General features: G+C 34.9%; 7 protein-coding genes, 2 long non-coding RNA genes and 1 other non-coding gene across 18 annotated transcripts in view; 4 read left to right on the top strand and 6 right to left on the bottom strand.

Moving 5' to 3' along the window:
- LOC120357421 overlaps positions 1-1,630 on the bottom strand; it is a 3,663-nt gene extending 2,033 nt beyond the window's left edge. The window contains exon 1 of the mRNA XM_039447619.1: positions 1-1,630. This exon is cut by the window's left edge and continues 2,033 nt beyond it. Coding sequence (XP_039303553.1) covers positions 1-1,630 — 1,630 coding nt within the window.
- A 17,551-nt stretch (positions 1,631-19,181) lies between these two features.
- LOC105197271 (sugar transporter SWEET1) lies at positions 19,182-67,317 on the top strand. The gene is made up of 6 exons (XM_026140868.2): positions 19,182-19,396; positions 20,281-20,358; positions 53,459-53,582; positions 53,666-53,821; positions 53,924-54,043; positions 66,470-67,317. Exons 1-6 carry the CDS (start codon positions 19,320-19,322, stop codon positions 66,581-66,583), a joined length of 669 nt encoding a protein of 222 aa, XP_025996653.1. The 5' UTR covers positions 19,182-19,319; the 3' UTR covers positions 66,584-67,317.
- LOC120357442 lies at positions 55,787-58,015 on the bottom strand. Its single transcript, XR_005574444.1, has 2 exons — positions 56,443-58,015; positions 55,787-56,368 (listed from the first exon to the last, which is right to left on the bottom strand). It is a non-coding gene; the product is annotated as an uncharacterized LOC120357442 (long non-coding RNA).
- A 15,516-nt stretch (positions 67,318-82,833) lies between the features above and the next one.
- LOC120357420 (DNA ligase 1-like) lies at positions 82,834-85,781 on the bottom strand. Its single transcript, XM_039447618.1, has 4 exons — positions 85,703-85,781; positions 84,327-84,671; positions 83,289-84,013; positions 82,834-82,929 (listed from the first exon to the last, which is right to left on the bottom strand). Exons 1-4 carry the CDS (start codon positions 85,779-85,781, stop codon positions 82,834-82,836), a joined length of 1,245 nt encoding a protein of 414 aa, XP_039303552.1.
- A 6,725-nt stretch (positions 85,782-92,506) lies between these two features.
- Positions 92,507-92,582, top strand: Trnas-gga. Its single transcript has one exon. It is a non-coding gene; the product is annotated as a tRNA-Ser (tRNA).
- A 231-nt stretch (positions 92,583-92,813) lies between these two features.
- On the bottom strand, positions 92,814-116,767 carry LOC105197270 (protein-cysteine N-palmitoyltransferase HHAT). 5 transcript variants are annotated; one of them, XR_005574442.1, is made up of 10 exons: positions 116,408-116,621; positions 116,138-116,319; positions 112,904-113,317; positions 112,687-112,827; positions 102,304-102,521; positions 100,907-101,247; positions 100,228-100,384; positions 96,938-97,449; positions 93,201-93,758; positions 92,814-93,115 (listed from the first exon to the last, which is right to left on the bottom strand). XR_005574442.1 is itself a non-coding variant. In XM_026140867.2 (7 exons), the coding sequence occupies exons 1-7, from the start codon at positions 116,517-116,519 to the stop codon at positions 100,281-100,283; spliced, it is 1,512 nt and encodes a 503-aa protein (XP_025996652.1). In that variant the 5' UTR covers positions 116,520-116,621; the 3' UTR covers positions 98,235-100,280. The 5 variants fall into 5 exon arrangements, 1 of the variants encoding a protein (XP_025996652.1); XR_003269457.1 differs by lacking the exon at positions 96,938-97,449 and having other exon boundaries at positions 93,201-93,372; XR_003269458.2 differs by lacking the exon at positions 92,814-93,115 and having other exon boundaries at positions 93,196-93,758; positions 96,938-100,158.
- A 7,653-nt stretch (positions 116,768-124,420) lies between these two features.
- Positions 124,421-125,204, bottom strand: LOC120357254. Its single transcript, XR_005574413.1, has 2 exons — positions 125,048-125,204; positions 124,421-124,830 (listed from the first exon to the last, which is right to left on the bottom strand). It is a non-coding gene; the product is annotated as an uncharacterized LOC120357254 (long non-coding RNA).
- Positions 125,205-131,982: 6,778 nt separating this feature from the next.
- LOC120357441 (small nuclear ribonucleoprotein Sm D1-like) lies at positions 131,983-133,088 on the top strand. The gene is made up of 2 exons (XM_039447680.1): positions 131,983-132,214; positions 132,670-133,088. Exons 1-2 carry the CDS (start codon positions 131,984-131,986, stop codon positions 132,856-132,858), a joined length of 420 nt encoding a protein of 139 aa, XP_039303614.1. The 5' UTR covers position 131,983; the 3' UTR covers positions 132,859-133,088.
- Positions 133,089-134,459: 1,371 nt separating this feature from the next.
- On the top strand, positions 134,460-274,549 carry LOC105196912. 5 transcript variants are annotated; one of them, XM_039447675.1, is made up of 13 exons: positions 134,460-134,772; positions 151,130-152,025; positions 153,442-153,543; positions 159,135-159,278; positions 168,922-169,197; positions 169,650-169,921; positions 187,379-187,528; positions 213,187-213,372; positions 216,067-216,807; positions 216,955-217,086; positions 238,846-239,037; positions 257,846-258,111; positions 273,047-274,549. In XM_039447675.1, the coding sequence occupies exons 1-13, from the start codon at positions 134,606-134,608 to the stop codon at positions 274,443-274,445; spliced, it is 4,923 nt and encodes a 1,640-aa protein (XP_039303609.1). In that variant the 5' UTR covers positions 134,460-134,605; the 3' UTR covers positions 274,446-274,549. The 5 variants fall into 5 exon arrangements, with proteins under 5 accessions (XP_039303609.1, XP_039303612.1, XP_039303610.1 ...); XM_039447678.1 differs by lacking the exon at positions 216,955-217,086; XM_039447674.1 differs by having other exon boundaries at positions 134,461-134,772; positions 216,067-217,086.
- LOC120357440 lies at positions 259,170-260,883 on the bottom strand. Its single transcript, XM_039447679.1, has one exon. The coding sequence runs from the start codon at positions 260,856-260,858 to the stop codon at positions 260,130-260,132; it is 729 nt and encodes a 242-aa protein (XP_039303613.1). The 5' UTR covers positions 260,859-260,883; the 3' UTR covers positions 259,170-260,129.
- Positions 274,550-288,358: the final 13,809 nt, after the last annotated feature.

The raw sequence follows: 288,358 nt of genomic DNA, 5'->3' as shown, positions 1-288,358 counted from the left end.
CTTCTCCAAATAATTTGCGTTCGAAAGATACCTTATTGATTAAGTTTAGTTGTTTAGCAAATTCTGCCCAATCGGTATAGATGTTCTGTGGAACGGATTCGTCCCAATGTAATTTACATCGCCATACATCTTGCATAATTTTCTTTGCATATAATATCACGGGGCCTAATAAACCTAATGGATCGTATATTTTCGCGATTTCCGAAAGTATTTTTCGTTTAGTTATTTTTTCTGTAACTTTAATTGAATTTATTGAATAATGTAATTTATCGCCATCTGTACTCCATGCTATTCCCAATGTTTTAAAAAATCGACCTTCATCGAACGTAAACCTTGCGTGTAATGCACTGGTCGCCAAATCATCGATAATACGCTTATCATTCGAAGCCCATTGCCGAATAGAAAACCCGCCTCGAGCAAGCAACGCGATCACTTCGTCTCTAATTATTCGCGCTTCCTCGATGCTGTCGGCTCCGGATAACAAATCATCCACGTATAAATGAGATTTAATCACTCGCGCGGCGATAGGGAATACGTGCGCTTCATCGTCAGCGAGTTTTTGAAGGACACGAATAGCAAGAAATGGCGAAGACGATACACCAAATGCGAGTTTATTAATTTGATACGTTTCCACGTTATCGTTTTTACGCCAAAGAATCCGTTGATAACGCCGATCATTTTCGTGTAATAATACTTGCAAATACATCTTTTCGATGTCGGCGGTAATGACGTATCTGTATGTACGGAATCGAATTAGGTGCGAAAATAATTTATCTTGAATTGTTGGTCCGACCATTAATACGTCATTTAATGACACGCCGTTCTTTGATTTCGCCGACGCGTCAAACACTACTCGCAATTTAGTAGTGCTGCTAGTTTCTTTAATTACGGCATGGTGAGGCATATAGTATCCGTCATTGCTAAACTCTTTTGTTAACGAGATATGCCCTAACTTCACGTGTTCTTCAATTACTCGCGTATACTCCTCTCGGAATGCCGAGTTCGCGTTGAATTTGCGTTCTAATGCTGTCAAACGATTAAGTGCCAATGTTCGCGATTCACCAATACATTGATTTGTCCTGCGAAATGGTAAACTAACTGTGTACCGTCCTGTATTATCGCGAGAAACAGTCTTTACAAAATGTGCTTCGCATTCGATTTCCTCTTCGGAATTTAATTTATCCTCCGCGATTTCTTCGATTGTCCAAAATTTTGTTAATTGGGCTTCTAAATTTGTTAAGTAACATGCAAATTTCGAAGGAGCTTGCCAAGACGCTCCCCCGGCGACCACCCATCCGAGACGCGTCTTTTGCAAATATAAATCGTCCCCTTCGGGTGATAAATTAATTCGACCAACGGAAAGCATAGACAAAGTTGCGCCCGAACCGATCAACAAATCGACTGTACGTGGTACATGAAAATCAGGATCTGCTAATTTGATATTGTGAGGAATCTTTATCAAATCTCGCGGAAAGACCTCCGAGGGAATTAAGTCCACGATAGCTGGTATCGTTAAGCATGTCAATTTTTTGGAAAAACTGTTTCGCATTGATTGTATAGTCACATGCACAAGGCCCTTTGATTCCGTATTCAGGCTATCTATTGCACCGATGAATAAAGAATGTGCCATCACCGGGATGCCCAAGTATTTAACGAAAGACTCAGATATAAAATTTGCAGTAGCACACGTGTCTAAAAGGGCTCGACATTTAATTAAATTGTTTTCGCGGCCGCAGATATAAACCACAGCACTCGTTAATAATTGCGGTACAATTGCACGAGAAATCGTGGCCAAACTCGTAACTCTATTGTTCGTCGTATCGGTTAGTCAATCGGTCTTGTCATCAGACGTCTCGGTACTAGATGCGATTGTTTTGACTGGCTTTGATAATTTGTCAAGGTGAAGAAGCGAGTTGTGTCGTTTTTGACAGATTGTACAGTTAGAAAATTTGCACGGACTGTCGCGATGAGATCGAAGGCAATTGTAACACAACTTCGCATTCTTCACTGTTTCTATGCGCTTCGGCACAGGCAATTGTTTGAACGCATCGCACATGTATAGCGGGTGTCGTTTAATTTTACATGCCACGCAGTTACGCACCGAGTTGACTACGAACGCTCGATTCGACGGGTGTATTCGCTTTCTTTTTATCGGGGGCTCGGCCGTGCTTTTATCTGATTCGCATAATTTCGTTCTTTCGCGCCTTGATGCACAAACCGCGGTTTTATATATAAATTCGTACAATTGATCCAAAGTCGGGAGTTCGTCTCGGTCTAGCGTCGTCTCCCACTTATTCAATGTACCTTTCGGCAATTTACTCTCAAGCAAGTATACGATCATTTCGGATCCGACCGATACGCCTAACGCGGACAACGAAGCGAGATGTTGTTGAGTTTCATCCGCCAATTTAGATAAGCCGATTGTAGTTTCTTTATCTAATACTGGTAAATTTACAATGAGTGATAAATGCCGTTGAACTAAAATTCGTTTAACTTCGTACGACCGCTCCAATAACTCCCATGCCTTCGCGTAACTTATTCCGTCTATTTCGAGTATTTTTACTTTATTAGCAGCTTCTCCCGTTAATGCTGATCTCAAATAATGTAATTTGTCGATGTCTGTCAAATCTGTTTGACCGCCGATCATGCTACGAAACGCATTTTTAAATGACAGCCAACTTTCAAATTTACCATCGAAAGTGGGCAGAGGCGCCTGTGGTAATTTGATTCGCCGTTTTTTCGTAATAGCTATGGAATCCGCGCTGTCACTTTGAGATTCATGATTCAATGTACCGGCATCCGAAGTATTCGCAACGTTCACGATGCTTCCGATTCTAGCCGCGAGATCATAATACCGATTTTGAATATTTAAATACTCGTCTCGATGAATGTCACTCGGATCCAACATCGCGAGCTCGTCATTATACTCTTCAAACGCATGAAACAAGTCCGTTAAACGGGCGATTCGGAGCTTTAATGCAGCACTGTCAAATGCACCTTTGTCGAGGATACTCGATAGATTTGTAATCTGAGACTTCAGTGAAGTTCGTTTTTGCAAGAGGAATTTAATTCTATCAGGCATCGTTGCGGTCGAAATAAATTGAAATCGAATGACTCACTTTACGTGTAAATACTCAATGCTCTCTGCTCCCGGGCCGAACTCCTCCGCTAGTGTGAGCCAGCCAGCCAACGCCGAACTCGTCGTACTCGTCTGTCAAAGATTGACTTCTCTGAGGACACTGCAACTCGTCGTATGGATCCACCAATCACTTGGATATCTCGTTTACACTTGGTATCGCAACTCAGAGTCCGCGATACCTCACAGGAGGCACCAAAAAATGTTCAGTGAGAAATACTTAAACTTCACACACTGTATTTCTTAAAATGTTTTATTTATAATTGCACAGTTCAATCAAATTAATTCACAAGTGTATTCACCTCGTAATGCGAAGCGATAACGATTGGATGAGCACGCGTGTGTCCAGAAGGACGTATTCACCGCGACAACGCCGAGAGGCAGTAACCCTGAGCCCGTGAGGACACCGCCGTGGAGCCACTGCCTTGAGTCGCGGAATTGTGAATACAAAATTTATGAACGTGTCTCTTTCTTGATCGCGGAAAATCACTCGCGTGCACGTCTTTATAATAACGCGTTTTTTCAGTCTTGGCAATGTTAAGGGGCAGTCGCCCTGAGTTTACGAGGACGACGCTATGGAGCGATGCGACGCGATTATGCGACTATTCCGCGTTTTAATCAGTGATTGATTTTAACTCGTCTATTCGGTTCTGCGATCGAGGACGTAATGAATCCGAGACGCGGATTCGGGACAAAAAACTGATATTGGATTGCAATTATTTTTAATGAAAAGACGTGCGCTTGGCGACAGGGAATCCCGAGACGCACGTCTGCCTGGTAACAGGCAATCCCGAGGTGCAAATTCCTTGAATTGACCGAGACTCATCTTTTGTTTTAATCGCGTCGCGTTACCCGTCCATCGTCCACTCTCGTAAACACATGTATACACTCGCACACGTGTGTGCGAGTGCGTGCCTTACTTATTATATTTATGTTCGCATGTGTATATGTGGGTGTCGTGCACGACGCGCCTGTGTAATGTACGTTTGTACTTAACAGACGAAGAGGGCAAATTTTTAGAGAGAGACACGCGCGAACTGCACACATCTTTGACTATATAAATAAGGACTGCTGGTTGGCTCTTTTTGGCTGTAAGAAACATCTACAGCGCCATCATCTCCTAAGCGACGATTTCAAGTATAAAATAACATATGGTGTGGTGTGTGGCTTTTATACGCGACAGTAATAAACATTTGTGCCATTGAGTGATATAATACAATGGTAGTATATTGTTTTATGAATGGTTGTAAATTAACCAAATATAAAAGTGTAAAAGAGAAACACATTCCTGTACTATTTTTTGGGTAAGTTAGGTTAGGTTATTAGTTAATTGCATTGTAACCTAAATTTTTTTCATTTTTTTAAATTAGAAAATAAATTAAAAATGAGAAATATAATTCCTACAATAATTTAAGAAACATTAAGAAATCTAAAATTAGATACATTATTTATTAACTTTGACATACATATTAAAGATCTAGAAATATTAGAGAATCATAAATATGTAATAATAAAATTAATTATTATGTATTATTTGAACGTTAAATTAGCTTATGAAGGTAAAATAATTACGTTGAATGAACACAAAGACTTCATAAAACGTAATTTAATTAAAACTGTTATTTTCAGCGGGCAATAATTTATACTGTACACTTTATTACCCGAAAGTGACGATTCTCTAATAAGGCTTTCTTTTATTTATATGACATCACTTATTTGTTTTTATTTTTAATTACTTTCCATTTTTTGCTTTATATATTCTATTATTATATATATATATTAATTATATAATTTTTTTAAATATATCTTTAATAATAAAATGTGTATATTTCATATTTATTTCCTTTTAATTTAGTAAAATTAATTCTTAGGCTTGTTTTCTATTCCTGCACTAGACTGCACTGGAACGTTCCATCTTTCACTAACTTTCAAATATATATCTATTTCATTTTAAGTACACACTAATTCAGGGAGTTCAGGAACAGAAAACAAACGGCTTATTATACAAAAATATAATCGCACATTTTGGAGTGAACGTATAAATTCAAAGCGATATATTGTATTCCGTCTCTTTTTTTTCTGATCTACTATTGCTGTCTTGCTTTTTTGTTTCACATTTCTGCCACTTAGGAGATGGAAGCGTTTGCAGATCTTTCTTACACGAAAACAAGGAAAGGGGGGGGGGGTACTAGCAGTCCATATTTATATAGTCATAGATGTATATTTGAAAGTTAGTGAAAACTAGAAGAAACGTTTCAGTGCAGTCTAGTGCAGGAATAGAAAACAAGCCTCTATTACGAAAATCCAGTACGCGAGCCAGTAGCGTAGCCCGTAAGTTACCCATTTCCAGTACGGGAAGGGAAGGTTCCAATAGCGCACAGTACTATTGCACACAGCCAATCACAGCGGCTGGTGCCTAGTGATATTCTTCTGTTCAAGCGCTATGAGTGGTTGTGAGTGGCTTGTATGCAATAGTACTGTGCGCTATCGGAACCTTCCCCAGCGAAAGTTGTCCTTCGCGTATGATCAAATCGCACAACCAGCAATATGGCGATTAAGTTTTGATTGGACGATTCCAGCATATGGCGTCATTAACCCGACTCAGGTTAAGTTAAACCACTGCGCTCGTAAATGCTATTGGATCCACGCACAACCAGCAACAAAGCGATTTTGTAGTCATCATATCAAAGGTGCCGACACCGAGTCGACCTATAACTGTTCTTTCTTATACTGTGGTTTGCGCGTGTCTCTCTTTAAAAATTTGCCCTCTTTGTCTATCGGTGGGTTATAATTAACCAGACAGCCAACTGTAAAAAGCAAAATTATTTAGCGTCAGCCTGTTGGTATGCCGAGTCGGGTGACACTCTTTTGGACACAGCACGATTGGACACCAACCAATCATCTTGACTTATCTAACCAAACCAACGGAAAAACTCTAGGCATCGGCCGCTGTGAGTGGTGGTGTCCAATCGTGCGGTGTCCAATCGTGCGCACCCCTGCCGAGTCATCTGTCCTTGTTTCATGCACTTATTCAAGTATCTGTTTCTCTTTCTATCGAGAACAGTTATGCACATGAAGTGTTACATTAATTTTTGACCGAAGATTCGGTTCATTCGGTTAGTTTTCTCCATTTCCTTTTCATCGCGAGAACACGTGTAAAAGAAATAGGAAGCAGCGTAAGAGTTTGTAAGAAATTGACAAGCCTTTAATATGTTGTAATACAGATAAAAATATGGGATACGTATTTTTATATGTATTACAACGGGCCTACATGATTGTCAAGAGGATAAAACACGCTTTTGAAATAAATTGATTTTTTAATTTCTGAAATAATACCGTCAAAATGGTAAAAAATATAAAAAAAAGGTTTCAAATAAAAATTTTATATATTTCTATGTATTTTATAACATTTTGTTTAGATTTTTTTTAAATGTCATTTTTCTCGAAGTTTTTCTCTTCTAAATTTCTGAAAAATTTAAAATTTACTTTATATCAAAACTTATAGCATATTTAACAACAAATTCAAACATGTATGGTAAAGTTATAGTTCGAAGACACATTTTTCAGAAATAAACTAAAAATATCTATATTGCTATATTGCTATACACGCGCCCCATCCATATCTGCTTTATGGCGTCTATTGTTAATATACAGGGTATATGATAATGGTTGTCCCCACGTTTTACCGTAAGAGTTGACTTACCGACTTGTAGTTCACTAAACGCTCCTTAGATGGCAGATGCTTCGGCACAGTGAGGGCTAGGGCCTCGTAATTAATTGAGCTGCGCGGTTAATGAGGGAAACAGAGTTTATTGTATTGTGCTACAAGAGTCAAGACGCACGCGTATGAACGGATATAGACTGATACTATACTACTACGGTATATATCGCAAGTTAAGCGATGCTCACAAGAGCCGGTCTGACAACAGACTGATGCGCTTAGCAACTAGCGCTCGTTCGACTCCTCGACTCCTCCGCCTATGCGGTAGGTAGAAGGGGAAGTCACCAGCCGCTACATACTCCCCCCCGAGTGTCAGCGACTGGAGAGAAGATGAGTGATTTACATTTAAAGTAAACGCTGGTACATAAAATAATGTAAGATGTACATAATAATATAAAATGAATATGAACGCTGGACTTAAAGTAATACTTAAAGTTACGGAGTACAATGAAACTTAAGATTATTGCTGGCGCTAAAGGATTACGAACCGCTTAAATTAAAACGTACGCGCTTTTTACCCGGATACGTGATTGGTTTACGCTGAGGTTTTACGGAAGGGGAATTCTCGTTTGTTTGAACCGAAGTAGAGGGTATATCCGCTGAAGGCGGTTGATTAATATCTGATAGAAAATGCGCAGGTTTTAAACGTTCTACCGAAACGCTAAGAGATTTGCCATTGACTTCAATAGTGTAAACTTTTTCGGAATTTCTCTGTAGGACCTTGAAGGGACCTGAGTATGGTCGCTCCAGAGGTTTCCGTACTGCATCGTTGCGGAGAAAAACGTGTGAACAAGAGTTCAATTCTTTAAAGAAAAATGCGCGCTGTTTGTAGTGGTGAGCCACAGGGACAGGCTTAACTTGGTGCATGTATTGACGAAAGTCATCTATGAAGATCTGGGGATCTGGTGTAAAGTCATCTTGGAGGAAAAATTCTCCGGGTACTCGTAAAGTGGTACCATAAATGTACTCGGCCGGAGAGGCCTGGGTGTCAAGACGTACATGGGTTCGCAAACCGAGTAGAACGGTTGGGAGCGTGTTAACCCAATCTGATGTCCCGTGACACATTAAAGCTGCTTTTAACGAGCGGTGCCAGCGCTCGATCATGCCGTTAGAGGCAGGGTGGTAAGCCGTAGTACGAATACGTCTACACCCTATCAAAGATAACAGAGCTGTGAAAAGCTGTGATTCGAATTGCGCTCCCTGGTCCGTGGTCAGGATTTTTGGCGCGCCAAATCGAGTGATCCAATGATCATGGAATGCTTTAGCTATTGTTTGAGCCGTGATGTCGGTAATCGGGATAGCTTCCGGCCAACGCGAAAATCTGTCTATAATAGTAAGGCAATATCTGTAATTACCGTTTAATGGTAACGGACCGATAATGTCCATATGGACATGGTCGAAACGCCCGTCAGGAGCGACAAAGTGAGAAGGCGTTTGTTTCACGTGCCGAGATATTTTAGATTGCTGGCAATCGATGCAATTAGCTGCCCATGCCGCGACGTCGCGATGTAGATTAGGCCAGATATAGCGTTGTCTGATTACACGATCGGTGACTTTTGCGCTCGGATGCGCGGGGTTATGAAACAGGTCGAAAACCTGCTTCCTAAGAGATACCGGAATATAAGGACGAATAGATTCTCCTGATAGTTCGCAGTAGAGCTCAGTGTTAGCGGAACCCCAAATAAATTTTTTAAGTTTAAGAGAAGATGAGTCAGATGTAAGCAGGTGCTTGAGTTCGTCATCCTCTTTTTGTCGCGCGGCGAGATCGATTAATTCGAATTCAACGGGTAGGCGGAGTGCCTCTATGCGCGAAAGGCTGTCGGCAACAACATTGCTGGAACCTGGAAGGTGTTCTAAATCGGTGGTGAATTGCGCGATAAATGATAGTTGCCGTAATTGCCTCTGGGAGGCTTTGTCTGAACGTTGATGAAACGCGTAAACTAACGGCTTATGGTCGGTTAAAATTTTAAAGTTACGACCTTCTAAAAAGTATTTAAAATATTTAATCGCTTCGTAAATCGCGGTAAGTTCGCGGTCGTAAGCGCTGTAGTTTTTTTGGGAAGCCGTGAATTTTCTTGAAAAGAAAGACAAAGGTCTCCACGTGTTTTCAAATTTTTGTTCGAGTACGGCTCCCATCGCGAAATCTGAAGCGTCGGTAACCAACCGAGTTTTCGCGGTTGCGGAAGGATGCGCTAATAACGCCGCGTTGGCCAGATCAGTTTTTGCTGTAACGAACGCGGTTTCGGCATCGAGTGTCCATGTTATCTCGCGCTTGTCGTTTTTACGCGAATCTTTAAGGTAAACATGGAGAGGAGATTGCACGCTGGCTGCGTGGGGAAGACTACGCCGATAAAAATTTAAGGCGCCTAAAAATCGTCGTAATTCAGCGACTGTACGTGGCTTGGGTATATTTTGAATAGCCGCCACTTTCTCAGGGACTGGTTTAATACCATCGCGATTGATTGAGTATCCTAAAAAGATTATCTCTTTCGCGCCTAAGATGCATTTAGAAGGGTTTAGGAATAACCCGAAATCTTTAAGTCTTTGGAAGACTAAACGAAGATGCTCCTTGTGTTCCTCGACTGAGGAGGATGCAACAAGGATATCGTCGATATAAACGAAAACGAAATCCAAATCTCTGAGAGCACGATGGATGTAACGTTGAAAAGACTGCGCAGCATTGCGCAAACCGAATGTCATATGAACATATTCAAATAAACCGAAGGGTGTAATAACGGCCGTCTTGGGGACGTCCGCTTCAGCTACTGGAATCTGGTGGTACGCTTTACACAGATCCAGACTAGAAAAGATTGATTTGCCGGTTAGGTTGGCGGAAAAATCGTGAATATGCGGAATGGGATATTTATCCGGAATAGTCACTGAATTAAGACGACGATAGTCGCCGCACACGCGCCAATCACCGTTCTTTTTACGAACGAGATGGATGGGGCTAGCCCACGGACTGTTGGATGGCCTACAAATGCCTAATTCCGTAAGTCGTTTGAATTCGGCTTGAGCCGCCTTCAATTTGTCCGGGGGTAAACGTCGAGGACGTTCCGCGACGGGCGGGCCCGTAGTTAAAATGTGATGCTCGACATCACGCACTTTAGAGGGAATCATTTGATTGGTCCCTGTTATTTCCGGGAATTCGGAAAGAATATTCGCGAAAGTAGACTCGCGGTTGACCGTTGAAATGTTAACTTCCGGCACGACCCGTAATTTGCCCACGGAAGAGAGCTTAGTATTGCTATCGATCAATCGGCGTTTGTGTAAATCGACTACTAACTGATATGCTTTAAGCAAGTCGGCGCCGATTATTGCATGCGGCACTGAAGCGATGCGGAAATTCCACGTTATGGGTCGCCGGAGACCTAAATTAAGAGTAATGCAACGTTTGCCAAATGTGTCGATTATTGAATTGTTAGCCACATATAACTTAACGTCCGACAGCATTTTTCTGTCGTTAAGTGACGCTGGTAAGACGGATATCTCCGCGCCAGTATCGACAAGAAATTGCCGGCCGGTAACGCGATCGAACACGTGAAGACGGCTTTGCGTTGATTCGTCTCCCCGGACCGTCTGAACAAGGGGAGAGGAATTTAGTTTTCCGATTTTTTAGGGGCTTGCCACGAGCAAGGTTTGCGACAGGAGGTCGCTTTTTCTCCGTATTTGCGGTGAATGAAACAAATATCTGACTGTTTGTCACGTTTCTTGGGATTTGCGGATGCCTCAGGGGAACGGCCTCGCAACACAGAACGTCGCCGTTTAAGTTTCGTTACTTCCCTGTTTAAAGAGGCGAGTTGTTTGGTTAATACGGATAATTTTTCTTCGATGCTGGACGGGGCATCGGTGTCACGCTGTTTGTTTTTATTTACCGGCGCGACAAACGGCACTACGGATGTAGATGGATTATTAATATCTGCTAGCCTATCCGCAATTTCGGCTAGCTTTTGTAAATCCGGTTCGTTAGCCGCGACTAAAATGGCTTTGTGTGTCTCAGGCAATTGTTCGATAAATAATGATTTAAGAACCGCGGTACTACATTGCCCATTATTGAGATTTTTCATATAGTTGAGCAAATGCGATGGTTTTTGCCGGCCTAACACTTGCCCTTTCAACAATTGACGCAAGCGAGCTTCGGGAGAGATCGCGTAAACTGATAAAATGCGTTCCTTTAATCGTTGATATAAGTTTTCGAGCGGTGGGTCTGCCGTAACTAAGTCGGTGACGTGTGAGACTACTTCATGGTCGACACCGGTTAGCAGAAAATCGGCCTTAGTACGGTCTACGGTAATATTCGCCACGCGCAATGACGCTTCGACTTGGATAAACCAAGTTTCTGGTGCGTTTTTCCAGAAAGGTGGAATTTTTGGAACGCGATACGCTTCTACGCGCGATTGTTCCTCAGTCATAGTAATGACAATGGCGGTAAACACGTTAAAAACGCATGAAATGAAAATGTGCGCGATGACCAAAGAAAATGGCGGTCGCGATGTTGAGAGCGCACGAAATATGAATGTGTAGGTTGACGAGGAAAAATGGCGGTCGCGACGTTGAGAACGCACGAAATATGAATGTGCAGGCTGACAAAGAAAAATAGCGGTCGCAAGATTTAACAAGCGCGATGACGCAATATGTCAGCACGTTGACACGTGCACAAACGTGCAAAGTTTTCTAGGGCTTCCCTCGCCTGGGAGATAATTTTAAATACCGGCTACGTTGACGCAATTTCGTTAACGATAACCGAGTATAAATAAATGAAACGTTAACGTTACGAGGGGTGCGGCGATCTTGGCGGCTACGAAGAGCTGCGATGATCCGTTGGACACGATGAGGCGAGCCGATGAATCTGAAACAACCTCGCCTGGGACGATATCCCGGGGGACGGGCTGCCTCAGCAACGATGTGGCGGGAACCGTGTAGTCAAATGGCACGGCGATTCCTACTGCCTCGTCCAATCACGCACCGAGTTCGAGATGACCGTGTAATAACAGCAATGATGCAATAACGGTCTCGAGGTCACTGTCACTACGCAATGAATATGCGCTAATTCTCCTGTCGTGTCGAGGAATCGTTCTGCAACAGGCAAAAAAAAATGCCGTCGCGTGTCCCCCCGTGAACGGAAGACACGCACGACTCTCGTCGAGGAAATTCTCGAAACCGCGCACTAAGCTCGACGACATTCGCGAATCACGTCGGGGTCACCAATTGAGGGCTAGGGCCTCGTAATTAATTGAGCTGCGCGGTTAATGAGGGAAACAGAGTTTATTGTATTGTGCTACAAGAGTCAAGACGCACGCGTATGAACGGATATAGACTGATACTATACTACTACGGTATATATCGCAAGTTAAGCGACGCTCACAAGAGCCGGTCTGACAACAGACTGATGCGCTTAGCAACTAGCACTCGTTCGACTCCTCGACTCCTCCGCCTATGCGGTAGGTAGAAGGGGAAGTCACCAGCCGCTACAACAGAGCCGAGTTACATGAATACCCAAGGACTTTGTTTCTGTCCATGGGGAAATTTTCTAAACTGAGAAGTCGCTATCTTTCTACATACTTACAGTTCATGACTAACGTAACGACCAATAAGCTCTAGTCATTTTATTAATCATGAACTGCGAGTATGTAAAAAGTGGTGACATCTCAGTTTGGAAAATTTTCCCATGGACAGAATCAAAGGCTCAATGCACACAGGACGCGTCAACGCGTTACGCATGGCGAATAGCCAATCATTCTTTTGCTTTCTTATTTTTTGCCATAAAAACGAAAAAATGATTGTCTATTCGCCACGCGTAACGCGTTGACGCGTCCTGTGTGCATTGAGCCAAAGTCCTTGGGTGTACGTGTAACTCGGTCCTTTGATTCTGTCCATGGGGAAATTTTCCAAACTGAGAAGTCGCTATCTTTCTACATACTTACAATTCATGATTTACGTAACGATCAATTAGCTCTTGTCGTTATATTAATCATGAACTGTAAGTATGTAGAAAGATAGCGACTTCTCAGTTTGGAAAATTTCCCCATGGACAGAATCAAAGTCCTTGGGTGTACGTGTAACTCGGTCCTGTATAGAGTCCCTAGAAGTACAGAGTCTGGACATCTGCCCCTAAAATGTCGGTGATGAATATGTCAGTGTATGTACGTGAGCTTTATGTGTGTGTGTATGTTTATCATTGTATGCACTTGAACGTGTTGTATGCTGTTATCGCATTAGCTAAAGAAGATTAAATAGGGATCCGTATTGGTGCTGCCATTTTAGGTGCACAATCACGTGCATCCAATCACGTGGAACCCCGAGATGTCCAGACTCTCTACTTCTAGGGACTCTAGTCCTGTACCAAAGCATCTGCCATCTAAGGAGCGTTTAGTAAACTACAAGTGCAAGTCAGTAAGTCAACTCCTACGGTAAAACGTAGGGACAACCATTATCATACACCCTGTATATATATATTTTTTTAATGACTATAAGACTTTTCGTATTGTTATATTTTTATGTTTTTTAGGTTTAATTTTATTGTCTTTTTATTTTTTATTTATTTATTTATTTACTTATTTATTTTTTATCTATTTACTTTTTATTGCTAAAAATCTATATAATAATGAGGACGCTCAGAATTTAACTAAGCAAAAATAACTGTATTTGCTTACTTTATTGTTAAGCCTTTCCAATTTAATATTTAATTTTTATATAACAACAAACTTGTTCAATTGTAAAATATTGGCCTAGTTTACATCGTGCATTTGATACGCGTATTAAGCATTATATTCGTATCAAATTCGTACTAAATTTTTAGTACTCACGATGTAAACGATGCCGGATCAAATTGGTACGAACGTATCAAGCAAGAATATCGTACCAAACTGATACGCGTACCAAATGATACAAATGACGATGTAAACACTGAAACGTATTTTGTAGCGGATTAAGGGCCTCGCACATGAAATGCATAACATAAGCACAACATAAGATCGATGGACCAATGAACATCCAACATAAAGTCGCCATATTGATTTACATAACATTTTTATTGGTCCATCGGTCTTATGTTGTGCTTATGTTATTTTATGCATTTCATGTGCTTTTAGGCTTATTAAATATAACCTTAATTAACCGGTCTTATGATAAGTAATCTTATTTGGTCTCTCTGAAACGATAACATATTAAAAAATGTCGTGTAAGAAACGTTAGTACGTTCGATGTAAACGAGCCTGTATTAAAGCATTGGTGCGCACCAAACTTAATACGAGTACCAAAGTTTTAACGATGTAAACTAGGTCATTAAAAAATATAATTTACATGCAAATCACACCTTCTTTCTGACGTATGTAAATCGAGCCATGGAAATATACATACAAGGATAGAAAGAGAAACTAACATGTGTGAAACAAAGAAGGTAGATCCAGCATACCAACAGGCTGACACTAAATAATTTTACTTTTCATAGTTGGCTGTCTGGTTAATTGTAGCCCTTGCAGAGGAAAAATGGGCGTGGTTTAGCCGAACTGCCCACACCATGCTAATCATGCTATCCCTTCCACTATGGTTTTAGCGCAAATCAGTGTTGTCGTTGTTGGTGATTTTTTACCTGATTTGGGGATTTTTATGATTTTTGGTGATGTGGTGAAAAACTTGCTTTGTTTGGTGATTTTTGCAATTGGCTGCGTTCAGCGGACTCAACAGTTGAGTGAGCTCTCGCTGTTATTATAGCGTTTTTCATTGGGAAAACTAGTGCGCACTGAGTGTGCACTTGCCGCTGGCAATTGGACGTTTCGGTTCGCGCGATGACGGTGCCAACGGAAACACCCAATTACTTGCAGCAAGTGAACATTCAGTGCGCACTAGTTTTCCCAATGAAAAACACTATTAGTATATTCTTCTAATAGCGTTTACCATTGGAATGCACGAAGTGCGCACTAGAAATTCGTCGAGTTCAAGCGACACTGTCCGAGTGCATTGAAAGTGCGAGTTTCTTGCACGTTCAATGAAAACTCGCGACTTGATGGGGACGCATAGTAGTGTGCAATTTTGAAATTTCTGGAAACGTAGTTTGCAGTGAGTTGCTTATAAAAGTGAATCGTTTTCAAGATACACTAGCTGCCATACACTGCTTTATTAGAATATGTACATTTTGTTTCTTTTTGCACTTGCATTCATAACAAAATTATACCACTTATAAGATTGTCAGGAGTTGCAATTAGTGGTGTGCAATTTTAAAAATATAAGACATAGTAATTTAAAAAATGGATTATTTAACTGTAATAATTATTTAATTATCTAATGGGAAACAGGTTAAAATGTAAAAAAAGTTGCGAATTTTTAGAAATTTCTTACGTGCTCAAAGAATAAATGTGTAAGCCGAAGAAAGTTGAAATAAAATATTTTATTGTATATACGTTTCATTGAAATAACTATTCCATTAAATTTCTTTTTTCTTCTAATTTTTTCAACAGAGTCTCTTGTTCTCCTCTATCTCCATTATAAGCTTCATTTACATTTTGTTCCTCCTGTATCTAACCCATAGAACTTATAGTATATGGAACAGGAATAGCTTATCTCCGCAATGAGTGGCGACTGAGAGCAACATCTAAAGGACGAAGATATATCTCTATCCTTTGCGCGTCCTACTTGACACAGTGCGCATGCGTTGAGTTAGACTTTGTTTTCTAAGCGAGCATAATTCATGAACCACGTATCGTCAGTTAGAAATCCATTGTGCCTGTTTTCGAGTCCATTAATTCGTTTATTTGAATCATTTTTTGTCTTATTTATAATAATTTCTAAATATGTGATGCGAAAAAATAAAAAGTAAATGTAAAATGGACTTTTCTAGTCTTTTATTTATGATGAAAATGTATTAATTTTGTGTATTTATGACGTATATATGCTCTTTTTTCGGTATTATTATAAATCTTTGTCTTGTGAAATAAACAAATTCTTATGTATAAACGTATGATACATTTAACCAATTGAATTCTATAATTGTTTAACATTTCTTGATTCCGAATGTGTTCAATCATTTCTTCTTGAAGAAAACGAGTAAGAATACTATTTAACACTTTTGACGCCAAGAAATCTTTAACATTTTTTTTTAAATTGCATTTTTATTTTCCTTGATAATTTTCTCGCACGCACTTGTGATAACAATGACATCTTTACTCGGGTTAATTAAATTCCATTTATTTTTTTTTCTATGAGTCCGTGCAAATTTTTGTCTGATTTGTTTCTTTGCTTTATCATGATTGTAACACAAAATGTAGTAACGACCTATTATGAATAATAACCAGTAAATTGCGTATCAATAATAATCGACAACGATGTTAATGATCACACGGAGTATAATTATGAGAAGCAAAGCGCTCCGTGCTGTATCCTCCCGATCCTCCATCCTCCGTCAGCTGACACGTCGCGGCGAGTAGAGGGGGAGAGGATCTGAACGCTCATTGGCGGAGCGCGATCATGCGCACAACATTGGATCGTACGCGCAAAGGACAGAGATATATCTCCGTCCTTTAGATGGTGCTCTCACGTTTGCGCTCGTATTCCTGTTCCATATACTATAAGTTCTATGATCTAACCATCCGGCGCAGCCATATTGCATTAAACTGACACCGTCCGTTTGTTTTCTGTTCCTAAACTCTCTAAATAAGTGTACACTTAAAATGAAATAGATAGATGTTTCAAAGTTAGCGAAAACAAGAAGGAACGTTCCAGTGCAGTCTAGTGCAGGAATAGAAAACAAGCCTTGTCTCTCGGAGCTCGTGCCGAAATTTCGCACTATAGTGCAAAAACTCGACACTAATAGCGATTTTCATTGGGAAAACTAGTGCGCACTGAGTGTGCACTCGCCGGGGTGACACCCTTTTGGACACAGCACGATTGGACACCACCACTCACAGCGCTTGACCATTGGAAAAACTCTAGGCATAGGCCGCCATGAGTGGTGGTGTCCAATCATGCGGTGTCCAATCGTGCGCACTCGCCGCTGGACGTTTCGGTTTGCGCGATGACGGTGCCAATGGAAACGCCCAATTACCTGTAGCAAGTGCACATTCAGTGCGCACTAGTTTTCTCAATGAAAAACGCTATAAACTTCCCAATAGGCTTGTTTTCTATTCCTGCACTAGACTGCACTGGAACGTTCTTTCTTGCTTTCGCTAACTATCAAATATATATCTATTTCATTTTAAATGCACACTAATTTAGGGAGTTCCTAATTCAGGAACAGAAAACAAACGGAATGAAACAGCACGTACCGTCTTAGCGCGTACTAATAGCGTTTTTCATTGGGAAAACTAGTGCGCACTGAATGTGCACTTACTTTAAATAAATCTAAAAATCTGATTGGATGATCTGGAAGAATATATTTTTGCTGAACGCAGTCATTTACAGCCATTCGTGATAAAGGTAGTGTTTTGTTTCGCGCAAATTTTCTAATGCATAATAAAACTATCATCATTACACTCAAAGATTTGAGCCCATACGCGACATGATGTATAGTCGTGAGCTAAAAGGTTGCAACACATTTTCTTCGATTGTTTTTGAAATGTAGACTTGCTCATCAAACGGCGAACATAATTGGTTCTTACCTGTGGATCCAACCAATTACGTTTGCCAATCAATATGCAAGTCTACATTCCAAAAACCATCAAAGAAAATGTGTTGCAACCTTTTAGCTCACGACTGTACCATTGAGAGATTTTCCATACACCTGGGGGTCGATTGTGGCTGTGTTCCGTTTTTACTGGCAGTGCAGTAAATGTGACGTCATGACAGTACACTGTCACAACTGTTCCAATATTACTGCATTACTGCCAGCACTGCTATAGCATCGTATTTCGGAACAGCATTGCAGTACCCATATTGCACTGTAGCTACCTCACCTTGGAAGCTGTAGTAGTCACAGTGGCAATATGGCTACCATTCATGACGTCATTGATGTTACAAGATGCTGTCGCAGTGCGCTGCGTACCAATAACGGAACGGATTTTTCATCGGGAGGGTTCCGATAGCGTACACCCAGCGACTTTGATTCTGTCCATGGGGAAATTTTCCAAACTAAGAAGTCGCTATTTTTCTACATACTTACAGTTCATGATTAACGTAACGACCAATAAGCTCTAGTCGTTTCATTAACCATGAACTGCGAGTATGTAGAAAGTGGTGACTTCTCAGTTTGGAAAATTTCCCCATGGACAGAATCAAAGTCCTTGGGTGTACATCCCGATAGTCCACCAACCAATCATCTTAACTTATCTAACCCAACCTACGGAAAATCTCTAGGCATTTGCTATTGTGAGTGGTTTGTGTGCTATGTGCGCTATCGGAACCCGCCGCTCAGTAATTATATTCTCATTTGGAGACTTTGGCAAACTACACACAATATAATATTACATAGATAAGATAACTTATAGAAATATTAATTATAGATGTACTTATAAATTTACCCTTAGCAACTGAAATCATTTCATTATTGAAAATTGTTACACAATTGAAAATCTCAGAATATTATATAAAATTTATAATTTATATACAATACTAAGGATGATTTAATGTCAAAACGTTTGTAGTTTTTTTTTTTAATTTAAATGCATTAAAAAATATTTGTAAAAAGACATTGAGTGACTCTCATAGCTCTTTAATTATTAAGTGCAAAAGTTTTAATTTCTTTTTAATGTTGCTCTTACTATATATAGTACTATAATTACTATATATATGTCAATATTTAGAAATATTGTGAAAAATTATATGTTAAAAAAGTGAAAAACTGTCTGTAATAAAAAAATAGATTCTGTTATAATTATTTACATGTCATCTTGCTTCAGTAAAAATTGTCTAAAGAAAGAACAGATATGTGATTATAATGTATAAGTTTTGGGAAGAAATAAAAATACTATAAAAATTATTTGTAATGAATCTGATAAATTCTTAATGTTTTCTACTGCATCTACCATTTTTATTTCTTTCCGAAACTCATATAATCACATGCAAATATTTTTTTCTTTAGACTTCCTGTACAAAATAGTTTCTAAGTAACTCAAATAACTACAACCCCTTTTTTTATAGATAGCAATTTTTTAATCAATTTTTATACATTTAAAAAATAATTGGTGAAAAGCGTTGTAACTTGGTGATTTTTGACGGCGGGTCCCGATAGCGCACATCCCGATAGCACACAAACCACTCACAATGGCAGATGCCTAGAGATATTCCGTAGGTTGGGTTAGATAAGTCAAGATGATTGGTTGGTGGGCTATCGGGATGTGCGCTATCGGAACCCTTCCGATTTTTGAAGCAGAAGTCTGGTGAATAAATTTTTAGAGTCGTGGCAACACTGGGCGCAAATCTCGTGTGGTGTGATCTCGTGCAGGAACAGAAACTACACCGCTTATGTAATTGATAACAATTTACAATAATTGACGAGTGCGAGTAAAACTAGTTAAAGTGAATCCGGGAAAGATGGTCCTTGAGGATTATAAAGAAATTGTAGGGCTTTGTGCCATGTATACTACGATGGCACAAATGTTATCCGGAACGTAAGTATGTTATAATAAACATTTTTTATCATTTTATGAAATGGAAATTGTATATTCATTCAAAATTATTATTAGTCATCAAGATAACGTCTTGATAGTCATCAAGAAGCGTCCTGATTGACATAGGTTTTCTTAGCTTATATTTCTGTTTCTTTATTTAAGTTTATTTTAAGTCACATATTTATGTAATCAATCATGCTAATCAATCACATATTTATACACATCTTAATTAATATAATTATAATTTTATTCAAGAAATGCCAAGGGAACTTGATTATTGATCTGTCTTTTTTCTCTTGCAAATAAAATATTCTTTATGTTTTAGTTTCTTACAAACATTTATTGACATTCATTAATATTTCAAAATATTTAAAAAGTTACTAAATGTTAAATGTTATTCCTTTAAAGTTAGTGTTCATTTGAATTAAATCTATGTTTGATGTCATGATGTATCAGTTTTAGGCCTTGTGCAATAGAACAATGTTATATATTAGTAATAAAAATTAGAATTTTAGAATCAGTTTTTTTAATGAACACTAAATAAATATTAAATAATGTACCTTTTGCATATTATTCCTTATATATTATTTATAAGGAAATTATTATAGTATCCCTTGTATATTATCCATTGCATATTATGTTTAATGTTCATTGATAAAACTGATTCTGAAATTCTAATTTCTATTCACAATATCTAATATTTTTTCATTGTGTGTACAGAACTTTATACTGCAATAACAATTTCATAATATTATGATTCATCAATTTGTCTGCTTATTATCAAATATAATATGAACCATAGCTAGATATAATTACTAAAGATTTATATTTATTTTAAGGAGATATTTATTTATGCTTAATTTATATATTTTTATAATTAATAGGTTAATATGTCGTAACATAATCGTAAAAGGTTCGGCCAAAGGAGTTGATCCAATGCCCTTCCTTGGTGGCATAGGACTGTAAGTATATATACAATGTGTAAATAAATAAGCATATAATATTCTAAAGACATTTTTATCATCAAACATTAAAAAAAGGTTCATATAAACATCTAAAAATGCTTGGTTTTTGAGATAGAATTCTATTATGAGACAGTAGAATATATTAAAATATAAAGTAATTAATGTTATGTTGAAATATACCAAAATAAAGTACAAGATATTTTATAAAATACTGATTTTTTTTTGTAGCTTTAGTACTTTCAGTATTATATTTATAATATTCTACCGTGTTTTCAAGTTTGATAAAATTATTTTTATATATACAGTACTTTTTATATAAAAGTACTTTTATATAGATTAACTTAGATGAATAATAACAAATTAAAATAGTGAAAAATGGCAATACCAGACAAAAGCAGTTTTTAATGTTTAATAATTTTCTAGATAAATTTATTAATATTTATAAAATTTCCCAAACTGCATCCTGAATGTTTGGTTGAGGTAATAAGTTTTTGCAATAAATTCTTTACAGTTTTTTGGAATTCAGTTCTTAAGTCCATTTTTGGTAATATTGTCAATTGATAGAATACATTTAAATTTGTAATTTTTTTATTTTTGTAATATACTCTATAAAGTTATAACAATTTTAAAACACAGTAGGGCATCTAATTGTTTGAACACTCCAGAAGTACCCAAAAATATCTGAACTTGAAGATGATGTCACAATGTTGTTGATAAAAGCACATATGGTTGTACACAGTACTCAGTATAGCTGTATGCTCGATTTAATTTGGGCTGTGCGTGTCATAACAAATAAACATGACTACTTATCAATGATGTTTTATGCCTTTGTGCAAAAATATTACGAAAAGTCACCCGCTAAAGTATTTATGACAGTACTACGCAAAAAAGTAATAAGGTAGTTGTGGTTTTGATTGGCTCGAAATCCGGATGAACAAACAAAATCGAATTATTTTTGTTGTGAGGATCATTTTGTTTTAAATATTCAATATCAAACTATACGAAACTATCACGCAGCAGAAGGCTCGAAGCGCGCGGAAAAGGAACAACATTGTGACGTCACACCAATAACGTTGCGTTTTCATTCATTTGAATTTCTATGAATATTTGAATTTTATTATTAAATAAATATAAACAAATTAAATGATTTTATTTTAATAAATCGCTTTTGTAGTACTTATATTTTTATAAAACAATTAAATTTTTAATTTAAAAATTGATTTACAAACCCAATTAAGAAGAGTCATAGAAATATGGCTAAGTAAAAATTAAATTGATTAGCTGTTTAATTTCGTGATAGTACATTTGGGATTTTTCTTAAAAAGCTGTGTTTTAAATCTAGCAAACATTCGGCGCGCAGTTTTGGCAATTTTGTAAGTGACCCTTATTACACAGCACCATTAAATCAGCTATAATAACGTCCGTAATTATGAAACTGACTAATCACCGTTATTTTATTCCTCAGAGGAATTCTTGTAATTGGTCAGTGTTATAACTACCGATTAATGGTGACGTGTAAACATAGTAAATGATAAAATCAATTTTTGAAAGCATCGATTTTTAAGGTTATATAAAAGTTTTTTTTATAAAAATTATATGATTTTTTACATAACACAATGCATCTATAATACAAATAAATTCCAATATGACCGGGAAGGAAAGTCCCAGTTGCGCACAGACTGAATCAGACACAGCGAGTTGAATATATCGCGAATTTTTGACTCACACAATTAGATTCGAGTTGGGTTGGGTTAGGAATTTGTGGAGTGAGGCGGGGGAGGGGCGAAGTTCCTTTCCCTTCAAAACATTTCTCAAGACGTTACATTACGTGAATTACGTAAGTATGACAGGTATCCTAATCTTAATAGTCGTCAATTTTAATGCTTGATATTTCGATTTGCAGGGCAATCTGACACTTTTTTCTGCCAGATTTGTTTGTTTCGTGCGAAAACGCGTCGAATGAGTCTTCAATTTTATCAAAATTGAAGGTGTTTAACTTGCTGTGTCCGATTTATTCTGTGCGCAGTGAAACTCGCTCAGTTTACACGTCATCATTAATCGGATTTAAATAATAACCCAGTAAATGGAAATGGATTAAAAAATTTTAATTTATTTGAATACATTTTGGATTAAAATACAGCAATTAAGGTTGTTGGCGCCTCAGCCGAGAACTCCGCGTTGACGGTAGCGACATTCTGTCGCGGACAAAATTAAAACTAATAAACGTGAAACGTGACAGATTGACGTTGAGATGTTGTACATGCCATTTTGTTATTATGTGTTTTATTGTGAAAATATGACTTGTCTTGTATTTACCAAATTTGTAAAAATGGACCACGAGTAAAGTTTCTTTGAATTTTATACATAAAAGCACATTTTTTACTTTTTTTTATAGCTGTCCATGTGTTTTTCTGTCTGAATAGGCTTTACTTTACGTGTTTTTTACGATTATTTACTGACTGTTAGATGGAAAAAGGATATTTGACACCCAATTTACCAAATATTTTAAAGCTATCTTATTAGTCTGTTTTATCCAAATTCTTTTTATGTCGAACAAAATTATGTTTATTTCACACACTTATGATGTCACGATTTCAATATGCCCGTGGTGAGTAGACAAGAGTCTTAAGTCATTTCAATCCTGTCATAGATTAAAATGGATTGGATGAGTTGCAAAATCTTCTTTTAGATTGAAAAAATAAAAATCATTTTATTTCAATCTTGTTTTATGGATTAAAATGGATTATATGGCTCGCATTTTTTGGATTGAAAAAAATAGAAATTCCATAATTTTAATTTTATTTTATGGATTAAAATAGTTGTAAAGAATTCTTAAATTTTAATTAGATAAAAATGGAATCGTGTGGTCATTGCCAAATCTAAATTCTTGATTTTTTAAATCTATTTCTGTCTATTTTAAATATTTTGAATCTATTTTTGTTTACTGAGAACATACGTAGTTATTAAAACTGGCTAAACCAGATTAATGGTGATGTGTAAATGTAATAATTATTTATCTTCTTTCGGATCATATAATTTTTGTCTGAATCATTTATTAATTGCTTTGTTTTCGAAATATTCCACAGTGTCACAGTAAAATTCTTTTTATCTGAAAAATACATTTCTAAACGCATATGTTTATGTAAATGTTGATCAATGGTAGTACATTAAAAAAAACATTTGATAATTTATATTCTGTAGAGAAAGGTCGCCAATATTACAACATACTACTTTGATGACAGAAACTAAAAACCGTTTTTTATGACTTCAAATTTTGTTATAATTAAATTTTTCATAAGATAAGCAAAAATAAATGTCTAACAAAATGAGATCTAAATTAAACATATATATTGTAACTCATTTCAGGAGGTTTTTATAGAAATGAAGTCTAATTACTTAATAGTACCGATTTTATCTGAATAGTGTCTATTACATTCAATTTAGACTTAATACTTTATAGAAACTGTTCAGAATATTAATCGAATTCAGCATTCTGACCGGAGAGAACGCGATAGCTTGTCTTGATTGCTTTTCCACGCATAGTCTTTATTACATAAAATTTACGTTTGTTTCGCCACCGACGAGATACTATTTAAGACCGCCGGGAGTTTGCGTGACTGTAAAGCCTATTCTACAATTAGCTAAACATGGTTGTGGAAAAGGGAGCTTTTTCTACGCGGGATGTGAAATATATCATAAAACACATTGATTTTTAATTTTAGATACCTTGAGTTAATCAAAAATATCTTATTTACCTTATTACATAATTATACTCTTTAATAGGAATGATGATATAATTTTTTTTTAATGACTTCTAGTTTTAAAATGTTATATTGTAAAGTTTTTAAGTTTTTTTTGTTGCAATGATATAATTATTAAAAAAGTGGATTTTTTTATATCTAAAATAATATGACTTTTTAAAAGGAAGAACAATGCCATAATTTGTTTAAAGTATGAGTCTTGCTATAAAACGCCGTATTTTAAAGTTCTTAAAAATTGTTTGTTGCAAAGATATAATTTTTTAAAGAAAAAGTGGTTTTTTTGAACAATTTTTTATTTTTACTTAATGGTGTTTTTTTTATGTTTTTTTTAACTTTATTATAAATTATTTTTTGGCAATGCTAATTTTGTAGTGACATTTCTGAGATTCTAAACTTTTATTTGAAAAAAAAAAAAAGATTATTGAAAAATATTGATTGGTACCAAAGTTATAGCTTCTTAAAGTTGAAAAAGTCTCCCAGACTGGAAAATGTGTTAACGTGATTTTGCGGATCGGTGTGTTTAAGGGTTAACATAATTCTTGAATTATTGTTATGAGCTGTTTATACCAATAAATTAATTTCAAATGTTTTTAGTTATAAATTATTACGTATTAAGACGCTTAATTTTGATAAAGAAAGGAAAAAACTTTATTATTTGTGAACATTATTTTTATTTAATATAATATTAATAACTTTTTATATTAAATTATAAAACACTCTTAAGGGGATGCTGGGCCTAAGGCCGAACTCATTCAATGTCGATATTACAGATTCTTTTTTTTGAGCGAGAGTCGAACAGCATGCTGTTGCGCGCGGGACGTAGGGTATAAGGAATAGCACTAAGACGAGGCGAACAAGCTAGTGCTCTTTGTTCAACATACTTATCTGTCCTTATTCTTTGGTTTGATCGCCACCTGTTACGGCATCCAGGAATTAATCTCCTTTCATTTCTATAGATACAAGCGTTCTGTTTATTATTCTGTACTTCTATTTTGCACGTACGCATATAATTTTATGCAAGCAAAATTTTTTTCCAAGCTTTTCATTTAAGTTTCAATGATTTAATGTTATTCTACCACGTTCAAAGGGTGACAATGTTTTGTTTTGCCCAGGAAACTTGTACAACTGTCAGATTAAACTGACATTGTTGTGGCTTGGCAGCTTGATGGTGTGGATGAATGTAGATGTGAGTGATTTATTACTATACTTTTTAATTTTTTTATTTTTAACATGAAATTGACGTTTTTATCCAAGATTTACATATATATATTTTAATTGTGTAAAAACATTTTCAGTTTTGTAAATTCAATTTGAAGAATATGGTCGCGGCAAAAAAGTCTGCGTTAGTTTAGCATCCCCTTAATTATATAAAATATTAATTTTGTTGTAATGTTAAATATTACAGTGAAATATTTCTTGTGTAAGTAAAAATAAGTAAAAATTTGGACTTCCGTTTCTGGAGTGCTGTGTGGTCAGAAGTGTATAAGATTAGTGAGTTTGAGATAGAGGAGAGAGCAGTTTTGGCGAGGGGGCGGATTGCGGATTGATTGAAGTAGTGTGGTAGTAGAGGTGAGTGAGGAGTGATAGTGGGAGGGAGAGAAGGAAAGTGAGAGCGGAGGCGTAAGAGATTGGGTACAAGTGAGGTTAGGATTGAAAGAGTGTACGGGTGCGAGCGAGAGGGAGAGACTGCGTGAGAGAGAGAGGGGGGAGGGGATAAATGGATAGTGTTGGAGCACGGGGGCGTGCGTAAGAGCAGGGGGTATAGCAAACGTAGAAGTGTAACAAACGAGAAGGCGGGTAGGAGCGCCGCGAGAGTGCGCTAGCGTAGGAGTAGAGAACTGTGAGTAGAGAGAAAAGGAAGGCTAAAGCGAACGTGAGAACGGAGTCGTCGGCAGGTGAGTGGATATAAAGATGAATAGAATAGTAAGAAAGCGGTTAAAAAGACAGATGGAAGGAGGGGAGGGTATTGGGAAATTCTTGATGGAATGGAAAGTGGAGCTAAATGAGAAATGGGAGCAAATGGGGGCGAGTCTAGTAGATATTAAGAGAGCTAAGTGAGATGAGAAAGCAGGAGGAGGATTGAAGACCGGAACGGGAGGTGCTGAATAAAAGAATAGGGGGGGTTGGAGGAGAAATGTGAGAAGTTGGAGAAAAGGAGAGAGGATGGGGGGAATTGGAAGGAGTGGAGGAAAGGATGGTAGAGGAGGATAGAGGACGATATAGGTAGATTGGGGCACGGAGAGGGGGAGACAAAAGGAAGAAAGTAAAGTGACGGATAGATTAAAAGTAATGGAGAAAGCATGGGAAATGAGGGACAGACAGGAAAGAAGGAAAAATGTAGTGATAAAGGAAATAAAAGGAGAGTGAAATAAGAAAAGGAGTGGAGGAGATTTGGAAGAAATTAGAGGTTGCAGTAAAGGTGGAGGGGATCAGGAAGTTGAGAACGGGAAGAGAGGAGAGGGGAATTATGACAGTAGTTAGATTGGAAAATGAGGAAGAGAAAAGGAAAGTTATGGAAAAGAAAAAGGGACTTAAAAGGGAGGATATATGGATTGACAATGATCTCACATGGAAGGAGAGGAAAACGTATGCATTGCTAAGGAAGTTTGCCAGATAGATGGAAGGCGAGGGAAGGAAAGTCCGGGTGGAATACAATAAAATTACAATAGATGGGGAGTGGTGGTGGTGCGACGAGGAGGAAGAAGTGCTGAAGAACAACAAGGGGAGAGTAAAAATGGTCAGGTTGGGAAAAGAGGTGCATCAGGGGGAAGTAATAGGAGGAACCTAGAGAAGAGTCTAGGCTGCGTTCAGATTCCCCACCCGAGTGCACCCAGGCACCTAAGAGCGTTCAGATTCCTTTAGAGTGCCCTTACCGGACATTAGGTGGGTCGTTCACTTTATTACTCTGTCTAGCCCGAGAGAGTGGGAAAACCACATGGATTCTTGAGCCGGGTGAAACGGGTGGGTGACGTAAAGGTGCGTTCCAAAATGTATCGCTATAAAAATTTCTATATAATTGTGATAAAGCTCGTATATTTAAAACGAATTTGAAATAAAAAAATAAATTTAATTTAAAATATTATAGTAAATAAAAATTAAAATGTATAAATATAATTAAGAAAAACGTTAATAACAAAATAAAAGTTTAAACATTTTGTTTATTATTCTATTTATGTAATTACAGATTAATAAATATTAATCTTTTATTCTATTAATGTAAGGTTTCTTGGTCTGCAGTCTCACAAAACCGTTATATAAATATTTATATTTGAGATTAGTATGTTAAAGATTTTTAGTATTATTAAATATTTTTTGATACTAATAAAATATACTGTTTGTTTTCTGTTCCTGAACTCCCTGAATTAGTGTGCACTTAAAGTGAAATAGATATATATTTGAAAGTTAGTGAAAACAAGAAGGAACGTTCCGGTGCAGTCTAGTGCAGGAATAGAAAACAAGCCTATACATATAATAGTTGATATGTGCAACATATATCTTCATCTAATTTGTTAAAATAAAAATTTATTTTCATTGTTTAAACTGATTCGTCCTATTCTACTAGCATTTAATTTTCATCTACTTTAGTTATATTGATAAAAATATTCATAGTAAAATATTTATGTATTATCTTTATCGTTTATCTTGATTTATTATGTAATTTATTCTGAATTTGAGATATTTATGTTACTATTTCTCAGCGTTATTTGTTAAACACACCCAATGTTTGAGAGTGCGTTCAGATTCCATAAACCACTAGGGAGCTTTTTATTAGCTCCGCCTATTTATCAAGTCACCCAGAGATCACTCACCGGGTGGAGAATCTGAACGCAGCCTTAGGGGACAGGAGAGTAGGAGCAAGGTGGGGCTAGAAGAGGAGTGAGCAAAAGAAAGGGAAAAGGAGGTAAAGAGAGGAGGATTATTGCATAGCTTTTTGGAATGTGGCGGGCTTGAGGAATAAAGATAATGGCTTCTGGAATGGCTTAAAGGACTGGGACGTGGTAATTTCCTGATGGACCTGATGGACTTTTTTCTCCAACTTAGTTACTGGGAAAAAATAAAAGGGAACTTGCCGAGGGGGTATAAATGGCAAATGCAGGAAGCGGAAAGGAAGAATAAAAAGGGTAAGGCGAGAGGAGGGATGCTGGTAGGATAAGGAAGGAGATAATGGTTTGGAGGGTGGAAAATGGACCAGAGGAGACAGGCGTACTAGTAAGGAAGATAAAAATAAAAAAGGAAAGATGGAGAATTGCGGGGATGTACGTCAACGGAGGAAAATTGGAGACGATTGGCAGGTTGGATGGAAAAGAGGGAAGAAGGGTTGCACACGATAGCGGGGAGAGATTTTAACGCAAGAACAGGAGAGCTGGGGGCTAGGCAAGGGATGGGCGTGCAACAAGAAAAGGAGGTAGGGAGGTGCTTAAAAGACAAAGTAGTTAATGGGGAGAGGAAAATCTTGGTGAAAAACTTACAAGAAGGGTGCTGGTTTATCTTCAATGGGAATGGCAAGGGTGACGCCAACGGGGAATGGACTTACGAGAGAGGGCGGGAAATGTTGGTAATAGATTATGTGGTAGGAAAATGAAACTTGGGAGAGAATAGGAAGATTAGAATTGGAGGATAGGGTGAAATCGGATCATTTTTCGGTGGTGGTATAGGTGAAGGGAAAGGGAGGGGAAAGGAGAGGAACAGCCGTGGAAAGAAGGGGGGGGGGGAGATGGAACTGGACAGGGACAAGAAAGGAGTTCAGGAAAAAAATGGAAAGAATCTGGGAGGGTAAACCAAACTGGGAAGGAACTAAAGGTCAATATAGAAGGGATATTGGAGAGGCAGAGCGAAAAGGGAAGATATAAGAAGGAAAGATAGTGAGACGCGGAGTTTAGGAAATATAAGAGAGAAGTGAGGAAAAGTCTTAGGAAGTGGAGAGCAGGGAAGGGAAAGGTAGGGGAGTTTAGAGAATTGAATAAGAAGGGAGTTATGCGAAAGGAAGAAGAAGGAAGAGAATGAAAAATGGATGAAGGTAACAAAGGAGGTAAGAACGGAGGGCCAAGTATGGGAAGTGATAAGGAGAAAGAAAGAACAGAAAAGGAGTATGCGAGAGTATTAGAATGGAGGATTGGGACAGATACTTTAGGAATTTGGTAGGAGGAGATATTGGAGAGGAGGAGAATTGGAGAAGGAGTGGAATACAGATTGGTGAGAGGAATGGATAAGGGAAGGGTAGAAGGAACCGGAACTGTCAAGGGAAATTGTCAGAGCGATAGGGAGAGTCAGAGGGGAGAGCGGTAGGGACAGATAAGATACCGGGTGAAGTGTGGAAATTTGGAGGGGAAAAACTGAAGGAATGGGTGTGGGAATTTTGCAACAGAATGTGGAGGGGGGAGGAGTAGGTTGACGAATGGAATAAAGGTCTTGGTGAAAAGAAAAGGGGAAGGGAACAGTGTGAAGGACTATAGACGAGTAATATTTCTGCCAACATTGTATAAGGTGTACGCAATGGTACTAAAAGAGAGGTTAGGGTAATGTCCTAGTTACGCATAGACCCGATTGGACACCACCAATCATAGCGACCGATGCCTAGAGTATTTCCGTTGGTTTGGTTACATTAGATTACGTGATGGTGGTGTTCGATTGGGTGCACAATTGGGTCTCATCCGAGCTTAGAGACATAGTTAGAGGGAAAGAAGTTGATACCGCAGAATTAAGCGGGATTCAGGAAGAGCATGGGCACGATAGATAATAGTTATGCGTTGAACTATATGGTGAATAGACAGCTGAGTAGGGAAAAAGGAAAGTTGATTGCGTTCTTTGTGGACATTAGGGCAGTCTTTGACTCGATGGACAGGAGGATTTTAATAAGGATGTTGAGAGAGAGAAGTAAGGGAGGGTATTGTGGCAAGGTATGAGGATGTGCTGAGAGAAACAAGAAGCTTGATTAAAGTGGGATAGGGGATAGGGAAGGAGTTTTGGATGGGAAGTGGGATCAGGCAGTGCTGTCTTCTGAGTCCAACAATGTTTAACTACATTCTGGTAAACTTGGAGGAAGTCCTGTAAAGCAGAGGATGGGGAGAGGTGAGACTCAAAGGGGAAAAAACGTATACCTTAGCCTACGCAGACGATGTTGTATGTTTAGCAGAGGAAGAGAGAGATATGAGATAGTTAATAGACAGGTTGGAAAGATAATTAGAAGAGAAAGGATTAGACTTAAATATGGAGAAGTCTTAAGATCTTGAGGTTTGGGAAAGAAAGCGGAAGAAAAAAGAAAGTAAGTTGGAGGTGGAAGGAAAAGGTGACAGAAGAAGTCAAGGAGTTCAAATATCCGGGACATGTGTTCCAAAGGAATGGAGGGCAGGAGGCGCAGATCAGGGTCAAAAAGGGGGCGACAGTGTTAGAGCAAGTATGGGGAATTGGAAAGAGGAGGTTTGGAGAAGATTTGAGCAAGAGAATATGGATGTTTGACTCATTGGTTTGGACAGTGATGGGGTATGGTGTAGAGGGTTGAGTATAGAAGGATAGAGCAGGATTGGAACGGTTGCAACACAGATATTTGTGATGGGTCTTGGGGGTAGAATATGGAACACCGGCTTATATGTTGAGGGAGGAATTGGAAAGGGATAAGCTTAGGACTAGGGCAGGGAAGAGGGCGATGAGATTTGAGAGGAGGTTGGCGGAAAAGAGGGGAAGTGAAATTGCGAGAAAATATTGGGAGGAGATAAAAGAGAGAAGAGAAGGGTAAGAGCAGTTCGAGATGGGAGAAGCAGTTTTTTTGAGAAAATAGAAATAGAAAGATTCGAGAAGGATGTGGAGGGAGAGGCAGTGGATCAGAAGAAAATAAAAAGGATAGATAGGGGGAGGCAGAGGAAAGGGAGATGGAAGAGAATTAGCAGCTTGAGGTACAATGTGTGTTACAGACAAATCAAAGGAGAGGGTATCTTGGGTTATTTGAAAAAAGGATGGTCAGAAAGGAGATGGTCGAGGTTGGCAAGATTCAGATTAGGAAACGGTATGAGAGCGCGATGGTACTGGAAAGAGGAGGAGAAAAGTGTAGAATGTGTGAAAACGAGCTGGAAACATGGCAGCACGTATGGGAAGAGTGGGGGAGGTGGAGATCAGAGGAAAGTTGTCAGGACAAGATGAAGGAAATAGGAGGGGAGGGAGAGGGGGAAGAATGTAAGCTGGAAGTATTTAGAGGGGGGGGGAGTGAAGGGGGAGTATGAGCATGAGAGTGACGGAGAGTATGGGTCTATGCGTGGGAAGTAAGAGAGTGTAGCAAGAGCGGTATGAGAATGAAAAGAGAAGAGATTTGCGATCACAAAGGTTAATGGGCGCACATATGCGACGGAAACGGAGGTCCAGTACAGCACGGCGAGAAAGGCGTTAGGAATAGGATAGGATTAAGATTGAGTAAGGATCTGCAAAGCGGAAGCGAAGCCTATGCGGAGGCTAGATTGTGGCGACGGTTTTGGCGATTTTAAGATCTGATCTCGATGTTAAGTTTTGGCAGCATTTCTTATGTGGAATTTTGTTTTTGTTTCTGTATAGCGTTTATAAATTGTATTGTTATGAGATTTGTAAAATTGTATCCTACGGGGTACAATAAAGTTTACTACTATTATTAAAGTTTACTACTATTACTACTACTACCACTATCACTATCACTACCACTACTGTAAGTAAAAATTTTAATTTGTACTTTTATTTAAATTTTATTTTTTAAAAGTAAAAAATTTAATCTTTTTGTATGTTTATTTGAATTTACACTATGTATACTTTATAATTTAAATTTGAATTACATTAAAGAATAAGAACAGAATTTTTTAAATTGGAATTAATAATTGTATTTATTTTGTAAAAGTATTTTTTTTTTTATTAAAATGTTGAATTAACAAATCAAGTTTTGTATTTTTTCTTAGAAATACATTTATACATATTATTATTTTTAAATATGTTATTTTTTATAGGAGAATGCAATGCAGGTTACAAAATAATTTTGTAGTTTAAAATTTAACAATTAATTTAAATGTGATTGTTATTTTAATTATTTATGTGATTGTTAGTTTTATTTATTATATTAATTAATTGAACAGTTTACAATAAAAATCTTTTTTGAAGAAAAACGCTAGAAGAAGAATGCTAAATCTTTTTAATATTTAAAAAATCGACATTTAGTAAGTTTAAATTTATAGAATAGGATGATATCTATCCAAGGTTAGTAGAAATGGTATTTTTTGCTGTCGAATAAATTAACTTTTTTTGAAGAAAAAAAGTAGGATAGAAAATAACAATTTTTAAGAATTGGAAGTTTTTAGTATCATTATTATCAAAACAATTATATGGTGTTTTTTAGACGACTATTATAATTAAAATTGAAATAAAAATTAATATTTTCCTGAAATCTAAAATTATCAAATTTATTAAAGATTAAATTATGTATAAGCAAGATAATTTTTTGCTTGTATATAAAGCAGTAATTGTTAAATAGAATATGTTATAATTTGAATTTAATAGTAATGTTTTTTTTGTAGCTTTTTTTATTCTTATTTGAAGCATGTTTCATAATAAAATTTAAGTAATAAATGCATGAATATAACAAATCCCCAGGCGATGATGAAATCTTCATTGAATCCATAAAATTTCGGCGAAAAACACTAATGGCCGCCCTGCGCATGTTATTTAACCTATGTTTTGTGAAAGGAACAACACCATCACAATGGGACGTATTGATACACAAAAAGGGCGACATAACCTGTCTTGGTAACCACCGGCTTATAAATCTACTATCACAGGTGTACAAACTCTTTACAAAAATTTTGAGTAGGCGTCTGACGCCAAAACTGAATCTTTATCAACCATATAAACAGGCAGGATTTATGACGGGGTACGGAACGAGCGACAACCTACAAGTCACCAAAGTCCTCATTGAAAATTGTATTGAGTACAACAAACCACTACTTATCATATTCGTGGAGAGAAGGCCTTTGACTCAATAGACCAACATTAAATGTTAGAGGCTTTAGCTGACTGACGAATAAATCATAGGTACTTTGCACTGATAGAAGGGAGCTACGGTAAAGCAACCGCAAAGGTTAGGTTCCACAAAGATGCTAACAAATTTAGAATCCAACGAGGAGTTTGCCAGGGTGATACAATATCACCAGAATTTATTACCACTTTGGAGTACATCAACAAGAGAATGGACTGGGAACAGATGAACCTGTACATTGACAGAAAAATTAAGCGAGAATTAATTGAGATTTGCTGACGACATCGCTCTATTTACGCATAAAGTTAATGAGGCGGTAATAATGCTGAGGAAACTACACCATGCTTTAAAAGAAGGCGGACTCAACATCAATTTTTCTAAGACTAAGCTCATGACCTTGTTCTAAGCGAAAATATAAAGATAGAGGACGTGGAAGTTGAACAGGTGTTCTCTTATAAATATAATATGTCGATCATGAGATACGATTGGGCAGAGACAATCAAACGTGCGAGATAAATAGACGAGTCGGCTTGGCGTGGGCCGCATTTGGCAAACTGAGGAAGGAGATATTCAAGGCCAACATACCCATGTGTCTCAAAAGGCAAGTGTACAATCAATGTATCTTCCCGGTGCTGACGTATGATGCGGAGATCTTGACATTAATACAAAAGTCAATAAACAAAATTCGAGTGGCTCAACGAGCCATGGAAAGATACTCGGGATATAGTTGGGAGACAGGATTCCCAACAATACTAGACGCCAAAGAACGGGTTTAGAGGGATGCCATTGAAAGAATTGCCTCCCTGAAATGAAACTGGGCTGGACACATAGCAAGGACTTCCGACATTAAGCGTATTGCCGACAACTGGATGCAAGCAGCGCAGGATAGGGAAAACTGGAAGAATGTTGCGAGAGGCTTATGTTTAGCAGTAGACCAACATACGAGGTGTGTTCAAAAAGTATCGCGAATTTTGAATTTTCGCGGGTTACGTATATTCGAATTTCGATCTTTTTGTGGCGTTATGTTGGTACTCATGTCTCTCACTTATGCCGACAAGCTCGGCCATTTTGAATGTTCACTTAATTGTTGACAGCTGCTTTGCTTGCACGTGTTTCGGATCGTCTTCGATTTTTACCTATTCAAAAAAATGGATCAAAGAACCTTTATCAAATTTTGTGTGAAAAACGAAATTAAGTGCGCGGATGCATTCCGAATGTTGACTGTGGCATACGGAGAAGCTACCTTGGACCGAAGCAACGTTTATCGGTGGTACAAAATGTTCTCAGAAGGCCGAGAAGATGTGAACGACGAAGAGCGTGCCGGACGCCCGAGCACTTCAACAACAGACGAAAAAATTAATGAAGTGGAGAAAATGGTATTGGCCAATCGTCGAATCACCGTTAGAGAAGTTGCTGAGGACCTAAACATATCGATTGGCTCGTGCCATTCGATTTTTATCAATGATTTGGGCATGAGACGGGTCGCCGCGAAATTCGTACCAAAATTGCTCAATTGCGACCAAAAACAGTATCGCATGAACATTGCTAATGAGATGTTGGACTCTGTCCGCGACGACCCAAATTTGCTCCAGAGGGTCATAACTGGTGACGAATCGTGGGTTTATGGTTATGACGTGGAAACCAAAGCTCAATCATCTCAATGGAAGCTGCCGCACGAACCAAGACCGAAAAAAGCGCGCCAAGTTCGGTCGAATGTGAAAGTTTTGCTGACAGATTTCTTCGATTGCAGGGGCGTGGTGCATCATGAGTTCTTGCCACAGGGTAGAACGGTCAATAAGGAATATTACCTGCAAGTTATGCGCAATTTGCGCGAAGCAATCCGCCAGAAACGCCCGGATTTGTGGAAGAACAAAAATTGGCTTTTGCACCACGATAACGCCCCTGCTCACACATCGTTGCTTGTGCGCGACTTTTTGGCCAAAAACAACACACTAATGATGCCGCAGCCACCGTATTCCCCAGATCTGGCCCCCTGTGACTTTTTCTTGTTCCCTAAACTGAAGAGGCCCATGAAAGGACGACGTTACGCTACGCTTGACGAGATAAAGACGGCATCGAAGGAGGAGCTGAACAAGATAAAAAAAAATGATTTTTTGAAGTGCTTCGAAGATTGGAAAAACCGTTGGCACAAGTGTATAATATCTCATGGGGATTACTTTGAAGGGGACAAAATAGATATTCATGAATAAATAAATAATTTTTGAAAAAACACAAAATTCGCGATACTTTTTGAACACACCTCGTAGCTAGATGATGATGATTAAATGCATAGTGTACAAGAGGGATTGTAAATATAATTAGTTAAATACAAATTTACGAAATTGGATGATGCTTATGCGAATTGATCTTACGTTAAAATATACAGATAAGTCATAAGTCTTGAGGATACGCGTGCGTGCGTGCGTGCGTGCGTGCGTGCGTGCGTGCGTGTGTGCGTCCGTGCGTGCGTGCGTGCGTCCGTGCGCGCGCGCATGCGCGTGTTTGTGTAACTGTATATAATAAGATTTATATTAGCATATATTTTAAAATGTTATTTAAAATATTACAGCTTTTGGAATAAGAATTGGCTGAATACCGTCATATATGAGTAATATACAGGGTATTCCAAAAACGTCGGGATAACTAAATATTTCGGGAAATATAAGTTTTACAGAAAAGTGTTTCAGACAAAAGTTATGTAGTTTAAAAATATCTATTTAATGATCTTATCAGTTAGACCTTGAGTTGCATAGCTAAGGCCAGGCATAGCCAAGGCCAGGTCAAGGTTAAATCGATTTTCTTAAATAAAACACTATTTTTGATTCCAGAATTTAATAGCTGCTGTTAAGAGCTTTCCAAATTCCTACAAGAAAGTTTATTTTTGTTGAGTACTTTTTGAGTAGTGAGGCTTGAAAGCTACAGTGTACTGTAACTTTCAAGCGTCATAACTCGGAAAGTACTTAACAAAAAAAAACTTATTTATAGTGTTTTGAAAAGTTCTCGACATTGACTACAAGAAAATGCAATCAAAAATATAGAATGTTGGGGAAGTAATAATACCCTTTAATTAGGGAACTACCGATACTTTAACATTATATCTTTTATTGCATTTTTTCTAGTCGATTTCGAGAACTTTTCAAAACACTGTAAATAAGTTTATTTTCGTTAAATACTTTTTGAGTTATGACGCTTAAAAATTACAGTACACTGTAGCTTTCAAGCCTCATAACTTGGAAAGTATTCAATGAAACTTTCTTGTAGGGTTTTGGAAAGCTCTTGAAACCAGCTAGATTCTGGAATCAAAAATATGGGGTTCCATTTAAGAAATTCAATTTAATTTTAACCTGAGTTTGGTTACGCAACCCAAGGTCAAACTGATAGAATCAGTAAATAAATATTTTTAAACTGTTTTGTTTAAAAAAACATATTTCCTGAGTTATTTAGGTGTCACGAACTTTTTGGGACATCCTATATTCATATATATATATATACTACTAAAAAAAATATATATATATAGGGTTTACTTTCCAAACACCAAAAATTAGACTATTTTTAAATGCCTGTAACTCGGCGAAAAATCATTGTAGATAAAACATGGAAAAAGCATTTTGAAGCTTGAAGTTTCAACTTGGACGCTGTATTTTTGCTGAACAGATTTTAAAAGTTCTGTTAACTTCCTTGTCTTATGCAGTAAAGAAGCACACTTTGTTTTGTTTCTTAAAATTTTGTATTTTTGACACATTGCAGCTCGACAAACGAATTTTTTTTTTGAACAATTTAAGTAAAGCTTTATGAACTACAACATTTTGCCTATAAAATGCTTTTTTTTAATTTTTCACCGATTTTTTTTGACTGAGTTATGCAACTTTGAAGTTAAACCTGCATTTTTTACGAATGATATCCGTACTCCGTGAAAAATTATTGTAGACAAAAAATTAGAAAAATATTTTAAAGCTTGAATTTACAGCTTTAACATGCTATTAATGGTTTTCAAAAATTTTTTCAATTCTTAGTGCTATGCCCTAAAAAAGATACACTATTTTTTCCTTAAAATTACATATTTTTCACAGCCTGTAGTTTAATAAAAAAATTTTTTTTGACAAATGCAATACAAGTACTATAAAGTATGACATTTTCTCTACAAAATGCTTTTTTGTAAATTTTCTTACGATTTTTTTTACTAATTAATTACTGCTTGTTAGCGTTTTTGCCTAATATGTATCTTACAATCCAATCCTGCTTAATGTCATGCTGATTAAGTTTGTCTCTAAGTTTCTCTCAGTTTTTCTAAATTTTTTTATGTTGTTACTCGAGAACGAAAATGAGAACAAAGACTGGCTTCTTTCAAACTGCGAATTGTTTGTTTGCATACATAGTGCAATGTCATCTCGAATCAAGAGGCGCGGTCGCGTCAATTAAAAAAAAAAGCGAGATAGACCGAAGCCTCTTTTACGCGAGTCAGCGAGTTCAAGCATAACGAGATTATTAGATCTCAGCAACGGCTGAACCGATCAAGTTCAAAGTCGTCTCATTCGATAGCTTGGGAAAAATTGCATATATAAAAGTGTTTTTATTTTTTCTCTCCGTGTCGTACAAGCGGAGATATCGCGATGCAAATTCTAATCTCTACATTTTTCTGTAAGATACGTCTCCTTGGTCGTCGCTCTCAGGAATTCTCCCTTTCACATTTTCGACACAGTGTGGCGCTCGCTACTACACTATCAGCATCTGTGCGGTCACGTGATGCACCATGTGATGTGCATCACGTGACCGTGATCATGATTACGTGTATGACAGGTTTTCTAACCTGTAACCTGAATCGTCAATAATATCTCGGTTTGCAGGGCAAACGACACATTTTTCTGCCGAATTCTTTCGCATGGTGCAAAAATGCGTTGAATAAGCCTATTATTAATGAATATGTGCAGTTAAAAATATATATTTTGCATTAACTAGAGTCAATATTATTATATATTATACTCCTACGAGTGCTACGTATAAAATTTTTCGAGTGTCATAAGAAGATATGATTTACAAAGTGCACATGAATATGGTAATGAAACGAGGTTAATTAGATCGGATGCACCTTATTAAATCTATTTTTATCTTGCTATCTTTATCCAATGCATATTTACCTTTCTCAGCAAAAATGTAGTTTGCTTTCTCGGGTCTGCCTCTAAGTCATGCTTTTTTAATTCTAGCCTTAATGTAAATGTATATTTTTAATGAATTGACGTTTGAAACAAGTATCAAATAATTGAATAAAGATATAAAAATGATTCCAATGCCTGGTGTACGTGTAATTTTACAAGTTGAGTCTTAGAGGCCTCAACGCTGCGTGTACTTTCTGGTTTCAGAAATTTGTAATTGGATTAATTAATAAGTAAGGTAAGTACATTTTGAATCCTGTTTATTAAAAAAGTTAATAAAGTAAGTGTAACTTTTACAATGTATATAGAGTTTACTAAAAACTAGTTAAAATAATACATGATATTAAATATGCTCGCTGTGTTACAAAATGAATTATCTTTTATAAGAAAAAATATCTTTTATAAGACGCTCAGAAATATTATTAAATATCAGGTAACAGCGAGATTAACACATATTATTTATTTACAATTAACATTTATTTTGTAACACAGCGAGCATATTTAATATCATGTATTATTTTAACTAGTTTAGTGAACTCAATATATATATTGTAAGAGCTACACTTAACTTTATTAACTTTAATAAACAGGATTCAAAATGTACTTACCATACTTATTAATTAATCTAGTTACAAATTTCTAAAACCAGAGAGAATACGCAGCGTTGAGACCTCTGAGACTCAACTTGTAAAATTACACATATTTTTATATCTTTATTCAATCATTTGACACTTGTTTCAAACGTCAATTCATTCAAAATATACATTTACATTATGCTAGAGTTAAAAAAGTATGACTTAGAGGTAGACCTGAGAAAAAGCAAACCACATTTTTGGTGGAAAAAATATGCATTGGAGAAAGATAGAAAAAGAAAAATAAATTTAATAAGGCTCATGCAATCTAATTAGCTATGTTTCATTATCATATTCATATGCACTTTGTCAATCATATCTTATGACACTTGAAAAATTTTATACGTAGCATTCATAGGAGTATAATATAATATTGACTCTAGTTAATGCAAAATATATATTTTTAACTGCATATATTTATTAATAATACACTTATTCAACACGTTTTTGTACGAGACAAACGAATTCGGCTGAAAAAAGTGCATAATATATAATCTTGTCTATACAAGAGACATATTATTTATTGTGGATGGGAGTTGAGGTTAATTATATTCACCTAAGCAGTTTTTGATATATATGTACGTGTATATGTGTGTATGTGTGTGTGTGTGTGTGCGTGCGTGTGCGTGTGCGTGTGCGTGTGCGTGTGCGTGTGCGTGTATATATATATACACATAACATATATATATATATATATATGTATGTATGTATATATTGCGTGTGTGTGTGTGTGTGTACACACATTATAATCTTGTAAGTTGAAATCATGGCATCACAAAAAATAAATATATTGCTTAACACTACAAAAACGCGTGATATCAGTACAAAATTACCTTTTCAAAAAAAGGTAAAAAAAAGGTGCCAATTTATGTGTCTGCGCGCGCACCTTATCTATAATTTTTTTTAAAAACTGAAGTGTACTATTTTTTAATTCAACCTAAATGTATTTTTTCCAAAAAATGTATGAAATCTTTAAATTGCGCCAATTATAAAGAGAATATATTGCTGTTTGAAATAACTGTTGTACTACTTTTAACGAATAAAATGCAAGTGATAGTATATTTATTTTTTAAGTAAAGCCCAAGTAGCGGTATCTTTAATTCTTTTTTAAATAAAATTCAAGTGATACTGTGTCTGTGTATTTTTATTGAAACATTTTTCTGTTCTAACCTAAGTGGATGTACTTAATTTAAAAAAGTTTCAATGAAATATGTAACATTTAATCTCAAAGAATTAAACAGAAATGAGAATGTTTTATTAAAATAAAAAATTTTTAAACTATAAAAAATTGGCGCTGCTAAATGTCAAACTATAATCTAAATAAAATGTTGTAAAACAGCAGCGCCAACTTTTGTAAGCAATATATTCTCTTTATAATTGGCGCAATTTAAAGATTTCATACATTTTTTGGAAAAAATACATTTAGGTTGAATTAAAGAATAATTGATTATTAAAAAACCACTTGAGTTTTTAAAAAAAATTATAGATAAGGTGCGCGCGCAGACACATAAATTGGCACCTTTTTTTTATCTTTTTTTGAAAAGGTAATTTTGTACTGATACTTCTTACGGTAATTATTCGTCTTTGTAATACATAACGAATAATGTTTCGATCTTGTCTATTTGTCATTATTCGAGAACGACCACTGCCCTTGCGTCTCGTGTAATGTCCAATGTCTGGATATCGTGACCAAGCTTTACTCCGGCGAGTCCCGATAGCGCACATCCTGATAGCACACAAACCACTCACAATGGCAGATGCCTAGAGATTTTCCGTAGGTTGGGTTAGATAAGTCAAGATGATTGGTTGGTGGGCTATCGCGATGTACGCTATCGGAACCCTCCCGCTTTACTCACTACGGATACGGATGCATCAATACCTTGCGCCACATAAGACATACTAAAACTTTTTTCGAAGAGCGTGATTATGCGTACAACTTCTAATGCCGATAAATGTCTGCGCGTTATGTGGCAAACTTAGCATGACATTTCGCAGGATTGGATTGTAAGATGCATCAGTACAAAATTACTTTTTCAAAAAAAGGTAAAAAAAAGGTGCCAGTGCAATTTATGTGTGTGCGTGCGCACCTTATCTATAATTTTTTAAAAAAAATTAGTGGTACTATTTTTTAATTCAACCTAAATGTATTTTTTCCAAAAAATGTATGAAATCTTTAAATTGCGCCAATTATAAAGAGAATATATTGCTGTTTGAAATAACTGTTGTACTACTTTTAACGAATAAAATGCAAGTGATAGTATATTTATTTTTTAAGTAAAACCCAAGTAGTGGTATCTTTAATTCTTTTTTAAATAAAATTCAAGTGATACTGTGTCTGTATTTTTATTGAAACATTTTTCTGTTCTAACCTAAGTGGATGTACTTAATTTAAAAAAGTTTCAATGAAATATGTAACATTTAATCTCAAAGAATTAAACAGAAATGAGAATGTTTTATTAAAATAAAAAATTTTTAAACTACAAAAATTGGCGCTGCTGTTTTACAACATTTTATTTAGATTATAGTTTGACATTTAGCAGCACCAATTTTTTATAGTTTAAAAATTTTTTATTTTAATAAAACATTCTCATTTCTGTTTAATTCTTTGAGATTAAATGTTACATATTTCATTGAAACTTTTTTAAATTAAGTACATCCACTTAGGTTAGAACAGAAAAATGTTTCAATAAAAATACACAGACACAGTATCACTTGAATTTTATTTAAAAAAGAATTAAAGATACCGCTACTTGGGTTTTACTTAAAAAATAAATATACTATCACTTGCATTTTATTCGTTAAAAGTAGTACAACAGTTATTTCAAACAGCAATATATTCTCTTTATAATTGGCGCAATTTAAAGATTTCATACATTTTTTGGAAAAAATACATTTAGGTTGAATTAAAAAATAGTACCACTTCAGTTTTTAAAAAAAATTATAGATAAGGTGCGCGCGCAGATACATAAATTGGCACCTTTTTTTTACCTTTTTTTGAAAAGGTAATTTTGTACTGATATCACGCGTTTTTGTAGTGTTAAGCAGTATATTTATTTTTTGTGATGCCATGATTTCAACTTACAAGTAAGATTATAATGTGTGTACACACACACACACACACACACACACACACACACACACACACACACACACACACACACACACACACGTACATATATATCAAAAACTGCTTAGGTGAATATAATTAACCTCAACTCCCATCCACAATAAATAATATGTCTCTTGTATAGACAAGATTATATATTATGCACTTTTTTCAGCCGAATTCGTTTGTCTCGTACAAAAACGTGTTGAATAAGTGTATTATTAATAAATATATGCAGTTAAAAATATATATTTTGCATTAACTAGAGTCAATATTATATTATACTCCTACGAATGCTACGTATAAAATTTTTCAAGTGTCATAAGATATGATTGACAAAGTGCATATGAATATGATAATGAAACATAGCTAATTAGATTGCATGAGCCTTATTAAATTTATTTTTCTTTTTCTATCTTTCTCCAATGCATATTTTTTCCACCAAAAATGTGGTTTGCTTTTTCTCAGGTCTACCTCTAAGTCATACTTTTTTAACTCTAGCATAATGTAAATGTATATTTTGAATGAATTGACGTTTGAAACAAGTGTCAAATGATTGAATAAAGATATAAAAATATGTGTAATTTTACAAGTTGAGTCTCAGAGGTCTCAACGCTGCGTATTCTCTCTGGTTTTAGAAATTTGTAACTAGATTAATTAATAAGTATGGTAAGTACATTTTGAATCCTGTTTATTAAAGTTAATAAAGTTAAGTGTAGCTCTTACAATATATATATTGAGTTCACTAAACTAGTTAAAATAATACATGATATTAAATATGCTCGCTGTGTTACAAAATAAATGTTAATTGTAAATAAATAATATGTGTTAATCTCGCTGTTACCTGATATTTAATAATATTTCTGAGCGTCTTATAAAAGATATTTTTTCTTATAAAAGATAATTCATTTTGTAACACAGCGAGCATATTTAATATCATGTATTATTTTAACTAGTTTTTAGTAAACTCTATATACATTGTAAAAGTTACACTTACTTTATTAACTTTTTTAATAAACAGGATTCAAAATGTACTTACCTTACTTATTAATTAATCCAATTACAAATTTCTGAAACCAGAAAGTACACGCAGCGTTGAGGCCTCTAAGACTCAACTTGTAAAATTACACGTACACCAGGCATTGGAATCATTTTTATATCTTTATTCAATTATTTGATACTTGTTTCAAACGTCAATTCATTAAAAATATACATTTACATTAAGGCTAGAATTAAAAAAGCATGACTTAGAGGCAGACCCGAGAAAGCAAACTACATTTTTGCTGAGAAAGGTAAATATGCATTGGATAAAGATAGCAAGATAAAAATAGATTTAATAAGGTGCATCCGATCTAATTAACCTCGTTTCATTACCATATTCATGTGCACTTTGTAAATCATATCTTCTTATGACACTCGAAAAATTTTATACGTAGCACTCGTAGGAGTATAATATATAATAATATTGACTCTAGTTAATGCAAAATATATATTTTTAACTGCACATATTCATTAATAATAGGCTTATTCAACGCATTTTTGCACCACGCGAAAGAATTCGGCAGAAAAATGTGTCGTTTGCACTGCAAACCGAGATATTATTGACGATTCAGGTTACAGGTTAGGAAACCTGTCATATGCGTAATCATGATCGCGGTCACGTGATGCACATCACATGGTGCATCACGTGACCGCATAGATGCTGATAGTGTAAAGTCACTAGATTAATAAAGTACCGCAATTCATAAGACTCAATGTATAAGTATTTGGAGCCAAAATGGCGTCGGAAAGTGTAAAAAGTGCACACTTTCATAATGTATGTATCTACACATTAAGTGCAATTATTTACCGTGAGACACCGTGAGATGCGTTAGATCTGTTGTGTTATTGTTGTACTCCGAGAAATAAAACGATATTAAACGTTTAAAAACATGCCTAATTTCGAATAAATTTAAACCTTTAGACTATATTAAAATGTTTTTAAATAATTGTCGCACAGACTTTGTGCCATCATGCCACAATATTATTTTTAAACTTATCAAAACATTTATTATAGCACACATCCATTTTACCTTAAAAAAATATATATTAATATTAACACATATAGAATACGCACATATAACATTAACGCGTATTGAACACATATAGTAATAAAAGCGTTGCAATAAAGTCATATGTGAATAAGAACCATTGTAAATAAAATTAATTTATATAATTTTTGATTTTCTTTCTTATTTAAATACATTTATACACATATGCACGTTTTAAATGTGCCGCATGTTGGAGCCAAAATGGCGGAATGATTGCGGTACTTTCTAAATCTAGTGACTTTATGATAGTGTAGTAGCGAGCGCCACACTGTGTCGAAAATGTGAAAGGGAGAATTCCTGAGGGCGACGACCAAGGAGACGTATCTTACAGAAAAATGTAGAGATTAGAATTTGCATCGCGATATCTCCGCTTGTACAACACGGAGAGAAAAAATAAAAACACTTTTATATATGCAATTTTTCCCAAGCTATCGAATGAGACGACTTTGAACTTGATCGGTTCAGCCGTTGCTGAGATCTAATAATCTCGTTATGCTTGAACTCGCTGACTCGCGTAAAAGAGGCTTTGGTCTATCTCGCTTTTTTTTTTGAATTGGCACGAGACGCGACCGCGCCTCTTGATAATAGGCGGAAACGCTTATAAGTAGTACTTAATCAGAGAGGAGTGAACACAGTATTAAACACGCACAAACTAACACACACACAGACGCACGCACGCGCGCGCAAAAATCCGACTAGTAACCTTTACGTGGTGCATATTGTGTAATGCTAATGTCGGCGGCAAACGTCATTTTTCGGAAAAATGTACTGTATAAAATGTGTTTCTTTGAAGTCTTGTAACTCGGTCAAAAAAAATTGTAAGAAAATTAAAAAAAATTTTGTAGAGAAAATATTATACTTTATGATACTTGCATTGCATTTATCGAAAAAAATTTTTTTTTATTGAACTACAGAGACTGTCAAAGATACGTAATTTTAAGGAAAAGCAATGTATCTTTTTTGGGACATAGCACCAAGAAATTGAAAAAATTTTTGAAAACCATTGATAGCATGTTAAAGCTGTAACTTCGAGCTTTAAAATGCTTTTCTAATTTTTTGTCTACGATGATTTTTCACGGAGTACGGATATCATTTGTAAAAAATGCAGGTTTAGCTTCAAAGTTGCGTAACTCGGTCAAAAAAAATTGGAGAGAAATTTTAAAAAAAGCATTTTGTAGGCAAAATGTAGTTTACGAAGCTTTACTTGAATTGTTAAAAAAAAAACTCGTTTGTTGAGTTGCAAAATGTCAAAAATACAAAATTTTTAGGAACAAAGCAAGGTGTGCTTCTTCACTGCATAAAACAAGGAAGTTAAAAAAACTTTGAAAATCTGTTGGTACAGCATTAAAGTTGAAACTACAAGCTTTAAAATGCTTTTTCCATTTTTTATCTAAGATGATTTTTTGTCAGCCATTTAAAAATAGCTTAATTTTTGGTATCTAGAAAGTGTTCCCTATTTTTTTTTTAGTAGTGACATACATACACACGCACGCACGCACGCACGCACACGCACACGCACACGCACACACATATATACATATATATACACATGTGTATATATACAGTAAGATAATTACATAAGTAACAGATTGCGCGCGTTTGAATTTTTTAGAAAACAATGTATGTACAAATTGTGAATTTTTAGGGTGAGTCTCAGTTGCGCACAGACCCGATCGGACACCACCAATCACGTAATCTAATCTAACCCAATCAACGGAAATAAGTATCGGCCGCTATGATTGGTGGTTTTTAGTCGGGTTTGTGCGCAACTGCGACACTCTCAATTTTTAGTGTTTTAATTATCTTAGCAAATTATAATTTTATTAATATTAATAAAGTGTAATATTTAATTTTCATTAGATTTATGTTGATATTGGCGATTTTCCTCTATATAAATTATATACAAAAATTGTTTAATTAAATAATTAAAGCATTAGTTAGTTTCTAGATTTTTAGTAAATAACAGCATATTTTTGTAGTCTTTAAGCTTTAGTCTTTAGTTAGTATTTAATTGTAAAGATTAAATATTATTTGTTTCTTTATCTTGATAAGAAATTTTAATAAAATTTCAACAAATATGCAATGAAATTTTAATGATATTTTAAAAACATTTGCTTTTTTTATTAAAAATATGTCTATTTTAACGTTAAAAAGAATGTTTTTTAAATATTATAAAAACGTTTTTTAAATATTGGAAGAAAATGTTAATTAAGCGTTAGAGAAACGTTTTTTTAACCCAGTGAGCAAAACAATAATTTTTTAAAAAAACATTTAAATAATATTTTTTACAATAAAAAAATTTGTTGAAAACGTTAAAATTAATGGAGTCGTACTGTTTTTTTTACATTAAAAAAATTTTTGTTTTAATATCGAGGTTTTTTCTCGGGAATTCTTTTTCGGAAATTTCCACGCGGTCACTCATCCAAATTGTAACCGCGATGAACAATGCTCGATTTCTGCGACCAGGGTTGGGTAATATGCGTAGCAGGAAGATATTATGTACAATTCTGCGCATAATATGCATAAAATGCAGAAAACTCGCAGAAAACATGCAAAAAATACAGAAAACGCAGAAAATCTATGAAACGCCCATTCTAACTTAAAAAAAAAACACTCGCCGCTCTTGTATTAGTGTTTTATGTACTACATTTACACATCACTCTTATTAATCGGGTTTAATATTCGTAGTTCTAAAATTGGCCATACATAGTATCACAGTTCACAGTCATTCCATTCTTCAAAGAAATAACTGTGAACTGTGATTGGCCAATTTTAGAACTATCAATATTATTAAATTTGATTAAGAGTGACGTGTAAACGTAATCATAGATAAAAAGAAATTAAACAATGGGAGACAGCAATAAAGATTCAAAATTCCATGTTTTTCATGATTGTGAACAAACCTTGTCTATTCTTCTTTCTAGTCCATGCAAAGTCGATATCTTGATAAAAATTTAAAATAAGAACAATATAAATCCAATTTTTATAATGCAAATATTATTTAAAAATATTAAAAAGTCACGTTCAAGTAAAAGTTGGCAACATAGAAAGGTTGGCAAAAGTGAAAAAAAAAAACAAAAAGAAGTTTTATGTTTTCTACAGCAAAAAATCTCGGTTAATTATTTGCGCAGAATACTCGAGTTTTCTGCGTATAAAATTCCACGCCTAAAATATGAGGTATCATGCCCAACCCTGTCTGCGACTGCTGCGTCGTGATGATTTGTAAACACTGCTAATATGTGTACATTACTAATAGATCAAGTCAATATATGTTATGACGAAACATATATAACACAGGCACACAAAAAGAAACAAGTGTCATGTCCGAGAGACTACACTTATGTATTTCTATATATTTTAACGCCTTGAAACCGAATATGACCTTAGAATTACTCCATCAGGTCAGGATTTTTTTACATTCAAAAAATGGCCAAATATTCCTTAAAATTACACTATTCAGCTCGGTAAAAAAAAATCCTGACCTGATGGAACAATTCTGAAGTTATATTCTGTTTCAGGGCGTCAAAATACATAGGGATACGTAAGTATTTCGAACACTTTTTCTTTTTGTGTGTCTGTGTAATTAATCCTCAGCGTATACACTATACTGGATTCGATATTTTACCACACATGGGTGTAAATTACCAGACCATTTTCAATTGCGTATATCTTGGTATCTAATACATAGAATTTGAACAATTTTTTTTTTAATTGATACGCCAGAAGGTCAAGAAGAAGAATAAATAGATGCAAAAATTGAGAAATTGAATATATTTGAAATAGTCACGATAGATGAAAACGTACTCGCGAAAAAAACGGTTTTTTTTTTTCGTAATTTCAAAAGGAAAATTATTAGAGAAATTTTTCCAACGGATTTTGAAAGGAAAAAAACGTACTTTAAGAAAAAAATATTGTTATTTCAATTGTTTTCAAAAAGTATATTTATTCTGCAAGGTGAAGTTAAATGATTTTTTAGCGTAAGAAAAGATGAGTTGATAGAATGAATTATTTGTTTTCGATTATAAGACTTGAAAAAACACAAAATATACTATATAATATATATTATTATAATTTATTACATGGAACATTTGCAACAAATTTTTGCTGTATGATGTTTACACACCGGTTTGTCACATGTTAGACATTTACACATTTTTTGATCAAGAGTAGACGGACAGAATGAATATCTTTTTGACTTGGTCGTTTTATTATCTGCCAACAAATTGCGAGGATCTTGATTTTCAAGAATGTCTGTGTAGTCTAGAAAACTTTTTATTTGTACACGCAATACCGTTCGCAACGTTGAAAAAGCGAAACGATGTGTCAGAAATGGCTTGGTGAGAGCTATAGTTAGCTCTCGTATGTAATCTTTACGATATTTTTTTGTTTTATTTTTTAATAACTTATAAATTATGAACGAATTGACGCTAGTTTGATCTAACATCTCAGAAAAGTATTGCATAGGCCATCTACGCGTTTTTCTTACAGTGGTGCAATTTTGACATTTTTTGTCAAAACGCAGAAACGAACCAGTCTCTCGTTGGTCAGAGTACAAAAATAAAGTCAAAAATTATACAAAATGCTATTAATCAATTTATTTTTTCTTGTTAAAGAAAAATTAAAATTTTTTTTACAATACATACGTTTCTGACACACTGGCTGTAACGTAACCATATCTTGAAAAAACATGACTGTATAAAATTTTTAGAGACTTTTTTAGAGACTCAATTTTTGGAGACTGCTATTATGAGAAATCAGTAGTGGAGATATTGATAGAAATATTCGCTAACTTCTGTCCCCCCAATTCTTACGGTTTATAAATGCCAAGCATTTTTGTAAATAGTCCGGGTATACCAGACTCAGTGTGGCCTTTGAGGGTTAAAACATATTATTTATATAAATATATATAATTAATAATAAAATTAATAATTACTTTTGACCTTGAAATATTTAACAATAAAATATAACAAGCATCGACATACAGAATGGACTGCTGATGACCGTGGTGGGGGTAGAAAGACACATAGAGTGAGAGGCAGACAATACGAAGAACGTTCGTTCTCTGTCTACTAAGTCTGATTGGTTGCTGGGGCCACAACAACCAATTAAACTTAGTAGACAGAGAACGAACGTTCTTCATATTGTCTGCCTCTCACTCTATGTGTCTTTCTACCCTCACCACGGTCATCAGCAGTCCATTCTGTATGTCGATGATAACAAGCAATAAACAAGGTCGAGTTGAGCGAAATAAAGATCTTACAACAATACGTAAAAATTTAAAGTTTATCTATAAGCAGATTTCGTATACAATTGTAACGTTACGCCTTTCCGCCGCACCGCTACTCCGGTCCAAACGCCGAACACCGCGTAAGACCGAGCACGTGCACGCGCTCGGCTAAGCTTGTCGCAATCACGCGCTACCGTGCATGCCGCGCGCCGCGTTTAGCAAGCGTTCCTACTCCGGCTGGCCCAACCGCGCGCGCTGATTGGTACGTCCGACCGCGCGGACCGCTATATAAGCCGGCAGCGGGCAGCCGAAATCAGATCGCTTCGAGCCATCGATCTCGCACCTACTCCGCTTCTGCGCCGAGTATTCTCGGCGCTCCTTAGCTTGGGTATTCTCAAGTACTTCCTCGGGAACGGGCATTCTCGTTCCAACTATCTGGCGACGGGCATACTCGTCGGTCCTAACAGCTGGGAATACTCGGCTGGTCCCCATCCTTCGTCCGCGACGAAAATACTCGTCGTTTTTGCGGCTGGGTATTCTCGGCCAATAGGAACCGTCCGTCCCGCAAGTCCGTTCTCGGGGATTCTCGAGACCAACACCGTCGTCGGGAATACTTGACGCCTTCCTCCGGCTCAATCCGTAAACCTACTCCCCACGGGGTGACAACACCCCGCGGAGTGAGACCACTTAGGTCTCTAACGTCGACAACTTTCGCGTATCGCGGAACCGTCCGCTGCACCACGCGCCGCCGATTCCGCGATCACGACTGTCCGTCGCGCGGGCCAATCACGGCCTGTTTAACCGCACGTTAAGTTAGCCGCTTTACAGCGACTCCGATTATTACCTCCGAGCACATAGCGCATAATACCAGTCCGTCCGTTTCTTTAGTTATCCGAATCCGTTCTTTTGTATTAGGTTACGCCGCGAATTATATTTTGTCAGTTTTTTTATTTTGCGCGGGACCGATTATTATTTAACCGAGCAACTCTGATTGCTACCTCCGAGCGCATAGCGCATAATACCAGTCCATTCGTTTCATTAGTTATCCGAATCCGTTCTTTTAAACGTTAAGTTACGCCGCGAATTATATTTTGTCCGTTCTTTTATTTTGCGCGGGTCCGATTACTGTTTAACCGAGCACTCCAGTGAGTGCCTTGGTATTACTTGTGTATTTCAATTATATCTGATAAATATATTGTTACGTTTGCATTATTATACTCAACACGGAGTTCTCATTACTACCGAAAAACCCTGGCATCTGGCGAGCACATCCGAACAACCGATCCGGCGATATCCCAACGCACCGAAAGATATCCCGATACTCCCGCCGCACCGGAAAAGTACCAGCGTTGCACAATTATATAAAGATGTTTATTGGTTTTATACGCTAGGTTTAAAAATGCGTGATATTAATTTACGTTGTGATCTCAATATAGTTAATATGTATTTTGTTCCTTACACTTCTGGTATTTTAAAATGATCAATAGACAGAAATTATTATGTAAGCGGCATATACGAAATTGTAACATATTGAAGACGGACAAGTAAGTCCGAACCATGTTTATGTAATTGTATATGAAAACTGCTTAGAGATAAACTTTAAATTTAGCGTATTATTGTAAGATTTTTATTTCGCTTGACTCGACTTTGTTTGTCATTTGTTATATTTTATATATTAAGTTTTAATTTTTTACTGATTTTTACAGACGTTATTGAAACATTTTTTAAACGAATATTAAAATTAACTAATAATTGAAAAATAAATAGTTTAAATAGAAAAATAAATAGTTTAAATCTTAAATAAATAAATATAATTTTACAGAGATTAAAAATAAGTAAACAAATTAATATTAAATTAACTTTAAATAAATATTAAATTAACATTTAAGAAATGATTACTAAAATCTATTTTTTTCAATTAAATAATTTATGAAAAATAAATACTTAAATAATATTAAATAAATATTTAAAAAACTTCTTTCTAAGAACTCTAACAAAGAAGAATTATTTAAATTGAATATTTAATGAAAAAAAAAACAAATATTAAATAAATGTTTAATAAATGTTTTTAAAATTGTTTCAAATGAATAATTAATTATAAAAAAAATTTATTAGACAAAATTATTTTAATCATAAGATCACAGTCTCAGTGCTTTTTTTTAACTTAATTTTTAAATTTTATAATTATTTTAACGAAAGCACATGGATTGCATTATATTTATTAATTTAATTTTTACTATTTATTTATTATTTATTTGTTGATTTAACTATTTATTCACATTTAATTGCGTGTTTATCTCAAAAATTTGAATCAAAGGTTCATATATATATATATATATATATATATATATATATATATATACATACAGGGTGTCAGGTAACTACCACCCGTCGTTTCGTGGATTGATAGATCAAGTAAAACTGAGCAGAAAAGTCCTTTACCATTTTTTAATATTTGCTATAGTTAACGAAAAAAAAAAAATTAAGAAAGTCTGCGAATAAGCGCGTATTACCGCGCGCAAGGACCGCCCGCCGGTCGCCGAGATGTAGACAGCCGCGGCTGTAGGCTTGGCGCGGTGAGGAGGGAAAAGCAGCAATAACTCGAGGGCGTAGCTACTTGTTATTGTGTTATCAATACGAGATATTGTTATTACATATTATTACAGTTAATTTGTTGAAATGTACTAATGTTTAAGTTTACTGATGAAGGCTCTGTACAGTAAGAAACGCGTTTCATTAATATACTTGTAACTAATTTTTTCTGATTTTTATAATTTATGAGATTGTAGATGTCAATTCTCTAAGTGTATTACTCGGAATAAAATTTGCTTGTTAAAGTCCTGATTATTTTTATAATGATAAGTAACAATAATCGTTTATAATGATATGTAATAGTAATCGTTAATTATATTGATTCTTACACGCGAACTGGTGTTGGCTCTAACGGCATTTTTTTGGACCTTAATTTACTTCTTCAAAGCTTTACTTATTTTAATTTTAATTTTAATTTACACGCTGCCTAAAATAATAAGTCGATATTCACAGTTTTCACTGTAGCATTTTGACTGCCAATTTTTTGTAACTGCGCTATACAAGAATGATGATCAACCAATAATTTTTACACTGAGGATGATCCAAACATGGGATCGAAACGTTTGTAATGATATATAACAATAATTGTTCATTATATTGATTCTTATACGCGAACATCTGGTGTTGGGTTTAACGGCATTCTTTTGGACCTTGATTTACTTTTTTACAGCCTTATTTTAATTTTAATTCTAATTATTTTTGTTTACTGTTATGTACTCATACGAATTTGACATTATTTAGATTATTTGAATAATTAATGTAAAATAAGTAATAAATTAATGTCGAATAAATGTTGAACAAATATTTGTTTTCAAATTATTATTGGAAATAAATTATTAATGTAACATAAATATTAAATAAACGTTAAATATTTTTTCTGAATCATTATTTTAAATAAGTAATTAATGAAAAATAAATATTAAATCAACGTTAAATATTAAATCAATATTTGTTTTAAATTATTATTTTAAATAAATAATTAATGTAAAATAAATATTTAATAAATATTATTGTTATAACGAATTGTGCAATGAATAGTTCATATAAAATGAATATTAACAAAACATTTAAAAAATATTGTGTGCTGATTGGGAAGATTATTTTTATGGCTAATGCAAAGTAAATGACATTTTATTAAGAATTTATTGAAAATGTAATGAAATTTTAACGAAAAATTATTAATAATACTATTTAATAAAAAGTAAGAAAATTTTTGAAACTATTGAAATTGTTATGAATACTTAATGAAATAGCAACAAACAAATTAAATAATGTACTAACTTATTAACATTTTATTAAAATTATAAATAAATTTTTAATAAAATTGCAATGAAAAATTCTAAATATTTTTAATGACAAATTTATTAAACTTTTATTGAGTAGTAAATTTTTGACGAAATTACTGTTCAAAATATCAAAAAATAAACAGACTTCAATAAAATTTTATTGAAATTTCATTAAAATTTCCTAAAAACTTCTATCATGGTACTTAAAATAAAATAATATTTAAAAAAAATAAGTTAATTTATATTATGTAACTAAATAAATAATTGTTTCAGATCCATATTAATGCTTCAGTACGCTTGGATGTTAGGTGATTCTAACATGATAAACGTTAATGTATTTGGTTTATTGACAAATATGATTTATATGATAATTTATTACTATTATGCACCAAACACGGTATATTCTTGTTCACTCTTGACATTAATCATGTTTAATTTAATATTGATAAAAACTATCTAATTATTATATTTTTTTTTTAGAAAGAAGTGCTTAAATTAATATATAAAGTGACAATCTTTGTTGTAATTTTTCTTGTCTATGCACAAATAGAACATCCAGCAAATGTTGAATTCAGATTTGGGATTGTGGTTACAATACTTCTCTTCCTATTAATAGCAGCTCCTCTTGTACATCTTGTAAGCAGAATTTTTTTTTCATAGCTTGAATTTTTCTAAAATATTTTTATAATATTTATAATATGACAATTATAATTAACATACTGTTTTTTTTTCTTTTAGAAACAGGTTATAAAAACAAAAAATACGGAAATTCTTCCATTTCCACTTATATTTATGGGCACACTAGTTACATTTCAATGGCTATTATATGGTTTTATTATTGATAATGTTTTTATTATTGTAAGTATTTTTTGCATGGTAGTTATTTAAATATTTAAAAATGCAAAAGGTAACTTTTAATATACAGGGTGTCGTATTGTTTAATATGCTTAAATATTTAAAATATTGTGTTTTAGACGAAATATGTCAAACAAAATTTATATGTTTTAAAGGGAGACGAATAACAATAAAATTAATTTGTAGAATTAATTTGTAGAATTTTTTTAAATTGTATGAAGATTATCACCATTTTTTTTTTAATGGAATTATATGATTTTTTATACACTATAACTCTTCTAATTATTCTGCATAGGAAAGTTTTACGACAGAATTACAGTAAATCATCGATTTACCAAAAAAACAGTAATTTAAGATACCTAGATAAATAAAAAGTGAGGCCAAGCTTAGCCACCTCGAAAATGAATTTGGTGTTTGGTTTAAATGAATCGATGGAGTTTTTCACACTAATTCCGAATATATAAGTCTCTAGTTGATGCTATGCACCGTTTCAGAGAAAATGTGCACTAAAGAGTGGTCAGATAATCAATTGTTTTTAATGTAATCGCCCGCACAGCAATCGATTATCGATTGTTTTGCTATTTGTTTTGTTAAATTGGGTTTTTGAATACGCCACTGTAATAGAGGTGCCATCTCCCGAAATCTCAATTTTTTGGGGCCCATTTTCTTCCCTGTTAAAAGTTACAGAAACAAACAAAAACCGACAGGATTTCTATCTGTTTCTAACTCCAAGCTGTTCGTTCTATCTGCAAATACAATATGCGGATCTGCAGAAAATCCGCATTTGTAGTAGCAGATCTTATCCGTCTCCGTCTGCATCTTGTCCGTAATTACATCCCAGTGAGCAAAATGTTATCAAAAAGAGTCTTTAAAGTATTTATGTTTGAGAGGTGGACGTTTTCTAACACTATCAGAATGATAACATAATGATATCATTATGTTATTCAATGCGTTGATTTTAGAGGAAAAAAGACATCGTATGTATGACATCTAAAAGAATACGGCAATCTGACTTCTTATAAATGTCATCTAAAGGAGCACTGCAATCTGACTTCTTATAAATGTCATCTAAAAGAGCACTGCATTTTGACTTCTTCTAAATCTCAAGAAAATATTACTATTAAAAATTTGTTACACTGAAAACAAATATTTTATTTTTCAGTGGTACCGTTTTGATTCTAAAGGATTTGCTTCTTATATACGACCTCGAAAAGATACTCTAAAATGTAGAGAAATATTGAATAAGCATAGGAGGCTAGATTTAAGACAATTCTCTTAATGCTAGAAAAACTTTCTTTTTTTAGTAAATAACGTGCAACAAAAATAATTTTTATTTTAGTTTTTTAACAATTTTATTATTTTTAATATACTATGTGTTGCTCGTATGTTCATAAACTTTTGTGTCGAAAGGGGCCCGTTTTGACACAAAAGCTTATTATTTTTGTAGCTTAATTTTGTATTGCCTGTTTTGCATATAAGATTTCTCTATTTCACTAATTACAATTACGCATTATTTTACAATTTTTGAAAACGCATCTGCGCCGGCGGGATTCGAATCTACGATTTCGGAATAGCAACCTAATACGCTAACACTGAGCTAATTGTACACTTGTAATATCTTGAATAAAAAGTTATATTTAAAGTAAGGCTGATTTAGAAATAGGAAGGAACTTGTGTCGTGAGTACTGCCCGAACACTAGTTTATTGTTTATTATACGAGGGTCATTCAATAAGTAACAAGACAAATTATTATTGCTCAAAAACGGTTTATTGAATCAGTACAAAACTTTGGTTACTTTTCAATATAGTCTCCAGCAACACTTATACACTTGTCCCATCTTTCTGCTAATTTGTAAATGCCCTTGGCATAAAATTCTTTAGGTTGATCTTGAAGCCACTTTTGCATTTGATTTTTTACCTCTTCATTGCATCAAAAATGTATCCCTTGTAGGCCATTTTTAAGGGGTCTAAACAGATGGAAGTCTGATAGGGCGAGGTCGGGGCTGTAGGGGATGTGGAAGGATCTCCCACCCCAGTTTCTGAAGTTTTTCTTTCGTCAGCTGTGCCGTATGTGGACGGACGTTGTCATGAAGCAAAATCACGCCTTCAGTCAAGAGCCCACGGCGTTTCGTTCGAATTGCAGGTCTTGTTATGGACAGTTCCAACACTCGCGTTTACTTTTTCACTTATCAGTTCAACAGTGATACGCCTATTGTCTTGAATTAACGCGTCAATCCGAGATTTGAGAGAGGAAGTCCCAACTTTGATCGGTCGTCCACTGCGTTGCTCGTCAGAAACTTTTGTACGGCCACTTTGAAACTGTTCTACCTATTTGTAAACGTTCGAACGATTCAAACAATTGTCTCTGTACACTTTTAACATTCTTTCGTGGATTTTATTACCTTTCTCATCTTCCGCGACTAAAAATCTGATCACGGCATTGTTGTTTTTCCACGGTGCAATTCTCGAGCGGACTCGCCATCGTCAACTGAGTAAATTTGAGGTTATGTTTATAAAATATGATTGAACAGCTGATCAGATGTCATTGCAAGGTTGCCAACTTTATGTCCTGAAAGTTTCATATGGATCAATTTAGCCGTTTTTGAGCAGTAGTAATTGTCTCGTTACTTATTGAATGACCCTCGTATTATCTGTAATTTTTTTTATGCTCTTATAATATTCGCCACATGTGATTAAACTAGGTTATGTTTTGTGAGAAATATCTTGCGAAAAGATACATTATTTTTAAGAAAACTTAATTAGATCTTTAAAAAGTTCTCTTAAAGAGCTCTTTCCTCTGAGACTCTAGAGACATCTGTAGATAGACATCATAAAGAGCTCTTTTGAAAGACATCTTGAAAAAAGATAATTTATTGATGTCATTTTGAAGAAAAATTAATGATCGAGGTCTTTAAAAAGTTCTCTTAAAGAGGTCTTTTGAAAGACATCTTGTACAAAGATAATTTATTGATATTTTCAAGAAAAATTAATGAAATCTTTAAAAAGAACTCTTCCTCTCAATAATGTTTACTGGGGTTTCACCTATATTTATTCGTAATTGCGTACAGAAGTTCTGTCTGTTTCTGTTCGCATCCTATACGCCGCGATTTCTGTCTGCACATGTCCGCAATTACGTATACGAATCCTATCCGTTTCTATCTGCATTATGTCTGTCGCGATTTCTGTCCGCATCTGTTTGCAATTACGTACCGGAATTCTATCTGTGTCTATCCGCATTATATCCGGTGCGATTACTATTTGTATCTATCTGCAATTACGTAACAGAATCCTATCCAAGTCTATCCGCATTGTATTCGTCGCGATTTTTATCTGCATTTGTCCACGATTACGGACAGCAATCCTGTCCGTTTCTATCTGCATCTTGCTTGTAATTACATTTCATCTATATCTATCTGCAATTGCGTACAGGAATTCTATCTGTATCTATCCGCATTGTATCCGTCGAGATTTCTATCTGCATCTGCCCGCATATATGTATAAATAATTAAAACCCGATCCTGCCCATGGTCCGACCAGCAAAAATAGCAAAAAGAATTTGAATTGGAAATAGTTTCGAAGCATGAAAAAACATTATTGACGTAAAAAAAAACTTATCAAAATTCAATTTTGCAACCAATTGTTATAAACGAATTACTAAAAATTGACTGTAGAGGAAAACTATTTACGCTAATTGATCTTACGTGAAAAATGTTTCAATAAAAATATCTAACGCTTTCTTAATAGCTATAGTTGTTATAATTGTTATAAACAAATTAGTTGCAGAATTGCTTTTTGCAATGTGCTTTGCACATATTTGTTAACATAAAGTTTCTTTTTACGTTCTGGTTCTATTTCCAATTTTTATTTTATAATTCGAATTACTTTTCGTTTTAACCCATTAAAGATCACGATCAAACCAGCAAAGACAGCTAAAAAATAACAATTAGAAATAGGACCAAGTAAAAAAAAGATTAACATAAAAAGCACATTGCAAAAAGCAATTTTTCAATTAATTTGTTTATAACAATTATAATTATTATAAACAAATTAGTTGAAAAATTGCTTTTTGCAATGTGCTTTTTATGTTTATAACAATTTGTAACAATTATAATAGTTTATAATTGTTCTTAGTTATATGTTTTAATAGGTTTTAATTATTTATATAGTTTATATTGTTTATTTTTAAAATATTTAAGGCTAAATAATCAAAGGGCTAGTGAGAGTGTTTACGTGATACTTAACACGTAAGTTTTTTCTTGTTTAAATCAGTTTTACTTTAAATATAACTTTTTATTAACGATATCACGAGTGTACGATTAGCTCAGTGTTAGCATATTAGGTTATTGTCTCGAAATCTTGAGTTTGAATCCCGCCGGCGCCAATGCGTTTTTAAAAATTGTAAAATAATGCGTAATTGTAATTAGTAAAATAGAATAAATGCGAATTGGATTAACCTATAATAAAAATAAGAATAATAAGATGTGCAAAAAAACAAAAAAAATTTTTTTATAATAATACGCATTTGCATACAAAAACAATGTGCATATAGGAATTTGCAGACAGAAACGGATAGCATGCATGTATGTATTTGCAGACAGAAACGGATAGGGTGCGTGTACGCATTTACAAACATAAATGGACAGGGTGCGTATACGCATTTGCTGACACAAACGGACAGGGGGTGTATACGCATTTGCAGACAGAAACGGACAGGATGCTTATATGCATTTGCAGACAGAAACGGATAGAATTCGCAGTGTCTATCCGTTTCTGTCTGCAAATGCGTATATGCATCCTGTCCGTTTCTGACTGTAATTATAGATTAAGTGTAGTAAAGCAGACAGATACGAATAGGATACGTTTTCTGTTTGTTTCTATCCGTAATTTTTACCAGGGCTTAGCATGCCAAGTTTCTGTAGGCAGTTTAACCTCTTATTTTTGCCTTCGAAAGTGAACTCGGTGTTTGGATGGATCGATAGTTTTTCACGCTGATTCCGAATATGTAGGTCTCTAGTTGATGCAATTTGCTGTTCCAGAGAAAATGGTCCCCAAAATGTTGAGACACGGAATTGAAACTCTGGTGCACATTTTCTTTGGAACGCATGGCATCAACTAGAGACTTATATATTTGGAATCAGCGTGAAAAACTATTGATTAAACCAAACCGAGTTCATTTTCGAGGGCTAAAAAAAGGGGTTAACTGCCTACAGAAACTTGGCCTCACTCTTTCACCATATTGTTTGCATATTGACGAAATTTTAAGATTGAAAATTATTGTATAAATACTTTAAGATACGTTCTCATATAAGATAAATGTAATCAGCATATAAAAGAAGTTTTTTGATGTTGCAAAAATTACGGCAATATGTTATTTATTTAATTAGAATTAGTGTGGTTAATCTTATATACGTTTGTATATGAAAAAGTTTTTACTGTTGCGGCAATATGCTTCATATATAAACAGAAATAGAGTATGGTTAATCCCGTAGTTTAAAAAAATTTTTAGTTTTTTAACAGATATTCTTATAGCTTAATCTGTATTTACTGTTTTGCATATAATAAGATTCTGTTTTACTAATTACAATTACGCATTATTTTACAATTTTTGACGCATTGGCGGCATTTGAACCTAAGATTTCGGAACAATAATCTATTACGCTAACATTGAGCTAATCGTACACTTGTAATATTGTTAATAAAAAGTTACATTTGAAATAAAGCTGATTTGAACAGAAAGATACTTATGTGTTGAGTATCGCGCGAACATTCTCATTAGCTCTTTAATTATTTAGCCTTAGATATTTATATAAATAATTAAAATCTATTCCTGCCCATGGCTAGACTAGTCAAAATAGTAACAAAATAACAACTGGAAATAGTTTCGGAACATGAAAAACATTATTGATGTAAAAAGTACATTGCAAAAATCAATTTGCAACTAATTGTTATAAACAAATTATTAAAAATTGACTGTAGAGGAAAACTAATTGCTCTAATCGATTCTACGGGAAAAATTACTTAAAAAACATGACGCTTTTTTAACCCTTAAACGTAAGTGGGTCTGAGAAATCCCATATGAAGTTTTGAACGCTTGCTATGTGAAGACGGAATAAGATAGGAGGTTCGGACCAAGACTTAAAAAGGTTTGAAATCTCCTCTTTTCATTGATATGGTTGATCAACTTTTTTGGTCAACTAAAATTCGAACGGCACGGCAGCAAAGTTTTCTTAGGGTCAATGCGATCCATATAGTGTGTAAAGTGAAACTTTTTTTGTGAGTATTTTACATTAAAAAACTGGACAAAATACGTTTAAACAGGTCGGTTTGCGGATGTTACTCGCATATACTCTGTCTAAAGTTGGAATACTATAAAATGTTGTAGAAAAAAGAGTTTTTCCGAAATATATCATGAAACACATCAATTTTCAATTTTAGACACGATTTAATCAAAAATATCTCATATTCGCCTTGTTACACAAGTACAATTTTTAATAGAAATAACAATAATATAATTTTTTTTAAGTATGAATCTTTAGCTATAAAACGCCGTATTGTAAAGTTTTTCAAAGTTTTTTGTTGCAAAGATATGATTTTTTTTTTTAAGTAAATTTTTAGATGCCCAAAAATACCTCATATTCTCCATGTTATATAATTATACTTTTTAAAAGGAATGACTTTGCCAAATTTTATTTTGAAAGTGTGACTCTTTAGTTTTAAAACGCCGTATTTGAAAGTCCTTAAACATTTTTTGTTGTGAAGATATGATTTTTTGAAGGAAAAGTGGATTTTTGACCAATTTCTCATTTTTGTTTAATGGTTTTTTTTTATAACTTTACAATAAATTATTTTTTGGCAATGCCGATTATGCAGTCACACTCCTGAGATTTTGAATTTTTAGTAAAAAAAAAATGTAGAAAAATATTGATTGTAATCAAAGTTATAGCTTCTCAAAGTTGAAAAAGTCTTTCAGACCCAAAAATGTGTTTCCGTATTTTACAGGATTGGTGTGTTTAAGGGTTAATAGTTATTATAATTGTTATAAACAAATTAATTGCAAAATTTATTTTTGCAACGTGTATTTTATGTTAATAATGGTTTTTTATGTTTTGGTTCTATTTCCAGTTGTTATTTTTTAGCTATTTTTATTGGTCTGATTGTGAGCTTTTATGGGTTAAGACAAAATGTAATTCTTTCTTTATAAGAAAATAATTTTTTTAAATTTACAAAATAATTTAAGTTTTGCTTATTTAAAAAGAATTTTTTATGCAAGCATATGGTTCAAACAAGTTATAATTGTAATTTTTAATCCATTTTTTTTATTTCAACAAAATGTTGTATATTTTTAAATAATAATATGCATATTTAAAGCAGCTTAAACACATCGATCCTGTAAAATACGAAAACACATTTTGGGGTCTGGGAGACTTTTTCAACTTTGAGAAGCTATAACTTTGATTACAATCAATATTTTTCTACGAATTTTTTTTAAAACAAAAGTTCAAAATCTCAGGAGTGTAACTGCACAATCGGCATTGCTGAAAAATAATTTATTGTGAAGTTATAAAAGCAAAACCATTAAACAAAAATGAGAAATTGGTTAAAAATCCACTTTTCCTTTAAAAAAATCATATCCTCGCAACCAAAAACGTTTAAGGACTTTCAAATACGGCGTTTTAAAGCTAAAGAGTCCCACTTTCAAAATAAAATTTGGCAAAGTTATTCCTTTTAAAAAGTATAATTATATAACATGGAGAATATGAAGTATATTTTTGGGCATCTAAAAATTCACTTAAAAAAAAAATCATATCTTTGCAACAAAAAACTTTGAAAAACTTTACAATACAGCGTTTTATAGCTAAAGATTCATACTTTCAAAAAAAAATTATATTATTGTTATTTCTATTAAAAAATGTACTTATGTAACAAGGTGAATATAAGGTATTTTTGATTAAATCGTGTCTAAAATTGAAAATTGATGTGTTTCATGATATATTTCGAAAAAACTCTTTTTTTTTTACAGCATTTTATAGTATTCCAATTTTAGACAGAGTATATGCGAGTAATATCCGCAAACCGACTTGTTCGAACGTATTTTGTCCAGCTTTTTTATGTAAAATACTCACAAAAAAAGTTTCACTTACACACTATATGGGTCGCATTGACCCTAACAAAACTTTACTGTCGTGCCGTTCAAATTCTAGTTGACCAAAAAAGTTGATCAACTATATCAATCGAAAGAGATTTTAAACTTTTTTTTACGTCTTGTTTCGAACCTCCTATCTCATTCCGTCTTTACAGAGCAAGCGTTCAAAACTTCATATGGGGTCTCTCAGACCCACTTACGTGTTTAAGGGTTAAAAACGTAATCATTTCATATATACATTATAACTACATAATGCTAAATTAACATTTATTAAATAGATTGCTCAGTTACTGTTTTTACAAATAATACAAATAAAACAATTTTTTTACTGGAAATGTTTCGTTTATAATTGCAGTTATGTGTTTATAGTAAAATGGCAATGTATTGCTAAATTGTGAAATATGTAAATTGTATAATAGTAATATGACAACCTCTGATCAATGATAATCTCTATATTTCATTATTTGTCATTTTATGCTGTCATGATGGCATCATAAAGAATGAATAACATGTTTGCATTCAATGCCCAGCATGCTTGTGTATCTGACAAGGAAACACAGGAAAGTGTCCGCCTCAGATTAAAACGAGCTTTTAATATGTAGTAGTACAGATAAAAATAAGGGACACGTATTTTTTTATACGTGCCCATACACACTTTAAGGAGGTGGAACACCTTTGAAGAAAATTGGTTTTTTTCTTTCGAAGCGTATACCATCAAAATTATAAAAGATAGAAAAAAAATGTTTTAAATGAAAGTTGAATGGCTCGAAAAGTAATTTATAACAGCGGAAAAAAATTTAAGAAAAATTTTTTTAAATACTTTTTCCTACAACTTACTTATTTTTTTTTTAATTTTTATTTTTTTATAAGCAAAATAAAGCTTATTTTATTACGAATTCAACGGTATATGATAAAGTTACGATACATTTCCATTTTCCAAAAATAATTATAAAAACCTCTCTATATACACGGTACGTGCACCCGTCTGCGCGTTTGTGCGCTACGGAAGTGACTCCCTCTGATTTCGACGAGCCATTAATATGTTGTACAGATTAAAATAAGGACACGTATTTTTTTACACGTGCCCTAATACACTTTTAAGGGTGAAACACCCCTTTGAAGTAAGTCGGGTTTTTTTCTTTTGAAGCGTGTATTGTCAAAACTATAAGAGATGGAGAAAAATGTTCTCAGTGAAAGTTGAATGCATGTTTTTCTGACATAAGATGATAAAAACATTTTGAGGACAGTCTGTGTCTAACATGAAAACGTAGACATCGAGAAAAACATTTACGTAACTCTTGAATCTATACATGTTAAAGTCAATACTGCCGAGACGTAAACATTCTATTTCAAGATAAGAAATGATCTAAAATGCACGCGCCTGTAGCGTAATTATGCATATTTCTACACTAATCGAATTTAATAAACACATTAATTGAATTGTATAAATGCAGTATAAAAGATGAACTTTTTTACTAATTTTTTAATTAGTTTTATGTTAGTTTTCTTGTTGTTAGTTGATGAGCTGGTGTTAGATAGTGAAGGTATGGAATGTGTGAGTAATAATTTTTTGTAATCCAAGTCTCCTTATCTGTAAAATGTTGAAGAGAACAAATATTCTAGTCGAATCATGTAGACCAGTAAATAAATGTTTAACTTATATTAATTACATATTATTTTCTAAATAAGAAATTAATGTCTTACAACGCCGTAATTGTTGTTATTCTTTAGTGTAGTGTCGTTTTATTTTGTAGTAACCAAGGGAAATATAATCGCAAAGAAATTAAATGTCAAGGTAAAGATAAGAAGATATGAAGAATGTTCGAAGTAAAGTTAGTACATAATGTAAACATATATTGTTAGAACAGTGGTATAAAATGCTGTCGCTTTGCGAGTGTCTGTTTAGTATACTTGATAATTTTGTTGTGTATTAATCGCTACGAATTTATAAGTATAATAATATTTTTAATTTTTAAAAATTAAACAATTATTTTATTTATTTTAATATCATTTATTATTTTCACAAACCTTACTTTGTCATTAATTGAAATATTTACTTTATTCTTATTTGGTATATTTTTATTATAGCTTTGCAGAGAAATATCTTGTGGAGAGAACTTTTTAATCTAACAGAATTTTTTTTTCTAACAAAAAAATAATTTTAAAATATATACAATATCTACGATAATTTATTACTTTATGAGTGTAAATTAACTATCAATTTTTAATATAAATAATAGAATAAATATTATAAGCAAGACAAATAAAGTGTATAACTACTTTTAAATGTAATTATTAGTTTCACTTTAAACATATAAATGTGTATATGTTGATCATTTTTAGGTAAAATGCAGTAGATAATGCCAGTGGTCCACTGAGGGAAAGAGCTGATCTTTTAGGTAAACGATCAGCTTTTTTCTTCGGTGGACCACTGGTACTAGGCTGATCAGCTCTTTCCCAGCTAAAGATCAGTTAGTCTGTTAGTTCGCAGAGCTATCGGGCGCAAGATATAAAATCGTGTTATAGAGGTGTCTCATTTAATGTGTTCCTCAGTGCCAGTAATAGTAAAAAATAGGGAACTAGGCATAAAAAACTGTCAAAAATTTGTTGTAAATTTAATAAGTATGCATTATTTTATGATTTATTACAACATATTATAATATTATTTAACTTTCTAACTATGGAAAAAAACAAATATATGTATTGATTGTTTGGAATAAGTATATTTTTTTTTATAAATAATGTATTATTAAATAAGGCCCATTTATACATTTATTGTTATAGCCATTGCCGTTTATTATGTATGTGGCTTGCAACAGAGAAAACGATTTTCAATGACGCTAACTTTCCATAAGTTAAAATTGCATTAAAATAGCCAGAATTTTTTATAGTTAAAATATTAATTATAGACAAAATTAAAAATAATTGTGATGTTTTACAGTATAATAGATCTTAAAGGATTTCGTATTTGTGAATAATAATAAATTTAACAGTAAGTTGGAAAATACTCTTTAATTCTTTTATTATTTTCAATTTACTTTTAATTCGGGTCTTATTAAAAGCACAATTTAATAAAGTCCAATTTCAGAGTTTATAAACTTTTTTTTATTTATTTAAAAATGTTTTATATAGATGATAATTTTATTTTGGCGAGTGGTTGAAATAAACATTTTATTCTTATTTAGTTTATTTCAATACCTTTGTAAATAGAATTTATAAAAAATAAAATAAGTTGGGTGGGCCTTATTCGGCTTGGATACTTTTTGAGCCATTCAACTTTTATTTAGAACATTTTTCTCTATCTGTTATAGTTTTGACGATATACGCTTTGAAAGAAAAAAACCGATTTTCTGCAAAGGGGTGTTTTACCCCCTAAAAGTGCGGATAGGCACGTATAAAAAAATACGTGTTTGTTATTTTAATCTGTACAACATATTAAAGGCACGTCGAAATCGGAGGGAGTCACTTCCGTAGCGTACGAACGCACGGACGGGTGCGCGTATCGTGCGTATAGAGAGGTTATTATAATAGAGAGGAATTATTTTTGGAAAATGGGAATGTCGTATAGTAACTTTATCATATACCGTTGAATTTGTAATAAAATAAGCTACATTTTGCTTCTAAAAAAAATAAAAATTAAAAAAAAAATAAATAAGTAGTGGGGAAAAGTATTAAAAAAAAGAATTAAAAAAAAAATTTTTTTTACACTGTTATAAATTACTTTTCGAGCCATTCAACTATTATTTAAAACATTTTTTTCTATCTCTTATAGTTTTAACGGTATACGTTTCGAAATAAAAAAAAACCGATTTTCTTCAAAGGGGTGTTTCACCCCTTTAAAGTGCGTATGGGCAGGTATAAAAAAATACGTGTCCCTTATTTTTATCTGTACTACAACATAGTAAAAGCTCGTTTTAATCTGACGCGGACACTTCCCCGTGTTTCCTTGTATTTTTTACTTTAGCACATAAAGTATAAAATATTACTTTTTTTATAATTCTACTTTAATATTTTGGTGTACAGAATAATTATAGAAATTCCATTATGTAAAAAAGCATGATTCTATTTTAAAAAATGGTGATAGCCTTTATGTAATATTAAAAAATAAATTTTTTTGAATATTTATTTTATCGTTATTTGTGTTCTTTTAAGTCATACAACTTACATCTGAAATGTTTTTCTTTTTGTATTTTTCGAGATATTTGCTTGTCAAAAATAAAATATAATAGGGCACCCTTTATATTATATATTACAAATATCATTATTAACATTATGTACATTAATAGTTTCAGAATGCAGTTGGCTTCACGCTCAGCATAGCTCAACTATCTCTGTTTTTGATATTTCCATCTAAAGAATCAAAAGATGGAGTATTAAATAAGCAGAGAAAGGAAGATTAATCTTTACTTTTTCTAAGAGAAAAATATTTTTTATATTTAAAATTAACATTCCTATTAAAATTTTATTAAAAATATTTTAAATTTATAAGAACATTCCATACAATACAATAAAAGACAATGTTAAGCATTTTATATGTATATTTTATTATACACTATAGACAAAATGATCCCTATTTACATTTTGTGCAATAACTGGTAATAATCAACGTTTTAAATTGAAAACTTAACGATTACACACCAGACAATATATTGTTTAATCGATTTTAGGCTCAAAGTTATGAAAAGGAAGAAGCAGAGCTATTGTATGTAGAATTTAACTCGTTTTTTATTTCTGTTGGGATTTTTTTTTAAGGTTCAATTACTTAACAGTATTCGATTTTTGCTATTGTTGAAAAATATACTGACACGCGTATTATAACTGACTGCAAAACAGATTAATCGTATATTGTTGAAAATTGTAGATTTTTATCAAATACTACTTTCATCAATTTTTTAATTTGAGAACATTGTAAGAATAATTCTGTGTCCTCATACAATGATGCTAAGCAGAATAAAATTTTCGCGCATATACATTAATTGCATTATTTTTGTATAGCGATATTGTACAGCGATACATGGAACATTATTACTATTGTATTATATAATGTATTATGATTGTATTATATAACATATATTACTATTGTATTATATAATGTTACAAAAATTAGGATTATTACATAAAATATTTAAAATATTCTGTCGTGTGTGTAATTTTTCATATAAAATAAAATATATTTACATAATAAAAACAATATATATATTTTTGTTGATTTATATAATTTTTATTAAATTATATTACTGTTTATATTTACAAGACTATCATAGAATTTTTTATATCGATTATTTGTGTAACTTTTTAAAATTTTTATAAATAACGTCTGCGTCTGGAAACATCACTTAGATGCTCTTATGTTATTTTATCTTGTTGTTTTTCGAATATACTACTGTGTCCAAAAAGTAAGGTGACATTGCATTTATTTCGAAAATTCTTTATTTATTCTTGCAAATCAATTTCGTCCCTTTCAAAGTAATCCCCCCCTGATATAATACACTTATTCCAACGGATTTTCCAATCTTCGAAACAGTTGTAATAATCGATTTCAGGAATGGCCTTTAGCTCCTTCTTCGCAGCGGCTTGAATCTCTTCTATCGACTCGAAACGGTGATTCGTGATTTTTTAACCAAAAACTCGACTAATATCGTTCCACAACCACCGTATTCACCTGATTTGGCTCCATGCGACTTCTGGCTATTCAGCAAACTCAAGCGGCCGCTCCGGGGACACCCCGTTTCGCTGCGAAGAAGGAGCTAAAGGCCATTCCTGAAATCGATTATTACAACTGTTTCGAAGATTGGAAAATCCGTTGGAATAAGTGTATTATATCAGGGGGGGATTACTTTGAAGGGGACGAAATTGATTTGCAAGAATAAATAAAGAATTTTCGAAATAAATGCAATGTCACCTTATTTTTTGGACACAGTAGTACTATATTCGAAACTAAACAAAGATACCACATACTAAACAAAGATACTACATCCAGCGTCATTGATTTTGTCCCTCAGAAAATTTTCTAAACTAAGAAGTCGCTATCTTTATACATACAGTTCATGATTAACATAACGACCAATAAGCTCTAGTCGTTACATTAATCATGAATTGCGAGTATGTAGAAAGAGGGTGTCTTTTTAATTTAGAAAATTTTTTGAGGGACAGAATCAATTACTGTGAGTGTACACCCATGGAATTTGATTCTGTCCATGGAGAAATTTTCCAAACTAAGAAGTCTCTATCTTTCTACATACTTACAGTTTATGATTAATGTAATGACCAATTAGACCTGTGCGCCATTTTATTTTATACAGGCGGCGGCGTTTGAAGTAAAATAGTTTGGCGGCGGCGAATTTGTCAACAATTTTCTTTTTCAGCGGCGGCGGAATCGGCAGATGATAATTTATCGGCGGCGGCGGCGGCAAATGGTGGCGTCAATATATATATATATATATATATATATATATATATATATATATATATATATATATATATATATATTGTGACGTGGCAGTTTTATCTGCCTCGCCACTTCGTCTTCCGCCTGAGCATAGCGCAAGGAGGCGCGTAAGACCGGGTCGGGCACTCAGCGAGAGAGCGAAATCTCCGGCGGGACTGCGACGCGTATTGATTTCATTTATTTATTCGCGGCTTATTTCATGTATCCGCGGGCACCTCGACAAACGTCGCCTAAGGACCAGCAGCAGCGAGGAGGATGGGCAGCAGCAGGACAAGGAGAAGGCGATCGTCCAGGGCCGGCGCACGGAAAACCGACGGCGGAAAGAAGGACGAGACTCGACGTGGTGACAGATATGCGCCACGCAAAAGAGGCTCGCAATTGGCGCAGCCGAGGGACAGGCCAGGGCGGACGAACGGCCAGGACAAGGGCCGTCGAATGCCGGCTGTCCGTCGAGAAGGGTAGCGGCGAAGAATCGTCGCGGGAAATCTCTGCTGCTGTCATCCGCGAGGACGACGAGAGCGGCGAGGATATCGGATGCCGACGGGGACCGCACGACACCTGCGGAGACCCGACACTGCGCTGCCGTGACGTCACGGCTAGATAAGGGCAGCCGCTGATAGGCCGCGCCGCTAGGCGCAAGGATATCGCGCACCCTGTAGGAGGGGTAGCGCTCATCGAGCGCGATCCTCTCGGCTTTTGCGTGCGACCCGGCGAACTGAGCGCGTGCGGGACGAATCCGAGCGAGGGTTATCGGCGAGCGAGCTACCGGATTTTGGCTATCGAAACTGTGCCCGGCCTGGCGATCCCTGCGGAGACGTCCACGGGACCGACGGAGGACAGGATCGTCGTCGAGGTGACCCTCTAGAGACGGTGTAAAGCCACGAGCTGCCGGTGCCGGCTGACTCGCGCTCTGAGGTGGAGCCATTGGGTTAGTGTGCAGGTGCGTCCGCCGCGTGGCGATAGAACGCACCTTTTTAGTGTTTGGTCGGCTCTCCACCTCAAGCGTGAGACCTTGCCGAGGCACCCAGCTGTCGGCTGCCGCGTGTACGTTGGCTGTCCCGCCGTAGAAGCTCGCGGACGACCGGCTTTCCGGGCAGCCGCAAAGCCCTCGCGCACGTGCGCGAGTCGTGTTACGGCCGTGATCACACAACCGCCCGCGTTATCGGTGCGTTGTCGTGTCGCGCGTCTTCGAGAGAATTGTGCATCGTGACCGCGACGACGGCATTGCCGTCACCGGGTATCTTTGGTTGTATTGCTGTTGAGTTAATTACAGTCCGTTAGCGAAAGTTCGACGAGTGTGTTCTCGCCGCGCTGTTCCGAGCGCGCGTGATTGGCTGTCTCGTTCCGCGCGGGACCAACCGCCGTTGTTCGCGCCGCTAGCGTAAGCATTGTAGTATTTAAGAAAATTTTAGCGTTCCGCTTATTCGTTTTCGTCAACTCTCTTCATCTTTTCCGTTCTTTGCTTGCTTCGACTGAAAATTCCTTCGCGTTTGGCTCTACTCTGTCTCTGTCATATGCTACAATACATGTTATTTCTGTCTGTTATATCGGCCTGATCTTGTTTGATTTCTCGTCTACCCGTCTCCTCCAGCAAGAGAGCCGCTTCGTCCCTGTCTCCGCTAGCCCGCCCCTCTACCGGTTAGAGGAGCTAGCTGGCCGCGTGCGAGCGACGATTTCGTGTTTCGTTCTGAGAAGCTATCGCGTGGTGTGCATCCGCGTCTAGCGTTAAATAGTGTACCCGGCGACGCGACCGGTATAATCGCGTCTGGCGCCCAAATTCGCGATTGGTGGTATCTATTGGTTATATCGTCGCTCACGCGTGTCTCGCGCGTAATTCCGGTGTTTGATCGCGTATTCCGCCGCTGCTCTCCGGCGTGGGATAAAAATACGTGACAATATATATATATATATATATATATATATATATATATATATATATACACACACATATATATATGTATATATATTTTTTTTAATAAATGAGTTAAACTCTAAAATAATTAAATAAACAGACTTATATTTGACAGATATATTTAAAAATTATCAAGAAACATAAATATTCCTTGTATTTTATATTATTCTCTTTATTTAACTTTTTCATTTTAAAAGTTTGCAATTATTTTAATTGTTTATCATGTTCAATAATGTTATAAATTATTTAATGAATTTCACATAGTTATTTTAAATCCCTGTAATTGGGAATAAACATTAATTTCAATTTTTAATAAGTATAGATAATTTAAATAAATAAAAACAATAGCAAACAATACATATGGTTATACGTATGTATAATTGTACACCCAAGGACTTTGATTCTGTCCATGGAGAAATTGTTCAAACTGAGAAGTCACGACTTTCTACATACTCGCAGTTCATGATTAATGAAACGACTAGAGCTTATTGGTCGTTACGTTAATCATGAACTGTAAGTATGTAGAAAGATAGCGACTTCTCAGTTTGGAAAATTTCCCCATGGACAGAATCAAAGTCCTTGGGTGTACGTATAATTATATGTATGTACATAATACATATAATAATAAAATACATATAATAAGATTATGAAGATAAAACACAATATTTATGTTTAGAATATACTTGCTAACTTATTTCCTTGTAAAAAAATAAAATAACAATTTTAAAATAATTATAATCATCATATATGTAACAAAAATAAAATATTATTTGCTTTAACCATCAGATTTCTTACATATGAAAGACTTTTTCGCATTAAATAATAAAACTTATGTAACTTATTTTATTGACTTTAAATATATATTTTTTATTAATTTAAAATTATTATAAATAAATAAGATTTTATTAGATTTTGATGGTTTTAACGCAGAACGTTTTGCTGTGATAAGTAAACTTGCAGAAGAGAATGCACGTTCAGATGCTAAACTTGTAATCGGTATAGCATAAATGCTGCACATCAATTTGTATAAGTTTGGCAAAGAATTAAGAAATAAGAATCTGAATTCTCGACTGTGATTGGCTAATTCTTACGGTACGTCTTATGGTTTCGGTTATGGAAGATGTGTGTTATAAGGGCCTCGCACATGAAATGCATAATAGAGCATAAGCATAGCGTAAGACCTCTATACCAGACCTGTGCGCCGTTTTATTTTATACAGGCGGCGGCGGAATCGGCGGATGATAATTTATCGGCGGCGGCGGCGTAGCGCGGCGGCGCAAAGGTCTACGACCAATAAAATCTAGTCGTTACATTAATCATAAACTGCGAATATGTAGAAAGTGGTGACTTCTCAATTTAGAAAATTTTCCCATGGACAGAATCAAATTCCATGGGTGTACATCCAACACAAAGAAGTAAGAAAATCAAGAAGGAACATTGGCGAGAATCCCATGGTTACGCTTGAAACGGAAGAAGCCTTCTAGTAACTTCAGTAAATATGGGGATTTTTCGTTTCTAGATTGCCGATTGCCTTTGCAATAGTCATTCATAATCTCATTTCTATAGCCTATACTTGTATTATTAAGTTCAATAACAATAAATCAACTGTTAGTATTGTTTCATTGAAACGTATTTCAATATATTTTACAAAAATTGTATATTTTTGGTTATTTATTTTACAGTATAGAATAATTGCTATTTAGTAATTATCTCAGAAGTAAAAGAGCCTTAAATATTAAGTATTGCAAAAGTATATATGTATGAATTAATTATCAAAGAAAATGCAATATTAAACTTTACATGTTAAATAATCCGTTTGTTTTCTGTTCCTGAACTTCCTGAAGTGTACACTTAAAATAAAATAGATATATATTTGGAAGTTAGTGAAAGCAAGAAGGAACGTTCCAGTGCAGAAATAGAAAACAAGCCTAATACTACATATAAATCTCGTGTAGAGGTCACGAGAATAGAGGTTTAAATAATGGTGCTTAACGATTTGGTAGCCCTCTTAGGAGGCTACTTCCGTTTCACGGATTATTAGAAAGCCTTCTTTCTGATTTTCTTAGGGCCTGAGCAGAATGGCTGACTTATATAACCTTAAGACAATTTTTATGATTTCAGTCTTTGTCTTTAGGAACGCACAATAACTGTCTTGTGTCTCAAGTCTTTAAATAAAAGAAATTGTTTTATCTGTGACTTGTAAGATTAATACAATACTTGTGTTATTATACTTTTTATTATAATTTTATAATTGTAACAAACCGCCTTTCCGCTCTCCCCTTCGGACCGTCCACCGTTCCAGGCTGTCCGGCCGAACAACCGCCGGACAGCGAAAAACCGGCGCACAGCGCCTACAATATATTTCAAATCGGCATAGGGCGCGAATACGCATCCGCCTGTCGAAGGGATCTCCGCGCGCACGCGCCTGAGAAGCGACCGAAGTGGCGGTCGCTGCCGATCTCGAGCGGCGGGCGCACTGTTCCGTACCCCCGCACCGTCCCTGCCCTTGAGATTCGGGTATATAAGCACCACCGCTTCTATCGTCGGGGTTTCTTTTCCGTCCGAATTCCGTTCACAAAAGAAGTGCCTCCTAAAGACTAGCCCGAAGTTAAGTGAGCTTAGCTTCTGCCAAGAGATCTTGGCGACTTACGGGCTCCAGTATATCTTGGGCTCCATCAGGAGATTCTGGTAGTCGGAATACTTCCGATCCATTTTCCCGTCTCGGTATCGACTCGCGATTCGGGGTGTGGAGTTCAGCGCCTCCACCAAGTGATCTTGGTGTGAGTCGATTGCCACCGCCGCACAACATCGGCGCATTAACCGCAGCGCGCTGCGACCGTCTCCGAACACAGTACAGCTGTACCGCGCGCGCGACGCGTCGCGACGTCTTTGTTTCCAGGCCCGCGTGCCTGTGACCGTGGCCACGGCCTTCAGCAAGGCCACGACAACGATGCGTAAACAGTGATTCCGAATTCCGAAAAACTCGGTTTGGAATCCCTTGCTTGTACACAGCCCGCGACTTGTAGATACCGCATCCGATACTTTTCCGTTTTTGTCCGTCCGCGCTGTTTCCGCCCGTCCGTCCGCGCGTTATATTTTCGTTCGTCCGTCCGCGCGTAGAAATAAGTTCTCGTTACGTCCGTCCGAGCGTTACCGCCATTTGTCCGTCCGCGCGCTATTTATCTGTATTTTTCCAAACGCGTAATAAATCACGTTTCTTTCACCACCAAACGTCTAGTTCTCTTGGCGACCTCTCCGCGTCCTCGTCCGTTGAAGTCACGCCGCCCCGTGCGCGGAAAAGTCAGGTTGTTACATAATTACTATATAAAAAATATAAGTGTTAACATTTTTAGGAAAGAGATAAGGTTAGATTTAGGTTAGGTGAATTAACAAGACTAGAATTAAGTCACTTGTGAAATAAGGGAGACAAAATCATATTATAGAATCCCTGATAGCCATGCATGTTTTGCAAAATCAGGCAACTTAATGCTGAGCATGAATTTTTGACTAGTTGCTGTGTATTTGATGAAAACGTAACGCATAGTCCTACATATTCAACAATATGAGAGCAGATTTGAGACATTTTATGTCAGCAGATTCAAAGCAAACGGAGAGCAACTGTTGCTTATTCTGTTGCCAACAAAATGACTTCTATTCGTGGAAAACATTTTGCTTTATTAATTATTTTTAACAACATAAAAGCAACGTGATGACAATAAAAAAAAGATAATGATGCTGTGCTTTTGTCATGTATTTGCTAAAAACATTAAATATATTAATTACTATCTTGTAGGCAAATAAAATGTCAAAAATGATTTGTGTGTATGTGCGCGCGTGTGCGTATGTGATTGTGTGTTTCCGCGAGCGTGTGTAATGTAATAAATAAACAGGAGTAAATTAATTATTTACTTGGCTACCAGATCGGATAGAAATGGATTTAACAAGTGAGTGCTGGCGTCACCGCTAGGCTGCCACGCCGCGGGAGATTTTCTCGTGAGTCGAGTTTGGCCACAGGCATTATATCTAGGTGCCATCGCGGCGGACACCCCAACTCATCCTTCCGTAAACTTTTAGGACTTGCTTGTTGTAAGTTCGAGACAAATACTCGCTCTCATTCTGTTCAAACGTGACGTGTGTGTGGAACATTGGTCTACATAAAATTTTATATTTTTATATGTAAATAACAATTTGTATTGTTATTTAATCTTGTACATAAATTAAATATTTAATTTAAATTTAATTCTTTTTAACGAAAAGGATACAAGAAATACTTTTTTGTAAACTAAACATTTAGTACGTTTACATTAATGTATTCTGTTTTAATAAATCTATCTGGATTCCGATCTTATTTTCAATCGGTCTTAATACCGTATTTTTGGTGTAGAAATCTCGATTGATTCGGATTACTTTTTTTAAATTGGTTTTATCGCACATTTTAGCAGGATGGTGACAATTTAGCAGAAAGAAGAATTAACTTATTTATTTTTTATATATTTGAAAAAAAGTACAAAACATATATTTAACCGTTTTCGACATATTGAATTTTTGCTGAAATTTATGACTCAGCACATGTTGTTGGCAACTTGCTCTCATGTTGCTCTTTATGTAGCGATAAACCGTTGACAGCAAATACGCAGTATATTGGCAGCAAAACGTGCTGAATTTATATGATGTCAAACCAAAGGCAAATGGGACACACATCTTGTTCTAAATTTGCTGAAAACCAATGCCCTTTGTTTTCGGCAACATTACAGCAACAACACAGACAGGTGGCTATCAGGGATAATTCCAATGAACAATATTTGTGTAACATTTTAAAAAAACATTTTTCACAAAAAAAATCTTGCGAATCTTTTTCGGAAATTTCCAAGCGGTCACCCATCCAAGTCACAACTCTGGTGAACGTTCCTTGACTTCCGTGATCGCTGCGAATTGATCACTCATGATGACCTGTAAACACTTTATGATGATATGTGTATATAATTGGTAGATCAGGTCAATATACGTTATCGAAAAAATGAAATATGTAAAATTAAAGCTAAGTATTTATATAAACAAATATAAAATCATAGTTTTTTTTACTAATTTTGCAAATACAAAATAGCATTTGGAATAACTTTTCTGTTATTTGTTTAAATAAGAATGTAATTAGAAAATATACAGGGTGAGTTATTTTAATCTATGGACCCAAATATCTTCCAAATAACGGTATCTACAAAAAAATGGTTTAGATAAAAGTTGACCAGGACAGAGGGGGTCATTCAATTGTACCATTGGTTTTGACCTTGAGGTCAATTTTGAAGGTTATTTCAAGGTCACGATGTTTTTTTTAAATGGGACACCCTATTTTTGACTGCGGATTTCGAAAGAGCGGAAAATTTTACATCAAACTTGTCTTATGAAAAAATTGTTTTTGCGACCTTGGAAAGGTCAAAAATGAAGGTGAAATGCCTGAAAAACGATCTGGTGTACTTTTTCTGAAATGACGTGGTTTTCTGGGTAACACAAATGTGCATAATGCTTAAACATTACTACTTGCAACTTTCGGCCGGATTCTTCGACGCACGCCTATTGCTCCCCTCCCACCGCTCGCGCCTTAGCAACGGCGCCGCCGGACGGCGTAACGTACGGTCCTGAGACGATGTATCGCGCTCCTTAGTTACGCCGTCGGGCGGCGCCGTTGCTAAGGCGCGAGCGGTGGGAGGGGAGCAATAGGCGTGCGTCGAAGAATCCGGCCGAAAGTTGCAAGTAGCTGACAGCACTGCGATACCTAATGCTAATAATCAACGATTGAAAAAAACTAAATTACAGTTACGTTTGATTTAAGATTTATAATTATTGTTATAATAGAGTTTTATTCCTTTTCTTTCTTACTCACTTCTGCATAATTGAAAAATTTACTATTTAAAGTTGCTTAAATTTAAAAATTCCAAACATACATACAGAGTATGTAGGTAATTACATTTACAAGTTACCTTTCCAGAATGGCTGATTATAGTCCTAATGAGATTGTTGATATTATATTAGTTTTAGGGGAGTGTCATAGCAATTACAATGCAGCATCAAGGCTTTATGCTCAACGTTTTCCTGAAAGGCGACATCCAACTGATATGACAATATGTAGTTTAGTCCAAAAAGCTCACAATGGACATCTTGTTCGTCAACGTCAACATCATGAATATGAAGAAAATGATGCGCGAGCTGTAACTATTTTAGCAATACTTTACCTTAATCCTCATGTTAGTACTCGCCAGATTGAAAGGGAAATAAGTATACCACAAAGAACTGTTGTTAGAATTTTAAGAGCTCTAAATTATCACCTTTTCCACATCACTCTTACGCAGGCTTTACAGCCTAATCATCATCTGATGCGTATTGCTTTTTGCCAGTGGGCTTTACAAATGTTACACGATGATCCTAATTTTTTTAGGTATGTGCTTTTCTCAGATGAGGCTAAATTTTATAGTGACGGACAACTTAATAGACATAACTGCCATTATTGGTCAGATGTTAATCCCCACTGGTATAGGCCAATAGATCATCAAAATCGATGGAGTATTATGGTGTGGTGCGGCATTGTAAATGGTTATTTGATTGGACCTTATTTTTTTGAAAAGAACGTTGATAGACACAGTTACTTATCGTTGCTAAGAGATCGCTTACCAGGCTTATTAGAAGATGTTGACTTAGCAACAAGAGCAAGAATGTGGCTTCAACAAGATGGTGCTGCACCGCATTATGCACTCATTGTACGTGCCTTTTTAAATGCGAGTTACAATGACAGATGGATTGGACGAAGGGGTCCAGTTGAATGGCCTCCTTGCTCACCAGATTTGACGTCGCCTTATTTCTTTTTATGGGGATACTTGAAAAATGTTGTTTTTGCTGAACGACCAACCATAAGAGATGATTTTATGGACCGCATTCGTAGAGCTTGTGCAGCCATTCCTAGAGCTACCCTGCTTAGAACTGTGGATAGTTTTCAAAACAGATTGCAGTTATGCCTCGAAGCCAACGGAGGTAATTTTGAACAATTACTCCGTGGGTAATTCATTTAAATTACAGTGTCAGTGAGAGGCGAGGGGACTTGCGATAATCAAGCACCCCGACGTGAGAGGCAAGGGGACTCACGATAATCAAGCACCCCGACGTGAGAGGCAAGGGGACTCACAATAATCAAGCACCCTAAAGGAAACAGAACTTACTACGTCCACGTCGTTGTTTCTGGGTAACGCTAAAAGTAAGATGAAAGTGCTTTTGACCTTGATATGACCTTTAAAAGGTCAGGTCGAAAAACTAAAAAATCCCTATGCTCATGTAAAAAGTGCCATTATTTAAGAGCCCATTGTCAAGAAACAAGTTCTGCGGTCAAAAATAGGGTTTACTAATCAAAAAATGCGTTATGAGCCTCAAACAACCTTGAAAATTGACCTCAAGGTGAAACTAGTCAAAGTGATTAACACTTTTACAATTCATTGACTTTGTTTAAGCATTATGCACATTTATGTTACCCAGAAAACCAGGTCATTTCAGAAAAAGTACACCAGATCGTTTTTCAGGCATTTCACCTTCATTTTTGACCTTTCCAAGGTCGCAAAAACAATTTTTTCATAAGACAAGTTTGATGTAAAATTTTCCGTTCTTTCGAAATCCGCAGTCAAAAATAGGGTGTCCCATTCAAAAAACCATCGTGACCTTGAAATAACCTTCAAAATTGACCTCAAGGTCAAAACCAATGGTACAATTGAATGACCCCCTCTGTCTTGGTCAACTTTTATCTAAACCATTTTTTTGTAGATACCGTTATTTGGAAGATATTCAGGTCCATAGATTAAAATGACTCACTCTGTATATTAATATAATACAATAATTAATTTAAATATGAAAAAATTTTTATTAAAAATACAATTAAAAAATATTGTTTGTTCGTTGGGCTGTAGATTGAGGTTTTTTTATATATGGACTTATTTTGTCTATTGATATAAATATTAAAAAATTACAATATTGTAATGTTTCCGGAATATTACTGGCATATGCCATGAGACGTTGTAGGCATATTGTTAATTTATGTTTCTGCAATGTCTCCGTAATATTACATTGCACTCTGCAACATTGCAACATTGCTGCAATTTTCTGTGCTGTATGGGTTATAGAATATTATAGAGTATACTCTATGATATATATATTATAAAGTATAGGATATTATAGAATATTATAGGATATTATAAGAATAAAAATGGATAAGCAGATGCTTTTTTAACTCTGATAAAAACATATTGATTAATGTAAAAAAAAAATTGAAATAACATTAAATAACATAGGTAAATCAGTGTATTATAGAATACACCAAAACAAAGAAAATTATAAAATATTATAAGATATTTACATGAGATATGATAAACTACGATACAAATCTGTCTATACAAAACTTCTTAAGTCATTTACGAAATAAGGGAGACAAAATCACCATAGGAAATTGTTACATCCAGCCTTAAGGAAAGGGAGGCTATCTCTCAAAAGATGCCTGGGACTTGAGGAAAGCAGGGAAGGATGCAACAAAAACTTTTTTATTCTCGTGACCGCACTAGTGGGATGTGCGGCACGAGCCGAACGCACTTTTGATGATTCCGAAATTATGTGTCAACGTGTAATGAGACGCTTTAACGCCTTTTCAGAATCGTGCGAGCGTTGGTCCTAATTTGAGTCAGAGAATTCAATCTCTATAACTCGGGATCGGACCGAGTGCAATCTTTTTAAGTCGGGAGGTTAGTGTGGGTACGAGATGGGTTGATGAAATAAAATTTTACATTTAAACTTTCCTTTTAAACAAGACTTAGCATATATTCTGATACTTGAAATTTTCATACATAAGGTTTCAATAAAATTGTTTAAAAGAATTAGCAAATTAATACATAATCGGTTAGTGTTATTTAATAGAAAAAAGAAAACAATATAACAAGGTGATCATTACTAATTAAAACAGGAGTACGTAAGCTTATTTAAAACATAAAACAATTAGATAACGATTATTCCAAAGATTAAAATTTAAGTACATTGTTTAATTTCGGTAAGAAAATCTACGAAGTTAACATTATTTTTGAAGTTTGGAAACATTGAGAATTACAGGATAGTACATGATTAATTATCAAGAATACAAATAATTAAGAATTAATGTTAGTGTAAATTATCTATTATTATAAGTATAATATTTAATTGAGAGAACTAAGCAGTGCATATTGAATAATTGATTCGAATTAACATTGGTATTACAAATAGTTAATTTTGAAAACTTAAGCTGTACGCGTTATTATGTGTACAGGAGGAGATGGAATTAACTTATTCTTTAATAAATTCGTAATTATGCGTTGAGATTCATATTTTAACTATTAAATTAAATCAAAAACTAAGATTTAAGAATGGAAGTAGAACATTTACATTTACGTAGAGATTTAAGAAATATTTACAGGGAAAGTCGGGAATTGTCTAAAATGAGAATTGCTGTATTAATCTGAAATAAAAATAATAATATTGGGAACAAGGAGCTAGGACATGAACGGCTGTGATTGCTCATTAGCGATTGATTCCTGGCGAGTTAAATGGAAAATTGAAGTAAAACCGAAAAAGAGAAAAAGAAGAAAAAACTTACTTATGGTAGCAGAGAGATGACGCGTTTTCTGATTTTTGGAGATTGTTGATAGAGAACGATCTTGAAACTAAACAGTCTGCGTCTCGCGCACAGATTCTAAGTTCAAAACGATTTTAAAAATAACGCGCACAGCTTCGATACTTGCGTGGATGTGAGTGCGAACTTGAATGCTCGAGGCGTTCGAAATTGCGCATTTTATAGGGCTTAGGAAAAGGACGTGGGATTAGTTTAGTGGGTGAGATAAAGGTTTGATTGGGTAAAGCTTTTTGAGCTTTTTTCCTTCCCTTGGAGATTCCTTGTTGTCGAAATTTTGAGCTTATTCGTTGGGTAGTTCACCAACGCTCACCACCAATCATCTTCTCGGATGATCTCTCGTTGGCTAATTTTCCATCTTTTCCTGATTTTTCTTAACTTTAAGAGGGGCGAGCAGTTGCATCACCCAATCGCTTAAGGAATTCGTCATCTTACGGTTTCTCTTCTTGGAACGTTCAGTCCCGATTTTTTATATCGCCGCGTCCATTTATTTGGGACTCGCTTTCCACATGAATCATCTTTCCGTTCGTGATGAAACATAGGTTCGAACAAACAAGGCCGGGGTTGTAAATTTTGATTTTATAGTTTTATAGTTTTCGTCCGGCGTCGCGACTCAATCTTATCTCTGATTGTTGCCAGACTTTAATAGCGTTTAGATTTTTTCTCTTTCGAGTCCAGGCTTTGTTCGTTCATATGAATTATTAAATAAGCATCGTTGCTTGTAATTTTGTCGTCGCACGATTTCTCCTTTTTTGCTTCTATTTATTGCTTCGGATGTAATATGTGGCCATTATATATGTATTCCGAGTACAATGTTTGATTTTTTCTTATAATAGCCGGGTGATAGTGTTATTTGTAAAAGAGAAATCGTGGAGTTCCGGGTATAAGTATTATAAATTTTACAGGCAATCCCTTAGCTTGTTTCGTATATTTTATATGATGGATGCAAAAAGGGAAATTGTGAAATCCTCCGGATGTAACAAAATAATAGGCAAAATTTTCTATCATACTCTATCCATTATTTTAAGCAGGGATACGATCAATAATTTCGACCAAAATGTTTATTCTTAGCGTAATGATTATTCTTTGTCATTTTGAATTTATTTTTTTCAGCTACATACAGCCAGGAAGAGGGACTTGGTTTACAAAAGACTTTATCTCATCCTTCCATACTATGCATGCATGCGTGCGAGTTCCCCCCCCCCTACGCTCTCCGAAATCCCTTTCTCTTCTCCTTCTTTCTCTGTTTAACTCTTTCTTCTCTTCCCTTGCCTTACCTCCCCCTACTTAAATCTAAAATATAAATAGCTTTGTGAGATCTTTCTTTGTACTGACGTTTCAGTTTGTACTTTGCTTGTAAAGTCTACTTATTCTATAAACTAATACTAAAACTATTACTAAACTATTATTAAATGGTCCTTTTCTATTTCTTTATCTTTATCTTTATATGCATTATATACATTACGCCCTTGGCCTTGTATCCTATCCTACTACAAACTAACAAATATACAATATACAATATAATACAGATGTTACACTATGGTATAGTATGAATACTTAAATAGATAAAATACTTTCTGATACTTTCCCCTTCTAATATAACGTGTTAGTACTCCCTTTACAATATACACCATACAATTATACCGAGAGCTTATATGACTACTCGTGTGAAATTTTTCTAAAATGCAAACCCTGCTCCAATTCCTATTATTTCTAATTTTTCTTCTTTTTCTTACTTTTCTTTGTTATTTGAAAATCTTATTTCTTCTTTTCCTTGGTTTTTCCTTCCTCTTTACGCTTAAGCTTCTCTTTTTCTTTTTAAAACTTAATTAATAACTTTTCTTTCTTTTTGTCTAACTCCTCATTTTCTAATTTTCTTATTCTATCTCTTACATTCTCTCCTAATCCTACAAACCAATCACCTATTACCTTACATTCGCCTGTAAAATGTTCCATATTGTCTTTCCCCTCCTTACAAAATATACAAATCTTATTTTCCTCCTCCAACCAGTATTTATTATCATTTTCCATGTTTCCGCATCTTAATCTAATTAAAGCCCTTATTCCTTCCCCTCTTTTACTTCCTTTTACTATTCCTTCTTCTATGTATCTTGGGACAGCATTTTCTTTTCTGAACTACTTGTATCTTTTGTTATACCTCGCTTCTTTTATTCTGCTTTTTTCTTCTTGCGCTTGTACATCCCTTTCTCTTTCTCTTAGCTCTTCTATTAGATTTCTCTCTACCTTGGCATGTTATCAATTACTATTACTCCCCAGCCATTTCTATTTTAATACTTTTCTCTTTCTTTACCATATAATTCTTTCCATCCGTCCTTTCTTTTTTCTCTCCAGCATATCTTTACCCATCTCTCCTCCTCCATTTCCTCAATCTTTTCTTCGTACTTTCTTGCTCTATTTCCCCATTCTACTCTTAACTTTCTTAAACTTAACTCTTTCGTTATTAAATATCTTGGCGTACAAAAATCTAGTTTGAACATCCATCTCATATAGTCCAAAAGTATCTTTCCTTTCTTCCCATCCTCATATCTCTACTCCGTATACCATCACGTTTTCTACCAAGTATCTAAATAAAATCCATCGCCTCGAAAAATCATTTTTGCACATCCTTTCGTCTATACCCCATACTATATTTGCCACCATCCTTCCCTTTCTCCTTAGCTCTTTTATGTGACTCGCATAATCCGCTCTTTTGTTAAACGTGAAACCTAGATATTTAAATTTTTGTACTTCTTCTATTTCCTTTCCTTTCCATGTCTATTTTCTTTTCTTTTCTCTCCCTCCACTATTGAAAACCATAACTTTCGATTTTTCTACGTTTAAATCTAGTTTTCTGTCTTTTAGAAATCTCTTTAGCGTTCCCATCATATCCACTATGGCTTCTTTATTCTTCGCTAGTAAAATCAAGTCGTCTGCATACGCTAAGGACCAAATTCTTTTTTTTCCTATCTTTACCTCCCCCCCTTCCCTTCTTACATCTAAATACTTATCAATATCCGCGATATACATGTTGAATAGTATCGAACTCAGAACACACCCCTGTCTTACTCCTTTTCTTGTCTTAATCTCCTCTATTAATCTATCTCCCCTCCTGATTGTTGTCATCATTTTTTTGTATATTCTCTTCAACCTGTCGATTATGTTTCCGTTTATGCTCCACTCGTCCATCAGTTCCCAAAGCTTTTCTCTGTTTATGTTGTCAAATGCTGCTTTTAGGTCCACGAAGAAGGCGAACACCTTTCTTTCATTTCCATCTTCCTTTCTTTCTCTTTCTCTTTGGACAACATGGCTTAGTATGAATATGTTGTCCACTATCCTTCTTCCTTTCCTAAAGCCTGCTTGGTTCTCCGGTATTAGCTCTCTCTTCTCTACTTCCTTTTCCAATCTTTTCTTTATAACTTCTGCGTATACCTTGTAGACCGTACATAACAGCGCTACTCCTCTATAATTTTCCGCCTTCTCCGTGTCCCCTTTCTTCTGAATTGTCACAATTACACTTTTTTTCCAGTCTTCCGGAATCTCTTTCTCCTTCCAGATTTTCTTTACTAAATTCACAAATCTTTTCCTTATTTTTGATCCTCCATATTTCCAGGCTTTCATCGGAATCCCATCAATACCTGCTGCTTTTCCTTTCTTCAATCTATTTATTGCCGTAATTATTTCTGCCTCCTTCAGCTCTTCGTCCGTTTCCCTTACTTCTTGTTCTTTTGCTTGTTTCTTCTCTTCTGCTCCTCTTCTTTCCTTTTCCTCTTCTGGCACCTCTTCTTCCCCTCCTATTAGTTTTCTAAAATGTTCTGTCCAAGCCTCTTTACTTATCTCATTTCCTATCCAATTTCCTTTTCCTCTTTTCTTATTTATTACTTTCTATACCTCTGCCTCATTCTTTAACTTCCTTAGTTCTTCTTCTTCTTTTGCTTTCCACTTTCTCTTCTTTTCTTCCATGTGTTCTCTATACTTCTTTCTCTTCTCTCTTTCTCTTTCTCTTCTCTTCTCTCTTTCTCTTTCTCTTCTCTTCTCTCTTTCTCTTCTCTCTTATACTTCTTTCTTTCCTCTATAAATCTCTGTTTAATTTTTCCGCTCTCCAACCTCTGTAAACTCTGTGGGCTATCCTTTTCCTCCTTGTACAACTTTTGTCCCACCATTGCTTGTATCTTAGTTTCTTTTTCTTTCCTCCTTTTACCTTTCTTTTTATCATAGCTTCGAGAATCAACTCCTTTAGCGCCTTCCATTTTTCTTCTATTGTTACCTCCTCTATTATTTTTTCTTTCGGTTCCGTCTCATTCGTCCTTTCCTTATATTTCTTTATATCTTTTTCTTTCCACCTACATCTCCATCTTTCTTCTTTCTTCTCTTTTGTCCTCTTCTTCTTCTCTCTTCCTGTGTTCCTCTTCATTTCCAAGACCAAGGGCATATGATCCGAGTCCGATCGGCCTACGATTTTAAAATCGTTTACAATTTCTCTACAATATTCGCTTATTACTACGTAGTCTATTACTGAGCTACCCCTCTCTCCTACATATGTGAATTCCCCGTCTTTATCCCCTTTCATTGTTCCATTCATAATGTTTCCCCCTATTTCTCATACTAAATCTATGAATTCCCTCCCTCTATTGTTAACTACTTTGTCTTTGCTTTTGCGTACTACTCCCCATCCTTCTTCATCATTCCGTACCAGTTCTTGCATTAAAGTCTCCTCCTATTATTATATATTCTCCTTTATTTTCTTCCACTATCCTTTCTATCATGCTGCTTGTTGTATCCAAGTTTCTGGTTGCGTATATCCCTATTATTATAAAACACCGTTTATCTTCTTTATTCTTGACTTTTGTTACTAACATCCCTTCTTTCTCTAACCATTTTACTTTTAGCTGCTCTTTTCCCTACTCTTTACTTATTCCTACAATAAAATCTCCTCTTGCTCTACCCCTTTTCTTCTCTCTAATCGCAAAGCTGCAATCCCATGAATGTGTCGTTGGTAGTCTCTTCCTAATTCTTTCCCATCCTTTCTCCTCCAATCATGTTTCTATTAAGCATACATAATCCATTTTTCCTATAAATTTCCAAAATTCTACATCTTGTCTCCAGATACCTGATATATTCCAAAAGGTCAGTCTCCTCCTTTTTTCATTCTCCTCCTTCCTTTCTTCCTCTTCCCCTTCATCTTCCTGGCTTAGTTGAAATCCTCCCGTCTCTTATCTTCTCCGTCTTCCACTCTCCTCCTTTCCTTTCCTTTCCCCTCTCTTTCTCCTCTTCTTCTGCCCTTCTTCCCTCTCTCTCTCTTTCTTCCTTTATCTCTTCCCAGTTTTTTCATCTATCTCCTATCTTTACTCTTCCTGTCCCTATTTTTATTTCTATTCCCTTCTCTCTCTGTTCTCTTCTCCATTTGTGAATCTTCTCTTGAGTCTTTCTCTCCTCCCATGATAAATCATTTATTATGAAAATTCCGCCTCCTCTCAACTTACTCTTGTTTATCATGATCTCTTTCTTTTTATTTTCTCCTTCCACTTTTGCTATAACTACCGTTCTGCTTATCCTACACATCCTTATTTTGCATTCTACTTCGATTTCATTCTCCAAAAACTTTTCTATCCATGTGTTCTTATCCTCTTCTTTTTCTAATTTTTCTTTTCTTCTACTCAGCCCTCTGATGACTATATTGCTGCTTCTTTCCTCTCTTTCCTTCTTGTGCATCTATCTTTTCAGTTTGTTCACCTCTCTGTCGCTGAATCTGTCATCACTACCTGTTGATCTTATACTCCCCCATTTACTCATTCTAGACGCTCTGCTGCTTCCTCCTCTTTCACTTTCTCCTTCGCTGCTTCTCAGTTCCTCTTCTTCCTTTTCTCCTATGAACTCCTTCTTGACCTCCTCCTTCCATCTTTCAACATTTTCCATTCTCTCTACCACATCGCAGAATCTTTCGTCCCAGATTTTCTTTCTGTTCTTCGTTTTATATAATTCCTCCTTTAACTTTTTTATCTCCTCCTTTAGTTCCTTCACCTCTTCTTTCCATTCTCTTCTCATCTTCTCTCGCTCTCTTTCCCAATCTACTGTCCTTGTCCCTCCCGACTCCTCTAACCTAAATAAGACTTTTTTACCATTCGATTTCTCCTCAGTTACCAACTTTTGCTGTCTCAAATGTCTGCTCCCTACCTTACCGACTTCTTTATCTTCCGCCTTGCTCGTCATCTTAACCTCTCTTCGCCGATACTACTTATCTACCCTTCAAGCTTCTTACTCACTTCTTTCTCCCTTCTACCTTCACTCACCCTAAAACTATCCCCTCTCCTGTTTCTCTCTTTCCTCTCCTAATGCCCTTCGCTGACTTATTTAACTACGCAACGCCTACCGAATCTCGCACGCTTCGCCACACATCCACTCACTCGCACGCCACCTAACCAAGTCCATTCTTTGTCATTTTAAGTTGTTACACCACATCAAGTGATGTACTGTGATTATCAAGTGATAATTCTTTAAAATCTTTTAGTAGCAATTTTCTGCAAGACTGCTGTAAATCTTGCAGCAGATTCTTGACAGATTCTGCCAACAGGACGTTATAATTTGTTTCCTCATTCTGTTTAATCCTTCTAACAGATTCTGCAGTTAAATTCTAGCAAGAAATTTGTATAAATATCTGCAGCAAGATTTGCAAAATTCTTTCACCAGTATATTAGTATAGTCTTAAAATGTATTAAAAAAAGATTAAATTTGAATTAAATGTTTAATTTATGTACAAGATTAAATAACAATACAAATTGTAATTTACATGTAAAAATATAAAATTTAATATACAACGTTTCACACACACGTTACATTTGAAAAGAATGAGAGCGAGTATTCGTCTCGAGATTACAACAAGCAGCTTTTAAAAATCTCACTGAAGTTATGAGTTGGAGAGTCGGCCGCGGTGGCGCCTAGATATAACGCCTGTGGCCGCATTCGACTCACGAGAAGATCTCCCGCGGTGTGACCGCCTAGCGGTGGTGCCAGCACTCACTTTTTAAATCCATTTTTATCCAAAATTATTATAAATCTTGCAGCAGATCTTTCTGCCTTTAATTGAGCAGAATCTGTACAATATCTGTACAAGATCTGCGCATCATTACCGTTGTAAGAAACTTGCAGAAATTTGCAGATCATATTCGTGCAATATCTGCACAAGATTTGCGCGCTATTTCTGTTGTAAGAAACTTACAAACATTTGCAGATCATATTTGTGCAATATCTGCACAAGATCTGCGCGCTACATCTGTTGAAAAAATCTTATGTCACTCTGCTGAAGAACTTTGCTAGACAGTTTACAGACTACAGTTGTTGGAAGAATTTGGGGGTGCGCACGATTGGACACCATCCCTCACAGCGGCCGATGCCTAGAGTTTTTCCGTTGGTTTGGTTAGATAAGTCAAGATGATTGGTTGGTGTCCAATCGTGTTGTGTCCAAAAGAGTGTCACCCAGAATTTACTTCAAGATAGCTCAATATTTGTACCAAGTTTCTGCAAACAGTTCATGTATAAGTACAGTGCACGAATATTGAAGCAGTCTGCTAGCAATCTGCCAACATGGCTGTATTGGGAATAATCTTCTGCTCATCTAACTCAATTCTACTGCAATTAACTGCACGCAGATTCTGTCCTGCAGAAAATGCTACTAGGGTTGTTAATTTTTAGTCGATTGTTTACTTTGCGTTTTGTAAATTTTAACATTGAAACGATCCCGCTTTGCACACTGGCGGTGGTGACGGCGGCGAGAGCGCAAAGGATCGCAGTGAGATAATTGATTTCGTACGCGGTGTTGTTTCAATAAAATAGATTGGATTTATTGCAAAAATTAATCACAAAAGATAATAAAGAACTGATAACATAAAAATAAAAATGAACGCGATATAAAAAAGCAACGTAAAATGACAAAAAATAATAAGGCGATGTGATATAAAAGAACAAAATAAAAGTAACAGAAAATAATAACGCAACATATCAAGTGATGGACGAACGGGAAACGGATGGACAATTCGCGGAACTATTTACAGGCGTTTAAGAATTTAAACCCGACTTATTTACAAAAACAGATGCCTAAGGCACGGTCTAGCGGCGTCGTGCGTGCGTACCGACGTTTGCGTTATCCTGCGATCAGCTTATAAATAACCTCACGCTGTTTACGATGTCCTTAGCGCGCGTAGGCCGGACGACCGCGCGTAGGCTGGACGACCGCGCGGGCACGGCGGTACTGCGTCGCGGGATTAGCTGATCGTGAAAACCGACGCGGTGCGTGGCGGTTAACACCGCAGCTAGGTTCCGGTGGCAATGCCAAGGGCACTTGGTACAAGCGCGGAATCCCCGCACCCCTGATCGTGGAGCGTTGCCGAGAGCAGGAAGCTGGAACGGACTTTAAGTCAAGCAGGCAAGATTGCTTGCCGGAGCCCAAGGCGTTTGAGCCCACGGTACTTGAAGGAAATGTGGGATAGGAACGGTCACTGGCGGAAGGCACTCCGCGAAAGCTAAGACTCCTTTGCGAGATCTGGGCGGCTTCTTCTGGTCGGACGAATCAGGAAAAAGAGAGCCACGAGATGCGTGCTCTCGTGGCTTATAAACTCGAGTTTGGTGGTAGGGGGATACTCGGAAACGGTCGGAGGCAAAGCCAGCATCCTTGCCACTCAAAATCGGGAAAGCGGCGTGCTCTCGAACGTTCAAGATCGGCAACGACTGCGTGTACGCGCCGAAATTGCCGTCGCGCGGATGTCTCGTTCAAATACGCGCAAACGTGAAAGAAATTTATCGGGGTGTTGCGCTTTTTGCTGCTGTCCGGCGGATGTTCGACCGGACAGCGTGGGACGATGGACGGTCCGGGAGGTGGCAACAGGACGGTTCGTTACAACATTATAATTCATTTTATTCTTTCAGTTTTTTTATTTTATATTTTGCGCTCCTATCTCCAGGGACGAACATCGTTTCAGGCTGGCCGAGCTGTAAACTTTTGTCTAATTTAAGGGGTAACGCCACTCTTTAATTTTCAAAAAAATCGGTTTTCTTTTTTTTGCTTAAATGATGTTTTAAAGTCTAAGAAATAAGGTACAAAAGGTCTAAAAGCAAAGAAAGATCTCTAAGTGTCATTTTTGGAAGTTTAAAGCATCGTACTTTTCGATAAGATTTGAAATGTTTGCGGAGAGATCCTTTTGAGAATAATGAAAGGATTAGTTATCTACAGTAAAGCTTAAGTAAGGTTTTCTTAGCTTCCTAGTGAACGTATAAAAGAAAAAGGAATGCATTGATCATGTCCAAAAACAAATGGGTACCCGCCTTCGCCACTTGAAGAAATCCACGAAAGGACTTGGAGAAAAAGGCAAACTGACTGGGAAACTTATAGATAAATTGCCTCTTTTTTGGATTAGCTGTCCGTCGTAATTATGATTCAATTATAAACATGAGATGAGAGATCTGGGCAACCCTTTAACATACGTTATCCACAGACAAAAAGCCGTAGCACGATAAATGCCCGCCCGATAAGGATTTGTAATGTAAGTGGCATCAGGCGAAAGCCACTAATACATTAGCTAAATTTGAGTATAAGCCAGCTCTTCCTGGTTTGGATGCTATTAAGCCAATCTATGAAGAATTAAGCAATGACGATCTTCTTGAACGTTGTTTAAATGACTACATACAAAACAGTAATGAAAATTTTAACTTTGATTTGGTCAATGGCTCTAAAAATAGTTTCTAGCGGTAAAGTTATTCTTGATACTGCAAGTAAGCATTGTTGTTTGCATATACAATAATGGCTACTCAAACGTTATGAAAATGATGGAAGAGTTAAGCATGACAATTGAACCGAACTGCTGCAATTACTGCCTCGAGACTGACGCGCAGCGCATCAAGTATTCAAAGCGCTCGCTAACAAATGTTGCAAAAGAGGCTTAATTATCTCTAAAATTGGCCAAGAAGAATGAGGAGGAGAACATTAATAAGGAAGGTCAATTGTATGGTGCAGGCATTGCAGATTAAAGGTAAACGAAAAATTTTTATCTCTGATTGTTGTACATAAAACTTTACGTACACGTTTTTTCGAAATCACTTTTTTAAAGTTTACTTGCCAAACCCGTAACTCCTAGAAATCTTGACCGATTTACTTGAAATTTGAACTGTAGCTTCTAAAATACATTTATCAGCGAATTACGTACAGATTTTACGTTTTGTTGTAAACTTTTTTTTTATAAACGATTTTCTGCAAAATTTTTATTCAAAAAAGTAAACTTTTTTTTCAAACTTGTCATTTTTACAAAAAAAATTATTTTTTAATTTCCGTATGTAGTTCGATAGCTAATGACATAAAAAACTAAAAAAAAATTGGTTTTTTGTTCTAGAGCAAAAATTGGAGAAAATTTTGGTTTTGCAGTGAGTGCACCTTCCAAAATGAGTAGTCATCGTTGTCAAGCTTTGTCACTGGCATTTTGTAATAAAACTATACAACAAAAATTTTTTTTATACTTAAAAGTATGTAGAGTAAGGTACTTAAAAAGGATTTTGCGTTATTGTTTTCATTTTTGAGTAAAAAATGATCAAAAATAGGTTTTTTGGAGGCTCTAAAGTGACGTTACCCCTTAAACTTTGTAACGATACGCCCCTTCACCGTCCGTGCGCTTCCACAAGCCGTCCGTCCACCAGACACCGAGCGTGGCGAAAAGCCATGTGCGCGCACAGCCTAACCTCGCGTGATCATGGCTTAGTTTACACCGTGGCCTAGTTTACACCGTGTTTGATACACGTACTAACTAGTAATTTTCTATTAAATTATCTTAATTTCGGCAATAAATTTAAAGAATAGTATACTAAGCTGGTACAATATGAATTGAGATAATTAAATATATGTATCATGTATACACACATCGTCGAAAGTAAGATAATTTAATAGAAAGTTACGAGTTAGTACACGTATCAAGTACTCGGTGTAAACTAGAGTCCTATATAGGTTACGGTCCACTTGACGCTACAAATGCTTCTAAGTATTTTTTGATTGGTCAATTTGTAAAATTCATTGTTCCGATTGGTTAATCAAACGCTTCGAAGCATTTGTAACGTCAAGTGGACCGCAGCCATAAAGAGAGAAGCGACATCAAACCTCCACCACAACCTTCAGTATCCAATTGAGTGCTCCACCGCCATTTTGGGACCGCTCTAACGTCATCAAACATCATTCGTATCATTCTGCAACAGCTGTGTTCACAATATGGCTGCTCGCTTAGCCAATCAAGTATCAATCAGATTACCAATCAGAGCTTCGGACATCAATGTCGCTTCTCTCTTTATATAGGACTCTAGTACAGAGCTTTCATTTCTCATAGTATATGTTCTGTGCTTGCCTGACAAGCATAAACTATATAAACCATAACATGCGTTATGCGATCCATATAAACACAAGATATTACAAAACTGAGGAAATTCACTACAGATTTTTGCGATTTTATTCGTCGAACTGTAATGACTTTGTTCACTTTCGGAACTGATCAAATTTACTAGATTTAAATAAAATTACAGATACTTTAGCTTATTTCTTCACTATTGTAATAAATAATGGAAAAAGATAATACTGAAGGAGACGGTCTTCCTCACCGATTTTGATGAAATTAGGCTCATTCGATGCGTTTTTACATGAAACTAACGAATCTGGCAAAAAAAGTGTCGCTCTGCCACGAGAACCGAGATATCAATCATTAAAGTTAGCGATTGTACAGGTTAGAATATCAGTCATTTCGGCGTAATGTAAAGAACTGAGCATGCGCTGTGATAGAAATGTGCACGAAATTTGAAACGTTTCTTTATTAATAATTACATTACTGTATATTTTATTCCTTCCTCCCTGTTAATTATACATTATACAAATGTTCAATAAAAAGTAGACATTGTGTTGGATTAAAAAATTATTAGTTTTTGTGCAATGTAGATTTTTTTTATTAAGGCATAAAAACAATTTATTTTATAAAATTAATTAATTTAATTAATAGACACATTCCAGTTACAAATAGATATCTTAAAACGAGGTCTACATATGTATTGCTCCCTCCACATGAGTTTGCGACTTTCCACACGAGGGGAGGTCCACCCCATTCCCACCCCCACCTATCCCACCCCCCGCGCGCGCGCGGCCTTGTTATATAGGCCTTCTTATTTGAAATTGTATGTTACATGTATCGGTCGAATATCTCTCTAGTTTGAAATCACGCTGCCATCACATGCGTTCTAACTCATAGTCAGTTATTGCGAGAAATATCATCACAGCCTCAGTGGTCGAGTTGGCTAAGACACCCGTACTGGAGATTCGGGGGGTCCCAGGTTCGAACCCTGGCTGAGGTGAATTTTTCGCAATAAATTCTTTATAGTTTTTTCAGGAGGGGGGGGGGGGAAGGATTAATATAGATGCTAGTAAGCATCAAGTATTATTAAATTAATTTTAATTTAATAAAAAGTGATATTACTAACTCTTATTCGATCATAACTGTGTTATATGACCGAAAGTAACGCCGCGCTGTTTGGTTGAGTCTGAGAAAGTATATAAAATCACACGTATATATAAAGCACTAAGATCTAGCTATGACCGAATAGGCCTTCTTATTTGAAATTCTCTTAGTAAAATTCACAAACATGTTAATAGCGATTGAAGCCATGTTACACATGGCAACTTCATCGAAACTTAAATATTGAACTACTTCAGTAAAGAAACTGCATTCAATTGTATCCAAATTCTGATGATTTGATTTGCGATTACCATGATATTTAAAAACTATATATGGTACTTGTTTCAACTTGTATTTGAATGATGAGAAATCTCACGAACTCCCTGGCTTTAACTAAAATTGTCTTCGAGAACCTGTCCTTCTTTTTCATATCTAAATATGACAGAAAAATGTATTTTTTTTCGTAAATTATATAAGTTCCAGTAGTATAATTTTCAATAATATTCGAAATACATACCAATTACTTGGTATACAAAGCTTCAAATTCATCACCCCAAGCTTCAATTAATCCAGGGCACTCATGCGGACACATTAGGTTAGATATATCATCATCATCATAAACGCGTTTCATGAATAAATCTGGAGTCCACATACAACTCATAACACATGCTCTAAGAACTGCTCCTCGCCTACAAAATAATTGTTTAAAATATATTTTTCTATGTATTTAAGAATCGTGCAAAAAGAAATAACAATAAAAAATAATAATAAATAATCTTTTTGAGATCCAAGAATTCAAAGATATCAGCATGCCTCATAGTTCTAAATATACAGTAATTGGTTCTTCATTTTTGTCCTTTTTGGAGACAGTCGCAATGGATGTATTGTACGCTTTCAACATAGGCATCAATCCATCTGACAAACCTTCTGTGCTTCTTATAGGCATATTCTTTGCAATGCACATTAAAATTTACTACGCCATTATGATGAAAAAAAAACAAACAGCGAATTGTTCTAATGTATCCAATATTACATCTATGCTATCACCAAACATTTTTTTGTCAATAAAAATGAGCTGTAAAAATTATTACGGTAAAACTTTACAAAATAGGAGCAGCCTCTGACGAGCTTGATCTTGACATGTGTTATCAATGGGAAGGTACTGAGTGACATACAAAAGATTTTGAGTAATGCTCACTTATTAAAAAAATATTATCAGAGAAAGAAAAAAGTTTTTCTTAATTATTTCACTAAACATTCATTTTACGAAAAAATGTGTCAAATAAAAAATGAAGCTAGTAATAAGCTGTATAAAAAAAGGTTATATACATTTTTTATCTAGCTTCAATACTTTAGTCGTTATAGTAGACAAACTGTTTTAAATTAATTTTTTTTTATTTTTAGTAGTTTTGTGTGAAAAGTAGATGCTTGGGCAGGGGTGTGGCTCCGCCTCTCCCCTGCACCCCCTCCCCGTATTTTTTCTAACCCAACCTAACCCTATTTTAATTGTAATTTGACCACGGATATCTAATTGACGTTGCGATATTAGATTTGAAATTATGGCCCACCCCTTCCCGCACCCACTCCGTCATTAGTGGACCTGGGACGAAGTGCGTTGGGTTAGAAAAAATACGGGGAGGAGGTACAAAGGGAGGAGCGGAGCCCCTCCCCCGCCCACGCGTTCTCTGTATATTGTAGAAAAACTGTTTTAACACAAATTAAACAGCTAAAACAGGCTAGTGAGAGTCAGCGCGGGTATAAGGGCGCAAAACACAATCAGTGTTCAAATAGTTATTTATTCATAATGAATTAGAAGTATCGAACGTTTCGGCTCTCTTTGGAGCCCTCTTCAGCGAAATTACAAAAAGAAAAAAATTATTTTAATCGTCATCTTCAACGCAATTACAAGTGGAAGCTATTCTAATCGTCATCAGTCCGTTACCGGGAATCAAATGAGTCACCAACGGTTTGCCAAATCCACCGTGGAAGCATTGCCCGTTGTCGTGTCAGTGAAATTGACAATTTTCTAAACAACCATCGTGTTCTTAGATAGCTGACATTACTATAATTAATGTTTTTTTTAAATTTTAATTTTTTTTTTTTAAATATGTGACTCACCCATTGGCACTGATGAAAACCAGTGAAGCGTTGGATAACTTTGCCCATAGGAAGCGAAATTCGCCTGTCAAAGTATACGCTTGAATTTTCTGTAATGCCGCGTGCTTACTATCTCACGCAATAACGTATACTGAGCAAATCTTCGTTCGAACATCCTACCATCGCCGAAGAAGTCAAATAAACGAGAGAGAGCAAACAATAATAGATACATAGATACGTAAATATAAACAAAGAAATCATTTGATACAAAACAAAATAATTTAGCGAACAATTAACAATGTCAGAATTATCAAATTAAAAATAAAATTACAAATTTAACGTGAATTGGAGGCAAAGAGATTAATATAATTAAAATCAACGTAGTGAATTAGCGGTGAGACGACTGTTGCTAGTAAATAAAACTTATTTGTTACAGTCTTTTTAATAGTGAGAGGTATGCGTGATGTAGAAATTCAGTATCCCTTTGTAAATTGAGGCTATTTGTTTGTAATTGGATGTGTAGCATTTCCGATGTTAACCGCCTGTCCAAAACTCGCTCGTTATCCAAGATTTTAATATTCTCCCAAAGTCGTGATTAAGATTAATTCTGTCTTCCGTGATAACCGAATGGTTGTTCGCATTACGTCTAATATCGTTGCAATGTTCTATGACTCTTGTTTTTAATCTCCTGCTAGTTTGTCCTACATAGGACGCATCGCAGTCTTTGCACATGATCTTATACACTACATTTTTCTTAAGATTATTCGGGAGAACGTCTTTTTGAACTTTAATGAATCTGCTCAATTTATTGAGACTAAAAAAAGCCAGATTTATGTTGAATTTGTTCGTGAAATATTTGAACTTGTCAGAAATTGTAGGAACATATGGCAATAAGAACCATGGAGATTTTTTATTTTTGGTGTCGGTATCATTGTTAGTGTCTGTATGTTTGCTTAGATTAATTAAATGTTTAATGCGGCTATTAATTGTCTCAAAAATAAATCCAGCAGGATAGTCATTCATAAAAAGGATATTTACGATAAGCTCAAAATTCTTTCTGTGGAATTTAGGATCTGACAATAAAAATGCTCTGTCAATCATGCCCAAAATTGTTCCTCTTTTTTGTGATAAAGGGTAGGCTGATAAAAAATTCAGGTATCTCCCTGAAAATGTGGGTTTATGATACCAATCAAAAATTAAGGAATCTTCGTATTTTATCATAGTGATGTCTAAAAAGTTTATTTTATCACCCCCTATTTCCAATGTAAATTGCATCCGCGGATGAAAGAAATTGAACGTACTTAAAGTAAGATCAATTAAATTATCTGGGACAGCCATCACTATGTCATCCACATATCTAAAATAAAGAGGTAAATGTATTCCAATTTTGTTTAAAGTCTAGTGTTCAAGGTCCTGCATGACGAGGTCTGCTATAACGGGTGACAACGGAGAACCCATGGGGGTACCAAATTTCTGTTCATAAAATTCATTTCCAAAGCTAAAATAAGTTGAATTTAAAACAAATTTTACCGCTGTTAAAAATTCTTGTTCAGGAATGTTACAAGATTCACTAAGAAACATCCACCTATTAGAGATCCTTGTTAAAGCTAAGTCTATAGGGATGTTCGTAAATAGTGATATAACATCCAACGAAATCAACCTGTAATCAGGACCTAGATGTCTGCCCTTCAATTTTTTAACTAATTGGAAACTGTTGTTAATCTTACTTGAAAGCTCCGGAATGTTTTTTGAAATAATCTCATGCAGCAAAGTGGCTAAACCATATAGAGGGCTATCAATTGACGAAAACCGTTTCGACGCAAAACAGTTTTTCTACAATAACAACGAAGTATTGAAATTTGGTAAAATATGTATATGACCTTTTTTATAGAGCTTATTACTACCTTCATTTTTTGTTTAACACATTTTTTCGTAAAATAAATATTTTCCAAAATAAGTAAGAAAAACTGTTTTTTTTGTAATATTTTTTAAATAAAAAGTGAGCATTATTTAAAACTTTGTGTATGTCACTCAGTATCTTCCCATTGATAACATATGTCAAGGTCAAGGTCGTCAGAGGCTGCTCCCCTTTTGTAAAGGTTTACCAATTACTTATTAAGTAACATGTTATAACTTATTAACACTTAATAAATTTACTTGTTATCAAAATGTTGCGGATACGATCACGCGGCACGCGCGTTAAATCGTGTTTTCGCGAGATAGACGAAACTCAGCAAACTGTTCTTGAGAATCAAAACAGTGGTGGTAAATAGTCACTCAAACGGCAACAGAACGCGCTTCTTGTCCTCGTTCGAAGGGCCTAGCAACACAGCCAAGCAGGGAATGAGAAGCGCAAATATTGTTTTTCACAAAATTGGTGCGCTTTTATTCTGAGGGTCAACCAACCCATTATAAGCGCGGCTTTTCTGCGCTTTCGGCCAGATCACTGAGTCTCATCGCCGCTTCGAATCGTACGGTACCGAACATCGCGTCGAGTTCGCGTCAAGTTTCCGTGCCGACGTAGCTTACTATACTCAGGCCATTAGACTCCTTCGGTGTCTATATCCGCTTTATTAATTAGTCTTTTATATATACATTTTTTTTGTGCTTTGAATTACACGTTGTTTTCTGTTAAACTACTTTTTTCTCTCGTGCTCTTTCATCCTATCCTTAAACACAAAAGTAAAATCACCTAGCCATTTGCGTAACAACACATGCAGTATTTATTGTCTGTATATCATGTACGAAATACTGTTTCGACAAAAAAAAATGTACATTTCAATAACCTTATCGACATCGATGTGAATACCTACAGCAACTCGTATTAACTGTACTGATCTCTCAACAATTTTTCCATTCAGTTTTAACAAATGATCACTCTCTCCATCATTTTAAAGGTTAGCATAACTATAATTAAAATCTCTATCATATATTATTACAGAATTCAACTTATCTACATTACTTTGGATAATTTGATAATATTTCTCACTGATTAACAATGTCTCACCACTAAAGCCCTTCTTTAATCCTATTCACGTTTTTTGACCGCGTACCAGTGAGTGTAATTCTCACTGGTACGCACTCAACCCAAAAAGACTTTTTTTTAATGGGCCTATGACATCAGACTAATAACAGTCTAAATGTCAGTAAATCACATAAAGCTCAAACAGACCGTGTTTCGAGCGGTTGCATACACCACGCACCAACACTTAACCCCATCGCACGTGCTTTTTACGACTATTTACTGCTAGGCGATAAAAGGATAGTCGTAACCGATATTTAGAAGTGTTTTAAAGCCATCTGATTAGTCTGTTTTATTCGAATTGGCTTTATTTACAAATGGCATGTTTGACAAAATTACCTGTCATTTCACGCAATTTCTCACTTCTAATGTCACGATTTCAATATGGCCGCGGTGAGTACTCAGGAGCCTTAAATGCAACCAAAAACGCACTTCATAGATTTTCACTAACTTTTTTATTTTTTATTTAGGATATTATACAAGGAAAAAATGTGGTATCAAATCAATAAGCGATTAAACGCAACTATCTCATATAAACATTACAACTACATAATGCTAAATTAACATACATCAAATAGATTGCTCAATTATTGTTCCCACAAATAAATTTTATAAAAATAGTTGCAATTATTCAATAAACAATTTTTATGACAAAGTAAAAATTGATAAAAATATCGACTAATTTTCGACCATCGACCATTTATCGACACATCGACGTCGAATCGACTAATTATTTCTGGATGCGTTCATAGCATCTCCTTGTCAGTGCGCACTAGTTTTCCCAATAAAAAACGCTAAGAGCAGGAACAGAATGGCTGACTTATAAATTTAAAATAAGTTTTATGACTTAAGTTTTTGTCTTTAGTAACGCACAATAACTGTTTTGTATCTTGTGTCTCAGGGGTGTTGAATAGTGTTAAAGTGTTAATCGTTGGGAAAAATATTGCATATGTAAACATGAAATTATCAAGTTTACTTTAAACAAATAATTTATAAATATATGTAATCATATTTAATTTTTTGAAATATGTACAACGTGAAATATGTTTTATATATTGAAATATATTTCAATAAATGAATATAACCTAACCTAAGTTCTATGCTTAAGATTTATTTAATGTATGTACTTAAAAATTAAGATTTGTCAAATCAAATTTGCGAAAAATTTTTATTAATTTTTATAAAGAAATTTAATACATTTTTTTAATAGAGACTGTTTGCTTTAATGTTAGCATGTTAATTTGTATTATTCAAGAATGTTTCGACGGGATTGGCGAAAGAATTTTCGAAACCGACGACGCCCGTCAGTAGGAACATCCACATCGAGAGCTGACTCTGCTGGTTCAGCAAGTTCACGGACAGTAAAAACAAGAAAAGCAGCTTGTCCTCAAAGAACAAGCAACACATATTGACGTACATGAATAAATTGACCAAAATATTTTATTTTCCATCATTTAATACTTAAAATTTACAACTTTTCATGTAAAATCTATTTAATTTTATATATTATTATAATATATTAATGTATGTATGTACATACATACGCACACATAATGTTATGTAATAATAAATAATATTAATATTTTAATATTAATTCTATTCTTGTTAATTCGCCTAAACTAAGTCTCATCTTATCTCTTTCCTAAAAATGTTAACACTTATATTTTTTATATAACGATATATACTTATAATATGAATATCTTATATAATTAAAATAATTAAGTGTAGTAGTAATTATATAATCATAATAAAAGCTATAATAACACAGTATTGTATTAATCTTACAAGTCACAGATAGAACGATTTCCTTTATTTAAAGACTTGAGACACAAGACAGTTATTGTGCGTTTCTAAAGACAAAACTTAAGTCATAAAACTTGTTTTAAGGTTATAAGTCAGCCATTCTGCCCTAATAATCTTCGGAGGATCTCAAAATCCCACCACTCCGTCGACAACGAATCTCTAAGTGACTTCGTGGGCCTCCTATCTGACTGACTGTCGGAAACAGATGAATTTGCGCTACATCGGACGACCACATATGTGAGACATGTCTGAACACGCTCAAACTTGCTTCGTGCACGATTATCTTATTCTACGCAACACGAATATTAGCCAAAAAATATTAGTTGAAAAATGAAAACTAAATATACGAAAATTATGTTATAAGTATTCTAAAATATAAAAAGTACCGATAAAAGTAACTGTTAAATTTGTTATGGTTATTGAAAAATCGTTACATTACTATTACTGTTACAAGAAAAAAAGTACCACCGCGCCGCTACAAGTTTGTTAGCAAAAAATTGTAATGGTAACGGCGTTACAAGTAACGCATTACTTCCCTACTCTGTTCATACTCCTGCAAATTTAAACGGAAATGGCAAGATGTTGAAACAGTTTTTACTTAAAACTTTTACTGATATTTTACCTTTTTATATGGTATTCTTGTATCATTTTTTGTTCAATTTAAATCTTTTCGAATTACTGCATCATCTTTTGACGTAATTCCCAGCTTTTAATATCAATAGAAACGTGACAGCAGCAATAAAGAAAGAAAAGTAGAATAAATAAACTTTTCCAGGATCCTGCAGACAAAAATTAACATTTTAATCTTGACTTTTTATGATACAAGAATTATTTTAGATTTGTGAAAATATTGAAAATAATAATAAAAAATAATATAGTCTTTGGCAACAGAAAAAAGGAGTAAATCTAGATGATAAAATAAAATAAAAATAAAAAAATAAGGAGACTACAAAGTTGTATTTTCTAATTATAAATATTTAAATATTTGGTCACTTCATTCATTTTAAATATTTAGAATAGTAAATATTTAAATATTCAGAATTACAAAATCAAGGATAAAGTTGTTGGAACTGTTTTTTTAATTACAATGTCTAAATATTCGCATATTTCAGGTACTTTTTATGTAAATATTTAAATATTTATAACATAAAAACAAAGTTTTAATCATTCATCAATCAACAATTTTATTATTGATTTTTTTGTTTTATCATCTAAAATCACTCCTTTTTTCTTAGTATATTTTTTTTATACACTAATATACAATATACAGAAAATAGAAAACAAAGATACAATGAACTTGCCATATAATATATTCTGTGCAAAGATATTTCCAATTTCTTGTCCTCCCAAAAAATAAAAATTAGATATAGCTGACATAGCTAAAAGAGGACTCGCTAATATGCAATGAAATCTTTTAGTATTTTCTGAAGATAAATATGTATTCTGTATTTTAAGATATCGTTCACTTTTGCCAATCCATACTCCTATATTTTCAATCATTATTCCTATAAAATTGAGCAGCGTCCAAATAAATATGTTTAATTGTATTCCATGCCATATAAAGACGAATGTGAAACATAAAAATGATGCAAAGAGTTTTCCAAAATATCTATTTGATTTTTGTATAGGAACATAGATATATCTGTAAACAGTATTGAAATATTAAAAGAAAGACACAACACAAGTATTATAATAAAATATAACCATATTGATTAGTGTTGGACATTTAATCAATGTATCGATTAAATAATTACAACTAAAAATTTAGTTTTTGATTGTAATAAACGATTAAAACAAAAGTAAAATAAAGTTTTTGTAATCAATTGAAAACAGCTAATTATCGCTAATTAATAAATTAATTATTAGTCATTAGTTTCAATCACTGATTTATAACATTGATTTATTACAGTAATGGCTGAATAGCATTAATCAATATAACAAAATAATTTGCCGACTGATATTGATTTAAATATCTTTCCGATAACTTTCTTTAAATTTATAATTGTTCGTAAAAATTATATAAAAAATTTTTGAAACATGATTAAAAATTAAAACTGATTTCTTTATTAAATAAAATATTTGAGATTTTCACATAATTAATTATACAAAATTGTTTGGCAATTTCATTGATACATTAAGATCATATATTATTGATACTAAAATCATACAGAATGTTTCAAGACTTAGCGTGACATACCGTTAATGGCAGATTTCTGAGACAATTTATTTTAAGATGAAAATTTTAATATCAAAATATCAAAGTTAATAGTTTTTAAATGAGAAGAGTAAAGAGTTTATAAAAACAAGAGAAAAAATGTTTATTATCATATGTCTGATTCATTTAATAAACTTTAAAATTTTTTAAAGAACTTTTTGCACTTAACTCTTTGTAAAATATGAGAAAATCGCAAACGTGCTAAAACTTTTTAATGGTAATGTCTGTATACCAGTGACTTTGATTCTGTCCACGCGGAAATTTTCCAAACAGAGAAGCCGCTATAATATCTTATACATATTATAGTTCATAATTATCGTAACGACCAATAAGCTCTAGTCGTTACATTAATCATAAACTGCGAGTATGTAGAAAGATAGCGACTCCTCAGTTTGGAAAATTTCTCCATGGATAGAATCAAAGTCGCTGGGTGTACAGGAGATAAACTTATTGTTAGCCAAATAAAATTTAAATCAAACATACCTTATAAGAAATTTATATAATCCTCTATCAAAATGTTTCCACATATCAGAATATAAATGTATTCTAGCTATGCATTTAGGTTGTGATGGTGCTTTTATATTATCTAAATGACATAAGCTACTGCACGTTCCATAAATTATAACATATTTGTTTAAAAAAAATTGTCCCATACAATATCCTAAGCCATATAATGCCCAAGAATTCATATTTTGTACAACCTAATACAAAAAAATACAATAGTTTTATGTGCAAGTGCAATAAATATATCTTGTAGGGTTAACATGGATAAGTATGACGTATATCTCAATAAAATATAAACTTCTGATTACTTTTTAAATTTCAGATTTTTTTTAATAGATTGTCAATTTGACGTCAACCATCAACGTCAATCAGATATCAACAACATTTACAATCTTTGATAGGTTTAGTTAAATAATACCAATAAAAAAATTTAAGTTTAATAAAATTTAAAAATTAAATAAAAAAATTAATTAATTGAAAACTGTATTAAAAAAGATTAAATTAAGTTAAAAGTTAATTTTTCAAAGTATTATTTGCATTGTTTTAAATAAGAATGTAATTTTTTTAAATTAAATTTTAAAATTATTTTAAATAACCAAACAATAAGAAAACATATATGAACATATTTTATATATTTGTTACATTAAATAATTATATATATTTGTTACATTAAAAAAAATTAAAAAAAAATTTTTTTCTCATTTACATAAATATAAAATAAATAAATAAATATTTCAAAAAAAAAAAATTTTTAACCCGACTGCAAGTAAATAAACTCTTGAATAGGGAAAAGCAGGATAGAAGAAAGACGAGATGGAGGAAGGAAAGAAGGGAAGGAAGGAGAGGGAAAGGAAAGTAGAAGAAGAAAAAGGGGAGGAGAAGAGGAAGGTGGGAAAACCGAACAAAGCAGAAGGTTTGATAAGGGATAGAGTATATAGTCTGTCGCTGATAGATGCGTTTAAGAGAGGAGAGAAAAGCATGGAGATAGATGCATTACAGGCAGATATTTTTAAAAAAAAGTATAAAAGTATTGAGATCGCCGGAAAAACAGCTGAAAAAGGAGCCGAAAAAACAAAAAGAAGGGTGGTTGAGTGAGATATTAAGGGAGATAAGGAAGGGTTTTAAGGAAATTAAAGTGGAATTAAGAAAGGTGAAGAAAGGGAAAGCAGAAATGAGGGAGTGGATGGAAGATATAAAGAAAAGATTAGACAGTTTAGAGAAGAGTGGAAGAGATCAAGAAAGATAAAAGGAGAGAGGAGAAAGAGGAAGGGGCTGAGGAAAGGAAAAAGGAGGAAAAGGTAAAGCAAATAGAGAGAAGGAGAAAGGGGGAGATGAAAGAACTAAAAGAAAGGATGAAGAGAATAGAGTTAGAGGGGGAAAAGAGGAAAAGGCAAGAGAGGAAGAGAAATATAATCATAAAAGGAGTGAAAGCAAAAGAGAAAGGGATAAAAGGGTTAAGAAAAGAGATAGAAAAGATAGTGAGGGCGACAGCGAGAGTGGAAAGGATAAGGAGTATAGGGAAGAAAGATAAGGAGGGAAGGGAAATGGGTATGGGTAAGATTAGCGAGTGTAGGGGAGAAAATTGAAGTGATGAAGGGAAAAGCGAAGCTGAGGGAAAGAAGGGAATGGATAGTAGATGATCTGACAGAAAAGGAGAGAAGGATAAAGTGGTGGATAAGGAAGGAAGCGGAAAGGATAAGGAGGGAAGGAAGGAAAGTAAGAGAAGGATATATGAAAATATGGATTGAGGAGAAATTATGGGTATAGGATGAGATTAAGGATGAGTTGAGGGAATGGCACGGAAAAGAAGTAAGAGAATAGAAGGAGGGATAGAGGAAAGTAGAGAGGTGGAAGAAGAGAAAGGGGATTTTTAGCAGGGTGGTGAACGATGGGAAAGGGAAACGGGGAAAAAGAAGGAAATATGGAAAATAAAAAACATAGAAAAAAGAGGAATAAAAAAAATGGTAAAAAGTATAAGATAGACTTTTGGAATGTGGCAGGCATAGAAAACAAAGAGAAGGATTTCAGGGAGAGACTAAAAGAATGGGATGTGATGTTCCTGAGTGAGACTTGGTTACAGAAGAAGGGATGGGAAAGAGTTCGAAAATGGCTGCCAAAAGGATACGTGTGAGAAGTGCAAGAAAAGGCAAAAAAGAGCAAGAAAGGGAGAGCAATGGGAGGAATGATTATAGGGATAAAGGAAGGGATAGGGAGAGAAAAGGATGATAAAGAAAGAAAAGAGAAAAGAGTACAAGCAGTAAAAGTAAATTTAAGAGGAGAGTGGTGAAGGCTAATAGAAGTATGTGAATGGAGATTTGGAGAAAAAAATGAGGTAGCTGACAGAGTGGATAGAGGATAAAGAGGAAGGGGGTGAGGATGTTAATAGGGGAGGGGGGAGATTTCAATGCTAGGACGGGGAGAGAAGGGGGAAGAGTAAGTAAGGATAAAGAGGGAGGGGTAAAACGGGGAAAGAGGACCTCGAAGGATAAAAAAGTGAATAGAGAAGAAAAGAAACTACGTGGTTATATAGGAGAATTGGGATGGTCAATATTGAATGGAAACGTAAAGGAGGATGAGGAGGGAGAATGGACGTATACAGGAGGGAAGGGACCGTAATAGATTACGCGATCGGGAATGAAGAGATAAGAAGGAAAGTGGAAAAGATAAAGGTGGAGGATTTGGTGGACTCCGACCATCAGCCGATAACGGTATGGGTGGAGGGCGGAGAGAAGAAAGGACCGGGAAAAAAAAGAAAGGAAGAAGGGAGGTATGGACGAAGAGAAAAAAGAAATTTGAGGAATACTTTGGGAAGAGGGATAGTGGTGATGAAGGAGTAGGGGAGGTTTGGAGGAAAATGAAGAGAAGAGTAAAAATGGCATTAGAGAGAGTAGAGAAGGAAGAGAAGAAGGAACGGAAAGGATGGTGGGATGAGGAATGTAGGGATAGGAAAAGAGAAGTTATGGAGGAATTAAAGAGATAGAGGAAGAGAGGGGGAGAGGGGAAAAATATAAAGAAATGAGGAGGTACAAGGAACATTGTGAGAAGAAGAAGAAAGGGGAGAGGGAAAGATGGGAGAGGGAAATAGAAAGAATAAGATCCAAAAAGGATGTGTGGAAAGTAGTGAATAAAGGGAGGAAGAGAAAGAAAGTCAGGGAAGGGACTGAAATGGGGGAGTGGGAAAAACACTTTAGAGAGGTACTGGGGAGAGTGGAGTGGAGGTTAAGAGGGGAAGTAAGGGGGAGAGGGGTAGAAGAGGAAGAGATTAATAGAGAGAAAATTGGTAGGGCGATAATGAAATTAAAGGAGAGAAAAGCGGCAGGAGGGGATGGGATTATGAATGAGGTATGGATATACAGGGAAAAAGAAATAAGGAAATGGCTTTGGAAAATATGCAATAGAATGTGAAAGAGAGAGGGATGACTAGAAGAATAGAGAGAGGGGATAGTGGTACCAATAGTGAAAAGGGAGAAGGGGGGAAAGGTAGAAGACTATAGGGAGGTTACGCTTACGCAAACGGCGTATAAAATGTACGCTGCGGTTTTGGTGGAGAGATTGAAGGAAGACGTGGAGAATAAAAGGATATTACTACCAAATCAAACAGAGTTCAGAAGAGGGATAGGAACGATAAACCACATATACGTGTTCAATTATCTAATAAATAAGAAAATAGCGGAAACAAAAGGCAAAGTGGTAGTTATGTTTGTGGATATGAAAGCAGCGTTTGACTCGGTGGATAGATACTGGTACAGACAATGAGGAAGAAGGGAGTGAGAGAGTCTGGTGGTGAGGTGTGAGGAAGTTTTGGAGGAGACAATAAGTAGAGTAAAGGTGGGGGAAAGGGAGGGGAGAAACTTTTGGACAGGTAGAGGAGTGAGACAGGGATGTCCATTGAGCCCATGCATGTTCACATTACTGCTAGCGGATTTGGATGAGGAGTTAAAAAAGGGTGGATGGGAGGGAGTAAAAGTGAAGGGAAGAAAAATCTATTCCCTGGCGTATGCGGATAATGTGGCGGTGATGGCAGAAAATAAAGCAGAGATGAAAAGGTTAATAAAAACATTAAAAGGATATGTAGAACAGAAAAGATTAGAGATAAATATGGAGAAAACAAAAGTGATGAGGTGTAGAAGAGGGGGTGGGAGACAGCAAAAGATAATATGGAGATGGAAAGGAAATGAAATAGAGAAAGTGAAAAGGTATAAATATCTGGGGTACATGATGATGGCAAATGAGGGACACAAAAAGCATATAGAGAGAGTCAAAAAAAGAGCGGTGGTGATAAAAGAGGTATGGGGAATAGGAAAGAGGAAATTCGGAAAGAACTGGGCTAGAAAGATCTGGTTATTTGATAGGTTGGTGTGGACGGTGGTTAGCTATGGTGCAGAAATTTGGGGGTGGAAAGAAAGGGAACAGGTAGAGAGGATACAGGACAAATATTTGAAATAGGTAATAGGGGTGGGAAAGTACACACCGGGGTACATGGTAAGGGTGGAGGTGCAAAGGAAAAAATTAAGGGGAAGGGCAAGAATGAGGGCATGAAGTTATGAAAAAAAACTAAGAGAAGGAGGGGGGAAGTTGGCAAGGTTGCGTTGGGAGGAGATAAGAAGTAGAGCAAAGGAGGAAAAGGTGATGGGAAAATGGGAGAAAGAAAAAAGAGGTTTCTATGAAGAAAAGAGCTGGAATATCAAGGAGATAGAAAAATTGAGAGAAGAAGGAGGGTTAAGGCGGGAAAAGGAAAGGTGGGAAAGAATTAGGAGCTCGAGGTTCAACAGATGGTATAACAGAGTAAAGGGGAAGGGAATGCCGGAGTACTTGAAGAGGGATTGGAAGGAGGAAAGATGGAAAAGGATTGCGAGGTTTAGTTTAGGAGACGGTAAAAGAGGAGGTAGATACTGGGAAGAGAAAGAGGAAAGAAAGTGTAGGATATGTGGATGGGGAGAGGAAACGTGGGAACATATATGGAAAAAATGCACGGATTGGGAGATGGAAAAGGGATGGCAGGAGATGGTAAAAAAGGTTTTAGGTGAGAGGGGGGAGGAAGAGGTTTGGATGAAGAAACTGGAGGAGATGAGGTAGGGAGAAGGGTGTCTGGGTATGAATGAAAGTAAGGAAGAGAGAGGAAAATGCGGCGGAAATGGAGGTCCAGAGAATGAGTGGAGGTATAAATGGATGAGTGATCTTTCTCTCTCTCTCGTGCGTTGTAAAGGATGCGAGAAATAAAATGTTGAAACTATGTAAACGGAGCGGAAGTCCGCAGTGTACTCCGCAAGGAATAAAGTACCTTTATATATTACATAAAAATTTTTTACCGTTAATTGAAATTTAAAATTTAATTATGTATAAAACAGAAAATTAAATTATTATATTTAATTGTATGTATAGGAAAACTTATTTACATGATAACATGCTTTAAATTATTTAAATGTTTAGCTTTCCGTTAGGGGGTGCATAGAAAAAAAGGGCGCTGCAGAAACTATAATAAAATGATAATGGAATCGATGTCAAATTGTCATTAATTTGATGTCGAAATCATTTCGATATTAATTCGATACGTCATTTCTCCTTGAGTTATATAGTAATACCGATAAAAAATTGTAAATTTAATAAAATTTAAAAATTAAATAAAAAATAAAGTAATTAAAAATTGCATTAAGAAATTAAATTAAGTTAAATTAAAAGTTAATGTTTAAAAGTATTATTTGCATTGTTTTAAATAAGTAATGTAATGTAATCTATTTGACACTTATACGTCAACATCTACAATACCTATATTAATTTTTCAAAATCTATAGATACTTATATATTATATATTATATTTTATTTTTCTAATTTTATGAATTGTTTAAGTGTAATGCATAATATAAAACGTTTAACAAATTTGAAATCCAGTTGTATTAAAAATCCTAAATACACAGCAACTACATTTAGGAGTACTGACATTAGTAGCGAGAAATGATACGCTGAGACGCTGAAAATTCTTGCGTGCTATTTTTAAATAAAAAAGTTATTTTGATAAAATAACATTGTAAATCATTTTAACTAATTTTTAAAATTGTTCGAAAACTATTTTTTTTTCTTGACAGTTGTTTATTAACTGCCAAGAAAAGCATAGCCTTCGGACAATTTTACAAATTTGTTAATGTGATTTATAGTGTTGTCATCAAAATATCTCTTTATTTAAAAATGGCACACAAGAATTGTCAGCATCTCACATCACATTAAAATTCGATTTAATCATAATTTATGAAATCATGTAATTTTATATTGAAATAGTAGATTAAACGAATGCTGGCGCCACCGCTAGGCGGCCATGTCGCGGTGGATCCTCTCGTAAGTCGAATGCGGCGACAGGCTTTATATCTAGGCGCCACCGCGGCTGACTCCCCAGCTCATACTTCAGTGAAACTTTTAGAAGCTGGTTATAGTAACTTCGAGACAAATACTCGTTCTCGTTCTTTTTATACATGACGTGTGTGTGGAATACTGTTCAACATAAAATTTTATATTTTTACATGTAAATAACAATTTGTATTGTTATTTAATCTTGTACATGAATTAAATGTTTAATTCAAATTAAATTTAAAAAAAATTCTTTTTAACAAAAAAAATACAACACTTTCTTTGTAAATTAAACATTTATTACGTTTACATTAATGTATTCTGTTTTAATAAATTTATCTGGTAGTAAGAAAGCCTTCTTCGGTCGTAGCTAGGTCTTAGTGCTTATATTTATTTATGTGATTTTATATACTTCTCCGAATTTAACCAGAATGTGCGCCGAATTCATTTTCGGTCATAACACAGCACGTCGAATAAGAATTAGTAATATTACTATTTATATTAAATTAATTAATTTAATATAATATTTGATGCTGATTTGCATCTATATACCCATTCCCCCCCTGAAAAAACTGTAAGAAATTTATTGCGAAAAATAACACCCCACCCAGGGTTCGAACCTGGCAACTCCGGAATCTCCAGTCCCGGTGTCTTACCACCTCGACCACTGGGGCACAGTGATATTTCTCGCAATATTGATATATGCCAGGTTTGAACCCTGGGTGGGGTGTTATTTTTCGCAATAAATTTTTTACAGTTTTTTCAGAGGGAAATGGGTATATAGATGCAAATCAGCATCAAGTATTATATTAAATTAGTTTAATATAAATAGTGACATTACTAATTCTTATTCGACGTGCTGTGTTATGACCAAAAATAAATTCGGCGCACATTCTGGTTGAATTCGGAGAAGTATATAAAATCACATAAATAAATATAAGCACTAAGAGCTAGCTACGACCAAAGGCTTTCTTACTATCATTGTGTTGTTACACTATCGGTCCAATAACATATTTGTAATTTAAATCTATCTGCGTTTCAATTTTATTTTTAATCGATCTTAACCCTTAAACACACCGATCCTGTAAAATACGGAAACACATTTTCGGATCTGAGACTTTTCCAACTTTGAGAAGCTATAACTTTGATTACAATCAATATTTTTCAACAATTTTTTTTTTTTTTAATAAAAGTTCATAATCTCAGGAGTGTGACTGCACAATTGGCGTTTCCAAATAATTTATTGTGAAGTTATAAAAAAAAACCATTAAGCAAAAATGAGAAATTGGTCAAAAATTCACTTTTCCTTCAAACAATCATATCTTCGCAACAAAAAACTTTTAAGAACTTTCAAATACGGCGTTTTAAAGCTAAAGAGTCACACTTTCAAAATAAAATTTGGCAAAGTCATTCCTTTTAAAAAGTATAATTATGTAACATGGAGAACATGAGGTATTTTTGGGCATCTAAAAATTTACTTAAAAAAAAATCATATCTTTGCAACAAAAAACTTTGAAGAACTTTACAATACGGCGTTTTAAAGCTAAAGATTCATACTTTCAAAAAAAAATTATATCATGGTCATTTTTGTTAAAAAATATACTTATGTAACAAAGCGAATATGAGGTATTTTTGATTAAATCATGTCTAAAATTGAAAATTGATGTGTTTCATGATATATTTCGGAAAAACTCCCTTTTCTAGAGCATTCTATAGTATTCCAACTTTAGACAGAGTATATGCAAGTAACATACGCAAACCGACCTGTTTGAACGTATTTTGTCCAGTTTTTTTATGTAAAATACTCACAAAAAAAGTTTCACTTACACACTATATGGGTCGCATTGACCCTAACAAAACTTTGCTGCCGTGCCGTTTGAATTCTAGTTGACCAAAGAAGTTGATCAACCATATCAATCAAAAGAAGAGATTTCAAACTTTTTTTACGTCTTGGTTCGAACCTCCTATCTCATTCCGTCTTCACACAGCAAGCGTTCGAAACTTTATATGGAGTCTTTCAGACCCACTTACGTGTTTAAGGGTTAATATCGTATTTTCGGTTCAGAAATTCCAATCGATTCGAATTATTTTTTTTTAAATCGGTTTTATTCGCATATTTTCGGCATATTGTATTTTTTAATCAAATGTTTTAACTTTTGGCATGATTTTTTCCATCCTTCCAGTCCATTAAATGATTTCTGGGAAATGATAATGGAATCGATGTCAAATTGACATCAATTTGACGTCGAAGCATTTCGATACGATTCGATATAGGTCATTTCTCGTTGAGTTATAGTACCGAAAAGATGTTAATATTATTTCTTAAACGTTTTATACATGTTGATATTGACATCAAAATGGCATCGAAATTTGAACATTTTAACATCGTCGACGTGAAATTTGATCTCATTTCGACCGTCAAAATGACGTCAATTTGATATCAATCCAACCTATCATTTCTCCCTGGGATGCAGCACTGGATAAAAAAGAAAAACAATGAAATATTGAGATAAAGGAAGGAATTTAAGCCAATGTAAGGAAGATGAAGAAAAGAAGAAAAGATAGAGATCAAAATAGATAAAAAAGAAACAAAACATACGGGAGAATAAACATGGCAAAAAAATAAAACAATTTTTAATTATCCTTTATTAAGAGGTAATATTTTGATATTTAAAAGAAACAATGTTTATTTAAATAAATATTTACTCCGGCATCCAAATATTGAATTATTATTTAATTTACTTAATAGAACATTTTTTTTCTCTTTTAATAAAGATTATATGTAATATGCCATCGGTGATATATAACAGTATATAGCATTGGATAACAAAGAGAAACAATGAAATAAGGAATAAAGAAAGGAAAAAGAAAGAAGTTTAAAACAAGGAATATAAAAACAAGGAAATAAAAAGGAAACATGAAGGAAAGAAGAAATGAAGGAAGCTAAACACATTAGTAAGTATACTATTAAGTTATTATTACTTTATTGCTGAGTCCTGAAATCATTTATAAGGTTTCACATATTATGTTCTATACATAAAATAATTTTATAAAATAATATAAAGGTCACAAAAGTGATGTTCTTAAAATAAAAAAGAAAGCAAATAGAAAAAAAAATAAATATAATCAAACAAATGGAAAGATTTTTGAATGATCTTTCATTTAAATAAGTTATCTTGATATTTAATTAAATATAGCATTAAATATTTAATTAAACATTGTTTACTCTTCACTCTTTCCAATTTATACAAAATGCGCAACAATTAATTGACATCTTGAAACATTCTTATTAAGGCTTCTGGCGCCTTAGTCGAGAACTCCGTGTTGACAATAGTGACACACCGTCGCGGGCAAAATTAGAACTAATAAGCGTGAAACGTGACAAATTAATGATGAAATTGTCGTGTATGTCATTTTGTTGTTATGTGTTTCATTGTGAAAATGTGACTTGTCTCGTATTTACCAAATTCGTAAGTTTCTTTAAATTTTATATATAAAAGCATTTTTCAATCCTTTCAATAGCTATCTATGTGTTTTCATATCTAAATAGACTTCACTTTACGTGCTTTTTACGACTATTTACTGACTATTAAGCAGAAAAAGGATAGTCAAGGTCCATTTTTACAAGTATTTTAAAGCAATTTAATTATTTGGTTTTATTCAAATTCTTTTTATTTATAAATGTCACGGCGGAAACTGTGATTTTTCGTTTATGACGTCACGACATCAATATGGCCGCGGCGAGTAAATAGGAGCCTTAAAATAAAAATGTTATTTTTTATTATTAAAACTTTAACTTAAAAAATGTTTTTTATAATAAAAATTTATGTTTTTGTATTTGACATAAATATTTTTTATATTTCCAAGACAAATTAATTTAAATTTAAATTAAATTTATTAAAATTAAAAAAATATAAAGTTATAAAATACTTTAGTTAAATTTTGTATATGTTTGTCATAATTATCCATGTTAATCCTATATGAAAAGAATTATTAAAAATTATTATTAATTAAGATCTATACCTGCGAATGATACTGTATAGCATTTATATATATAAAATGCAACAATAATTCAGTGAAGTACAACCAAAACATGTACCTAATTAAATTCAATAGAAAAGTTAAAAGCTTCTGATAATTCCAATACTGATGTGATTGATTAATCTAAAAAATAAAATATCTACACTTTACAAAATTATACGACTCTTTTAACATGTAGAATATAATCAATAATACATACGGATTCTACGAATTCATGATACAAAATAAGAGGTCCTAAAAACAATGTAGGCAAATATAAGCAATATGCTAATTTCTGAATAAAGTTATCTGAACTGGTGAATTGATCATCAATGCTATATGCATCCATATTATGACTGATACTTTTTAAATGTATCCAACATAATATAAGTGTTAAAACATAATGTTTCTCATCGGTAATTTCCAACCAGCTTTGAAAAGCGCCATTCGGTATTTTTAATAAATGTATTATAAATAAATATAAAATATGTATAATCCATGCTGCATTCTTAGTGCAGACACACGTTAGTATATGTAAACAAATAGGCTGTAGTACTGCACATAAAGAACCTAACATACCGAAATAGTAATAGAGAAACATTATTGACGATAAAATATACCAGCAGCATAACGTCTGAAAATTTTTTTATATTATTTTCATGATATTACATATAACTTTTATCTGCAATATATTTTGCACAGGGTTGGGTAGTAACTATTTAAAAGATTAAAAATTAAATAGTGTAGGCAATTTACGCATTCACGCAATCGTTTCACGCGGATCACGACCGTAGATCGTGATCGTAAACATTTAAGACAGAGATGTCCTGATCGGACTCATCGCGCAGGATCATAATCAAATGTTTCCTACTTCGCGATACAATAAGCGATTTTCTCGAGAGTCGTTTCGGAGCAACCGGCTAAGTCACACATTTTTATTTTTGACTTTGATTGTTGTCGAGACTGTAGCGATTTGAAATATAACGAATGTTTCTACGGGAGACGTTGGCTTTTATCGCTTTGCATTCTTTTGTTAATTATCCTGACACTCCTTTCATCCTTTTTTATTTCATCCCTACAATAGTAAAGTTAATGATCTAATTAATTTTCGACTTTAACTGCAATGGTTATTTTTGAAATACATAAACTTTATAACTTATTAACTTTTTCCCTAAATTTAAAACATACCTATATAAAAAAATACATTCCCATATAAAAACATTTTTTCATTAGTTCATTAAAACTTAATTTTTAAACAAAATATTAAATTTATTTGATTTTTATATTATAATTGTTTTATTACTTAGAGTAATTTGATTTAAAAAATTCTGATATTTTAATTTAATATAAATACGCTTTCCAAATTTAATTTTTAATTTAATTTAATCTTAATTCAACTTTTAACCAGATTAATTGTTCGTATATATGGTACAACTTTGGAAGTAACTAAATTATTAATGAAAATAAAGATAAACAATAAAAGGATGTAAAGTTAATCAAATATAAATTCTTTACTAAAATACCAAGAACAGAACAGTTTTAATTAATAAAATCTTCAATTGTACTAATTTACTAGAAAAAGATTAACAATATACTGATACTGATTTATTCTAGTTTTAATGATAACCACGTTTTGCATAGATTGTAAAGATTCCCATACAGCACCAAAGATGTTTAAACACAGATTGTGTTTATAAACCAAAAATTTATTCGGCGCGGTTTTCTGAATGTGATAAAATATATGAAATTACACAATAAATATCAACACTAAGATCTAGCTATGATTGATAAGGTATTTCGTGTGTTTATATTGTGTCTTTACATATCAATTAAAGTTCTCTATTAAATATGATTTATTCACATGCGTCTCTTCCTAGGTAGCAAGCCGATGCCACTTGTCGTTATTTTTACGTCAAAATAATGTCTTTGATGACATTTTGATTAAAATGACGACAAACAACGACAATCTGTTATCTAGTTAGCATGCTTGCTAATTTAAAAAAAAAATTTTTTTTAATTATTGTAAAGTATTTTTCAAGCCATTCAAGAATCTTTTATTAAGAACATTTTTTTTATCTCTTATAGTTTCGACGATATTCGATTAAAAAGAAAAAAAAATGGTTTTTTTCAAAAGTGTTTCACTCCCTAAAGCTAAAATTGGACACAAATAAAAAATATTTTTATGTTTTAGAGATTAACTTCTCTATGTGTACTGCACAAAATTTCAGAATTTTTTGAATTTTTGGATTTGCAAACGTTTCTTGTAAGAACAACACTGGATGTTCACCACTATCTCCTTTATCAAAGCATTATACAGTGTATCAATACATATAGTGTAGCGACCATCTTATGAATTATTGAGATACTGTTTTGTTGGTTAACCTCAATTTTTTTGTTTCTATAACATAACATAATTGTAACTAGCACTATCAAATTGCTCAAAAACAATAAGAAATGTTTAATTTTACTTTCTTCAAGTACAGCAAAAATAAGCATTTTCTTCTTTAAAATACAAAAAGTTTGAAAAATTTTTACTAGGGAGTAACAAATACAAAATTTTTTTTTTAGATATGTTAAAGTATATATATAAGCTTTCAAAAAAAAAAAAAATTTTTTTTATACTTATAAGAGTAATGAAGATTAATTTTAATGCACATAATCAATTAAATATGAAAAAGATGCTAGAAACATATTTATTAAGGATTCCATTCTATACAAAAATAAATACTAATGTTACTCTTCAAGCCATTGTCAAAATATCCCAGTAAACAGAAATTGATAAAAATGGATTCAAAAGATCAAGAATTTGGATTCGACAATAACCATACAAATTCATTTCTATTTAATTAAAGTTTAAGAATTCCTTAAATCCTTTTAATCCATGAAAAGAGATTGAAATTATGGGATTTCAATTTTTTTTCACCAAAAAAATTATGTGGGCCACACAATCTATTTTAATCCATAAAACAGGATTGAAATAATTTTTTATTTTTTTCTATCTACAAATTTTTGCAGATCAACCAATCCATTTTAACCCATGACATAGAATCGAAATAATTTAATTGCTGTCTTTTAATTCAAAACATATTCAAATCAATTAAAATAGATTACAAATTTTTCATCCATTTTCATTTACTAGGATGGTTATAAACAAATAAATAGAGATATTCCATTTTTCCAAAATCCAATGTAAATTTTTATCTATCCCAAAAAGGACAATAAAATTACATGAATATAAGTTAAAATATAACCATTTACTTGATGTATGTTCTTAAAATAAAAAAATATAATCTTACCCTTCAAATGTTGAAAATAATTAAATCTGGTAACTAAATTAATTCTATAAGCCTTTAGTGTTAACTTAATTTTGTTAAAAAGAAATTGTGATGACCTACCCAACCCAGCTTTTACTGGTATAATTCTATGAAATAATTATATCAGATAGTTATCATACCGTACTGTTGCTATTGACTTTAATAATTTGACTGACAAAATGATGAATAAAAGTGTAAGGTATTAGTCTATTCACTAATGTAAGCCATACAAGCCACTCTTGATCAGAGGAGTCTCGTTTCTTTCCAATCCAAGCCCATCCAGATTCAAAATCACCATACACATCATAATAGTCATCGAAATCTGAAAACACAAATCCTGTATAATCATAACTGTTAACATTGTAACAGTTTACCAGTCAATTCTCTTTTCTTTTTATCTATATTCTTACAATTGTTTGCCAAATAAAATTGATATACAGAATAAATGATGGCACATGACCACATAAGGAAATAAAAATAACTTTCATAATAGTTTATGGCTACCAAACTACTGCTTTTCATTGTTAAACTAAATTTGCCGCTTTAACAACTTTTATGATCACAGGAAAAAAAGAATAAGAGCCATAGCTTATATAAATATAGACTGTTAAAAGCTAAAGGGCCTCGCACATGAAATGCATAACATAAACTGGCATCTAGACTGCATTAGAACCATATGCTTGTTTTCTATTCCTGCACTAGACTGCACTGGAACGTTCCTTCTTGCTTTCGCTAACTTTGAAACATCTATCTATTTCATTTTAAGTGTACACTTATTTAGAGAGTTCAGGGCACGTATTATGCATTTGTTCGGAATCAATTCCGATCGGAATTATTCCGTTTTCCCTAGAAAACACAATAGAAATTTAGTAAGAAACGAAATAATGGGTGTTTACGATAACTAATCGGATCTCGGATTGGATTGAACAATGGTACTCAACGTAAATATAGAAAATTTCCCTAGGCTAATCGGATTGACGATCTCTGTGGGTGTTTACGATAACTAATCGGATCTCGGATTGGATTGAACAATGGTACTCAACGTAGGTATAGAAAATTTCCCTAGGCTAATCGGATTGACGATTGCTGTCTCAAATGTAATCCGATTGATGACGAAAGCGTGGAGACCGAGAAGCATGCTTGAAAAGTCTCTTTATTTTTTTAAATAATAACACAAAAAACCAAAGATAAAGTTAAAAAGAATGATTTGAATTTAGATTTATTGTAATTTTTTTGTCTAAACACTGGATTTTGTTTAAATTTCTGTTTGTAAAAATTAATTAATTAATTCTAAAGTTTGTGGTTATATCGGAAACAAATCAAAATTAATAAAACAATTATTAATTATTAGGTACATATTAAAGCATATAATATTTCAAGCATATCATATAGAATTCCTGTTTATTATAAACTCAGTAAAAATAACTTTGAAATTATTCAACTACATTATACATTAATCAATATTAATTTATATGTTAAAAATCAATAATGTCTTTGAAAATGTTTTTTTTATTCTTTTCCAGATCGTAAATAAACTTCAACTCCAAGAATAAATAAAAATTACTGGAAAATGGATTGACATGAAAAGGGCATTATTGAACATTATCAATTTGTGCTAACTTAAAATTTGTAAAATCTGCTATTCTTTGTTAGTTGTTCATTAGAGAGTAATAATATAAGAACGGAATGTACATAAATAAAATTAAAATAATTGTATGCATATATGATGCGTCTATTCCATTTTTATATTATTACTCTCTAATAAACAAATAATAAAGAAAGTAGATTTTACAAATTTTAAGTTAGCACAAATTGATATTGTTCAATAATGCCCTCTTCATATAAATCCATTTTCCAGTAATTTTTATTTATTCATGGAATTGCAGTTTATTTACGATTTGGAAAAGAATAAAAAGAACATTTTTAGAAACATTATTGATTTTTAACATATAAATTAATATTGATTAATGTATAATGTAGTTTAATAATTTCAAAGTTATTTTTACTGAGTTTATAATAAACAGGAATTCTATATGATATGCTTGAAATATTATATGCTTTAATATGTACCTAATAATTAATAATTGTTTTATTAATTTTGATTTGTTTCCGATATAACCACAAACTTTAGAATTAATTAATTAATTTTTACAAACAGAAATTTAAACAAAATCCAGTGTTTAGACAAAAAAAATTACAATAAATCTAAATTCAAATCATTCTTTTTAACTTAATCTTTGATTTTTTGTGTTATTATTTAAAAAAATAAAGAGACTTACTTTTCAAGCATGCTTCTCGGTCTCCACGCTTTCGTCATCAATCGGATTACATTTGAGACAGCAATCGTCAATCCGATAAGCCTAGGGAAATTTTCTATACTTACGTTGAGTACCATTGTTCAATCCAATCCGAGATCCGATTAGTTATCGTAAACACCCTGTCTCAAATGTGATCCGATTGATGACGAAAGCGTGGAGACGCAGAAGCATGCTTGAAAAGATAGTCTCTTTATTTTTTTAAATAATCACACAAAAAATCAAAGATAAAGTTAAAAAGAATGTTTTGAATTTAGATTTATTGTAATATTTTTTGTCTAAACACTAAATTTCGTTTAAATTTCTATTTGTAAAAATTAATTAATCTATCCTAAAGTTTGTGGTTATATCGGAAACAAATCAAAATTAATAAAACAATTATTAATTATTAGGTACAAATTAAAGCATATAATATTTTAAGCACATCATATAAAATTCCTGTTTATTATATACTTAGTAAAAATAACTTTGAAATCATTCAACTACATTACACATTAATCAATATTAATTTATATGTTAAAAATCAATAATGTTTCTAAAAATGTTCTTTTTATTCTTTTCCAGATCGTAAATAAACTTCAATTTCATGAATAAATAAAAATTACTGGAAAATGTATTTATATGAAGAGAGCATTATTGAACAATATCAATTTGTGCTAACTTAAAATTTATAAAATCTACTTTTCTTTATTAGTTGTTTATTAGAGAGTAATAATATAAAACTGGAATATACGCATCATATATGCATACAATTATTTTAATTTTATTTATGTATATTCCGTTCTTATATTATTACTCTCTAATGAACAACTAACAAAGAATAGCAGATTTTACAAATTTTAAGTTAGCACAAATTGATATTGTTCAATAATGCCTTTTTCATGTCAATCCATTTTCCAGTAATTTTTATTTATTCTTGGAGTTGAAGTTTATTTACGATCTGGAAAAGAATAAAAAAAAAACATTTTCAGAGACATTATTGATTTTTAACATATAAATTAATATTGATTAATGTATAATGTAGTTAAATAATTTCAAAGTTATTTTTACTAAGTTTATAATAAACAGGAATTTTATATGATATACTTGAAATATTATATGCTTTAATATGTACCTAATAATTAATAATTTTTTATTAATTTTGATTTGTTTCCGATATAACCACAAATTTTAGAATAGATTAATTAATTTTTACAAACAGAAATTTAAACGAAATCCAGTGTTTAGACAAAAAAAATTACAATAAATCTAAATTCCAATCATTCTTTTTAACTTTATCTTTGATATGATTTAACTTTATCTTCTTATTTTTTGTGTTATTATTTAAAAAAATAAAGAGACTTACTTTTCAAGCATGCTTCTCGGTCTCCACGCTTTCGTCATCAATCGGATTACATTTGAGACAGCAATCGTCAATCCGATTAGCCTAGGGAAATTTTCTATACCTACGTTGAGTGACATTGTTCAATCCAATCCGAGACCCGATTAGTTATCGTAAACATCCATTCCGATCGGAATCAATTCCGAACAAATGCGTAATACGTGCTCAGGAACAGAAAACAAACGGCATGGTGGAAGGATAACATGCCGTTTGTTTTCTGTTCCTGAACTCCCTGAATTAGTGTGCACTTAAAATGAAAAAGATATATATTTGAAAGTTAGTGAAAGCAAGAAGGAACGTTCCAGTGCAGTCTAGTGTAGGAATAGAAAACAAGCCTATGCCGTTTCCGTTTGTTTTCTATTCCTAAACTCCCTGAATTAGTGTGCACTTAAAATGAAATAGATATATATTTGAAAGTTAGTGAAAGCAAGAAGAAACGTTCCAGTGCAGTCTAGTGCAGGAATAGAAAACAAGCCTTTTGTTTTCTGTTTCTGAATTCCCTGAATTATAGCGTTTTCGATTGGGAAAAAGTTAGTGCGCACTAGAGTCCTATATAAATAGCGTTTTTCATTGGGAAAACTAGTGCGCACTGAATGTGCACTTACTGCAGGTAATTGGGTGTTTCCGTTGGCACCGTCATCGCGCGAACTGAAACGTCCAATTGCCAGCGACGAGTGCACACTCAGTACGCATTAATTTTCCCAATGAAAACTAAAAACGCTAAAAGAGAGAAGCGACATTGATGTCCGAAGCTCTGATTGGTAATCTGATTGATACTTGATTGGCTAAGCAAGCAGCCATATTGTGAACACAGCTGTTGCAGAATGATACGAATGGTGTTTGATGACGCTAGAGCGGTCCCAAAATGGCGGTGGAAAACTCAATTGGATACTGAAGGTTGTGGTGAGGGTTCGATGTCGCTTCTCTCTTTATATAGGACTCTAGCGTGCGCACCAGTGCGCACTCAGTTCACGCCAACACTGGACCATGCACTGGACCATGGTAGAAAGACAAGGGTATGCTCTTGCGCATCGTAAGACGGCTAGCCAATAAGAAGCTGTATCTTGCTCACGCTAAGTTAGGTCATATTAAGCGGCAAATTGAACTGTTCTAATAATGGGCATTTTCCAACAAGTAATACAATTGATACAGCATAACACAGAAAATCATTTTATCCTTTTTGTTCATTAATAAACAAGGATAAAGTGGTTCATTGTGCTGCACTGTGAAAAGCGCCCAATTAATATTAACTTAGTAATATTAATGAACTTTGCACAATTCAATATTAATTCAATATTAAATTACGGAAAGGTGCATATCTTAAGATATTTGTTAACGTTTGTGATTTTTATTTATAACTAAATATTTATTTTTAAATAATTAATATATAATGTATTTATATATTGTCATAATTTATTTTCAAATAATAATTTATGCATTTAGATTAAAAGGTATTAAAAAACAAAATTTTTAACAACATATATTTCTAAAATTCACAGTATTTATATTATAACGAAATCAATGTACAAGCAATAAATGTTTAATAAATATTTAAGATATACTATTTTTGCCAAGGAGATAAGCGTACGATTAGCATTGTTGTTGGCATTATTTACATATTTTGGAGGTACTAATATTAAAAAAAAAAACAAAAAAGTCAAAATAATGTTAATTTTATGTTAAACTAATCAAATTTAATTTATATTAAATTAATCAAATTATCATTTTTTAAATTAGAAGAATAACACAAGAAATAAAATTTTGTCAAAAATATTCAAGTATAAGGGCATTTAAATAATTCCACTAATCAAATAACAGTAAAGGTAAATAAATGGGTCTTTAACAAGCAGATTAAATGGTATGGCAATCAATACATATTTATTTTGAAGAAACAATAATATACATAAATAACAACTTTGAAAACTTTAAAATTTTGCCAGATTTGATATATATAATCGGCACAGAGAATTTAAAAAGAATTCAGACTTATGACATTATTCAAAATTTATTTTTAAATGCAAAAAGAACTTTTTTAAAAAAAAAAGAATTTCTTTTACATTTTAAATGAACTAAATTGATGACATAAGTCTGAATTTTTTTTAAATTCTTTTTGAATCTACGTGCCGACTGGGTATATTTGTAAAATTTAAAAACCAAACGCGTTTTATTCTATACTGAGCCTTCATTAGGAGGCTTATTAAAAAATTAGTATAAAATTCAATAAATAATAGAATTTAACATTTATGTTTGTTTAACATTTATTGGAATAGCATCCCGGATATCACCGCGATTTACACAGAAATGTGCTCTAGATTTAAATGTGAAGTGAACATGCAAATATATAAAAATAAATATATAAATAAATAATAAAAATAAATAAATACTTAATAAATATAATAATCTTTATATCAGTGTTAAAAAGAATCAAACAAAACAAGAGATGCGTGTTTTAGGTTTCCTGTATGAATTGGTGCAACCTTTTACTGTACAATACATTTTCGGAAAAAATATATTTAATTTGAGTATCGATTCTTTCTGACAATAACTTCACAACAGATTTTTCGTACCCACCTCTTAATTTTCTGCTAATAACAATGTCATATGTATCACGCATAACGCTTTTGATAGCGGACAGTCACATGTTATCGACTTATAGAGTCGAAGCGTTCGTTCAATTTCCGCGCGAATGTGACGTCAGCTTGATACATCACGTGATGCGCAGAGAGTCTTAAGGCTCGGATCCCGGAAAAGCATACCCTTGGGTGTTTACGATGACTAATCGGATCTCGGATTGGATTGAACAATGGTACTCAACGTAGGTATAGAAAATTTCCCTAGGCTAATCGGATTGACGATTGCTGTCTCAAATGTAATCCGATTGATGACGAAAGCGTGGAGACCGAGAAGCATGCTTGAAAAGTAAGTCTCTTTATTTTTTTAAATAATAACACAAAAAATCAAAGATAAAGTTAAAAAGAATGATTTGAATTTAGATTTATTGTAATTTTTTTTGTCTAAACACTGGATTTCGTTTAAATTTCTGTTTGTAAAAATTAATTAATCTATTCTAAAGTTTGTGGTTATATCGGAAACAAATTAAAATTAATAAAACAATTATTAATTGTTAGGTACATATTAAAGTATATAATATTTCAAGCATATCATATAGAATTCCTGTTTATTATAAACTCAGTAAAAATAACTTTGAAATTATTCAACTACATTATACATTAATCAATATTAATTTATATGTTAAAAATCAATAATGTCTTTGAAAATGTTTTTTTTATTCTTTTCCAGATCGTAAATAAACTTCAACTCCAAGAACAAATAAAAATTACTGGAAAATGGATTGAGATGAAAAGGGCATTATTGAACATTATCAATTTGTGCTAACTTAAAATTTGTAAAATCTGCTATTCTTTGTTAGTTGTTCATTAGAGAGTAATAATATAAGAACGGAATATACATAAATAAAATTAAAATAATTGTATGCATATATGATGCGTATATTACATTTTTATATTATTCCTCTCTAATAAACAACTAATAAAGTAAAGTAGATTTTACAAATTTTAAGTTAGCACAAATTGATATTGTTCAATAATCCCCTCTTCATATAAATCCATTTTTCAGTAATTTTTATTTATTCATGGAATTGAAGTTTATTTACGATCTGGAAAAGAATAAAAAGAACATTTTTAGAAACATTATTGATTTTTAACATATAAATTAATATTGATTAATGTATAATGTAGTTGAATAATTTCAAAGTTATGTTTACTAAGTTTATAATAAACAGGAATTCTATATGATATGCTTGAAATATTATATGCTTTAATATGTACCTAATAATTAATAATTGTTTTATTTATTTTGATTTGTTTCCGATATAACCACAAACTTTAGAATAGATTAATTAATTTTTACAAACAGAAATTTAAACGAAATCCAGTGTTTAGACAAAAGAAATTACAATAAATCTAAATTCAAATCATTCTTTTTAACTTAATCTTTGATTTTTTGTGTTATTATTTAAAAAAATAAAAAGACTTACTTTTCAAGCATGCTTCTCGGTCTCCACGCTTTCGTCATCAATCGGATTACATTTGAGACAGCAATCGTCAATCCGATTAGCCTAGGGAAATTTTCTATACTTACGTTGAGTACCATTGTTCAATCCAATCCGAGATCCGATTAGTTATCGTCAGAGAGGAACCTGAGAGGGGACAGGCTTCGAGTTTAGATGGAACCTTATTTTGAAGCGCCTCTATGTTTCGTGAAAAATGGACATTGAACTACGTAGCCAATGTCCATTTTCCACGTCGGTAATGTCCACGTTTAGGTGGTTCTCAGCGGTGCTATGTCCATTTTTACGGTTCTCTTCTGTGCTATGTGCAGGAGTGAGAGATGCATCAGTTGGATAAAGACGGATAATGGATCTCTGTCTGTCTTCTGTTTAGACCATCGGTTAGAGAGAGAAAGTATCGCGGTAGCAAACACGGAGCGAGCGGCGATGTTATCTCTACGGATACCCTCCTCTCCACTCCCCTCTCGCCTATCTCGTTTTCCGCGCTACGTTTTGGCCGTAAAATTCAGAAAGTCCTCTTCGGACGATTTCTGGGCAGGGACGTAGAAAGGCCAGAAAGCGCCTACTCTTTAAAAATGTTTTATATTTTGTTATATTTGTTGTAATGACGTACGCGCATATGTATGATTTAAAAATGACAATATGCGCGTGTTTAATATTGTACAAAAAAATAATAATGTAATAAAAGAATTTATGGATACCTGAGAATCATATTTTTATTTTCTTTCAAGTGCGATTTTACGTGAAGATAATCGATCTAATTTCAATACAACGTTACGAGGGCGACAATTTAATTAAATATATACCTTTTTAAAAATAATTATTTATTTTTATTAAAATATTTTGTAATTATTATAATTATTTTAATTATAATAAATAATTGTGGACTTGTATGCCCCTCCTCCCTCCTCTTATTATCGTCCCGCGACCACCTCTACCTCTTCCTCGTCCTCGTCCTCTTCCTCTTCCTCGTCCTCTCCCTCTTCCTCTGCCTCTCCCTCTTCCTCGAGCGAATGCCGCACTAATTATTTTCTCTAGATCTAAAGTCTGAAACAAAAAATTTAAAGAATGTGTAAAAGCATTTATTGAATACCGAAGAAAGATAAAACGATGCTTATATGTCAACTTTGTCATTAAAAAAAACCACATTTGCCTGGTAGGTGAACCGTGGCAAACCAAGATCATGTTTCGACAATACGCTCGTTTTTTAATAGCGAAACTATAGCCGCATCTAGAAACTCGTTTATATTTAATTAATACTTACACTTAATGTTACGAATCCTGTCGTCGCCGTTTCGGCTGACGCCGTTGGGGTCGTCGTCGCCGCCGCTGTCGACGTCGTCGTCGACGTCGTTGTCGTTGCCGCCGCCGCTGTCGACGTCGTCGTCGTCGCCGCCGCCGCTGTCGACGTCGTCGTCGTCGTCGCCGCCGCTGTCGACGTCGCCGCCGCCGCTGTCGATGTCGTCGTCGTCGTCGCCGCCGCTGTCGACGTCGCCGCCGCTGTCGACGTCGCCGCCGCCGCTGTCGATGCCGTCGTCGTCGTCGCCGCCGCTGTTGACGTCGCTGCCGCCGCTGTCAACATCGTCGTCGTTGTCGCCGTCGCTGTCAACGTCGTCGTCGCCAATGTTTGTTCCACTGAAAAAATAGAATTTTTAGAATAAATAACAATATTTTACTAATATAATTGTTATAAGTAAAGTACATAGACGTGTACTTACTGGTTCCTGCTTCACAGTGCTCGTCCTTACGGTTTACGGTGCTCTGCGGTGCTCGCAACAGCATGTATGATCTTTTTTAGATGTGAAGTGTACATTAACTTACAAGAAAAAATATTTAATGTTCTCTTACATTTATCTTTTAACAAAAATTTCTATGTTACACAACACAGACACACACACACACACACACACACACACACACACACACACACAGCACGCGCGCGTGCGCTCGGAACGTGTATGATGCACAGATTGAAATCAATATGGCTACGATTTAATTGTAATAATACTCATAACTTGTATAATTTTTAATAAAACATTTATATACATGCGCGCGAATTAACTTATATTTGCATCATACACGTAAATGAGAATCTTAGCAGCTTAAAAAGCTGAGCCCCTTCACCACGTCAAGGTGATTCTCACGAAGGGGAAAAAATGGGAAGCAACAATCAGCTGAAAGTTAAATTTGTATTTTTTTTTAATTATAGAGAAAGAATATGCAAAAAGTTAAAAAGAGCGCATCTCTTAGTTTGTAAAATATATAATCTATATTTGATATTTTCAACGTAGAACGCATGTTTATAAAAATCGAAATTCTTTAAAACTATAAAATTACAATTATTGTTGGTGTTTTTGTTATTAAGCATGTCACAAAGATCGCAATCACAATTGAAATAATTGCATAAATCTGAGACTAGCAGATGTTATCACAGAGAAGTTTACGTAGTAAACTTCTTTGAAATAACTGATATAATATCAGTTATTTTTTTTTTCTGAAATATTTTGTATATTTTAATACACATACGTGTATTAAAATATTTTTGTATCTTATTATAAATTACTGTGATTTTTAAAAATCACGGTACGTAATATATGTATATACATATATACATATATATTATATATATAAACATATATATATATATATATATATATATGCATGTATGCATAATTTATTGCCAACATATTTAATGTATTTCCTTTCATTCTTTTTTGCTTTATGTCTTGCATTACATCATTAGTAACTAGTAAATGTATGATTTCACAATGTCGTAGCATGACCACATTAATCTTTTATTTGTCCTGTGATAACATCTGCTAATCTAAGATTTATGCAATTATTTCAATTGTGATTGCGATCTTCTACGATATTAAAAAATGCATATTAATTTTACACATTACTCAAAAATAATACTTGCTGCACAGTAATATGATTTGTAAATATATTTCACTCTGTTGAACTATTATATAAATACAATATCATGCAGCAATTATTTTTTCTACAATGATGAAACTATGAAGAAACAAAGAATAAAAATAAATGGAAAGAAATACTTTGAGATATATAAAATTATTTGTTTTTTATTTTCATGCGTTTTACGTCATTTTATTTGTTCAATAATTTCTGCATCTTTTTACGAGATTCCTTGTCCGTTTTTTCAGCACGATTATTGTATCGTGTACGTGAATATAGTTTTACACGGATTAAAAGTTGCAGTGCTTCCAATCGATGTTTATAACTTGAATTATCTTCATGAAACCATTCTGAATACGTATTATTCGTTACGTTTATGCATTCCTTTTTAATATTTTGTAAAACTGCTGTAGATGCCCAATAGCGTTCCCAGTTACAATCAATTGCATGTAATTGAATTTCGATCACTTTGGCAAAAAGAGTTGTCGGTCGTATCAACTTTGTAACTGAAGGAGCATCTTCATCAGAATTTGAAAACTCTCGCAGCTCTATATATTTTTCGTTTGCTGTGGCGTCATCCATTGGCGTTTTCGTCATAATGTTACGACAATTATCGCATTTAGTTTGTGCAATGCTTTTCCGTGCTACGTATCCAGCAAAATATGCAATAGCATTGTTATCGTAACTACTCAATGAACTTTTATTTCCAGTAACATTGGTATTATCATACTCTTCGACAATATTTACATCGTCATTAAATAATTCGTCCTCGGGATCAATTTTGTGTTGTACAGAAATATTATTTGCAGTCATAGAAGTCTCAATTGATTTAATTAAATTTGTGGGTGAATTAATAAGGCACTCAGCTTCTGGACACTGCACATTTCCTTTGTCACTTGTATGGATATATCCTATGCATATAATGTGTCTTACATTACATCGGATTATTCTTGCAGTTGGATTATTATTAAATCCACCACGTTGTCTGAATTTTGAAAATAAGTGTTCAACAGAATCTTGGTTACACAATCCTGTCGCAAGTTCAAACGTTTTATTTTCTATTTTTATATCATTATATGTTCCCAAGAGAGCTTGTATGGTCACAATAAATCCTTTTAAGCATGGAATTTTCAAAATTTTATCAGGTGACGTCGACCATCCTGAACACCATGTGATAAATTCTCTTAACAAATTTTCAATATCCGGATTTTTATCAGAAAGTAATCGTTTTCCTCCAAATTTCATATTATAACTGTATGAATTGCAAGCATCAATTACATTGTTCATGCATTCTGTGAAATTTGCCGTCGTTTCCCATGTATCGCTTTGCAATTCTTTTCCATAGCCCGCTGTTCTCATCGAGGCTATAAATCTATTACTCAATACTTGGAATGGTTTTTTGACGTTCATTGATTGAAAATTATTGGGGTAAAGATGCGCTTCTGTAATATGTGACAATAAATTTGATCCTCCTTGTGCAGCATTATCAATGCGCCATGTCTCTTCATAATCGTTAAAAGATGCTACAACTTCTGTACCGCAATATAAAAATTTGTGTGTTCTTAGTAAACTCATTAATCGTTTTACTAAATGTGGAAAATCAAATGACGCGTAATATTTTTTTCCTTTATGAATAAAAAATGGATTATCTGTGCTTACACCAAGTTGATTATAAGCACTTTGATTAGATGATCCTTGATCACATGTCAAAATTCGTACATCAGCATCTGTATTGCTTAGTCTGTCTAAACATTCTTTCAATAAATATATTATTTCTTCCGCTTTCATGCATTTTCCAGGAAGAAAATAGGCCAATGGTTGACGCCACGGGTTACGCGCGTTAATACTATCTAAGCAAAAGACAAAAACACATTTAGCATTTTCGTTTCTTCTTCCTAAAGGCCCAAGATCTACAAGTCCTTCTACTTGATCTAAATGAGGTGAATATTCTTGATATGATTTTATTGACATCTCATCCCATTTCAAGGCACATACTCTTTCTTCCGCAGGCAAGTCTGCGAGTTTCTTTTGTAGTTTAAAAAAAACAAAATCGCAAAATCCTGGCACAATATTGTATTCTTCGTGCCATCTTCTAATAGTTCGTTCACAAGGGAACGTGCAACCTGCCTGTCGTAAGCGGCGCAATGCAGAAGCAGAGTAATAAAATAATTGTTGCGCAAGACTTTTTTCTTCTTGCGTATACGGTGCATTAGGTGTGTGCAGTTGCAAAGTTATCATTGCTTGAGCAACAGGATGTAAATTTTGATTTTCAATAAGATTTTGTATAATTTTTTTTGGCTCTTTTTACTTGTCGTTTTTCTATTTGAAATTTGTCGAGTACGCAAACGAAATTTTAACTTTTTAATAATTTTACGCAAACGAAGATTTTCTCGCTTTAAAAGTTCCACTTGTGCTACTTCTGATTTTGATTTCTCGCTTGCATGCTTCCCCCTTTTTTCTTCAATTACAGGTATATCCACATTACACACATCTTTTATCTCCGATGGTTCCTCATTAATCCATTCACTTACATTTTCTTCTTCATCCGAAGAATAAAAATACATCTCTTTTGCACGTTGGTACGTTTTAATGTATCGGTAATTTGGAACATTAATTTTGACGTTATCATTATTAATTGTTTGGGACACTATTTCTGTGTCATTATTGAAATTTATTTCGACGTTGTCAGTAATAATTTCTTGTGACACTATTTCTGTGTCATTATTTATATCTATTTCTGCCGGTAACGTTAAATTTTGGTTCGTACCTGTATTTTTTGTTTCCAATTCGTGTTGTGAGTAGCCGTTAAATTTCACTGGAACAGCATCTCTTTTTAACGTCTTAAAATTTTTCTTCTTTGTTGGTCCTTCCTTGAAGGAACTTGGATCGAAATGATCTTCACACAGACCGGCACGACGTAGTGAGTTGGCAGTCCATTTTGCCAAAGTAGTATTTCCTGAAATAAAATTATGAAACGAGATATTAGTATTGTAAAATGTTGTACAATCGGTGTGCCGCGAAAATGTTACCGAATTTAAAAGTAAGCAAAAAGAGTTAAATTAATAAAAATACATGTACCGCACAAAGTAAAAAACATATTATTTTTTAAAAATCTGAAAAAATTTGAGATAAATAATATTGGAAAGACGTTGTAACCAAAAAGTATAAAGTTAGTCATTTAATAAATTCACTTTGACAAATTAACAATTGACAATTTTTAACTTCTTAATTATCTCTTCTCAGTTTTTTGCTCATTCTTTTACTTCTTTGCTCGCTCTTTCGCTTTCTCGCTCGTTCTTTCGTTCTCTCGCTCGCTCTTTCGTTCTCTCACTCGCTCTTACTCTCAGCATACCGCTCATGTGTCTATTGCTGCTTGCAAACAAATCTTCCCGCGTCTTGCACGTAGCCGAGTAGCCTTATCTTGCCACACGCTTAAGGTCTCGACATAGGCTTTTGCATAGCTTCATAACCGTATCTATAAGGAAATTGATTGGTCCGTTAGCACATGCATAAGGAAATGGACCAATCAATTTCTTTATGCATACGGTTATGCAGCTATGCAAAAGCCTGTATCGCGGCCTTTACATTTGGCTTAGCTAAATCGGCAATTATCAGTAATTATTATCTCGTTAATTATAGAAAAATGGTAAACGACTTGTTTGGGCAGTTTGACTTGCTCTATCAGCTCGAAAGGTGATCTGGTCATTACCAGACACTCTGTACTTTAAACAAATGTCTAGTAATTTATATAATAAATATGATAAGGAACTTACCGCTGTTACGTATCCATAATTGACATCTAGCATCAGTAATTGCAGGAAATCGAAATAAATGTGTTCCCGTTGAATGTCTTCCATTACGACAATTTTTATACATACACTTGTCGTATCCAGTTTCCACACGTTTTTCACTCATTGTTACACATTTTCGTTTAAAGAATTATTTGCACAAAAAAATACTTTAATTGAAGAAATATAAGAAACAAAAAAAGAAAAGAATACGAATTAGAGACAGAGCGTTAACTGAAAAGAATAAGGGTAACAAATTTGATTTATTGAATAAATCAAGAAATGTTACTAAATAAATAAAATAAAAAGTATAAAAGAACTTATAGTTGCAACCAAAAACGCGATTTGGTACACAAGCAAAGAACTTTAAAAACACGCTATCGAAGTACACTGTCTCACTATGAAACGCGGACTGCGTCGAACAATAGCGAGCTTCGTCGTCACATAACGTCGTCGCGCTATTTTGTTTTTCTTCTTTTCTAACGCTTAATTTTAAACGTTTACGAGAAAGACGAATCGAACCGATAAGATTCTTTGTATCATAATTTATATTTCAAAAAGTACAGCTTCAATAGGCAACTTTTTATAATTCGGGAGTCTTAAGAAGTCATATCTGAAAATAAATTTTCTATACACATCTTATGTTGCTTATAAGTTTATTATAATTCACCAAATTTTTGTATGATAATTTTATAACAAATTGTATAGAAAGCAATGCTGGAAAAGAGGCAAATGTTTAATAACCTTACACATAATGTTATTTCTTAATAATACAAATGTACGAGATTATGCTTATTATTTATAATAAACCCTGTTGCAAAATCTTGTATGTTCTTGTCTGAAGTTCGTATGAGAAATTTTTCCTACAAAATCTCACAAGACCTTCCTTACAAAAATTATACAAATTCTTGTGAGATCTCTTTCAGTATTTATAAAAAGGATTCCAATTTATTTAAAAATTCAGTGAAAAATTTTCACGATGCAGGATACTCTTCAATATATGCATAAAATAAAAAATCGTATACAAATTATGATTATTATAAATATACAACGGCTATGTGTATCAACAACGTACACATGTTTTTCTACAAAAAAAGCATTCACAATCTACTGATCGAATCGGTCCGTACGTGGTTAAAAAGCGACAATACTATAAGACGACGCGAGCACGGCGAGCGCTCTATTATTCCGATCATTCAATGTTCGACTGTGGTTCAACGATCGAGGCAAGACGCAGGACGAGCACCGCAGATCTAGTAAGTGTATCTATATACTTATAAAAATATATAAAAAACATATTATTACAGTAATTTATATTGTTAATACATTGTTAATTATATTGTAAAAATATTATTTTTTTAGTACAAAAAACATCGGTGACGACGACAACGATGCCAACACCGACGACGGCAGCGACGACGACGACGATGACAACGACGACGACGTCGACGTCGACTGCGATGCCGACGACGACGATGACGTCGTCTGAGGCAGCGATGACGGCAACGACGACGATGACGACGTCGTCTGAAGCGGCGATGACGACGATGACGTCAACTGCGGTGGCGATGACGACGACAACAACGTCGAGTGCAGCGGCGGTGACGACGACGATGTCATCTGCAGCGGCAGCGACGAGGTCGACAGCGACGGCGATGGCAGCCGATACAGCGACGATGTCGACGGCAGCAGCGGTGCCATCGGCCACGAATTTAATAACTATAAATGTAAGTGTTTATTAAATATAAAACTAAACATGTTTTTATATGCGGTTACTGGTTTTCATAGTCTATTCTTATTTTAAGATCATCTTAAGTAATAGCTTAAGATGCTAATACAGTTTTCTGATTAGTTAATGACATCTTAAGATAATGCTTAAGACGATCTTAAATATAAAAATCGACTACGAACACCGGCCACAGTTTCAGTATTGAAAAACGAGCCTATTGTTTTTCATGATTTTGGAGTCGATCATGAAACTTTTTCCTTAGGGCGGAAACGTGAAAAGTGAAAATCTTTACCATTGAAGTTAATGGAGAAATTTTTCACTTTTCACGTTTCCGCCTTAGGGAAAAAGTTTCATGATCGACCCCCTTGGTTCACCCACACAGAAAACTGTAGATGCTTTTAATGATACAAAGTTAGCACAAGCATCTTTTTATCTTTCTTTTTTTTGTTTCAGACTGCCGATTTGCAAACTATAATTTACGCCGCTATTGCGGGCATGCGTACAAGAGGGAGAGGAAGAGGACGTGGAAGAGGACGAGGAAGAGGAAGAGCAGGAAGGGGTAGAGGCAGGGGTAAAGGCGGTGGTCGCGGGACAATAAGAGGAGGGGGGAGGGGCATACAAGTCCACAATTATTTATTATAATTAAAATAATTATAATAATTACAAAATATTTTAATAAAAATAAATAATTATTTTTAAAAAGGTATATATTTAATTAAATTGTCGCCCTCGTAACGTTGTATTGAAATTAGATCGATTATCTTCACGTAAAATCGCACTTGAAAGAAAATAAAAATATGATTCTCAGGTATCCATAAATTCTTTTATTACATTATTATTTTTTTGTACAATATTAAACACGCGCATATTGTCATTTTTAAATCATACATATGCGCGTACGTCATTACAACAAATATAACAAAATATAAAACATTTTTAAAGAGTAGGCGCTTTCTGGCCTTTCTACGTCCCTGCCCAGAAATCGTCCGAAGAGGACTTTCTGAATTTTACGGCCAAAACGTAGCGCGGAAAACGAGATAGGCGAGAGGGGAGTGGAGAGGAGGGTATCCGTAGAGATAACATCGCCGCTCGCTCCGTGTTTGCTACCGCGATACTTTCTCTCTCTAACCGATGGTCTAAACAGAAGACAGACAGAGATCCATTATCCGTCTTTATCCAACTGATGCATCTCTCACTCCTGCACATAGCACAGAAGAGAACCGTAAAAATGGACATAGCACCGCTGAGAACCACCTAAACGTGGACATTACCGACGTGGAAAATGGACATTGGCTACGTAGTTCAATGTCCATTTTTCACGAAACATAGAGGCGCTTCAAAATAAGGTTCCATCTAAACTCGAAGCCTGTCCCCTCTCAGGTTCCTCTCTGTTATCGTAAACACCCAGTAGCGTAGCCCGTAAGCTACCCATTTCCAGTACGGGAGCACGTAAGACTGCCAGTATAGGAGCACGTAAGCAATCCCGTAAGAAAAAACGTATCGTCTGTGGCAGGCTTAAGAAAATGGACCAATCAACTTCTTTATGCATATGATTATGCAGCTATGCAAAAGCTTGTGCCAGAGCTTTTATGGGCCTCGCACATAAAACACATAAGGGAGAATTCACACCTTGGTGGAAAAGCTGAAAGCAGAAAGCAGAGAGCCAATCAGAACTCGCGCTGATAGTAAGCAGGTACAGTCTGTAGCAGAATTTTGAAACTATATACTACCAGCGCAAGTTTTAATTGGCTCTCTGCTTTCTGCTTTTCCGCAAAGGTGTGAATCCCCGCTAAGGGAAAATTCACACCTTGGCGGAAAAGCAGAAAGCAGAAAGCAGAGAGCCAATCAGAACTCGCGCTGGTAGTAAACAGGTACAGTCTGTAGCAGAATTTTGAAACTATATACTACCAGCGCAAGTTTTAATTGGCACTCTGCTTTCTGCTTTCTGCTTTTCCGTCAAGGTGTGAATCCCCGCTAACAGAGCATAAGCGTAGCATAAAGGGCCTCGCACATGCATAACAGAGCACAAGCCTAGCATAAGGCCTCTGGACCAATGGGAATCTTATGTAAATCAATATGGCGACTTTATGCTGGATGCTCATTGGCCCATCGGTCTTATGTTGTGCTTGTGTTACGTTATGCATTTCATGTGCGAGGCCCTTAAGGCGTCTGGACCAATGGGAATCTTATGTAAATCAATATGGCAACTTTATGCAGGATACTCATTGGTCCATCGGTCTTATGTTGTGCTTATGTTATGCATTTCGTGTGCGAGGCCCTTTATTGAGTTTATTTGGTTATTAAGCTAACCTGATTTTGATCTAATCCCACTGTAACAGATAGATAAAAGATCAGCTGTATTAGTTATGAGTTATTTTACAAGGAGCAAATGGATTCACAAGTAAAACCGAATAGATCTTTACCGCCATTAGTCGAAGGCAAGATTCACGGCAATTTGAGTCTCGTTATCGATGAAGTTCTCTGGGTCAAAAGAAACCCTGGAGATATCACAGTAATTGCTTCCTGGTGGGGCGAATGTGATTACACACAGTTCAGGTAATTTTATTTATTTAAAGTTACTTGATTAATTACATTACTTGCATGAATCTTTCTTAATGTAATTTACTTGTGTGAAATGTTTTTTGATGTCCCAACATTTATATCTCAATGTTTAATTTTTGTTTTCTTTGATGATTTACAATTAGAGATGTAAACTTGTCGTCAAATTCAATATGTCAATTACAGTAAAATTGTATGACAATTTTAATAATTGTCATACAATTTAATAAATTCATTGTGACAATTTAATAAAGTCATTGTTTTTGAAAGTTTTATTTGTAAATATGTTGTATTCATGTTTTTTATACTAATGTGTAAGATAAAACAATATTCTTTTATATTTATATTGTATTCTTCAATTGAGGAAATTCTTCACTTTCTCTTCTGAGAAGAACGTACATGACCATCATTGTTATGTGTGTGATAATTTTGTTTCTGATGATGCAAATAGTAAACAAAAATTAAGATATATAGACTTACAATTTCAGTCTTTTATTGCATAATTCTTAATGTTTATTACTTAAAATTCCTAAAAATATTTTTATATTGTTAAATATTTCTGTAATTCAATTACACAAAGTTTGTTTTCCTATACAGAATTTTAGGTGATTTATAGAGAATATCTGCCTTATCTCAAATTTTGATAAAAATATATTTATTTAATGCGTTTTTACTCAAAACGAAAGAATCCGACAAAAAAGTGGCGGTCTGTCTCGCGAAACGAGTTATAAAGCGTTAAAATTCAAAATTTTAAAGGTTATGATATCTGTTATATTGACACAATGCAACGCTATGTGCATGTATTGAAGGAACATAATTAGAAAATACGTTACAATCGTTGTATTTTCACTAGATCTTATGACCAATTGAAATCAAGTATCTAAACATTGTTGAAAAACTTATTCTTTTTTTCATGTTCAATATCTTTTTTTGACGTTTGACAAGTTTTCTTGCAGTTATATTTTCCACATTTATTGTTAAATAACACATCATATTGGATTAAAATATATATTAATTTTTAATATATAAAAAATTATCACATTACATTTATGTATGTATATTTTTTTAAATTACAATAAATGATACCACACCAATAACCATGGTTACTGTATTAACTGACTAATAGTTGATTACTTGATATATTTTAAATTTTATATTAAGCACACACACACACACACACACACACACACACACACACACACACACGCGCGCGCGCGCGCGCGCATGCACACACATGCATACACACACATCATATGTGTAATATATTTTCCATAAATAAATGTTTGGTTTATAAAATAAGTGTGCACTGTGGTCATGTTTGCAATTAGTTCTTAAAAATAAATATTCTCTGCTTTAACACAAATTCTCTTCTTGAAGACCATAAAAATTATATAAAAGATTTGCATTTTTAAAACCTTGAGTGCGTGCAAGGTGGAGTGTCTCATGAATCAAATCTTTCCTTTATTAAATCAATGAGTTTACAATATATTGAAAATATAGATACTAAAAAAATTTAACAAAACCTCTATACAAGGTGGAGTGTCTCATGAATCAAATCTTTGCTTTATTCAATAAATAAGTTTATCTTGCATAGGAATCTTGTTAATTTTTCCTATATTTTTTTTGTATATTGTAAATCTCATCTATTTAGTAAAACACAAATTTTATTTATGATTTGCCTACCTTGCGTAATTAGGAATCTTGTTAATATTTTTGTTATCTATATTTTCTTTAATTACATTAATTTTCTGTTTTATTTAAAAACACTAAATAATTCTCTGCTCTAAGAATGTAAAAATTATATAAGAAAGTAATTTATGTTTTTAAAGCAGAGAATTTGTGTTTTAAAGCAAAGAATATATTATACAAGAATAAAAGACCTATGTTAGTCATAGTAATTCTTGGTGCCAAACAATTTATAATGTTTTGTAGTGTGTGTGTGTATATGTATGTACGCGCGCGCGCGCGCACACACACACACACACACACACACACACACACACACACACACACACACACACACACACACACACAGAGTGTCCCAGAAAGCTTGGATCCTCTTTTAAGAGCGGATTCTTTGGAACATTCTAAGAAAAAAATCCTAATACAAAAATGTCGAGGGTATAATGGTTTTCAAATTATTCGCGATTAAAGTTTACAAATTACAGAGCTGACATTTCGCACGCTCAGGCATGGTGACATGACAAAGTACCACAAGGATACCTCTTGACATTGAGATTGTCATATAAATACTCAGTAACATTCATATTAAAAAATTATTATTGTAGAAAACATTTGTACATTACATATGTATAATTAATGTATTCAACAAAATACTAATTCAATAACACATTGTTACGATAGCCGTTGGATCATCTGTCAAAATAAATTTATTACCATATTCATATGATAAGAATTTTTATGGTAATATATCGATAATATCGATAATTTATGCGATGATATGAAAGATTGAATATATTAATAAAGTAGAATTCAAACATATCAAATTATATTTATTTGACATTATCGTGTTTACATTTACATCAAATTACCGATTTACATTTTTAATAGTTATTTTAATAAAATATTGAAAATATTGATATATTAATAAAAGTTTTTATCATATGAACATGGAAATGAATTTATTTTGACAGCTAATCCAACGGCTATCGTGACATTTTATTATTAAATTGATATTTTGTTGAAAACATTAATTATGCATATGTAATGTACAAATATGTTTCCTACAGTAATAATTTTTTAATATAGGGAAGACCGGGGCTATTCGTTAAACGTTTTTTTTGTGTCTCCTGGGTCCTATATTTATTTAAAAAAAAAACTTAGAACGGTTTGAAAGATTAAACCTTCCCCTTTACAAGGTATAAATAGAACATGGAAGTGTACTTGCTTTGAAGTACATATAAAAATGTCGATCAATGCCAAAAATTACGAATAGCTTCAAGCCTGGGGTAATTCGTAACTAGTCCGGGAATATTCCGAAATTTGTGTTTCAAGTTGAAAGACTTGAGTAAAGAGTAAAAAAGCTGTTGTTAAGACTTTTATTTAAAAAAGGATATAGGTATACAATAAACAAATGCAAACATACACTTTTTATGCTATTGGTGTGACAGATTTCCTAACCTCACAAGTGTCAATATTTAACGTTTTATAACTTTTTACCTGCTTAAGAGCGACGATTTTATATTCATATTCATATTCTATGTACTAAAATACACAATATTATCAAGTTTGAACTAAATCAATGAAGAACTTTACCTCAATGCTTAACTCTGCGTAGCGCAGACGTTCGTACCACAGCCAAAGGATTAGGGTTACCCAACTTAGGTTAGGCGCTGCAAGTATTAACGAATCGCCCCGGTGCTCGGTATTACGAATAGCCCCAACATCAACTGTGCGCATTATTGCGTATGATCGATAAAAACAAACACAGCAAAAAGTAAAATTTTTCAAAAACATACTCAGCTGAACACGATACATTCAAAATTTTCAAAAAAACTTTATTATCTTATTTAAATTTTGAAGAAATGCTGACTATCAGAAATTACTTCGACTGTTGCAAAACATTTTTTATTACTACGACTTCAATATGACACCGTTACCAACAAAACTTTGTTAGCAACGTCGTTACATTAAGATGTGTTTACAGTGTTTAACCCTTAAACACGTAAGTGGGTCTGAGAGACCCCATATGAAGTTTTGAACGCTCGCTATGTGAAGACGGAATGAGATAGGAGGTTCGGACCAAGACGTAAAAAAAGTTTGAAATCTCTTTCAATTGATATAGTTGATCAACTTTTTTGGTCAACTAGAATTCGAACGGCACGGCACGGCACGGCAGCAAAGTTTTGTTAGGGTCAATGCGACCCATATAGTGTGTAAGTGAAACTTTTTTTGTGACTATTTTACAAGGGACCTGGAGTATATCATGAGTTAGACACAAATCCAAGTCAAAAATTCCTGAGTCATTTTTTGATCTGAGCCTTCTGTTCCATGCTATATTATGTTAAAGTTAGCGAATGAGCGCCCGTCTATAGAAAGAAAGCAGCGACGGACAATAGACGGGCGGAGCGGAGGTGACAAACTACGTGGCGGGAGAACAACGATGAGCAGCGAAACGGCTATAATCAAAACACACACACACACTCTCTCTCCCCCCTCTCCCCCCTCCCCTCTCCTCCCTCCCCTCTCTACACCATGTTTAAAAAAACCTTAAAGGTCTTACTTGTTTGTAGAAAATACTATTTCTTTAAAGTATTATTTACTTTTTTTTAAGTAATATTTATTTGTGTGAAGTAAATAATTTGCTTGAATGGCCCTAATAACATATTTACTTAAACTACGAAAAATTTTTCCACACTGTACATACATAGAATAACTTGCTTTTACACAATGATTTCTCGTTAATTAGATTAATTAAAATTAGTATTAAAAACATTGTTTGTTTGAGACAAACTTTATATTCAACTGTAATTATCCTACTTTTAATATCAACTTCAATAAATCTTATTTAAAGGTATAATTCGCCGTTGTCTCGATGAAACTTTCTCCCAATGGTTCAGAAGAGATTCGATAACTTCGTGACTTGCTCGATTTCTGGATTACAATCCGTGTGATTTTTTTCTTCGGGAAGCAATAAAAGAAAAAATATTTATGCACACCAACATCGAAACGGCTGACGAGATAACGGAATTAGTATTCCGCACTATTGAGGGAATTAGTAATGTTCAAGTTCGAAGAGCTACGCAAAATGTACAGAAAAGAGCAAGAACGTGTATCGAAGTAGGAGGAGCACACTTCGAACATTTATTATAATTATAAGAAAATAAATAATTAATTCACGTTGAATTGATAAATTATCAAAACGTTTATTTTAGTTATGCACCTTAGGATCTTTAAGGACTTTTTTAAATAAGGTGGAGAGAGGGGGAGAGAGAGAGAGTGTGTTTTTTTTTTATTACAGCCGTTTCGCTGCTCATCGTTGTTCTCCCGCCACGTAGTTTGTCACCTCCGTTCCGCTCGTCTATTGTCCGTCACTGCTCTCTTTCTATAGACGGGCGTTCATTCGCTAACTTTAACATCATATAGCATGGAACAGTAGGCTCAGATCAAAAAATGACTCAGGACTTTTCGACTTGGATTCGTGTCCTCTAACTCATGGTATACTCCAGGTCCCTTTGTTTTGTTACACTATATATATATATATATATATATATATATATATATATATATACAGGGTGTTTCAGACCACCCGTACACCCCTTTTCTCTTCGCAGGATTAGGACCAATCAAAAATATGTTCAGACGAAAGTTGTAGGGTTTCAAAAGATCTATTCAATGATCTTATCAGTTTGACCTTGGATGGCGTCGCCAAGGTCAGATCGAAATCACATTAAGTTTTTTAAATGGAACACCCTATTTTTGATTCCAGAATTTAATAGCTGGTATCAAGACCTTTCCAAAACACTATAAGAATGTTTATTTTCGTTGACTACTTTCCGAGTTGTGCGGCTTGAAAGTTACACTACCGCCAGCATCAGCATTACTCAAGATGTACCATGTGGTGGTTACTTAGTCGGATTTAATCTTGTGTGTGGGTGTGTGCATACGTGCATGCGTATGTGTATGGGGGAGGAAAAGGGGAGTCAAAGTTTTATGTACTCTGCTTTTGTTTATTAACTGGATTGATTATGTTTGATGATCAATCATGTCCAGATTGACTGTATGCATTTTCCCGTACTTAGCATTATCCAGAATGAACGACGTGGACGTGACGAGAATTTCATCCCATTGGGGTGCTTGATTCACGTGAGTCCCCTTGCCTCTCACGTTTGGGGTGCTTGATTCACGTGAGTCCCCTTGCCTCTCACGTTTGGGGTGCTTGATTCACGTGAGTCCCCTTGTCTCTCACGTTTGGGGTGCTTGATTCACGTGAGTCCCCTTGCCTCTCACGTTTGGGGTGCTTGATTCACGTGAGTCCCCTTGCCTCTCACGTTCGGGAATGAATGAGTGTATGTTTTGTTAAGCGACTAAATGTTCAAAGTGAGCACCATTCTCTGCGATGCAAGCATCAACTCTATTTTGAAAATCATTGGTTGCTCGAAGAATTTCCTCGGCACGTAAGGATCGAATTGCTTCACTTATTCTACGAATCATATTATCCCTCGTAGTCGGACGTTCATGATAGACCAAGTTTTTTATCCTTCCCCAGAAATAATAATCAAGGACGGTGAGATCTGGTGATCGGGGTGGATAATTGATTGGACCGTATTTGCCTATCCACTTGTCGGGGAACATAGTATTTAATGCCGCACGAGCAACTCTCGATGTATGAGACGGACATGCATCTTGTTGGAACCACATGTTCAGGCGCAATTGCAGAGGAATATTTTCTAGTAAGACAGGAAGATCTGTCATTATCAAGGCGGAATATCTATCACCGTTTAGATTTTCGTCAAAGAAAACAGGACCTATGATTTGACTTCCAATAATTCCACACCAAACATTGACTTTCCAAATGGTTTGATGATCTACTTCTCTCAACCAGTGAGGATTATTTTGTGCCCAATAACGAGAGTTCCAAGTATTAACAGATCCATCACTTTTAAGTGTACATTCGTCAGAAAATAAAATTTTCAAGTGGAAATCAAGTGGTTGCTGTCTTATAAATTTGCAAAATACAAGTCTCTGTCTAATATCGTTATAATTCAACGCTTGATGAACAGACATTCTGTAAGGGTGAAATTTGTTATTTTTTAGAATGCGCCAAACACTGATTTTACTAACACCAGAATCTTGTTCTCGTCGTCTTAAAGAATCATAAGGGTTCAATTCTGTCGATGCAAGAATTTCCACTGTTCTTTCATCCATAATCGGACGACGAATTTGTGTACCTTTGTTATGTTGAGGCTGAACGACACCTTTAATTTTGATTCGTTTAGCCAAACGTGAAAAAACATTTCGCGAGTGAGGAGTCCGATCAGGATAACGTTCCCGCCACAATCTTTCCGCTGCAATGAATGTACCTCGACACTCACCTAAAATTAGCAGCATATCATATGCTTCTTCATTGGAATAGGACATGGCTAAATAAACCTAGACTAATAAAGAGGGTCGGATTTTTGTTGCGCGATTGATACTGATATGACGGTTATTGAAGACGTAGGTGACAAGTTTGAGAGAGTTATTGTCACTCGTGTTGAGTTGAGTCACAATAGCGTTGTGGTGAATACATCTCTACTACATCCTATGCAAATAACAATATGTATAAAATCACGAGTTACACATCGTTACGCAGAAAGCCGCGCTCGTTATTGCTCGTGTGCTACCGTTAAAGTAATAATGTAATTACATAATATTATGACATACATATGTATGTGACTATCTACGGTCGCGACAGCTAACTTTCACGATTTTTCATGATCTGTTTTTGTTGGCCCGGCTCGCGTGTTTACTTTCTTTGTGTCGGCTGCACGGCTTTCTGCGTAACGCGTGATTTTATATTGTTATTTACATGGTGTTGGCGGTAGTGTAACTTTCAAGCCGCACAACTCGGAAAGTAGTCAACGAAAATAAACTTTCTTGTAGTGTTTTGGAAAGGTCTTGACACCAGCTATTAGATTCTGGAATCAAAAATAGGGTGTTTCATTTAAAAAACTTAATGTGATTTCGATCTGACCTTGGCGACGCCATCCAAGGTCAAACTGATAAGATCATTGAATAGATCTTTTGAAACCCTACAACTTTCGTCTGAACATATTTTTGATTGGTCCTAATCCTGCGAAGAGAAAAGGGGTGTACGGGTGGTCTGAAACACCCTGTATATATGTGAATATGTGTATATGCATAATTATAAAGTATATAATGATTTATTGATATAGTGATTTAAAAGATCCATTTTTAAAGAAATTCATAAAAAAAGAAGTCTTTGAGTTCAAAATTACTATTAGAAAACATGTATCGCATAGTAAAACTAAGTTTTTGTATAGAAATATCGTATTTTCATAAAGTTCCCTGCACTTTGAACAATTTTAAATTTTATATTCGAATTCAGCAGACCCAAAAACATAAAAATATACCAAATTTACAGGTTCCCCGTTATGGGCAAATTTCGGACCTAAAGTGCCATCGTTCTTTACATTTCCTCTATTATATTAGACATTTCATCAAATTCTCCCACTTTTTTTTATCATCCGACAGCTTGATCGTTATCTTCTTCGTATTTTTTTTACCCTCTATAATTTTAGCTGCTTCCCTACTTTACTGTCCTTCTCGGTCTTTCTAGATTCTCCTGTCTCTTTGTGTGTCATAACCTATACCAATACCTATACTGCTTTTCTTTACCTTAAACCTCCTTTATCTCTGCAAATCCGCCTATCTTCGTCTCTAATTCTTTTTTCTCACCTCTACCACTCCAACTTACACCTCTTTACTTTTAAGCTTGTCCTAGTATTAGAAATCTACACTATCTTATACCAACTTGTTACACGTAACCGCTCTTCTTCACTCTACCTAACCAAGTCTGGTGCGAATAGTATTTTTTAATTTTTTACAATTTTTAACTTAAGTTATGCGTCGCATATTCGTCAGATTTGAATATATGTTGTCTGAAAAAAGATGTTTATTTAACCTTTAAACACACAAGGGATTTAGAGAGACCTTATATGAAGTTTCGAACGCTTGCTGTGTGAAGACGGAATGAGATAAGAGGTTTGGCCCAGGGGATAAAAAAAGTAAGATTTCTACTTTCGATTGATATGGTTGATTAACTTTATTGGTCAACTAGAATTCGAACGACACGATAGCACAATTTTGTTGGGGTCTGTGGGACTACCATTATGTATAAGTAAAATTTTTTTGTGAGTAATTTTATATAAAAAGGACCTGAACAAAACATGTTCGAACAGGTCCATTCGCATATGTTATTTATATACAGGGTGTCAGGTAACTACCGCCTCTGGTTTTGTGGATTGATAGATCAAGTAAAACTGAGCAGAAAAGTCTTTACCATTTTTTAATATTTGCTATAGTTAACGAAATAAAAATTAATAAAATCTGCGAATAAGCGCATATCATCGCGCGCAAGGACCGCCCACCGGTCGCTGAGATGTAGGCAGCCGGGGCAGCCTTCTCCCTCTTTGCCGCGCCGCTCGCAGGCCGCAGCTACTGCTGCTTTTCCCTCTTCACCTCACCGTGCCGCGCCTACAGCCGCGGCTGCCTACGTCTCGTACTGTAAAAATTAAAAAAGGTTAAAGATGTATTCTTGAATTTTTGTTCATATTTTGACTCTTATTAGTGCATTTTGAAATAAACATTTGCATATGATTTATTTATATATATATATATATATATATATATATATATATATATATATATATATATATATGTATATATTGTACCATTCAGCTTTGGCCAAGAAGCGGGACTTGGTTTACATAAAATCCTTAAATCCATTCATCCTTCCACACTTTCCCTACTCTCTCTCTACCCTACTTCATACATTTCTTCCGCCATATTTTTAGAGACATTGAGTCTCTTTATGCGCATGTGTCTACTTTATATAAATTCTCTTATATATACGAGGTGTGTTCAAAAAGTATCGCGAATTTTGTGTTTTTTCAAAAATTATTTATTTATTCATGAATATCTATTTTGTCCCCTTCAAAGTAATCCCCATGAGATATTATACACTTGTGCCAACGGTTTTTCCAATCTTCGAAGCACTTCAAAAAATCATTTTTTTTTATCTTGTTCAGCTCCTCCTTCGATGCCGTCTTTATCTCGTCAAGCGTAGCGTAACGTCGTCCTTTCATGGGCCTCTTCAGTTTAGGGAACAAGAAAAAGTCACAGGGGGCCAGATCTGGGGAATACGGTGGCTGCGGCATCATTAGTGTGTTGTTTTTGGCCAAAAAGTCGCGCACAAGCAACGATGTGTGAGCAGGGGCGTTATCGTGGTGCAAAAGCCAATTTTTGTTCTTCCACAAATCCGGGCGTTTCTGGCGGATTGCTTCGCGCAAATTGCGCATAACTTGCAGGTAATATTCCTTATTGACCGTTCTACCCTGTGGCAAGAACTCATGATGCACCACGCCCCTGCAATCGAAGAAAACTGTCAGCAAAACTTTCACATTCGACCGAACTTGGCGCGCTTTTTTCGGTCTTGGTTCGTGCGGCAGCTTCCATTGAGATGATTGAGCTTTGGTTTCCACGTCATAACCATAAACCCACGATTCGTCACCAGTTATGACCCTCTGGAGCAAATTTGGGTCGTCGCGGACAGAGTCCAACATCTCATTAGCAATGTTCATGCGATGCTGTTTTTGGTCGCAATTGAGCAATTTTGGTACGAATTTCGCGGCGACCCGTCTCATGCCCAAATCATTGATAAAAATCGAATGGCACGAGCCAATCGATATGTTTAGGTCCTCAGCAACTTCTCTAACGGTGATTCGACGATTGGCCAATACCATTTTCTTCACTTCATTAATTTTTTCGTCTGTTGTTGAAGTGCTCGGGCGTCCGGCACGCTCTTCGTCGTTCACATCTTCTCGGCCTTCTGAGAACATTTTGTACCACCGATAAACGTTGCTTCGGTCCAAGGTAGCTTCTCCGTATGCCACAGTCAACATTCGGAATGCATCCGCGCACTTAATTTCGTTTTTCACACAAAATTTGATACAGGTTCTTTGATCCATTTTTTTGAATAGGTAAAAATCGAAGACGATCCGAAACACGTGCAAGCAAAGCAGCTGTCAACAATTAAGTGAACATTCAAAATGGCCGAGCTTGTCGGCATAAGTGAGAGACATGAGTACCAACATAACGCCACAAAAAGATCGAAATTCGAATATACGTAACCCGCGAAAATTCAAAATTCGCGATACTTTTTGAACACACCTCGTATATACGCGCCTCTCTATTCGAATACTGTACACAAAAAACAAAATAACAGGTAGCATAGAATACATATTGAACTAACAAATAGATAACAAATACATAACATAACAATTACATAAATACATAGAACATGTCACAAACATAACACCCATCCAATATACCTATCGACACCCCTCCCCTTACTTCTCCCTTTCCTCTTCTGCCTTTCTACTTTTATACTTTTCCTTTTCCCTCCAAAATTTAACTAACACCTTCTCTTTCCTTTCATCTAAACTATCGCTTTCTAACTTACTTATCCTTTCCTCTACACTTTCTCCTAACTCCTTAAACCAGTCTTTTGTTATTTCGCATTCTCCCGTAAAATGCGCTAAACTATCTTTCCCTATCTCGCAGAATACGCAATTTCTTTCTTCCTCTTTTAACCAATATTTATTCTCTACCTCCATATTCCCACATCTCAATCTCATTAACGCTCTTATTCCTTCCCCATGTTTCCTTTTTCTCACTTCGCTTTCCTCCAAGTAACAAGGTATCCTGCTCCTATCCATGAATATTTTATATCTCTTATTATATTTAGCCTCTCTAATTCTACGCTCCTCCTCCTGTCGTTGTACATCCCTCTCTCTTTCCCTTAGTTCCTTAATTAAATCCCTCTCTATCCCTCATACCATCTATCGCTACAATCCCCCAGCCATTTCTATTATAATATTTTTCCCTCTCTCTTCCATATAAATCTTTCCATCCATCCTTCTTTTTTTCCAACCAGCACACTTTTACCCATCTCTCCTCTCCCATCTCTTCAATCCTTTCTTCATATTTTCTCGTTCTAATACCCCATTCTACTTTTCGCTTGTCCAACCCTAATTCTCGCGTAATCAAATATCATGGTGTACAGAAATCTATTTTGAACATCCATCTTATATAATCTAGTGAAATCTTCTCTAGTTTCTTTCTTTCCTCCCAACCCCATAATTCTACCCCGTAGGACATTACACTCTCTACGAAATACTTAAACAACAACCATCTCCTTATGAAATCCTCCCTACAGATCCTTTCTCCTAATCCCCATACCATATTAGCTGCCAATCTTCCTTTTCTCCTTAATTCCTTTATATGATAATCATAATCTCCTCTCCTATTAAAATTGAAACCAAGATATTTGAATGTTTGCACCTCCTCGATTTCTTTCTTTCCCCATTCCCATTTCTTTTTCTTTTCCCTTCCATCTTTATTGAACACCATCATTTTCGATTTATTTTTGTATTTAGCTTTAAATTCCTCTCTTTTAAAAACCTTCCTAAAGTTCTCATCATGTCACCCATAGCCTCCCTATTTTTCGCTAGTAATACTAAATCGTCCGCATACGCCAACATCCATACTCTATCTTTCCCTTCAGTCCCCCTATTCCTCTTTTCTCGAAACATTCATCCAAATCCGCAATATACAAATTAAAAAGCGTCGGACTCAGAACACACCCCTGCCTTACACCTTTCTTTGTCTTGAACTCCTAATAATCCTTCCTTCGTCTTAATTGCTGCTCTTGTGTCTCTATAAATTTCCTTCAACTTCTCTATTAGCCCTCCATTGATGTTTTTCTTCTCCAAAGTTTCCCATAGTTTCTTTCTGTTCACATTATCAAAAGCCGAGCTCAGATCGGCAAAAAAAGCATACACCTTTTTCCCTTTTTCCCCTGCTTTTCTCTCTCTCTGGATCAGGTGACTGAGAACAAAAATATTGTCCGTGGTCCTTCTACCCTTCCTAAAGCCACCTTGGCTCTCAGGCACTAAGGTCCCACGCTCAATCTCCTCCTCCAGTCTTTTCCTCAGAACTTCCGCGTAAATCTTATACGCCGTACATAGCAACGATATCCCTCTATAATTCTCCATTTTCTCAGTGTCTCCTTTCTTATATATCGTTGCTATGACACTTTTCTTCCAGTCCTCCGGAATTCCGCTGCCTTTCCATATACACGTCAGCAAATCCGCTAACCTTCTCTTCACTTTTCTTCCTCCATATTTCCACGCCTCCATTGGAATTCCGTCGAATCCTGCTGCCTTTCCTTTCTTCAATCTCTTTACTGCTCTCTCTATCTCCTCTATCTTCAGTCCCTGTCCTGCTTGTTCCATCTCAAACTTTCTCACCTCGCTTTCCCTCTCCTCTTCTACTTCTTCTCCTCCGAGCAGTTCTTTGAAATGCTCCTTCCAGCTGTCCTTACTTATCGTGTTTTCCATCCAGTTGCTCTTCCCTCTCTTCTTATTGATCACCTTCCACACTTCAGCCTCATTTTTCAATTTCTTGAGCTCCTTTTCTTCTCTCTCCTTCCATTTCTTCTTCCTCTCCTCCATATGCTCCTTAAATCTCCTTCTCTCTTCCAAGAATCTTTCTCTACTCGACTTCCCTAATCTCCAGCCTTTGTATAGTCTGTGTACTGTCCTTTTCTTCCTCGTGCAGCTCCTATCCCACCATTCCTTGTATCCTAGTTTCCTTTTTCTTCTTCTTCTTTTTCTTATCATTGCATTTTTTACCAAATCTTTTAACGCCTTCCATTTTTCTTCTATTGTGTTTTCATTTATCTCCTCTGCGTCTTCTCCTTCTGTCCTTTCCTTATATAAAACTATGTCCTCCTCCTTCCATCTGTAGCTCCATTCCTCTTCTTCTCTCCTCTTCTTCTCTCCTCTCTTCTCCTCCTTCATACATCTCTTTTCCTCTGTCTTCCAGTATTTCCAACACCAGAGGCATGTGATCCGAGTCCGGCCGCCCTACAACCTTAAAACTATTTACAATTTCCATACAATAATCGTTCGCAATTACATAATCAATCGTAAAGCTGCCCTTTTCTCCTATATAAGTGTATTTGCCTTCCCTATCTCCTATCATTGTCCCATTCATAATATGCCCACCTATTTCCCCCACTAAATCTATTAGTTCTCTGCCCCTGCTGTTAATTACCTTATCTTTACTTTTCCTTACGACATTCCATCCTTCTTCGTCATTACCTCCTTCTAAACCAATTCTTGCGTTAAAATCCCCTCCTACCACTATATACTCCTCTTTATTCTCTTCTACCACTTTTTCTATTATCCTTCTTATCGTTTCCCAATTTCTTGTGACATAAATTGCTACTATTATATAATCTTTCTCACCTTCCTCCCCCTTGATTTTTATTACAATTTCCTCCTCCTCCCATTCTAAATTTAATTTATCTTTTTTCCAGTCTTTCCTTATCCCTACAATAAATCCCCCCATTGCTCTACCTTTCTTTTTTACCCTTTTTGCGTAACTACACATCCACCTGTGCGTCGCCGGTAACTTTCCCTTAATTTTCTCTCACCCCTTTTCTTCTACCCAAGTTTCAATTAAACAGACATACTCCATGTCCCCAACAAATTTCCAAAATTCCATATCTTGCCTCCATATTCCTGCTATGTTCCAAAACATAAAACTTTTGATTTCCCTTTTATTCCTCTCTGCTTTCCCCCCTTCCCCTTCTTGGCTTACTCGAAATTTGTACTATTTTCCCTCTCCCATTCCCTCCCCCCTTCCTCTCTCGCTACCCTATCTTTATCTATCTCTTCCTATATCTCACCCCAGCTTCTCCAAGTATTATTATTTTGACTCTCCCCGTTCCTACCTTCACCTCCACCCCCTTCCCTCTTTGTTCCCTTTTCCATTTATGTATTCTTTCCTGTATCTTTCTCTCTTCCCACGATAAATCATTTTCTATATATATCTTTCCTCCTCTTAGCTTACTCTTATTTGCCATAATTTCCCACTTTTTATCCTCCCTCTCTACTTTTGCTATACTACTGCCTCGTTAATTCTACACATCTTTATCTTACACTCTATTCCTAGTTCTTTCTCTATAAACTTTTCCACCCATGTTACCTTGTTCCCCTCTTTTATCTTATCTCCTAAACCTTTAATTACGAAGTTATTCCGCCTTTCCTCTCTCTCCTTCTCAGTCACCCATTTCCTTACTTTACTAACCTCTCTTTCGCTTAGCCTACTACATTCGCTTCCCCGCGTCCTCCAGCTTCCTCCGCTCCTAGAACTTCCCTCCTCCCCTTCCCCGCTCCTCGAACCGTTCAACTCCCCCTCATTCATCGACTCCTTTATATTTGCCGTCTGTCTCTCTACGCTATCTAATCTTTCCTTCATATTCTTAAACCTTTTTTCCCATTCCCTTTCTCTAACTCTAGCTCTTTCCACCGACTCACGTAATTTCTTCACCTCTTCCTTTAATTCTTTAACCTCTCTTAGCCATACTCCTTTAAATTCTTTCCAATCGCTCTTCGCCTCCTCTGCCCCCGTCATCTTAAAAGTAACCTTCTTACCGCTCGCGTTATCCTCCGTCACTAACTTTCTTTGTCTTAAGTCCTTACTTCCTACCTTACCGGCCTCATTTCCAGCTCCCGCCTTTCCCGGTGCCATAACCTCAACTCGGAGTCTTCCTACAATTCGCTGTATCTCCTCTAAACTATACTTCTCCACTCTCCCTCCAATTTCCCTTCCTCCTTCTATTCACCTCTCCACGTACTCACTCCCCTACCTTTCCCCTCACGCTTATTCTACTAATTGCTCTATGCTAAATCACACGCTCACGCTTCTCCGTCCATTCACTCATGCGCCCTCTAACCAAGTCCCATTTGCATATGATTTAGCACATAAGACAATGTAAGAGAATATTCGTAAGAAATGTTCCATTATTTAGACACAAATTAGGTTATTTTATCAGTCGTTCGTTGTCTTACTAATACTTGCTGATTAACTCTCAGCTGATACATTGAGTGTTGTACACTCACTGTTTTACAAAAGTGCTTGACATTTATAAATCGCTCGCTTCTTTTGTTCTGAATATTTTGAATATATTCAACTTTTTAATTTTTGCACCTATTTAGTTTTTTTCTGGTTTTCTAGCGTATATTAAAGAAAAAATTATTCAAATTCAATGCATTAGGTGCCGAGATATATACAATTGAAAATGGTTGGGTGACGTTCACCCATGTGTGCCAAAATATCGAATCCAACATAATATGTCAGGGTTAAATGATGTGAGGGTTATATTGATCTTAAATTTATTTTTGAGCAATTAATTTTTTTATTTAATGAGTACACTTTTAAATAATTTCATGTATTTGATATACATTTAAAAAAAAAAATTTTTTTCGGATATAATTTATCTCTAGATAATGATAAATGCAAATATTTTTTAATGTAAAACAATTTTCGCTAAATATAATAAAAAAGTTTTGGACGATTAATGTAGCATATATATAAAGCTGGAGTTTGTTGATTACTTATATGAGTAATGTAAGGTTGATAATAAATTAAGTGAAAAAAAGTGAGATAAGTTTAAATGAGTTTTATGTTAATTATAACTGAAAATGTTTTATCGTTTTTGTGGCTTTGGGTAACAAAAAGTGTTTACATTTTTTTTCAGACCTAGAAACAATGGAACGGAAAGAACGAATGAGGATACAACCAAAGTATATTCTATAAAAACTAACTCAGCACTTTTTAAGAATTATATTAAGAATTGTGACGTGATAGAACTGGTAATCATTGCGGAGAATACCCTTGAAGTTATTGGTAGAGGATACATAGAAGAATTATCCAAGATATTTTCATGTAAATATTCTCAATTTATTCCGATATTAAATAATAGTGGCCATAAAATAGGAAAACTACGTGTTTCTTTGCATTTAACATTTTTGACAAAACTTTCAAATTTACAAATAAAAACATGCACATACAGTAAGAAAAAAGACAAAGACATTTTGTTTGCTATTGACAACTTACAATGTGATGAGAAAATGGCAGTGAAATTTGACAGCAATACCGAAGAGAATACTGAAGAGAAGAAATCTCTAAAATCTGAGAAAATTGATACATATAACATGTATAGATCCGTTCTCAAAACCAAGCGATCCGAGTTTCAGGAATCTAGGAAAAAATTGAATGAAATGGTGACTGACAAGTTGATTGCTCATATTATTGCTAAAGCGCAGCATCTCAGAGAAACGATATTAAAGGAAACTCACAAAAATGATTCTTTAACTCTAAGTGATAGTTTACTGAGCAATAAATATTCTAATGTTTCATCAGAAGACAAACGAAAACTTTACAAGCCTTTAGGGATATCTTCTTTGGAGGAAAAGAAAGTTTTGAATGTATCGACGTTTCCAAGTTTGAGGTTAACGGAGCTGACATCTAAAGCGCTTACAACTGATAAAGATGATAATATAAGCACTAAATGCGACAAAAATTTTTCTGCGAAATTATACAGTTCTGAAAAAGATGCGTTGACTAAACACACGACTTACACTGTGTCGAAAGGTTTGTAAAGTAACATGATATTGAAATTTTGATCTATTATGTCCAAACAACACACAAACATTGAATCAACATTTCAAAATCGTTCAATTACAACATTTAAAGAATCAACATTTAAAACGTAGATTTAATGTTGAAAAAGTATTAAAGAAATATGTTTAATGTTTATTGAATTAATGTCCGTTAATGCCTTGCAGATATTGCAATTCAATATTTAGGAACATTATTCAACATTATTTTAATGTTTTTTATTTATTATATCTACATTGTGTAAATTGAATAAACGTTAAATCAATGTTGAACAATGTTCCTAATTATTGAAATGTAATATTTGCAAGACATTCAACGGATATAAATTCAATAAACATTACACATTTCTGCACATTTATTAAATTTATGTTTTAAATGTTGATTTAACATTCAATGTTGTAATTCAGCAGTTCTGAAATGTTGATTTAATGTTTGTGTATATGTATATGCGTGTGCGTGATATGTATATATGCATATATACGTGTATGTGCGTGCGCGCGTGTGCGTGCGTTTGTAGGTATATGTGCGTGCGCGCGCGTGCGTGTAACCCATATAGCACCGATTGTTGCAAAGAATTTTCAGAAAGGTTTCAACTTTTCATATTTCATGTGCAATACTTTTGAGAGGATTCTGCAAAATATACGAAATGTTACAACAGAAATGTTTTTAAAATTTTGTGATATGAAATATTGCAATAAAAATGTTTCTGAAATCTATTACATGCAGTACATTTTCAAATTGAGCTTTTCAAAATTCAATAAATTGTTTGCTTAAGTATAAAGTAGTTAACATATCCAAACAAAAAATTTGTGTTTTGTTACTTTTGCCGACTGGCTGAGCAGGTTAAGTCTGGTGCTAAGTGGTAGGAGTACAAGAATATTATGCAAACAAAATATTTTCTTATATATATTATACATTCTTTTTATTAAATATTTTAAAACTTCAATTTACATTTGTTATATTAACCTGTAACGGTCACCAGGGGTCCAAAAGACCCGATGCTAAATTTAAGGGTATCCAGACCTTTTAAAATTGAATAATCTTTTATGAAACTAATTTTTATCTGAAAGTAAACTATTTTGAGAATACACCCCTAAATTTTTGTTGAATTATGTCAAAAATTAAAAATTTTATTTTTATAAGAATATTTTTGTAAGAAAGTCCAATTTTGCAGTTTTTTTAATTAAAATTTTTTTATTATATTAAATTTATCTGATTTTGTCCAGTGGACCCCATGCGACGTTATTATTTGGAAGTGTGACCTCAACAAGTTAAAGTAATTAAGAAGTAATATTTAAATTTATTATTTAACACTGCTAAGTATTAGCAACGTTCTTTCAATATTCTGTCCTGTATGGAATATTATTACAATGCATTTTATCATTTCAGGAACATATTTTTTAGACTATGTAAATAGTATTAGAATTTTTATCGAATCCTTTACATTGACGCCTGCAGGATATAGACGCGCAAAATCTACATGTTTACAGTGTATGTAATATTTTTATTCTTTATGTTTTACGAAAGGATTTTATTAAAAAAATGTTAAGAATATTTTCGCTTTTGGATTAAAGAAAATCGTTTTTAAGAAATATTATTTAATAATTTAAACGTTGAGATTAAAGATGAGAGATTTGCGAAAGTTTTTATTAACTTTAAACTATTTGCAAAATATTTAACTTGTTTTTTTTTGAAAAAACATTTTTTTAAATTATTGGCACGATGACTCGTCTAGTTTTAATCCGATTGATTTAAAATTTTTAAGAAATAAAATTTTTTCTTTTAACCGATCTGTAATTCAATAAAAATTTCATTTTTTTTGATTAAAAAAAATTGGAAAAAGCAAAAAAATCCTTTTTCAAAATTTTGCCGTTTTTACAAAAATCAATTTTTTAACTTGGTAAATCGGACGAGAATTACACTTGTCTAGATTAAGAATTTAAATTTTTTATTTCAGATAATCTCTGCATCTTAAATCGTGACAAAAGTGAGACGATATTTTTTTACAAGTCCCTATAGATTTGCGAATAATGCCAAAAATATTTTTTTATAAGTAAATAATAAATGCGTCTTCAAAATAATCAATTAATAAGATAATACGGCAAATGAGAGTCATGTGCTGTAATTGATGTTTATATATTATAAAAAGTATACATACTAGAAGATTGTTAAAAAAGTGTCAATTTTGGTCTCTAAGGCACTTCTAAATAGACCTTGAAAAATCATTGTTTGGGTCTTAAAAAAACAAGAAAAAACAGTTATTTGAGAAATGATGAGAAGTGTGCAAGAATAGCTTAAATATAGTAAAAAATGGCATTGACTGTATGTATGGTTAATAATTGGAAAATTGATTTTACCTAAAATTGTAAATATATTCTGCATGTAAAGATCGCATCTTACTTTAGTACTATTCAGGATGTACTATGTGAAGATATAGTCCGTCTAGCATCCCTTGGAGATCAGAATCCCACAGTTCGTCACTTCTGTGGTATTTTATGACTTCAAACTCTCTCTCTCTCCCTCTCTCTCTCTCCCTCTCTCTCTCTCTGCCATGTCTTCGATTATGCGTGTGTGCGAATATATAATATAAAAATAAGCGAATTTACACTTTGTTCGCACTTTCAGAATAATAATTTTTCATTAAAGTAATCATCGAGGAATTGAATAGGCATTGAAATGTTCTTTGAAATCGAGCTTTACCAAAAAAAACCACATAAATGTTGAGAACAACATTGTACAGTATGTTGACCTACTTTGCATTTACAAGTATATTTAATAACATCATTTCCATCTTTTGTTTTATTAATGAGTAAATATACAAATGATTATGACGATTACTTTAATGAAAAATCATAATCAGATTCTGAAAGTGCAAACAAGTAAATTCGTTTCTTGTAAATTCGGTTATTTTTATATTATTACATTTGCACATACACTCATACATACGGCATAGAGGATTTGAAATCATAAAATATCACAGGAGTGATGAACTGTGGGATCCTGATCTCTGCCAAGGGATGCTAGGCGGACTACATCTTTATGTGATGCATTCTTGATAGCACTAAAGTAGTTTGTGATTTTTATATGCGGTATGTACTTGCAATTTTAGTTAAAATTATGGTTTATTATTATTAATCATACATGTAGTTAATGTCATTTTTTACTCTAAGCTATTCTTGCAATATTTCCACTTCTCGGACAAATAATTATTTTTGCTTGTTATTTGAGTACCCAAACAATGATTTTTTTAAATCTATTTAGGAGTGTCTTAGAGACCAAAATTGACACTTTTTAAACACCCTTTGAACACTTTACCACAAATATAGAAATATGCGAAACTATACTAAAACGATATCATCTATACAGTTCGATACAGGTATTCGATATTGACTTGTTAACAAAAGCCTCATTAAATATACAATTGTTTTTATTTAAGTATACGGACGGAAGAAAGTCGGCGATTGAAACTGTCAAAAATATGTGTCTCTCTTTGAAGCATGCTTTTATATTTGAAAACCGAGACTTTTAAAAACAATGACGATGCTTCGTCCAATCATCACATTTCCAGCTAACGATCTCTTTTCCTGATTTACTCCTGTCGCGCGTCGGGATCAAGTGTTTCGAGTTCGACCATCAAGGATTCCGAATTCTCGGCAGAGTTACTGTCGTTCAAGCGAGATTAATTTTTAATTAGCATTAAAACTACATGTTCTGCGCTTGTTGAATTGTGTGTTGCAATAGTTGATTTACGGGCCTAGCACGTTTCATTCCTGACACGAGTCAAGCGAACAGCTGTTCAATAGCTTGGTCTCACGACATTCCGTTCTCATTCTATGCCGTTTCGCTCTATCTTCGAGAATTTATATATTAGGTGTAGTAGAAGCTTGATGTATGGGTGCTACACGAGTTAACACAAAAAATCTCATGGACCGAATTTTCATTTGCGAATCGCTGCTGAATTGCAACAAAATTGACCCATTTCTGAAGCGGATGGTTACTGATGATGAAAAGTGGGTTACTTACGACAACGTCAAGCGAAAACGGTCGTCGTCGAATTGCGGTGAGCCGGCGCAAACGGTGGCCAAGCCAGGATTGATGGTCAGGAAGGTTTTGCTGTGTGTTTGGTGGGATTGGCAAGGAATCATCTACTACGAGCTGCTCCCCTACGGCCAAACTCTTAATTTGGACCTGTACTGTTAACAATTGGACCGTCTGAAGGAATCGCCCAGAAGCGGCCAGCTTTGGTTAATAGGAGAGGAATTGTGTTCCATCAGAACAACGCCAGGCCACACACATTGATAGTGACTCGCCAGAAGTTCTGGGAGCTTGGGAAGTTCTTATGCATCCATTTTATAGTCCGGACCTGGCACCAAGTGATTATCACCTGTTTCTGTCTATGGCAAATGATTTTGCTGATGAAAAATTTACCTCAAGAGAAGGTTGTGAAAATCGACTGTCCGAGTTTTTTGCCAATAGGGACGAGGGTTTCTATGAGAGAGGCATAATGAAATTACCTTTAAAATGGCAACAAGTTATCGAACAAAACGGTGCATATTTGATCTAAATCGGATTATTCTAACTATGCTAAATAAAGCCTTCAATTTAATGCAAAAATAATTTTTTTTTACTACACCTAATATGAGTCTACTCTATTAACTGCGTTCTTGTTTTGGCTCTTTCTGAGTGAACTCGGCACTTTGGCTCGCGGATTTGTAAAAAATTACGAACATGTTAAAAGTTTAATGAAATCGGTAACTTTACTCATCCATCAAATGGAAATGAATTGAAATGGATAAAAATATATAGAAATTGCGTAGTAAACGAAAATAAATTGAAATGGAAAGAAATGAATTTATTTTAACATTTTCGAATTTACGCTTCAGATTTTTCAAATCCGTTTGAATCCAAAAATAATATGAATACATCTGAATTTAATATAACGAATAGCTCATTTCGTATTTCAATTAATTAAAATCCAAAAATAATATAATGGGGATATGAATTTATTCGAATTCAAAGTAATGAATAGCGCATTTCGTATTTCAATCCATATGAATCTATTTGAATCCAAAAATATTCCGAAACTTTAAAGTGCGAACTCGGATAAATTAAAATAAACTGTAGTTTTTAATTTATTTGAATTTATTTTTGTTTGCTAGGGGATTCGTATAATTACCGAATTTAAATTTTTGATTTTTTAAAGTTTATTTCAATCCATTTAAGTTTCAGTATTTCCTTGAAGTCGATTTTAATCCATGAAGTTGGATTGAAATTACGATACTCTTATGCTATCAATTCAAAACAGACTACGTCAAGTTACGTCAATTTATTGTAATACATAAAAAGGGATTGAAATCCCATCCATGTATCCTATTCTTTTAATCTGAAAAAAGTTGCTTCGCCTATTAAATCCATGTTGATTCATGAAACGGAATGATTTATTTTATTCTTTCTATTCAAAAGAAGTTTTGCGAGTCACGCAGTTTATTTTAATTCCTTACAGAATTAAAACGTAATTGATATCATTTTAATAAAAAAAAAGATTCAAGAATAATAATATAATAGGACATGAATCATGAATTTATCCAAATTCAAAACAATGAATAGCTTATTTCGTATTTAAATTTATTTGAATTAAAACATAATAGTTCAATAAAATAAAATGATTCAATTTTGTCTCTTTAATTCTTTTCTATCTACTTCCATTAAGAATTTAAAAAATTAACGACCAAATCCTTTCCTATGATAATGAGACATATATAGAATAGTTTAGAGTATTTTAAGTTTTAATACTTATTATTACATATAATAGACCAAGACTTAAAGTTCGATACAATATGGATTAAAGTGTCATAACTACCAAAAGTTAATATTACAATAATTCTCTAAGTTGCAACAGTATTTAATATTGTCATTTGAGCTCACTATTGATTAAACAGCGAACTAATGTATAGCGTCCAATATCCAACAACAATATATGACATTGTAAAACAGGAAAGTTTAGTTGCTTGTTGCTCTGTCAGCGGAATACTGATTTGTGCTAGGAGACAATTTTTCAATTTTAGTAGTATCGAAATGTGGATCGAAAACCTTACATTCAGTACCGATGTTCAATTTATTTTTTTGTCAATTTCACTATTGATTAAACAGCGAACTAATGTATAGCGTCCAATATCCAACAACAATATATGACATTGTAAAACAGGAAAGTTTAGTTGCTTGTTGCTCTGTCAGCGGAATACTGATTTGTGCTAGGAGACAATTTTTCAATTTTAGTAGTATCGAAATGTGGTATCGAAAACCTTACATTCAGTACCGATGTTCAATTTATTTTTTTGTCAATTTCAATACGAATATGATATTAAAAAATCTAGTTTATCGGTAGTACACTGTATCAGTACTTCTATTCAATTGCAATCCATGTATTGAGCTTATAATTAGTACCATAACATTTTTATTTTAATGTTGGTTAATACAGGACCAGTACTGAAATATGAAATAATCTTTTGGTATCTTGTCAGGATTCAATACTGGTTTATTGTATTCTATTTCTACTTGAGTGTATAAATATTAGATATGTAATAATTATGAACCGAATACAACATCACTCAGGCATGCGCAATGAAAGACACATTCTATTTTACTTCTTGACATCCTGGTTCTCATCACAGAATTATAAAAAAAAATTTAATTAAAAAATTATGTTTTCGTAGAAAATGATTCGAATTAGAGTCGAAACATCTGAACATATTTGAACATATTGATTGAGAAAATATTTGTATTGTTTAATACATTTGTATCAACTATAGTGCTTGAATCTTATTTGCCATTTTATTTTATTAATTGATATTTGATGTTTGACAAAGTTTGTAAAAAAAAAACATTAAAATATCAAAGATTAAACGTTCCAAGTTTTAAGTTTATTTTTAAGTTTTATGTTTTTTTTTAAATATTTATGAAAAGGATATAAAAAGTGTACTAAAAGCGAAAACTCTCTTAACATATTTTTTCAAATATTTTGTTAAATCATACAAACAGACATATTTAATTTTGAATCAATATTATATTTTTCTCAAATGTAGATGGTATGCCGTTATCATTGACATATTTTATTCAATATAATACAACATTTGGATCTGTGAAGCAGACAAATACTAGTAAGGAAATTAAATCTAGTAAGGAAACTGAATTTATAAGAACGTGTACTAAAAAACAAATGGGTCAAGGTAAAATATTATATTGTTAGAAAATTATTGAAATGTAAATACAGGTATCCCTCTATTTACCTTCCGAGACTTTGGTTGTCAATCAAATCATAAGTCGAAGCATTTACCCATACAATACACAAGTTTGCAGAAATATTGCTGTAACGTTGCAACTTTAATATCTATTAAACTGACACAATCAATATAGCACAATCGAATAAAATATGAACAGAAATTTAATGTAAATGACGAAAAAATAAATGAACCAACCGTGATTGGAACTCGAAATTTCTCGTTCTATAAAATAGCATTCTTACTGTTACTCCATGAGTGCTTCACTAGGATTGTAACTATTCCGCTTGATTATCAACATCTAATGGCTTTACAGCACTAAATTTCTTACAAGTGTTTTTTTGCTGCTAATTTGTTTGTTTAAATCACTAAAAATAGTAATTGCCAATTTAAGGTTAAATTATCATAATTATTAGAAAAAATCAAAATATAAAAGCTAAACATTTTTTGTGCTATTTTGTTGTTAATTGTTTCACTTCTAAATTGATTGCACCAAACTTTATTAAGAGAAATTAGCTTACAATTACTTTATATGTTTACATTATGAAAAATCAATTTCTCATTAAATATTTCGATAGGTTATATCTTTCTAATTTTATTACTTGCATTTTATTTAAATCCGATTTTGTTGCTTTACTTCTAATCTTCAAAAACTATCCCCCTCCCCCCTCCTTACTTTGCGCCAACACAGCACTTCAAACTTGTAAATTCTATGAAAATCTTGGTAGATTATGTCTTTCTGATTTTGTTGTTCGACGTTTTTAGGAAGGATCCATAGATATTAGGTAAATTAGTAAATTTAAAATATTACATTAAGCAGCTGGAAAATAGGTAGAATAATTTTTGACATTTTGACAGTTAAAAATGAAACAACAAAATTGAATTTAAATAAAATGCTAAGCAATAAAATTAGAAAAAAAACAATCCATCTAGATTTAATGTAATCAATATTTTATGATGTAGTGCAGAGTAATTGCAGGATGATTTCTCTGAATAAAAAAATAGTGCAATCATCTTGGAAGTGGGACAACTAATTAACAACAAAGTTACACAAAAGAAATTTAAGTTTTTAATTTTTTTCTAATTGTGTTAACTTAAGCTTAAGTGTGTACCGCCACTATTTTTATCAAATTGACTTGAGCAATAAAATCGCGAATAAAGCAACAAATTAACGATAAAAGCGTTAAATTTCAGTTTATATTAGAAGATACATTGCTATATTAGCTGTAACAGCTATTAATAGATGCACAGCATAGCAATAATAAATCATATTAGACTGACGAAATTAAACATAAGGTTAGCAAGTCTGTCACAGCAATTTTTAGTGCTGTGTAATAATTTTAATTTTTATAATCTCCAGCTTATTTAAACTACCGCATATTTTTGTCGGTTTTAAAACACAGTTATAAAGCCGGAATACGTAATATTAATGTTTTAGAAGCATCTATAGGATTCCCGAAAAAACTAAAGAATTTTATTGCGAAAAAATAACACTTTAGTCAGAATTCAAATCTGGATTTCCCAGCATTCCGTGCGTATGTCCTACCAATTTGTCTATCGAGGCCGGTAATTTAGTGCCATATTGTAGAGATTTTGCGAAGAATTTTTGGAATACTATTTTAGCAATGTTGCAGCAACGTTTAAAAAAATTGTGAAAAAATTGTGTTTTACATGGCACTGCATGTATCAAATAAATGTGGCGAAATTCTACTTTTTATAATTAAAATACCACACAATACAGAATAAGAAGCGTAATGTTATAAAATTTTTTATTTATTCTAATGAAATGATTCTTTGAAACGGCAAATGCTAAAATTCAAGTTTGAAAATAAAAATTAATGGGATATATTTTAACAATAAAATTTTTATTACAAAGATTATATAAAAATTAATTCAGGAACAGATGATATTCTTAGAAGTCATATACCATAATGTGTTAATATAATAATTCATATTCAATTAAAATGCAATTTAAGTATTTTTTCGTTATTTAATTTTTTATCGTTTATTGAATTTAAAACAGGGATCGAATGACGAAAAAAGTATATTTACATTTATATGTGCGCGTTCTGAATACAAGTCATTATATTATTATATTGCTGCAGTATTTTTTACGTTGCAATATTTTTGCAATATTGCTGTAAGTTTTCTGTGTTGTATGAGTATATTTTATAATACATAGTGTAAGGAAAAAATATACCCTGAAATATCTTGAAAAATATAACTTTTATAGAGAACTGTTTCAGATAGTCATAGGTTTTAAAAAGATTTATTTAAGGTCTTATGACCCACTTTGACCTTGGATGGCGTCGCCAAAGTTAGGACAAGATCACCTTAAATTTTTAAAAATAAAACCCCTATTTTTTATTGCATATTCTTATTTTTATAGCCTTCTTTCAGATCTTTTTAAAACACTATATAATTTTATCTTTTAAATATATACAATTTTAAGTTGCTTTGAAGTTATCGAGTTTTTTTTATGGTAAGATGTAGCTTACAGACAAGATCATTATTTGATCTACGAGAAGTACGATACTATACTCTATCCAGCAAGTGATCTTGGATAGGACGAAAATTCGTTATTTTCGCGAAGGTTCTCACTCATAAAAGACTATCTCTCCACAGTGCTGTTACTGCACATGTAGTTTGCCCTTAAAATACATCATTAAAGTATTTGAAATACTGACAATCTTAGTATTTAAATTACAAAATACAAAATACTTTTAATCTTTTAAGATGAAATGTAAAATACAACGTATATTTTGGATTCCAAATCAAAAGATTAAATGTATTTTGTGTATTTCAAATGTTTTAACCCTTTTGCTACGAGCGTTTTTTTCGTTGAAACGTCGCGCTAAAAATGTATACATTGTGCAGACGGTTGTCAGTGATTGGATTTACATCTTAATTTTAAAAGTTGCTTTGACGATTTTTTTCTAATAATATTGAATAATATTTAAAACACGATTAAAAAGCCTTTGTCAGTCACAGCGGTTCTTAGTGCCGAATAATAATTTTTGCCAAAATGCCATTTTTGTTTTAATATTGAATAACTCTGCGACTTGCAACAGAGAATAATGATTTTCAATGACGCTAACTTTCCATAAACTAAAATTGCATTAAAATAGCCAGAATTTTTTAAAGTTAAAATATTAAGTATACACAAAATTAAAAATAATTGTGATGTTTTACAGTAAAATAGATCTTAAAGTATTTTGTATTGTGATTAATAATCATTTTAACAGTGAGTTGGAAAATATGTTTAATTCCTTTGTTATTTTTAATTTATTTTTAATTTGGCCTTATTAAAAGCACAAGAATTTAATAAGACCCAATGTCAGAGTTTAAAAAATTTCTTTTTGGTTTATTTAAAAATGTTTTATATAGATGATAATTTTATTTTGGCAAGTGTTTGAAATAAACATTTTATTTTTATTTTGTTCATTTCAATATCTTTGTAAATAAAATTTATCAAAAATAAAATAAGTTAGGCGGGCCTTATTTGGCTCGGATACCTTAAATCTAATAAAGTAATACTAATAAATGCTGCTTTTAACATAGGTATTATTTAATACAAGAAATATTTTATTTATCTGCATCACTATTATGAATACTTGCAGTTTGACTACAACTTTTTGGGTGATATTTATCATAAAAATAAATAAAATTGTGTTACTCGAAGACATTAGGTATACGAATATTATGGTTGCAACAGTGAGTAATTTAACGAAGTTAAGTGAAAAATTACGCACCAAATAAATTTATGATGAATAAAAATATTTCTTATATTAAATAATAACTATGTTAACAATATTTTAAGGTTTAAAAATATTAGTTTATTAATTTTATAGTTTTATATTGGATAAAACATGTAAAATAATAACATTGATAATTGTTAGATTGAACGAATTTACCCAAAGTGAAGTTTGATCCTAATTATGTCCTTGTCTTGTCCGGATGGATATATATAACTATGTAGTCGTGCTTCCGCACGCGATCAAACAACAGAGTTTAAAAAATACCGTCAAAAACAAAGTTGGTAATGCGCGGCTTCATCAGTTCAAAAAGGGAGGCAAATCAACTTCCCTAGCGAGGGAGTAACTAAAAAGGCAAGAGAGGGAGGCTATCTATCCGGACGAGACAAGGGGCATAATTAGGATCGAACTTCACTTCGGGTAAGTTCGTTCAATCTAACAATTATGCCCCGATATGTCTTGTCCGGATGGATATATATAACTATGTAGCTGTTCAAATATAGGTGATTTGCCATAATAAATTTTTGTGGATGAGAAATACATCCTGCCATGAAAATGTTAGTGTAGTTCGACAGAATGGGTGATCTGCATAAGGAAAAGGAGATTAACACTTGTTAGAATATGAAGATTATATTGAGGGATTATAATATAGATCAGAATACATAGGATTATGATATAAATCAGGATACATGGCACACTAAGTTGTAACAAATTACCCGTAAAGAATATATAATTATATATATGTTTAAACGTAGAGTCAACGAGGGTTAAATATAGGGAGATACTACAATAAGACCGCGTTACTGAAATCTTTTGGATTAATAATCGGTTATAAAAATTGGCGAAGACCCGCGACTCCCCTGTCCAGCCTGCTGCGCGTTTGATTATATCTAGGGTGACTCCTTTTTCCGCTGCACGCGAGATCGAGGCGTGTCTTGTGCTATGCGCCGAAAATATCGTCGTATCGACCGCATTCATTAAGCGCTTGCTTAATCCAGCGGGAAATAGTTTGAGAAGTCACCGCTTTAAACGGTTTGGTCAGAAAAATAAAAAGAAAGTCGCAAGTCGGTGGGCGCAACTCTCTTGTTCTGCTAATGTAATATTCTACTAGCTTGGCTATGCAGAGATTCTCGTGATTTACAAAGCGCGCGAAGCAGAGGAGAGGTTGATAACGGCCAGGGGCCGAGGTTTTATCGCGGTCAGGAATCCGGATAATTAAAGTCTCGTTTAAGGACATGTGAGACAACCTAATGGAAAAAAGGGTCTGAGCTTGCTGATCCGAACCTAGGGTGAGCAGAAGAACCAGTTTCTTGGTAATAACCTCCAATGGAAGTGAATCGTACGGGTAGAACGAAGCGAGTTTTGCTATCACTGGAGCCGGGTCCCAAACGTAATCGCGGACGAGGTGGCTTGAGTACCGCCCCTTGCAAAACCGCCTAACTATTGGGTGGTTACCGACATCGTTGTTCGAGATTAGCGAGACCGCTGATCTCATAGTGTTTAGGCTTGAGAAGGAGGAGATGCTAGAAATCCTGCGCCAGAAATTCCAGCAATTGTGAAGCGGACGGGGAAAAGAGAAGCCTTTGCTGTCGTTGGCAAAAATTCCACCAGGCGCGAAGAGGGTAGGAGTATTGCTTAATTGTTGTCTCTGACAAAGACGCAAGCAAAGCAGGAATTACTGCCGGTGGTACTAAGCGGTTCTTGAACGCCTCGCTGATAATCTGCCGACCCCCAGGGAAAGGGTTTTCCACGATGGATGTTGGTTCCTGAAAGGCGAGTAGGGAGTGACTAGGTGATAATAGCAATGGCTCAGATAACAGAAGGCGACAGAACAACGAGAACTACGCTTGTGAGGGCCACCAGGGTACTATCACAGTGCCCGTTGCTCCGTCCTCCACTATTTTTCTTAGGATTCGAGGCAGTAGGATAAACGGCGGAAAGGCGTAGAAATTTAAGCCTGATTACGAGAAGGTAAATGCGTCCACTGCAATCGAGCCTGGGTTCGGGAACCAGGACACGTAAGAGTCACACTTATTATTGATTACAGACGCAAATAGATCGATGTCGAAAAGTCCGAAAGTCTTCGTTATTTTATGAAAAGCCTTGGCCGAGAGCGACCACTCCGTATCCGGATCTGTGATTCGGGATTCTGCGTCGGCTATAGAATTTTCTAACAATGCTATATAGGACGCAAATATAAAAATATTACGAACTTTACACTAGCGCCAAATCTCCCTTGCGATAGTTGAAAGCTGGGGGAATTGGATGGAACCAAATTTATTGATGTAGGCTAATGCCGTTGTATTATCAATACGTAGAAGAATGTCACAGTCGCGAAGGTCGGATGCGTAAAGAAAATTTTTCTAACGAATCTGCCTGAGCGAATTTTATTGGATTGGTTTGAGTTGGAAAAGATAGAGATCCACCAGGAGAAATCCGCTTGAAGATATGAAGGAATTTTCATAAATGATGAATAATCTTCATTATTTCTGCTGAGCGCTAAGAACTTTTCTTTTTCGAACAATTTTGTGTAAAGAAGTCCGTACTGGACTGCTGGACAGACGGAGGTGAGAGAGCCGATCAGACTGGCAAAATCTCTTATGCGACATTTGGATCGACGAGACGCGCTTTTTGTCAGCTGTAATAATTTTTCCCGGCGATTGGGGGGAATTGCAATAGATTGCTCGTTTGAGTCGAAAATGAAACCCAGATATTTGCACCCGGGTGCCAGGTCTAGCTGAGATTTGGTGAAATTAATTATGAAGCCCAAAGATTAGAGAAGATTTGTCGATGCAAGTACGTTAGCTTTACACTCCTCGTTGGAAGCACCGAAGAGAAGGAAGTCGTCCAGATAAATTACCGATTGATGGCCTTTACTACGTAGGGCTGTGACTACTGGACGAAGAATCTTCGTAAAGATATAGGGGGCGGTTGAGAGTCCGAAAAGCAGAGCCGCGAATTCGTACGTCTTATTACTGGAGACGTAAAAACCGCCTATGATTTTTGAAAATGGGAACCAGTAAATAGGCATCCTCAAGGTCGAAGGTGGCCATATACATCCCGGGGAGCATGAGGTGAATGACCGTACGCCAATCTTCTAACTTGAAGTGCGGGGGATTGATATATTTGTTTAGTTCTCGCAGGTTCAGAATAAATTTCCCACCTGACGATTTCTCTATAAGAAAGAATGATGATAGGAATTGATTCTTGTGAGGTTCGACAAGGCCCCCTCGATGGCCCCCTTGTTTCGAAGGCGTTCTAACTCTCTATCGCACAGCACCGTGTCCAACGGGGAGAATTTTGGTTCCGCGACGGAAAGCCTCGCTGGGGGTAATGAAACGAAGGGAATGTGGTATCCCTGTACCGCTTCCAGGACTATCGAGTCTGAAGTAATATCTGCCCATTGAGAATAGAAATTACTCAAGCGACCGGCAGACTTTACCTCGCTTAGGGGCGGCGCCGTGTCCGAGACCGAGACTGGGATCGATGCGAGCGGCTTTTGCGATAGTGACCTCCTGTCTGGCGAACCGCATAAGCGCGAGCAGGAGTCCTCTGGTTTTGGCTTGGATGCGGCTTGGAAGAAAATGGCTGCTTGCGCTGTTGTAGTGTTTGACGCACCGGTTGAAGCGTCTTTTTCTCCATCTGAGGAAGGGATTTTGCCACTTCGCGCCCCGTCTTCTCGCAGGTCTGCGCAGCCTTCAGTGTTTCAGCAAAATTCTGCCCGAAGAGGAGTTTGTCGATAGCCACTGAGTCTGCTGCATTCTTACCGATAATATTTAAGGAGCGTTTTGCAAAGGCCCTCCTAGCCAACGAAAGACGATATTGATGGTCGGCGAGAAGGTGGATTCCCTCCGAAAAGAGAGACAAGGCCGATCTGCTCTTGTTGCTGAGACTCTGCGCGACCTCTGGTTTTAGCAGGAGGGACACACTCTGACCGAAAGCGTTAAGATAAGCGCTCACCTGCGCTTGTGCTAGAAGTTGGAAATCGTCGCGCTTGACGACTGACGGGGTGAGCGCGGCAGCTAATTCTTTATTGAGCTTTGGTGGCATTAAGGGTGCTAAATCTTTTACCTCGTATTTAGCTAAGAGCTTGGTACGAGTGTCTTGATTCAGGCCCTTCCTGGATTCTGATTGGACGGAATCCAGCACCATCTGATTCTAGGAAGAGGGTGCCGCCGGTGTTTCATCCTTTCCGAAGAGCTCTTTGGCCAAAGACTGAGCCTCTAAATCTAGAGTCGTGTCGTGAGATTCCGCGATCTCATTGGTCGGGGGAATAACAAATGACACGTTGCGGGCCATTGGAGAAGCGTCATCTACCACCACCGACGCTGTCGGTACGGCTAAAAAAAGGAAAAAATGGAAGGGAGGAGCAGAAGAGAACCGTCGGTTATGTCCTCTCTTTGCTAGGAATAGCGGTCGACTGGGTCAACAAGAGGGCATACCTGGTACGACGCCCCGGTCGCTTTTTGCGACCGTCGGTCCTTCAATGCTTTGAGATGACGTCGATGGGTTGGCCAGGACCGCGGTTGAGACGTCCTCTTCTTGTGAGGCATTCTTCGGCGGCGATCCAACCTCCTGGGCTCGATTACGAGAAGAGAGATAACGGCGTCCCTGGACACGAGCTCGCGAATCTGTTCGAGCATTTCATGGAGCCCGTTCCTCGACCACCAATTTCTCGAGGATAGTCCTCCCGAGGATCGAGAGTCCGACGAGGGGGTGAAGCTACGCCGTCTACTTCTCCGCGAGCGATCCCGTGAGTGATCACACGAGGGGTCCCGCGATCGATCTCGCGATCGACTTCGCAAGCGATCCTGTGAGCAATCGCGCGAGCGATATTGCGAAACATCATAAGCGTCTCGGGATACTTTACCTCTCGAGCTTTTCTTTTTTGCCTTATGTTTTTGCATATCGCAGAAAGTGGAGATAAATCGGAAAAAACGATGGATGATAAAGAAGTGTGCGTTGTCTGGATCAACGAACAAAATACAATGAAACCGATGGCGGGCGCAGCGCCCACCGTGAGGAAACGACGGAAGGAGCTCATTGCCAACTTTGTTTTTGGCGGTATTTTTTAAACTCTGTTGTCTGATCGCGTGCGAAAGCACGACTACATAGTTATATATATTCATCCGGACGAGACATATCGGGACATAATTAACAATTATGTTCAGTAAATTATAAAAAGAAATTAAAAGAATAAATTTTAAATAAAAGTACAATCGTTAATTAAATTAATTTTAACTAATAGGATTTTAAATAATTTTTTAAATTTTCTATAAAATTATTTCAAACAGTTGTAGAATATAACAAATTTTATTTAAAGTTATATTCAGATATTTCGGGGTTTCGATATTTTTTCCTTACACTATATAATGATATATTATATATTAATGAAATATTTATACAAAATAATTATTTTATTATTTGAAAGAATTCTAGACCTGTATGTAGAAAATGGCAAAAATTTTTTTATATTATGATTTTTAATATAATATTTGTTATTATAAAAATAATATTTAGCTTAAATACAAATTTAAATAAGTAGTTAAAAACAGTAATAGTACTGTTTTTAATTACTTCAATGAGTAATTAGAAACAATACTATTACTGTCTTATTCTTAAAAAAACAACTTTTAATATAATATTTAGTATTATAAAGTCAATTTGGTTGAGGAGTGTTTAATCAGTTACGTTATAATCTATTAGCATTTTTAGTCAATATTATGCTGATCGTAAGTCCAGGGGAAATTTGTAAGTACAGGGATACTTGTATATATATATTTTTATTTAAATATATATTATAAATATTTAATAGAAAATGAACATAATTTTTACAGTTGTTACCTTTAACTCTGAGGATATTTATAATATATCGAGACATGATCTAGATACAAATTTTACTTGGAAATTTAAAGTTTTTGTCAAATATCACAACCAGAAGCTTCCAACCAGATTAGGATTTGGTTTTATGAATAGTAATGATATTACAAATGCCGCAAACTTTAGCATCACTCAATATATAATTATTGTTAATAAAGGTATAAAAATAGGTGAATTAAAAGTTACAACAGAATTAGGTTGTGATTTTATTTATTTTGGCAAAAAATTTATTGGTGAGTATATTATTGAAATATATTTGAAGGGTTTCCTATAAAAATTAAATAAGTTTAAAAAATTAGATTTTTAAGAAAGAAAATGATTCATTTCTAAATTGTTTATTGTATAAATATGATAATTTTTTTGGATATATAATACGTATAAGAACAAAATAAGAACAATAGGCTTTGATTAATATATTTTGAACATCGATTTAAAAAAGTAAAAAACCTCAGACTTTTTTGATTCTTATGAAAATTTTACATTTACTATTTATATTTATACTTCCTGTTTCTTGCCGAAACGAAATTAGACACAATGTGACGTTAGAGTGACCGTTAGAAAATAATTTGACATAACCCAGATTTTAATAAAATGGGTTTGTTTGATTTTTATAGGGAACTCTTCAATTTTGATAGAGCAAATCTAATATTTTATTGAATATTCAATAATTAAATTGTTTTATTAGATGCCGTAATATCTAAAAAAGAAAATTTTCCTGTTTTGAAGAAGAAATTCTTGACGAATTCAAGTGGCATTAAATATAAAAGTGCAACTGGAACTCATTCCTCTAAGTCTAATTGCAAAGTTTCACCTGTCTCTGCCGAGCGAATTGAGTATTTAACTAACAGCAGTAATAAGGATGTAATTATTACAAGAAATATAACTGAGCACCGAGAACAAAGTTTAGATAATAGAAAGGTTGATACGTGCAATCCAGAAAGTGGTACTAAAGATAAGGTAGTTTTAAATGATATAAATTAGAATCTATTGAATTAATATTGTAACAATACTTATTCGTTTATATCAAGGAGATTCTTCAGTTTAAAAAAGTGAAATAGAATCATGTAATCTTTTATTGATACATATATCGATTTTAACAAAAAAGCTTTTGACGTTACCATCTTTAAAACAAGAAATCTTGAACCAAATGTAGGCATTAAAAATGATGATTTGTTATTTGAAAATATTTTTTTTATAATTTTGATAAATGCAATAAATTATTCATATTAATTTAAATGTGTTAACAGACGTTGCCAAATTTTCATTAATGTTACGTCACACTTAAAAAGAAATGTATAATTTATAAACATTTACATAAAAATAATACAGTGAAATTTAATTTTTGAAATTTGGAAATGGTTTTTAAAGTCCATTTTTTTATGAATATAGTTTTCAGAAATTTTTACATTTTATTTGTGAATGAGGAGATCTAATTTAGAGTGTCAAAAAATTAACTATTTTTAGGATTTTTTTTTTTGAAAAAAAAAACAAATAGGGTTTAAGGCTCCTGAGTACTCGCTGCGGCCATATTGGAGTCAGAAGCGAGAAATTGCGTGAAATGACACGTAATTTTGTCAAACATGCCATTTGTAAATAAAACCAATTTCGATAAAACATACTAAGCAGATGGCTTTAAAACACTTCTAAATATCGGTCACGACTATCCTTTTTCTGCCTAACAGTTAGTAAATAGTCGTACAAAGCATGTAAAGTGAAGCTATTGAAACAGAAAAACATACGGTCACATAATTTTGTCAAACATGCTATTTGTAAATAAAGCCAATTTGGATAAAACAGATTAATCAGATGGCTTTAAAACACTTCTAAATATCTGTAACGATTATCCTTTTTTTCGCTTACATTTTATTTGCACTTAGCAGTCAGTAAATAGTCGTAAAAAGCACGTAAAGTGACGCCTTTTCAAACAGGAAAACACATGGATAGCTATTGAAAGGAGTGAAAAATGTACTTTTATGTATAAAATTCAAAGAAACTTTACTCGCGGTCCATGTTTACGAATTTGGTAAATACGAGATAAGTCATATTTTCACAATGAAACACATAATAACAAAATAACATGCACGACAACATCTCATCGTCAATCTGTCACGTTTCACGTATATTAGTTCTAATTTTGTCCGCGACGGAATGTTGCTACCGTCAATGCGGAGTTTTCGGCTGAGGAGTCAGGAGCCTTAATTTTATGTTTGTACACATAGGGGAGACCGGAACTATTTGGAACACTTTTTTGCGTCTCCTGAGTCTTGTACTCGTTAAAAAAAAAGAAGTTGAACGGTTTGAAAGGTTGAACTTTTCTCTTCACAATGTCTTTTTAAATAGAAGACGGAAATGTATTTGTTTTGAACTACATATAAAAATGTCGAACAGTTCCAAGTGTTTCGAGTAGCCCCGAGCCTGGGGTAATTCGAAGCTAGTTCGGGAATATTCTGAAATTTATGTTTTAAGATGAAAAAAATGTAAAAAAGCTATTTAAGATTTTGTTTTATTCAGAAAAGGATATATAGTATTATAAAGAAATGTTACAGTAAAAATACAAACGCGCAATAGAGAATTTTATTGCTTTAGGGTTTTCGAAACGAGTCGGTGTATTTTGTGTAATTACATTTGTTGAATATTAAATCGTGTATTTTGATGCATAGAACGCGAATATGAAAGAAAAAGAAATAGTCCGAACGATGATTGGACGTTTGGTGTTTCGAATAGCTCCGATGTCAACTGTGCGCATTATTGCGTATAATCTACAAAAATAAACATTACACAGCAAAAAGTAAACACGAAATGTTTCAAATACATTTAACTGGAAACGATACATTCAAAGTTTTTAAAAAGAATCTTCCATATATCTTACTTAAATGTTGAAAAAATACTGACTGCTTAGAAATTACTTCGACTGTAAAACACATTTTTCACTACCACTACTTCAATATAACGCCGTTGCCAACGAAACTTTGTTACCAGTTGTTGCATTAGGACGCGTTTACAGTATTTAAAATGAATTTTTAACATGTACCCATAAAAAGATATTTCTATCTATCGATTTGCTCCGTCTTTCGAATAGCTCCGGTCTTCCCTATTTTATTTATATTTTAACCTTAGCTGATACGCTATATTGGATTTGATATTTTGTCACACATGGGTGTACTCGATCACTTTCAATTGCGTACATCTTTGTACAATGCAAAGAATTTGAACAATTTTTTTTATCAATACGTCAGTAAAACAAGAAGAAGACTAAATAGGTACGAAAATCGAGAAGTTGAATATATTTGAAATATTCAGAAGAGAAGAAGCGAACGAGTTATGAATGCTAAGTATTTTTTATAAATAGCCCGAGTGTACAACATCGAGTGTGTCAATTGAAGGTTAAAATATATTCATGAAGATATATGTATATCAAAGTGGTCTAAAATAACAAGAAGCAACATAAACGATACATATGTTCAATTTTTATCAAATTGCTAAAATTTATAAATATATAATAAATAGAAAAAAAGCTAAATATTTTTTTACATAAACTGTGGTATGTTTGTACAAAAACAAACTCTTTTAAAAAAAAACTTAATATGTGCTTAATATCTGTATTTTGGTTATTACAAGACATTTTTTGGTAAATTAGAATTGCCACGATTTTAAATGTAGATTACATTCAAATTGATTATATATATAATGTAATCGCTAATTTCAATTTTAATTAGGTAAGTTTCTTTAAAAAAAGTATTTTGATAAATTTTATGACCATTTTATACATATTTGTACATGGTTATATGCAAACTATTATTTACAAGTTTTTTACTATAAAAAATACATTTGATGCAAAATAGTTTTCCAATACTTTGAATAGCTTTAAATAAAGATCTAATTTCTACGGGCTTATAATCTGAACTTTCACTCTTCAGCATTCCAAGATATTAGGCAAGCTTTTTAAGACTACTAGCTGCGGCTATATTGAAGTCGTAACGTTATAAGCGTAAAATAACATGTAAAAGTTTTATCCATGGCATTTGTAAGTAAAAAGAATTTGGATAAAACAGAATAATGAGATCGCTTTAAACACTTGTAAAAATAGGCCTTGATTATCTTTATTTCGCCTCAACAATCAATAAATAGTTGTAAAAGCACGTAAAGTAAAACTTATTTAAACAGGAAAACACGAACAGCTGTTGAAATGAGTAAAAAAAATGTGCTTTTATAAAATTCACAGAAACGTTACTTGCGGTTCATTTTTTATGAAATACGAGACAAACTACACTACTCAAAAAAAAATAGGGAACACTTTCCAGACACCAAAAATTAGGCTATTTTCAAATGACTGTAACTCGGTGAAAAATCATCGTAGATAAAAAATAAAAAAAGCATTTTGAAACTTGAAGTTCCAACTTTAACGCTCTATCAGCAGATTTTCAAAATTCTTTTAACTTCCTTGTCTTATGCAGTAAAAAAGCACACCCTGTTTTGTTTCTTAAAATTTCGTATTTTTGACACTTTGCAGCTCGACCAACAAATTTTTTTCGAATAATTCAAGTAAAGCTTCATAAACTACAACATTTTGCCTACAAAATGCTTTTTTTTAAATTTCTCTACGATTTTTTTTGACCGAGTTACGCAACTTTGAAGCTAAACCTGCATTTTTTACAAATGATATCCGTACTTCGTGAAAAATCATCGTAGACAAAAAATCAAAAAACCATTTTAAAGTTCGAAGTTTCAGCTTTAACATGTTATTAATGGTTTTCAAAAATTTTTTCAATTTCTTAGTACTATGCCCCAAAAAAGATACACTGTTTTTTCCTTGAAATTACGTATTTTTAACAGCCTGTAGCTCAATAAAAAATTTTTCTCGACAAATCCAATGCAAGTGCCATAAAGTATGACATTTTTTCTACAAAATGCTTTTTTTAAAATTTTTTCTACGATTTTTTTTGACCGAGTTACAAGACTTGGAAGAAACACATTTTTTACAGTATCTTTTTCTGAAAAATGACGTCTACCGCCGACATTAGCATTACCCAATATGCACCACGTGGAGGATATTTGCACATCGTGTGTGTGTGTGTGTGTGTGTGCGCGCGCGTGCGTGTGTGCGTGTGTGCGTGTGTGCGTGCGTGTGTGTGTGTGTGTGTGTGTGTGTGTGTGTGTGTGTGTATCACAGCAGACATAAGGACCCCACAGTTCGTCACTTCTGCGGTATTTAATGACTCCAAACCCTCTCTGCTGTGTGTGTGTGTGCGTGCGCGCGCGCGCGCGCATGAGTATTCAATAGTGTGTATTTCCTCCTCTCTGATCAATTACTGCTTGCAAGCGTTTTTGCATATTTATACATCTTGCAATATGATCTTGCGGAATGTTCTCCCAATTCTTCTAAATTTTGCGGCTGTTCTTCGCGACGCCTTAATCGTCGTTCTATTTTATCCCAAATGTGCTTGATTGGATTTAAGTCTGGGCTATTGACGAGATGATTTAACAATCTAGTTGCGTGTCGTTCATAAAAACGTCGCGTTATATTCGCCGTATGAGGTCGAGCGTTGTCCTGCATGAAAATAAAGTTCCGACAGGTTCGATTTAATTGCAAAACGTGTGGTCGTAGAATATCGTTGATATAACGAACACCTGTCATTGCCGGAGGTGGCAGGATCACTAGATCACTTTGTCTTGTAAGAGATATACACCCCCACACCATCACTGAACCGCCGTTGTAAGATCGTACTGGCATTACGCAACGTTGATCATAGCGTTTATTTCGTCGACGCCAAGAACGATGATTAAGGCGTCGCGAAGAACAGCCGCAAAATTTAGAAGAATTAGGAGAAATTTTAATGAAAATTTGGCACAACATTCCGCAAGATCGTATTGCAAGATGTATAAATATGCGAGAACGCTTGCAAGCAGTAATTGATCAGAGAAGAGAAAATACACACTATTGAACACTCATGCGCGCGCGCGCATACACACACACACACACAGCAGAGGGGGTTTGGAGTCATTAAATACCGCAGAAGTGGCGAACTGTGAGGTCCTTATCTATGCTGTGATACACACACACACACACACACACACGCACACACGCACGCGCGCGCACACACACACACACACACACGATGTGCAAATATCCGACCGGCAACCTCCACGTGGTGCATATTGGGTAATGCTAATGTCGGCGGTAGACGTCATTTTTCAGAAAAAGATACTGTAAAAAATGTGTTTCTTCCAAGTCTTGTAACTCGGTCAAAAAAAATCGTAGAAAAAATTTTAAAAAAAGCATTTTGTAGAAAAAATGTCATACTTTATGGCACTTGCATTGGATTTGTCGAGAAAAAATTTTTTATTGAGCTACAGGCTGTTAAAAATACGTAATTTCAAGGAAAAAACAGTGTATCTTTTTTGGGGCATAGTATTAAGAAATTGAAAAAATTTTTGAAAACCATTAATAACATGTTAAAGCTGAAACTTCGAACTTTAAAATGGTTTTTTGATTTTTTGTCTACGATGATTTTTCACGAAGTACGGATATCATTTGTAAAAAATGCAGGTTTAGCTTCAAAGTTGCGTAACTCGGTCAAAAAAAATCGTAGAGAAATTTAAAAAAAAGCATTTTGTAGGCAAAATGTTGTAGTTTATGAAGCTTTACTTGAATTATTCGAAAAAAATTTGTTGGTCGAGCTGCAAAGTGTCAAAAATACGAAATTTTAAGAAACAAAACAGGGTGTGCTTTTTTACTGCATAAGACAAGGAAGTTAAAAGAATTTTGAAAATCTGCTGATAGAGCGTTAAAGTTGGATCTTCAAGCTTCAAAATGCTTTTTTTATTTTTTATCTACGATGATTTTTCACCGAGTTACAGTCATTTGAAAATAGCCTAATTTTTGGTGTCTGGAAAGTGTTCCCTATTTTTTTTTGAGTAGTGTACATTTTCACAATAAAAGACATAATAATTAAATGACATGAGACAATATTTTATAGTCAACATGTTACATTTCACGCCTGTTAGTTCTAATTCTTCCCACGATACTATGTCGCTATCGTCAACGCGTTATTCTCGGCTAAGGAGTTACGAATGACTCATTGGATTGATTAATTGCATTATGCACAAATGCAATTTTATTTTGTAAAATCTATTGGGTGTACAACTTAATTTAGTCCGTTTTTTGCTAGAAAAACGCATTTATTTGAACAATAAAATGAATTAATACCTTATTTAAAGTATTGTTCATCGCTAGAGACTACTTTTTCCCATCTTTCTGGCAATTTATGGATTTTTGCGGAAGAAGCATTTATTTTTTGAAGCCAAGAATGAATCGAGCCAATTTTTGATACCCTGTTCTAAAGTAAAGCGTATTCCAGTCAAAGCGTTCTGCATCGATCGAAACAAATGGTAGTCGGAAGGGGCAAAGTCTGGGCTATAAGGCGGTTGAGCCAGAACTTCCTATCCGCTATTTTCCAAATAGTTTTTAACCGGAACAGCAACATGAGGCCGAGCGTTGTCATGGTGAAAGATTATGGATTCGTGTCTGGTCGCATATTCTGGACGTTTTTCGGTTATAGCTCGCTTTAAACGGATCAATTATTGCCTGTAGAAGTCTCTCGTGATGGTTTGACCAGGTTTTAGCAGCTCATATTAGATCCCACCAAATACAGAGCATTACCTTGGCACCATGGATATTCGGCTTCGGCGTTGATGTTTCCGGTTGGCCGGGTTTTACATACGATTTTTGGAATTTTGGGTTGCCGTAGTGAATTTTCGTCCCTAGTAATGATTCGATGCAGAAAAGGCTTTTTTGTACCGTTCAAGCAACATTTCGATCTTGCAAAATTGTTGTCCAATATTTCTCGGTTTCAATTCGTATGGAACCCAATTTCCTTGCTTTTGGATGTATCCTACGGCTTTGAGTCGTTTCGAAATAGCTTGTTCAGTAACTTCCAATGTTTTTGCGAACTCTTTTTGCGTTTGACACGAATCTTGATCGAATAATGTTTTTAATTCTTTATTTTCAAACTTTTTTGGTTGACCCGAACGCTCTTTGTCTTCAACACTAAAATCACCACTTTTAAATCGTCGAAACCATTCTCTGCAAGATTTATCCGATGGTGCAGATTCACCATACACTTCCACTTATAAACTCATGTAGAACAGTACAATTGCAGACCTTGTTTTGCCCCGTAAGTAGGCAGGGAGGGAGGAGGAGGTAGACAGTTCGCGTGAAAAGTCGGAAACTTATGTGGAACAGTGTTTGATTATATTCTGTTGTAGAAAAACACCTTAAAGCTGCCGGGAAAATAAAATAAGATGATTTATTAAAATAACTATTTAGCATTAGGGAAATATATACAGGGAAATACAGGGTGATTCAAAATAACCTATTGGTCCCGAAGCTGGCATATTCCTAATCGAATTCTGAGACGATTTTTCCTTTTGCAAAAATTTGTCCGGAGCTTAGTTTTCAAGTTACAATAAGAATTAGTTAGCGTATAACGGGTTGGATACAAGTGGTAGACAGGGGCGGCGCGACTTACTGTTACACGCGGGTGTTTCAGTGGGGCACCTGCGCTCAAATGACTGACAAAAGTACATGGACAGCACATTTCTATTTAAACTCTCTCTCTCTCTCTGTCACTTTAAATTATGCTACATTTAACTTGTCAAATTTTGATCTGTCATCCGGCCGTCAAATATTGGGATGATCGTGAAATCTTCAAGTTTACATTATTATAATAAATGTACATACGCCCGCGAATAATAAAATTTAATGCAAATTAGATTACTTAAATGTCCACTTGCAAGTTAAAAGTAGCACGTTTAAAGAAGAGAAGAAAGGGGAGGGAGAGAGAGAGAGAGAGCAGGGGGGTTTGAACAAGTTTAAGCACGTTTATTCACGCACCATCCCATACGGCGATCAGCTTATTGTCCTATTTAAACTTCCTCTCTTTCTCTCTTTCTTTTTCTCTCTCTTTCTCTCTCACTTTAATTATGCTACATTTAATTTGTCAAATATCGATCTCCGTCATCCGGCCGTCAAATATCGGGATAATCGTAAAATCTTCAGGTTTACATTATTATAATGAATGTACATACGCCCGCGAATAATAAAATTTAATGCAAATTAGATTACTTAAATGTGCACTTGCAAGTTAAAAGTAGCACTTTTAAAACGCACAAGAAGGAAAGAAAGGGGCGAGAGAGAGAGAGAGAATCAGTATTTATTACGCGCTCTGGGATAAGATCCCCTCAAGCGCAACATCAAAATACATTTTTAAAGATAATCATTATTAAAGTTGGAAGTCGCAGAAGAGAAACTGTGATTACTTACAGTAACGCATGCTAAATATGTACATCAATTTTACACTTAAGGTAAAAAAGAATAAAAATAGAATATAAAAATAAAAATAATAATAATAGTAGTAATGATAATAGTAGTAATAGTGATAATAGTAATAATAGCTGCACAGGGACCAGAGAAAGCCACAAGGCCAAGTTAAGAAGAGGAAAGAAAGTGAGAAACGACGACAAATCAGCGGTTCGCACTGAGCAGAAAATCATAGAGACCGCTCTTAAAAACATCTAAGGATTTGGCATTTTTAATGTTCAATGGAAAACCGTTTCATAGCTCGATAGAGGCACACCTGAAAGACCTCCTGAATAACTCGTTTCTACATTGTGGCAATGATAACGTATCGCTCGGAGCCCGGGTGTCGTGAGACGTGACGTCGCTACGGTGAACGTAACCTTTATGGATTACAGCCGGTTTTTTCGTACGCAGTATACAGAAGGCAAGGCTGCCCACCAAGTAATTACGTCTGGAAAATGCCTTAAGCCATCCGAGTCTCTCAAAGTAGGGAGTAATGTGTTCGTCCCTCCTTGCCTGATAGATGAACCTCACACAGGCGTTTAAAGCTCTTTGCAACCTAAGATTTTGCTCACGCGTGATATCTGTAAGGGCAGCAGAACAGTAATGAGAATAGGAAAAATCAGCGTCTTTACCAACCTCTCCCTAAGGGAGATAGGCAAAAGACTTTTGCACAGCTTCAATTGGTGTAGCGAAGCGAAAATTTTAGACGTAATCTTCGTAATCTGATTCTCCCACGATAAGTTGTTTGTGATAGTAAAACCAAGGTAGCCGACCGAGTCTACAAAAGGTATGTTAGTGTTGTTGACTACTATGCTGGGAAGCTCATTTAAAGCCAGGCTGTTCACGTACCTCGCCGTACCCATTACCATTGCGGTAGTTTTGGAAGGATTCGGTAATAGACAATTACTAGTGGCCCAGGCAGTAATGCTCTTGATATCCTCGTTTACTGACAGTATGGTGTCATACAGATTTCGAGCCTCAGTGTGTATGTAGATGAGCAGATCGTCCGCATAAAAACCGTAGTTACAGGCCTTTAAGATTCCCCTGAAGTCCAGGAGATATAGAACAAACAGCAAGGGGCCAAGAACAGAGCCCTGTGGCACCCCAGATGCGATGTCCCTGACGGTAGACTTGCCACGCGTGATTGGATCTCTCACCGCCTGCTTCCTGAAAAAGAGGTAAGCACAGATCCAGCGCAAGGAGGGACACGAGAAACCCAGCCTCCTCAGCTTCTCAACTAATGTGTGATGGCAGACATAATCGAACGCTTTCGTAAAATCAAAGAAAACGCAGACGGTGACCTTACGCGAGTCCGCCGCTTGACGCACATCATCGAGAAATCTGATCAAGGCAGTCTGGGTGGATGAGCCCTTCAGGTACGCAGACTGATTAGGATCCAAGGTGTCATGCTCCTCCAGATAGACCCTGATTTGGTCTGCCACAACACGTTCCAAGGATTTGGAAACAGCACACAAAATGGAAATCGGTCTATAATCCTTCATTTCGGAAGAGGACCTGACTTTGGGTATCGGGCAGATGACAACCGTGCGCCACAGATCAGGATACACTCCAGCTTCAAGGCAATAATTAAAGATGTGAGTTACCGCTGGTAAAATGCACGGTAGTGCTATCCGCAGCAGCCTCGGTGCCAGCCCATCCTCTCCAACCGCCTCAGACTTAAAAGATGTTAAGGCCTTGAGAACCTGGTGGGGCTCTATGTTGTGCCAGTAAAACTTGGAGTCATCGTACGATTCTTCATCGTACGACAGCACCGAGAGAGAGAGAGAGAGAGAGAGAGAGAGAGAGAGAGAGAGAGAGAGAGAGAGAGAGAGAGAGAGAGAGAGAGAGACGGGGGGAGGAGTGGGCTTCAAACAAGTTTAAGCACGTTTACTCACGCACACGGCGATCAGCTTATTGTTTCTACGATGCGACAGTTCAATTTAAATTTGTCCTTTATCCAGATCTATCCCTCGAAGTTGTTTTACCACATTTCACCACATTTATACTATTTACTCGGCACTTGATCGATGAACGCGGAACTACGCGACGAACCGATCGATCAACTTTATTAATTTCTATTAATCACTACTCTAATCACTACAATCGTTCGATGCGTTAAAATTACTCGAAGAAACACGTGTCTACGTTACGATCACACAACACGTGTTCGCTCGACGATATCAAGCAGTCGACTGGATGTTATTGGTTATGTCGTTATAAGAGTGTCGAACGATTGGTTAAAGCCATAAGTCAAAACGCGGCAATTTAAAATGAAAATATTGATTAATACGATTTACATCAATACAATTTATCAGAAAAATGTTGCAAATGCATGTTTATCATTATTTGTTAAAAATTGTATGATCCATAAGTGACTCTTTATCTAGATAATTGTTATTTATTCAAAATATTCAAGAAATGATTGTATCAAAATCACTTTCTTCTAAATATTTTTGTTTTTTATTTTTTATTATTTGCAAAAACTGAAAATATTCCTCGAAATAAAATATTTGATTGCCCTGAAAAGGGCAGATTATCCATTGCTGCAAGGAGATTTCAAGAATTATATTCTTGAAGTTTTCTTCATAATAAATGTTCGAAGTGGCCACCGTCCGTTGTAATGCAGGCTCTCATGCGTCGTAATAAATTTATTTGCATCTTCTCCAGAATGTCATTGTCGATACTCCAAATGGCATGATGCAGCTTGTCATTTAAATCCTCGACGTCTTCGGGAAGCTTTCTGTAAATAATTTCTTTACAGTATACCCACAGGAAAAAATCTAACGGATTGAGGTCCGGGGATCTTGCGGGCCAACGTATTGGGCCGTAACGGCCCATCCAACGGCCAGGAAATTGTGCATTTAAGTAATTTGTTACTATTCTGGCATTATGTGGTCCAGCGCGGGAAGGTTCCGATAGCGCACAGTATTATTGCACACAAGCCACTCACAACCACTCATAGCGCTTGAACAGAAGACTATCACTAGGCACCAGCCGCTGTGATTGGCTGTGTGCAATAGTACTGTGCGCTATCGGAACCTTCCCGTCCAGCGCCTTCCCCTGCAGCGATCAGTGCTCTCATCAATTCTTCTATCGTTAGATCCATCGTCAAGACGATGCACGATATGGCAGCATACACGAACGAAGAGTACTACGATATGCTGATGGCACTTGGTGAATGCCAAGGCCAACCCTACGTTGCTGCAAGGAGATATCAAGAATTATATCCGAATAGAGCAAGGCATCCGACGGCGATCATTATAATTGGAGCATCTCAACTGTTGTTCGAGACCGGAAGTGTCTTACCGAAAAAAAATGATTGCGGTAGACATCGCTACGAAAGAAATTTGCGAAGTGTAGAGAGAGTCCTTCGTGCTGTCGAACAAGAGCCTGAAACAAGTGTTCGGGTCATTGCTCGGGAACAGGATCTACCTTACTCTACAGTTCAAAGAATTCTAAAAGAAGAAAAATTGCACGCTTATCATTATACTCGCGTGCAAGAATTACGAGAGGAGGATTATCTACAAAGAACAACATTTTGTGAAAATTTTTTAAGAAGAGTAGATGAGGATCCTGAATTTCCTTCTCGTGTGATATTTAGCGACGAATCGCTGTTTACACGAGAAGGAATTTTTAACTCTCACAATATGCATATGTGGAGTGACGAGAATCCTCGAGTAATTCGAGCCAGAAATTTCCAAACACGATGGAAATTAAACGTATTGGCAGGAATCATGGGCACAAACATATTTGGTCCAGTAATTCTGCCCGACATTTTAAATGGCGCGTCGTACATGGAATTTTTATCTGAAAATATTCCAGACTTTTTAGAAGAAATTCCATTAGCAAACAGGAATAAAATTATATTCTAACAAGATGGCGCTGGACCACATAATGCCAGAATAGTAACAAATTACTTAAATGCACAATTTCCTGGCCGTTGGATGGGCCATTACGGCCCAATACGTTGGCCCGCAAGATCCCCGGACTTCAATCCGTTGGATTTTTTCCTGTGGGGATACTGTAAAGAAATTATTTACAGAAAGCTTCCCGAAGACGTCGAGGATTTAAATGACAAACTATATCATGCCATTTGGAGTATCGACAATGACATTCTGGAGAAGATGCAAATAAATTTATTACGACGCATGAGAGCCTGCATTACAACGGACGGTAGCCACTTCGAACATTTATTATGAAGAAAACTTCAAGAATATAATTCTTGAAATCTCCTTGCAGCAATGGATAATCTGCCCTTTTCAGGGCAATCAAATATTTTATTTCGAGGAATATTTTCAGTTTTTGCAAATAATAAAAAATAAAAAACAAAAATATTTAGAAGAAAGTGATTTTGATACAATCATTTCTTGAATATTTTGAATAAATAACAATTATCTAGATAAAGAGTCACTTATGGATCATACAATTTTTAACAAATAATGATAAACATGCATTTGCAACATTTTTCTGATAAATTGTATTGATGTAAATCGTATTAATCAATATTTTCATTTTAAATTGCCGCGTTTTGACTTATGGCTTTAACCAATCGTTCGACACTCTTATAACGACATAACCAATAACATCCAGTCGACTGCTTGATATCGTCGAGCGAACACGTGTTGTGTGATCGTAACGTAGACACGTGTTTCTTCGAGTAATTTTAACGCATCGAACGATTGTAGTGATTAGAGTAGTGATTAATAGAAATTAATAAAGTCGATCGATCGGTTCGTCGCGTAGTTCCGCGTTCATCGATCAAGTGCCGAGTAAATAGTATAAATGTAGTGAAATGTGGTAAAACAACTTCGAGGGATAGATCTGGATAAAAAATAAATTTAAATTGAACTGTCGCATCGTAGAAACAATAAGCTGATCGCCGTGTGCGTGAGTAAACGTGCTTAAACTTGTTTGAAGCCCACTCCTCCCCCCCCCCTCTCTCTCTCGCTCCTTTCTTTCCTTCTTGTGCATTTTAAAAGTGCTACTTTTAACTTGCAAGTGCACATTTCAGTAATCTAATTTGCATTAAATTTTATTATTCGCAGGCGTATGTACATTCATTATAATAATGTAAACCTGAAGATTTTACGATTATCCCGATATTTGACGGCCGGATGACGGAGATCGATATTTGACAAATTAAATGTAGCATAATTAAAGTGAGAGAGAAAGAGAGAGAAAAAGAGAGAGAGAGAAAGAGAGGAAGTTTAAATAGGACAATAAGCTGATCGCCGTATGGGATGGTGCGTGAATAAACGTGCTTAAACTTGTTCAAACCCCCCTGCTCTCTCTCTCTCTCTCTCTCTCTCTCTCTCTCTCTCTCTCTCCCCCTCCCCTTTTTTCTCTTCTTTAAACGTGCTACTTTTAACTTGCAAGTGGACATTTAAGTAATCTAATTTGCATTAAATTTTATTATTCGCGGGCGTATGTACATTTATTTTAATAAATTTTGTAAACTTGATTTAACTTTATTGTAAACTTGAAGATTTCACGATCATCCCGATATTTGACGGCCGGATGACAGATCAAAATTTGACAAGTTAAATGTAACATAATTAAAGTGACAGAGAGAGAGAGAGAGAGAGAGAGAGAGAGAGAGTTTAAATAAAAATGTGCTGTCCATGTACTTTTGTCAGTCATTTGAGCGCAGGAGGTGCCCCACTGAAACACCCGCGTGTAACAGTAAGTCGCGCCGCCTTTGTCTACCACTTGTATCCGACCCGTTATACGCTAACTAATTCTTATTATAACTTGAAAACTAAGCTCCGGACAAATTTTTGCAAAAGGAAAAATCGTCTCAAAATTCGATTACGAATGTGCCAGCTTTGGGACCAATAGGTTATTTTGAATCACCCTGTATACACGAAATATACAGGGTGTCAGAAAACTAAAACTTACGCTCTCATGGGTTGCTAGAACAAGTTATACTGACAAGGGGAGCTCTCGAGATGTTCCTTACGGATTTTAATAAAATTTTATGGGTGTGTAGTATTTACTCACACCTTTACAATAGTAAAGCCGTTCATTGCGAAACTTAGGCATTCTCGAGAAAATGACGATTAAATATTTTTAGCTTCTATTAGTACCGTTACAGAAGAACGATTATCCCATAAGCGGCGTGGCGTGGGGTGTTGGGACGTTGACTGGTATGCTTGGGATCCAGGTTTGATTAAATTACATTTAGTGACATTATTTACATTTACAGTAACGATGGGCTATATTATTATGTAAATATTTTTAATAAAGACTGTCGCTAAAACTAGAATAAATTATAATCAGCATGATACTATTTATCCGAGTGTCTTTACCGTGTTTAATATGAAAAATATAAATGATAATAGTTAAAATTGTTTTCTTAAAATTACACATAATGGTGAGATTTGAATAGTATTAGTTAAAACTGTTGTTTAAAGGGATAATATTTACTGTGTTCTTATACTTTAGAGGGAGAGGTATGATGCAAAATGCTACATTCGCAAAATTACATTATTTAACTTTTCGCTTTTTTTTGTTATAAAAAATGATAGAAATATTACAAAGAACAAAATAATTAATAATCGTGATCGCGAGTGTACAGCTTTGACGCCTTGGCGCGGTGTGGGGACATGAGGGAGCGGCGCCGCGGCGGTGCGAGGCTATTCTTCCTCTCGCCGCGTGCTACTCATTGTCTCGCCTACTGTAGGGCCGTAGTGGGTGATTCTACGGCTCAGGCGAGTGACCGCTTGTTTTTCCGCGTGCTTTTATTTGGCTGACTTTAATATTTTATTACTCGAAAATTATTGCAAATATCGCAAAATGGTATTAGACTTTTTGGTTTGTCTTGATTTCTTCTATCTCATGTGACAAGTTTCATAGAACAGTCTGGGACACCCTGTATATTGACCGGAAAAAATTCTTTTCTATTAATCATATTGACCGAAAATTGGGAATTATTCATATTGATTGGTTATTTATGTATAATTCCTAATTACTTATTGTCCGTCACAGATACATAAAAATTGTGATTGAAAAAAAAACTTTAATCCGTTTATCATAGTTGTATTTTTTTAAAATAAGAATTCTGCTATATAATAAATAAAATGGTAATCACGTATGCCGTAGTGAGGAATATTTTGTTCGCATATCATGCTTTCTGTATTTTATGTAAGCAGAGAGATTTAAAATCATAAATTTTCTATTTCAAACACAGAAATTCTGTTTAAAAATTTTTGGATTCTTAAAGTAGAGAACTGTTTTTAAAACAGAAAATAGTTTGTTATTTAAATTTTATACTTTTTTTATTTTTTTTGTATAGATTGAAATTCTTGATTCTAAATGACAATTACAACGTACTCAATATTAAGGTGATCAAATGCAACAAAAATTTGGTTTAGGTTAGATTATATCTTTCGAGTTTTGCTTTCTTGTAGGGAAGACAGAAATTCTTCAGGTAAATCTTTTTTCATTAAGAAATGTTTACATTATCAATTTTATTTGTTAATAATTTTTTAACAATGAATGGCTAAAATCTTTTGAAGGTTATTTAAAGTCATGATTTTGATAACATATGTCAAGATTGAGGTTATCAGAGGGTGATTTTTCAAGGATTTTTTTCGTATAATTCTTAAAACTTATTTTTAAGAAGAAAACTAATTTTGAAAATTTTAGCTATGATATTTCTCAATGAAACAAGCATTTTCGTACTTACAAAAGGATTTTTTAATTAAAAAATTCTGTAAATGTAATGACAGATTTTATTAATAATGTTACAAAATAACAGTTTTGTATTCTAAGAAAGATGTTTTATTTTATTGAAAGACTGTCAATTTATAAAAAAAAGCAAACTTTAACATTGAATTCCAGTATGCTAAAGCGATTTATTATTGAGTGTATTTTACTTAAAATATAATGTAATTAAAAATATAGTTTTGACTTAAAATATTTTTTGTAGTTTTGTAAATCTGAAACGAAAAGAATATTTACCCTTTAAACATATTATAAGGTTTTGAAGACTCCATAAGAAATTTTGAATGCTTACTGTGTGAGGACGGAATGAGATAGGAGGTTCGTGAGTGTAATATTTTTGTGAGTAATTTTATAAAAAAAAAATAAAAAAAAACGGATAAAATACGTTTTGAACAAACCTGTTTGTATGTTACTCGTATATACTCTGTTTAAAGTTAGAATACTATATAGTGCCGTGGAAAAAGGGGCTTCTGCCCGAGCTCCGAAATATATTATGAAACACATTTTTTAATTTTTAATTTTAGACTGCTTGAGTTAATCAAGAATATCTCATAATAATATTCTTCTTGTTATATAATTATACTTTTTAAAAGGAACGGCAATGCATAATTTTTGTTTTTAAAAGTATGACTCTACGAGTATCTTTAAAATTCCGTATTATAAAATTTTTAAAAGTTTTTTTTGCAAAGGTATGATGTTTTAAAGAAAAGTGGATTTTAGACAACCAAAAATACCTCCTATTCTTCTTGTACATAATTATACTTTGTAAAAGGAATGACAATGCCATAATTTTTTAAAAAGTATGACTTTTTAGTGTTAAAACACTATATTTTAAAGTTCTTAAAAGTTTTTTGTTGCAAAGGTATTTTTTAAAAGAAAGTGGATTTTTGATCATTTTTTAAATTTTTGTTTAGTGGTTTTTTTTTATAACTTTGCAATAAATTATTTTTTGGCAACGCCGATTATGCAGTCGCATTTCTGAGATTCTAAACTTTTAATAAAAAAAAAAAAAAATTATTGAAAAATATTCATTGGAACTAAAATTATAGCTTTTGAAACTCGAGTAGGATCAACTAGACCAGAAAATGGGTTAATGTAATTTTCCGGATTCGGTTTCGATAGGGGTAACTAATTCGATGATTGAAGAAAATTGTGTATCTACCTTCCAGAGGAAGGTATCTTTTGAATCTCCTAAAAAAAATCTTTGTTTCGACAAAATTGACTTAAGTTATTTCTTAAATGATCGGTTTACATGTATTCTAAATTATCATTATTTTATATTATTTACTGAATTATGTAGAATATGTATTACTTATATTTGATTTTAGGTTTTGCTTCATGGTTTGATATATGTGGCCGAGGGTAAGGATTTGCCAGAATCTAATACTTATCTAATATGTAGAGCGTTTTGGCGAGAGGATAAAACGACAAGTCAAATTTGCAATAATACGAGAAATCCGTTATATCATTTTTTTCAGGTAACAACTTTTTTCCTTCTTTAACAAACTAATTTTAATTATATAAAGATAAATTTTATACTAGAGCTGATACGTTGAATATGTAAAAATTTGAAAAATATTGTACGAACAGCAAAGGAGGATGTTAAACGGAGACAATTTTTTGCCCTGTACCAACATCTGAGTTATTTATTAGAAATTGTGGATTCTTTAAAAGGAGAAAAAAATAATTATTTATCCATCAGGTCTAGGAAAAATTATAACAAAACGGAATTTATTATTGATTGTTGAAGTGCTTGATATATTGCTTTTGTAACGCACTTTTCCCGCGTTCGCCAAACGCAGGAGGGCATGTACAATTAGTTTTGGGACGGGAAGCGACAATAATAAAAATGTAATTCTTAATTGGGCGCCAGGCGCGATTCTTCGCGCCACTCGAAATCTCAAAAGACGAAATTACGACGCAATACCGCAGCCCGCGGTTCACTTAGCATATGGCAGAGGGGCGCGGTCCTTAACTTTACGGGGCGGAAGGGGGAGGGAAACGCAATCACAATGCTACAACTAAGTTGGATAATTAATAACAATATATTTTCTACGGTGACAGACGCGGTTCATGTGACAATACTTTACAGTGAGAATCAGACGGTCGCTAGTTTTACAATGGGCAATAGGCAGAAGAAATAGTAGCAAGTCGGAAGAAAAGACAGATAAAGGGCGATGTGTACAATCGACGGGAGTATAACTTGCACGATCGGAAATGCTAAAAGGCGAGAGAAAATGACGGAGACGGACAATGCTTTACGGCGGACGAAATTCACGACACATTAACACTTGTAACGCAAACGCACGTGGTACGGACGATAATTATCTCGCACCTGAATAACTTACAATTGTATACGGTTTTCGCACGGACGTACGGCTCCTCGTGACAGAGCGCGATTGGCGACTAACACGAAAATTAAATCTCCGGCATCCCGATAGCCGGTGTACTTGTGGTAATTTTATAAGGGACGACTTCCGCAGAGACCGATCGGCTTGAGTCTCGCGGAGATCGGTCCGCGCAAATTCCACGCACCGAGCTACTTATGCGACTTCCAGTAATCGGTCTGAGACTCTTCTCGATAACCGACGCGATTACGAGCAAGTTTACGAACACCCGTTTGGTATAAAGATTCTCTTGGAAAATTAACTCGATACGGTACGAAAATCTCTCACGACTCAAACATATGATACAGAGTATGCAAAACGTATTATATAGAAATATTTCTTAAATCTAAACGGCACGGGTGACTGTCGGTGCGCGCGTATCCCCGAGAGGGACTTACGACGAAATCCGGGTTGCGGTCGATCTCTCTAGAAGCTTTGCTACTGCGACGGTAATTCGGAATTGCGGGATCTCATTTACGGTACTAGTTACTCGCGACAACAGAGATTGACCTTCATCCGGCTTTTTAAATCTAAGGTTACCGGAGCGGCATCTTACAAAAGACGGTGGTTGTCTTCTGCGGGACTTCCTCTGGGCGAAACCTCTCTCTGTGACGGTATGCACGACAGTGATGAGCCGATCCGCGCTTTTCGGCTCGCCGGGCTTCGCCGAATTTCCGCGTGACGTCCTTTCTTCGTCGATTTTTGCCGATGATAGGCTCACTGCCTCATTGTGCGTCCTTTGCGCTCCCAGCGGTAATCGGCTGTCATTGGGCAATCGGTAGTTCGTCCTCTTCTAATGCTCCGGTATTCGCGAGTCTAGCGGCTCGCTCTCTCTCTTGCTGCTCCGCGCCGTTACCATGTTATCACAGGGCGCGCCGCTCATCTATCGGCGGGCCGGCGGGCTAAGATCTCGAAATCTTCCCGTTGTCGCCGCTCCAATTTATGTGCCGTTCCCTGTTGTGGTCGCAGGCTGGCCAGGCCTTTGCCAACATTTCTCCGGGAGGATGGCTTAGCGGCCTGCCGCTTCCTCGGCTTCTCGGCTCGATGTCTTCTTCCGGACGGTCGCCGCGATCACAAAGTTAATGATGTCGTCCGCTTGGGCTTGCTCTAATGTTCTCACGCTCTCACGCGTTCTGGATAATTACTCAGATTACACATAAAAAAAAAGATTATGCGGAAATAAAGAACGGTAAGGCGCGGTACTTTAAAACGGGGCATTTGCTTCCCCTTCTCTCTCCCGGGTAGAGAGAGGCGCAACCCAGGGTACCTTCCACGGCCTTATCGCTCTCCGGGACGGCGCTACGGAGCGTCAAGTCATATTTTATACTATTAAAATAAAATTAATTGCGTATTTATATGTTAAAAAAAGTGAATAGTAAATGTAAAGGGTATGAGATTTTGGTTTGTATAATATACAGGGTATCCGAAAATTTTTCCCCGGATCCCTTAAATAACAGTTTGCCGAAAGACATTTTTGCTGCGGATGTAATACGACTAGTTAATTTTTATAGATTTTTGCGTACTGAACACGAATCCGTTGTTGGAATTTCGCTATTACGTTATAATTTTTAGAAAAATATTAAAGAGATAAAAGATGATCTTGAGGGTTTTCATGATGTTGTAGCACTCACAGTAAAAATTTTTTTTTAATTTTGTTTATTTCACGTGAAAGTATGAAATTTTAGTTTTAAAATCTATTTTGTGTTATTTTGCTATGATCTTTTGTTTCCTAGATATAATTGAAAGAAGGAAATATTAGGTGTTTGCGCGTATCACCAATACGATTGCTTGGTACAATGTCTCCAATGAGCACGAATAGTCATTTTTGAATGTATTTTTGAATACTAAATATGAAAACATTAATATAATTAGGTTATCATATTAAAAACAATAATATCAAGACAACATTATGACCGTTCTTGTTCTGTTTGTGATACGAGCGCACAACTAATATTTCTTTTTCTAACTATATCTAGGAGACAAAAGGTCGTAGCTCAATAAAACAAAATGTATTTTAAATCTAAAAGTTCATACTTTCTTGTGGTCTAAATGGAATTTAGAAAAAATTTTGTTACTATAACACCATAAAAACCCTTAAAATTGTCATTTTTTATTTTTTTGGCATTATTTTCTCAAAATTATAACGTGATAGCCAAATTCCAATAATGGATTCGTTTTCAACACGCAAAAATCTATAAAAATTATCTAGTCTTATTACATCAGCAACAAAAATGTTTATTCTCGCAGGCTAGTGTTATTTAAAAAAAACAGGAATTTTCGGACACCTTGTATATTATGCGAAACAAAATCTCAAATTCTCTATATTTACTAATCACCCTTTTTTAGCACATTATACGCAATTGATTTTATTTTAATAGTATAAAACTTAAAAAATACTCGTATGACTATTTCAGCAATCAATAACAAATCCCAAAGTTTTATAACTTTCCCTGAATTTGGTGAACAAATAATTATTTTTTGCTTTTCGTGAGTCCCATAAATAGTTTCTAATAAATAACTTAGGTGCTGGTTCAGGACGAATGGCCTTTGCGTTTAATATCTTTTATTCATTAAAACATCTATAGTCGCGGCTAGAGACCTTCTAATAAGAGTCGCGACACGAGTGGACTTTTGTAGGCAGAATAGTAATTTCAACACAATCCATAACAGAGAGGTAAATATATTGTATCTCTCTGTCTAATATACACATCTAACCTAAACATAGGTTGACGGAGTCAAAATACTTAAAATACACACATTGTGCTGAAAAATTATTATTAATAAAATGGCTGCGCAACATTATTTTGTAATAATTTAGTACGCAAAGGCTACGTAATGAAAGCATTTCCCCGAAATACAAAGTGACGTGCTTTGTGGGCTAAAAATGTAAGCAAAAGATGTTGGGGAAATAAATTAAAAAATTGGACGCCTCCAACATTTAATTCTTATCTTTGTGAGGTAAAATAAAAAAATAAGAAATTAAGAATTTAGAAAGAAAAAAATTATTTGTAATTAATTATTAGTAATTAAAAAGGAACATGTATATAGGTATTCAAATATAGGCGGGGAACGTTGGACGGAAACATGTCGGATCAATCAAAAGTGGCCTCTTCGTGTCACGACTCTTATTAAAGGGTCTCTAATCGCGGCCATATTGAAATTGTGATGTCATAAGCGAGAAATTACACATATAAGTTTCTTGCGTGTTATTTGTAAATAAAGAGAATTTGGATAAAACAAAATTAGAAGTCACTTTAAAATATTTGTAAAAATGGGCTTAAACTCTTCTTTTTCTATGTAACAGTCAGCAATTAGTCGTAAAAAGCACATAAAGTGAAGCCTATTTAGGAAGAAAAACATCGTTTTGTAGTGCTAAATAACAATTTTTAATCTTTGAAGCTTATGGTAGTTGAATTAGTATGACGCCCGTATGGAATATTGGAAGATCTAGGTTTGAATCCTGGTTGAAGTGTTATTTTTTTTGCAATAAAATTTATTTAGTTTTTCCGGGGAAGGGAGAATTATAGAAATGCTTCTAAAGCATTAATATTACTTATTTATTGTGACTTTGTTTCAAGTTCAATGATTATGCGATACGCTCTTCTAATAAGTCAAATTATTATTCAGCACTAATAATCTCTGACTGGCATAGGCCTTTCATTCTTATGCTTTAATTTTGTTAATCTGATATAACTTATTATTTATATTTTTTTAAGTTTACTATATCTATAATGATGCAGTGGGCGGGACCGTACAGTCCTCAATGTCACCTAGATTTTTGCGATTTCTATGATTATACTGTATCTACAATATAAATATTCACAAAAATTTATCGTAGAAATTGTTGTACAAAATTGGGATAACATAGTCACAATAATATTTGTAATATACAGATTGTTTTTTAAATATTAGTTATTAATTATTTTTTATAAAAAATTTAGTCGAAAATTCTGAATTTCATTCTATAATGCTTAACAAATTACAAAAAAATAAATTTAAAATATAATTCAATTAAGAAGTATTCACTTAACAAGAAAAAGATATGTTATCTATTCTATGTAAAAAGTTGCACAAAGTTTTGAATTTACAAAAAAAATTTTAAATCAATTTGTAAGTATAAAAATACTGTAATTAATATTAGAGCTGTATCTGGTGCGACACAGTGAGTTTGAGGATCCGATAGAAAACAATTTGGTACACAATATAAGTTATTTAATAAATCTTTATTTTTTTAACTCTGCACTCTGATAAAAATTTTTTTTATAATTTTTGTACAAAATTGTAACATTTTTTACAAGCATTTCTTACTATCCAAATGTTATACTCTGATTTTGATGAGCTTTGAATATATTGTATTCTAGGTCAAAATAAGAGACATATTTTTTTATACAGGCCCATATGCACTTTTAGAGGGTAAAACACCCATTTGAAAAAAGTCAGTTTTTTTCTTTTGAAGCGTATATTGTCGAAACTATAAGAGATAGAGAAAAATGTTCTAAATGAAAGTTGAATGGCTTGAAAAATACTTTATAAAAGTGATATTTTTTTTGTATACTCTTCCTTACCACATACTTATTTTTTTTAATTTTTATTTTTTTTTGTACGCAAAATAAAGCTTATTTTATTACGAATTTAATGATATAAGATAAAGTTATGTTCCGACATTCCCATGTTCCAAAAATAATTAAAAACCTCTATACGCATGGTACGCGCACCCGTTCGTGCGCTATGGAAGTGTTCCCCTCCGATTTTGACGAGCCTTGAATATGTTGTAGTACAGATAAAAATATGAGATACGTATTTTTATATACGGGCCCATATGACTGTCAAGAGGATGAAACACGCTCTTGAAATAAATCGATTTTTTAATTTTTGAAGTAATACCGTCGACGGTAAAAGATATTTAAAAAAAGTTTCAAATAAAAGTTTCATAGATTTTTATGTACTTTATAACAGTTTGCTCAGATTTTTCGAAAATGTTATTTTTTTCGAAATCCTCCTCTTCTAAATTTCTAAAAAATTTAAAATTTACCTTATATCAAAACTTATAGCATATTTAAGAACAAATTCAAACATGTATGATAAAGTTATAGTCCAAAGGCACATTTTTCAGAAATAAACTAAAAATATCTTTATACACGCGCTCCATCCATGTCCGCTTTATGGCGTCTATTGTTAATATTTTTTTTTATTTGATTGACTATAAGACTTTTTTTGAACTATTATATTTATATACTTTTTTAGTTTTAATTTTATTGATTTTTTTATTTACATTTTTTATTTAAAAGAATATAAACGAGCTAGTAGAGAGTCGCGCTGGATGTTGAACGCAATAATCAAAACAAGTAGGTAAATTCGTATATACGTTTCGACCTTTAATAATATGGTCTTCATTAGTATAAACAAGTATTTGTAACAATGATTAACAACGGTGTTTGATACTATTCTTTGAAAGATAAATTGAACTATAATTATAGTAATTACCAATTCTGCGGAAAGTCCGTAGAATAACAATGATTTATTGACTGTGTAAGGGAGTTGTCAGGGATGGATGGAAGGGCAAAGATATCACAGTTGGTAGCTTGCGAAGTAAAACGAATACTTTATTGTCTTTGTCCGCATGGCGGACGACCCTTGGTGGTCCGATGAGAAGTAACGCCGGGAAGTCTTTCTTCCCCGGAAAGGTTCCTTCAAGCGAACGCACGGGCGCGCTAGTGTCGCGGGCTTGAGCCAATCATGACCTTGCTTAGGACGCAGAGCCAATGGTGTTACAGTCTCGAGTCACGTGGTGAGTAGAGCCAATGGCGTTTCGCTAACGGAACGATGCGCACGCGACTAGCGGCCAAACTAAGAATTACAATTATTGTACCGAGTGTGACCGGATATTTCTTACAACTGTCAGTTATAGGTTAACAAAAGAAAATCAAGACCTTTCAGAAACATCTCGTGACACATGTTTTGGAAGCTTAGGCATCGTAAACTATAAATAACCGAGTGCAAACAGTTAAGTAATAAATAAGTAAAATAAATAATAAAAGATTAAATAAATAAAATAAATAATAAAAGACTACGAATGCGCGAGAATAAAAATTAATAATTAAATAGAAATAAATTAATTAAAAGTGAAAAGGATAAAACCCAAAATAAAATTAAAGAAATATATAAATAAAATAAAATAAAAATGAGTATTACCTATAGATTCCGAAAAACTGTGTCTTACAAATAGTCATGTCACGGTTTGAAATAATAAAGAAAATAGTATACGACTGTCGTATCAGATCTGCTCAAAGACGACTGACAAGAAGCGAAATGAACAAGGGATAGTTAGGTCGGGAAGATTGTGAAGGAAGGATGAGGACATTAAGGAGGGAAAATTCGGTCAAGAATAGGAAGATATGCTTTGGAAAGGAGTTCAGTGTCACTTTGTTTGTTTAATCCTCTTTGTTGTTTTTTAATGTATAACATCTCGGATATTGATTTTTTTACATAAGACGGTTCTTTATCTAAAATTTTTACATTATCCCAGTTAAACTCGTGGTTCTTCTTGATGCGGTGTATGGAAATAACAGAGGGGAAACTGAGTTTTGTGATATCCGCCTTATGTTCCTCTCGTTTTTACTAACGCGAGCGTTACCATGCGTTATGAAAGATCTGTATCTTCTTTTCTCAAATTTTTTACTTTCATTAGAATCTAGTTTGGAATACAGACTTGTTCCCTATTAAACAAGTTCATCAAACTCACGAAGTCCTTGACATCTGTACACATGCGGATCTGTTTCATCCGAGTATGTTTAAATTATGATTTGACTCCGACACATTTGAACAATTATAGACGACACAAAGATATTCATTTGTTTCAAAAAGCCCCTGTAAATAGTATGTATAGAATCAGTAAGAATTTCATTAATATTGTGTTAAAATTAGAACTCAAGGATGCGTATAAACAGTTAAATGTGCTAAGACACCAGTTATATATGACTTCTAGAAACATGTCTAATGTCCTGCCTCTGCTGATAAGAGATAGATTTTTTATTTTTTAAGAAAATATGAACCGCTGGTTGTGACACAGAGAACGTCTTAAAATCGACAAAAAAATTGATTGGCTCAAACGTAAGAAACTCCGTTTTCGTATTAATAAGATCAAGCATATAAAATACGTGGCCATGACAAACGTGATTGATACTTCTCTTAATTACAGCAGTTTAAAAACGATCTTTTCTTTACAACATGTCACTCTTCGAGAAAATACAGTGTTGCACAATACTCATTTATCTCCAATTGATTTTAACTATGATGTTCCTTTAAATTTTTTACATGACAAGTGGTTTGTTAATTTAAGCAATACAATTATTCCGAAAGATGTACAATTGCTGTTACAATTGGGGGATTGTTTCGGTTTACCGATGCTAGATAAACACAGAGATAAGATGGTGTTAGAATTCATCAAACACATTGAACACAATATTTCCAAATATAGACCTAATAAACACGCGGCAATTCGTAACCAATCAATTTCGATCATAAATAATCTGTTCCGCATCAGCTGTTATAGCCGATTAATAATAGTGACCACCTTATAATCAATTGGTTACGCAATACTGAAAGATTTGTCAGAGACCATCCCAACATATTGTTTACCAAATCAGACAAGGGCAATACAACCATGGCCCTGGATAGGAACGAGTATGTTACAGAAATGGAAAGGTTGTTCTCGGATGAGTCTACGTATGTGCGTGTGGATAACGATCTAGTCAAAAAATTGACAAGAGAGGTTTGCGCTCTTCTTTCTAAATAGAAAAATAACAATTATATCGAACAGCATACGTACAGAGAAATTTTAATAACGAATGGTATTTTACCTAGAGCTTATGGTCTACCAAAGATTCATACAATTCCCTTAGAATAATAATCTCATCAATTAATAGTCCATTATATTCTTTAGCCGGTTTATTACACCAAATCATTCACAAAAGCATAGAAGAGGCCCCCAGTTTTGTAAAGAACAGCTACCATTTAGTGAACAAGCTTAATAGTCTTTGTTTGAAATCGAACCACATATTAGCGTCGTTGGACGTTGGGTCTCTTTTTACTAATGTTCCAAGAGACCTAGCAGTGAAAAGTGTGACAACTAGGTAGAACTCGATTTTAAAGAATACTTCTCTTCCTTGCAATAAATTTACCGACGCCTTAAACCTAATAATTAATTCCACCTTTTTCAAGTTCAACAATGTCTGTTACAAACAAATCTTTGGTTTACCGATGGGATCACCGTTGTCCTCTATTTTGGCGGATCTTGTTATGCAGGATTTAGAATCCACTGCAATCTTAAGGCTTCCTTTTTATCTTCCTTTCTACTTCAGATACGTAGATGACATCATACTAGCCGCCGCTGCGTACACATTGTCTGCCTGTCTTAGATACCTTCAACTCTATACACAAGCATTTACAGTTCACAATGGAGACGGACAGCGAAAGAAAAATTAATTTCTTTGACATAGGTTTAATTAGATCTAAAGACGAAATTATGTTCGATCAATATCGAAAACTTACTTCCTTCGGCAGACATCTTAATTTCTTTTTGAATCATCCGTTGTACCATAAAAAAGGTGTTATTTTTCGTATGGTAGACAGAATGATCTCGCTGTCACATCCACAATTTCATCAAAAGAACTTTACATTTTTAATAAATACTTTACTTGACAATAACTACCCTTTATATTTCATTTTTGCAATGATTCAATGCAGATTAAAATACTTTTTTTGCAAAAACGATGCTGGGGATGAGAAAAGAAATTTTGGCAAGGAGATTTTTTATGGGTCCTTACATAAACTCAATATCCGAAACATTTTTGTTTTTCCCCCTAAAATTTGATTGTGAAGTTGCATTCACAATCCCTCACAAACTCAATAAGTTTATAACAACGCAAAAGGACCACATTGATTGTCTCTCCTGCAATGACGTAGTCCATAAAATTGATTTCAAGAACTATGAGTCATCTTATGTGGGACAGATGAAACGTCAACTGAAAACGAGAGTATCGGAACATAAGGCGGATATCACAAAACCCAGTTTCCCCTTTGTTATTTCCATACACCGCATCGAGAAGAACCACGAGTTTAACTGGGATAATGTAAAAATTTTAGATAAAGAACCGTCTTATGTAAAAAAATCAATATCCGAGATGTTATACATTAAAAAACAACAAAGAGGATTAAACAAACAAAGTGACATTGAACTCCTTTCCGAAGCATATCTTCCTATTCTTGGCCGAATTTTCCCTCCTTAATGTTCTCATCCCTTCTTCACAATCTTCCCACCGACCTAACTATCCCTTGTTCATTTCGCTTTTTGTCAGTCGTCTTTGAGCAGATCTGATACGACAGTCTTATACTATTTTCTTTATTATTTCAAACCGTGACATGACTATTTGTAAGACACAGTTTTTCGGAATCTACAGGTAATACTTATTTTTATTTTATTTTATTTATTTTATTTATTTTATTTTATTTATATATTTCTTTAATTTTATTTTGGGTTTTATTCTTTTCACTTTTAATTAATTTGTTTCTATTTTATTATTAATTTTTATTCTATTTATCTTTAATCTATTGACTACTCTCTTTTTTATTCTCGCGCATTCGTAAAAGTCTTTTATTATTTATTTTACTTATTTATTACTTAACTGTTTGCGCTCGGTTATTTATAGTTCATGATGCCTAAGCTTCCGAAACATGTGTTACGGCACGTTTCTGAGAGATCTTGATTTTTTTTGTTAACCTATAACTGACAATTGATGGACGTTATTATTCTACGGACTTTTCACAGAATTGGTAATTATTATAATTATAGTTTATTTATCTTTTAAAGAATAGTATCAAATACCGTTGTTAATCATTGTTACAGATGCTTGTTTGTACTTAAGAAGACCGTATTATTAAAGGTCAAAACGTACGAGGTGTGTTCAAAAAGTATCGCGAATTTTGTGTTTTTTCAAAAATTATTTATTTATTCATGAATATCTATTTTGTCCCCTTCAAAGTAATCCCCATGAGATATTATACACTTGTGCCAACGGTTTTTCCAATCTTCGAAGCACTTCAAAAAATCATTTTTTTTTATCTTGTTCAGCTCCTCCTTCGATGCCGTCTTTATCTCGTCAAGCGTAGCGTAACGTCGTCCTTTCATGGGCCTCTTCAGTTTAGGGAACAAGAAAAAGTCACAGGGGGCCAGATCTGGGGAATACGGTGGCTGCGGCATCATTAGTGTTTTGTTTTTGGCCAAAAAGTCGCGCACAAGCAACGATGTGTGAGCAGGGGCGTTATCGTGGTGCAAAAGCCAATTTTTGTTCTTCCACAAATCCGGGCGTTTCTGGCGGATTGCTTCGCGCAAATTGCGCATAACTTGCAGGTAATATTCCTTATTGACCGTTCTACCCTGTGGCAAGAACTCATGATGCACCACGCCCCTGCAATCGAAGAAAACTGTCAGCAAAACTTTCACATTCGACCGAACTTGGCGCGCTTTTTTCGGTCTTGATTCGTGCGGCAGCTTCCATTGAGATGATTGAGCTTTGGTTTCCACGTCATAACCATAAACCCACGATTCGTCACCAGTTATGACCCTCTGGAGCAAATTTGGGTCGTCGCGGACAGAGTCCAACATCTCATTAGCAATGTTCATGCGATGCTGTTTTTGGTCGCAATTGAGCAATTTTGGTACGAATTTCGCGGCGACCCGTCTCATGCCCAAATCATTGATAAAAATCGAATGGTACGAGCCAATCGATATGTTTAGGTCCTCAGCAACTTCTCTAACGGTAATTCGACGATTGGCCAATACCATTTTCTCCACTTCATTAATTTTTTCGTCTGTTGTTGAAGTGCTCGGGCGTCCGGCACGCTCTTCGTCGTTCACATCTTCTCGGCCTTCTGAGAACATTTTGTACCACCGATAAACGTTGCTTCGGTCCAAGGTAGCTTCTCCGTATGCCACAGTCAACATTCGGAATGCATCCGCGCACTTAATTTCGTTTTTCACACAAAATTTGATACAGGTTCTTTGATCCATTTTTTTGAATAGGTAAAAATCGAAGACGATCCAAAACACGTGCAAGCAAAGCAGCTGTCAACAATTAAGTGAACATTCAAAATGGCCGAGCTTGTCGGCATAAGTGAGAGACATGAGTACCAACATAACGCCACAAAAAGATCGAAATTCGAATATACGTAACCCGCGAAAATTCAAAATTCGCGATACTTTTTGAACACACCTCGTATACACGAATTTACCTACTTGTTTTGATTATTGCGTTCAACACCCAGCGCGAAGTGTTATATTCTTTTAATTTTTGTATTATTACTTTTGAGCCCTTCTCACATTATTTTCTTTAAAATATTTTATTTCCTTATTTATTTTTTATTTACTTCATTTTATTTATTTATTTATTTATCAGTTATCGGATGTTTATACATTTAGTTTATGGAAGAATTTCTTAAAATATTTTTTAGATATTATTATATTACACAATTATGATATAAATTTGCATATCAAAAGTAATATTTAAAAAATTCAATCTCTTATTCATAATCAATTTTCATCTCCCAGATTTGTAAATCTTTTTAGATATGTGTAGTACAAGAGTGTTTACATTGAAGAGAAACCTTCTAAATGCGAGACACCTGTAAATTTTTGTTTTAAAAATTTTAATTTTATTTGTGACTCCTTTCATGATATAGCAGTTTTTAAATGTGCTTGGTATGCAAAATCAAAGTGTATACGGCATTTTTTTGACACCATAAATTCTGGGCGTCCTCATTATTGTACACATTTTTAGCAATAAAAAAATAAATAAAAAATAAATCAGTAAAATAAATAAATAAATAAAAATAAAAAAAACAATAAAGTTGAACTTAAAAAAACATATAAAGATATAATAGTACAAAAAAAGTTTTATAGTTAATTAAATAAAAAAAAATAATAACAATAGACGACATAAAGCGGATATGAAATAAATTAACAGTTTAATATTAGTGATTCTAATTACCATCTCTAAGATTCTGCCATTCCAGAAAAAGTGAAAAACCTGTTGTGAAAAAAAATAATAGATTCTTTATACAAGCACTATAATTTGATATGTTTTGGAGAATTCTATCCTTCATTGAAAATTTTTGTGAGATGATTCTGACGGGAGAAATTTCTAGAATGATTCTTAATGTAAAAGAAAGTTTTTCGTATTATTACGGGCCTTGCGCATGGCAGCAAAGTTGCATAAGTATAGCAACGTTTAAGCATTTACGCTGCCTTACGTATTACTAACGTGGTTCATTGATATATACCCGTCTAAAGGATTTAATTAGCTTATTAATTACTGTTTTATTAAGGAGTATAAAAAAGGAGGTTTGGGATTTTTTTTTAGGTTTTGATGAAGAATAATGTTACATAATTAGTAGTTTTAAGAAGCATTCTGTATAGAAGCTTCACCGGAGTACACAGTCAGTACAAAATTGGATTTAACAGTATATTTTTTTTTATTTAAAATAATAATGTAGGTCATATATGTTATAAAAAATATATGTAAAAAATTCTGTCATGCATATTTATAATTTTAATAATGAATTAAAGATTATCATATTTGAAACGTATTTTTTTGCGTGAAAATGTATGACGTCATTATTAACCATCGGTAGTTAATCAATCCTGTCGCCACATTTGTTACATCATATGTGTTTATGTACGTCGTGTTTAACTTTAAAATTGCTACCATTGCATCTGTCATATACACAAGATGTTAGAAGAAAAAGAGACGTTATAAATCCTATTTTTTTCTGCGAGTGTGACAATACAACAATTAACGCACCTACAAAGATTTTCTTTAGCGGTGCCAAAAGGCGAAATAAGAAAACAGTGAGTTAAAATTATAAGAGGCGATGGACGAGAATTTTTACAACCATCAGTTTTATACTGTTGCGTAGATCATTTAGGAAGATTATCTGAATAATTACCTTTACAAAACCACTGTCACACATTTCTTGTTTTTTATTAATAATGACGGAATTACGAAATCAAAATGATGCGTATACTACAAACTTGTGAACTATCCGCCGAAATAGCTAATAATGACGTCACGGCCAATCATGCGCGATTACTGAATTTATAATGGTGATTACACACACGCACGCACGTACGCACACACACGCGCACACACACGCACATACACACACACACACACACACTTGACAGCAAAATTAAGGGATCAACTTATTTTGACTCTGAAAAATAGGTGTAATTTAAGAGAGTAACTTTTTTAAAATGATCGTAAAAAAATGTTAAAAAAAGCATTTTGAATCTTGAAATCTTTAGTTTTGAGATTGATAAGTAGTTAAACAATTAGCAGACTGTTTACGAAGGTATGCGGATTTAAATGGGGATGCGTCAAATCTTAAAATTTTTTTAAAATTTTGCAAAGTTTTACGACGCGAAATAAAAATTGCACGCAAATGCAATTTACAGCATTTGAAAGCGTGAATATTTACCTTTAATTTGCGTTTTTGAGTGTTGTAAGGTTTTTTTTACTGACAAGGAACACTAGGCAACCCGAAAATTTAAAAAAGTCTGAAACTTTATGTACAAATAGAAGAGTTCATTCATAAGACAAAAATATTTTTTGTTAGTGCCCAATCTCAGTTTTAGGGGATGAATCACTCCTTTGAAAAAAATTGGTTTTTTTCTTTTTAAGCGTATATCGTCGAAACTATGAGAGAGAAAAATGTTTTAATTGAAAGTTGAATGTTCAAATAGTACTTTATAACAGCGAAAAAATTAAAAAAAAATTTTTTTTAATATTTTACTCCACGACTTACTTATTTTTTTCAAAATTTTTATTTCTTTTTATAAGCAAAATAAAGCTTATTTTTTTTTACAAATTCAACGGTATATGATAAAGTTACGATGCGACATTTCTATTTTCCAAAAATAATTAAAAATCATTCTATAAGGCATAGTACGTGCACCTGTCCGTGCACTATGGAAGTTGTAACGCTGGTACTTTTTCGATGTCGGTTACGGGCTTTTAGGTTCAGGACAGGATGCTCGGATGTGCTCGCCGGATGTCCGGGTTCGTGTCGAAATGATAACGCCGTATTTTGGTAGTGAAAATGAAAGAGGTTAAATATATTTAGCGATACTTTAGTACAAAAATGAAATTATACAGTTCCGATATCGTTATCGGATAATACTGAGCTCCTTGTACAACATTACGGCCCTTAATTGCGCGGTCGTCGGCCCGCGGGAAATCAAGAGAACGATCACGTGATATTCGAATAGCGTCGCGGCACTTAACTGCGCGGCCGTCGGCCCGCGTGAATTTAAGAGAACAGTCGCAACGTATTTGCGCGGTACTTAATATCTAAACGGAAGGACTTGAACAATTCGGAAACGGACGGACGGTGACTAGGCGCTTTGCGCGCGGCAGTAGCAAACGGGGTTGCTCGGTTTTAAACATATATCTATTTACATCGTTCGCGGCGGAACGTGCGATTGTCGGAACGGATTCGCGGTTATCGCAGTGTAACGGCTCGGATGAGTCGTGTGATCTACGGACGGCTTCGGTCTACGCTTTATGCGTACGGGATCCGTTTGTTAGAGTGGCCGCGCGGCGGTCCACTCTAATGCCGTGCTCGGGGCCCGATTGGCCCGTGCGGTTGACCGGTTACGGTCTCGGTTTCGACGCCCTCGCGCTGTGCGCGGGCTGTCGACGGGGGCGGCCGGTTCGGCCTCATCTCGCGGGGTTAGCCCGGGAGGTACGGTGGCGGACACTGGATCGGTGTCGGCGCGGACGGTCCCCGAGAATTCCCGGGGACACTCGGAACGGTCTGGTCGGAGTGGCCGGACGACGAGAATGCCCGTCGTCCAGCCGAACGGAAGCGGAATTGCCGTGCGGGTATAATACCCGCCGCACGGCGCAACGGATTCGGATCGGATTTAGCCGGACGTACGGGAATGCCCGTTGTCCGGCCGGACGGTCCGGATTGGCCGCGTGACGAGGATGCCCGTCACACGGCTTTCGGATTGGATGGCCTGCGCGACGAGAATGCCCGTCGCGCGGCTGAGCGGATCGGATTGGCCGAGCATACCCGGCCTCGGGGACGACGGTTTTACCCGTCGCGGGAAGGTTGGAACGAGAATGCCCGTTCCCGAGGAGGTGCTCGAGAATCCCCGAGCTAGGAGGCGCCGAGTATGCCCAGCGCTGGAAAGGATCCGATGAGATCGGATGTTCGGACGGATCTCTCTTTTACGCTGCCCGCTGCCGGCTTATATATCGTTCCGCGCGGCTGAACGGACCAATCAGCGCGCACGGACGGGCCGGCTAGAGTGGGAGCGCTTTCGGAACGCGGCGCGTAGCGCGTCGGTCGCGCGCGGTAGCATGCGGTGGTCTTACGTAAGCCGATTGCACGCGCGTGGTCTTACGTAAGACACACGTGCTCGGCCGCGGTGCGTTCGACGGTTGGTCGGTCTGGAGTGGCGGCACGGTGGAGGGGCGTATTGTTACAAAGTGTCCCCCTTTGATTTTGACGAGTTTTTAATACGTTGATGTACAGATCAAAATAAGGGACACATACTTTTTTATACGTGCTTAATCTCACTTTTAGAGGGTTAGTGAAACAACCCTTTGAAAAAAAATCGTTTTTTTTCTTTTGAAGCGTGTATCGTCGAAACTACAAGGGATAGAAAAAAATGTTTTGATTGAAAATTAAATGGCTCGAAGGGTACTTTATAACAGTAAGAACAAATTTTTTTTTTTTTTTTTTTTAATACGTTTTCTCGCCACTTACATTTGTTTTTAAAAATTTTCAAATATTTTAATGACAGATTTATAGCTTATTTTTATACAAATCTAACCATATGTAATAAAATGTTTTTTAATATTTGTATCATTTTTATCAAATTAATATCGAACTTCTTATATACCCAGCAAACACTGTAATATAACATATACATCTTATATACATAACAGGTATCACTAGGTAACAAGTTATGTAGCAAGTAACATACATGTACGTTGTATGTACTATTAAAAGTCAGCAACAAAATTACGTTTTTGATCTATTTCAGATATGTAGCAGAACACTTTAATCTGTTATATCTATAATATATAACCGTGCCAATACTGTGATGTAACATATATTTGTCTTTAAAACATATATGTTACATCAAAGTAATGGTAAGTTTTGGTTCTCTTTGCTGTTTTTTTATTTGGTGTTTGCAGGATGCAAATTATATTCCGATATATACTGCCGATACACTGAGAGAAGAGAATGGTTGCAATTACCTTAATTCAATTTTATATTATTTTATGTTTATATGGTTGAAATATTGGAAGTTTAAAAACGTTAGTTTTAATCATTAATAAATCAAAACATCTTCCACTTAATTTTATTTTTAAGGAGACTCATCAGAAAAATTATTTTACTATGACAACACCGATGCTTTTATCGGTGAAAAATCTCATAAAGCTCTGCCTTTTATATTATTTATGTGATTTTTTTCTTACGAGAAATAGAACATAGCAGCCATCTAGTGACAATTTTATGTACTACAATACGCTGAGAAAAAAGTATGTGATATTTATGACTATAATTGCATGGTTAAGAAAATAATTATATTCATTATAATTGTAGTTGCGTTAACGATATAAAAATAGTTATTTTAATTTTTATACATATTTTATATTTATATTTTACTATATATTTAGATTACTACATTTACTATACTTTAGGTTTTACTATAGATATTTTACTATATTAATAGTTGTGATTATCATAATTTATAGTAAAATATGGTAAATATATTGAATAGGGGAGGCTGCTTTGATGACCTTAACCTTGACATATGTTGTCAAGGTCATGACCCTGAGTAACGTCCAACAAGTTTTAGCCGTTGCTCGCCCTTCGTTAAAAAGTTATAATCATAAAAAGTTTATGAAAATTAAAAGCGATAACTACACATACTCATCTGTACACATAAAAATGGGGTACAGAGAACGCGTGGGCAGGGGAGAGGCTCCGCCTCTCTTCCTGCGTCCTCTCCCTGTATTTTTTCTAATCTAATCTACCCCTATTTTTGTTGAAATTTGTAATGATATTAGATTTGAAATTATGGGTTGGGTTAGGAAAAATTTTTACGTGTGGTACAGAGAACCTTTCCTTGTACCTCGTTCCCGTATTTTTTCTAACCCAATCTAATTCCTAATTTTATTTTAGTTTAATTTTAAATTTAATATTGCAACGTGGTCAATTGGATATCCTTGGCCAAATTACAACTAAAATAGGGTTAGGTTAGGTTAGAAAAAATACGGGGAGGGGGTGCAGGAGGAGAGGCGAAGCTCCTCCACCGCCCACGCGTTTTCTGTACTATATGTGAATATTCGAGTTTTTCAGAGTTTTTTCACCAATTTTAGTTTTATACGCGTATTGAGTATCTGATTACAACTAAACACAAGGAATATTGTCAAAATACATATGAAACGGGCCATCGACGTTCCACGCGGAATAAGGCTGATCTTACAAGCTATTAGTACTGTTCCGCGCAGTGTGCGTGTGCGTGTGCATGTGCGCGCGTAACCTAACCCATAATTTCAAATCTAATATCATTACAAATTTCGACAAAAATAGGGGTAAGTTAGGTTAGAAAAAACACGGGGTGAGGTGCAAGGGGAGGGACAGAGCCCCTTCCCGCCTACGCGTTCTTTGTACCACCCTGATAGCCACCTGTCTGTGTTGTTGCTCTAATGTTGCCGAAAACAAAGGGCATTAGTTTTTAGCGAATTTAGAACAAGGTGTGTGTCTCATTTGCCTTTGGTTTGACATCATATGAATTTAGCACGTTTTACTGCCAATATGCTGCGTATTTGCTGTCAACGGTTTATCGCTATACATAAAGAGCAACATAAGAGCAAGTTGCCAACAACATGTGCTGAGTCACAAATTTCAGTAAAAATTCAACAACATGTCGAAAACGGTTACCCAGCAAACACAGTTACATAACGACAATGTTAATAAAATAAAATCGAAAGTAACACGCAATATAACATGCGCGTTACATGTAATATCCATATTAGTTGTAATTTTCCACTCATAAGAAAAATAACAGTTATATAACAGTTGTATCATATTTGTTATACAGCCCTGCCGAAAATGTACGATTAAAACTGATAAAAAAAAAGTAATCCGAATCGATCGGGATTTCTGCACCGAAAATATAGTATTAAAACCGATTAAAAATAAGAACCCAATTGAAACCCAGATAGATTTATTAAAACAGAATACATTAATGTAAATGTAATAAATGTTTAATTTACAAAAAATATTTTTTGTATCCTTTTCGTTAAAAAGGATTAAAAAAAGATTAAATTCGAATTAAACATTTCATTTATGTACACAATTAAATAACAATACAAATTGTTATTTACACATAAAAATATAAAATTTTATGTGGAACAGCGTTCCACACACACACACACACACACACACACACACACACACACACACACACACACACACACACACATATCATGTTTGAAAAAAGTGAGAGCGAGTATTTGTCTCGAGGTTACAATAAGCAGCTCCTAAAAGTCTCACTGAAGTATTAGCTGGGGAGTCGGCCGTCGTGGCGCCCAGATATAACGCATGTGGCCGCACTCGACTCACGAGAAAATCTCCCACAGCGTGGCCACCTAGTGGTGGCGCCAGAACTCACTTATTAAATCCATTTCAATTTGAAATTACAGAATTTCATAAATTATAATTAAATCAAATTTTAATGCGATGTGACACGTTGAGACGCTAACAATTCTTATGTACCATTTTTAAATAGATATTTTGATGACAACACTATAAATCACGTTAACAAATTTGTAAAATTGTCCGAAAACTATGTTTTTTTTTGGCAATTAATAATTCTTGACAACCGTAAAAAAAAAAATAGTTTTTGAACAATTTTATAAATTAGTAAAAATGATGTACAATGTTACTTTATCATAATAGCTTTTTATTTAAAAAATAGCACGCAAGAATTTTCAGCGTTTCAGCATATCATTTCTCACTACTAATGTCAGGATTTTGAAACGTGGTCGCTGAGAGTATTTAGGAGTCTTAATGCAAATGAATTAAAATTTAAAAAAAATTTTTATATTATGCATTACACTTAAATAATTCACGAAAGCGATATTAAAATCAATTACGATTCGTATATAATTAAAACCGATTACTTTTTAATCCACTCGTGGATTGAATCGATTAAAACAGATTAAAATCAATTAAAAAGGATTCTGTTTTAATCGGTTTTAATCGCACATTTTCGGCAGGGAGGAGTCGTATTAACAATTCAGTTTTATAACAATTATATTATTAAAATAAAATGTTTGTTATATAAACCTGATAAACGGCAGTTATATGACTGTTATAAGTTATTGTGTTGTAATATCAACAATTCAATTTTACATTACTACAATATTGCTAGAATGTAAAAATCCGTTATATAATGTGACACACACAAGTTATATAACTATTATTTTCTGTGTTTGCTGGGTAAATATATATTTTGTACTTTTTTTTCAAATATATAAAAAATAAATAAGTTAATTCTTCTTTCTACTGAATTGTCACTCCCTGCCAAAAATGTGTGATAAAACCGATTAAAAAAAAGTAATCCGAATCGATCGAGATTTCTACACCAAAAATACGGTATTAAGACCGATTGAAAATAAGATCGGAATCCAGATAGATTTATTAAAACAGAATACATTAATGTAAACGTAATAAATGTTTAATTTAGAAAAAAGTATTTTTTGTATCCTTTTTGTTAAAAAGAATTAAATTTAAATTAAACATTTAATTTATGTACAAGATTAAATAACAATACAAATTGTTATTTACATACAAATATATAAAATTTTATGTGGACCAATGTTCCACACACACGTCACGTTTGAAAAGAATGAGAGTATTCGTCTCGAGCTTACAACAAGCAAGTCCTAAAAGCTTACGGAAGTATGAGTTGGGGTGTCCGCTGCGGACGGGATCCGATAGCGCACGGTGCGATAGCCCACCAACCAATCATCTTGACTTATCTAACCCAACCAACGGAAAAACTCTAGGCATCGGCCACTGTGAGTGGTGGTGGGCTATTGGTCCCGTGCGCTATCGGGATTCGCCCATCCGCCGCGGTGGCACATAGATATAACGCCTGTGGCCGCACTTGACTCACGAGAAAATCTCCCGCGGCGTGGCCACCTAACGGTGACGCCAGCACTCACTTGTTAAATCCATTTCAATCCGATCTGATAGCCAAGTAAATAATTAATTTACTCCTGTGTATTTATTACATTACACACGCTTGCGCAAACACACAATCACATACGCACACGCGCGCACACGCACACAAATCATTTTCGACATTTTATTTGGCTACAAGACAATAAATAATATATTTAATGTTTTTAACAAATATACGACAATAGCACAGCATTATTATTGTTATTTTTTTTATTATCGTCACGTTGCTCTTATTGTTGAAAATGATTGATAAAGCAAAATGTTTTTCACGAATAGAAGTTATTTTGTTGGCAACAGAATAAGCAACAGTTGCTCTCCGTTTGCTTTGAATCTGCTGACATAAAATGTCTCAAATCTGCTCTCATGTTGTTGAATATGTAGGACTATGCGTTACGTTTTCAGCAAATACACAGCAACTAGTCAAAAATTTATGTTCGGCATTAAGTTGCTTGATTTTGCAAAACATGCATGGCTATCAGGGCATATTTTTATGTGTATATGTGAGTATATGTGTAGTTATTGCTTTTAACTTTTATAAACTTTTTATGATTATAACTTTTTAGGGCGAGCGACGGCTAAAACTTGTTGGACGTGACTCTGGGTCATGACCTTGACAACATCTGTCAAGGTCAAGGTCATCGGGGCAGCCTCCCCTATTCGATATATTTACCTAAAATATTTTTACAATTGGCATAACTACATAGTTATGCCAATTGTAAAAATATTTTAGGTAAATGTAACGACCGTACTTCGTACACGAACGGTTGGCGGTGCGGGAACGGGCGCGAAAGGTCGCCTGGAGAAATTAGACGTGTTTTAAGTTGGTAGATACAAATACGTTTATTTCACGCGGTTAGTCTTACATCAATTCGGTACATTTACGATTGCGGTTACTAGTACGCAGTACTATTAGCGGTACGAGGCTCGGGAAATCCGGAGATGGTGATCGAGACGCGGATCTCAATTAGCCATCTAGACGCGCGGACGGACGTGACACAGAAATTCGGAACTTATAGATATATACAGGCTTGGCATACGCGGGAATCTATTTACAAATGCTTGGGCATACGCGGTACGGGAATCTATTTACACAGGCTTCGTCGAGCGCACCTGTCGCGCGAGACGCGGTTCGCGGAATTGTGTCGGGTGTTTTTCTCCGAAACGCGGCGGCCTTGTTGTTGCGGCCGTGACGCTCGTTTGAGACGCGGTGCGTGGTGCGGTGAGCGCGGCGCGTATACGGATCCGTGCGTTGTTATCGGTTTGTCGCGTGGCCCGTCGTGAGGCGGTTAATACCGCGAGTGATCGCCGGGGGACACCCCCTCACGCCAAGTGCGCTTGGTAGAGGCACGGAGCACCGTACCCCCGTACGTGAGATGGCGTCGGACTCGGGAGGCTTATCGGATGGAAGTCGTCTTCACGTCAAGTGACTTGACAGGGCCCAAGTTTTTCTGAGCCCAGGTCGACGAGTCTCGAAACGGAGCTAGGATCGGAGGCGGATGCGGTTGCTAGCTAAGTGGCTTAGCGGAGACCGAGGCGCTCGATCTCAATGGCAACCTAGGACTTCTAGTCGGCGGACCGGCCGGAAGCGGATAAGGTTTCTGCCTCCGGCGAACGTCGCCTTATATACTCGAGAGTCGAGGCGAGGGGATGAACGGCGCTTTACGGCGGAGCGGTCCGGCGGCAGCATCCCCGCCACTCGATCTCGGGTCTCTCGCTTCGGACCACGCGCGCAGAGCGTGGCTGCGGACGGCGCGGGAACGAGAGCGCGTGCGCGCGAAGACGAGAGCGCGGGAGCGATCGCTCGTTTGCTCTGATACTATCATATTTATTAGGCGCTATGCGCCGCTAATTGCCGTCCGGCGGATGTTCGATCGGACGGTTAGGCGGCCCGGGGGGGGGGGGGGAAGGCGGTTCGTTACAACTATACATATAAGATCAAAATATTTAAGATAGACTCGGCAATATTAAAATTAGAGAATAACGTAGCAAATGCGAGTCAAACGCGGTAGTTGGTGCGTCAATAATAATAGTACATGTATTTTGCTTTTAGTACATAAATATGCATACAAATATCGGACGCGTTTTGATTTCCCTTGAAGTCATTTTAAATGATTCAAAATTAACGTTGTATTAAGAGCTGTGTAGGGTAGTGATCGCGTTGACTGACAGGAAAGACTTCTACTATTCAGCATGTTGTCTCCGACTTGAAAGTAAGAAATTGACAAGCCATAACGTCGCTTCCACATGTTCAAAAATCATTTTAATATCATTTTCTTATTTATTTATTTATTTGTTAGCAATTAATTCATGTGGTTTTTATGAAACTTTTGTCTCTGTACACGCTCTGTGAGGTCGTTTATTATGTTATTATGTTAAGACGTTGAAAGAAGATGTACATTGCGGTTTTGCACAATCTTTATTTATTCGGTAACTTGTTTTTATTTTTTATTTTTGATCCTTATTTGTTTATTGTGATAAATTTATATCTTAAATAGTGCGATTAATTTGTTGTTTTATAGACTTGTAAATTTGTACTGAAGAAGTCATTAAAGATTGAAACGTTTACTTGCATTGGATTTATGTTGATTTATTTATTTGCGTTTGACATCCTGCGTGGCTTTTAAGCTCATTATTTCTTCATTTTAATTTATTTATAAGAGCCTTCACCTTTGTTTATTTTGTTTATTTTTTTCTATCTCTTATAGTTTCGACGATATACGCTTCGAAAGAAAAAAACCGATTTTTTTCAAAAAGGTGTTTTATTTCCTAAAAGTGAGATTGGGCACTAACAAAAAATATTTTTGTCTTATAGATGAACTCCTCTACTTGTACATAAAATTTCAAATTTTTTTGAATTTTTGGGTTGTGTCTAGTGTTTTTTGTGAGTTACACAACACTGAAGCAAAAATGGCTTTTTTTGCTTCAATGTTGAATAATTCAGTGAATAAAAATCGTACAACGCTCATCAAAAACGCAAATTAAAGGTAAAGATTCACGCTTTCGAACGCTGTAAACTGCTTTTGTATGCGATTTTTAATTCACGTCAAATAAACTCGCAAAATTTGTAATAAATTTTGCCGCATCTTTATTTTTTACTTAATACTCTGTATAGTTCCGTAAAAAATCAGTATATGTTTTCAAAGTTAATATTAAAAGTATATGTAGAAACATTAAGGTATAAAATGCGTTTTGAAACATTTGATTTATTATTTTTATTGATTAATTATGTTACATTTTCCTTTGGAGAGTAACTGTAGGTGATCCTTTAATTTTGCTGTTCCACGTTCACTCAATTTTTACTGAAGTTGTTCAAATAAATTTTGTGAAAAAGAATAGTGAAACGATTGTTCTGGGCTCATTTTAAAGGGCAAAGTTTTTTGATTACTTGATTTAATTTTTCTCAGAAATTATTTTACATTAGAAAATGAAGTAGGAAATTCAAAAAAGATTTTAAGGAATCAAAAATTCTGCAAATTGAAACAAATTTACAAAGTTACAAATTTTTTGCCATTCAAATTAACATGAAGTTGAAAATTAAAAAAAAACCGTTTAAAATGATTTATTAAGTAAAAAATAATCTAAAAAATATTTTTGATATTTTATCGCATTGTGAAAAATTTTCCATAAAGATATCGAATATGCCGTTGGCATTAGCGTAACCCAAGGTACATTTACTCAAGGTATGAGGACGCGCGTGTGCGTGCGTGCGTGCGTGCGTGCGTGCGTGCGTGCGTGCGTGCGTGCGTGCGTGCGTGCGTGCGTGCGTGCGTGCGTGCGTGCGTGCGTGCGTGCGTGCGTGCGTGCGTGCGTGCGTGCGTGCGTGCGTGCGTGCGTGCGTGCGTGCGTGCGTGCGTGCGTGCGTGCGTGCGTGCGTGCGTGCGTGCGTGCGTGCGTGCGTGCGTGCGTGCGTGCGTGCGTGCGTGCGTGCGTGCGTGCGTGCGTGCGTGCGTGCGTGCGTGCGTGCGTGCGTGCGTGCGTGCGTGCGTGCGTGCGTGCGTGCGTGCGTGCGTGCGTGCGTGCGTGCGTGCGTGCGTGAAATAAAAAAATTGATTTTTACATTTTACGTTCTTTTCTTAATTAATTATATTATTAAAATATTACACTTGATATATACAATGTAATATCTCACTAATATTTTTATAATATTTTATTTTAATTGGTCATATTATTGCAATATTATAATATCACGTGTTATTGAAATCTTATATAGTGGTGTTGTATTTATTTAGGCTACTAGTATATTAAATTAATAATTGTATAATTTTAACTTTTTTAAAGATTTGAAGATAAAAAGTATTAAAGTTTCGAAGCTTTCTAATTTTAATTTTCGAAAATTTTAATGTCAAGTTTCAAATTTTTAATTAAAATCTTTGAAGCAAATCACTAACTCTATTTTATTTTACAAATATTTGTTCCAGTTGGTACCTTTAATTCATGGCGCAGAACTATTGGAGAGAATCAGAGATAATTATATAATTATAGAGGTATATAATCGGCAAAATAGTGGAACAGATAATTTGTTAGGAATAGCAAAACTACCTGTGCACCAATTATACGTCACGTATAGAGATCCACTTGTTTTACCTCATTTATTGTTATCGAAGGTAATTGTATAATTAACTGCTTTAAGTACAATTAAAAAATTAATAACTTTTAACTTGATTGTTGGGGCGCGAATTGTTGGTGACGCTAAAGTTACGCGAGTAATTGCAAAGTACAGATATATAACGAGAAATAATTTAAACAATACGAACAAGTACACAATAATAATAAGACAGTTCCGTACGTGTACATAAGCGAACGTAACTGAACAATGACAAAATGTGTTGACGTAAGTCTTCCTCAGCAAGACTTTTTTTACTTGTGATGGTACCCTAATAATACCCATTTCCAAAATAGCAGAGCGCGGACGATACGATATACATATAGATCTTTGATTCATAAACATTAGATCTAATTATTTTGTTTTTTATTCACTCTGAGCCTTTACTTCTCATATTCTTTGATCAATTTTCCTATTATATCGTCTTTTGTCGTTTGATACTACGACTTGATCATTTGCAAACTGGAGTATGTATAGATACCGATTATGTAACTTTACATGCCATAGCATTTACATTTTCACATTTGCAACGCTCTAGCTCCATAAATTTTAAACAGTATTAGCGATACACAGCAACCTTGTCGCAATTTTTTTGAAACTTGGAACGCCATTGATAGACTTATTTTGTTTTATTCTGGATTTTGAGTTCTTGTAAAGATTTTGTAGAACTCTTATAAAGGTATAATTTATGTTTAATTTTTGAAGAGTTTCTCATAACGTTAGTATTAGTACCGTATTGTACGCCTTTTGTAAATTTATGTGTACCTCTTGATTCCTTGCATTTTTTTCTCAATTATTTGTTTTATGCAAAATACATTTTCCGTGCATGTTTTCCCTGCTCTGAATCTACTTTGTTCTTCTTCAAGACTATTGTACTCCTTCATGAATCAAATGCTTTAGAATTCTTTCGTATAGTCGATTTATTGCCCTTGTTACTGAAATTCCTCAGTAGTTATTGGGTTTTTTTTTATACTTTTTTATGTATGGACAAAATGTATGACTTTTTGTTAACTTGGTACCAGGTAACCATTTAAGCACTGGTTACAAATATTGCTCAGCAATCGATATAAGCTTGTTCTCCTCGGCGTTTACGGTTGTCTAGACTCCATTTTTTCCCCTATACTTGTTTATTTATTTTTTATTTTGAGTTAATCAATTCATGTATAGTGCTTTGTCTTCTTTTACCAGCCACTCGATTTCTGTTATAGTTTGTTGTCTTTTCTCTTATCTTCATTTTCTAATATTTCATTTGCAGCTTCGTGAATACTTTCTATCAGAAACATAACTCGTTACTTGTAATAAAGTTACAGTTAGAGTTACTTTTTTGGTAACTGAAACTTAACTTTATTACTTTTTTCTATCTATAATTATAACTAAATTAGTTATGTTTTTTTAGAAGCTAGTAACTAAAATAATAGTTACTTTTATAGTTACTTTACATATTTCAAATTTATTCTCAATTTAATGTAATTGGTTAGATCTCAAGGTAAGAACGACTCATTTGAATCGACTATTAACTGCTTATTGGTAGTGAGCAAGTATACACTTAAATGCACCATCTATGCAAAATTGTCAGAAACCGGTCGTTGCAACATTATTCACTAACAGGAGTCACATAGAATGCATTCCATTTTACACTTGCAACACTCTTAAAATTATTTTATTTTTGTTGTTTGTCGAATATTAAATAAGGACAGATAATACTCGCGAACGTTAAGGGGATGCTTAAAATGTTCTTTTTTTTACCGATTAAAGCGATTAATTTTTGCGCTCGCCATTTTTTTATTTATAATTTACAGACTTAAAAATCCTCCTTAATTTAATAAAATAGAAAAAAAAGATTGCTTTGCTAACAAAAAAATCACAAATATGTCAAAAAACATCATTTTTGACATTTTTAACCTCGTTTTTCTCAAAAACCTGACGTGATAGAGCCATTTACTTGTCGAATTCGTGCTCAGTGCGCAAAAATACATAAGAAATGCTAACTATTATTTAAACAACAGAAACTACGTTGGCCAGTGTTATATGAAAACAGTGTAAATATTAATTCGTCCCCATGAAGAACGTAACACTCCGCTATATATGTACATGTACGAATTCTGTTTTAACATACAGATTCTGTTTTGACATATTAAATTTTTTTTTTAATTTTTTTATTATATCTAATTCATTTATTTATTTATTGTTTTGATTTTTAATATTTTAATTTCTGACCTTTCTTCTCGTTGGGCTGCAGTTCATTTATATCTTTACATTATTGATTTTAATATTGGACTTTTTCTGGTATTACCTTTCTATTTATCATTATGTCATACAAAGTTTTCATTATCAATTGATGCGTTTGTATAATGAAAATTGAATGTTTGTTATCTTACTATATTTGATAAATTTCGTACTTACATCCAGCGTGATTTTTGTATATTTTTTTGCTCTATTGTATTACTTGATTGATTTTGAATCTCACTAAGCTTCTATTGCTATTATTAATATTAAAATTTATTCTTAATCTCAACACAATTTTTAACTGGGTTTTTCGTTCGTGCAATTTTTAACGTAACTAAATTTTATAAGTCATTATTTTTAACATAATTTAAAAAATATATTAATTTACCATCTTGATTGATTAATTGTATTTCAACCAAATTTTTCTAAAATTAATATATAATTGATACATAATTGTATTTTTGTTTAGCATCCTGTAATAAGTGTAGACGATTGGGTCAACATTAACGATCCAATAAGCGGAAAATTTTGCGGAAAACTGCTTGCACTAGTCGCACTTGGTACTGTGGAGCAAATTGCACTATTAGAAGTATCAAGAGGTCTGAAAAATACTAATAATGCATCACGAACAGATTACAATTGTCACTGCTATGTTTCTAACAATATTAGCAATACAATCGACGGCCAAGAAAATTTACAGAGAGTTTATAATGTTCCTGAAGTATCGAACATCAGTCAAACCTCAGAGCAATTTACTGGCAATAATTTCGCTAATCACGTTTGGTACAGTACGCTTGATCGAAGTTCAACTAATTTTGTCGATTATAAGACTCAGGAAAGTCAAACAGATATTTCTAGTTTAAAAAATGTGGAATCAATGCCAAAGAAACCGATGCAGGAAGCTGTAGCATCGGAACACTTGGCTTTACGCACCCTTGTCAATCATTTGACGAATGTACTACATACTAATCAAATTAATACAAACCAGTCAGCTCAAACGGAAATAAATCAAGTGAATGATGGGGAAATACATAGAGAATTATGCTTGAATACACTGAATAGTAATAGTGTTACCGATGACAGCGATAGCTGCAATCTGAAAAACCGATTATCTACGGAAATGTACAGGAGCGTCGGTGTCGGTGCTGAATATGACGAGGACTTGGATCAGCAACAAAACAACGCTTATCTTTTAAACTCACCTTTAACGGTACGACATGCACAAGAAATAGAATCAAATATTAATTGCAATGATTCTTTTTTCCGATCGATCATTGAAATCGAATGTGCGCTGCATTTGCCAAAAATTGAAAGACTGAACGAATCAATGGAACCAAGTACATACGTAACTTTTCAGGATTTAACTCATAAATTTGATTGTATGGATCAATTAAATTCACATGTGGTTACAAATGTTTTTCCATACAGTTGCAATCCGAAATGGAATTGGAGAGGCGATGCAAAGTTATCTACAGAGTTACTTTCAAACGTACGTAATATGTTTTAAATATGTTCTAATTACTCTGGTAGAAAATTTTTAATGAAATTTTCATAAAATTTTAATGAATATGCAATGAAAGTCAATTATATTTTATTAAAAAGATTATTTTCTGTGTAGCTATATACGTTCAAGTAAATGTTAGTATATTTGTTAACTGTGTGTACCATATTTAGCGATAACAGTTTTGTCATCTAGTCTAAATGTTCCGATAGAATTGTACAAGCGTGTTTGTGTAAACATGTGCAACTTAAAAGTAATTATGTGAAACACATTGAAGAATTATTCTGTAAAAATTTAACAATGGCAAAAACAAATAGATTGAGAATGAGAAGTATTGTTTCATTTCAAGATTGTTTTATTTCTGATTTTAAAGAAAATAAGTATAAATTGTTATTTACTATATAAAAATTTGTAACAGTTTTTGTGTAATATTATTATTATTAATTAAATTGAGCACAGTTATGTAGGAGTTCAGTTGAATTTGTCACACTGCTACTACACGAATTCCGATTTAATTGAACAAGTCAATTTACCTTGAATTAATCGAACGCTTTTTTATATTTCTTTAAGTTGCTTGCATAAGCCAAAATAACTTTTCTCATCTATACGTTTTGATGTATTATATTGTGTTTACTTGATTATTACTTGATAATTGATTTGTAACGCTTGTACTTTTCCGGTGCGGCGGGAGTATCGGGATATCTTTCGGTGCGTTGGAATATCGTGATCGGTTGCTCGGATGTGCTCACCGGATGCCAGGGTTTTTTGGTAGTAATGAGAACTCCGTGTTGAGTACTGTTGCGGTCGGGATATTCGGATTACAAGAAAGAAAATGTCCCTCGAGTTTACAACGAAAATGAATGACTTTATTACTATCAAGCAGAGTTCAAACAGTATTACAAAAGTCGTGGAGATAACTCTTTACAATCACACGCGGTCTTAGTCTTGGGCGGGGGAGAGCCGTACACGTTCTGTCTCCTCGACTCGCGGTAGCCACCAACCGGTGAAGTAGGGTGCGCGCGCATACAACGCCCATGCTCTTGGGCGCGTATTCAACATTCTTTCCCACCTTGAGTTGCGTCTTCTTGATATGAGCGCAACTCAACATACTAAAACAAAAATCAAAATTCAGAACAAAAAAATTAAATTTATGCCTCAAATCTTTTGGGCTTCTTAACAAGACGTCCACTTCGCGTCTTGAAACTCGTCTCCTTTGAGGAAGTCGTCTCTTCTTCAGGAACAGGTTCTGAAAGCTCCTCAGGAACAGATTTCTGCTTCTCGTGCGTTTTGGGCCTGCTTTGGTTTGCTCTAACAAACTTCTCGGATTCTCTCACATCTTGCCTTACTTCCAATGGAATCAGTCGTTGTACTGGGCGGATTAAACCACCTCTTCCTGTCTTCAGCTTTACAATTCTATTGTGGCCGTCCTTACCCGGAAAAACTTCCTTAATTATTGCAAGCGGCCAGTCCAGTCGCTTCTGTATATCGTTTTCCACTAGTACAACGTCACCTACTGTGACTTGAGTAGAAGTGTTCTTATGCTTTGCTTGCCTGGATAATTGTCCTAGGTATTGAAGACGAAAGCGGCTTCTGATCTCTTCCTTCAGTCTCTGACGGTAGCGTATTCTTTTTGCAAAGTGACCTTTATTAAGTTGGTCCAAGTCTGGTACACCCAATTCGCGGATGTCGCTAATGAACATAGCTGGAGTAATTGCCATAAGCTCCGTGCTCTCCTCCGGAAGCTAAGTGAGTGGTCTCTAGTTCATGACGGCTTCGCAATCGCACAAAACCGTGTTCATTTCTTCATAGCTCAATGAGGCTCTTCTCAGCGTTCTTTTTAATAAATCTTTAAGAAGGCGAATAAGGCGCTCCCACCATCCTCCCCACCAAGCGGCTGAAGGCGGGTTAAAAATCCACTGTATCTGTTTGAGAGCGCAATGCTGAGAGATCCTCTGCCAGTTAATCTTCCGCAGCAAATTCGCCAGTCCCACGAAATTTCTTTCATTGTCACTGTAGACGACGGAGGGCCTTCCTCGTCGTGCTATGAATCTTCTGAAGGCCTCTATGAATTCCTCCGTTGACAATGATGTAACTAACTCTAGGTGGACCGCACGATAGACTGCGCAGGTAAATAAACAAATATAAGCTTTGCACCTTTTAAGAAAAGTGGACCTGCGTAATCGACGCCGGTGACTTCGAAAGCTGCGGCGTCTCGTACTCTGTCCTCCGGTAATGGTCCAGACGATACCTCTATATTCTTCACACTGTGTCGACGGCCGATCGTACATTTGTAAATAACGGCGCGTACCGTGCGACGATACCGAAGGATCCAGAATTTCTCTCTTAAATTATTCATGACAATGTCGATACCTGCGTGATTAAGTTTCAAATGAGTATAATGGATCATTCTTTTCGTCAATAAATGTGTGGGATCCAATACTATGGGGTATCTGAAACAGAAAGTATCTTGGCGATTAGCAATTGCCGTTTTTATGCGTATAAGACCCTTTTCTTCGAAGGCCCCTATTCCCTGCAGTCGCGCATCTTTTAATTTTTGAAAAGATTCACTCTGTGCTAATTTGCAGAGGTATAACTCTGCTGTAGTGATCTCCTTTGCACTCAATTCTTGATCGACGACTACATGCATTCTCTGAGAATTGCCTATGAATCTTAATATCCAGGCCATCGTACGCAAAATTTTAGGATATGTCAAGAATCTTTGCAGGTACCAAGGGATATCCTCTTCTTTTGTTTTCTCTGCAGCATCCATCATAACGATTCCTTTTTTAGCATTCTCTGGATAGGACCGTTCATTAAGTCGGTCAGCTGTTTTACGCAGTTCCATATTAACCGCCTCTTCATTAATTTTTTCTTCACTCGCAGGCCAATCTTCAGGGGGCATCTTTAGCCAGGCGGGTCCCTCCCACCATCTTGAATCTAGAAGTTTCCTCGCATCGCATCCTCGCGAAGGTAGATCCGCGGGATTTATAGCTCCTGGTACATATCTCCATGACACAATCTCTGTAAGGCTTCTGATTTTTTGGACGCGATTCCAAACAAATACTGTCCACTGTCTTGCTTGCCGTATCCATGCCAGGACAGTGGTCGAATCACTCCAAAAATATCTCTTGACGTTTTGATAATCCATCGCCTTGTCGAACGAATGCATTAATGTTGCTCCAATGGAAGCAGCCCATTCGAGACGTGGAATAGTCTTCTTGCTTTTCGGCGCTAATCTTGACTTAGCCTCAATTAAGTGTACTTTGATCCCTTCGCTTGTTTCCACTCGTATAAAGAGGACGGCCGCATAAGCATCCTTGCTTGCGTCTACGAAAATATGAAATGACAATGTATCAATGTTCCTCTTATCACCAAAAATCCAGCGAGGAAACCTTAAAAGACGAAGAAGATTCAATCGTCGTGTTCACTCTAGAAATTCCCCTTTGCTCTCCGGATCGATCTCCGTGTCCCAGTCTGTATGTCGGGTCCAAAGACGTTGCAACAATAATTTTGGCCTCAACAACACGGGACAAATGACGCCCAGAGGATTAAAAATCTTCTGTACATATGATAACACGATTCTCTTCGTAATCTTCTCCTCTAAAAGCTGCGAGGGAAAGCCTGCCAGCGAAAGAGTGTTACTCTTGGTATTACAGGTGAGCCCCAGAACTGTTGCTCGTTTCTCGCAATCCATTCCCGTATATTTCCAATCTCTCAAATGGAACTTGGATCTGCTTAAAAGAGAGCTGGTTTCTCTCTGAAAAACCTCAAAATCAGAATAAGAATCGACGCTAGTAATGCAATCATCTACATAAAAAGACTTCGTTAATTTCTCATACACTTGGTTTTCCTGTGGCGAAGCAGCCGAACTCACGGCTTTTCCGATGAGTAACTCTAAGGTAGCCCCCAAAAGGAAAGGGCTGCTGGTTACGCCGAAGACAACCCGACGATGTCGATAAATCTCTATTTCCCCGTTGGCATCCCACCACAGGAATCTCAGAACATCTCTATCCTTCGGGGAGACGCTAATCTGCAAAAAGGCTTTTGCAATATCTGCTGTCACTCCTATCTTCTGTTCTCGAAACCGGTGCAGCAGTGTTGGAATGAGCTCAATAAGGTTAGGCCCTGTTTCGAGGCATTGGTTGAGCGACGGCGAATCCTTTCTACTTTTTGCTGAAGCGTCAAAAATCGGCCGGATCTTTGTTGTTCCTTCTTCTTTAATGATAGGCCGGTGTGGTAGATAAAAACTCTCTTTGTCGCTTTCGTGTACAGGTACTTTCTCAATGATATCCTCAGCGAGCCAATTGCAAAAGATCGAATTGTAATCTTCAAACAAGCTCTCCTGTTTCAATTTCTTGGTCATGAGATTCAATCGTTTTTCTGCTACCTCTTTATTGTCTTGCAACAGCGGATGACTTTCCTTCCAGGGTAACATGACCTCATAACGTCCTTCCTTTGAGATCTCCGTTGTTTCCAGGAATATCTTCTTAATCTCAGCTTGACGTGCCTCCTTTGAAACGTTCCCTATGGGGTCAGTAATGCCCAACGTATCGAGTCTCCATAAATGTGATATGTCGGCTTCTTGTGCGTACATGGAGACAACCATCAGTGCCGTATCTGTTTCATTTCCATCCTCGAAATCATAGCCTAAGATTGTCTATCCTAGTTTTGTCTCCAATGCTGTTATCCCCGGATCTATTTGTATAACTTTACCCGTGATTATTTTACCTGCAAAATCGGCTCCTATTAACAAAGAAATGGATTCGCTGCCTTCGCCGGTGTCACTCAAGCGTATGTTCTTCTTTTCCAGTTCATCCACCCAAGGCCCATTAGTTTCCGGTGGAGTATCCTGACAAATAGTGTCTTGTTGTAAGGCGACAAAATCGCATTGGTATGTTCCCTCCAGATTACCGATACGAATCCGACAGGTTTTATGTTTCTGAGGTCTGGTCTTGGTTCCCCCGAACAGCAGATGTATCCCCCGTTCGTTCACCTTTCGTTTCGTAACCAAGGTTCTTGGCTACCTTCTCTAACACATAGGATCGGTGTGAGCCGGTATCAATAACAACTCGAACAGTTATCAACCCTTTTGGTCCGCGCATCTCGACTCTTAATAACGGTAGAAACATCTTATCGTCGCAGGAAACATTGGCTAAACAACTATCTCCCTCGCTGAAACCTGATTTGCTGGACATCTTCTCGTCAGCTTCCTTCGCATCGTTTTTATTGGAGAGATTTCGGCACATCAGAAGGGCGTGCCCTTTACTACACCAAGGACATTTTTCTTTGGCATAACATTTTTTGTAACTATGGCCTACCTTTAAACATTTGAAGCAGCCATTCTTTTCTTTGACGGTCCTGGTCCTCTCGTCCATATCCATGCCTCTGGCTTTGTCGCACCTCGAGCTGTCATGATATTCTCCACAGAACAGGCATCTTTGTGATTTAGATTCTTTCACGGATAATAGACTAGCTGCTGTCGCTGCTTCTTGATCTTGATCTCTTGTTTTCTTCTTATTTCTGACCGTCTCAGCCTCGCTACCTTTGAAGCATGTCTTCGCCATTTGAATTCGTTCCTCGCTTTCAACCTCTCTTCCTAAAAAGGTCATAAGATTAGTAAGACGATCTTTGGCTGTAAGATTTCCTACGAAAGCATTTCCTTGAGGAGTTAGCTGTATCATCGCTCTCTGCCATATTCTTAGAGTCTCTTCCGGCAGTGAGGATTCAACTAACGGGAATAACATTGCTGCGCACATGTCAGTGGTAACGCCCAGAGTTTCAAGTGCTCGCATTTGTGTTTCTAGTTTATCATAAATTGTCATGAGCGTTACTTTCTTATTCTTATTTAATACTAGTTTCAAAAGTTCGCGCACATAGAATTCAATGAGTAAATCTTTTTTGCCGAAGCGCGATTCGAGGCTCTGTATTGCCTTTTCATAATTGTCCGCCGTTAAAGGAAAGCTATTCACAACTTCGTAAGCACGCGAGTCTTTTACCGTGGACTGTATTAATAATGAAACTTGTCCTCTCTAGACAATGCTGTATCGTCGTGTATTTTCTTAAATGTGTTCCAGAACGGCAGCCAATCCTTAATGTCACCTCCGAATCGCCTCAATTCGATCTTCGGCAATTTAAGCGTGCGTATACTTTCCTGTGTTACAATCGTAGGATGTGTCCGCAGCACTGGTACCGACGTTCCCGCCTCTCGAGTATCTTGCCGTTCCGTCAGCTGGGTTAACTCAAGTTTCGCTTGATGATATTTTGCTGCGTACTCATCCGCATGTTCTATCTCTCTGCAGATGTTTTCTTCCGATTCACCAGTTTAAATCATCAAGTTTCGCAGCTTCTGGCTCAACTCATTGAGCTCGCTCGCTTTATCTCGAACGAGCGCGAACTGTACCTGAAGTGAGGTTAGGTCCGACGACCCTCTCTTTCTCCGCTCGAAAGGAAGTATATGCCCTTGTAAAGGCTGTTCTTATTACTTTCTGTGTTAACTTCACTTGATCCATTGTTAAACACTTCCTTGAATTTCCGCTTAAATGAAATGACCAGCAACTCTAATCACTGTCCTGTCACGGTCGCCACGATGTTGCGGTCGGGATATTCGGATTACAAGAAAGAAAATGTCCCTCGAGTTTACAACGAAAATGAATGATTTTATTACTATCAAGCAGAGTTCAAACAGTATTACAAAAGTCGCGGAGATAACTCTTTACAATCACACGCGGTCTCAGTCTTGGGCGGGGGAGAGCCGTACACGTTCTGTCTCCTCGACTCGCGGTAGCCACCAACCGGTGAAGTAGGGTGCGCGCGCATACAACGTCCATGCTCTTGGGCGCGTATTCAACAAGTACAATGATACAAACGTAACAATATATTTAGCAGATGTGTAACGCTGGTACTTTCTCGGAGTCGGTTACGGGATTTTAGGTTCAGGATAGGATGCTCGGATGTGCTCGCCGGGTGTCCGGGTTCGTATTCAATGATAACGCCGTAGTTTGGTAGTGAAAACGAAAGAGGTTATATATTTGGCTATGCTTTAGTACAAAAATGAAATGATACAGATCCGATATTGTTATCGGGTAATACTGAACTACTCGAATAGTATTGCGGCACTTAATTGCGCGGTCGTCGGCCCGCGTGACATCAAGAGATCGGTCACAATATATTCGCGGTACACTTAATATCTAAAACACTTAGGAGTACGTATCTTAGGAACTCCGCGATTAGTAGTACGGCACGGGAGTGCTTAATTGCGCGGTCGTCGGCCCGCGTGAAACTAAGAGAACGGTCACGATGTATTCGCGGCGTACTTACTATTTAAACGGAGCGGATTCCAGAAGCTCCGGAACGAACGGACAGGAATTGTGCGCCCAAGCGCTCGGAAGTAATGATCGGAGGGCCGCGAAGCGGCTAACTTATCGTACAGTTAAACGGGCCGTTATTGGCCCGCGCGGCGGACGGTCGCGATACGCGGAATCGGTAGTACTCGGTGCAGCGAACGGTTCCGCGATACGCGAGCGCGGTCGACGGTAGAGACCTAAGCGGTCTCTCCCTGCGGAGTGTTGTCACCCCGTAGGGAACAGGTTTGCGGAATGAGCCTTAGAACGGTGTCGGGCATCCCCGACGGTGGTGCGGGTCTCGAGAATCTCCGAGAACGGAATTGCGGGACGGACGGTTCCTGTTGGCCGAGAATACCCAGCCGCGGAAACGACGAGTATTCCCGTCGCGGACGGAGGATGGGATTGGCCGAGTATTCCCAGCCGTTAGGACCGACGAGTATTCCCGTCGCGAGACAGTTAGAACGAGAATGCCCGTTCCGGGGAAGTGTTTGAGAATGCCCAAGCTAAGGAGCGTCGAGAATACCCGGCGCAGGAGCGGAGTAGGTTTGAGATCGGTGGCTCGGAGTGATCTGATCTCGGCTGCTCGCTGCCGGCTTATATAGCAGTCCGCGCGGTCGTATGTACTAGTCAGCGCGCGTGGTGGGGCCGGCCGGAGTAGGGACGCTTGCCGAGCGCGGCGCGCGGCACGCATGGTAGCGCGTGATCGCGGCATGCTTAGCTGAACGCGCGCGCGTGTTTGCTCTTACGCGTTGCGTTCGGCGGCGGAAAGGCGTAACGTTACAGATGTAATTGAAATACACAAGTAATAATAATGCACCGGAGTGCTCGATTAAACAATAATTGGACCCGCGCAAAATAAATGAACGACGATTGGTCGGGCCGGACAAAACATAATACGCTGCGTAAATTAAACAAAAGAACGGATGCGGATAACTAAAGAAACGGACGGACTGGTATTATGCGCTCGGAGGTAATAATTGGAGTTGCCGTGATTGGCACGCGCGGCTAACTTAAAGTGCGGTTAAACGGGCCGTGATTGGCACGCGCGACGGCCGGTCGCGATCGCGGAATCGGTGGCGCGCGGTGCAGCGGACGGTTCCGCGATACGCGAGGGTGGTCGACGTTAGAGACCTAAGTGGTCTCACTCCGCGGGGTGTTGTCACTCCGTGGGGAGTAGGTTTACGGATTGAGCCGGAGAACGGCGTTGAGTATCCCCGACGACGGTGTTGGTCTCGAGAATCCCCGAGAACGGACGTGCGGGACGGACGGTTCTTATTGGCCGGGTATTCCCAGCCGTTAGGAACGACGAGTATGCCTGTCGTGAGTTAGTTGGAACGAGAATGTCCGTTCCCGAGCAGGTGCTTAAGAATACCCAAGTTAGGGAGCGCCGAGGATACCCGGCGCAGGAGAGGAGTAGGTGCGAGATCGGTGGCTCGGAGCGATCTGATTTTGGCTGCCCGCTGCCGGCTTATATAGCGGTCCGCACGGTCGGACGTACCCGCGCGCGGTTGGGCCGGCAGGAGTGGGAACGTTTGCCGAACGCGGCGCGCGGCACGCATGGTAGTGCGTAATCGCGGCAAGCTTAGCCGAGCGCGTGCACGTGCTCGGTCTTACGCGTTGTGTTCGACGTTTGGACCTGAGTGGTGGTGCAGCGGAGGGGCATAACGTTACAGATTTATTTGAACGTATGTGGCAAACTTTAATGAAAAATAGTTGATGTTTCAATAAGAATTTAATGAAAATTAAACGAAGATTATAAAATAAAGATTATAAAATTTAGACGAAAAATTATTAATATTGTTTAATAAAAATATAAGGAAACTATTAAAATTATAATCAATTTCTGTTTTTCATAATTTTAAACCGTTTTCGAAATATAGCAGGTATAGTTCTATAGATTTTAGAGATACTTTATACATAAGATTGTTTGCTAATCTTGCCCTTTTCCTTCAACATTAAAATATTTTTTCCGTTTACTTTATTTACAAATATTCAGATTAATTAGAAATATACATATTTTATTATAAAGACTTATAAAATTAGCAGAAACATGATAACGGTCTGTCGGACCACTGTTTATCAATAGTATGATTTTTTCATGCGCACTTTGAACATATCAAAGAAATATTTTTTCTTGGTAGAATTATGGCTACGTTTCACTTGACGCTACAAATGCTTCGAAGCATTTTTTTATTTATCAATTTGTAAAATTTTTTGTTTTGATTGGTTAATCAAACACTTCGAAGTATTTGTAGCGTTAAGTGGACTTTAGATTCTATTTAGTATTTCTGTCTAATATTTCATGTCATTATCTTTTTTAACTTAGAAATAAATTATTTTGAAAAAAAAGATAGGGAAAACTAAAATTAACATTTTTTGAAAAAGCAGCTGTAGCTTCAAATCTAGATATTTTTTTTTATACATTGCTCTTTATAAGTAATAGTATGATCATTTAGTTAATCCTTAAGCAAAAGTATTTTTTAAATTAATAATAAGTTTATGATAAGAAACGATTTTGAAAAAAGTTGTTAAATTTTGCTCCGCATTTGGGACAAGAATTAACAATCCAGTGTCAGCTATTAACATACGGGACATATATTAACACTATTAGTTATAATAAATAATTCGAATTTAGTCAACTTGCTGGCAAAATGCGTTTATTAATAAAATAAATCTACAACAGTTTGATTTTAGATTTAGGCCCATTTCAATGTGTCGATTGTAACATTAAAATTAAAATAAACCAAGGTATTGGGACGACTATTGGAACAGAAAAGGGAACATTTCTTTCATCTTTATATAATTTATTCTTAATATAAAGCGATTACAAATGCGCGTTAGCCTGCGTACCTTTTCGACATAAGAAACGAGGAACGTTCTGCGAACAGTGAGAATCGTCTTTGTGTCGATGCGCATAAGTTACGCATATCGTCATCCCGTCATGTTTGATTGCATGACTTGTCTAAGGGATGGTCCATGAGACGCGATATATCACATTAACACAAGGAAAGTAAATCAAGAAAAACAAGCCAGTTTTTTCCAAAGAACATTGTATATTGACCAAACATTTGAAAACACGCGTTCAGGAATATAAAAATAATGTTAAAACATGAAAGCGTCCATTCTGTTAATAGTAAACACTGTCTTATTAATAATTATGATTTTAATTGGTCAACATCTCGAATTCTATATTATGAAAGAAACGGAGCAAAGAAGATTGCAGAAATGTTAATTTATGACGAAGTTAACAAACACAATCTATAGAAAGATACTGAGCATTTAAATTGAATTTACAATAGAATGATAAAATGTAATATTTGTTCTTCTTTTTATTCGTTTATCTGTCTGTGTGAAACTGTTAAACAATTAAATTTGACCGTGAAACAATTAAATTTCATCAAGATATTAAAAATTATAGAGAATACATTAGCACTAGTCAAAAGCATGGTTAAACGGATGAGTGCGACTGACAGTTTCACACAGACGAATAGAAAGGGCAAATATTACATTTTATTATTCTATTGTAAATTTAATTTAAATTCTCAGTATCTTTCTGTATTGTTACGTCTAGCCTTAGAAGTGAGATTCTAGTTTTACAATAAGTCGGATTTAGGGAAGAGGTGGGAGAACGTAACTCTGAACTCGTGCACGCGTACTATGGGGCGTGGCACGAGAGGAACACGTTTCAGGCCATGTGTCAATGGTTGACCAGGATCCAATGATAGATGTCCAGCCCGTCGTTCGCGCTCCTCGATCCTGTTTCGGGGCAACGCTCCGTATTTAAACGCTTTCCACAGGATTGGACCACGTGCTAAAATCTATTAAGAGCTAGGAATAGTGGTGGGGTTTATGATCGAAAAATCAATTCAAATTAAAAAAAACTTAATTTAATGAGGAAAAACATTTTATACAATTAAATTTTATGAAAGTTTATTTTAAACATTGTCAGAGTATTTATAAAAGGATTTTATATTTAATTAACGCATTATATTTAACCAACGTTATATTTAATTAACTCTATATTTAATTACTTTATATTTAACTAACCCTCATATTTAACTAATCCTATATTTAACTATTTTATATTTAACTAATCTTCCAAATATTATTGACAAATTTAAGTTTTATTGTATTAACCGTTAACATATGTATGTATAGCGGTGTGTGTATTGATCTATGTATGATTATATGATGGCGTTCGCTCTGGAGCAGAGAACCCTGATGATTATGTTGGGGCGGATGTACATGTGTGGGCGCGTCACAGTTCTTCTGTCTCCACCGTAGGTGAGGGGAACCTGGAATGGAATCTGGTAACGGGGACTAGGTAGGGGTCCGAATGACCAGGGTAAAAGAATGGGATAGCCGCGCCTTGTGGAGTCCGAGTAACGGCGTTCCTTAGTGACTTGAGGTCCACAGGACCGGAACCAATGCAGAAGACATGGGGATGAAGAGGGGCGTTTTATATTGGGAAACTAAAAAATTGTAGGATTACTTGCTCGATCCCGGGAGAATGGACATGAGGAGAAGGAGGAAGTGGGGAGATCTCCTTAAAATCATGTGAGAAGGACGAAACAGGAAAAGGGACCTCTTCGAGTTTTGGTGAACACGCCTCCTCGCATCCTCGAGGAGGTGCTAAGGAAAAAGGGGAGGAGATGTGTAGAGAGAATTCTTCGCACACTCGTGGAGGTGCTGAAGAAGATGGAATGGGATCTTCTTCGCACACTCGTGGAGGTGCTGAAGAAGATGGTATAGCAAATTTTTCGTACACTCGAAGAGATGCTGAAGAGAGAGGGACGGAATATTCTCCGCACTCTCGTAAAGGTGCTGGAGAAGAAAGAATAGTGAACTCTTTGCACACTCGAAGAGGTGCTGAAGAGAAAGGAGCGAAATATTCTTCGCACTCTTGTAGAGGTGCTGGAGAAGGAGGAATAGCGAACTCTTCGTACTCTCGAAGAGGTGCTGAAGAAAAAGGAGCAGAATATTCTCCGCACTCTCATAGAGGTGCTGGAGAGAAAAGGAATGAGATTTCTTCCATGTTGTTGTAGGAGAGGGGGAAGTGCGCCAAGCAAACTCAGGGGAACCCGAGTGAGAAATATTGGGTTGTGGAGGAGTTAGGCGGCAGAGGTGATTATAATACTCTTCGGCGACAATCGAATTGGCCGGAGAGTACGGGGGTGAGTTATGTGGGCTAAATTCTGGAGGGCGGAACCGGGGAATAAGAGATAATTGAGACCGATTCAGGGGGGGGAATCAGGAGCTACTCTGTATGAAAGTAAGGAAGAATTCGAAGAGCCTGGGGAATCGGATTGAGGAACCTGAGGGGCCTCAGGCTCTTCGGGAACAGGAGATGGAGGCGATTGAAGAGGAACTGGCTTAGCTTGAGGTTGGCTGCTACCTATTCCCCATAGGAACTCGTGGTAGGAGGCGCTTCGTCAAGGAGGTGACGCGCTTTCCTAGTCCTCTTTTTTTAGAGGCGTTTTGTGACTATCAGCTAGATCCATTTTTATTTGGTGGAATCCAAAGGCTAGATTGCATACTGTAAAGTATTGCGCTCCGCCTAGTTGATCTATGATGTCGACAATATTAGGTAATGGATAAGCGTCCGATGGTCTTGTCATTCACGGAAAGTCAAAGCTCGGAAATCTAGGTCCATTCTCCAGCGTTCCTTTTGAATCCTTTTTCTTGGGTACTATCCATATAGGAGTATTGTATGGGGATTGAGAAGGTTTTACAATACCTCTTTTTAATAATTTTTTGACTTGTCTGTTTATTTCTTTCTTATGTAACTGCGGGAATCTATACTGTCGCATATTTATTGGTCGTTCATCCGTCGCTGCTATTTTATGTTGCAATACTTGTGTTGCTGTTATTTTCTCCTCTGGAATATGAAATCGATCTTGGTTTTCGGTTATAAGGTTTATTACACTATCCTTTTCTCGTTTATCTAAATGTTCTAGCCGTAGTAATTCTATGATTTTTGCGAACCTGTCTTCCTCTGGCTCCTCAGATATTACTAAACATTTATGAGGCATATAATTCTGCATCTCTTGTTTCTCTCTCTTTTCCTCAATTTTTTCAGTTATTTTTTGAGATTGAGTATGAATTAACGTAATTATTTCTGAAAACGGTTTGCTTTTCTTAAAGCTGTCGATATTAGGCTTGTAGTATTTAATTTCTTTTATAAGTTCTTTAGTATTAACATGTTGGGGAAGGTTTTGTATACAATTATTTTTATCGAGTACTTCAATTCTTGGAGATTTTAATTTTTTTGGAATGGAATAAGTGCTCCCTATTATAGAAGATGGTATGGCATCACTTAATGAGATTTGGTTATTTATCTTTTTGCGATCATCAGGTGTGTAATCTATTAGAGGAATTTGATAATCATTTTTGACAAATTCTGCATTGGCAGGAGAGATTTGGAAACTTCTCTCTTCTAAAATTCTTGGATCACTGGGCAACCTACGAGGAATTTGGTAACTTCCTCCTTCGTAGATTTTTAGGTCTCTAATTGATTCAAGAGGGATCGGAGAGCTTTTTTCGTCAAGAATTTTTGAACCGCTGGACAATCCAAGAAAGGTTTGGTAACTTTCCCCTTCGTGGATTTTTGGGTCTCTGCACAATTCAAGTGAGATTTGGAAACCTTTTCCTCCAAAGGTTTGAAGATCTGAATTTTCAGAATTTAGATTAAAGGTTTTATTTAATTTTTTATTTCCTCTTAATATTTTACTTTTATTCTTTTCTTTAATTTCATTGTCGTACTCGTTTGTAATCTTGTTGAGAATAGCATTTTTGCTATTTATATTATCTTCACTATCGTCTTTATTGTTAATATTTTTGGAGTCATGATTATTGAATATTTTGTCAAGAGGTTCAAGGTTCAATGTTGCTACTTGAATTTCTGTTTCTTTGTCTAAACTACTTATAACTTTAAAATATACTTTCCCGGAAATGTTTTCTACTATTTCTTTTGAATAAATTCTATGGGTTATTTTTAGTTTGGGTATGTACTCGATCTTCACGTCAGGTTTCTTACTCTTACATAAAACAAGGACTCTGAGCGGGGAGGTGCAATGATGGTTTCTGAGGAAGAGAAAGGAATATTAATCCCTGATACATTTAAATATTCCTGTGCGTAATCTATTTTGAAAGAAGTTTGTTTAAAGAAATCGTTTCCTAATATGCCAGACTGAGATATTGAAAAATCGTTTGACACGATGTGGAATATCACTTCTTTCCCGAAGAGGGGCAAAGTAATTTCTCCGAGGGTATAAACTGGGTATTTGTTTATTCTATTTAGTTTCAATATGTTATTATAATTAATAAATTTGTCTTTGGGTATGAAGTTCTCTTTAATTATATTTGGCCCAGAGCCTTTTTTTTTGCTAACGGAGAGGAAATGCGTTACCGCATACCCCAGGCCCCGGGGGAGGCCTGATGGTTATGTGGGGCTCTTCCCCGCCGAGGACGTGTCGGCGGGGACATACTCACTAAAACCTCTCCGAGTGTCCTGCCCTGGTCCATGACTGGGGGGCTCCGGGAACGCGTGCAGCATACTTCCGGAGCCCCCCAGACCCGGTCGGCCTGGGCCGACTCGGCGCGCCAGGTGCGTCCTGATGATGGACGCACCTGGCAGGGCTTAGGGTCTAATCTGCCCTAGGTCGGAGTAGGTGGACACCATCCCCCCCCCCGCCTCTTTCCCTGGTGTTTCGGGGGTAAAGCCCGGGGTATCCGGCCCCCGCCGTAACCCCGGGCCTCTTCGCACCGCGCTGACGGCAGCGCGGTCCTCCCTACTACCCTGGGGGGAGGGGGGGTGGAGAGAAGATCCTTCCTTCTCCCCCACCCCGGCGAGGCAGTGGGGAGAGCGACTCCGCGTTATACCGCAGGGTCACTCCCCCTAGACCGTCAGGTCGGATTTGTCTCGCCGGGCTCACCACCAATGTGAGGGGCCCTCCTCCCGCGGCTGCGCGTCCCGAAAGCGGGGCCGTCAGCCGCAGGGGAGCAGGGTCGCCTTTTCTCAATATTGGCGCTGTCGCTCCCCTCCTCCTCAATTGTGGGCAGGGAGGGGGCGACAGCTACTGATCGCCCACCTCCACGCCGCCTTTTGGCAGACGGGCCACGAGGGCCCGGGAGGGGGGGGGAGCCAAGGTGGGTCATGGTCCCCGTCCCCACCGCCCCTGTCGCCGTTGTCTTCGCCGGGGGCATACGTCCCCCCGGCCTCCTCTACCTTATTAACTCGGCCTCCTCCTTCTGCCGCATTACTTGCTCGCAGAAGGAGGAGACGGCGACCCATGCCCTCTCCCTGCTGACCATCTGGCTAATGATGGCCCGCAGGGAGAGGTCCTCACCTATTTCTTCTTGCAGGACTCCGCGTAGCTCTTCCCACGCTGGACAGTCTTCCAGCGTGTGCTGCGCGGAGTCCCGGTCAGCCTCACAATGGTGACATTGCGTCGTCGGCTCTTTGTGTATCCTGCACAGGTACTCACCGAAGCAGCCATGCCCGGTGAGCACCTGTGTCGTCTGGTAGGACAAGCCGCCCCAAAAGCGGCCCATTCGTCCAAGTGGGGTAGGACGGCCTCCAAGATCCGAGATCCTGCCGCCGGCGGGTCGTTGGCGAGGCTCTCTCGCCAAGCCCTCATGGCCCGCCGGCGTGCTCTTTCCCGTAATAGCGCGGCGACCCTGGGGGTAACCACTCCCCCTTGCAAGCAGACGGCCTTCGCTCTGGCGTATGACCAGACCAAAGCGTCGGCCGTGAATTCCGCCGGGGGGATTGGCCCAGAGCCTGTGTCTAGCATGAAGGTGATTTGGGGAATTGATTTGCAAAAATTTAATTGAACAGTGGGTACGCGACTATGTTTATCGAGGTTTATAGTTATCTGACGAGTGATCAACGCGGATCTATCTATTTGGCTTCTTGGACTGTTGCCGGGTGTGGGATTCTTTTGGACCTCTGCTGCACACCCGACTTCGAAGGACCACTCGCGTTTTCCGGATCGTTAGCCTTTCTACGGTTATTACTCGCAGTCCGTAAATCGCAGTTCTCAAGGAGATGCCCTTTTTTTTACAATAACGGCAGAACAATGAATCTTTAGGTGCCGCTTCTTTCTCCAAACCAGATCGGCAGTCCTTTGCGAAATGCCCTTTCGAAATTATTACAGAGCTGATAAGTGACTTTGGATTTATTTTCTGTATTGCGTTGCTTGTTTTGCTTCTTCCAACAATTATTAGCCATATGTCCTGGTCTGTCACACCATTGACAAATTACAGGAGGCTTACTTTGATTATTAGTTTTGTTGGTTTGGCAAAATTTAGCGTCATGCCCAGATTTGGAACATAATTGGCAAATAATATTGTTTCCTTAAATCACTTTAATTGACTGTCGGCCTTGAGGATTGCGAAATCGATCATTTATCGGCGGCATATCCGCGTTTTTTGCAAATTTGACACCAATATCTCGGTACCCAGGTTGATTTTAACAAGACTGTTGAACCGTTTGAGCATTTTTCCTACATTTGGAAGCTGAGTGTTCTTCCTTATAACAAATTTGGCAAGTTTCACGCGATTGGACACTAATCGGCGCTTGCCTCATGATATTACCTTTACTCTGCCGCAAATCAGTTATTAAGCGCAATTCTCTTTTTATGCGTAATGCGTCAGACACAGTTTCTTGAACGCTTAAGTCTCTCGCGATTCTCTGTTTGATTTCTGGTTTTAACCCTCTAATAAAATATTTACTCATGTCTCTCTCTAATGATGCCTTTATATTTTGATCGGGAGGGGTATGAGATTTACATGCTTCTAGTATTTGTTTTCCTAATAATTTAACGCTATTTGCATAAGTAATTACATCTTCGTTTTTCTGATAGATGCGACCTAACTCTCCCTGCAACTGGTATACGCTTTTGGATAGTCCATAAACTTTTTCTGAATATGTAGTTAATTGGGCAACATTATCAAAGTTCTGCTCCTAGATCGTGCGATGCACTTCGCCTACAATCCGTGTTCTAATAATTCTGGCAAATTGAGTTTCGGCTTTGGCGATTAGCATAGATTTTGCTTCCTCACATCCCTCGATAAAATATGACAACGGGATATTTTGCTTATCGAAAAAAGGGACTGCCTCTACCGCGTATTTTAAGGTAGCAAACGGATTAAGGTGCGCCATTATTTTCTTTTTCTTAGGTTTCTGGATGGGTTCGATTTGGAGAGGTTTTATAGTATCGTCTCCGCAACCGCCGGAATCGCTGGAACCGTCAGAACCAGGCACAAGCGTTTTGTCGATATCTCTTAACGAAGCCTCTAAGTCGTACAAGGTAAAATGGTCAAATGATCTAGGAGTGATGGTAGAGGGACCAGAAGAGGTTGATGTGTATGCTGTTATGTTTCGTGTGCGTTTAGGTTTATCCTGATTTTCTATAGCAGTTTGATAAATTTCCTCGATTTGCTCTTTATCCGATCCAGACCTAGTAGTCATCCCTGTTCTTTAAGATTGCAATTTTTATCCCGGAGGGGCCCCAAAAATTTTGCTCATCTGTTACGTCCGGACTTAGGAGTGAGATCCTTATTTTACAATAAGTCGGATTTAGGGAAAGGGGGAGGACGTAACTCTGAGCTTGTGCACGCGTACTATACGTGACACCAAAGGAGCGTAGACGTTTTAGGCCATGTGCTAATGGTTGACCAGGATCCAATGACAGATGTCCAGCCCGTCGTTCGCGCTCCTTGGTCCTGTTTCGGGGCAATGTATTTAAACGCTTTCCCCAGGATCGGACCACGTGCTGAAATTTATCAAGAGCTAGGGATGGTGGAGGGGGGGTTTATGATAAAAAAATTAATTCAAATCAGAAAAACCTAATTTAATGAGGAAAAATATTTTATACAATTAAATTTTATGAAAGTTTATTTTAAACATTGTCAGAGTATTTATAAAAGGATTTTATATTTAATTAACGCTTTTATAACGATTTTATATTTAACCAACGTTATATTTAATTAACTCTATACTTAATTACTTTATATTTAACTAACCCTCATATTTAACTAACCCTACATTTAACTACTTTATATTTAACTAATCGTTCAATATTATTGACAAATTTAAGTTTTATTGTATGAACCGTTAACATATGTATGTATAGCGGTGCGTGTATTGATCTATGTATGGTTATATAATGGCGTTCGCTCTGGAGCAGAGAACCCTGATGATTGTGTTAGGGCGGATGTGGAGGGGAGTCACAGTTCCTTTATCTTCACCGTAGGTGGGGGGAACCTGGAATGGAATCTGGTAACGGGGAATAGATAGGGGTCTGAATGACCAAGGTAAAAGAATGGGATAGCCATGCCCTGTGGAGCCCGAGCAACGGCGTTTCTTAGTGATTTGAGGTCCACAGGATGGGGACCTCAATGCAGAAGACATGGGGATGGAGAGGGGCGTTTTATGTTGGGAAAATGAAAATTCTGGGATCACTTGCTCGGTCCCGGGAGAATGGACATGAGGAGAAGAAGGAGGTGGGGAGATCTTCTCAAAATCATGTGAGAAGGACGAAGGAGGAAAAAGGACCTCTTCGAGTTCTGGTGAGCACGCCTCCTCGAGGAGGTGCTAAGGAAAAGGGGAGGAGATGTGTAGAGAGAATTCTTCGCACACTCGTAGAGGTGCTGAAGAAGATAGAACGGGATCTTCTTTGCACACTCGTGGAGGTGCTGAAGAAGATGGTATAGCAAATTTTTTGTACACTCAAAGAGGTGCTGAAGAGAGAGGGGCGGAATATTCTCCGCACTCTCGTAAAGGTGCTGGAGAAGAAAGAATAGTGAACTCTTCGCACTCTCGAAGAGGTGCTAAAGAGAAAGGAGCGGAATATTCTCCGCACTCTTGTAGAGGTGCTGGAGAAGAAGGAAACGCGAACTCTTTGCACTCTCGAAGAGGTGCTGAAGAAAAAGCGGAATATTCTCCGCACTTTCGTAGAGGTGTTGGAGAGAAAGGAGCGGAATATTCTCCCCATTCTCGAAGAGGTGCTAAAGAGAGAGGGGCGGAATATTCTCCGTACTCTTGTAAAGGTGCTGGAGACGAAGGGAATGAGATTTCTTCTAATTTGGCGTAGGGGAGGTGGAAGTGCGCCAAGCAAACTCGGGGGAACCCAAGTGAGAAATATCGGGTTGTGGAGGAGTTAGGCGGTAGAGGTGATTATAATACTCTTTGGCGTCAGCCGAATTAGCCGGAGTGTACGGGGGTGAATTATGTGGGCTAAATTCTGGAGGAGGGACCGGGGAATAAGAGATAGTTGAAACCGATTCAGGAGGGGAGCCAAGAGCTACCGTGTATGAAAGTAAGGAGAAATTTGAAGGGCTTGGGGAATCGGATTGAGGAATCTGCGGGGCTTTAGGGACCACAGGGTCTTCGGGAATAGGAGGTGGAGGCGATTGGAGAGGAACTGACTTAGCTTAAGGTTGGCTGCGGCCTATTCCCCGTAGGAACTCGTGGTAGGCTTCGTCAAGGAGGCGACGCGTTTTCCTAGTCTTCTCTTTTCGGAGGCGTTTTGTGGTCCGGCGAGCTCGGTTCCGGCATGGGTTATTGTTAGACACTAAGGATTAATTTGAGTGAATACATATAAAAAAGAAATAAAACAAAGATAAGGAATTGGGGGAGGGAGAAGAGAAACAAATTTGTTAATGACTTACTATTGGAGTGTTAGTTGTGTATGTGATAACTCTCGGTCTTGAAGGTGTCCGCTCGATGTAGTGTTCCAGAAAGGAACGTCGGCTTCGATCTTGGAGGAGCCGGGCGCGATCAATCCCCTCGCGAACCAACGTAGGACGGTCAGTCTACTTCGTCAGTTCGTCAGTCTACCACGTCAGTTTCACTTCGTTATGTATACAGAGTATCAGGTAAAGTTCGCCCGTGGTCTCGTGGGTTGATAGAGTAAGTAAAACTAAGCAGAAAAGTCCTGTACCATTTTTCAATATTCTCAATAGTTACCGAGATAAAAATTAATAAAGTCGGCAAATAAGCACGTACTTTCCATACCCACCACACGCGGGAACCATCTGTCGTTCGCCAAACTATAGGCAGCTGCAGCAGGCGGTGGGGTGAGAAGGGAGAAGCAGCAATAGCCGTCTTACCCTTTTCATCGCGCTACCTGTCGCAGCTGCCTATGGTTTGGCGACCGACAGGCGGTCCCCGCATGCGGTGGGCAGGAAGAGTACGCACTCATTTGCCGATTTTACTAATTTTTATCTCAGTAACTATTGCGAATATTAAAAAATGGTAAAGGACTTTTCTGCTCAGTTTTACTTGATCTATCAATCCACGAAACCACGGGCGGTAATTACCTGACACCCTGTATACCAATTTTGGCCCATAATTCTTACATTTTTTAATGACTGGGTATGCTGTTTTTCATTAAGTCTGCCCACGCACTCCTAGGAATCTCGGTTTTCAGTGTCCCATTACCTCTAATGTTCGCCAAGGAGACGCGCTTTCGCATAATGCCGCAAAGCGCTACTTCTTGGAGCAATCTTGTAAATTGATTTTATTTTCTTTTAGACAATGTAGGTGACTTTTAGAGGATTGCCTAGTCGATACTTGTGAGATGTTTATTTGTGCCATGTGCACTGATTTTTGCCGTCAAGAGGGTAGCGGTCATGAGAATTACGATTTCTGGATATCAAATTTCTAGCGTCTCTAAATGTTATACACTTAAGTTCGACCTTACGTTGGGCGCTATTCTTTTGAGAGGCTTCGCGTTTCTATTTTAACGTTTGTCAGCTAATGCAGGCGACCTTTAGGAAATCACTTATTTGGTAAGGGTTGGCATGTTTATTGCGCAATGCACATAGATTTTCGGCGCAAAGAGAAAGTTGCGGTTGTGGGGAGGTGGATTTGGTGTGCTAGCCTTTCCTACCTCCGGCGCTCGCCTACACGGCCCACCCGTCTCCAGTGTCAAAAGCGTCGTGTTCTCAAGACTCCTCGTATTTTAATTTATTTATTCGGCTAGAGGAGCTGACCTGTCGGTGAACCTTGGAGACAGTTTTAAATATTTTATGATCCCAGGCACACATTTTTATAATTATGGTTTGCATGTCCTGCATTGGTTGTCCTTCTCTCTTATCTTAAGCGCTTGTGGGTCAACTCTGCACGTGCGTCGAGCAACGATATATCTATTCTCGAAAGAAAAGAATTGTTATTCCGCAGAACGTAACAGTATATTAAATCAAAATATCACTGTAAAATGTTCCAAAATTTATGTAAAATTCTACATAAAACGTTAACGAAATTTCATCTTAATTTTATTGAAGTTTTATTAAAAATGTTTTCATCAAAATACATATATATGATTTAATTCATGATAACTTATGATAAACTTATGATATAGTTTTCATCTATGTTTTACTTTTATATTTTTTTCAGAATCAAAAAAGATTAATTCTCAAAGTATGGCATTTGATTGATCCAAATGTGTCTAAAGACATAAATTTAAGAAGAGACATTGTGATCGGGTTTTCTGCTATTGATCTCTCAGTTCTAATGGCTGGATTTCCTACAGTATCTGGATGGTTTCATATTATGGATTTTACTGGAAAATGCAATGGACAAATTAAAGTAAATCTTTGTGATTATTTTTGTCTAGAGATAAGTATATGCAAAATACACACGCGCACACACACACACACACACACACACACACACACATACGCGCGCGCGCGCGCGCAAACACACATTTGGGTATTATATGACCACCTATAATTAAAATGACTCTATTTTCCATAAAGAACCTCGCAAAAAGTCAGTGTATATAATAAATATACAGATGTATGTACTATTTTAGATCGTTAACTTGTAACGTATGCAGGATTATTAGCAATATAGAAATCCTTGAAAACCTAGAAAAGTCAAAGTATTGAAAAAAAATCTGTTAATTTAACCTAACTTAGTCGCTTTATCTACTTGAAGTTGTCCAATGATAATATTTAAATTTGCCACTTACCATGATTTAATTGGCTGCATTCAGCAGAATAAGCAGCTTTGTAACTGTTGTAAAATTCTTGAATGTGATTGATTCTTGCCCTTAACGTCCCTCGGTTGACGTCCCTCTTTTACAATTAACAAATTTCAACAGTTGTGTTGAATTTTGCTAGATTTATGCCAAATTTTATGCCCGAATATTAAAACAGTAATATGAAAAATACGTTCAAAAATGAGAAAAAAGATTATTTAGGCTAGCCCCTCCTCACTTTTCGAATTTTTTAATTTTTTAAATTGTATTAGATTGTGCTAAGTTGTACTAATTGTGTCAAAGTATTAATTTCATGATAATTATTGAAGAATTTCATGAGAATTACTGATAACAAATGAAGTTATAATAAAAAGACATTTCTGCATAAAATTAACAATTGTATTTGCATTAATTATTTCTACGGTATAAAATTGTATATCTAAGTTGTGCTAATTAGCACAAGTTAGCACAACTTTCGGATTCTAAATCGTAGCAATATTGAGAGGGCACTTTACTCTTGTTTGCGGCCCTTAGCGCACAAACGGTTTGCCTATAATTTCGATTTATAATTTATCGATACACTCCAAGCTATATATTTGAGTTATGCTAGCATAGTACAAATCAGCATAATTTTTAGATTTGAAATTGCAGCGATATTGAGGACACTTTGCTTTTGCTTGCTACCCTTAGCGCTCGAACTTTTGTATTTAATTTGGGTTTGTAATAATTCTCTGATGAGAAAAAAAATACTAATTGTAATTAAAAGAAAACTTTACGAGCCATAACATAGTAAAAATAACAATTATTTTCAATTAAAAATATAGTTTAAGTTTAATAGACGCTTTCCCGTGCAAGCATTTACTTTCCACGCAAATGATTTAATAGATATCCTATTAGATTAGTAGAGCTTTACTAGTAAAGGAAGGAAACATTTTGCTACTTAGACTAGTAATTTCAGGCTTTACGTAAAAAGGTTAAACGTTTTGTTAGATTTTTTGCAGAACATGAATTATTAATCAATGGGGCTAATATTAACATTTACTAGTCATCGTAATTTTTTGTTTCTAGCTATCGTGGGATTACTCGTGTTTTAGGCTTCTATTAAAGGGTACACCGTAATACGATGTTTTTCAACCGTAATTTTACTTAGTTTTAACCTTCTAATATTCAATTAAAAAGTGAAATGGCAATAACAATTGGTAAAACTATGTAATTTTGTTTAACAAATATGTGAACAAAGTGTTACGGCAAATGCAAAGTAATTTTTGAAAAATTATAACTTTCTTAAAAATTGTCATAGAGAATTGAAAAAAAAGAAATTAAAGTTAAAGGATTATATTTTTATAAAAAAAATGTTCTATTGATTTGGATTCATAATTTAATGTTAATTTTGCAACATAAATAATGCTTACTTTTATGATATAAAATTAGCGAATAATATAGGATTTTTAATAATTATAGCTTCAGTTTTGAATTTAATGAATTTAGTGTTGAAAAGTAAAAATTGAATTTTTATATTTATATATTTTTTAAAACTATATACAGGGTATCTTAGAATTAGCAGAGGTTTTTTTATGAGCGAATTTTTTGGAATATTTTAAGTTAAAAATCTTAATTCGAAAAGTATTACAGTCCTCAACGTTTTGGTATTAAGATTTTCGACTTGGACTATTCCAAAGAATTTGCTCATAAAAGAATCTGCTAATTCTGGGACATTGTGTATATACATATGATGCAACATTTCTATAATAATAACATATAAATCAAATATTTTTATTAACAAAAAGTTAAATATTATAAATATTATGCAAATATATTGATAAAATAAAATATTATAAAAAATAAAAAATTATTTACTTTCAATTTTAGCACCTTTACCAGCCAAGCTAACTAATGAAATAACTGCAGTTAAAACACATCACTGCGGCGCCATATTTCCCTACAAACGAAGTTTTTTAGGCGAGGTATAGCGCGTGTAGCAGATTGTACCGGCATACGATATGCGAGAAATTTTGCTCGAATGCGAATGATCCCATGATGGCTAGTAAGGGTTAATTAGCTTTGCAAAAAGTTTTAAGTAAGACTTTAGGCAGTAGTCTAATTGAAGAATAATCGTTGTTTTCACAAAAGACGCCATTTTGCATAAAAGCTTAACCTTATTTCAAAAAGGTTAATTTCGCAAAAAGTCTGTGACATTTATATTTATTTATGTAATCTTTTTAATTTGCTCATCTGAACTCTATATTTCTTTTTATTTCTATTACTGAATTATTATTTCTTTTGACTTTCACAAATATATGTAACAGTCAAGAGTGTTCGCCTATGATTTTAAACCACTAGTAATAATGCACAAGGTTCTTTGTATTTTTGAAAAAACGAATATTTGAAACAAGATTGTGTTGTATACTTTAAGATTATGTTTACATGGATTATTTACATACTATTTATGTTATATTTATACAATTCTTTTTTTGTATAGACAAGCTATGTAAATTATTATAAATTGAATAATACAACGAACAGAAAAAATAATTAAGTTTCTAAAACAGTTAATACATACAGGGTGATTATTAATGACTGTTCTTACTTTTTACATAGGAGCACGCATTTGTAATTTCTAATATAATAATATGTTAGAAATACGTATCCGTTGGTAAATCATGTTCCTATGGTAAAACGTGGAAACAGTTATTAATAATCACCCTGTATATTTTTAATACTGATAAAATTATATTAACAATAAAAAAAAACAAATTATAATTTCCACAATTTTTTATGAAGTCTGAATATTTGAATATCTTTGATAATTCATAGATTATTTTTACACAAATGACGTGAAACATAGTTTTGTATTATATATGCGTTATGTAGATTATTTTTATTTTATGCGTAAACTCCCAATCCTGATATATAAATATTTTAGTTTTATTTTATGAAAATTTATAAAAAATTGTTCAAACAATAATGTAGGGTTGAAAATTTAATATTAAAAAAAATCAAATTAACGAATTATCCGAATGGATAGATGGATAATATAGCCGTATCTTTTTTATAATGCTAGAAAGAATAAATAAAAACCGTATTAATATTACATTTATTTAAAAATGAACAAAAATTTTGAATGTTTATTTTTCTTATTAATAAAGAAATCAAAAAGAAAACAAAAATAGAGAAGAAGAGGGTAATATGGCACCTATTTCTATTTTATTGAAAAATTTTGTTTACAATTAATATTTTCTATTGAAATTTGAATGATTACTTTTGTCGAAGTGTTGTTTGACAGATTCTAGGCTCAAAGTAATTTATTATTTAGGACTTGATTTATAAAAATTTAGTGCACTGCATAATTGCTGACAGAAAAAAGTGGTTGTAATATGGCTATCTATAAAAATAATTAAAAATTAGTTTAGTTTAAAAGAAACACAGTATCTTGTTTTAAAATTGTATATTTTTAATTTTCCATTGTTTAGAATTTTCTTGATTTAGAATTTTCCTGTGTTTAGAAACTTTAGAAATTTTGTTAAAAATATTATTTTATTCATGTTTAACATGAAACAACAAGCATAAAATATCTTTAATGTTTCTAGACACCGCTCTCTAGAATGACAATCGATTTATCGAAAATATATTTCGATATAAAAATTTTGCTTGAAAAACCATATTAATGAAATTTAATTGTTTTAACTTTGTATCATTCGAAATATGTATACTTGAATAAAAAAGTAAATAACAAGAAAACACTCAAGTATATGTACATTCGTGTGATAATACACTCCAGTTTAAGAATAATGAGGAAGTATGAATAATTAAAAGTTAAAGTAGTATCCTGAAAAAGTTTAGAAGTGCTCAAATGTAATAATGGCTTATAACAATTGTCACTTATTATGTATTGGCATATTAATATCACTAAAAAACGACGGGCTACTAAATGAATAAAATCCAGAAGCAATTATTAGAATACGTCACCCAATAACAGAGATAATAGGGGTAATCATGTTGTCGACAGTAACCATAATACCTTCTTTTTCTTTATTAATATAAAGAGTACAGCGTAATAAGGGGAGTGATTTTGGACCCCGCGCGTAATCAGCCGTTATATATATGAGAAAAAATATCCACCTAGATAAAAGAAAATTTTGTGCAAAGGTTTAAAAAACCCTCACAATTTTGAAATATCGCAAGAAATGTGATTTTTCATTAATATTTTTTTCTCCGCTAAATTTAAATTATCCTTTACAAAGAATGCGTGATTATAAAGGGTATCCATAAGTTCTAATTTTTTTGTCGTTCTTTGTTGAAAATTCTGTTTTTAAGAAAAAGGCTCTAGCCGAATAAGGAGGGTCGAAATTCCTCCCTCAATGGATTTGTATGAAATTTAATCCAATTTTTTTTTGTCATTAAAAGAAACTAAGTTTTCTAAATTTTCAAGTTCCGGGCTTCTCTTTATCATCTATAATATTTAAAAAAATGTTTTTTAGTAAATAATTTTTTTCTCTGTGAGTTTTTAATGAATCGATTTGAAATTTTAACTGATATTAGATATGATTCAGACATATAATAACAAATTTTAGTTTTCCATTTTGACAGAAAATTATAATTTTACAAGCCGAAAAAATTTTAAATTGTAATATCTCGACTCTCATAAGACTTGCTGCTTCTATATTTTAATCATATTACATTTTTATGAAAACTACCTCCTCGATTTTTTCAGAATTTTTGTTCTATGACAACACTTTTAAATACCCTAAAAACCGCTTTTTTCACTTTTTCCGGCTATTTTTCGTGGTTACTTTTGCTTGTAAAGACCATTTTGTGACTGCATCTGATAAATTTTCTATTCTCCACTGGAACAGGGATTATCATCAAGCATCATTAACAAATATCTTAAAGAATATCACGTTTCTGATTTAAAACATATCATGTTGTCGCTTATTTTCGTCATTTTCGTGTATTCAAAGCGCGATTTTTTTTATCTATGTCCGGATAGATTTGTTACATCTTACAACTACATAATTTTTGTTATTACTCATAATAAAAAGTGCCACCAAAAACTTTTTTAATCTCAAAAACGCTATATTTCAACAGGTTTTTCCAATGTTATCTCAGAAAACACAAAATTAACGATACATTAATGTTAGTAATAATTTCCCACTCAGCAATGTTATTGTATAATACATTTGTTATAAGACATTTACATTGTTGAATGGAAAATTATAACTAACATTTACATAACGGTAACTTTGTCTTTGCTGGGGATAGTTTCAATGCATAAAATCCTTTCATGCAATAGAAGTACGTTTTTTGCGTCCTGCCAGGAATATGGTCGTAAATGGGCAATCTTAAATAGGCAACAATTCCGTAAGGTGCGCATGCGCACTTTTGTAAACGTTTCTTGACGCATGCGCTGAGCATAGAGTCAAAATGCATGAGCCAAGGTAGTACACTGATTTCTGATAATCTTTAACCGGGACATGCAGTGATAGGAAAACGCCACGCGCTTGTTTTACGTGGAATGCCGCAAAAAATGTATTTCTCTTGAATAAAATACCGTATGCAACATGGAGCCAAGCGCCGGTCTCGACTTTGAATGCTGTTTTCAGCACTTGACTATGCTACGCGCGCTTTACCTCGTACTGAAAACATCGTCCTTAGTCGAGACCGGCAAAGTTCGGCTTCTTGTAGCATACTGTACTATTTCTTTCAATGGATATGTTTGGGAAATACCAAACCTTTACAGTTCAAATCAAGTTAAGCTCTTAAAATAAAAGAGATTTTTGCTGTTTTCAATCTCATTTTGAAATGGTTTTTCAACAATTTTAAAAGCTATTTAAGCCGTAATGAAAATTAATATTACAAAAGAGAATTTTATTACTTAGTAGCAGTAGCTACGCCTTTGAATTACTGCTGCTTTTCTCTCCTCACCGCGCCAAGCCTACAGCCGCGGCTGCCTACGTCTCGGCGACCGGCGGGCGGTTATTGCGCGCGGTGATACGCGCTTATTCGCAGACTTTATTAATTTTTTTTTCGTTAACTATGGTAAATATTAAAAAATGGTAAAGGACTTTTTTGCTCAGTTTTACTTGATCTATCGATCCACGAAATCACGGGCGGTAGTTACTTGACATCCTATATATATATATATATATATATATATATATATATATATATATATATATATATATATGATGTTTGTGTGGAACGGTGTTCCACATAAAATTTTATATTTTTACATGTAAATAACAATTTGTATTGTTATTTAATTTTGTACATGAATGAAATGTTTAAATTTAATCTTTTTTTAATCCATTTTAAGGCTATACTAAAATATTCTGGTGAAAGAATTTTACAAATCTTGCAGCAGATATATATACAAATTTCTTGCAAGAATTTGACTGCAGAATCTTTCAGGAGAATTGAACAGAATGAGGAAGCAGATCACAATGTCCTGTTGACAGAATCTTTCAAGAATCTACTGCAAGATTTACAGCAGATACATTGAAGTTTCTTGCAAGAATCTGCCAATAGATACGTGCAAGTTTCTTGCAAGAATTTGACCGCAAAATCTTTCAGAAGAATTGAACAGAATGAGGAAGCAGATCATAACGTCCTGTTGGCAGAATCTTTCAAGAATCTGCTGCAAGATTTACAGCAGTCTTACAGAAAATTGCTACTAGGGTATTAGGATAATTTTTTGCCTCTCGCTCAGACCCGTATACTCGCTTCTTTACAGCGGGTAGCATAAGAGCACTGACTTGGCATGTAAATATTAATTTTTTTCTGAAATGTTACATATTAGAAAATTACATAATAAATTGAATTCACATAAAGCATTTAGTGTCTTGATGATTCTTATTTGTATTACTTATTAACAACAAAATTAACAACAAAACATGACATTATACGATTATAAGTATAAGTAAACACAAATAAGAATCAAAACAAAATAAAAGTTAAGGCTCTTATAAGTAAATTAAATTAGAGAAAAGTGAGCTCAAGAGCCACGCAGGATGTCGGGTGCAAATAAATAACAAAAATCTCCAAGAGATTGTGCAAAACCGCGGTGTACATCTTACTACAACGTCTTAGAATAAAAATATTATGAAAGACCTCACAGAGCGTGTACCGAGACAAGAGTGAAACCACATAGTTGGTTGCTAACAAATAAATAAATAAATAAGAGAAAGATATTAAAATGATGACTTTAAAACTTGTGGCAAACAACCATAAAAATTAAATAATTAAAAAAGGTGAATAAAGGGAAAATCAATAAAAATTAAATAAATAAATAAAAAAGAATAAAAATGGAAACTGTACAAGTCATTAGATATAAAATTGTAAAAAAAAAACGCTTATATAAATTAATGTAAATTCAGCAAAAAGGGGGAAAAAAGGAAATAAGCCGAAGCGAAAATTATATACAAAATACCTCTAAGCACTAAAACTCATGTCACAGCCTTGAGATGGGATGTTACATCTCGGTGAGAATAGATACGAATAATAAGGACCGAAACGAGATAGCCTCGGTGGCCCGAACGGAAGGAATAGAAGGAGGAGGGGTGATGAACCTAAGAAGAGTGTAAGATGTACACCGCGGTTTTGCACAATCTCTATCCATTCGGTAACTTGTTTTCATTTCTTATTTCTGTTCTTTATTTGTTTACTGTGATAAATTCATATCTTAATTAGTGCAATTGTTGTTTTATAGACTTGTATTATCACTGAGGAAGACCATCATTAAAGGTCAAAACGTTTGCCTGACATTGGAGATTTTTGTTATTTATTTGCATCCGACATCCTGCGTGGCTCTTGAGCTCACTTTTCTCTAATTTAATTTACTTATAAAAGCCTTAACTTTTATTTTGTTTTGTTTGTTAATTAACCCGAGCGTTACCATGGATTCTCAAGCATTTATATCTTCGGCCAAACTTTTTACTTTTATCAGAAATTGTTTTGGAAACCACACGTTTTCTCTTAATTCAGTTTATTAAACTGAGCCGATCTTTGACATTGTTACACATGCGAATTTGTTTCATCAAAGCGTGTATAAAATATAATCTCACTCCGACACATTTGAATATTTATAGAAGACACACAAATATTGTATTGTTCCAAAAGACCTCGTCAAATAGTCTGGACAGAATTAGTAATAACTTTATTAACATTATACTAAAGTTAGAACTTAGAGATGCGTACAAACATTTACATTTTCTAAGGGACCGATTTTATAGGACCTCCAGAAGCGTGTCGAACGTCCTTCCCCCATTGATCGAAAGTGATTTTTTCACATTTCAAGAAAAAAGGAACGGTTGGTTGTGGCGGAGAGAGATCTCCAGGATCGATAAAAAGATTGATTGGTTGAAACAAAAAAAGCGTCAGTTTTGGATTAACAAAATGAGACACATTACATATGTCGCCAAGACTTCTGGCGTGTCTAACGAAAAAACAACTTTTTCTTTCTAACGGCTTACGTTTAGTGCAAATGAGACAATACACCAAATCCATGTGTCTCCCTCCGAATTTGATTCTGAGATTCCTCTAGACACTTTGCATAGCGATTGGTTTACTAATCTGAGCGGTACCAATATCCCGAAGGACATCCGATATCTTTTACAACTGGGGGACCGCTTTGGGTTACCGTTGTTGGATGGTGACAGAGGAAGAACATTATTAGAATTTATCAAACACATAGAACATAACATCTCAAAATACCGAGAAAACATACATGCAGCAATTAGGAATCGTTCTGTGTCGATCTTGGAGAGCTTATTTCGTAGCGACCGTCCGTTAAAGATCAATGACCAGCTAATTAAAGACTGGTTACGAATCACGATGAGTTTTGTTAGAGAGCATCCCAATATTTTGTTTACCAGAGCGGACAAGGGTAATATAACAGTTGCCCTTGACAAAAATGATTACATCTTGAAAATGGAAAGCATGCTTTCTGACGAGTCTACTTATGTCAAATTATCAAAAGATCCGATTCAAAAATTAACCAAAAAGGCTCGTTCTCTTTTCTCTCGGTGGAAAGAAACAGGTTTCATTGAACAACATACATATAGGAGTATATTAACAACGGACGGTGTTTTGCGGAGAGCCTACAGTTTGCCGAAGATTCATAAACCTAACAATCCCTTAAGAATTATAATTTTTTCCATAAATAGCCCTGTACACTCTCTAGCTTATTTTTTACATAACATAATTTATAACAATATACCAGAGGCAGATAGTTTCGTTAAAAATAGTTTTCATTTGGTTAATAAACTCAATGGTCTTTACGTGGAATCGGATCACGTTTTAGTGTCATTAGACGTTGTGTCTCTTTTCACCAATGTCCCAAAAAACTTAGCGGTGGAAAGCGTCACGACCAGATGGGATCTGATTCCAAAAACACTACTATTCCGGTCAATGAATTTCTCAAAGCTTTAAATTTAATAATAGATTCCACGTATTTTAAATTTAATAATACTTGTTATAAACAGATCTTCGGTCTGCCGATGGGATCACCGTTATCTCCTATCTTGGCGGATTTGGTCATGCAGGATCTGGAGTGCAAGGCGTTAAAACTTCTTTCTTTTCATTTACCTTTTTACTGCAGATATGTAGATGACATTATATTAGCAGCCCCGGCTAACTCGCTATCGGGCATCCTTGACACATTTAATTCCATGCATGACCGTTTACAATTCACCATGGAGAGAGAGATCGAGGGGAGAATCAGTTTTCTTGATGTTATGCTTATAAATGTGAATAATAGAATCATTTTCGATCAATACCGCAAACCAACTTTCTCAGGAAGATACTTCAATTTTTTCTCACACCATCCCCTGTGTCATAAAAAGGGTGTTATTTTTGGTATGGTTGACAAATTACTGTTATTATCACATCCTCAATTCCACCGTAAGAACTTCACAATTTTAGTTAACATTTTATTGAAAAATAACTATCCTTTAAATTTTATCTTCTCTATGATCAATTTCAGACTCAAACACCTTTTTTATACAGATGACACCTGCGTAGATGATAAACGTGTGAGAAGATTTTTTACGATCCCTTACATTGAGTCTGTATCAGAAAAATTTTCGTCTTTCTCATGTAAGTTCGACTGCAGTGTTGCGTTCACAATCCCTTCCAAACTGAACAAATTTATAACTACTGGCAAAGACCATACAGAACGTCTTTCTTGTAATGACGTAGTTTATAAAATTAACTGTAAGGACTGCGATTCTTCTTACGTGGGACAGACGAAACGCCAATTAAAAACAAGAGTTAGCGAACATAAAGCAGACATTAGGAAGGCCAGTTCTCCTTCAGTTATTTCGCTACACCGCATCGGAGAAAATCACAAATTCGATTGGGAGAACGTGGAAATTTTAGACAAGGAACCATCTTATGTCAAAAGATCCATATCTGAGATACTACACATCAAAAATCAAATGCACGGACTCAATAAACAAAGCGACATGGAACTTCTCTCGGATGCGTATCTTCCTATCCTCGAACGTATTCCCCCTTCTTAGGTTCATCACCCCTCCTCCTTCTATTCCTTCCGTTCGGGCCACCGAGGCTATCTCATTTCGGTCCTTATTATTCGTATCTATTCTCACCGAGATGTAACATCCCATCTCAAGGCTGTGACATGAGTTTTAGTGCTTAGAGGTATTTTGTATATAATTTTCGCTTCGGCTTATTTCCTTTTTTCCCCCTTTTTCCTGAATTTACATTAATTTATATAAGCGTTTTTTTTTACAATTTTATATCTAATGACTGAACTTGTACAGTTTCCATTTTTATTCTTTTTTATTTATTTATTTAATTTTTATTGATTTTCCCTTTATTCACCTTTTTTAATTATTTAATTTTTATGGTTGTTTGCCACAAGTTTTAAAGTCATCATTTTAATATCTTTCTCTTATTTATTTATTTATTTGTTAGCAACCAACTATGTGGTTTCACAAAACTCTTGTCTCGGTACACGCTCTGTGAGGTCTTTCATAATATTTTTATTCTAAGACGTTGTAGTAAGATGTACACCGCGGTTTTGCACAATCTCTATCCATTCGGTAACTTGTTTTCATTTCTTATTTCTGTTCTTTATTTGTTTATTGTGATAAATTCATATCTTAATTAGTGCGATTGTTGTTTTATAGACTTGTATTATCACTGAGGAAGACCGTCATTAAAGATCGAAACGTTTGCCTGACATTGGAGATTTTTGTTATTTATTTGCACTCGACATTCTGCGTGCACCCTCTTGAGCTCACTTTTCTCTAATTTAATTTACAAATAAGAATCGTTGAGAAACTAAATGCTTTATGCGAATTCAATTTATTATGTAGTTCTTTAATATGTAACATTTCAAAAAGAAATTAATATTTATATGTCAAATCAATGGTCTTATGCTACCCGCTGTAAAGAAGCGAGTATACGGGTCTGAGCGAGAGCCAAAGCAATATCCTAATATGTAGTACCATTATTTTTCTCTTTTAAATACAATTATTCAAATACTAAGTTGTAGAAAAGTGTTTTTTTCTAATAAAATTTTCTTTTGTAATATTGATTTTCATTACAGATTGAATAGCTTTTAAAATTGTTGAAAAACCATTTCAAAATGAGATTGCAAACAACAAATAATCTCTCTTATTTTAAGAGCTTAATTTGATTTGAACTGTAAAGGTTTGGTATTTCTCAAACATATTATTCATTTGAAAGAAAAAGAATTTTATGCATTGAAACCATTCCCAGCAAATACAAAGTTACCGTTATGTAATGTTAGTTATAATTTTCAATTCAACAATATAAATGTCTTATAACGAATGTATTATACAATAACATTGCTGAGTAGGAAATTATTACTAACATTAATGCATTGTTAATTTTGTGTTTGCTGGGATAACATTAGAAAAACCTATTGAAATATAGCGTTTTTGAGATTAAAAAAGTTTTTGGTGGCATTTTTTATTATGAGTAATAACAAAAATTATGTTGTTGTATAAGAAGTAACGAATCTATCCGGACATAGATAAAAAAATCGCGCTTTGAATACACGAAAATGACGAAAATAAGCGACAACATGATATGTTTTAAATCAGAAACGTGATATTCTTTAAGATATTTGTTAATGATGCTTGATGATATCTGTTCTAGTGGAGAATAAAAAATTTATCAGATGCAGTCACGAAATGGTCTTTACAAGCAAAAGTAACCACGAAAAATAGGCGAAAAAGGTGAAAAAAGCGGGTTTTGGGTTTGGGGTTTGGGTTATTTAAAGGTGTTGTCATAGAACAAAAATTCTGAAAAAAATCAAGGAGATAGTTTTCATGAAAATGCAACTATGATTAAAATATAGAGGTAGCAAGTTTTGTGAGAGTCAAAATATTACAATTTGAAATCTTTTTTTGACTTGTAAAATTAGAATTTTTTGTCAAAACTACAATTTGTTATATGTCTAAATTATATCTAATACCAGTTAAAATTTCAAATCAATTCATTAAAAACTTGCAGAGATAAAATTAATTACTAAAAAAATTTTTTTTATGGACGATAGGAATAAGGAGCTCGGGACTTGGAAATTTAGGAAACTTAGTTTCTTTTAATGACAAAAAGATGGATTAAATTTTATACAAATCCATTGAGGGGATGGGGAATTTTGATCTTTCTTAGTCGGCTAGTGTCTTTAAAATTTTTTCAATTGCATTTTCTCTTAAAAATATTGACCATTATTTTTTAAATTTAGTGGATAAGTCACATGACATATTATATTTAATATTTTGTTGAAACTTTTTAATTTGCTGAAATAAAACAAAAACAGATTTTTTAAATTATTTTTCAGTCTTAAGTGCCTCCGGTTGACATATATTAAGGGGAGAACCTCGTGTAAACATCCGTTTTTTCTCGAATTTTTTAAAAAAATATGGCAAAATATATGGAAAAATGACAAAGTATACGATAATATTTAATATTTAAACCCCTTTTTTTTTTTTTTTTTTTTTTTTTTTTTTAAGAAGTTCAGCGTGGCGACACAGCAGCTGTCTGAAGTTTGCTCCTCGAATTTGCGCCGGAAAACCCCGAGGTCATAAAATTAATCTGAAACAAAAATTTCAAAAAAATTTTGTTGGTTTATGTAAAAACGCATAGCATAGACCTTAAATAATTAACAAAATTCATAAAATTGCAAAACGGCGACATAAACAATAAAAAGCATTTTAAACAGTTGTTAATAATTATTGTTTAAAGTAAAATATTAATGAACGGATAGGTATATAGTATGCTGGGCCAGATAGTTGAAAAATAAGCATGTAAAATTTGAAAATGATTGGTCAAATAGTTTTTGAGTTACATTTCCCGGCGCGCAAAATTTAGCGTTTTGAGAAAAACGCGTTGAAAGTTTTTGTAAAGAAAAAATCGTGAAAAATTGTAATTTATTTAAACTTACCTCGATTTTGGCTCAATCAGCAATTCCAGGGCCATACAGCGAGTCTTCCTCTTCCCCAAAGGCCTGGAATTCAGCTATTTTTTCTGTTTTACGAGCAGTACGCGCTTCTTTTGTTGAACTGAGGCTGCGGCGCTCCTGCCTTTCTACTCTGTGTTTATCATAGGCATTCGCGAATAACTTTGTTTGCTGACCAATTTGGATATTCATATCTTGCATTATTTGCAGTAAAAATGAAAACCCATCATTAACTCTTAAACACATCGATCCTGTAAAATACGGAAACACATTTTTGGGTCTGGGAGACTTTTTCAACTTTGAGAAGCTATAACTTTGACATTACAATCAATATTTTTCTACGATTTTTTTTTAAAACAAAAGTTCAAAATCTCAGGAGTGTGACTGCACAATCGGCATTGCCGAAAAATGATTTATTGTGAAGTTATAAAAGAAAAACCATTAAGCAAAAATTAGTCAAAAATCCACTTTTCCTTCAAAAAATAATATCTTTGCAACAAAAAACGTTTAAGGACTTTCGAATACGGCGTTTTAAGGCTAAAGAGTCACACTTTCAAAATAAAATTTGGCAAAGTCATTCCTTTTAAAAAGTATAATTAATAATTATGTAACATGGAGAATATGAGGTATTTTTAGGCATCTAAAACTTAAAACAAACTTAAAAAAACAATCATATGTTTGTAACAAAAAACTTTGAAGAACTTTACAATACGACGTTTTAAAGTTAAAAATTCATACTTTCAAAAAAAAATTATATCATTGTCATTTCTATTAAAAAATGTACTTATGTAACAAGGCGAATATGGGGTATTTTTGATTAAATCATGTCTAAAATTGAAAATTGAAAATGTGTTTCATGATATATTTCGGAAAAACTTCCTTTTCTACAGCATTTTATAGTATTCCAACTTTAGACAGAGTATATGCGAGTAACATCCGCAAACCTGTTCAAACGTATTTTGTCCAGGTTTTTTATGTAAAATACTCACAAAAAAAGTTTCACTTACACACTATATGGGTCGCATTGACCCTAACAAAACTTTGCTGCCGTGCCGTTCAAATTTTAGTTGACCAAAAAAGTTGATCAACCATATCAATCAAAAGAGGAGATTTCAAACTTTTTTTACGTGTTGGTTCGAACCTTCTATCTCATTCCATCTTCACATAGCAAGCGTTCAAAACTTCATTTGGGGTCTCTCAGACCCACTTACGTGTTTAAGGGTTAAAAACGCCAGCAGCTAAGTAAGCAGCTATTTGAATTATTTTTGTGCCACAATTCAAATGATTCGGCGCTAAACGTCAAACGGTCACATTGAAGCTCTTATTGGCATTCTGGGTATAACTGTAATAATATTTTCCCTTTCCCCACTCCTTGCCAAACTTGTTTTAAAGATATACAATAGAAAGGGACTAAAAACCGAGCGCTCGACAGATGCTTGTATACCTACGTGCTCCGGCCAATTCACCTTTCTTTGAATTAACACAAAAGGAAGTCTTTTATAACCTTTTAATGGTTTTTTTTTTTCATATTTTTGAGATAATTTCCTAACAATTTCAGCCAAAAAAACGTAAAAAATATCAATTTTACGCAAAGTTTCCCCCTTAAGTTTTTAAATACAATTACCTCCGATTACACATCTGCAAACAGTAGTATAAAATTATAGTGTTTACGTAATTTAAACTATGAGATTTTATTTTTTTTAGTCAAAAAAATTAATTTTCTTTATTTAATAAATGTGTAAAAAATACTAAAAATAAATAACACTAATTTGAAATTAAATATAAAATTAAAAGTAGTAAGCTTAAGACTGTGAAAAAATTTGAAGAGTGAATGTTACACCAAATATACTATACTACAACTAAATTGCATGTTGTTAATGCAGAATTTTTGTTTCAATCTAGCTCACATGTTTGTTAAAATAGCCGCAGGAATGTGTATTGGTGAGAGATTGAAATCAAGCGGGCACAAAGTTGCAATTGCTATTTGTTCATATACTATTTGAATTTTGGCGCGCTTGAAAGCGTTAATCAAACTTTTCAATATTGAACAAATTAATTCTGTGCCAAACGACGACAGTGATGAGGACCAACACATTTCTATTTATATAATAACGGTTAAATAAATACACTATGTGCCATGGATTTTTGCTTTTATTTCTTTACTTGCATAAGTATATTTTTAGGAAATAAATTAATAGAAACTTATCAATATGAAGCAAATTTAAGATTTTTTTTTCTACAAAGGTTAAACAACTTTTTAGATGACAAATCTTAACTCTCTTGTCGTTATGTTAGTACAAGATAAGTTTATCATACGTATTATGTGCTTGATAAAGTTAAAAATTGATATATATTTGAAGAAAATAAAAGAACTACTAAAATTAGTTAAATTAATTTTTCTGACTGAAAAAAATTGAAATCTCACAATTTAAATTATGTGAACTATAATTTTATACTATTTGCAGATGTGTAATCGGAGGTAATTGTATGTCAACTGGATATTCTTAAAACTGAAAAAAAATTTTTTAAATCCGTTTTTATTTTTGTTCACGTCCCACCAAATTGAAAAATCTGAAAAAATATCAAATATATGTTAAATGACTTATCCACTGAATTTTTTAAAAAATGGCCATTATTTTAGATCAAGAGAAAATGAGATTTTACAAATTCTAGATTTTTTTAAAAACAGAATTTTCAGCAAAGAATAACAAAATAAATTAGAGTTTATATGTATAGATGTTCTTTATAATCATGATTTTTTTGTAAAGATTAATTTAAATTTATCAGAGAAAAAAAATAAAAAAATCACATTTCTTGCAATATCTCGAAATTGTGAGGGTCTTTTGAAATGAAACTTGGCACAAAATTTGTTTTATCTAAGTAAATATTTTGTCCTATATAACGGTTAATTACGCACGGGGTCCAAAACCATTCTCCTTGTTACGCTATATCCTTTGATTTATTTCATAATAAATTAATTAGCGTGTAGTAACACATAAAATTTCTTCATCAATGTGTGTGGCCAAATTACCTGACAATCATAGATTTACTTTTTTTCAAATAAATACTTAAGTTTTAAAAAAAAACAAATAAGTAGAATATATGAACACATAGATGTTCAAAATTTGCATAAAATTATTTACAGGGGTTGGATAAAATAAAATGAACATCTATTCTGACTCCGGAAAATAGGCGTAATTCAAGAGAGTGTAACTTTGTCAAAAATAATTGTAAAAAAATTTAAAAAGAAACATTTTAAAACTTGAAATCTCTAGTTTTGAAATTGATAAGTTATTAAACGATTTACAGATTGTTTACGAAGTTACGCCGATTTAAATGGGGATACGACAAATCTCAAAATATTTTACAAACTTTGCAAAGCTCCACGACGCGAAATAAAAATTGCACGCAAATGTGGTTTACAGCATTTGAAAGCGTGGATCTTTACCTTTATTTTACGTTTTTGATGAGCATTGTACAATTTTTTTTCATTGAGTTAGGCAACACTGAAGCAAAAATGGCCTCTTTTGCTTCAATGTTGTTTAATTCAATGAATAAAAATCGTACAACGCTCAACAGAAACGCAAATTAAAGGTAAAGATTTACGCTTTTGAATGCTGTAAACCGCATTTGTGTGCGATTTTTAATTCACGTCAAATAAACTCGCAAAATACATAATAAATTTTGCCGCATCTTTATTTTTATCCATATAGCTCCATAAAAAATCAGTATACGTTTTCAAAGTCGATATTAAAATTTGTATGTAGAAACATTAAGCTGTAACATGCGTTTTAAAACATTTGATTTATCATTTTTATTGATTTGTTATATTACACATTTTTTTGGGAAAATAACTGTAGATGATTTTTTAATTTTGCTGTTGAACGCTCACTTAATCTTTGCTGAAGTCGATATTTGAGCTTCGTAAAAAAAAGTATAAAACGATCTTCCAGGACTCATTTTAAAGGTCGAAACCTTGATTATTTAAGTTGATTTTTTTAGAAGATTTTTTTACACTAGGAAGTGAAGGAAGAAATTCAAGAAAAGATGCCATTTTTCTTTCAGTGTTGCCTAATTTAGTGAAAAAAAATTGAACAACGGTCATCAAAAACGCAAATTAAAGGTAAAGATCTATACTTTCGAATGCTGCAAACCGCATTTGCGTGCAATTTTTATTTTGCGTCGTGAAGCTTTGCAAAGTTTGTAAAATATTTTGAGATTAATGCATCTCAATTTAAATCCGCGTAACTTTGTAAACAATCTGTAAATTATTTAATGATTTATCAATTTCAAAACTAGAGATTTCAAGCTTTTTTAAAAATTTTTTTACGATCATTTTTGACAAAGTTACACTCTTAAATTACACTTATTTTTTTGGAATCAGAATAGGTGTTCATATTATTTTGTCCAACCCCTGTACATGATATATTTAACACAATATATAATGCATATTTCTATTAATACAACTAAACATTATAAAAATAAAAGAAATAGAAGTATGCAACAGGCTAAAACATTAAACACGTAATTAAGTAATAGTAGTAATAATGAATTTACTTATTTCATAATAACATAAAATAAATTTATAATAAATGAGTTAACTAGCGTACAAATATACAAGGCACAAAATTCAAAACGTTTAAATTAGACATTACTCGAACTGAATAGATATTATCAAAATTCCTTGTCAGTATGTAACTAAGTTATCTAAATTGCCCAAGTGATAATATTGAACATTTTTTGTTCACACTTTACAACATTTGATCGAAATTTTCTTTTAAATCATTCAATTTAATCAGAAATCGAGTCGAACTTTTTATTTTATATTTAACACGTGCCAATTTCGTCATCTGTCAGAAATATTTATTAATTTTTTAAGATATCCGTTTGTGGTCATATTAGATGATTAGTCATATAACCAAATGTACGTATAAATATATGTATGCATAAAATTATTTTTATTTCAGATAAATGTAACACCTCTGGATAATTTAACATCATTAGGAAAATTTGCGCCAACTAACACTACTAATTTATTTAAGTGCAGTAATTTATCACAGACAGATCGGTCACATCTGTATAATGTATCTCGCATTAATACAGAATTAAACGATGCATATGAAATATCACGTACAAACCAAAATAATGTCAAATATGTACAAAATGATTGTAAATTAAATACGGATCATAATTTAGAAGACGTTTCTATATATTTCTTGTCATCATCTTTGAAGTAAGTAGTAACGATAGAATTATTACTTATTTATTATTATACAATATTATTAATATATTAATGTATAATATTGGTAATAACATATATAAATTATTAAGGCTCCTGAGTACTTGTCGCGGCCATATTGAAGTCGTGACGTCAGAAGCATGAAATTACGTGAAATGACACGTAATTTTGTCCGACGTGCCAGTTGTAAATAAAGACAATTTTGATAAAGTAGACTAATCAGATGGCTTTAAAACATTTGTAAAAAATGGATCAAGACTATTCTTTTCTTGCCTAACAGTCAGTAAATAGTCGTAAAAAGCACGTAAAGTGACGCCTATTTAGACAGGAAAACACACGGATAGCTATTGAAAAGAAAGAAAATGTGCTTTTATGCATGAAATTCAAAGAAATTTTATTTGCGGTTTATTTTTATGAATTTGGTATGTTATGCCCTGTGGTGGTCCAGGCACATTTGTAAGGTATTTCGGGATCGTTGCTGCGCCCAAAGAGTTAGGACTCGAGGAAGGGCCACGTTGACGGATCAGAGATGGTAGACACTCTTGATTCCAACGTTTATATATATATATATATATATATATATATATATATATATATATATATATACCCTATGATCAGAAAGTACCGGGAATTTTTAAATAAAACAAAATAGAGTTAAATTTCAGGCAAATTTATTTTATCTCCTTCAAAATATGATCCATCTGAAGCAACACACATGTGCCAACGCTTGACCCAGTCCTCCATGCATCCCTGGTAGGCCGACGAAGGGATGGCCTTTAGTTCCCTCGTCGCATTCTCTTTGATCTCCTCGATAGACTGAAATCTCTTTCTACGAAGTGGCAACTTCAACTTGGGGAACAAAAAAAAGTCGCACGGGGCCATATCAGGTGAATACGGTGCTTGCTTGATGGTATTTACTTGATGTTTGGTCAAATAATTCAGTACAATTCGGGCTCGGTGCGACGGTGCGTTATCATCATGCAAAATCCAAGAATTGTCGGCCCACATTTCTGGCCGTTTGCGACGTACAGGGTGTTACGTTCACATACATGTCGGTCTAACTGGTTGCCTACTCGTACAGGCGCGCATGGTGGTTCACAACTGCGTACGCTTGCAGGGCATGTCGGCAATATCACTCCCATCACTCTTTTTCGGAAATGATCACTAACAAATCTTCCCTCTACAATATTTATTTTGATATATTAATAATTTATTATTAAATTGATATTCAATGTAATAAATCAATATAAACATTATACAATTCTTCATATAGCGCGTGGCAAAATTCCGGAACGGTCAAATATTTCGAAAATAAAGTATTATCAAGAAAAATGTTTTAGATAAAAGTTGTATGGTTTGGAGAGGGATAAATAATGGTAAAATTAATTTTTGACAAAACTAAAGTTTTTAACATTATATAGAGGTTATCGGCATTTTTCAAGAGAATTATGTTATATTTACACATAATATATATTTCTTATTTTGTATAAGTATTGTAAGCTGAAACTGTCGAAAAATAAATAGTTTACTAGATATTTTACACTTTATTCTGGCACATTTCGACATAAAGTATAAGATATCTCATAAATTATTCAGTTTTTCGTAATTATATCTTAATACTTTTATGCGTAGTTATTTAAATAGTGTGTAGTACTAAAATTACGAAACATTTATTTCAATAGACTTCAACATTAATCGGTTAAAATGGAAGCCACAGTGACAAGGTATGAAAATAAATTTTATGAAATAATAAATGTGATAAACAAGGTTTAGTAATATATGTGAATGTCTCCTATTTTGATGTAAATTTGTCGAAAGCGCAGGTATGAGATAAATCAATAGTCAGTAACATAAATATTAAATGTGGTAATCGATAACTTTATAATAATATTATAATAATATTAGGTAGACGTGTTTGCGATTCTTAATATTAGGGATAGTCAATAACTTGATTAATAATTTTATAACATTTATAAACTTTATTGATGAACATAAATTTCTAATAATTGTTTTTACAGTAGGTGTTCGAAATATCCCCCGTTTTCTTCCGCACATAACGCGATTCTCCTCATGATGCTTCCTCGAACGTTTCTCAACATTTCAGGTGTAATTCTCTGACTCGCTTCTCGTATTTTTGCAATTAAGTCATTTCTATCGCATGGCAATGTTTGATAAATGATGTCACGCATGTAGCCCCATAAAAAAAAATCCATTGGCGTAAGATCAGGAGAGCGCGGAGGCCATTCCTGACATGGGCTGTGAATGCCTATCCATCTCAGTTGATATTCACGGTTTAAAACCGTACGAGCGAGAAGAGACGTGTATGCGGGATGCCCATCTTGTTGAGAAATTATATTCGGCATAGCAGCAACGTCACCTAACAAAACGGGCAATATTTCCTCCAGGAAATCGGAATAAACTTGTTCCGTAATTGTCACATTTTCCGGAAAGAAATGCGGCCCGATCACTCGATCATCCAAATTTCCCATCCACACATTAATGTGGAATTGTCCTTGGATGTGCGTTTCCTTTCGGCAATGAGGATTTTCTTCCGCATAATGATGTTCATTACGTCTGTTAATTTGTCCATCACTGCATAAAGTGCACTCGTCTGTCCACAGAATTCTTCTTAAAAAATTATTCTCAGCGACGTTGTTTATGTCAACCTGATACAAAAAATTATTTCGATTATGTAAGATACTTGAAAACGTCAAGAAAATTGTTAAACTATAAACTATCATCCCACGATATCTTTAATACTTTAATTTTTTAAGAATTTTTTAAGCTGTAAACACTTGAAATGTGATTTTTAAGCTATTTTATAAAAAATCGTTATTTTCAATCGTAGTGAGAAAACCATTAATTGGCAATACATCTTGCTCTTACTTGCTCTGACAACCACTCGCAAAAAGCTTCTCGGCGACGCAGATCTTGAGGATCTCATATATTTCGTTTAAAATAAATGCTGTCAACGTTTCGCGGATGAAATATATGTCGATAAGTAAAATACCGGGCCCAGTAATTTTTACTTATCGACATATATTTCGTTCGCGAAACATCGATAGCATTTGTTTAAACAGCTGGTGAAGAGTCACGTTTCTGTGTGCTTGACGATGGAGCGGTATAGCAACGAGGAATTAGCAAACATGTTGCTTATTTTTGGCGAATGCCATAGAAATCAAAGGCGAGCTGCAGCCCTGTATGCGGAACGTTATCCTGATAAGCGACACCCTGGACACGGGTTTTTTCAATCGCTATTTGCAAGGCTTTGTAGGCATGGTACGTTACATACCCCAACACCTCGATTGCACGTTGCAGCCAGATCAGCGGAAACAATTAATGCTGTCAGAGATGCTGTCGTTGCCAATCCGCACACAAGTACGAGAAGTATTGCACAGGATTTACAAATGAATCATGTCACAGTGCACAGAATCATCAAGCATGATCTTAAATGGCATCCATTTAAGAGGCACACAACACAAAGATTATTTCCTCATGATTTGCCTCGCCGAGTAGCTTTTTGCGATTGGTTATCAGAACAAGTAAGAGCAAGATGATGTATTACCAATTGATGGCTATCGTTTCTCACTACACAGAAAAAAAATTATTATTAAATCAAGATTCTTTGTTTCACATATAAGCAAGTATATAACATCTTTATGCAAGTATACAGATCTTCTTGGAAGAAATTATAATCTTGAACAGACATAAATTATGTCTGTTCAAGATTATAATTTCTTCCAAGAAGATCTATATACTTGCATAAAGATGTTATATGCAAAGAATCTTGATTTAATAATAATTTTTTTTCTGTGTACGATTGAAAATAATAATTTTTTAATAAAATTTTTTGTATCAGGTTGACATAAATAACATCGCTAACGATCATTTCTTGAGGAGAATCCTTTGGACAGATGAGTGCACTTTCCGCAGTGATGGGCGAATAAACAGGCATAACGAACATCATTATGCGGAGGAAAATCCTCATTGCCGAAAGGAAACGCACATCCAAGGACAATTCCACATTAATGTGTGGATGGGAATTTTGGATGATCGAGTGATCGGGCCGTATTTCTTTCCGGAAAATGTGACAATTACGGGACAAGTATATTCCGCTTTCCTGGAAGAAATATTGCCAGGTTTATTAGGTGATGATATTTTAAAAGTAAATCACCTAATCGATTAATAAAAATGTTATGCGAACTATCTCAACTAAATCAGTTTTACCAACCAACAGATGCTGAGATACCAAACATGATTTTCCAGCAAGATGGACACCCAGCACATACGTCCCTTCTCGCTCGTGATTTTTTAAATCGGCAATATCGTAATAGATGGATAGGCATCCACAGCCCTCTTCAAGAATGGCCTCCACGCTCTCTTGATCTTACGCCAATGGATTTTTTTTTATGGGGCTACATACGCGATATAGTGTATCAAACATTACCACGCAGTAGAGATGATTTGATTGCTAAGATACGAGAAGCGAGTCAAACAGTAACGCCTGTAATGTTAAGAAACGTGCGAGGAAGTTTCATGAGGAGAATTGCATTATGTGCGGAACAAAATGGGGGGTATTTTGAGCACATACTTTAAAAATCATTAGAAATTTATATTACGCAATACTTCTCGTACTGGTGTGCGAATTGGCAACGAGAGCCTCTCTTATAACATTAATTGTTTCCGCTGATCTGGATGTAACGTTCAATCGACGTGTTGAGGCATGCAATGTCCCATGCCTACAAAGCCTAGCAAATAGCGATTGAAAAAACCCGTGTCCAGGGTGTCGCTTATCAGGATAACGTTCCGCATAGAGAGCTGCGACTCCTCTTTGATTTTTATGGCATTCGCCATAAATAAGCAACATATTTGTCAATTCATACATCAATAAAGTTATTATTATAAAAATATTAATCAAGTTATTGACTATCCCTAATATTAAGAATCGCAAACACGTCTACCTAATATTATTATAATATTATTATAAAGTTATCGATTACCACATTTAATATTTATGTTACTGACTATTGATTTATCTCATACCTGCGCTTTCGACAAATTTACATCAAAATAGGAGACATTCACATATATTACTAAACCTTGTTTATCACATTTATTATTTCATAAAATTTATTTTCATACCTTGTCACTGTGGCTTCCATTTTAACCGATTAATGTTGAAGTCTATTGAAATAAATGTTTCGTAATTTTAGTACTACACACTATTTAAATAACTACGCATAAAAGTATTAAGATATAATTACGAAAAACTGAATAATTTATGAGATATCTTATACTTTATGTCGAAATGTGCCAGAATAAAGTGTAAAATATCTAGTAAACTATTTATTTTTCGACAGTTTCAGCTTACAATACTTATACAAAATAAGAAATATATATTATGTGTAAATATAACATAATTCTCTTGAAAAATGCCGATAACCTCTATATAATGTTAAAAACTTTAGTTTTGTCAAAAATTAATTTTACCATTATTTATCCCTCTCCAAACCATACAACTTTTATCTAAAACATTTTTCTTGATAATACTTTATTTTCGAAATATTTGACCGTTCCGGAATTTTGCCACGCGCTATATGAAGAATTGTATAATGTTTATATTGATTTATTACATTGAATATCAATTTAATAATAAATTATTAATATATCAAAATAAATATTGTAGAGGGAAGATTTGTTAGTGATCATTTCCGAAAAAGAGTGATGGGAGTGATATTGCCGACATGCCCTGCAAGCGTACGCAGTTGTAAACCACCATGCGCGCCTGTACGAGTAGGCAACCAGTTAGACCGACATGTATGTGAACGTAACACCCTGTACAGCATCTCTCAAACGCTTCAAAACGGATAAATAATATTCTTTGTTGACTGTCTGGCCCGGTGGAAGGTACTCATAGTGCACAACGCCTTGGCAATCGAAGTAAACAGTCAACATCACCTTCACTTTTGAGCGGCTTTGACGCGGTTTTTTCGGTTTCGGCTCGTCTTCGAAGCGCCACTCGGACGATTGTTGCTTTGTTTCCATGTCAAATTCATAGATCCATGTCTCGTCGCCCGTAATTATCCGTTTCATGAAGGTTGGATCACTTTGGGCTTCAGAAATCATCTCTTCAGCAACTGTCTTTCGGTGGTGTTTTTGCAAGAAATTCAGATCCTTCGGAACGAGCCTGGCTGCCACGCGTCTCATACCCAAAACATCAACCACAATATGCTGTGCCGTTCCATATGCAATGCCAAGTTCACTAGACATCTCTCTTAAGCTGGTATGACGATTCAAGCACCATTTCTTTCACTTTCTTCACGTTTTCATCGGTGTTCGACGTCGATGGACGTCCGGACGAGGGAAATCTTCCACCACTGTACGACCACTTTTAAAGTCTTTATACCACTCGTATGCTCTTGTTTTTGATAGAGCAGATTCGCAAAATGCTTTTTGCAACATTTTCAGTGCATCGGCACACAAAATTTTGTTCGCAACACAAAATTTCAAACAAACTCTTTGTTCAACAAAATTATTCATGGTAAAATGCGGCAAAATGAAAAAGTTGACTGATGTAAACAAACGCCAGGCAGACACTAATGATCGGATGGCACTAAAACCTGACAGATGTGCGTCTTAAGGTCGTACCAACATAAGAAAAAAAAATAAACCGGTTCCCGCATGCGCGGTACTTTTAAATAAAAAATTCCCGGTACTTTCTGATCATAGGGTATATAGGCAAAAGTTCTGTAACGGTCAAATATCTTGGAAAATAATGATTATGGAAGAAAATGTTCAATACAAAAGTTTTAGTATATTAAGTGGTCTATTATATGGTTACATTGAAATGACCTCCATGTAACCTTGAAGGGCACCGTAAAGGTCAACTTTAATTTCTTAACTGGAAAGCCCCATTTTCCAATTCATATTTTTGTAACTTACCCCGAGACCTTTCCAAAACACTACAAGAAAGTTCATTTTCGTTGAGTACTTTCCGAGTTGTGAGGGTTGAAAGTTACAGTACCGCCGGCATTAGCATTACCCAAGGTGTACCGCGTGGAGGTTGCACGGTCGGATTTACACCTCTGGTGTGTGTGTGTGTGTGTGCGTGTGCGTGTGCGTGTGCGTGTGTGTGTGTGTGTGCGTGTGTGTGTGTTCAAATACAGTCAGAGATAAGGACTCCGAGGTTCGTCAGTCCTCCGGTATTTTACGACTCTAAACTCTCCCTGCTGTGTGTGTGTATGTGTGTCCCGGTATTTTACGACTCCAAACCCTCCCTGCTGTGTGTGTGTGTGTGTGTGTGTGCGCGCGCGCGCGCGTGTGTGCGTGTTAGACGTAATTAAACAATTAATGAATTAACTGTTCAAATTGTTGTCCGTTTACTGCTTGACAGTGTGCCAATCGGATGTAGATACTTTGCAGTACATTTTCTAGCATGTCCTGTCCAATTGAATTCGAAACGTCTAATATTCTTGCTCGGAGAATCGTGGGCCAGACGTGGGGGTTGAAGCCCAGGATGGTCTGTTGGATCTATACTGCAATACTTCGACCCAGGCTCACTTATGCAGCAGTTGTGTGGTGGTCTAGGGCGCGGAAGAAAGCGGCGGTAGTAGCGCTCGAGCACGTCAGGGCTCTGATTTTAAGAGGGGCTCTGGGTGCAATGCGAACCACGCCGGTAGCAGCCATGGGCATTCTGCTCGGGATTGAACCACTTCACCAGGTGTTGGTGGGGGCGGCGGCGATCGCACCAACTAACCTGTGAATTGAAGTGGAAGGAGGGAACTGCGCACACTAGGTTCCTTAGTGGCGTGTTGACCGATTCCATCTTTGGAATGAGGCAAGATAGGATACCAGCAGTTCGGGCCCTGGACAGGCGCTTTAAAGTGCAGGTCACAGGGCCCGTGGACTGGGAAGAACTCAGCACACTGGTTCAGGCCTGGGACGGGGACGTCTGGTTTACAGATGGCTCCAAGACGGGTACGAGCTCCGGCGCGGGCATCGTTTGCAGGCAAAGGGGAGTGGCGGAGAGCCTGCCCCTGGACGGGTACGCCACGGTTTTTCAGACGGAGATCGTGGCGATCCGAAGATGTGCCCAACTGGCCCTGGACGGAAAGGAGACAGGTGGGCGCGTAAGAATATGCTTGGACAGCCAAACTGCTATCAAGGCACTTGAGGCTCCGATCTGCACTTTGCGGCTGGTCTGGGATTGCAGGAATGCACTGGAGAAGCTGGCGAGGAATAAAGAAGTTATCGTGGGTCCCCGGTCACTCGGGGATCGAGGGCAATGAGGAGGTCGATCGGCTCGCCAGGGCCGCATCAAGAATGGAGGTGTTTGGGCCGGGACCGAAACTGGGGGTCCCTTTCTGTCTAGGCAGGAGGAGGATCCGGGCCTGGTTGCGGAGCGAGCACCTCAAGTTTTGGAAAAACGAGCTAAGGACCAAATGTCGACAGGCTGGGGCTCTACTGGGGGAAACACCTAGTGAGGGCCTGGTCAGGGACATAAGGTTCTTGAGCAGAAGAGACGCCAGGTTAGTAGTGCAAATACTCACTAGCCATGGGGCCCTCAATTACCACATGCACAGGTTGGGCCAATCTGATACGGCCGAGTGTAGGGCTTGTGGGGAGGATGAGGAGACAAGTCTCCACATTCTTTGTGATTGTCCGGCCTATGCGGGGCTCAGACTAAAACTGCTAGGCTCGGCATTTCCCGAGCCAGGGCAGATCAGCAGGCTACCTATGGGGGACCTGAGTCTCTTCTGGAGAGAATCGGGGCTCCTGTAAGTGGTGAACGACTGATGGAAGACACAATGGACAATAGTCTGCGTGCCGTAGACGGATCTTCGACTTGAGGACCGCCCCCTCAGTTCCATTATTATTATTATTATTATTATTGTTATTATTATTATTATTGCTCATAATTCATTAATGGTTGCCGGTTTTGTTTTGTATACTTTGTTCTTCAAATATCCCCAATAAAAGTAGTCGAGTGAGGTTAGATCTGATGATCTAGGTGATCCCCAAAAAATAAATGTTTGGGCTGGAATAATAGGTCATCGTATTGTAGGTCCGTTTTTTATCGAAGGGAATATAAATGCGCACAATTACGTGCACTTGCTAAGAACCGAAGTCGTGCCATGTATTCAAAACGTTACAGGAAATGCTTTTGAAAATGTTTAGTTCCAGCAGGATGGGGCCCCAGCTCATTTTGCCATAATGACTTTCTAAGTACCTTTCCCAATAAATGGATTGGTAGAAGAGGTCAACACACACACACGCGCACACGCACACGCACACAACAGGGAGGGTTTGGAGTCGTAAAATACCGGGGGACTGACGAACCTCGGAGTCCTTATCTCTGACTGTATTCGAACACGCACACACACACACACACACACACACACACACACACACACACACACACACACACACACCAGAGGTGTAAATCCGACCGTGCAACCTCTACGCGGTACACCTTGGGTAATGCTAATGCCGGCGGTACCGTAACTTTCAACCCTCACAATTCGGAAAGTACTCAACGAAAATGAACTTTCTTGTAGTGTTTTGGAAAGGTCTCGAGGTAAGCTACAAGAATATGAATTGAAAAATGGGGGTTTCCATTTAAGAAATTAAAGTTGACCTTCACGGTGCCCTTCAAGGTTACATGGAGGTCATTTCAATGTAACCATGGAATAGACCATTTAATATACTAAAACTTTTGTATTGAACATTTTCTTCTATAATCATTATTTTTCAAGATATTTGACCGTTACCGAACTTTTGCCCATCACTATATACCGGGTGACCCATTTTAAAGTATCCCCTAGAATATTTTGAAAACTAAACATTTTCAGCAAAAATGTTTCAGACAAAAGTTATATGGTTTTGAGGGGGACATAAGTTGGTGTTATTAATTTGACCTTGAATAGTTGTTTGAAGGCCACGTGAAAGTTACTTTCAATTTTTTTAATGGGACGGCCTACTTTTTATTACATATTCTTATAGCTTATCTCGAGACGTTTCCGAAACACTATAAACAAATTTTTTTGTTAAGTATTTTTTGAGCTGTGAGGCTCGAAAGTTAAATTTTTAAGAAATACACTTTAGATCAAAAAATTAAAAAAAAAACAGTTGTTTGATATTTTTTTAAATGCTATGTAATAATGGCTATATTTTTTCATCATACCGCCGGCTTTAGCGTTACCCGATGTACATCGCGAGGAGGTAACATGGTCGGATTTTGTACATCATGTAGCCCTTAAAAGGGCTGATGTTATAATTGATCTTTTTAAGCAATAAGGTGCTCAAAAGTGGCACCGTTAACTTGTTGACAAAGCTGGATTCGGCGTTGAAAATGAGTAACAGTATGCAGAAGTACTCAGAAGTCAGGAGCAGACTTTAAAAAGTTTTTATTGTTTTGAATTTGCTGTACTGCCCACTGACAAAACAATTGCCGTTCTTTGTGATCCTGCTCATTTAACGCTTGGTTCAAGGACACATGAGTGTTTACATTGTATTCACACTGTATCCACGTTACATCCAAGTAGTTACATCCGAACCTTAAAGTCAATAAAATCTTTTGTTTTCTGTCTTCCTTGTGTGTGAAAGTTTTCATTATCTGTTACTTCGATTTTTGAACAAATTGTTAAATTTACATCATCTGAGAATCGGGCGGAATGGGTGATTACTCTCCGAATGAAATCGTGGATATTCTCCTTGTTCTAGCAGAATGCCACCGTTTTCATAAAAGAGCAGCAGTATTGTATCGTAGACGATATTCTATGCGACTGCATCACCCGAAATGCTTCCGCAATTCACAAAATTGAATCAAGAATTCGAAGAGGAAATATTCGGCGACAACGAAAACGACGTATGATCGACGATTATTGTATGAATGCGCGCTTTCTTACAGTTTTGGTGGCAGTTCATTTGAACCCTAACATATCAACGCGCCAAATTCAAATTCAAATTGGTATCCCAAGAGAGACTGCGCGAAGATACTTGAAAGTTGTGAAGTACCACCCATACCATTTGTCCTTGAATCAAGCTTTAAATGAGCAGGATCACGAAGAACCGCTATTGTTTTGTCAGTGGGCAGTACAGCAAATTCAAAACAATGAAAACTTTTTCAAGTACGTAATGTTCTCTGACGAAGCCGCATTTCACAGTGATGGATCATTGAATCGACACAACAGCCACTACTGGGCCCCCGTAAACCCACATTGGATGCAGCAAATAGATTATCAACACCGCTGGACCGTCAATGTGTGGTGCGGAATTGTAAATGGCTACCTCATTGGTCCTTATTGTTTTGATAACACTGTCAACGGTGAAAGTTACTTGCGACTGCTAAGAGACGATCTTCCATTTTTGCTAGAAAATGTTGATCTGCATACAAGAATGAGAATGTGGTTTTAGCAAGATGGTGCTCCTCTACATTTTGCACACGTCGTGAGGAACTACTTTAATGAAATGTATCCTGAAAAGTGGATAGGCAGAGGAGGTCCAATTAAGAGCCATCAAGGTCACCAGATTTAACTGCTCCTGACTTCTACTTGTGGGGCTTCCTCAAAAATTATGTCTATCGAGAAAGACCAACCACCAGAGCCGATATGATAGAAAGAATTCGAATAGCGTGCAGTAATATTACACATGATACTCTTCTGCATACTGTTACTCATTTTCAATGCCGAATCCAGCTTTGTCAACAGGTTAACAGTGCCACTTTTGAGCACCTTACTGCTTAAAAAGATCAATTATAACATCAGCCCTTTTAAGGGCTACATGATGTACAAAATCCGACCGTGCTACCTCCTTGCGGTGTACATCGGGTAAGGCTAAACCCGGCGGTATGATGAAAAAATATAGCCATTATTACATAGCATTTAGAAAAATATCAAACGTCTGTTTTTTTTTAAATTTTTTTATCTAAAGTGTATTTTTTGAAAAATTAACTTGCAAGCCTCACAACTCGAAAAATACTTAACAAAAAAAACATTTGTTTATGGTGTTTAGGAAACGTCTCTAGATAAGCTACAAGAATATGTAATAAAAAGTAGGCTGTTCCATTTAAAAAATTGAAAGTGATCTTCACGTGGCCTTCAAGCAACTATTCAAGGTCAAATTAATAACATCAACTTATGTCCCCCTCGAAACCATATAACTTTTGTCTGAAACATTTTTGCTGAAAATGTTTAGTTTTCGAAATATTCTAGGGGATACTTTAAAATGGGTCACTCGGTGTGTGTGTGTGTGTGTGTGTGTGTGTGTGTGTATACAGGGTGTTATAAAAAAGGGTCACATATTTTGATAGCAGATAGTATTGATCAAAACAAGAAGAAAAGGTCTAATTAACATGGGTCCTAAAACTAATATCTTTAAAGATATAAGCTATTTTGTTATTTGAGCTCTTTGTCATTTTTTTATTAGTCGTGTCATCTTTAGAATGTAATGAACAAAGGAGTAGGGGAGAGTGGGGTACAATGGCGATATCTTTTTTCTAGGTGCCTTAAAAAATAAAAAATAAACAAAGAGATAAAGAAACAATTTTTATTTTAATATGAAATGTAATCATTAATCTTCTATTAAAAAAAACTGAAATAAAGAAACTAAATGTATGTACATATGATAACAAAATAAAAATTCCTTTTTTACAAAAAACAAATTTTATGCTGACTCAGTATTAGAGGAATTGCTCTATGTGATTGACATTCACTCTTACGCATGTTTTAGCCCTACGTCTTAAAGAATCACGCACTCTTTCAAATACACCTGGTTGGTCAGAAATTTGCCGACACGCATTGAAAATGCGATCCTATAGTGTTTGAATGTCATCGACGGTTGTTGAATACCAAGGTTTTTAAGTGTCCCCATAACCAAAAATCTAAAGGGTTCAGATCCGGGGATTGAGCTGGCCAAACTACTGGACCTCCCCGACCAATCATTGCTCATTAAATGCCTGGGTTAAATGTCGTCGGACGATATGAAGAAAATGGGGTGGTGCACCATCATGCATGAACCACATTCGTTGCCTTTGAAGGAGAGGGATTTCCTCCAACATGATAGGCAATTCGTTCAATAAAAACAGGTGGTAAATAGCACCTGTTAATCTATTTGGTAATACGTAAGGGCCTATGATTTTATCACTAACAATTCCTGCCCAGATGTTAATGCGAAACTGATGCTGATCTCGAAATTCTTCAATCGCGTGCGGATTTTCATCCGACCAGACATGCGTATTATGGAAATTGACTATTCCATTTTTTGTGAAACCTGCCTCATCGGTAAATAAAATGTTTTCTATGAAATGTGGATTTTCAACACATTTTCGTAAAAACCATTGACAAAATATTAATCTGGCCTGGTAATCTGGTGGTCCAAGAGCTTGCACTCGTTGGATATGATAGGGATATAATGATTGCTCGTGAAGAATGGACTAGACAAGATGACGATTGATGCCTTCCGCTGCTGCTATTCTTCTTGTACTTGTTCTAGGATCTTCTTCCACTCTTCTCAATATCCGTTCTTCCATGTCAGGCGTGCGAACTGAGCAAGTCCTGCCCCGATTAATTACTCGTGGTGTTAAAGATCCAATTTCTGAGAGTCGCTGGAAAAGTTTACTGAATAATTTTTGAGAGGGTACCCTGCGTGTTGGATACTTTTGAACGTAGCGGGCACGTGCTTTCCGGTTGCTTCCATTGGCTAACCCATAACAAAATATATCTGCCATTTCTCGCGTGGAATAATAGGTTTCCATTATGTTTGTTCACTGAGTAAACTGCACACTTTAACTAAAGTGTACTACGTAGTGTACTACAAGTCAGACGATTAATTTTGTACTGACGAACTCTCGTATAGCAACAGTAGTAAACACTCTTTTGTTTACTAGGGCTGCTCACATTCGTCAAGGCCTACGCAATGTCGTTTGACTTGTAGTATCTATTGCGAACCAAATGTAAATATTAGGAGACACATTCTAAAGATCAAACGACTAACAAGAAAACGACAAAGAGCTCAAATAACAAAATAGCTTGTATTTTTGAAGATATTAGTTTTAGGACCCATGTTAATTAGACCTTTTTTTTTTTGTTTTGATCAATACTACCTGCTATCAAAATGTGACCCTTTTTTATGACACCCTGTATATATATTTGTATATCCTTAAAATTGCCCTTTTACACTTGGTAATAATATATGTCGATCGTGTACTTGGTTTCTTGGACGATCCAGTATATATAGGTCTTCGCGTTATCTCCGGATTACGTTACTGGCTCGACGTGCAAGTCACGCACGGCGAGTAACGTTTCGATCTGCTGTTCGATTGACTTTCCCGTCGCTTTCCGATTTGGTTGCTCTATTTATTCACAAATTTGTCACTTGATTCGACCAATCGTGTTCCTGCAAAATGCAGTTCTCACGGTTAGTCGAAATACGAATACCGGAAAGAGACTCAGCAATAACTGGCGTAGCGCGATAGTATTTTGGCCGGAAGCCCGAAAGACCATCAGCGTCTTTCGATTTTTTTTGCGTATGCGGAATTTGAATCCGATACGCATATGCATAGTAATGGGAATCTTAACTGATTTCCTGTTGCTATGCGGGTTGTTAGCGTGGTTGTACTGGGTACAACAGGTAAATACGAGATAAGTCATATTTTTACAATGAAACACGTAATAACAAAATGACATGCACGACAACATCTCATCGTCAATTTGTCATGTTTCATACCTATTAATTTTAATTTTGTCTGTGACGGACTGTCGCTATCGTCAACGCGGAATTCTCGGCTGAGGTGCCAGGAGCCTTAATATTATATATTAATATTTATTCAATTAGTATTAAAATTATATGGTTTATTCATATTATATAACTGTTTATTATTACTTTATTTATTTGTTTTTCTATTTCGAATTTTAATCAACATATGTTGCAGGCAAAAATTAACTGAATTGGACGAAATCACGAAACGTTTGCAATCACGTCTACGTGATGTAACAAATACGGCTTTTGAAGATGAATTTGATTTTGACATAATCGAATTAAACAGTGAAAATATTAACAACAGAAACGAGGTCAAAACTGTACAGTGCACAGTTTCTGAACATTCTAATAACGAAATATCCCAAATGCCGAAACAGTGTGAAATACAAAACGATATCATAAATGATATCGAAAGGCAAACCTCGTCTGTTACAAGCAGCAATTGCAATCTACATTGCGAACCAGCATTTAATGAAAGTAGAGTTATAAGTTCCGAAGCAACTGATACCGGACATTGTTCAAGCGTCAATACACATTTCAAGCGACATCCCGGTTATTATCACAATCAGTATCAAAATAGATACAGTTTGACTCACAATTATTTGTCAGATAACAATACGGAATATCCCGTACGAGGTTCTAAGACCCATATAAGCCATTTGCTCGACAAACTTTCCTTGGATTTGCCATTCAGGTCATCCTCAGAACCGATAAAAAAAAATATCCTAGAGTTATTCGCGAGTCTACGGGAACATAGAAATAACTCGCAAGACAAGGATAAAAGTAATCGTGATGTTAACACCTGCACGGCGCTCACTCAAATTGATAATGAATATGCTCATTCACATACAACGAATGTTATTACTTCTAAAACGACCGTTGAGGAGAGCTTTTCTGTCGAATTGCCTTGCAATAGAATATCGACGATGATACGCGAGCTAGTTGCAGAAGAGAATAACGACAGTATGGATTATGATGAATTGACAACTTATTTGATAGCTTCTAACGTTCGTCATATGGATCTGGATAGTATATTTAATCCGCTTCTGTATCAGCACTTAATGCCGGATCTACAAGTTTTAACGTTGCCGGAAGGGGAAGCTGTAGAGCAATTGGATAATCGATATGCGAAAAGTTTCTTCGACGTAGCGATGCATAACAATATTGATCACTTGAAAAAGAATGGAACTTTATTTCGAAATAATGGGCAACCAAAAGATCGAGCGACTGTTTCAGAATTTGATGAGCGAAAGGAATTTTTTGAAACTTTAACACCTGATGTCTCAGGAAATATCGACAGTAGTACCGACATGACTGTCATTTGTAAATTTAATGAAAATGATTTAATATCAGACAACACGAAACATACGGAATCGACCGCTGTTATGTTACTCGACAAGTTATACACACAAGAAACCGAGATAGATACAAAAGATTATTGCTCCATCATATCTAAATTATCTGTTCCTGAAGCGTCGAGACAAGCGCCTGAGGGTGGAAATCCCGTAGAAGAAATCAAGTCGGTAACAACAAAATGGCAAGATGATAAAGATGGACCGTCAAACAACTAAATATTCTTGAATATTAAGGAGATTTGTAATAAATTAGATTAGAATATTAGAGAAATTATATATTTGTAAATGCATTTTTTAATAATATAATATAGTTATGCGTTTTTTACAGTTATACTACATCTTACCCTAAATTTCGAAATGAATGAATATAAACATTAATGTGAAGTATTTTAATCTTTAGCCGGCTAAGTTTCGATCTATTACTAACTTTTGTGCTTACTGTTTGCTACGTGAAACTGTTCGGAAAGAATTTTCTCTTACAAGGAGGACCAGGTGACTTACCTTGGGATTTTGATCCCAATTTTTTTTACTGGAAATGAAAAAAACATCTCTCGGCGTTTGATTGAATAGGTTCTAGTTTCGGAAAAATAATTTTGTGAAAATTGGTCATATCCGAAACGCACCGTCGTGCGCCACATGAGCCTTCCCGGTAACTGTTGTTTTAAACAGTGCGGTTGATTTTGTGAATTAGGTGCTTGCTTTATAATTGTGAGATTCAGGTTTGCTCCCGGAGGTGAGCAATAATGTTTTTTCTAATAAGTTTTTTTATTTATGTTTATTTATTTTCATGATTTTGGTATAGTATGCAAATTTTTGAAATAGAAAATTTAATTTAATATTACATTCTAAACATTAATTTAAATTTAATTTGAACTTTAATTCAAGGGAACTTTAATTCAAGGGAACTTTAATTCAAATAATAATATTTGAAATAATAAATAATAATAATATATACGTTATTTGTAATGGAAAAAAATGTATATGTGACACTCCTTTATTTAGTCATTATGCAAACTGTAGAAAATTTATATGCTTTAAATATTTTGTGATGTTTATCATCCAAGTAATTGTTCCGCATCGAAATAATTTAATTTTATAATAAATCCGCGATACTTGAATAATTGAATTTTTTAATAAAAATATTCACATTCAGATGTTTGTTTATTCTTCTTCTACGATTAATTATTTTAAAAATTAGAAATTTAAAATATTATTAATATTATTTATATCATTTATATTATTTATATCTTAATATTATTTCCAATTAAATTTTTAATTTAAACAATTTGAAAATTTAGATACGTTGCCTTTATATGTAATCTATTACAAATAACTTATATATTATTATTATTACTTATTTATTACTTCAAATATTACTTGAATTAAAATTCCCTTCAAATTAAATTTAAATTAATGATATTAAATTAAATTTTCTATTTCAAAAATTTACATAACATATCAATATTATCAAAACAAATAAACATAAATAAAAATATTTATTAAAAAAAAAAATTATTGCTCACCTTCAAGAGCGAACTCGGATCTCACGATTATGAAGCAAGTACCTAATTCATGAAGCCAACTGCACTGTTTGGAAGAACAGTTATCAAGAAGGCTCATATGTCGCGCCACGGTGCGCTTTGGATATGATGACCAATTTTGACAAATTTATTTTTCCGAAACTAGGACTTATTCGATCAAACGCCGGGAGACGTAAACCTTTTTCGTCTCTAGAATAAGTAAAAAAATTGAGGTCAAAATCCAAGTGAGTCACCTGGTCCTCCCTTTGTTAGAATTTATTTTTAAAATCATGATACCAGTAAGACAATATAGACATCAAAGAATTTTACTATAATTTTAGTGTTACATCCAGAGTTTTTTAATTAATTTTTTTCATGAGAAATGTCATTTTACTTGAGAAAATAAAGAATGAAAGAGGGGGAGGGAGAAAGAACGGAATGACGTTTAGTAACCGTATTAGTGGGTTAATGTTCAGTAACGCGTGCCACTACTTTAACGCACTCGAATAATGCTTCAAAACACAATGTCTATGTCCTGCATGACCACAATAAGATTGTTTTAAAACTATGCGTTTGTTAGCATTTACTTTTCGGTCAAAGGAAGATCTTTGATGACGTTGTCGAAGTCAGATCAAAGTCACATCAACTTTTTTTAAATGTAATACTCTATTTTTGATTTTAGAATCTAATAGCTGATGTCAAGAACTTTCTAAAATACTATGATAAAGTTTATTTTTGTTAAGTACTTTCCGAGTTATGAGGATTGAATGTTAGAGTATCGTCAGTATTAGCATTATCCAATGTGCATGGAGGTTGCCAGAACAGATTTATACTTCTTTTTTTTGGTATCTTTTATACACCCTGTATACTAGTTGAGTATTCTAGAGTCTATGTGAGTATTGACTAAAATATATTTTGAAATAAACTGAATTCTAGAGACTTATTAAATTTAAAACTAATTTTCTCGCAAATAAACGTGATTCACTTACTTGGTTCACAAACTATTAAGATTTGTGAAGTGATGAAAATCTCGAAGCTCTTTCTCCGGAGGATTATTGGTTCCGAAATAATTTTAGGATTCTCACTCGGCGAGTCTCTGTCTCTGGATTTATTTGAGATTGCTGATTCTTCCGAAAGATCTTAGTAAGAAACTGTTTAAGCCACCAATTAAACGAACTATTTTTTGGCAAACTTATCGGTCGTTTGATTGACTGAAACTGCATCGTTGTACCTTTGCACCCTCTTTTATACTAGAGTTTTTTGAGTTACGTTCCCAGAGAATAGGCATCACTTAATCAATTCGATTATCGCCGTATAAATTGAGTTGCATTTTCATTGTCAATCATATCTTCAGTATTGAATGACGATTATCGCCCATTGGATATTGTTTACCATCTAATAATATATTCGATTATATTCTTCGAATTTGTCTTGCCAATTCTCCTTTTCTTTCCATTCTTATTATCTATTTGAGAATTTGTGCTCTTTCGCATAACATTTCAGAATTTTTCTGTTCAAAAGGGGATCATAATCATTGAATCTGATTGCATCAATATATTGATTGTTCGTATTTTCTTAATGTTTTTATCACTCGATATTTTTTATGAAAGAAAACCATCTTTTGGACGTAACATTAAAGTTTAGTATCATTTTAGTATCATTTAGTAAAATTTAGTAAATTATACTAAAATATTTGTACTTAAATTACATTAAACTTTACTAAAATTATACTAAATTTAATAAAATTTAGTATAATTTTAGTAAAGTGTTTTTAGTAAAAAAATTTACTACATTTTGAGTGAATTAAAAGTTCAGTAAATTAATTTTAAATTGTAATTATATACTATTATATTGTTATAATTATTAATATTATAATTTTGTTAAACTTTTAATAAAATTTTTCGATGTCTGTGCCATCACATATTTATTAAAAGTAAATTTGAAAAGAAAATTCTCTTGGTGTACGTTACATATTTTAATAAAATTTTTTGTTAAAAACATAAGGTTAGCAGGTCTATGTGAGTCACATCGGTTTTTAGTGCTGAATAATAATTTTTAATTTTTACAATCTTTGATGTTTATGCCTTGGTAGCCGAATTGGTAAATGCCCGGAATTCAGGTTCGAATCCTTGTTGAGGTGTTATTTTTTCGTAATAAAATTATTTACAATTTCTCTAGGAAAGGGAGGATTTTAGAAATGCTTCGGAAGCATTAATATTACGTATTCCGACATCATAACTGTGTTCAACAAATGTGGAGTATGCACTTCGAATAAGTCGGAGATTGTAAATATTAAAAAATATTATTCAGCACTAAGAACCTGTGACTGACATAGGCCTGCTAATTTTATGTTTGACATTTTCGTCAGTTTAGATTTAGGCTACGGTCCAAGTATTCTTCGATTGGTCAATTTGTAAAATTCATTGTTCCAATTGGTTAATCAAACGCTTCGAAGCATTTGTAGCGTCATGTGGACTGCAGCCTTAAATCATTATTGTTGTCATTGAAAATTTGATAATACTTTTTTGGTAAAAATACTTTTCTCTTTAAAAACTTCATGTCTGATTTTTATATTTTAACGCTATTTGAAAATACATTTAAATTAACTGGTGCTTTAATTTAAACTTTATATATTATTATATTTGCTTTTTCATACTAAAAAAAGTCTCATTCCGACTAACTCATAACTATTGACTGATGACCGTGTATACGTAATAATAATAATAATAATAAGATAGATATTGATGTACCAAGAATTTTATTATTCCATATATTTGAACTATTATGTATTGTTTTGAATATTTACTATGTATACATAATGTGCGCATATTTTTATATAATCTTTGTGTATATATAATGCTCAAATATAAAAATTTACAAAAATAAATGTAACAAATATTAGAAATAAAATAAATTTAATGTGTAGAAAAATTGTTTTTATGCAAAATAAAAGTAATCGGCGGGAGAATGCAAAAATCATATATTTAAAAGTAGAAAAAAAATTATTATTTGATGTTTTAATTTTTTAATTGAGCTGAAAAATGTATATGCGCAGGGTTTAACTCTTGATGATAGTGTCAATATTGTGGCGCAATTTTTTTACTAAATACAATATTTGCGCAATTACAGCATAACTATATCGATATTGTCGTTAAAAATTGCAGAATTTTGGTGCAGAATTATTAGGCTAAACCAATCTGCAAGCATTTATGCTAAGCGTATTAAATGATTTGATACGGATAGCATTTGGTACGCATCTCAAAAGCTCGGTGTAAAATATTGAGATATACATACTATAATAAAAAGAGCCTTAAGGTGGAATGGTTAAGTTGCGAGAATGACCCTACGCAGACTTACAAGGAAATCTTTGGAAGTATCCGCTTTAGATTTAAACGAGCTTTTAGTATGTTGTAATACGGATAAAAATAAGAAACACGTATTTTTTTATACGTGCTTAATCTCACTTTTAGGAGGTGAAACATTCCTTTGAAGAAAATTTTTTTTTTTTTTTTTTTTTCCAAAGCGTATATCGTCGAAACTATAAGAGATAGAGAAAAATGTTCTAAATAAAAGTTGAATGGCTTGAAGAGTACTTTATAACAGTAAAAAAAATTTTTTTTAATTATTTTTAATACTTTTCCCCTTTTAATACTTACCTACTTTTCAAAATTTTTATTTCTTTTTATAAGCAAAATAAAGCTTATTACTAATTCAACAGTATATGATAAAGTTATGATGCAACATTTTCATTTTCTAAAAATGATTAAAATCTACCCGATAACGCATGGTACACACACCTGTCCGCGTACAGTGCGGTGCAATAATTCGAAGAGCCTAGTAGATGGTTGACTTACCGACACCACAGTCTAACATATAATGTTACACCGAACTGTAATATAGAAGTGTTCCCCTTCGATTTTGACAAGCGTTAAATACGTTGTAGTAAAAATCAAAATAAGGGAACACGTATTTTTTTATACGTGCTCAATCTCACTTTTAGGGGATGAAACACCCTTTGAAAAAAATCCGTTTTTTTTTTTCGAAGCGGATATCGTCGAAACTATAAAAGATAGAGAAAAACGTTTTAAATAAAAGTTGAATGTCAATTGAAGAGTACTTTATAACAGCGAAAAAAAATAATTAAAAAAAGTTTTTTTAATATTTTTCCCCACCACTTACTTTTTTTTTAAATTTTTATTTCTTTTTATAAGCAAAATAAAGCTTATTACAAATTCAATGATATATGACAAAGTTATGATGCGATTTTTCCATTTTCGAAAAATAATTAAAAACCATTCCATAACGCATGGTACGCCCATCTGTGCCTTCAATATTATTTCACAATAAAACGGATTTGTCTTATATGGCGTTGACTACGCAAAAGAGCAAGAAAAGACAAATCAATACAATACAATAATTGTTGAAATAAAAGTTTTATAATAACAATAATAATAATAATAATAGTAGTAGTAGTAATAGTAACTTCTTTATTCGATCCTCACAGGGTTACAAATCTTTCCTTATCTGTACAATAAGCTTACTCTACCTTACCTACTAGGTTTAAAAACTAAATTAGCCTATTTTAGCCTATTTGCTCGCTCTATTTACACACGCATATACAGGACCTTCGCTTTCGTCGCAAGCAACTCCGATCCAACATAATACCTTTCAATTTTACTCTTCTTTTACCCTACAGTCTCCTTTCCCGAGGCAACCCTCTCTCTCTCTCTCTCTCCCACTCACTCACTCTCCTTCTCTCTCTCCTACTCACTCACCTACACGCTCTCACTTCTCTCTCAATTTCTCTCTCTCTCCCCCACCCTTCCTCCCCCTTTCCCCCCTCTCTCTTGCGAGGAGAAGACGTGTCAAGAATCACTCCGTAAATGTAATAACTTTTGAGTAGTTTAAAGTGAGAAAAGATGTAAAATAAGTTGTTTGACTTACGCCGCCATAGACCGGGGATAGCTATGAGAATTATCTAGCCGGGATATGGCGATCTGTGAATGTGAGCAGTGAAATTATTGTTTGGGACATCGAAGTCTCACAAGACAGTAGACATTATATGTGGACACAATAGTGCTGACGTGTTTAAGTAGATCACAAGTGACGGATCGCTTATGCTGATATTAAAGGTTTCGGCCGGTAATTATCAGCATGGACGAGGAATATGCAAAATACAGATGCTCGGCATGTAGGAAGGCAATTAAGAGCAAAGTTGTTAGATGTAAAACTTGCCCAAAGCTTTTTTACCATCCAGGATGTGTAAATAAGCATAGAATTCTTGATAGAAACCAAGAGTACGTGCCGTGTAAAGGCCCATTTGAGGAATTCTCGATTGATATTGAGAAAGTACCGACACCGACAGGAAGAGATAGGACATCATCGGCAGGATCTGTAGGGTCTACAGGAGCGGTTACAACAATGAGCAGTGGAAGTAAAGGGTCAGGCATTGATTTAAAAATAGATTGGATTATAAGAGTTGTAAAAGAAATAAAAGATGAGACGATACGTCAAAATGAAATTAAAATAATGATTAAAGAAATAGTTTAAGAAGAATTAGGAAATGTCAAGCAAGAACTGGAAAATTTGAAGAAAATGATATAGGGAATAGCGTATGGATCAAAGGAAGGACCACAGAGAAGCTATAGTGAAGCAGCTAAAGAAAAGAAGAAAGAAAACGTTATAATAGTTAAACCAAAATTGCAACAGGAAAGTGAAGACACGAAAAAAGTAACAAAAGAGAAGGTAGATATAAAAAGTATGGCAATGGGAGTAACAAATTAAAGAAAGGAAGCAAAGGAGTAGTAATTATGGGTGGTGATACTGCAGAATAGGTGAAAAAATTGAAAGAGACAGTAGAGGTGAAAAAATTGAAAGAGACAATCTAAGCTAGGAGAGAATTATAAAGTGCTGGAGTCGTTTCAATCAAAACCAAAAATAAAAATTGTTAACATAAATTTGGAAGAGATGAACTTAGATGATAATGAACTAATAAATACGATTAAGAAGCAGAATATAATAGATACAGTAAATATGCGAATTGTGAAGAGAATGGTTAAAGAAAAGAGTAACAATCAAAGAAGAGGAAATGAAGAAAGATCAATAATAATGGAAGTAGATGAAGAGACGCACGAGCTGATATTGAAGAAATCAAAACTAAATATAGGATGGAAGAAATGTCCTGTTTTTAATCACGTCAATGCCAAAAGATGTTTTAAATGCTGGAGGTACTTCCACATTGCTAAAAATTGTACGAGAGAAGAAGCATGCTGCAAATGCGCAGAAAATCATAGCTCTCGTGTTTGCACAGCGACAGAGAGTAAATGTGTGAATTGTATGTTTAAAAATAGAACGTACAATCTAAAGATAAATGACGAACATGAAGCCATCAGGCGAGAATGTCCGACTTTTAATAGGGCGTTACAGGAAGAGAAGAGGAGAGCAGGTTGGCAGGATACAAAATAACAACTACCGAAAGAAGAAACAATTATGTATATGTAGGAGATTATTATATGTCGAATTAATAATTCCTTCGACCAAGAACGGTACGTTAGGAAGGCCACATAAAATAATACACTCGAGTCAGGTATAAAAGATATCATTTCCTTTAATGCGGAACGGTTTATGCCTTACAGAACACGATAGAGAAACTCGCGTCCGTGTACAAATATTATTAGTCCGACTGATCCCGAGCGACTGACTGCCTATCGAACTGTCGCGCAAGGAGATCTCGATCCGCGCATCGCCGAGTCACGCACGTCTCATGTGTTCAACGTTCTTATTGCCTACATAAACAAATGCGCAGAGCTTACCAGCGCACATAGACGAACTCCACCATCAGGTTATGAAGAGGATAAATCTTGTGATGATAGCGGTGTCGGAGACCAGGCTGATTAGTGAGATAGAAGATAGTGTACTTTACTTACTTAGTGTACACTTACAGTATACTTACTTAGTGTGCCAGGTTACACTGTAGTTAGATGTGATGGCGAAAATAGGAACATAAGGGGAGTTATTATGTATATAAGAGATGATATTAGATATGAAATAGTATTAATAAAAAGTTAGAATCAAATTACTGGTGTGCTGCGATAGAAATAAAAGAAAAACTTTATAAAGAAGTGATAATGGTAATATATCACTCACTAAGCGCATCGCACGGGGATTTCATGAGATTTTTTGAGGATATAGTAGAGGAGTTAATAATAAAGGGAGAATGCATGGTAATAGAAAATTTTAATATAGACCTTATGACAGATTTGTTTTATGCGAAGAAATTACAAGAGACAATGTTAAGCTTGGGCATGAAACCGTATGTGAACGAACCAACGAGAGTTATGAAAGACAGTCAGACAATTACAGCTTTAATTTTCTCTAATAATAATAAAATAGTACAAGTAATTCATGAACCTAAGATTACGGACCATGCGTGGCTGAAAGTAGAGTTAAATATGAGTAGAGAAAAATGAAAGTAAATAAAGGGAATTTAGCCCTAGAAATTACAAAGAGTTTGATGAAGATGAATTTGTTATATTACTAAAAAACAAATTACAGGAAAGTCAGGGATGGCAATGTGAATGTGTAGATGTGAGTGAGAGAGTGAAAAAATTTGTTAACAGTATAGTAAATGCGTTAGATGTAATGGCACCGAAGAAAAAATTTAGAATTCCAAAAGTATAAAAGGGGAAAAAATGGTTCTCAGATGAAATAAGAGAGGCTGCGGATAGGAGGGATAAGGCATATAGGAAAGCATTGTATGACAATACAGAACAAAATTGGTCACAGTATAAAATTAAAAGAAATGGAGTAGTAAAATTAAACAGGGAAAAAAAGAAAGAATAATACGAAAGTATGATAGATCTTAATAAAGAAAATTCTACAACTATGTAGAAAACCTTGAAAGAAGAAATTAGAGGCGAGCCAGTAGGTATAAAGAAAATAGGAAATATAGATTTGGAGATCTTAGACGATACCGAAGAGTGCAATATAGCCGATAAATTTAATGTATATTATATGCAAAGTATTAATAGTTTAGTAAACTCTATAAAGGTAGATAGATCCGGCAGTGATATAATTGAATTTTGGATGAATATAAATAAGAAAACTATTTATATTATCGAAAACAAAGGAATTATAGAAAGTTTTGAGGTTGTTACACTAAAGCAGCTAGAAAAAATAGTTATGGGATTACCAAAAAAGAAAGGTACGGAAGAGGAAATAATTAGTAATGAATTAAAGGTAGTTTTTCCTGTAATAAAAGAAGAATTTGCGATTTCAATAAATAATTCTTTAAGAAAAGGTCACTGTCCGGAAAGTTGGAAAACCTCTACTATAATACCGATCTCAAAGATAGATAAAGCCAAAAAAGCGAGCAAATATAGGTCTATTAATATGTTACCAATATATGAAAAAGTGCTAGAATTAGTAGTAAAAGAACAACTTGAAACGTATTTGGAAACAAACGGTATTATAACAGAGCATCAGGCGGGATTTAGAAAATATTATTCGTGTGAAACAGCGATTCAATCTGTCATAGACGAATGGAAATTAATGTGAGTGAAGGAAAAATGGTAGGAGTTATCTTCATGGATCTTAAGAGAGTGTTTGAAACAATAGATAGAGAAAGATTGTTAAAAAAAATGTATCAATACGGAATTAGAGGAATGACCTTAGAATGGTTCAAATCATACTTAAATAATAGGAAACAACAGGTGCGATTTAATCAGATATGGTCTAAATTATTGCTTACAGAATATGGAGTGCCACAAGGTTCAGTACTAGGACCTTTGCTATTCATATTATATATAAATGATATAATTGAAGTCTGTCCAGAAGAGTGCAATATAAAAATGTTTGCAGATGACACGCTTATATATGTAAGTGGAGAAAGTAGTGCGGATGTAAAGGTAAAATGAATATGGTTTTTAATGTAATCGAACATTGGATGAATATAAATAAGTTAAAAATGAACGCAGATAAAACAAAATATATGATAGTTAGAAGTATTAGAAAAGAATTAAGAGGTAATACTGTCGTGAAGTGTCTGGATGGAATTGAAATAGAACGGGTATCAACCATGAAATATTTAAGTATAATGCTAGACGATAGACTTAGATTTCAGGACCACTGCGACTGTATACTTAAAAAAATAGAGAAAAAGACTAGCTTTTTAAATAGAATAGGTAACTTTGTATCAGAATATACTAGATGTATTGTGTACAAGTCCATCATAGTACCTCATTTCGAGTACTGTACCACTCTATTAGTTGGGATGGGTGAAACGCAATTGAATAAACTTCAGATAGCTCAAAATCATGCCATGAGAGTAATTTTACAGTGCAATAGATTGAACACATGCTACACGCTTTACAGTTCCTGTCTGTAAGGCAACGGTTATATTATAACGTTAATGTATTTATCTTTAAAATATTAAATGGCATGGCTTCGGAGGCGTTAAACAATAAAATAGAGATAGTGGGAGGAGAATGCGATAGACAAACGAGGCAGACAGAAAACTTTGCAGTAACTTTTTGTAAAACTGAAAGTGCTCAAAAAAGTCTTTTATGAAGGTATAAAAATGTATAATTTGTTACCTACTGTGATTAAGCAATGTAGAGAATTAGTAGCGTTTAAGAGATTGTTAAAAGAATATATATCAGTTAATATTAATATATAGTTAATGTATGTGTAATAATTCTGTACAAGAAATAGCTGTGAAAGCTAAATAAAGGTCAATCAATCAATCAAATCAATCTTTCTCTCCCCCCCTTTCTCGCCCTCTCCCTCTCCTTCTCCCTCTTTCTCTCCCTCTCCTTCTTTTTCTCCTTTTTTCTCTCCCTTTCCCTCTCTCTCCCTCCCTCCTTTCCTATCTCCCTTCCTCCCTCCCTCCTTCCTTTTTGTTAACCAACCCTCTCATTCTTCCGTTCCCCCCTCTGAGAAACTTCCTTCAACCCTTTCCGAGCACTCCTTAGACTCCCCTGAATCACCCATTTACTCTCCTCTTGATTTCTTCCTTGAACCCTCTTACTCACCGGTCGAACGACCCCCGTCCTCCCCCGAACACCATCCTAACTCCCCCGACTCATCCCCCAGTCCTCTGACGTACAGGATTTTCCCCGATACCCCTACTTCTCTTTCTCCGTCTCCCCCTGAATTCCCAATTTTTGATCTTGCTGATAAATACGAATTTCGCCAGTAGATACGAACGCATACACATATACCTATTCGTTAAACAACTATAATTAAAGATCGAAAATTATAAAATATAACGAATGTAAATATATACAGATAAATATATAAGCGTAATTGTTAATCCTCACTGTTTTATCAAGAGTTTTGTGAACCTTTCTAAACGTTTCCTTTTATAAATTAATTACTAATTTTCATCTGTAATAATCTATTGTGTTCTTACATTTTCATCCTAAATTATCGAAATTATAATAGAGATAAATATGTAGATAAGTATAAATATAATTATCAAATCATTGTCAAAGTTATTGAACTTTCCTTATTAAATAATTAATTAAGCGTTCAGTTCCCTTTGTTTTACATTAACATAAATAAATATTTATTATAATCTCTTGCTCAACGATTCTAAACAAGCAACTTGTAACGAACTATTTTAGAATATTATTATTCTTTTTTTTTTAATAAACCAATGATTTAAATATAAGGGAATTATATTGATTTCGCGACTTAATCTCCACATCTTATTTATCTCTTCTCAAACCTGGACGTAACAACTGCATTTACACAATTCAATTTATGCGTTTATTATTATACAAAATTTGATTAGTATAGAAATATACATAATGACGCCACTTGGCGCGTGCACTTTGGATCATTTCTTATCTTGAAATTTAATTTTTACGTCTCGGTAGTATTGAGCATAATATGTATACATTTAAGTGTTACATAAATGTTTTTCTCGATGTGTGCGATTTTATGATATTTACGCAGACTGTCTTCGAAATGTTTTCGTCGTCTTCTATTACAAAAAAATACGAGTCCCTAAGATACGAGCAAAACATGATGCGTGAAGTATCGAGCGTACGTATCATATGCTTCTGGAAAAGTTTTTAATTATTTTTGGAAAATGGAAGGTCGCATCATAACTTTGTCATATACCATTAAATTTGTAATAATTCAATTTTTTTCAAAGGAGTGTTTTACCCTCTAAAAGTGAGATTGGGTACGTATAAAAAAAATACCTGTCCCTTATTTTGATCTGTATTACAATATATCAAACGCTCGTCAAAATCGAAGGGGACACTTCCATAATACACGGACAGGTGTGCGTACCATGCGTTATGGAATGGTTTTTAATTATTTTTGGAAAATAGAAATGTTGCATCATAACTTTATCATACACCGTTAAATTCGTAATAAAATAAGTTTTATTTTGTTTATAAAAAAATAAAAATTTTGAAAAAAATAGGTAAGTGATGGAAGAAAGTATTAAAAAAGTTTAAAGAAATTATTTTTTTCCGTTGTTATAAAGTATTTTTCGAGCCATTCAATTTTTATTTAGAACATTTTTCTCTATCTCTTATAGTTTTGACGATATACGCTTTGAAAGAAAAAAACCGATTTTCTTCAAAGGGGTGTTTCACCTCCTAAAAGTGAGATTGAGCACGTATAAAAAAATACGTGTTCTTTATTTTTATCCATATTATTGGGTTGTTCAAAAAGTCATTGTGTTTTTTTCAATAGATGGCGTTGTCTAGGATTTTTAATATATGAGCGTGATATGAATGTCAAATGTTTACGCGCGTTTTGTTCTTGACACTTAACCTAAAAACCAAAAAAAAAGTTGACGCGATTCGGTCGTTTTGTGCTTGCAATTGTGATTTAAACATGGAGAATTTTAAAGAGCATATTCGCCATATTTTGTTTTATTACTTTAAAAAAGGAAAGAAAGCAACTGAAGCAAGGGAAAAGTTGCATCGAGTTTACGGCAAAAATATCGTCGCAAAACGCCAGTGCCAGAACTGGTTCGCCTGATTCCGTGATGGTGATTTTTCAGTTAAAGACGCTCATCGCTCCGGTAGGCCTTCCAAGATTGATGACGATGAAATAAAAGCATTGGTGCAAGCAAATAAGCATTCAACGGTTCGAGAACTTGCTATCGCTCTAAAAGTGTCCACTGGAAGTGTTCATGGCCATTTGAAATCGCTAGGCTTTGTAAAGAAGCTCGATGTTTGGGTACCGCATGAATTGAAAGAAATTCATCTGACAAAGCGCATAAGCGTCTGCGATCAACTCATCAAACGCGAAGAAAACGATCCGTTCTTGAAGCGTATGATCACGACGAAAAATGGATAGTCTACAACAATGTCAACCGAAAAAAAAGTTGGAGTAGGCGAGGTGAAGCACCGGAAAGGCAAGCAAAGGCGGAGATCCACCAAAAAAAGGTGATGCTGTCAATCTGGTGGATTGGAAGGGACCAGTCTTCTATGAGCTACTTCCAAAGAACAAAACGATTAATTCCAATGTCTACTGTGAGCAGCTACAGAAATTAAGCGATGCCATCGCACAGAAACGTCCCGAACTGATCAATCGTAAGAGTGTGGTGTTTCACCACGACAATGCGAGACCACACACAAGTTT

The sequence above is a fragment of the Solenopsis invicta genome, chromosome 3 (genome assembly GCF_016802725.1).
Source record: "Solenopsis invicta isolate M01_SB chromosome 3, UNIL_Sinv_3.0, whole genome shotgun sequence".
Classification (NCBI taxonomy): domain Eukaryota; kingdom Metazoa; phylum Arthropoda; class Insecta; order Hymenoptera; family Formicidae; genus Solenopsis; species Solenopsis invicta.
This window is presented reverse-complemented; position numbering and strand designations above follow the sequence as displayed.

What these genes read in the sequence shown, in the direction of transcription:
- LOC105197271 (XM_026140868.2), top strand. Translation starts at nt 19,320, where the DNA reads ATGGTCCTTGAGGATTATAAAGAAATTGTAGGGCTTTGTGCCATGTAT. An exon ending in GCACAAATGTTATCCGGAAC is followed by an intron (nt 19,397 to 20,280) that starts GTAAGTATGTTA and finishes TATAATTAATAG; the next exon opens with GTTAATATGTCGTAACATAA. An exon ending in TTCCTTGGTGGCATAGGACT is followed by an intron (nt 20,359 to 53,458) that starts GTAAGTATATAT and finishes TAATTGTTTCAG; the next exon opens with ATCCATATTAATGCTTCAGT.
- LOC120357441 (XM_039447680.1), top strand. Translation starts at nt 131,984, where the DNA reads ATGACGGCAACGACGACGATGACGACGTCGTCTGAAGCGGCGATGACG. An exon ending in CGAATTTAATAACTATAAAT is followed by an intron (nt 132,215 to 132,669) that starts GTAAGTGTTTAT and finishes TTTTTGTTTCAG; the next exon opens with ACTGCCGATTTGCAAACTAT.
- LOC105196912 (XM_039447674.1), top strand. Translation starts at nt 134,606, where the DNA reads ATGGATTCACAAGTAAAACCGAATAGATCTTTACCGCCATTAGTCGAA. An exon ending in CTCATTTATTGTTATCGAAG is followed by an intron (nt 213,373 to 216,066) that starts GTAATTGTATAA and finishes ATTTTTGTTTAG; the next exon opens with CATCCTGTAATAAGTGTAGA. An exon ending in CTACAGAGTTACTTTCAAAC is followed by an intron (nt 217,087 to 238,845) that starts GTACGTAATATG and finishes TATTTTTTTCAG; the next exon opens with AATCAAAAAAGATTAATTCT.
- LOC120357420 (XM_039447618.1), bottom strand. Translation starts at nt 85,781, where the DNA reads ATGTGTAGGATAAGCAGAACGGTAGTTATAGCAAAAGTGGAAGGAGAA. An exon ending in AGCCCACAGAGTTTACAGAG is followed by an intron (nt 84,014 to 84,326) that starts GTTGGAGAGCGG and finishes GAAAACTAATAG; the next exon opens with GAGGGGAAGAAGAGGTGCCA. An exon ending in AGATTAAGACAAGAAAAGGA is followed by an intron (nt 82,930 to 83,288) that starts GTAAGACAGGGG and finishes GTTTAACAAAAG; the next exon opens with AGCGGATTATGCGAGTCACA.
- LOC120357440 (XM_039447679.1), bottom strand. Translation starts at nt 260,858, where the DNA reads ATGATAGTTTATAGTTTAACAATTTTCTTGACGTTTTCAAGTATCTTA.
- LOC105197270 (XM_026140867.2), bottom strand. Translation starts at nt 116,519, where the DNA reads ATGAAAAGCAGTAGTTTGGTAGCCATAAACTATTATGAAAGTTATTTT. An exon ending in CTATACAGTATCATTCGCAG is followed by an intron (nt 102,522 to 112,686) that starts GTATAGATCTTA and finishes TTTTTGTATTAG; the next exon opens with GTTGTACAAAATATGAATTC. An exon ending in TTATATAAATTTCTTATAAG is followed by an intron (nt 101,248 to 102,303) that starts GTATGTTTGATT and finishes TACTGTTTACAG; the next exon opens with ATATATCTATGTTCCTATAC.